Source organism: Amborella trichopoda, chromosome 13 (assembly GCF_054954075.1).
Source record: "Amborella trichopoda isolate Santa Cruz 75 chromosome 13, AtrichopodaSantaCruz75HAP2 v2.0, whole genome shotgun sequence".
Lineage (NCBI taxonomy): Eukaryota > Viridiplantae > Streptophyta > Magnoliopsida > Amborellales > Amborellaceae > Amborella > Amborella trichopoda.
In genome coordinates, this window is record NC_142348.1 from 16,748,366 (window position 1) to 17,036,723 (window position 288,358).

The window sequence follows — 288,358 nt, forward strand, 5'->3', positions numbered from 1 at the left end:
TACATTAGTAAGGAATGCCTTAATATATATAAGGTGCAATCCATGAACAAACAAAAGAGTCAATCCTAGGGGATTCAGTTAAATTATCCTCTAAGAAAGGCCCAAAAGAAGATCCATTCATTCAAGAATGGATGGAAGGAATTGAACTTCTAGATATCCTAAGAGGCCCACCTAAGCCACCATCGCCAGATTTCCTCGATGATACACTTATTTGGGACGAAGAGATGTGCCTAGAGAAATCAATCACACCATCCTCTAAGGTGGATCCAATAGTTAATATTGAAGAAGTGATTAACCCAAATTTGACCATTCTCGAAGATTCAACATCTCAGCATGAGTTAAAAGAGATTGAACCCCTGGAAGTTCTAAGGGGACCACGTGGGCCACTTTTACAGGATTTCCTAGATAACCCGCTTATCTGAGATGATGAACCCCAAGAAGAAGATAAGGGCAGGGGTATGTCTCCACTACTTGGGGCACCCCACATTCAAGAGGAAAAATAAGATCTAACTGGGGCAATCCATCCACCAGTTTGATAGGAATCTTCCCATCTATTGAAAATGTTGAAGAGGTTGTCCCATCCAATGTACGAATGGGAGCAGTTTCAGCCATTAATGAAAATACCATAGAAGCAATCCCATCTACAATATCAATAGAGACAATCTCATCTAATGAAGGAGATGCCACTGGGCTAATTCCATCAAACCACTTGATAGGGGTATTCCCATTTGATGATAACATTATAATAAGGGCAATCGGTAAGGCCCACACCTTATCCCATGACTCCCAACATGCCTCAAGGTGATATACTCCCCGAGAGAAACATGAGGTTCCAAATGAACAAGATTAGTGAAAAGGAGTAGGGTGATCCTTTGTTCTTCCCTTTCAAAGTGGGGCATCCATGCTTTGCTTAGGCATCCTACTCCGTAGCATTAATAGCTTAAGGAATCAATAAAGAAAAAGGGGAATGGTCCCAAGTATGCTTAGGGGGCTCAAAATAAATTAAAAAAGTGAGTAAATAAAAGGTCATCCAAATGATGCTTAGGGATGTGACAAATGAAGAAAAAAATTGCAAGAAAATGCACCTAGCCAACCCAGCAAGAGATCGAAGGACTAGGAAGCCGAGAGTGACTTTGAGTCTAAAGATCAAGGTTCAAATGAAGTAATTCAAGAAAGAAAATTTGAACTGATAAATTCTATCAAAGAAGTGTTGGATGCCAATTAGGGGCAAGAAAAATCCAAAGATAATCAAGACTTGAACTTCCTTGCCACCTGAAGGAAGGAAGGATGATCGAGTTCTCATCTATTTCTAGGACGAAGAGTCACAAAAAGGAAAAACATCATTGACTCTTCTTCTCCTCCTCCTTCTTCATCATTTTCTTCTTCGTTTCCTCTTTCTTCATCTTATTCAAAAAGCAAAAAAGAAAAGAAAAAAATAAAAAAATAAATCACCTAGCTGAAAATCTAAAAGGGAACCCAAGCATTGAAAAATGGCCACCGGGCTGACGACCCGAAAGAGACCCTGGTGGTGATAGAGTTAAAAGAAATAAACAGGAGAAAAAAGAAGTTCTACCAGGCTGGAAAATCCAAAAAAAACCCCGAGTGTTGGAAAAAAAGCCACTGGGTTAAACACCCGAAAGGGACCCTGGGGGCGATGACAAACAAAAAAAGAAATTTTCACTATCTTTTCATCTCATCTCCAAAATCTCTAGAAATTCTTCTGAACTTCTCTTCTCAAGTCAGACCGGTATAAAAAAAAAATTGAAGGCATCAGTCCAAGTAAATCTGAAGAGTCTCGACTATCAGAATTTCAAAAGAGTGGTAGTAGAGGAACGAGATTGGAAAGCTAAGGAGATTTTGAACACTTAAGGGCAGTATCCCAATTATCCAAGACATGGGTTTTCTCGAAAACTTCAAGAAATCTCTCCCTTGAGTTATGACACAAGAGCCAAGATTGCAAGATAAAAGGAGTACCCGATTATTCTTTCTAAGAAGAGGTTCAGTAAGCTCATTTTTGAAAAAATAAATAAAATAAATAAATAAATAAAAAGCTCCATGGTATCATGAGCCTAAACTGCTTATCAACTTGTTTTCCAAAAATTCTCTTCCTTTTCAAAATTCTTTCCCTATATGTGTGTCAAATTTCAAAATCTTAGTTTCTTTATTAAAACTGTACATGCCCAGGAACCTGGTTATGTATTCAAAAAATTCTCTTTCTATTTTTCAAAATTGCTAAAAATATTTTCTAAAACAAAGGAGTTGGAAAACGCGTTCATGATGCTACCGTGTTTCCGCCTTCTCTGAAAGGCTTGAAGAATGGATTAAAAATAAAAAAAACCTTAGGAGAACTAACCCATAAGTTCCCAAAACCTCAGCTAAACCTGTGGATCCTACGAGTTTTGAATCAAAGGTGAATAGAAGTTCAATTAGCTAGAAATTCATCATCACCATCATTTATCTCTTAATTAAGAATGTCATTCGATTAAAATCCAAACCTCAAAAAAAAATTCCAAAGCCGAAGATGACTACAATGGCATCCTAGGTAGCATTGGGGTGACCTTAGCAAGAAGAAGTCACCAGCTCAAAGATAGTACGATTCCTCTTGACTATCACTTCTAGTCCCTATAGTTGGAGACCTATCAACGCCACTGCCTCAAAGATAGCACAATGACAGTTCATTGTTTTACAGATAAAAAATATCATTGACGTATAGAGGGTACATCATTCAAAAAAATACCATTGACGTATAGAGGGTACCATCATTCAAAAGGATTACCCCTCAAAAATTCCCCCCGCCCCTAAAATTCTAACAAAAGGAATTCCTAAAGACCCTATTTCTGAGCCCTAAGGACCACATTAGCCCTAGTGAACCACAGCCAACCTAGGACTCGTTTTAATTGATCTAAACCTTTCTAAACCTATCCTAAGCTGTAGTATACCCCGAAAGATTTCCAAAGTCCAAGAACCACTCAAATCGGACCTACATATCAAAAGTTAGGGCCTGATGGCCTTCATGCTAAAAATGACCAAAATGTCCCTGAGCCGAGCTACATACCACATGGCATGTCGGGCCACACGAGATGGTTCGTGTCGTGCCACCCAACTTGTCGGGCCTCACGAGGTGCCATACCTCATGCGACCTAATAGGCCGGGTCTGTTAAATCCTTCTTGAAATGGGTTTCCAAGGTCAGTTTTGATCCATATTATTCTACAAAATTTCAAAAAAATCTGGAAAAATCCCTAAACCTAATCTTATTAGAATTAGGAGATTAGATCAAATTATTTCAACCCTAACCCTAGTGAAAACATAAAAATATCCCCTCAAAAATCTCAAAAAATGCATTGAAAATGCACTAAAAATCCTTAGAAAAACCCTTAAGAAATTCCAAAAAACATTTTAGATAAATGGGAAAGCACCCTTAGAAAAACTAAGAAAAATCCTAGATAATTAACATAAATCCTAGAGAGCCTATAAAAATAGGAAATTTGTCCAAAAATCCTCAGGAAAATGGAAAAACAAAATCCTAGAAATTAGGGAAAACCTTTATAAAAATGAGAAAAACCTAGAAAGCCTTAGGCTAGAGATCTTAAGCCTGGATCCTCTCAAAATTCCTCATCCTAGGAACAAGTTATCTTAGATCCAAATCAAAAACCTTAGAGACATGCTTCAAGAAGGCCAGAGAAGGCATTAAAAGGTTTTACCTGCAGTCCTAATACGGGCTTCAACTTTGGGTTTCTCAGGTATGTATTCTTCCTCTCTCTCTTATTTTTGTATACGTATTTCTTCCTTTATTTAGGAAAATTTTAGGAGTATTTTTAAGGATAGATACACAGATTTAGAAGTTGGCACTGCCAGTGAACTTAGAAAAGAACCGGATTTGTATGGATCTAAGATGTTTTTTAGCCCAAAATTTGAGTGATCCCACTTACTCTACTATTTCACAAATTTGACTCGTTCCACATGGTATTGGAGTTGATATCGCTCTAAGATAAGTACAAATTCGAGCATAAACAAAGAACTATGGTTTTGTGAATACAAGTGTCGGCTATTGTGTATACACCAAGAATAGTAGGGGTAGTCATTTGGTGTTATATGTATATAAAATTACCATTATAGGAAGTGATCTTAAGGTTATTAAAGATACCACAAAATCAGTATCTTCACGATTTGAGACGAAAGACTTAAGAGAACTAGAACATGTTCTTGGCATGAAAATTAGAAAAGATAAGAAGAGAACATTACTCTACTTAAGCCAAGAATTATATACTATAAAGAACTAAAAAGATTTAGAATGGACAAATTTAAACCAATGGGAACCCCATATAGAAAGGGTGTATATTGTCTAAGAACATGTGTTCTAAGTTTGCTAAGGTGAAAGAATATATGGAAAAGATCCTTTTTACAAGCAATAGGATCATTAAACTATTTGATGAGCTGCACATACCCCAACATAGTATATGCAATAAGGGTTGCTAGCCGTTATATGAGTAACCCAAGTATGGAACATTGGAATCTTGTAAAGAGAATATTTAGATACCTCAAAAAGACCACCAATTATGGCCTATACTATGAAGTTGGTAAATTAGAATTGCAAGGCTACAGTAATGCTAACAGGTATCATAAAGAGGATGAATTCAAATCTATATATGGATAGTCTTTCACTTATGAAGGAGCATGTATATCTTGGGGTGGCCATATACAAAATAGTATGTCACATTCAACTTTGAAGGCAGAGTATGTAGCCTTATATGAGGCGGCCAATGGTCAAGTTTGAGAGAACTCCAATAGTTATTTATTATGATAACCAAACTGACATAGCTATTTCTAAATACCCTATGTACCATAATATAGCAAAATATGAACCATAATATAGCAAAATACATTGATAGAATATATCATTTCATGAGAGAGTATGTGAAACAAAAGGATATAGAAGTAACATATCTCCACATAGATTTCATGATTGCTAACCTGTTTACTAAGGATGTCAACATGAACACACCTGAAAAGTGTGTAAGGGGTATGATAACAAGATCCACAAGTTTCTTATGGTGAGCCTTTAATGAGCCTTAGTGGCACAGCTATTGACTATGTGGCATATATCTGGCTTTGTGGCAATGGAACCTCTATGGCATATTCGCCTTTATATAGGGCCTGTGTGGCATATCTGGCTTTGTGGTGATCAGGCATGTGTGACATGTATAAGCGCCCTCTGAGATTGGTTAGGTTAGGTCTTTGGACATTTAATAGTTCATATATGTGGAAAAATCCCTCGGAGGGGTAAATGTCACGAGCCGCCACCAGCAAGAAGTCTTTTTACTCCATTATCCACATTGTGAGGCTATACTAAACAATTATACTTTGCATGGTTCATTAAGCATGACGGAGTCTTTTGACTCCATGTTCTGAATTGTGATGACTAGCTTGGATATATGAACAGTTGAACATGAAGTCTGACTAGCAGTCTTCTGACTCTATGATCCACATTGTGATGGCTAAACTAAACAATTGTATTCGGCATGACTCGTTGTGTATGACCTCCAGTTGACATGTTCCATAGACACTATTTTCTACTTTGCGATCGCTAGTTTGGACAGTTTGATGATCCTTATGGGATCATGGCATCATTCACTATTTTGATGGTTATTCACCTTTTCAGGTAACAAAGACTCATTGTTTCAGGTGATGGGTGTTTCACAGTGTAAGTGTCTGATGTATATCAAAGGACACTAGCAAGAGAGAGAAAGTCCAATAATCTAGAAGCATATAGGTGAAGTTCATGATATGTCTAATGATCATGCAATGCGTCATGACAACTAATGAGCATGGGATGTGTGTGATTGATGCCATTGAATGGATGGATCATATGTGTGGATAGATTTTTTCAATGAGGATGTATTCCTCAATCAACTTATATATAGCTACAAAACATTTTGTATGATGGTTTTACAAATGTTTTGAAAAGTAGGGGAATGTTCTATTCCTAAAATATTTGAAAAAGTAAGGGCCCAATTTTAATTTCTTTATTTTCTTTTTCTACCCCACTTAAAGGGTGTTTTAAAAAGGAACAAACAAATTTCGAAGGAAAAGGAAGAGCCACATGAAGAGAGAGACAAGTGGCCATTGAGAGGCAACACTTGGTCATTCTCTCTCTACAAGTGTCTATCAATTTCCTTTAAGTGGCTATGTTATGGGAAAGGGTCTAGAGAAGCTTAGGTATCTTGCACGAGCTCCTTCTCTCTCTCTAAATTCAAATGCAACCTAAAAAAAACTAATGCATCTGATGGTCTATGTTTGTGTCATTTGCAGTATGCGGATGATAATCTAATATTTTGTGGGTTTAATCATTCACAAGTTACGAATATTGATAGATTTTCTTTGATGTTGTGAGGTTTCTTTGGGATTAAAGGTGAATTTTGGGAAGACCTCTCTTATTGGGATTAGGTGTAATGATGCATTGGTCTACTCTTTGGCTGAGACTTTTGGGATGTAAGGTGGACTTATTTCCAATTACATATCTAGGTTTTCCTATTTCTGATTCTACAATTGCAAATGCTATGTGGGATAAGGTTGTTCAAAGAGTTCAATTTAAACTTGATCTCTAAAAACCTAAGTATCTTTCCTTGGGAGGCAAAATCATGTTAATTAAATGTTGTTTGACGAATTTACCCATCTATCAGATGTCCATTCTCCAAATGCCTTCTTTGGTAGCTCTTGGGCTTTCGAGATAGGCAGTGAGCTTCCTTTTTGAGGACTATTTGAGCCAAGAGCATTGAGGATATGATGGACAATTTCCTTTGCGAAAGTTTTGGAGAGGAAAAGAAATATCATTTGCTGAGGTGGGATAAAGTGTGTACTCCAAAGAGTGAATGTAGTTAAGGAGTTGGTAAAATTTCCTTGGTGAACAAAGCTCTACTATCAAAATGGTGGTGAAGAAGTATTCACTGTCAAGAACACCTTTGGCAAAGAGTTTTGGAAGCTAAATATGGTTTAGACAGGAATGCAATTTGGATTGGAGAGGAAGGGGAAGCTCTTATTCGTCTGCCTTGTGGAAAGAAATATGCTATTGCAAACCTTTTGTAGGTAGGAATGTTAGATGGGTGATTGGAAAAGGTGAAGATGTCTCCTTTGAGCATAAAAATGGTTGTTTCCTTTTGGCATAAAAAATGATTGTGGGATAGGCCACTTAAGATTTCCTTTCCTGAACTTTTGATAAGACTACTAATATCCAAGCTAAAGTTGCTGATGTAGTGGAGAGGTTGGGCAATCGGTGGGTTTGGGAATATTAACCTGCGGTATAATAGAATTTCAGTTTCTTTAGGTGATCAAGAGGTAAATTTACTTCAACGGCTGTAAACTATTTATATTTCAACCTCGAAAGGTGATAAAGTTGTTTGGGAGTTGAAAATTGACAGGTAGTTTACAGTGAAGTCTGCCTATAGGCTTCATAAGCTTCTTTTTCATGACCGATGGCATTGGTCTCAGCGTCAGTTTACACAGATTTGGAAGTGGCATATCCTTCATAAAGTCTAGGCTTTCATTTGGTTGTCCATGCAAGATAAGTGCTGACTTTGGAAAATCTTATAAAGAGGGGAAAAATGTTGTCAAATGTTTGTCTCATGTGTAAGAATGATGGTGAATCAGGTATCCACCTTTTCCTACGTTGCTCTTTTGTATCGTCTATTTGGAGTTGGAGTTTTCAGGAACTAGGAGTCTCCTGGCTATTACCATCTTCGATTAAAGATAGCCCTGCTCACCTTTCTTTGGCTTTTTTTGTCAAAAGTGGACAAGTTATTTGGAAGATCCTTAAGAGGGGTTATTCTTTGGGAGGTGTGGAAGGAGCAAAATTGGAAAACCTTTGAGGTAGGTCTCTATCAATGGAGAGGATTATGAGTAACATCATGCATACCCTATGCTGCCGGCTTTTGATAACTAAAGAAGGGTAAGGACTCTCTGAGATTGATGTGGCCCTAAACCTCTCGAATCTAGTAAATATGGAGTGGTTAAAGTTAGATCAAGGGTTAGATGGGAGCCTCCTTTGTTGGGATCTTTAGGTAACCAGGGATGGCCAGTGTAATAGTGACAGAGTTGAATTGAGAGATTTTATAGTGTTTTTATTGTCAAAAAAAATATTTTATTGTGTTTTGCTAGTCCCCATAGATTCGCAACAACTAATTATGCAGATGTTGTTTCAGTTGTGCAAGGTCTTATGCTCTTTAAAGATATAGTTTCAGGTCATTTGTGTGTGGCGGAGGGTGATTTATTGAATGTCATCAAATGGTTTAAGAGGAACAACATGTGCCATGGAAGCTGAAGTCTCATTGATTGGAAGTCATTGATTCGACTAGTTCTTTGATTATCTCTTTCAATCACATTTATAGAGAAGCTAACGTAGTTGCTGATCTATTGGCTAACAGTGACGCTTCTTTTCCAGATATTAGAATTTCTAATGTTGTAAATGACTGTTTGTCACCTCTCTAATAAAGGAATAAAAAGTTCTGAACCTTTGTCAAAAAAGAAAAAAAGATAGCAACCATTCAATTTTTGAACAGTTAAATCTAAATATTTAAGCCCCCAAAATCAATTATATTTTCAAAAAAATAAACATCTAATAATTCTTAACTAGATATCAAAACTTTCAGGTTGAAAAAATCCTCCGCCAAGTATCCTCTCACCCAAGGAGCAAGTCGAGAGGATGTTCCCCCAGGAGCATATTGGACATTCCATTATCACATGCGTTTGAAACATAGCCAAGAACCAAGCATGGAGACAAGAAGCATAGGAGAATCATCATCTAAGACATGTAAAATTCCAAATTGAGAAACCGCTAGGTCAATAGATGTCAAAGTTTCACTTCTCAAATTTCTCCTTTCAATAATAGTATGTCATTTGCTACCGAACAAAATTCAGAGACCAAAGCCTCTCAAAAAACAAATCCTTTTGTAATAAATAAAAATCAGGTAGGGGGCTTTCTCCCCTGCTACTTAACAAAAAAAAAAAAAAATCCTCTCAAAATTGGGAGGTTGAGGTAATGAATGATGGGGTCCTTTGGTAGCAACGTGGAAGAAATAGCCCTAATTGTTATATTGGTTTGCATGTGGTCCTCCATATGATGTCCACGTGTGACTTTGTGCATGACTGCTAGAGTGGAGCACATGAAGTAAGGCATCAATATCAGGCTTTAATATCCCAATATTCCCCAAGCCAAAATGAGTGTACGCGGCTCACAACCTCCATTTTGTATGGTGGGCATGCATCCTTCAATTATTGTCGGGTTGGTCACCAACAAAGACATTCTTCCATCTCGCCCTGGATAAGTCATGACTTAGTCGGTGATGAGCCCAATAGAGTTGCTCAAATGTACGAATTCGAAGCACATTTGAACTATTCATTGCCACTTGATAATATCATATTGGCTTTGGAGATTTTAGTTAAAATAAATAAATAATGTAAATAATATATATATATATATATATATATATATATATATATATATATTAAAAAATTTAAAAATAAAAAAGTCAAAAGTAAATAATAATAATAATAATAATAAATAATTTTGTGCTTCAACAGGAGAGGCTAAATCCGGCCGAAGCACATAATCTTGCTTCGGCCAAAGGGGCCGAGTCCGGCCGAAGTGGGCCGAAGCACATAACCCTGCTTCCGCTAAAGAGGTCGAGTCAGACCAAAGGGGGCCAAAACACAAAATCCTCTTAAGGATAACTTAAGGACCTTAAGTGAAAACATAAAAATTTTGAAGCAGTAAGAATAAAGAAATAAGCGACTTTCTTTCCAATCTATTGAGAAGTGGGAATACAATTGAGTTAAATGAGAACATTTGGAACTTAAGAAACTTTATTCTATTGCTTTTTACCCTCAAGATCAAGATTCGTATGGGAAGCCCTTGAAAGTGCTAAATTCTATACTGCATCAAAATGCGATCTTGGTTGTTTGTTTCAGTAGATCCCAATAATTTAGAATATCCATATCTATTTTCCTAGAGCAGAACTTGATTTATAGAGGTTTATAATAGGGACGGTGTTTGTAATGTTGGGTCTGGTGATAGCAAATCACTGTATCCAAATTTTCTTCTAAAGATTAAGGGTATTATGGAAATAGAAAATGAACCTTTGGGTACTACAGGAAATAGAAAATGGACTTCTTGCGAAGCAAGAAAGTGATATCTTTATAAGAGAGTGAAGGATGACATAATATCTATCTTTTTTAGTATCACTCCTTTGGGGGTTATGGGAATAGATCTCTAATATAGAGATGGGTCTCCAAGAGAGAGACATGGCCTCGAAAGAGATACAGTATTTCCATGAGTTTTGGGTTGGTTAACTTTCACTTTTAGAGAGATAAAATCTCTATGTTGCTCTCGAGGTTATCTTTCCAGTAGCGGTATTATGGTAGGAAAGAGAACATTGATCGACAGTGTTCGGTGGGTTTAGAAGGGAAGATCGATGATAATCTTTTACCGATGTTTAGATATAGGTATTATCTCTTGTAGCTCAAAACTGTAATATTCATTGTGATAGTAGATTTCTAGTTGCCTAGGCCATAGATATAGCCTTACGGGGTGAACCACATAAATCGTGTGTTATTGTGGTGTGCTTTTTATGTTTACTTTATTTCTTACACTCGATTTATAATTGTATTCATTTACTTCGCATTTGACCAATTGAGTACACGATCTTGGATGGGATCCCAGTATTTGGATTCCCAATTGCGCTAGCGAAGGGATTCATGAGAACCCTACAATTCGTATCAGAGCATAAGGTGTGTATGAGGGTCTAAGGCTTGCATTAAGAAAATGATGAATGGTGGAGTTTGATGGATACATGGTTTGAGGTGGAGAAATATGGAGGCAAAGTGTTTGTCAAAATTCCACAATGAAGGCAAGCGAGAAGAAATCAAGAAATCTATTTGATGAAAGTTGCTAAGGCAATTGTGGTGATTTTAGTATCAAAGTGGAGATTGTTGGGTTTGGTGATAGTCAAATCACTATACCCATATTTTCTTCTAAAGATTAAGGGTATTATGGAAAATAAAAAATAGACTTTCGAGTATTATGGGAAATAGAAAATGGACTTTATTGGGAAGCGAGAAAGTGATATCTTTATAAGAGAGTAAATGAGGAAATAATACCCATCCTTTTGAGGCTCACCCTTTGGGATTTATGGGAATGGATCTCCAACATGGAGATGAGTCTCCAAGAGAAAGACATGGTCTCTAAATGAGAGACAGTATTCCTATGAGTTTTGTGTTGGTTAACTTTCACTTCTAGATAGAGAAAATATCCATCTTGCTCTCAAGGTTATCTTTCTAATAGCAGTATTGCGGTGGGATGACGATGTTGGTCGATCGGGAGAGAGGGTTTAGAAGGGAAGATCGGTGATTATCTTTTACCGATATTTAGAGATAGGTATTATTTCTTGTAACCCAAACTGTAATATTCATTGTGATAGTGGATTTCTAGTTGCCAAGGCCGTGGATGTAGCCCTACGGGGTGAATCACGTAAATCGTGTATTATTGTGATGTGCTTTTTATGTTTGCTATATATCTTGCACTCGATTTATAGTTGCATTCATTTACTTCGCATTTGGCCAATTGAGTACACGATCTTGGGTGGGATCCCGGTATTTGGGATTCCCGGTTCCGCAAGCTAAAGGGTTCCCGAGATCCCTACATGCATGAGATAGGTACATCATGCTAACACTACACTTACTATTATTCATCAATACTTTGGCATTTGTCAACTTTTTCTATTCTAAGAATTATCTCTTAGGTTCCAATTTCTAGTTCGTGATGCTATTATAAATGTTTTTTAGATGTTGGCAAAGTGAACTATCACTTAGGTTCCAATTTCTAGTTCGTGATGTTATTATAAATGTTTCTTAGATGTTGGCTATTATACATGTTTTTTATTTGGTTCTCTCTTTCTTCACGGTTGTCTGGATGCTATGGGAGGAACGAAATCTTCGAATTTTTCAGGAGAAGATATCCAAGCGTGAACACTTACTTAAGAGAATCACAACTCATGTCAGAGATTTGACAGATGCTAAAGCCTACTCCTTTCACTTGTCCAAAAAAGCAATAGTACAAAAGTTTCAAATCACGTGGCGTCGGCAGAACTCAAAACCCACATTCCGGTTGCATGGTCTTTTCCTCGTTCTAACTATTTCAAATTAAATGTTGATAGGGCTTCTCTACAAAATCCTGGACCTGCAGGAGGCAATGATGTTATTAGAAGTTATGATGACTCATTTATTGCTGTATTTTCCAATCCCCTAGGAATATCATCAAACAATTTTGCAGAATACCATGCCTTGCAAGTAGGGATAGACATGGCCGTCCAACTCGATTGTTTCTTCGTACAAATCGAGAGTGATTCTTTATTATTAGCCAATGTAATTTACGATCGATGCAAAGCTCCTTAAGCGCTCAATAATATTGCTGCTAACTGCTAACAATAAACTTTCAGATCGAGATTGGTACCTAGAACATATTTGTTGTGAGCAAATATGGTGTCGGATGCACTCAAAGAAAGTAGTAGTTTTTTCAGAGGCCATTGTTTTACGAACAAGACCACCGGATTTGATTTTTCTTGCATTACTTCATGATGTGGCACAAATGCCCTACTCTAGAGTTGTAACTTTATGAGCTATATTTTCTTTTTTTATTATTAATGAAAAATTGGGTATAGGACCTTTTCCCCTACTGACTTATCCAAAAAAATATATTTCTTTTTGAAGATGTAATGGTACTTATTCGAGCATCAATTCAAAGAAAACAAAAAATTTGCATTAGCCTATAATTAGAAGGGTACACATAGCCTCTAGCAAAAGAGTTATTTAAGAGGATCTTTTGCTTATCTAATTAATAGATGAGTAATTTTGAAATAATTAGAACATTTTGAGCTCCTAAACACATAGATCTCACTACTCAATATTAAATATATAATATTAATGATGGGAATGGAAGGTGGGACGTTATGTTGATGCATCTACCCTGCTAACTACCCGTACCCCTCCCACCCCCATTCCCAAGAGTAACTTCTACCATTGACGTTTTGTTGATGCATCCGCCTTGCTAACCACCCGTACCCATCCCCATTCCCAAGAGTAACTTCTACCATTTAGGGTTTCAATATCATATTTTGCTCCTTTGTTGCAAGGTATGTCATATATAGGAAAACCATATAGCCGAGATGTTACCAAATAACGATATATCCATCAACACAGTGAGAAATTGATATATTTTAACTCCAATCTCTCATTGAAACAAAAATGGAAACCAATATGCAATAGCTTGATATTTATGAACACCAATTTGTTAGTCAGAATTTTTTGGGTACTGATGTTTTTCAAAATTAAAATCTTACTAATTAAATCAACCTGTAAGTGGATATGTTTTAGTATTAATACCTCACTATGTCATCTCCTGGCAATGGTTCAAAATTTCATTAATCTTTTTGAAAAATATGGCTTTCTCTCAAATTGGCAATGTTTGAATGAAGGTCACACGGGGGTAAAATTTCTCACTACCTAATCTGTACTCCAAGACTAAGCTTCAACTTAACTAAGGTCAATCCAGCCATTCATAAGCTATATAAGAGGAAAAAGCAAACAAGCGCAAGAGTCATATTCATAATTAATAGATAAAGGGCAATGGCCTTTCTTATTTTGCCATACACTTGTACAATATACAACAACATATCATTCTCAAGGGTAAGAACTAAGGGTTTATATACTTTCCTCACCTCCTCCTCAAACCCCCCCTCCCCCCTTTCTGGGGCATACTCATCCACTATTATAAATAGCCATTAGGAACTGCACCATATTCACTATACACCACCCTGCTGTGATAGTTGCACCAGCACTCCACACACCTTTAAGCATGACCCTTGGTAGGGGATTTTATAAGATAAACCACTCCATGCATCAAGAATACTAATGTTAGCAAATTTCAAACCCACATGGTCAGTCACAATGGCTATTGTGGTCCATTTGCCCAATACATGTACAGTCCCTCTATCATACAGTTCATGGCCATTACACAAGCTCAGGTTTACGACAGTTGCATAATTCAAACCTACTCATAACTACTATTGTATGAATTCCAACCTAGCTAGGTGCATGGCTAGACCACCTTTTGATATGGTTCATGCCCATATCCTATCAAGTCATGTAGCTCATGGTCCAGCCAAACAAGCCACTGCTTGAGTGAGCCTTACCCATCCATCTGCACCATCTTGCCAAGGTGTCCCACCTAGGGTCTTTGACCATTAGCCCCCACGTCCATGCACCATGCACCAATGTTATATTAGGCTCGCCTCTTGCTCTGTCAGGAGGGATTTCATCTCCCTTATGTAGGCATGTGATGTAGGTCAACATAAGACCCTAGAGTCTAACTTGGACTACTAGTTCCCATAAGCCTTGAATGGAAAATGAGAGTCTCGACGTGAGTTAATTCCATAATTGGGAGTGAGTATACTTAGGAACTTGTGGGTTAATTGGGTAGCTTTTAACAGATATTGAAAGTGTGAAAACAACGTGCATATAAGGGTTAGGACATGCCAGTTTGTACCTCATGTTTTGTTATTTTTCTTTTGAGAAATACAATAGTTTGCTTGTGGCTTGTGGCTTGTGGTGGAGCTTTGCTCCTACCGATTTCCTCTTTCTACTTTCTCTCATTGTTTTTTTCTCACTAAGTTGTATGTCTTTTTGTTTGCCCATCATTTGGTATCAGAGCATAAGTTTAGGCTTGGGCATGGTTTTGTTTCCATTAGCACATCCTTTTCCATGGTAGCAAGAAGGGGGAGAGTTGGCTAGATGAAGATTTAGAGGCATTTCCAAGGCAATTGAACAGTTAACCTTATGACTCGAGAGTCAAGAAGCTCGCAGTGAACATTAACTCAGCCATGAATGGTCAAGAGATGAGTTGGATGTGAATCCCTTTTCTAATCAATGTCGACAAAGAGATGACCGAGAAATTAAGCATGTGCTTGTGAAGAACTGCATCAAAATTGAATTACCAGAGTTTCATGGCTTGCTACACCCATAAGAGTTTCTTGATTGGCTAAGTGTCATCAAGAAATACTTTCATTACAAAGAAATACTAGAAGAATGTCGTGCGAAGCTTGTTGGAACGGCTTTGGGGAATGCTGGGACAAAGTCTAGTCGACGCGCCATCAAAAAGGAAAACCTAAGATTTCTCATGGAAAAAATGAAATCCAAGCTGAAGGAGAACTTTCTACCAGTCAATTACACCCAAATGTTTTTTTCACGATATAATAGTCTTCGCCTAAAGGAAAATAGTATGGTTGAATACATCAAAGAGTTTTACAAACTAATGGTATGAAATGATATTCAAGAAATTGGGGAACAACTTATTTCAAGGTATGGTAGATTGCAGTTGGTGATCCGTAATGTAGTGGAGACACACTTGCAGTTTGCTCTATATTTTAGTACTATTTTGAAAAAACAAATTGTATTTATTGCTATTTTACAAATAACCAAACCATCCTTATTTTTACATGGTCCCTTTTGGCCCATGTTGGGAAGAACTCTTCTACATGTTTCTTTTCTCCCATTAAAGTAAAAAGGACTATATGCTTTGAGGTAGGGTTTGGGGAGTTTGGTGTGGTGCGTCTGTCATTCTCTTCCAATTTTGGTATATTTATGATTACGGTAAAACATAAAATGAAGGATGATAGATCTAGCATTGATTTGTAGTTTTTGTAAGCTCTTAATTGTAACTATATGTTTATATTGATGATTATTATGTGACTGAATAATATGCATGTGAAGTGTTTGACAATAATTTCGAGTAGGGTTTAAAAAAAGATACTAATCCAAATCTTATTTTGCATTAATATGTATTAGTAGCCATCTTGAATTGAACCAATAATCCCTTATGTTTCTAATGAGTTTTATTATGAGATTTTTTATGACTGATGCAAGATATTAGCACATTGATTCATCTCTCTGTTTGTGTCTCTGTCATGGTTCTTGCACCTTTGCTTTTTATGTGGCATTTTAATCCCTATAACTCACCAATGAACTAAAGATTCCTCTCTATCTCTTTCTTCCATGGGATTTTTAAATTCCTAGGAATTTTCAATTGTTTACTCTATGTACAGTGGTATCTTAGAGATTTCCATGGGAACTGGAAATTTTGAGTGATCGACGAAGCCATCGGTGAACTCACAATTTTGGGTGTCCCAAGATTTTGCGGGATAACAACAACTATTGTCAACCGAGTAACCCAAACAAAGAGATTATATGCCCCTGCTGGAGCATTTCTTCTACTCACTCCCTCAAGTAGAATCCAAGAGAACCCAAAATTTTGGGGATGGCCAACTTCAAAAATAAAATGAATTAAACAAATGTAAATATCACACATGCAGCCATAACCCTAAATGCAACCAGGACAGAGAGTTTCCTTCTGTGCCGTCATAACCTAGGGCTTTTGTAAGCTTCTCAGGGCACATATGAGGAGGGCCATCCATGGTGACGATCCTCCCATGGAAAAGCCCATCAACCCTAAACCTATTGATCCCTCTTCTTCTACGACTCACTCTATGGTTTCTCTCTATAATGTGCATGAAACTGCTCATGAGTCTTCTTTGAGAGTAATCGAGGCTAGCGATGGTGCTTATGTTGAAGATTCTCCATCATTGTATGCTGCAAATACCTTTGCAGCTAATGGCGCTAGGTTGGGTTTTTTGCTAATGGGATTGACAATGTAAATGTGCGAGTGGATGCTAATCAAAGGCAGCAATTATTAGAACCAAATAAAACAGTGAACAATAGCAGCAATATGGGAATGGAGAATGTATGGTTGTGCAACCAATCTTCTTTGATTTTCTTTTTTGGGAACCATGGCATACGGAGTGGTGTGGTATATTTCAAGGAAATGGATATGGATATACCTAAACTGGTTCAAGGAAAACGTTGTGCAACGATTAATGAGGATCTCTACAAAACTTGTGCTTCTAGATAGCAATGTACATTATTGGGTTATTTTTTAGATAGGAGGCAAGAATAGATCTATATGAAAAATATGTTGCTTAAATTGTGGTGAGTGCATTCATAGCTAAATATTATTATCTTGATGGTGGTCTCTTGCTCTTTAAATTCAAAGATTCAATTCCAATAATGTACATTGCTATCGATATAAGTACATTATTGAATCCAATAATGTACATTCCTCCTTCCATAAAATGTTGGATTTTTGGCCAATGCTATTGCTAATTTGTTGTCGACCTTGATCGGTGTTAGCCTTCTTGTGGTACCTGCAAATTCTTTAGCGCATTTCACAACCAAATAGCATGACATACACATGATGATGCTGCTACATATTCGGCTTCACATGTGGATAATGCAACAATTGGTTGCTTCTTTGAACATCAAGTAAATGTTGTAGAGCCAACATAGAATGCAAAACCTCTAGTACTTTTTTTATCATACAGGTTACCTCCCCAGTCACTATCACAATAACCAACAATCTTGAGTTCATTTGAATGAGAATATAATAATCCATAATCCAGTGTGCCTTTTAGATTGCGAAGAATTCTTTTGGTTGCCTTCAAGTGATTATTATTAGAAGCTTCCATATATCAACTTATTAAGCCCACTCCATACAAAATATTGGGTCGAGTATATGTCATTTAGCGCAACCTTCCAACCAAGCTTTTAAAATAAATGGCATCCACTCTAGAATCTTCATATCTTTTATTCATCTTGCATTCTACTGGGGTAGTTTTCGAATTACAATTTTTCATTTTAAATTTTTTGAGAATTTCCTTTGCATATCTCATTTGGCAAATAAAAATCCCTTCACCACATTATTTAACTTCAATTCCAATAAAGTAATTCATAAATCCAATATCAGTCATCTCAAATTCAGTAATCATGGATTGCTTAAAATCATCAATCATGCAAAGGTTATTTCCGATAAAATTAAAGAATTAATATATAAGAAAACTATCCGTATATCACTATTGTCATTTACCTTCAAATATAGAGTATGATCAAAGGGGCACTTATAAAAACCATTTCTTTGAAAATATTTATCTATTCTTGCATTCAAGGCTCTAGGAGCTTGTTTCAAACCATAAAACGCCTTTTTCAATTTATAAACTTTGTCTTCGTGCCCCGTTACAACGTAACCTGATGGTTGTGCAATATAAACTTCCTTTTCAAGATGGTCATTCAAAAATGCAGATTTGACATCCATTTGGAAAAGTTTGGTTGCTCAATATAAACTTCCTCTTCAAGATGACCATTCAAAAATACAGATTTGACATCCATTTGAAAAGTTTCCCTTTTTTTTGGGCAGCCAGAGCAACAATTAATCTTAATAGTATCCAATCTAACAACAGGAGCAAATACCTCGATGTAGTCTATCCCGATTCTTTGCTTGTATCATTTGGCAACCAGTCTTGGTTTGTATCTTTCTACTTCACCATTCTCATTCTTCTTTGCTTTGTAAACCTATTTCACATCAATTACTTTGTACTGATTCGGAAGTATTGTAAGCTCCCATGTGTCATTTTTCTCAATAGCTTGAATCTCCTCATCCATTGCTTTTCTCCACTTTTTGTCACGAACTGCATAGTCGAAACCTAGAGGTTCACATTCAACAAAAAAACAAAACAAATTGTACTTATTGTTAGTATTTTCTGTTTGAGTATAAATTTCATTCAAACTCCGTGTCCTTGATGGTCTTTCAGTTGAACTTTCATCTATGGAAAGATTAGATGAACTTGACTCTTGTTGAGGAGATGAGGGTGGAGTATTTTTTTCTTATGATCTCTCTTGAATACTATCATTTCCACTCAATTCAATTCTCAAACTACCTTTCTCTTCGTTTTTGTTCCATTTCCATGAGGCTTCTTCATTAAATGTCACATCTCTACTAATTATCAACCTCTTATTTTCACGATCATAAAGCATGTAAGCCTTTGATTTTTCGTCATAGCCAATAAAAATACATTTTTGACTTTTGTCCTCTAATTTGGTTCTCATTTGATCTAGGATATGAGAGTACGCAAAGCATCCAAATATCTTTAAATGTGCCACATTAGGCTTATGTCCACTCCAAACCTCTTGGGGTGTCCTAAATCACACACTTTTGGTGGGCATCTATTCAAAATATAAATAACACAAGAGACCACCTCAGCCCAAAATTCTTTTGACATATTTTACATTACAACATATTTCGTGCCATATCCAAGATTGTTTGGTTTTTTATTTCAGCCACTCCATATTGTCAGGGTAAATATGGTGCAGTAAATTGATGAAGAATACCATGGTACTTGATGCCTTTGAAAAACATTCACCACCGCTATCTGATCTTAAAACTTTAATAAAGTAGCCACTTCGTTTTTCCACAAAAGCTTTGAAATTTTTAAAGATCCCAAAAAACTTCGGATTTTTCTTTCAAGAAATAAACCTAAGTCTTTTGACTAAAATCATCAATGAAGGTAAGGAAATACTTATGTTACCCATAAGAAATTGGGCTAAGTGGCCCACATACATGTGTATGGATGATTTTAAGGGGTTTTGATGTTGTATGTGAAACACCACATAGGAAGCTTTCACAATGATACTTCCCAACCATATATCCTTCACAAAGTTGTTCTGGATGATTAAATTAGTGGCAATTCTTTCACCATGCTTTGGTTTTGCAACAATTTCAATCCATAAAAACTGAGGTGTCCAAACCTCAAGTGCCACTTTAAAGATATATTTAAGCATTGCAAAAAGTCAATTTTGATATCCAAAGAAAACATTCTGTTTTTGTACATGCCAACTCTAGCAATCAAGTTTTCCTTTCTATCTTTTATGGTGAGGGCTAAATCCTTTAAACAAATATCTTAACCTTTTTCTAAGAGCTACCCCAAACTAAGATTATTATTTTTATATTTGATACATAATAGACATTGGAAATAAATTCATGCTTTCCACGCTATAGTCAAATTAAAATTTTACCTTTTCCATTGACCGGAACTTTTGAGAAATCACCAAATATTACGTTACCACTTACCAATTCATCCAACTCCACAAACATTTCTTTTCTTCTACATATGTGGTTTCTTGACAGGGTTGCTTGCCCCGCTGTCAAGAAACCATGAGTTGCTACTTTCACTTTCTTCTTCTTTACAAGCGTACAGGAAGGTTGGTTCTTGATCCTCTTTGGGTTTTTCTACATAATTCATTTGTTATCCATTCACTTGAGAGTTTCTGCATTCAAAACTGTAATGGCCAATTTTTTTGCAATTGAAGCATTGAATTGAAGATCTATCATACATTTGACGATTGAATGGTCGAGTAAAGTTTCCACCACCTTGACCTCTTCAGGATTGCAGCATTTGGTTGTTTCTTCTTTCGATACTAGAATTGGAACTATCGTAACCACTTCCACCTCTATTGAATGTCCCACGTCCTCTTTGACCTCTTCCTCTAAATCCTCATCTTTCATCTTTTTGGGAGAGATTTGTTTTGAGCACTTGCTCCAAAAGAGTGTTTGTTTTCTTCATCATTCTTTGTTCATGGGCTTGCAAGGAACCCACGAGTTGACCAGTAGTCATAGTCGATAAATCTTTGCTTTATCCTATTGCTACAACTATGTGCTCAAATTTATGGGTAAAAGATCTTAATATTTTTTCCATAATATGTACCTCGTCTGGCACCTCACCATTTCTCTTGAGTTGGTTTTCTATCTTGAGAAGTAATCAGAAACTAATTTTGTCTCTTTCATGTGCAGTATCTCAAACTTGGTTCTTAATGTTTGCAGATAGACTTTCTTCATTTTGTCTTCTCCTTTGAAGACAATTTGTAAGATCTCCCATGCTTGTTTCGCGGAGGTGCCAGAAGCAACCTTTTCAAAGGTGTTTTCATCAATGCCATGATAGATTAATAAGATGGCTCTCTTGTCTAGTCTCCTTGATTCTTTTAGAACAATCTTCTAATTGTTTGTCAATGCATCTTCATCTAAGGAGTTTTGATGCTCACTGTACCCCTTCTCAACGACCTCCCACGCATTATGTGATCCGAGCAGTGACTTTATTTGAATGCACCAATTTCCATAGTTTTCTTTTGTAAGACAAGAAAATTGAGGTTGGAACATCATACTTGAGGACGTCATACTTTACAAACCTCTCTCCGATACCAATTTGCTGGAAATTATGTGCAAGCTTTGGTACAAATTTAATTAAAATTGCATGACAAAACACAATAAAATGGAATCAAGAATAATATTGCAGAACATTACAGATAGGAAGCTCTTTTACAGACCGCTCACTTCTTGCTTTTCTTCGTTGATTCCTCACTTACATATTCCCACGACCTCTATTAGTGCATTACATTTGTACTTCTTTTTTTTACACACACACAAATGAGAGACATAAGCCCTTTCTATAAAACTTTTAGCCGCCATACTATGTTGTGTAGAAAGGTCTTCCACCATTATATTACATTGCATAGGATGGTCCACAAGCTTCTAACCGCCATTGACTAGTCTTCTAAAACATGTTTTCATGAGAAGCGGTAGGAAGATGTGGAATAGTGTGGAAGAAGGAAAGTCGGTGAGAGATTTTTATAGAGAGAAAAATGGTGGGTTGATGCTTTGATGATCTCAGTAATTGGAATTAAGACATGTTTTTTGGACATATTGGTGTAAGTATCAGGAAGTCAAGGCTGCGCTTGTCAGAATTTCATGACCTTCTTCACTTTGATCCACTAAATGTTCCCTTTTTCAAGAGGAGAAGGAGTGTACAACTCATTTACATCGACTTCTTTAGTATGAGGAAAGCTTGTGGTGGAAAAAATCTAGAGAATTTGGTTAAAGGATGGCGATTCGAACACAAATTTTTCATTTGTCTACATTGGTCAAACGCAAGAATGATTGGATTCCGTTTCTTAAGGAATCGTAGACAATGAGGAGGTGAATCAACATATTATTTCTATCTTTGAAGACGTACTGACCTCTTCTCTGTACCCATACATAGCCCGCAAATTGCTTCTGAATTCCTCCTAGATTAACAACTATCAGACCTCCAAAAGAATGAGTTGGTTACAAAAGTTATGCCAGGAGAAATCAAAACTTGCATCAAAATATGAAAAATGAGAGCGTCGGCAGTTCGGATGGCTTCAGAGTGGAATTTTAGAAATTTGCTTGGGACATTATTAAAAGGTGATCTTTTTATGGCCCTCATGGACCTTTTAAAAAGGGGCAAGTTGATAAAGAGATCAATTCAAACCTCCATAGGTTTAATTCTAAAAATTAAATTCCCTAATAAGATGAAGGATTTTAGACCTATTAGACTTTGTAATATGCTTTATAAAAATAATTAGTAAAATTATTGCAAGAAGTTTATGGATGGTTCTTAATGATTTTATTCACCCCTACCAGGCAGAGTTTTTTAAAGAAATAATTATTATAGACAATATACTTATGGTCAATGAACTATGCCTCTCTGCCATAGAGAAAGTGTCAACACAAAGGTGTGTCTTCAACTCAACCTCAACTATGTTTACGACCGGGTATCTTGGAATTTTATTTTGGATAGGTTACAAGCTTTAGGTTTCTCTTAGCTTTTCATTTCCTGGGTTCATCACGAAGTCTCTATTCTTTGCTTTTCTGTTATGCGCAATGATTCTCCAAGGGGTTTCTTTAAGGGGAAGAGATGATTGCATCAAGCGAATCCACTTTCGCCTTATTTACTTCTTTTGATTATCGATTATCTTAGTAGGATTTTGGATGCAACCACCCTGCATAAGGCTTCCCTTCAGGATGAAACTATGGAGCTAACAATTGTTTTATGTGGATGTGCCCTAATTTTCAAAGAGGCCTCCGATCATTCTGCCTGCACACAAAAAATCATTTTACCCAAATTTTAGAGTGCCACCAGCCAACAGTTCAATGATGCTAAAAGAAAGACGCTTTTCTTTGGGGTAAATAATGGCATGAGATCTAGAATGATAGACCTTGGTTTTAGGATAGGCGCCTTGTCATTGAAATATTTAGGCCGCCTTGTCATTGAAATATTTAGACCAACCTCTTTTTCAAGGATCTCTAAAGCATTTCCATTGTCATAACCTATTGGGAAAGCTATTGGCAAAATTGGCCCTTTGGCAGGCTTTGTCTCTCTCCTTTGCAGGCCGTTTACAGCTCCCTAAGTTTGTGCTCTGTGTTTTGTCTATTTACTACATTTTATTTTTTCTGCTCCCTAGAAGAACTTGTCCAATGATAGAGAAAATGCATCTTAATTTCTTGTGGGCATGTACAACTGAACAAAAGGGACTTTAAATTATTAACTGGAAGACTATTTTGCCACCTCCTAAAAGATAAGGGTCTGGGTCCATATCATGATTGAGTTCAATTTGACAACGATGGTGAAATTGGCTTGGAAAATAGTGACTGTCAGGTTCTTCAAACATAGATATGTTTGGAATTCGTCAATCTGTTTTTTGTAGACGCAGTGTATCTTCACACTCCTGGAAAGACATCATGAGAGGATTTCATTGCCTTAAAAATATTTGGTCAAAAAATAATAATAATGGGAGATGGGTCATGGGTAATCGTGCTCTAATGGATTTTTGGGCTGATTGTTTGGATTTTTGGGCTGATCGTTGGCTTTCTGAGGATTATATCTGGGATTTATTTAGCTTGAGTATTCAAAATGAATTGGGCGGTTATGCCAAGTTAAAAGTCGAAGATAATCAGCAGGGCTCTCCACAAACATGGAATCTCCCTGAACCCACTTCAAATCCCCTAAATTCATCATATGTTTTACCTAAGCATCTTGAAGATGATTTTTTTGGTTTGGATACATTTCCCCCATGATCATTTCTCTGTCAAAGGAGCATGAGAAATCATTAGAAGCAGAGGTGCTCCAAATACACTTTCAAAAGGCTTCTCACTCTCATCCAAGAGCAAAATAGTTTTCTTGGTCGACTCCTCATCAACGCCTTCCCACTATATCCCTCCTGCAGTCTAGAGGGATTTCCCTGGTCTCTCGATATCGTATTTGCCTCCAGGCTGGGGAGGATGATAACCATTTTATTACATAAGTGAACTTTTTCTACAGGTTTTATGGTGGTCATTAGCTTGGCTTTACAAAAGCAAGTTCATGGCTGCGGCACATTCTATCATGGTGATGTTTCCCAAGTGGATTAGATTTCAATTTAAACATGATGGTTTGTGACAAGTGTGGACTACCCTTTTTACTACCTCTATTTGGTTCCTCTGGACAAAGCAAAATAAGCGTCTAGTGGGAGGTATTCACACAGGATGAGAATCGTTGCCCAACAAAACAATCCTACACTTGAGAGATCAAGTTGTTGCCAAATCGTGGTCCTTTCACCCATATGATAAAATGATTGTGCCAAATCTAAACATCCCATGGCAAGAGCAAAAATCTGAGGCAAATTTGATGGTTTCATGGAATCCTCCTCCTGCAAGCTCTTTCAAGCTAAATGTATATGGTGCTTTAGAATGGAATGTTGGTGCTGCAGGCCATGGGCGGGGTGGAGAGTGTGGGGGGCATTCTTAGAGATGACATCTAACGACTATGTAGAGCTTGTCTTTGGAGACGGGGATTCATTTAGCTATTCAACTTAAATGTTTTCCATTACATATTGAGGGGCTCCTAGTTAAGACCATTCATAGGCATTACGAGCCCCATGGAGTCCTCATATCTCTGCGACTAATTGTCCCCACAAACTATCCTCTAATGGACAAACAATGGACTATTTCACATGGAGTCCATTATAGATGCGGATTGTTTGTTCAAGAGGGTTGTGACCTTATTAGGAGCTACCTATAGACAGCTCGCCCCCCCCCCCCCCCCCCCCCTCCCCAAGATTTTTTATCATGTCTTTTTTATGATGCAGCATGAGGTTCGCAAGTGATAGATGTAAATTAGATTGTGCATTGTATTTTACTCATCTTTCTATTTTAAGAAAATTGTTAAGGACCCAAATCCCCATTGACATGCTCAAAAAATAAATAAATAAATAAAAACCAGCACTTCGACTGTGCATGAAAAAAATAATGCCACAAGATTCCAATTGAGATTTAAGTTTTTAAACTCAAAATCTGAATTGTTTTTCTGGAAAATACCATCTGCTAGTTACTAGGTGGATTGCAAATTTTCATATCAAAAGAAATGGTATCCCTTCTCACCTGAAGGAGTCAGTTCACAATTTCTATACGAGCATACCCTAAACAAACCAAAATTTGTTATGCTTCCAAGCGCCATCTATGTGACAAGACATGGGAGGCCCATTCACAAAGCCCCTCTATGCATGTTTGTTTTGAAGGAGACCTTAGGCCCATGTAAACTCCACAAACAAGAGGTTCATCACATTCCACTCAATGGTTGCATAATTATAGAGATAAATACGGACCAGAATGTAGCACGACTCCAATAGCGAGTCCCATTCTCTCCATCACCGTCCAGCCTCAAGGATGTGGCACATCTGCTGTTCATTCTTCCCATCACCTTCCAGGCTTTGGGACCTTGTACATTTATAGGTTTAATGGACAATTCAAATTTACACAAAGTTGAATGGACTCTTTCCCATCTTACAACCCTCCTGATATCATTCTTTTCATGATCTACAATAAGGAAGGACCCTCAATGGGTTCCTTAGGCTTTTGTTTAGTAGAAAACACTTCCTTAAGCTTTAGCTTAGTAGAAGACATTGATTTGGGTGAGAAAGCCAGGGGCACATACCCTTGAAGTTTGTCTCAAAAAAACCAAACAAGCTGACCTAATCCCTTACTCTTTTCTTTTTTCTTTCCTTTTTTTTGTCTTTTGCCTAAAACACGAGCCCCATGGAATCATTCATTCACAATTTGATGCGCATTAAATAATAGCCCTATATGACATTTATCCACCTCTGCTTTCCTAATTTCCTAAAATAACTTGCATAGAGGCAAAGCAACGTATATCCCAGCCAAGCACACTCCCTTGTCAGAACTGCATAATAATGAAATCATTGCTATCATCACAAAGGTTGAATGTTAGTACCATTTTCCTCCTTTCAATATGACAATTATCACGTTTGAAGTTGGCCTTGAGTAGGATGCGTATATGGTTCTCAGAATAGCAAAATCATGCATTGCACATCAACATGCCACTTCCTACACTCGAAGAATCGGAATGATATGAATGAACATTCTTGTTCGCATTTACATGCATTGCACATCCTCCTTGTTGCCAATAGAATCAAGGGCATACTAGTGAAAATTTTTTCAAATGCAACAATGTTTGTACATGCTTGACTGAAGCCATATCTCTTTCTTTAGGCACAAGAAGTAGACCACATTTCTCCTCTCAACCTAAATAAGCAGGAAACATGAAACAAGATTCTCACAATAATGCGATCGTCCTATCATCTCCTGCTGGCAGAGTTCCAGACCACCTAGTTGCCGTCAAAGCTTTTCTGTCGGGGTAATTCCAATCTTGTAATTGTGCACGAATATCTAACCAAACTGTTCTCCAAACAAAAATCAAATGCTTTTTTTTTTCTGCTGTCCTATCAAACTAATGCTCTGCAATGATTTCTGAAAACTTTAAGAAGTATCCCAATGCCTATTATACTATGCTAGCCGAAGTAGAAACTCAGGATATATCTTGTGGGGTTGAAACCGCTGAGGACCACTGCAAGAACAAGAACAGTCATTCCATAAGCCAATGGAATTTTGAAGTGAAACCTAAAAGAGGGCTTATACTTACAGAGAGCTGAGAGAATGATGACAACTCCAATAGGATACAAGAAGAATGTGGTCTTCTCCAAGAAGGGCAGAACTGCAGAAACACACACAGGGCACCAAAGTAACCTAAATCCTGTAACAATTTCTCTTTTGAAGACTGCTTCATGAGATGTAATTGCTAAATAAGACTCCAATTTTTTACTTACCGTCATACCCTAAAAAGTTGAGGTAGTGGTAGTAAGACGCAGCCACCATGAAAAGCAAGTTTGAGAGAAGTGCAGGAAGGATCCCATGGGCCACTAACAAAGGTGATATGAAGTAGTGAATCACTGGATGCAGCCAAAGAGATGAAATGTAAGAGGGAAGATGCATGAAGAGAAACCACCATTCCACCAACAGAATCAAAGAACTGGTGTACTGAAGGAACATTACCATACAGGGCAACAAAGACAGGGAAGAAGGAGTTGCAGTGCACGTCAAATGCATAGAGCCTTTCGCAAAAAATTAGAGTGTTAATTAACGAAATTTATCTGATATTTAACAATAAAAAATTTGAAATGAAACGATTGTAAAGATGAGATCAAGGAAAAGAGAATCATTATTTACCCAAAAAAAAATAATCCTGAAGATTTTTGTGTCAAGATATCTCTAAGCATGAACTGAAGATAAAATTTCTGCATGCCAGATTGGGGCTCAAAAGCATATAAATATCAGTGCAGAGAAAGTTCTTCGGTTAAAAACCTGTCTAGAACAAAAGAATGTGGCACTATTCCAGGAAAAGCTCATCCAAAACACAGGGAAAAAAAAAAACTCTTTTACAAGGTTCTATGAGATTTAAAGCATATTTTTCACTTTCATAGCTTTGACTATATTACACCTTGTCTTAAGGCAGCAAGCTATAGGTTTGTATACACATTTGCAAAGTTCCCACCAAAATCCACAAAGATCTGTTCCCCGTATATGAGCAGAACAGTGCATATTTGTGACCAAAATGCTCACCATGTAACTGCAAATACAAACGCATGGTTGTATTTGAAATCTTTTAAGCGAAATGGAAGCCAACAATGACAAATCAGAGTGCAACTACCAACAACAGTGGCCTATCCCATCACATAGAAGGAAATGATAGAACTGTGAGAAGAAAATCAACTTGGGGAAGAGATGGATAACATGATAAAATATTTGACATTAGAATGGTAAGTTATTTGCCCTCCACACAAGTGCACTTACAGTAGAAAGCCAGAATTTGACGTAGGAACTTGTGAGACATTTCAGGGGCATACGATAAGGTCACAATACACGTAATAACAAATTAAAAGGAACTACTAAATAAGAAAGATATGGCCAACCAAATGACAAGCCTATAAAGAAGACAGCAACCATGAGAGGAGAAGCCCAATAACAGACGGATTACCTTGAAAATAAATCCACATCATCCAATTGGGTACGCAAGAGGATACAAGGTTTGGTGAATAACATCATTTTCCAGCATCTAAAAGACTAAAACCAACCATTGAAATATACTACCTATTTCCAAAATGGTTTTGATCATTTTATACTGCTATTATTTTATAATATCAAAAAAGCTTCATGTTTTCACATCATCAGATGAAATGTAACCAATGAATGAAAACAAAGTATTGACAGCCAGGCCATGAAATGACTGGTGATAAATAAAGGAATATCACAATGCTTGGGCAATCTAGTTTAGAATAAGCAGATTTTGGCAGCCTGGGAATTATTCACAACATGACCTAGTGTGGAAATACAAATGTACGATTATTTCTCTAATAGAAAATTATTCGTGCCCAAATGTATATTTTGTCGCCGATATTTGGTGACTCAGACCATGAGCTTTCTTCAATACTAGTATCAAGCCAGAATTTTGATCCCAACAGAGCACCACATCTTAAATCCCCACCTTCAAAAGGTAACAGCGCAGAAAGGCAATAAAAGTATGGCTGGTTGTGAAGCGATTACCACAATGCCCCATTGGGCATTTTTTAATTTAGTACGAGATTAATTAGAACATAAGAGTAGTCGGCCAGTCCCCCACATCGCTTCGTACTACGCATGCACATGTGGTGCTCATGTGAGACCCCGAGGTGTGTGCAGAACAGGCGTGTCGTGCAGTGTAGTGGGAATGACAAACCAACAAAATTTAAATTTAGAGAGGTAAGATGCAGGAAGGGCAAGAATTACCTCGAAAAGGGATTGCCGAACTAATAAGCGAGAAGAGAGGGGGTGGACTTAGGGTAACCCTTAGGTTTAGAAAGGGTGAAGGCCCGAGTGCCAATGGTTAAACCATCGAGCACAAGAAGGATAGGGGTGATGGATTTGCTAAAGACCTAGGCTATCTAAACCAAACCATTGGAGATGAGGATTATAAAATCCCGGATCCGTACATGCGACGAGCAAATAGGCTCCATTGACAAAGTGTGTGCGTGACTCAAAGAGTGAGCACGGCAAGAGTGCGAAGTGAAATAAAAAAAAGTGACATGACCCGGAGAAGTCACTAGTTGGTCAGCCGGCCCCCCCCATCACTCCGCACTATGCATGCATGTGTTGTGCTCGAATCTGACCACAAGGTGTGTGAGGATAAGCCATGTGGTGCGAATGGAAAACCAACAAAATTTAAATTTAGAGAGGTATGATGCACGAAGGTCAAGAATTACCTCGAAATGGGATTGAGTTCAGACGTGTCTAGGCTGTAGCCCTCTTAGATCCTGGATTTTGATGCTACGAAAAACCTTCCTACATTCGTCGACCGGTACAACACGAGGGCTCCCAGTCTCGAAAATTCTCCCAAAAGGGTGACAAGAGGGGAGCCGGACCTACGTTGTCGATAGCCGCAAGCTTAGAAACATGGTTTGATTTCACTCCCTCGCATGACTTGTCGTGCTAAAGTCTACGTGTCGCACATGATTGGCAATGGGTCTAAAGGGTTGTTGCAGTTTGGTTTTGATGGACCTAGGTATAGGCTAGATCTAGGTTGGTTGGTTGGGTGTATGTTTTAGTTGAGATTGATTGGGGTGGTGTGAGCTAGGGTGAGTTCAAGTTGGTTCGAGTAAGCAAGAAAGGAGGAAGGGCTACCCAAATCCAGCAGCACTTCCCCTATCAAAATAAAGGTGCTCTGTAATTAACTGAAGCACCCCGGAGGAGTCCGCTTTTCAGGGTCCGACGGGTCTAAGCCCACTTGACCGCTGCCTTGGAAGAGCCTCATTAATGGGCTGACCTAAGTGAGTTGGAAAGGGTCGAGTCAAGTGGTCTCAAGCGGGTTCAGGTAGGCTAGGTTTAAGTGGTCTTAGTTGGGCTTGGTTAGGGTTAGGGTTTGTGGTATGGTTAGGGTTTGGGTTTGGAGTATGGACTGAGAATGGTTAGGGTTTGGGGTATGGAGTGTGGTTAGGATTTGAGGAATGAGTATGGTTTGGGGTATGGTTAAGTTAAGATTAGGGTTTTGATAACCTGTTATAGTTGGGTTAGGCAAACTAAGGTGTGGTTAGACTAAGGTTAGATTTGGATAAGGGCATGGGCTCTCTTGCAAAAATTCTCCCCTTTCATGATGATAGAATTAATACAATGTACCATTTATCTCTAAAAGTTTTTCTTAGAGAGAGAAGATGTTGGTACGTGTGGGTGGCCATCACACGTGCCATATTTTTCTCTCTTAATCTAATTAATATTTGTCTTAATTAATATAATATAGTGTTTATCACTAAAAAAAATTCTTAGAGAGAGAAGATGCTTTTATCCAACGCATAGTAGATAACTACCCATCTCCCAGGAAAAGAGGGCCACCTTCTCAGAGATTCCAAGAAGAAAGCCAAACGTTGGAGAACGACCTCCTCTCATCCCTCTATAAGTAGGGTTTCATGGCTATGGAGAGGCACATAGAAAAAAACAAACACAAAGTTCTCAATAGTTTTGGAAAGCCCTCTCTGCGATTTACAGTCTAATGATATTGCCTTCAATACCTAGGTTTTGGAGGGTTAATGCCTTCCCCACAAAATTTCAACACCGGTATTAGAGCAAAGTTTGTTGTGCTACTATAATTTTTCCATTCTCAAATTCATGCAATTCATAGTCGCTTGAGCCGTGAGTCAATCCTTTATTATTCGTTGTTATCTCCAGCATATTGTTCCATTGTTGATTTTCTCTCATTGGCGTCATATATCAGTGAAATTCGTTGGGATGTTTTGATGTTATTTGTTGCTGTTTTTTTTTTTATTAGCGTATTCTCTCTCTTTAATTCATTCTGCAATATGCTAAAGTAAATATTTGCATTTATCTACTTGTGATGTAAATAAGTTTAACCTTTAACCTATTAACTCTTGAATATTAGCCTTTTCTCTTAAAGACACTTTAACGTTTAACCTATTAACTCTTGAATATTAGCCTTATCTCTTAAAAGCACTTTAACGTTTAGCCTATTAGCTCTTGAATATATGCCTTATATCTCTTAAAGGCACCTCTGCAATCAATTTCACTGTTGTTTTTGCTTTGCCTTTGCTCAAAAGCATCCAATATCAAGAAGTACCAACAACGTTTTCTTTTTTCTAAGATAATACATCCATATTTGATTTCTTTTTGAGAATCAATACTTGAAGTAAGAGAACACATCCTCAAAAATAGCGAGCTCTTTTCTCTCTCTAAGTTATCTACATTTAATTTTGGGATTTCTTTTCTCTCTCTAAACCTCCCTTAGAAACTGCTGAATTTTAGAGAGGGTGAGTCTCAAAACCGCTGAAATTTTAGAGAGAGAGAGAGAGAGAACGATTGCTGAAATTTTTAGAGAGAGAGGTAAGGAGACACAACTGCAGCTGAAAATCAGTAACTATTTTATATACATATTATTCTGATATATATATATAGACATATAGATATATATATATATATATTAAAAAAAATTGCTTTTATTTCTGCTACATATTTAGTCAGATGTATTTATTTGTTTTTTATTTAGCATGCTTGATTGATAATTTAGGGATATCTCTAAACCTATACTTTGGCATGTTTAAATTGGTAAATTTCATGACCTTGATTTTGTAAATTCATTTTTGTGATTACGTTATGCCATATTTTTGTTGAAAGTATCAAATATCATTGTAGACTCTCTCTCTCTCTCTAGAGCTAAAACACATCATATATTTATGAAAATTAATCTTATGCAGGAATTGACATAAAGTAGTTTGTTGCCTTATTTTTTTTAGTTCCTTGCATCGCAGCAGTGCGAACATAAATTGTTCGAGAAATTCTTCTTTGAGGTTGCAGCTCACTAAGAGTCAACAAACCTATTGATTTGACTAGCAGACAACCCTTTTCTTAAACACAATTAAATTTTTGAGCTTTTAGGCATTAACTAAAATTTAAAATGGTGTCTAGGCTAGTCATGTCAGAACTATCAAAACTTGAAAAACTCATTAGAACTATTTTTTTTTATGTGGAAAAGAAAAATTAGATATATTCTCTTCCAAGATAGGGTGGATTATGTTCTAGATGCATAACCACCAATTTTAGAGCCTAATGTCAATGGTCAAGCCAGAAGGTGACTTGACAAATGGTTACATGATGATAAAGTAGCTAGGACAATAATGTTTAGTTTTATGGATGATGATTTAATTAGAGTCTTTGAGGACCATACCATAGCTCAACGTATGATGGGTTGCCCTATCTGAAAAGTATGGGACCACTTCTGAGACCCATGTGAAATTGTTATCAGAAAACTATAATTCTTGCAGAATGAAGGAATCGAACTCAATGACCAAGCATGTCAACAAAATGACAGTGCTTGCAAAGGACCTTGCTGAGGTAGGGAATCCAATCCCTGAACACATGCAAGTGTCCATTGTCTTTAACAATCTCTCTCCATCTTGGGAGCAAGTTGTAATTGCATTGAACTATTCTGTACAAGGGATAACTATTTTGAATCTTCCCATGCACCTTAGTATTGGAGCAGAGAGAAGAATGAAGAAAAAGCCAAATGAGCTCCATTTTGCTCAAAGTTCTTCTCGATTTCCCAAGAAGCCTTACAATAATCAAAACAATAATAAGAATAGGTTTAAAGGAAAAGGGAACAATTTTTAAAAATTAAAAAAATAAGGCTGATAGGACATGTTTTTATTGCAAAGAAACTGGGCACATTAAGTTTAATTGTCCTAAGCTGAAAAAATAAAAATAGGAACCAAAATAACAACAATGCTCGAAATAATAATAGTAATCAAAAAAATAGAAAGCACTTGATATGTGTAGTCTTAGAATCAATAGTTGTCGACTATGACCTGAGGGATTGGTGGATCGACTCAGCCTCCACTCGACATGTCTCGAGGACTAAGGATGGATTCACGGAGTTTAAGGAGATCGTAGCTAGTAACCCGCGGATTTATATGAAGAATGACACCTACTTCGATGTACTTGGTATCGACACTTTTAAGCTATGTTTACCAGGAGGAACGAATCTCCTACTAGCTGATACTTTGTATGCACTCAATATGAGGCACAATTTGCTTTCTGTTCCTAGGCTAGATGACAAGGGTTACGAAATAAGGTTCAGGTCTGGTCGGGTCACCATTGGGAAACATTTTAAAGCTTTGGTGTATGGTACCAAAGTTGACAATTTGTTCCGATTGAACATTAATGAAAGTTCATCTTATTCTGGTTATATTGATGCCTCATTAGATGCTTATGTGTTTGTGTGGATGATTCATATTTATGGCACTTAAGATTAGGACATATTAATAAAGATAAAATAAATCAAATGGTTAAAAGAGGCTTGCTCCCCAACTTAGGCGAAATTGTGTTCAAAACATGCGAGCCACGTATTTCTGGTAAATTAACTAAGAAGGGAAAAAGGTCTAGTGAACTACTTAGTATTGTTCACTCTGATATATGTGGCCCATTAAATGTAAAAAACACAGAGTTATGCAATATTTCCTAATATTTATAAATGATTATTCATGTTATGGATATGTGTACTTCATTACTAGAAAATCATATGCATTAGAAATATTAAAGAATATAAAGCTGAGGTAGAAAATCAGCTAGGTAGACATTAAAATTCTTCGAATAGATAGGGGAGGTGAATATTGCTCCGCCTTATTTACCGAATTTTGTAAGGAGTATGGAATGATTCACCAAACCACAATGCTTATACACCACAACAAAATGGTGTAGCTGAAAGAAGACATAGAACTCTAATGGACATGGTTAGGTCTATGATGAGTCATGTAGATTTATCACTTCATTTTTGGGGTGAGGCTCTCAATACTGCAATGTAGATCATTAATCGTGTTCTAACCAAATTCATAGACTTGACCCCCTATGAATTATGTACTGGTAGGAAACATGACCTTACCATCTTGAAAGTTTACGATTCTTGGGCACATGTGGTTATACTACCAACAAATAAAGATAAATTACAAAGTAAATCTATAAAATACTCATTTATAGGTTATTCAGAAAATACTAAGGGATAATAGATTTTATAATCATGATACTCGATCATTAATAGAGAGCCGTGATGTTCATTTCCAAGAAAATATAGATGAAGAACGTACTTAAAGTAAGCCTATTGACTTACATCAAATTGATAAAGATAAGGGTCTCGAAGACCCCATTTCTCAATCTCCCTCGTGAGAATGATTCAATTGAACCTAACATACCAGATAGACCTGAAAGAACAAGAGTGGCACCTACGACTTCAGTAGAATTTTATGTGTTTATGAATGAAGATAATTATTCTGCAATGAGCGAGGATTCAATAGTTGAACCTCAAAGCTTTAGTGAAGCTACTAGCTCATATGAATCAGTTGAATGGACTCTAGCCACGAATGTTGAACTTGATTCTATTAAAAAGAATCAGGTTTGGGAGTTGGTTGACCTCCCTAAAAATATAAAAGCCATTGGCTGCAAATAGGTCCTAAAGAAAAAGTTTAATGCAAATGGATCCATAAATAAATATAAAGCTAGGTTGGTAGCTATTGAATTTACTCAAAGGGAGGGTATAGCTTATGCAGAGACTTATTCTCTAGTAGCAAAATTTTCATCTATTAGAATTATCTTAACATTAGTTGCATATTATGTTCTATAATTATTTCAAATTGATGTGAAAACAACTTTTTTAAATGGAGAATTAAAAGAAAATACATACATGAAACAATCAGAAGAATATGTAATTAAAAGACAAGAAGACAAAGTATACAAACTTAAGAAATCTTTATATGGCCTAAAATAGTCTTCTAAGCATTGGTACTTCACTTTTCATAATGCAATCACTGAAACTGGTTATGTAGCAAATAAGCTAGACCATTGTGTATATCTATGGAATAGTGGGAGCAATTTTTTCATATTACTACTATCTGTAGATGATGCTAGCTGGTAAAGATATTAGCAGGATTAACCATACCAAATCAGGGCTAAGTTCTCATTTTGAGATGAAAGATATGGGAGAAGCCTTATATGTATTGATTATTAAGATTATATGAGATACAAGTTCGAGACTTCTATGTTTCTCCCAAGAAAATTATTTAGAAAGTCTTTTAAAGAGATTTAAGATGGAAAATTGCAAGCCCATAGATTCACCCATTTGTAAAGGCTTGAAATTGTCAAAGAAAATGTGTCCATTAAATAATAATGACAAAGCGAAAATGGAAAGAATTCCATACGCTCAAGCTATAGGATGTATAAATTACGTCATGTTCTGTACAAGACCTGATTTGAGTCATGCATATGGTCTTGTGAGTAATCCTGGGATGGTTCATTGGCAAGCCGTTAAAAGGATACTCAGATATATTCAAAAAACTAAAACTACAAATTGTGCTTCCAAACTGATAATTTAAGGTTGCTGGGTACTCTGATGCAGACTTTGCAGGAGATCCAGATGTTAGAAAATCAACCTCAGGACTTGTATTCCTCTTTGGACGTGGATGTGTTTCTTGGTCTAGCAAGAAATAAAGTTGTGTAGTTCGGTATACTATAGAAGCCAAGTATATTGCTTGTAGCATTGCTACAACTTATGCCGTCTGGATTAAATGCTTCATAAATGATTTGAAACTGTTAATATTTTTTGTGATAATTAGGTTGTGATCTCATCAATTAGAAATGGAGCCTATAGTTCCAAGGGTAATAACATTGAAATTGATTATCATTACATTTATGATATTATTAAAAAAATGAAATAACTGTAAATTATTTGGCATCATCAGATATGATTGCATATCCCTTAATAAAGGGATTAAGTGCAGAAATATTATCAAAGCATTTAGCTTTGATGGGACTTAGGAATATCTAAGTCATTAACTCCCAAATGGGATATTTTTCTTTGATGTCTTCGTCATGAGAGGAAAAGCCGCATTAATGTGAAAAACTCCATGACATGACTTTGAATGATTTTTGTGTTATAAGATGCATAACCGCACTAGCGTGAAAATCTTCATGATAAGGATAAGCTCATAAATTTTAAACCCACTAAGTTGTATTAAACTTAATGATTTTTCAATGTATCTGGCCCTCATGGCCAAGTGGGAGATGTTGGTATGTGTGGGTGGCAATCGGGCCTCACATGTGTCATATTTTTCTCATTTAATCTAATAAATATTTATCTTAATTATTACAATGTAGTATTTATCTCTAAAAGTTTTTCTTAGAGAGAGAATATGCTTTTATCCAACGGGTAGTAGATAACTACCCATCTCCCAAGAAAAGAGGGCCACCTTCTCAGAGATTCCGAGAGGAAAGCTAAACGTTGGAGAATGGCCTCCTCCCATCCCTCTATAAGTAGGGCTTCATAGCTATGGAGAGGCACATAAAGAAAAAACATAGAATTCTCAATAGTTCTGGAAAGCCATGCTCTCTTCGATTTACCGTCTAACGACATTGCCTTCAACATATGTTGAACTTTTGAGGGGCAGGAGATAACCCTCCAAAATCCCATGTATTGAAGGTTGTAAATCGTTGGACTGTATGCCTCTCCATACATGGCATTTAAGAACTATTGAGAACTCTGTGTTTTTCTCTCTGTGCCTCTCCATAGCCATGAAACCCTACTTATAGAGGGATGGGAGGAGGTCATTCTCCAACATGCAGCTTTCCTCCTAGAATCTCTGAGAAGGTGGCCCTCTTTTCCTGGGAGATGGGTAGTTATCTACTACCCGTTTGATAAAAGCATCTTCTTTCTCTAAGAAAAACTTTTAGAATTAAACACTATATTGTATTAATTAAGATAAATATTAATTAGATTAAAAGAGAAAAATATGGCACATGTGAAGCCCCATGGCCACCCACACATACCAACATCTCCCACTTGTCCATGAGAGCCAGACACATTAAAAAATCATAACATCTATACCACTTAGTGGGTTTAATATTTATGAGCATATCCTTGTCATGAGGATTTTCACACTAGTGCGGTTATGCATCTCATAACACAAAAATCATTCAAAGTCATGTCATGGGGTTTTTCACGTTAATGCGGCTTTTCCTCTCATGACTAAGACATCAAAGAAAAATATCTCATTTGGGAGTTCATGACTTAGATATTCCTAAGTCCCATCAAAGCTAAATGCTTTGATAATATTTCTACACTTAATCCCTTTCTTAAAGGATATGCAATCATATCTGATGATGGTAAATAATTTACAGCTATTTCATTTTTTTCAATAATATCATAAACATAAGGATAATCAATTTCAATGTTATTACCCTTGGAACTATAGGCTCCATTTCTAATTGATGAATGGCAACCTGATTATCACAAAATATATTAACAGTTTCATCGGCTATATCCAGTTTCAAATCATTTATGAAGCGTTTAATCCAGACGGCATAAGTTGTAGCAACGCTACAAGCAATATACTCTGCTTCTATACTATACTGAACTACACAACCTTATTTCTTGCTAGACCAAGAAACACATCCACCTCCAAAGAGGAATACAAGTCCTGAGGTTGATTTTCTAACATTTGGATCTCCTGCAAAGTCTACATCAGAGTACCTAGCAACCTTAAAATTATCAGTTTGAAAGCACAATTTGTAGTTTTAGTTTTTTTAATATATCTTAGTATCCTTTTAACGGCTTGCCAATGCACCATCCCAGGATTACTCAGAAAACTATCCACAAGACCATATGCATGACTCAAATTAGGTCTTGTTCACAACATGGCATAATTTATACATCCTACAGTTTGAGCATATGGAATTCTTTCCACTTTGTCACTATTATTTAATGGACACATTTTTTTGATAATTTCAAGCCTTTACAAATGGGTGTATCTATGAGCTTGCAATTTTCCATCTTAAATCTCCTTAAAATACTTTCTAAATAATTTTCTTGACATAAACATAGAAGTTTTGAACTTCTATTTCTTGTTATCTTAATGCCCAATACATATGACGCTTCTCCCATATCTTTCATCTCCAAAGGGGAACTTACTCATGATTTGGTATGGTTAATCATGCCAATATCATTTCCAGCTAGCAAAATATCATGTACATATAGTGATATTATAACAAAATTGCTCTTACTATTATAGACAAATACACAATGGCTACATAACCAGTTTCAGTGAATGCATTATGAAAAGTGAAGTACCACTGCCTAGAAGACTATTTTAGACCACTTATAAAGATATCTTAAGTTTGTATATTTTGTCTTCTTGTCCTTTAATTAGACATCCTTCTGGTTTTTCAAGTATATATCTTCTTTTCATTCTCCATTCAATAAAGTTGTTTTAACATCCATTTGAAATAATTCTATATCATAATATCAACTAATGCTAGGATGATCCTAATATATAAAAATTTTGCTACTGGAGACTCTACGTAATGTATACTCTCCCTTTGGGTAAATCGTTTAACTACCAACCTAGTTTTATATTAATCATTAGATCCATTTGCATTAAGCTTTTTTTTTAGAACCCATTTGCAACCAATGGCTTTTATATTTTTAGAGAGGTCAACCAACCCAAACTTGATTTCTTTTAATAGAATCAAGTTCATCATCCATGGCTAGAGTCCATTCAACTCAATCATGTGAACTAGTAGGTTCACTGTAGCTTTGAGGTTCATCTTGTGAATCCTCGCTCATTGGAGAATAATTATCTTCATTCATAAACACATAAAATTCTTCTTACGTCATAGGTAGGGCTCTAGTTCTTTTAGGTTTATTTGGTATACTAGATTCAATTAAATCATTCTCATCAATTGTAAAGGGTGACTAAGAAATAGGGTCATCAAGACCTTTTACTTAAAGTATGTTCTTTTTTAGACAACTATATTTTGTAGGAAATGAGTAACACGGCTCTCTATTAATGATCTAGTATCATCGCTCTAGAATTTATAACCCTTAGAATTTTATGAATAACCTTTTATAGTTTTACTTTGTAATTTATCTCTATTTTTTGGTGATATAGGCACATGTGCCCAAGAACCCCAAACTTTCAAGATGGTAAAGTCAGGTTTCCTACCAGTCGATAATTTATAGGGGGCCAAGTCTATGTATTTAGTTGGAACACGATTAATGATGTACATTGCAGTATTGAGAGCCTCGTCCCAAAATGAGGTGATAAATCTGAATGACTCATCATAGACCTAACCATATCTATTAGACTTTTATTTCTTCTTTCAGCTACACCATTTTATTGTGGTGTATGTGGCATTGTGGTTTGGTGACTTATTCCATGTTCCTTACAAAATTTGGTAAATAAGGCGGAGCAATATTCACCTCCCCTATCTAGCAGATTTCTACATCAGCTTTATATTCTATAAATGTTTCTAATGCATCTGATTTTCTATTAATTAAGTACACATATCCATAACGTGAATAATCATCTATAAATGTTAAGAAATATTTCATACCTCTATATGTTTTTACATTTAATGGGCCACATATATCAGAGTGAACAATATTATGTAGTTCAATAGACCTTTTTCCTTTAGGAAAAGGTTTCTTAGTTAATTTACCATAAATAAATACATGGCTTGCATGAATTGGAGAGCAAATTCATTTGATCTTTATTTATATGTCCTAATCTTAAGTGCCATAAATATGAATCATCCACACACACAAGTATCAAATGAGGCATCAATATAACCAGAATAAGATGAACTTTCGTTAATGTTCAATCGCTACAAATTGTCAACTTTAGTAGCATACACCAATGCTCTAGAATGTTTCCCAATCGTAACCCAACCAAACCTGAACCTTATTTCATAACCTTTGTCATCTAGCCTAGGAACAGAAAGCAAATTGCTCTTCATATTGGGTACATACAAAGTATCAATCAGTAAGAGATTCACTCCTTCTGGTAAACACAACTTACAAGTACCAACACCAAGTATATCGCAGTAGGTGTCATTACCCATATAAACCCACTGGTTACAGGCAGCGATCTCCTTAATCTCTGTGACTCTGTCCTTGCTCCTTGAGCATTGTCGAATGGAGGCTGAGTCGACCCACCAATTCTTCAAGTAATGGTTGGCAATTATTGATTCTAAGATTACGGAGATCGAGTCCTTTCTTTTATTTTGATTACATTTATTATTTCGAGCATTGTTCTTATCCTGGCTCTTATTTTTATTTTTCAGCTTAGGTCAATTAAACTTAATGTGCCCAGTTTCTTTACAATAACAACATGTCCTATCAGCCGTATTCTGTTTATTTTAAAAAAATTCCCTTTTCCCTTAAACCTATTTTTGTTATTGTTCTGATTATTGTAAGGCTTCATGGGAAATTGAGAAGAACTTTGAGCAAAATGGAGCTCATTTGAGTTTTTCCTCATTCTTCTCTCAGCTTCATTATTAAGGTGAATGATAACATAGTCATCCCTTATGCAAAATGGTTCAATACAATTACAACAGGCTCCCAAGATGTAGGGAGACTGTTAAGGACAATGGACACTTGCATGTGATTAGAGACTGGACTCCTAGCTGTAGCAAGGTCTTTTGCAAGAACTTCATTTTGTTGACATGCTCGGTCGCTGAGCCCGATTCCTTCTTTCTACAAGAATTATGTTTTTCTAATAATAATTGCACAGGGGTCTCAGAAGTGGTCCAATATTTTTCAGATATGGCACCCATCATACTTTGAGCTATGGTGTGATCCTCAATTATTTTAATTAAATCATCCTCCATAAAAACTCAACATTGTGGTCCTAACTACTTTATCATCTTCTAGCCATTTGTCAAATTGCCTTCTGGCTTAATCATTGGCATTAGGCTCTAAGATTGGTGGTTCTGTAACTAGAACATAGTGCACCCTATCTTGGAAGAGAATATATCCAATTTTTTTTTTCCACATAGAAAAATTAGTTCCATTGAGTTTTTCAATTTTGAGAGTTTTGACATGACTAGCCTAGATGTCATTTTAAAGTTTAGTTAATGCCTAAAAGCTCAAAAATTTAATTGTGTTTAAGAAAAAGGTTGTCTGCTAGTCAAATCAATAGGTTTGCCGGCTCTCAGTGGGTTGCAGAATTTTCTCGAACAATTTATGTTCACACTGTTGTGATGCAAGGAATTAAAAAAATAAGGCAACAAACTACTTTATGTCAATTCTTGCACAAGACTAATTTTCATAAATATATAAATATGTTTTAGCTCTAGAGAGAGAATCTACAATGATATTTGATACTTTCAACAAATATATGGGATAACATAATCACAAAAATGAATTCAAAAAATCAAGGTCATGAAATTTACCAATCTAAACATGCCAAAGTATAGGTTTAGAGATATCCCTAAATTATCAACCAAGCATGCTAAATAAAAAACAAATAAATAAATAAATCAGACTAAATATGTAGTAGAAACTAAATATGTACTAGAAATAAAAGCTATTTTTTTTAATATATATATATATATATCAGAATAATATGTATCAAAAATAGATACTGATTTTCAGTCGCATTCTCTTTGCCTCTCTCTAAAAATTTCAGCAATAGTTCTTTCTCTCTCTCTGTCTAAAATTTTCGCACTTTGTGACTCCCACTCTAAAATTCAACAGTTGCTAAGGGAGGTTTAGAGAGAGAAAAGGGCTCGCTATGTTTTAGGACGTGTTCTCTTACTTCAAGTATTGATTTTCAACAAAGAGAACAAATATGGATGTCTTATCTTAGAAAAAAGAAAACGCTCCTGATGCTTTTTGATATTGGATGCTTTTGAGCAAAGGCAAACCAAAAACAGCAACGAAATTGATTGCAGAGGTACCTTTAAGAGATAAGGCTAATATTCAAGAGTTCATAGGCAAAACATTAAAGTGCCTTTAAGAGATGAGGCTAATATTCAAGAGTTAATAGGCTAAACATTAAAGTGCCTTTAAGAGATAAGGCTAATATTCAAGAATTAATACGCTAAAGGTTAACTTATTTACATCACAAGTAGAAAAGTGCAAATATTTATTTTAACATATTGCATAATGATTTAAAGAGAGAGAATACACTAATAGAAAAAACAGCAACATACAACATCAAAACATCCCAACGAATTTCACTGATATATGGCGGCAATGAGAGAAAATCAACAATGGAACAATATGCAGGAGATAACAACAAATAATAAAGGATTGACTCATGCCTCAGGCGACTGTGAATTGCACAAATTTGAGAATGGAAAAATTACAACAGCACAACCACCTTCGCTCTGATACCAATGTCGAATTTTGAGGGGACGGAGATAATTGTCCAAAATCCCAGGTATTGAAGGCAATGTCGTTAGACTATAAATCGCAGAGAGCAGGGCTTTCCAGAACTATTGAAAACTCTATGTTTTTTCTCTGTGTGCCTCTCCATAGCCATGAAACCCTACTTATAGAAGGATGGGAGGAGGTCATTTTCCAATGTTCGACTTTCCTCCTGGAATTTCTAAGAAGGTGGCCCTCTTTTCTTGGGAGATGAGTAGTTTTCTACCACCCGTTGAAAGAAAGCATCTTCTCTCTCTAAGAAAAACTTTTGGAGACAAACACTACATTGTATTCATTAAGATATTAATTAGATTAAGAGAGAAAGATATGGCACATGTGAGGCCCCATGGCCACTCACACGTACCAACAGGGTTTGGGGTATTAAGATTAGGGGTTTGATAACCTGTTAGGGTTGGGTTAGGCTAACTAAGGTGTGGTTAGACTAAGGTTAGATTTGGATAAGAGTATGGGCTCTCATGCAAAAAAATTCTCTCTCCTCTTTCAAGGAGACAAAAGAGTCCTTATATAAGTGATACGGGTTTATATAGATCTCCCACTTAGACATGGGTGGATGCTCAATACTTGGGAGAATTGGGTGAAAAGAAAAAGAGAAAATACAAATAAATTCAGGTAACAGAAAAATGGATGAAAAAGGATATTAACTATGTCCAAAAATGACCATTAGGTCCCTCAAGGAGGGCCTCTTCCCAACTACATGGTATGGGGCCTTGTTTTTGCACTCTCTGAAGCTAAAACAAGTAAACTATCACCGGGAAAATGTAGATCACACTACCACGATCATTTTGATATACGTTTTGCACGAAACCCTGAAGATTTGGTAGCGTCTTGCTTGTTTTGAGTTTTGGGGTTTTCATGCAAGCCTCCAACACTCTTTGATCAATTTCTTCAAGAACACCGAGTTTATTGGTGATTTTCCGGTTGCAAATCAAAAGGGGATCTCATCATGATTGTTTCGCACCAAAACGTACAGCAAAAGGCCTCCCGAGTGGCCAAGTTACGACTCTGGCAAGTTGCTAGAAACCCAAAATTCTGCTACATACAGATTTTGGGCTACTTGCAAGCCTCGGGACCACCAATCCGGTCCCCAATCGTGACTTTTCTTATCCCCATCGAGTCACGATCGAAAAGCACCAATTTTGAGCTTAAGATGATGACCGGATGTTGAGTTATGGCCAAAGAAGCGAGAGGATGTCGCACAAACTGATTTTTGCATAAGCATCAAAACTTGCGGATTTCTCTAAGATTTCTCTCGATCTGATTGACGATCATATGCAAGATATCCAAATTTCAGCTCGATCCGATTCGCGGATCGTGAGATTCAAGGGCGGAAAGTTTGCCCAATTTTGAGGGAGAGTTCTGGGATTTTGCTATTTTTGGTAATAGCTATGAACTCCAAAATCTTGATCAATATAAAACACCCCTGTTTTTGGAAAGTAGGGCCTAGGAAAGCCCGTTTGGCACGAAATTTAGGGTTTAGGGGTTTTCCGGCCTTCTAAGTTCATTGGTAGCGGTCCCGAGGCCATCTTTCCCTTCTCCACCCATACATGTATGACACCCCTTCATCTTGTCTTCCTTCTCCCTGCTGCAATGCCCGATTGAGCTGAAATTTGGGGGCGTCTTAGGGTAATAGGACCCATCTTTGTACTCTCTTTTTTTGCGCCAAAATGAGGTCATCAAAGTGCGCTTCAAGACATGGACCTTATTGCACGCTCCATGGTGGTCTGGGGCCGAAAAGGCTTGGGGGCACCATGGTTTTTTATTGGGAGGGCCCCTGCCAAAGAAAAGTGGGGGCGCTGCTATTTTGGGAGCCCGAATGGGTCTTGAAGGAAGCTCTCACGTGCTTCCACAACTTTGTTGGCATATTTAGTGCCCCAAAGCCACAATTGCAACCGTCTCCTCTATTATTCTCATGGGGTCGTGGTGCGTCAAAAATGCGTGTAAACAAAGATACTACCCCTAAATCCTTTGCTTTGCTTTAAAGGCTCAAGAGCGTCTTGATTTGTCACTTCTTTTAGCCTTGCTCATTCTCAAACAAGATCAATAGCTATTGCAATAAAGAAGGGACCTTGCAAGCTCTATTATATTTTCTATGAGGCCTTAAACCACAATTATTGGAATCTTCCATCCTAGATGGCGTTTCTACTTCGGAATCTCGCTTTGGAGCTTTGACCAATGAAATCTTCATAGGATCCAACTCTCTAAATTTAGAAATCTCGTTTCCCCCTTTTAGGAATCTCGAACTGAGTTATTTGGAGTCCAGGTTCCACAGCAACAAATGCCATGGTTCGTAGATGTACCAAACACTGATTTGATAAACATGGAATCCCACAAACACTTTTCAAGAATATCGGTTTGAGTTATTAGAAATCCATACAAGAACTCCCTAGTGGACCACACTAACATTCTTTAACAAGTCTCAAGTTCAAGGTGAACTTCATTATTCCATAATGGTAGTGGAATGACTACAAAAAAGTATAATAACTCCATTATACCCTACTAGTAGAAAGATTGCTCAAATATTAATGAATGCTTGGAAGTTTTTTAGACATTATTTTAAAGATTGTGTTCATTAAAATTTGATATTAATTATTACAAGTACTTTCTTTATTCAATGAGGATGTGCGTCTAAAACTACTGAACATCAGGATGTCTAGAAAATCTACTTAACATCATTCTTGAAGTACATAACCCAAAATAAATGTCTTATTTTTAAAAGTTTCATTAATAATAAATCGTATAATTTTAATTTTTTGAAACTCCAATACTTATGGAACTCTAGTTAAGAGCACTAGATGACCTTGATTCAGATACTTGTGCGGTACTGTGATTAAGGACACTCAATAAATAATCAATTCTAGTACGAATGGTACCCTTGTCTAATGCAGTTGAAGACCTTGATTCCAATACTATGAAAGGATATTGTAGAACCCCAAATCTTTTGCCTTATGGAACTTGTTCCTTCATAATTACTTAAGTAGATCCAAGTGGTTGGAGAGCGATTCTCAAAAGCTAGGAACCTCAATTCCCGAGATATGCTTTGTACAAATGACCAGTCCTCCGATAGGAAGCTTCTAGCCTCTTGCGATTCCAAGCTTTTGATTCCTAAAAAGCTCCTGGAATGAACTCGCTTCAAACAATTATGCCTTAGACCTAATTAAATGGATCAGAGTATATAATGAATAAAGCTATCTTACAAGGGCAACAACACAAACAACTATGGGTGACACCATAGTTGTTGGAAACGCCCGAGATTCCAAATCATTTTAGGAATCGGAATCACGGAACCGCAACTGGCTAGAAGATTCTTCTTTTTAAAATCGATGTCCTTACAAGGGGAATCGCGAGAAATCAGATTCCTACTTTATGGGAATCGAGATTCGACCCAAATGGAATCGAGATCCCTATATATATATGGAACAGAGATTCTGACCTTTTTGGCATCGAGTTTCTAACCTATTTGAAATTGACCCATATGGAATCAAAAATCCTTTATATATGGCATCAAGATTGCAATATCTTTGGAAACAAGATTTTGACGTATTTGGAATTGAGATTCATACCAGTTTGGAATCGAAATTCATATCAGTTTGGAATCGAATTTCGACCCACATGACAATCGAGAATGGTGACTCTACGGGGTCTCGAGCTTTTAACCCCTTTAGAATCAAGAATCCTACATCAACGATGTCTCACGCGTTAACTTAGAAGCTCATCAAGCAATCGTGATCAAAGGTCTCTAAGACCTAAATAAGGTTTCCCTAAATATAGAGTCCATGCATTCGCTATTGAGCCTCAGAGACAGTATCAAAAGTCATCATCATCATAGCCTTTTCCTACATAATTGGGAACGGCTACATGAATCGTGATCCGCAATTCTGCTCTATTTACGGTCAATTAATAGACACTTGTTGTCCACTTGGGAAATTATCTACAAAAGATACAAATATTACCTCATGTATTTTTAAATGTAACTTTGAAATAGGATTTTGTCGGTGCCATGGTGTTCTTTGTGTTGTAGTCCACTTTGAACTAGAACTTTACCAATTATATTTTAACAAAAAGTAAATCCCAGCAATATTAGGAACGTGATCCAAACCAATCTCAACAATGCGTTCTTCAGATCATTATTCGGAGCATATATAAACTATGGGAGACAATCGTCTCCAGTACAGTTTCCAAATAACTCAACTCAAAATCCACAAATACTTGAACCAATCCATAAGTCGCAGATATATGCAACTAGAACATCAATATTCGGTTGTGGTATTACAATTCCAAAAAATTCATATCAAGATTCAATGAGGGTGGAAGCAAGATTCGATGTTTGATTAGCTAGTGGTTTCTTGCATTTACGAACTGCAATACTTGATGTTCAGAAACAATAGAACTAAGTATCATTATACATGGAATCTAGATTCAACAAATATAAAATTAAGATTCAACAATTGTGTAAAAACAAGATTCTATTAAGTGTTGGAACTGAGATTCCTAAAATAAGGAATAGAGATTCCTGACTTCACATAAACTGATTCCATGAAGATTCCTTGTTGGACTCGTAGAATTGAGATTCCGAATCAAAATTGTGACCTTGAGTGAGAGATTCGGGTAACTATGGGTGACACAGACAAGCCATGCCCCACATAACAAATTAAAGAATTCCATATTGTACAAGGCAAGTCTGTACGAAAGAGATGTGTTGGAGTGTTTCTGCTTGTCTTAGGTCATTCAGAAAAGCATGTTCAATTTAAACACGTGTCCAGAATTTGAACAAGGGCATTGGTCCACGTTGACTATGTTAAAATTTTAACTTCATGGCATGTCATAGCAGTGTTGAGAGACAAGTCTCACATTTACGAAAAGCAGTTCAGACTTCAGACAAGGTCATTGCTCTTCAAGCCACACTGCAACTGTAAGGGTGTGGTTTATGCTTAAATGCTCATGCTTTGGTTTTTCAATGATGCAAGTCATTTTCAGGGTAACCAAGCCTGTTATCAAAGATGTCAGTTGATCGTCAAGACCCTTCTCCTCTATGTCCTAGGAAAAGTTATGCACTGCTGTGTAAATGATAGAATTTATGCAAAGTGGTCAATAAATGCTAGTAAGTATATAAAGGACAGAGGACTTACCATTCAACCCTTTGCTCCACTGCATGGCTGTTTGGGGTCTCTTCTCGCAGATAGGTGTTTGTCAAGAACCTACACGAATTTCACATTGTTAACCCCAAAAAAATTCACATTGTTAACCCCAAAAAAAAGGACCTAGCCTAATGCACCTGAAACTCGAAATTCACTTATTAGTAGTTTGCCTATTAGCTCGAAATTATCGAAATTGATTTTATTAAAAAAAAAAGACAAAAAAATTTGTTTATGAAGGTTGCAAACCTCTCTCAAAAATTAAAAATTTTAAAAGGTCTGGATGCTTCCACAGCAAGAAATTCACATTCCAAGGAGATTAACAAGAAAGGATGCAACCAAAACATTGAAAAATAAAAGTAAAAAAAATTATCAGCTGCATGGAATAACCTTGTTGTCATGGGACACAAACTGGGACAGAGACTTGAAGAGCATGGCCAAGGGATCCAAAAACCAGTGACCATACCTTTCGGATACAAAGCTGACAGAAGAGGTTTAAGAGTGATAAGGCCCCTACTGACAGGGAAGACACAATGCTATGATGAACCCTGTCCTCGTATTTTTTATCTAAGGGTGTCCAAAAGAATCAAGATCCCTCAAAACTGGAAGTTCGGAACAGGTCTTTGACTTCCAAAGGGTGAGGATGATCTACAAATAAAGTCTCAAAAAGGACCCAAGTTCTTCAAGTCTAGTGATTCATGGACCCTGTCCTCCTATTTTTTATATAAGGGTGTCCAAAAGAATCAAGATCCCTCAAAACTGGAAGTTCGGAACAGGTCTTTGACTTCCAAAGGGTGAGGATGATCTACAAATAAAGTCTCAAAAAGGACCCAAGTTCTTCAAGTCTAGTGATTAATGGACCCTGTCCTCCTATTTTTTATATAAGGGTGTCCAAAAGAATCAAGATCCCTCAAAACTGGAAGTACGGAACAGGTCTTTGACTTCCAAAGGGTGAGGATGATCAATAAATAAAGTCTCAAAAAGAGCCCAAGTTCTTCAAGTCTACCGTTACTACATTCTCACAATAGGCTTTACAAGGAAAGAAGCTGACCTCCTAAAGAAGGTGCATAAAACTCACTAAAGTCTCAAATGCCAAGATTCCTCGCTAGAAAGAGCAAAACTCCCAAGGGAAACATCCTCCTCTATGCAGGTCGATACGGTCCAATTCAAGGAACCACCTTCTCTACAGCCAGCAGACAATTCTTGAAGTCTCAAAGCCTAATCCATCTTTTGAAAAGATTTGACTTTACATCAACTCCTTCAAGAGGGGAATGTTCAATGGGAACTAAACATCAAGGCTCTAAAAGATCGTCAGATGGGTCCCAAATAAAATAAAATAAACCCCAATTCAATATCCAAGGAGGAAACTCTTTCCCTTTAAATAGCTATGCAACAAACTCCATATCAGACAACTCCCAAAATCCATCAATGATTGAAAATCCAGGAAACCCCAAAAAAAAAACTTGAAGAGGAAAATAAATAGGAGCATCTAAAATCAAAACTAAAATATCTAATCAAGATGCCATCTTTCTTGTAGCTGATAAATATATCTAAGCAAGTACACTAGAATAGATTAATAAGTAGAAACTGGTAAACATCATCCCCCCAAAAACAGCAGTCGCCATAACCATCTTTAAGGATACACCAAACTAGATTAGTATTTACATGTGCCAATAAGGAAAATAAGTTCATGAACCACAGCTATGTAAAAATTTGTAAATAATCCTATCCAAAAGGGATTATTTGACTTGGTTCCACGGAAAGTGGAATTACTGAATTTTGAAAATCCTATCCAAAAGTCCTTACCAGCAGCATGTAGCCAGAATTGCTCCAATAATTATAAAATGGAAAAGCACCACAGATATAACTGTAAAAATCGCATGTGTAATAGTCTTGTCATATCTGAAATAAAGAGAAAAAAGATTACTAAGTCAAATGGTTTCAAAATCGACGGCTTCAAGTTCAATATGTTTTTTCAACAGATACAAATGGACTACTATTGCAATATAGTTTAGTAGAGCAACGAATTTTATCTCAAATGGAAAAAATACAAAAAAGAACCAAAAAAGGAACATCTGAACTAAACACATTCAGAAGGCTATTTTTCCTCCAGTTATTCTATTTACTTTTATTATACTTTACAAGAATATTACAATGCTCCCACAAACCATATCAAATTATAAATTAATAAAAACAATCAGAGCATGTTCTTACGCAGCACAATAAGCAGAAGTCGCCACAATCAAGAGAAGACTGAGAATAACAATAAATGCAGGATCATCCCGTGCCCACTGATTCTTAGTTTCTGAGACAGAAAACATTTACAGGTCATCTCATCTTCAGCAAATTTCCAACAGAATGAAAACTATATAAAGTAGAAAAACTAAGTTCAAAGACAATCTAGATACCATCCACTTCTCAGAGAAAGAGTAAATGTTTGCAGCAAGGATTCATGGAAGCTCTCAGTTGTCATTAATAAGAGGATATGCTAAAAAAAATATCTTGCAAACGTGGAAGACATTGAATCATTTAATAGAAAGTTCTAAAAGTTCTACTATTATATTTGTTTTGCCCATGGTTTCACTAGAAAAAACAAAATGTCAGCCACAACAAACTTAACAGTTGCATAAAACACTATGGACCTAGCTTGTTGACTAGCAAATCCTTTCTCAACATTCCCATGTACATGTACAAAAAAAAATGACCTACATACCACCAAAAAGACAAAAACATACGCAAATGAAAAAACCGGTAGCTCTTCAAGAATCCCAGAGTCATTAAATAACATTTGGTAGTTTGCCCAAGAATACACAGTTCCGAAGCACTTCCTAAATAAGGAAAGGATTGTAACCAGTAATGCTTGGAGGTCAGTTTGCACCACTCCAAAGACCCAGCACAAATCAGAACACTTAGAATGTCCCTCATCACAATGGTGGCACCACAAGCCATCCGAATTCAGCTTTTGTTTGGAGTTGAAATCAAGCTCCAAAGTGATCCCACAAGAGACTATTTCTGCAACATCTTTTACACCTATACCATCTCCACCAAGCCATGGCCCCTTTTTAATCATTAAAGTTTCTAAATGACGTGCATACACACAAAATAACTCGGACTCAAGCACATATCTTCCTAGACCTCAGAGCCTCTCTGATAAGCTTTTTAATCAAAATAAATTTCTCCCAATCCTCATCAGCACTAAACCACCAGAGCCAAACTTACAACAAGCCAAACCCCAACAGTGGACCAAAGGAATATGCTCAGCTTGTGATCTCTAAGAACTTGGATACCTCTGAAGTTGGTTTACAGCACGTTTGGTAACTGGAACTTGCAGCCCCCGAAGCTGGAAGTTCCAGTTACTGTAGCAATTCCTAATTTGGTACCAAGGAGTTTTACAGTGAAACTGTTAGTTGGAAATCCAAGCTCCTTAAAAAGTGAGGAGCTGAACATTCTAACCCACCCCCTGAAGTACGAACTTCCAAAGTTCACATCTGTTTTTAACCCTACTCGTGCCATTCCATCGAGCTTAGGATAGAGGCTTCCAAAGATCATTTATCCATTATATTCTAGGTCGAATTATTTAAGCAAGTTCACTCCAAAAACTTACTCATGCGGTCCACTAAAAAGTTGCACACCTACCTACATTGGTCTGCTTACATACACACATGACCTCATTTTTGGCACCAATCAGTTGGACTGGACGATTCCCCTAGACTATCGTTTGATGATTATACTTAAGAATGTTGCGACAGATTGTTTCAAAAAAATAAATGCTGCAATAGATAAGCTTTCCTTTTCATTCTCAAAAAAAAGACAAGCTTTCTTTTGAAAGAAAAAAAAAAATTTGAAAGACATTGCCATATATAGTTCTCAATAGCACTCTTCCGTCAAAGACTGCTAGGGGTTCAAGGAAGATGAAAGAGATCCCACATTTCCAAGCTTATATATTATTTCATCACCCAAAGGTAAACTTATGAGTGGCTAAATTTGCGTGACCAACACTCAAGCGATAGAAGTCCTTCGAGAGTTAGATAGGAGCTAATGAACTAGCCCCGAAAGGAAGTTAAGCCCATTGATCACTGCCTCATTCCTCAATTAGGACAGCAACTCAACCATATTTTTTGTCTCCTTCCATCTTCTTCCTTCTCTCTCCCTATCCTTTCTTGTTGCCTTTCTTTCAAATTAGCCACAAGTCATGGTTCACAATGTGTGTAAAATTTTAAAGTGTAAATAATAAAGGAAATCAAGGTCTTTAGAAAGTTTGCAAAGCATAAAAAATTGGAGATCCATGATCCATTGTAGATGAACCTAAAAATGTAATGGCAAAACCCGCTCCCAAAATAAAAGATACTTGATTCCAAGATGGTGAAACCATGATGTTCGGCATAGGGATCTGGATTCCATTAACTTGGGATCTAGTTCCTCGATTTCTGGATCAAGATCCCCAAATTAGGGAAACAGCCAGAAACGAGACCCCATTTCTCAAAGTGTGGGATTGAGCTCCCGGAGAGGACGGAACTCCCTCCTAAGAAGTAGGGGTGGCCCGGCCCAGCCAGCTAGGCCCTCAAAAACAAGGGCATGGGCCACAAAGTGTGGCCCGAGGCTGGGCAACCATGACCTAAGGGTCGGGTGGGCCGCCCTAGGCCAAAACCAGCCCTTTCGGCCCGGTCTGGCCCGGCCCTTTTTTTCTATGTTTTTGTTCTACATTTTAATTTATTTGGCCCAGCGCAGCCCAAACCTGATAGGGCCAAGTTCGAGCCTGGGCCTAGGGCCACTTTGGCCCATTGCCAGCCCTATTTAGAATATCCCAATAACTATGAGTTGTATACGAAAGACACTTGAAGAGCACATATATATGGAATTTAGTGAGCCCACTCTAAAGATCATAATCTTTGAGTATAGCACTTTTTCTTTAATCTATTTGTGATATGGCCCATCCATTTTGTTAGACCTACCATGGATGAGCTATAACTCAAAAATCTCCTCCATTGAACAAATATCACCCTCTCATTAGTGAAATTTTCAATTAACAAGTAAACTTGTTAATTGTCAGATCTCTAGGTTTACAACTAAGTTTATCAAAATAAGGCATCCGACTTCCTAGAACTTCCAGAAAGTTATCAAACAAGGGTACCAAAACTTCCAGATATTAAATTTTCAAGCTTCCACAGAGCAAAACCTCCAGCTTCCCAGGAATCTCTAGCTTCCTGTTGTCAAATGTGCCCTTAAATGTTTGATGACATACACTAGTACTATTCAAAGAAATATGAAATGTATACGAAAATCAATCAAGCAAAGCTTAATCAAGATCAAACTGCCACCAAATGAGAAGAGCTTCCTTTCCATGATCCAATCCAGCTTTGAGCTTTTTATATAACCAGTTCCCAAAGATGGTGCCTCGTTACCCAATATACAATGGAAGCCCCAAATAGGCCAATGCAAACTCTAGAACTCCACATAACTCTTCTGCTATCTCCATGTCTATATCCTGTATTAAAATCCCCAATCAAACACCTTATCAAAGAAATAAGAACCAAGTAAAACACATCTCATGAAAACCTCAATAAAAATTGATAGCATCATCCAACAAATTGGGGGTGGATCACCCCACTCAACCTGCCTCAAGAGAGTTACCAGATCACTCTCCATTACCCTCCAGTAGAAGAACATAAAAGAATTCATCAAAACTGTAAAGAGTAGACCTCATCCATTATTGGTATTTCCAGCACAGCACTACTTAATGTTCTGGAACTGAATTTTGGTGATGGCTATCAAGGCAACCCTAGCCCCAAATGGTTTGGGGGTGCATTTAGAGATCATGAGGTAAAGTGCTGTGGTTATTTCACAGTCCAGCTTGGAGGATTTGTGATGTGAATACTACAGATGTTATGGATTTTCTGACGGGAGTGAGAACTCTTCAGTAATTCTCAAGGCCATTAACTATCAAGAGATACTCTCATAAGATTTGGTATTTTACCTATGATGCATTGCGAACTCGATGGAAGGAAGCCATCTTCATGACCTCCTGAAATTTTCTTTTGCCATAGTTATAGTGGGGCTAATCAGATGAAAAAATAGGCTTGCAAAGACAAGTGCATTGATACAATGATTGAATTCCCTTACCCTTGCCAACCCCAAACCCCCTCCCTCCCTCCATCCCTCCATTTGAGAACATACTCCATTGCTAAATCTTAGTCGATTATCAAAAAATGTAGAGTAAAAACCACAAATTGATTGATGATGAAATGGAGCCCCATGGGCTTGAGGAAAATACATAGGCACAATGACTAAACTAGACTGTTTTCTCAGCAAAAACATGTTTGACAAATTCTTGTACTCCAAACCAATGTTTTGTCTAAGCAAAAAACTGACCAAAACAACGGTAGAAATTGTCTTAGGGCCTATTTGGCAACTAGAAGCTGGTTGTTTTCTAGAACTTGGAAGTTCCTTCTCCTTATGCACCTGGAGGATATTGCTCCTTGTATTGGAAAATATTGTGTATGGTAAATGTCTGAAATTTAGGAAATTTAGGAGCACGGAAACCTGTGTTTGGTACCACCTGGAAATTAACAAACCTAGAGACCTCACAATTAACGAGTTTAACCCCATACATTGAAGAATTTGTATTGGATTGCATATCCTCTCTCTCTCTCTCTCTCTCTCTCTCTCTCTCTCTCTCTCTCTCTCTCTCTCTCTCTCTCTCTCTCTCTCTCCCCCCTTAAAATTGCCCACCCATATCACTATCACTTTCCAACTACTTTCTCCAAATATCTGAATGGCCATCCAACTATCAAAACTCACAAACCATTTCCTCTGAACTCTTAACCTTTCCACCTCCCATTTTTTATTGCAATCTCCAACTAATAAGTTGCACATATGTATGATGAATATTTAACTTATGCAAATATACACAATGGGATCCACATGTGTTTTATTCATCACTCTTCTGCCATGATGTTTTGCTTTCTATACACAGAGGGGTGAGTATCCTTTCTATAATTGGTCATCCCGGTTATGTTGAGATAGAAAACATGGGACTTCATCTCTCTCATCACTGATTCAAAAACACGCATTTTTTGTGGGTACATTAACAATTATTTCTCGTTGTAGATGGGTTATGTTTCTTTGTGGCACTAGCCACCTGAGTTCCATTGCCCACCACTGAAAATCCAATGAAAAGAGGCAGTGTCAGAAACGAGAGAGCGGGAAGGAGAGAAGGCGGGAAGGAGTGACCAGTAACAAGGAGGGAGAAACTATGAGAAACCCAGCAAAGGAGAGAGAGAAAATGCTGCGATTTAGATATTAGTCTGTATGTGAGATGGGCAAAACCAATAAAACCGAAATAAGGAAAAAACCCAACCAAAGAGACAGAGAAAGAAGCCAACAAAGTAGGAGAACAAATTCAAAACCCAATGGAGAAGAGAGAAGATGGGAGGATAGCAGTTGCAGCTCTTGGTCCAAAGCTTCAACGGTGAAATTGCTAAAAACCCAACGATAAACAAAGAGAAATCGGAACAAGGAGCGAGAAAGAAAACCCAAGGAGAGAAAGAAAATCTGACTAGGAAAAGAGAGAAATATCCTAACCCAACGAAAAGAGAAATTGAAAGAGAGAGAAAAATAAAAAATTGTAAAAGAGAGAGAAAGATAATCATTTCCTCTAATTTGATCTATATCACTATAAAACCATGATCAGATGGTACTTGGAGCTTGACTCAGAGGCCAATTCAGGCCAGGAAGTCACTGTGGATAGAGAAGAAGATGGAGAAGAAGAAAAATTCAGAGACGAAAAGAAAGGGTTGTGAAAAGTGAACAGAGGCTTCTCACACCTCAAAAAAAAAACTTAACCAAACTTAGAACAAGGGACGTGGGTTTGAAATCGGGATACCCTACATCGCAAGTTCTAGTTGTCAAACATGCTTAAACAAAATAAGAAACTAGTGGGTTCATTGGGGCACATGCAGCACATTTCCTCATTCTCTCTCTATTAAAACCTTCTCTTTCACCATTGCAGCCCCTCAATGCAAATGTCTTCTCCCCACCACCACAGTTTCTCAAGCCCTTCTCTCTCCACCATTGCTACTTCGGATTTTTTTGCTCCCAATTGAACTCCATATTAAGTATGTTGTAACCCTTTTCTTTCCCAATTTTTCTCCTTTATTGCAGCAAACACAATCATTTCTTTTGATTTTATTTGCCCTCATGAATCCTTCCTTTATTTTACTTGAGTGTTGTTTTTGGTTTCTTTTCTTTAGTAATTATAGAGTTTTGCTCTTTTTCCTTTTTATAGGGTCAACCAAGAATTTCAGTTGCACATAGATTATAAAGGTTTTTTTTTCCTGATTACAAATATTTTGTTTTCAGTTTACAAATAATCTTTTTCAGAGATTTTTATCTATTTACAGATTTGTCAATTTACAGTGATTTTTAGAGATATTTTTATTTACTTATCAATAGTTATTCAGAAAGATTCTATTGAATAACACCCAAATAACACACTAAAAAAATTTCAAAAAAACCAATAAAAACAACCGAAAACAATAAGTAATAAAATAGAATTTTTTGTTTATTACTTATTCTTGTTTTTTGGTTTTTTTTTGTTTTCTTTTCCGTTCAACTTGATTCGGTTATTTAGTTTAGGTATAATTTATTTAGAGAAATTATATGCTTACTGAGTTCTCACTTTAAAGCTTTTATTAAAAAAAATAAAAAGGACTTTTTCCAGTGCTTCTCTTTGAAAACAAATGCTACTCTCAGGATGTGTGGCTTATATCACATTCAGTCTAGCCAGACCCAGCCAAGTAACTTGGCTAGGCAGAGGCCAATATGTCATGAATTCCGAAGGCAACTCATCATACACCCAAAAAGGATGTAAAAAATATAAATAAAAAAAAATAAAATTCAAAAAATATTTCAAAATGTGGTTTTCATGATTTTGATAGTTTTTAAGATGATTTAAGAAGTTTTCTTATCACAATGATCCAATTTGTTAGTTTTCATTTTTTTATTATTCCAAAATATTCATGGTATGAATCAAACTTTAAAATAAGGAAAATGGTTTGATAGGACTATAGCCCTATCAGAATAAGTAAAGCCTCACATAACTCATCAAAAATTGCAATTCAAGCATTTGAAAACCTTTTCATCGATCATCTAGGCATGAACAATACGGTTGTGAAAACAAATTAAGATTTCAAGCTCTAAAAATGTGTCTATTGTAACAAATTATCTAGACCGTTCATTTAGCCCTAACAATAAGTATTCACAGATCCGCAAGATCAATACATTTTTTAAGTTTCAAACTTTATTGTCAGAGTTGGAAATTGATTTTAGCGCCATCAGGGAGATTCGTGTTGCCGAAACTGCTTTCCGAATAGGGATTTGAGGTAAAATTTATTTTGTTTTCATAAAGCCTAGGCCTTAATAGAAACTTCATCCTTTAACTAATCCATATTTTATATATGTTTTCATCTCTTAGTCCTCTTAATGATTTCTATAGTCCTTTTAATTTTTGCTCATTTTTAACAATTTTTTCCTTTTTTATTTTTAAACATTTTTCCAGGTCCTCATAACTCAGGCAAGTCCACTTTGATTCACTCCAGTAACTTGCCTCCAGCGAGTAGCAAGGGCGCATTTGATAACTGTGAATGGGTGGGAAAGTCCCCGACTTTCTCCTATACTATTGCTTTCCCTAGTTTGGGAACAGTAAAAAGGTGGAAAGTCGGATACAACTTTTTCCCCAAGACACTATTGCGCTGGGTAAAGCTGTGTGACAGGGGTACCCCAGGTCTGCAACTTTCACGGAAAGTTCATGGGCAGAATTTTAACTAGCAAAAACTAAGCGAGGCTTTAATAGAGTTCGCTCACCTATCTCTGAGAAACACTCACCTCTCTGAGAAGAAGCCTCACTGCCCCTGTGTCCGCTCACCTCTCTGAGAAGAAAAGCCTCAAAGTTCACTCACCACTTTGAGAAGAAAAACCTCACTGCCCCTCTGAGAAGAAAAGCCCCCATTACAGTGAGTTATTTTAATTTTTTTAGTTTTTTAGACCTCAACAACAGAGAATCCCACTTTTTATTTTTTATTTATTCATGTTTTAGATGTTTCTGGTTATGCACAGAAAAGAAAACCCCCCTGCTATCCTTTACTTATTTGATCGTTCTCTAAAATGGGGTTTTAATTCATTCTCCTGACCTGTTTTTCCCTTCTTTGTTGTTATTTCAAATGGTCTTTTCTATTTCGGAGTGCAAATCTCACTTTTTTCCATTGTTTTTTGGTGGCGATTTTATTTTTTACTTGTTTAGAGTGGGTAGTTTTTCTATGTGTGTTCTGTTGATCTAGGGTTATTTTTTTTAATAGATATCATTGATATATACTGTTTTTTATGTTTCTGTTGATCTAGGGTTGTATAGAATTAGCAGTTTTTTTATCTGTGTTTTGTCGATCTGTGATTTATATTGTTTTTTATCTGTATTCTGCTGATCTAGGGAATGGAATGATGGTTACTTTTAGCTGTTTGTTGTGATATCCAGGATAATACGATGCCATACGAATTCAGAAACACATTTAAATAATAGTGTTTTATACATTTTTGAGGAAAATATTGGTTTATACTTTATACTTTTGTTTTATGTTTTATTTATCTATGGATAGAAATTGACTGATCATAGACAGATTTTTTTTTGATGATTTGGATTTTGACACTTGTTTCTATTGTATTTATTCCCTATGTTGCTTGATATGGAGGAGTAAGAACGATGAGTTTTTATTCAATGTTAATGTTATTGTATTTGGTCTTATAAAGACCTCACAAGGTATCAGAAGCACATAGTGACTCCCTGTTTTTGGAAATTGAAAATATCCATTTTTCATCCAAGGTTTGTGAAACTAATATGCCATTTGGTAAGCTTGGTTTTCTTTAACAGTTGTTGAGATGAGGCTTGATGTTTATTTTCTCTGTAATTTGGTATGAAGTCAATGGAGTAGCAGGAATATGAACTTATGTTGCATTTAAGTCTATTGTTTAGACAATTGTATTTGGGGGAAACACATTCCTATCTTGATAGGCCATATGCATTCAAAATTATAGTCAATAGATAATGGTATTTTATTGAATGGATGTTGATATTTGAGTATTTTGTATGTTTAATTCTTGCTGGCCATATAGGAATGAGTTCCGATAATGTTGGGAGAAATTACAAATGGACAGCACTGCAAGTGAATCACTTCTAGAAATCATGGCCGACTGTGCAAGAAAGGGTATGAGGGCAAATGGGCAGTTTGTTAGAGAAGCGCGGGTAGTAATAATACGCCACATGTGTGAATAGTATTGTGGAGGGTTTGAACAACTAAGGATAAGAAATACGTTGAAGACTTTAAAGACCCAGTATACTGAAATCAAGAGACTTTTGGAATCTGGATTCGGTTGGAATCAAGGTAGGAGGATGGTAACTACGTCATAGCTGTGTGGGAGGAATACGTTGCGGTACAGACTAAATGTGGATGTCTATGTGATTGATTTTTGGTGGTTAATGTGGATGTGTACGTGATTATTTTTAGTGGTTAATGTGGATGTGTATGTGACTATTTTTTGTGGCTAATGTGGATGTTAATGTAATTGATTTTTTGTGGTTAATGTGGATGTTTATGTGATTGATTTTTTGCAGTTAATGTGGATATTTAAGTAACTGAACGGTTAAAACAGGCAGTTTCGTGCTTTCCCAGCATCAACATTACCAAACAGGAGAAAGTAGCAGCACCACAGTTTATCAAACAAGGTTCCCAGCTTTCAGGCAATCAATTTTCACTTTCTCCCAGATTCTAAAAAAGTCAACAGCAGGGAGAATCCCAAGGAAACTGCACAGAAAGTTATCAAACGCAACCCAAGTTCCTAGCCCCAGGTGATTCTAAAAACATTGATTGCATTTTTTCAATGAGGATGTGATGATTGTCAATAGTTCATATTGTATAAATTGAGTGATTGGTCAATGTTTAAATCATGGCATCAATGCACCACATCAGTTGCTTGCACTGGATGAGACTGTTTGGATGGTGGTGTAGTTGGTCCATGAATTATATGTGATTTTGGATTCAGATTAGATTTTGATATATGTAGTTGGGATAAGGCTCGGATCACGATGATGAGGAGGAGGAGAAGGATTGGACTTTAACATATATGACTATCAAATATATATATATATATATATATATTGGACATTTTCTGTCTAGAATATATACTCCAAAATCAAAATCATTTTTCCCTTAAAATTTTCATAATTACATATTAACATATGGTCTTCAGAGAAAGTATAACTCCAGATGCTTTGGAAAAGCCTTTTTTCGTTTTACTAATAATAAATAATAACTAAATTCTGAAATAACTGAAGAAAAATTATAATAAATTCCCCTTCATAACATGAACATGGATTAAATGAACCCAGGTTTTGCAAACAAATGACCCAAATAGGGGATTTGCAAAACCTTGGTTCCAACTAGAAGCTCTCCAAACAGCTCAATCCCAGTTACCAGATCTTGGCATAACCAAGGTTTGGCATAATCACCTAGGTTTGTATATGCAGGGAATCTAACGAGCCAATATATAAGTTATCCAAGTGTCAGAAGATAGTCCTTACAAAAGATATAATTTACAAATGTACCATCTACAATATAGAGCAAACAATGTACAACACAATTCAATATCAAACTGATATAGATAATCATCCACGGCAATAGACCAATAATTATTTTTCAATCAGAATTTGCACTTGTTTGTAGGTCAACCCGCCCAGTGAGTATATCTGGTTACTAAAGCTCTATTCTAAGGTGTGGCAACGACAAGTTGCTTATTTGTTGGATCTAACATAAAATACACGGTTCATTGTAATAAAAACATCACTAACAATGTCTCTATACAATGGCGGGATGCCAACTCAATACCAAGCTCTATTTACCATGCCCCCTCAATACCAATATACCAGTGTATCAAAAAGTGCTATGCAGGTCCTAGGCAGCCTGGGGGGTCCAGGCTGCTCAGAACCTAAGCGGCAGCCCAGTTGAAAAAAATATACCATTATACCAAATTACCAATATACAATATTCTAAATCCAAGTTGAAAAAAAAAAAAAAAAATAGACGTCGAGAAGAGAATTTTGATAATACATATTGTTAAAACAGTAAACTGTAAAACCATACAAGTGTGTAGGATATAAAAGTCAACAATCAACACAATAGAAATATACAAAAATTTAAAAAATATACAGTCTAACAAAAGTCAACACTCATGACTCAACACAATAGTCAAGACTCAACACTCAGCACCAAGAGGCAAGAGTCTTCAATCGTCATCATCATTCATCATCATCATCAAAAGGAATATCAATAGGGCAAGCCTCATCATATGCATCAGAGTCGAGGCCATCATCATCAGAGTCATCTCCCTCTTCAATATAACGCTCGTCCTCCTCTGTTTCTTCTGAATCTACCTCTTCCTCCTCTTCTTCTACCCTTCCCCTTACTAGTATGTGCAGTCTGTGCAGATGAGGCTCTAGGAGTCTTCGCTGCTCTACCCTTTTCTTTGTGCTTCTCTGAACTCAAATATTGTATAATTCCTCCAGGTAGCCTCAGGAACATTTTTACACAAGGCAACATCCCCCTTAATATCGGCAAGATGTTTTTTAAACTGGTAAATGCCCACATTAGTATCCTTTTTACAATAATTACATTTAATACGATTTTTATCATTTGGATTCGGGTTATAACCATACTTTCAACCCAGATCACCGATCCGACTAGAACCTGGAGAAGATTCTTCAATAGAACAAGGCTTATTTTCATCCTTTTCTGGTTCTTCTAAATTCAGAAGATGTCTAATCTCATCCCGAACTGCGTCAGGAACCTTTGTACAAGAAGCAACATTACCTCTAACACCAGCAAGGTGTTTTTTGAATCAGTTAATACCCCCATTGGCATCATTTTCACAAAAATTACACCTTATACATTTTTTATCATTTGGTTTTGGGTTATACCCATACTTCCAACCCAGATCACTTCTTCTAAAAGTAGCAGAAATAGATCTATGACAAGGATTTTGTTCATGTTTTTGTTTTACAGAACTTATATATTGCTTAATCTCCTCTCTGATAGCTTCAGGAACATTTTTACAAGGGGCAACATCCCCCTTAATACCGGCAAGATGTTTCTTAAACCGGTTTATGCATCATTTTGTATCTTTTTCACAAAAATTGCATTTAACGCAATTTTTGTCATTTGGATTCAGGTTGTATCCATATTTCCAACTCGGATCTCCACTCCGACTAAATCCTGAAAAAGACATCTCAAAATAAAACAAGCAATTTAAAAAATAAAGCTTTGCACTTACTTTGGTTGCTTGAACTCCAAACTTTTGAGGTTCTTTCTCTCTAAAAGGGGTTCTTGTGAGTTTAGGTTTCAAATGAACCTAAAACTCATCGTTCTAAACTTTTATATCTTGAAAAAAATGAAAACAAAAAAAAATTTACTTTCCCGCCTCTAGGAGGGGTGCAGGCCCTGGGCGGCCGCCCAGGGCTGGGCGCCTAGGCGGGTTCCGTACTGCCTAGGTGGCCCGCCCAGGGAACACCGCCCAGTTTGGTCGCCTAGGCGCTGGGTGGTCCGTTTTTTTTAACAATGCAATATACATTATTAGTTGTGTGAACACATGCATGTATGTATGCAATATGTAAATGGCATATTACATATGCCACTTACATACACATCCAAAAAAATCTATCTAATAATTAAATGGACTATAGGAGTCACAAATTCACCCTAACAGAGAAAAAATAGTAAATCTTCGGTAGCTAATAAATAAATTTATGTCTTGAATATAGCTCATCTACCATGTCGAACTCCCCCATCCCAAACAATTTCCCTCACTATCCAGCAAGTTTCCTTCGCAACATATTTTCCCTCACTATCCAGCAAGTTTCCTTCAAAACATACTTTCCCTCAGCCAAACACCCTTATAGCCCCATTGGGCAAACCCAGTTATACGAACAGGGCCATTTTATCCCTCCACCCATCTAGTAGTGAAGCAAGGTGCAGCTCAGTCCACTCTACCGTTCATTTGCACCACCCCTTTGTAACCTGATTATTAACAAAACACTGCCAAAATGTCCCTAACCTTGCAACAAAAACTACTTGTTTCTCCCCATTAACAAACAAGTTTTTTCCTTTTATAAAGTTGTTATGTAAAGTTGTTAAGCTGTCCATAGATCCTTAAGTAATACCTATTTGCAACCGCCATAAAACATCCTATCTAATCCCCAACTGAAAAGTCAACTCCTTTTAAAACCCTCCTTGCGGTACCTTTTCTCTCAACTTTTTCCAAGCAGCTTATCTTGATTTTATAGAATAGAGCAGCTTCTTACATCCTTGGAAGATCAAATGGTGATGATATATGCAATTATTTCTCAAATTTAGAGCAGAAAAAGTAAGATAATACCTAAGTGCTTCAGCGAGCTTCACATAACAAATAAAACTTGTCATGGACTTGACTAACCCACAATTTAATCTCTGGGTCAAATATTGCAAAAACTGAGTACTCTCAATCAGCACAACACAAAATAATTGAGAGGACATAGCCATCACATTGTCAACAAAGATGGAATCTCCAATGTTTTTTCATCCAGAGGACTAATCAGATTGTTGAGCCCTCTGTTTAGACACGCTGATTTGCTCTTTTGAAAGGTTAAGCCATTTCACAAACTAAGATGCCGGGATATCCAAACTACGTTCTAGAAAAGGATTATTTAGCGGAAAAGAAAACATAATGTAATCTGAAACTTACCACAATGGAAGGACCTTCCAATGTCCTCTAGGTCCTGTGACAAGCAGTTTGGCATCCATAATGTCTTGAATAGATGTCTTCTTAGAACAAATAAACATATGAATTGATTCTCAAACTGTCAAGGGAATGATGGTATCTAAACTATTAATACCAGCAACATCAGGGGAGAAGCAGATGGCAAACATCTTTTCTCTGTCTCGCCTAAACATTGATATGTTTTTTATTAGCAATATATGGATTAATGATCATCACTCTCCAGCTAAAGCACCGAAAATGCAGTGGAGTTTGAAATGTTGGCTCCCATATTATTCTACAAAAATTCATTTTTGCCCCACATTACAAATGTCTTTCTGAACATAACAACAATGTAGAGGCTTCTCCATCTAATGCCCAGAGTTTTGATTCATAAAATCTAACTTTTTATGGGTAAATCACAAAATATATAACTGTCTCAGATAGTTCACATGCCCATGAGAATGGAAAAGAGGAGAGAGGGGATAGTTTGAGAATCAAACAGTGAATGCTTGTGTATGCTAAACTAATCATTGGCGAAAAAAAGGAGAGGGTCACTTTTGCAAATTGCATCTCGCAATATGGATAACGTGTAAATTGTATAAGATGGATCGGGAAATTATTCAATAGGGACTAAAAGTTTGACAGAAATAAGGAATGTAATGAAACATATAACAAAAGGTTCTGAAGAAACAAGAAAAGATTAAGCAGTTAGTCCCCGTTAAAAAATAACTGGTATTAGAATCAAACAACTAATTAAATATAGGAAAAGTATATAATGAGACCATTTACTTTTGGTACAAGGTGGTCACAATTGATCTTGACCATTGGATATGGAATTGGGTGGCTGCATTTATTCCATGGACCAAGCTCAAAGTTCAAAAGAAATTTTTTTGAACTTTGTGCCATATCCAAGCAATCAGATTTCACATCAGAAGGTTATGAGTAATTGTGATCTCCTTGTACCAAAGATAAATGGTCTCATTGTATACAAATCCTTAAATATAAAAGTGAATTAATTTCAAGTGTTGATCAAATAAAATCATTTCGACTTACGTTTATGATATTTTGTGTGTTGATAGCTGTTTCCATTGATTTGATCCCACATGCAAGAACAAAGAGCAGTAGATTACAATCTGAAAATCAAACACAAGAAGCCAAAAGCAAATTTTTGTATCCTAGAACCACAACAATATCAAAAGATCACGTTGAGAATCATGCCAATTCACCTCATTAGTCATTTAAGGACCAAGAACCAGTCGAAATAAACAACAAGGTAAGAAATGCTGACATCTACCTTGAATAGGCAGCAAATGATTATGTGCATACGTCAAGAACTCAATATATTGGCCAAGAGGGAATAACAGGAATAAGGTAATGATACATACACAACTTTTGGTGAGGTGCATAGATGAAGCATTTGCCAGAATGTATACTCAATGTCCATTTGTTGCCACTAAGAAGACAAACAAAGCAATCAGAATTTTAAAAACCAAAAAAAATCCAAATATTAAAACGAAAAAGATAATACAAAGCATCAAAAAATGAAACTGCATAATACTATTTAGAGAAAATTTATATGCTATAAGCTCGTATAAGATATATTTTCAGCATAAAATTAATCCTATGCGTCATATGACAAGACCCATGCACTCGATGAAGCTTTAAACCTCGAACTGATAGCATGTAGCACAAATTCGATTAGACTGATACCATCAGGATATCCATCCAGATTAAGCTCAACAAACATTATCCATTCAGATCCCAAAGTTACCAACAATAAGTATGAGGATTCATGGTGCCAAGTTAGCAATCTAAGGAAGGAGGACAGGCTTGCAATGCAGAAGAATAGATTCTTTTTTTATTCTTTCCCAAATTCACCCAGGTGTACCCTCAACATTCTACTGATAAACATGATCGAATAATAAAGCTACAATGTATGGATCAAATCTAGCAGTATGAAAGATTTACCCAATGAAATGAGAAATTCAGTGAGGTGCTATTCCAAAACCTAGACATTACTTTTGCACATGCTACTAATTTGAATATTTTATTGTACATTTCATTATTTGACTTGCATTTGTGCACCTAAAAATTCATAAATCTGTGCATGTAGGCAGCTATAGTGGAAAAGCATGAAGACTATACACCTGTTTAGCATATAAGGCATGGATTTTTTCAAAGAGGGGAATTATTTAAGTTTTGAAATACTCGAGGGGGATTATCTGAGATGGATTGGAGCGGACCATTGAAGAATAAGGAAGAGAAAGTGGGGGGATGCCAGCTCGTAGCGGGTGGCAAGGATGAGAAGGGCATGCTGGTGACGACAATAATTATGACAACGGCAACTAAACACACAAGAAGAGGTTGATTATTAAATTATTGTTTTAAGATATCGCCAAATTCCAAGAAGGAACCGTGATTGTTAAGCATCTGTAATAGTTGTGCCAGACAATGGATTTGGATCCTAAGCTATAGTGGTATCACATGTGTCATGAATGCTCATCAAATTTGGTAATGTCATTTTCTTTTCTATAAGAATCGCATAATTTTGATGGTTATAACTTTTTTTAACTTGCAAATGAAAATGATGGAATCCTTAACATCATGGTTTGAACGTTTATCTATCGAAAGAGAAAAATTTGTGTTGTTTGATATAGGAAATTTGATTTGCAAGAGTCTTTAAGTCCAGCATATCATTGCTACGACTTTTTTTAAAAGTGGTTTACTTTAATTAATAAAAAGGAGAAATTACAGAACCACAAGGTGTCGTAACAATGGCAGCCCACAATCAAGGTGTGGTAAAAATTTGCAAGTCTTTAAGTCCAGCATATTTTCTCTTTAAAATATTTTATTTTATTCTTTATTCTTTATTCTTTCTTCTCTCTTCTCTCTTCTCTCTTCTCTTCTCTCTTCTCTCTTCTCTCTTCTCTTCTCTCTTCTCTCTTCTCTCTTCTCTTTTTTCAAATTTTTTTTTTCTTTTTTCTCTTTTCTTTTTTTTCTCTTTTTTTCTTTCTTTCTCTTTTTTTCATTTCTTTTTTTTTTGTTTGGTGGGGGGGGGGGAGGAGGGGAGGGGAGGGGAGGGGGGGGCTTCCCAAGAGAAGAGAGGGAGGAGGGGGAAGAGACACAAGGGAGCAAGAAGAGATATAAAGGAAACATTGAATGGAAGAGAGAGGAGGGAACGAAGGTTTCCGAAGAGAGGGCTAGGTAGCGTACCTCTTGGTGAGAGCTCAAGAGTAAGGAGGGCGCTGCAAGATCTGTTTACAATGAGGGCTTGAACTTGTGGTATGTCCCCTTAGTGAAGCATATGGAGGTCACAAGCAGCAAGACTCTGTGGAAAGAATTCCAGTGAGGGCAATGTACTTCGAGCTCCTCCCTTAGAATGTGGGTGAAAGTCAGTGCCGGTAGATATTTACAAATAAGGGTGATGAGACCGAAAATAGACACCAATTGCCAAGGAGGTTGTACTAGATTAGCAGCCCATGATAAGACATTCCTTGAGTTGCATTCCAATTGAACTGCCGAAAAGTGGTCGTGGTAAAAACGAATTTTCTTGAGGCCTTCCAATAGAGCGAGAGCCTCTGCCGTGTTTGATCAAGTATACCAAGTGGCCTCGAGAAGAGGAGGAAAGTTCCATTAGAGTTTGCAAGGGAACCCCATAACCCGAGGGACCCGAGTTGCCGAAGCAAGCTCCGTTTGTATTAAGTTTAACTCCCAAAGGTGAGGGATGCCACAGACTCCTAATCGAGGTGGATGGAGTGGTCAGGGAGAGAAGGCTATACCAACAGTGATGAAGTTGTGAAATGGGAATGTGGGCGAAAGCTGAGGCTGCTAGCCCAAAAGGATACAAGAGAGATTACAGAGTCCAAAAAAGAGGGTAAAAGTCTGGCCATTCCTCAAAAAATTCTAGCATTTCTTACTAACCAAACTGACCATAAAAGGGTTGTGATAGCAATGTGCCACAGTTTTCTACCGTTCTTAGGGAATGGTGGGGACAAGAAAACTAAGAATAAGTTGGTTGTAGATTGAGGGGGAGCCCATTGGATGCCGAAGAGATTTAAGAAGGATGACCACATGGAAAAGGAGAAGGGGCAGTGTATGAAGAGGTGAGGAATGACTCTTCTTCCTGATGACAAAGAATGCAACGGTTATATAGGGAGATACCTCATCTCTGAAGTTGGTCAAGGGTTAACACTTTGCCCTGAAGCAAAATCCAAAGGATATGAGGGATAGGGAAGGGCCACACTTTATTAAGGACGTGGAAGGGTTAAGGTTAGGAAGGAGTAATAAAAGGAAGCTACCGTGAAGCGGCCCGAGGGGTTGGGAGACCACACTAGAGAGTCTTGTATGGCAAGATGAGAGAATATGGGGGATAAGAGTTAAAAAAGGCAACTCAGAGAGGATATTTCGGTGTCATTGAGGTTCCTTCTAAGATTGGGGTCCAAGACAAGGATTGGTTGGAGCTATGCACATAGTAAGCTTTCTCGGTCGGCAGCTAAGAGGAAGAAGGTAGGGTAAAGAAGGTCAAGGGTTTGAGTGCCAACCCAGAGGTCTTTCCAAAATCTGATTTTTTGGCCATTTCCTTACTTAAACCTGGTTGATGCCTTGAAGGCACGTTTGGCAGAGATGGACTTCCAAGCCTCAGAGGCTCTAAAGAAGGGGGTCCGAGGCAACCAACCGTTCCTCAAGACCACATATGGCTCTGATTATGTCCATCCAGAGAAGGGGGTGGGGGGGGGGGGGTTGAATCTCCACCACCATTTCCCCCAAAAGGGGTGCATTCATGGTCTAAGTCTTTTAAACCCTAAGCCACCATACGTCTTAGAGGTATAACACTTATCCCAGGAGAGTAGATGGAATTTATAATCCTCTGTGGTTCCACTCCAAAGAAAACTCCTCATTAGTTTCTCAAGATGAAGAGCCACCGAGGAAGGGATTTGGAAAACGGAAATTTGGCAGATGGGAGTGTTGGCAAGGGTGGATTTGATGAGAGTAATTCTACCCCCCCCAAGGAGAGAAATCTGCCCTTCCAGTTGGCAAATTTCCAAGTGAATTTTCTAAGAGATTATCCCAAAGCTGCTTTCTGGGTTTACCAAAGCAGAGAGGGAGCCCCAAAAATGTTGAAGGGAGAGAATTTGTTCCAAAACCAAGGTGTTGGTCAAGTGAGGGCGTTTCAGCTTCAGGAAGCCTCACACCCATCAAACTTGTTTTCGACATATTAACTTTCATCCCAGAAGTGACTTCGAAACACCTAAGGAACAACCAAAGGTTATCCAATTGAGCAGGACCTGCATCACAGAAGATCAGTGTATCATCAGCATGGAGGACATGAGAAACAACAGGACCACTGGAGGAGGTCTGAAAACTGCAGAGGATGCCCCTATCGTAAAGTCTACAGAGAGATTTCTTCTCCCTAATAATGGTAAAAAGAAAGGGAGAAAGCGGGTGCCCATGCCTTAGACCTCCAGAGGCAAGGAAGAAGCCTCTAGGGGAACCATTGATGAGGATGGAAAAATGAGTGTTGGAGATGTAGGCCAAGATCAAGGATCTCCACCTAAACTCAAAGCCCATGCACAACTGTAATTCATCAAGTAGGTTCCAATCGACTCTATCATAAGCCTTTTCCCATTGAAGCTTAAAGACGAGTCCCGGAACCCCTGAGATGAAGCTAGAGTGAATAGCTTCATGGGCAGAAAAGGCCCCATCTAGAATTTGCCTATTAGCAACAAAAGCGGATTGAGAGGGGGAAATGATAGAATGGAGGACAGCTTGAAGATGGTTAACTAAGACTTTGGCAAGAATTTTGTAAGAAGAGTTGAGGAGGCTGATAGGGCGAAAGTCTCTCAACTTTTCTGTCCCTTCTATCTTGGGTATTAAAGCAATGAAAGTACAGTTGAGGGCGGTATTGACACGACTCCTCTGAAAAAATTCATTAAAAAATGTTAGAAGGTCTGGTGTTAAAGTATCCCAGAATTCTTGAAAAATGGCAATGGAAAAACTGGGTGATTTGTCCCTACCAAGGTCAATGACAGTCCTATGAATTTCTTCTATTGAAATTGGTCTTTCCAACCAAGCCGCATCATTAACGAATAGGGAGGAAAAAGCGAGATCACCCAAGGAAGGTCTAGGCCTAGTGGGACCAAGAAGAGTCTTTTAAAAAATCTGATAATGATCCTATTAACCTATACAGGGTGAGAGAAGGAATAATCTCCCACATAGATTTGGGTAATTGCATTGCCTTTTCTTCTAGCATTAGCAGTTTTCTATAAGAAAGCAGTATTTCTATCTCCCTCCATCAGCCATTTGATTCTAGACCTTTGATACCAAAAGGTCTCATCTTTTTTAGGTATTGCAGAAGGTTGTATTTAGTGGAGTATCGGTCTGCTAATTCTTGATTTGAAAGAGGTATGGATTCCTCCAGGGTGTCCAAGGAATGAATAAGAGTTTTGCATTACTGAATTTGATCCCTGGAGTTACCAGGGACATTACAATTTACTATTTGATGGAACCCTTCAAAAACTGTAATTTTTTGGATAGTCTAAAACCAGCCCATCCTTCAACCGAGAAGGAAGTCCAGCTCCTTCTAAAGAATTGAGGGAAAGAAGGTTCATCCAACCAAAATAGTTCAAATCTAAAGGCCTTGTTCACTTACGGAATGGGGTTGGTTTCCAAGAGAATGGTGTGATCAGAGGTTATTTTAGGGAGGACAAAGGGGCGAGTACCAGGAAAACTAGAATCCCAAGAGTTTGATAACAAAAACCTATCAATTTTGGTCAATGACATGAAAAGTAGCATAATGAGACCAAGTTAAAGGAAGCTCCTAAGAGAGGAATATCTAGAAGGGGCACACTATAAATGAAGTCAGAGAAGGCTCTCATCGATGCGGTGATGCGGCCGCTCAAACTCCTCTCATGAATCCATCTAACCACATTAAAGTCAACCCCTAGACTTCACACTAATTAGGGACACTTGGGGAAGCCAAGGGACTTCAGCAAAGGGTTTTTTCAACAAGAGCTCTGGCGAAAGCGACTAGCGAGCATAAGGCAATTGGGGCAATAGACCAGGGAAACATTGAAGGTAAAATTGTTTGAGATTCTACGAAAAAAGATGTTGATGGAAAGTCTTGTATAGAAGAAGAGACAGCCTGTAGAATAGTTGGATTCCACAGGACCCAAATACCCCCGAGGCCCCAAGGGTGTCTTTAGCTACCTAGCTGCAAGGCCTCCTTCCCCAAGTGTCCCTAATTAGTGTCAAGTCTGGGGCTGGGCGTTTAGTTTCAAAAAGAGCTAAAATCTCTGCATAATGAAGAGGAAACTAGGGAACGGACTGCACTACGCTTGGTATGACTACCAAGAACCCTAATGTTCCAACAGAGAATCTACATTTAGGAGACTTGGGGAGTAGGGAAATCTTCATCCAAGACCTACTCTTCTTTGGGCTTAAGGTTAAAGAAGTGAGGAGAGGGGTTTCTCTAGAGGATGATGAGGTAGCATCGTAATTAACAAAAGAATGCAAATTTGCTAATTCCCTAAAGCCTTTGGGATGTTTCAGAGAGGCACTAACCTGGGTTGCACTAGCTTCTTGTCTAAGCGAGTCGGCTATGTCTACATGTTACCATCAAAAAGCATTCCCATGGTCAGAATCATGCTTACCATATAGGGCTCACCTCTGTTTATCCTATTAAGGGAGGTATTAAAGGGGAAGCCTACCTTTTGAGGTTTTGAGGAATGGGAGGCACTAAGAGCCAGTTTCATTTCCTGTGGCAGCGAAACAAGGCTGTCCAGATCCGAGTGTTGAAAAACCCGAGCCAACAGGATTTGGAAGGGGAACTGCAAAAGATTTCAACGGTATGGAAGTAGTAGGAGAGGTCTCTGGGAATACAAAAAGTGGGAGCGGGATGGAATGTGAAGCTGAGGGGGAGGCAGGGAAACCAGAAAAATGCAAGTAGGAGGGGGAATGTACCGATTGAACCAAGGGAGGGGGGGGGGGGGGGGGGGGTGCAAGGAAGGGAGTGAAGGGGGCAAGAGTTGCCCTTACGTTTCCACCATCACCTCAAACAAGGTACTCAGCGTGATTCCAGAAGTGTACGGTTATTCCTAAATCTAATTTCTCACTACCTTAATTGAATCGAATTCCAATACTTCTACTCATCCAATAATTGTATAAAGGACGCTCCTTCACCTCTATAAACTAATACTACATCGTAGAATGCCCTCTCAGAATGCTTCAGAGATCGTTGCACTAGATGATTATGTAAGGGAACTTCCTATCCAACAGTTGGTATAGGCAAAAACGAAGGCATACACTCAATTCAATAAACATTTTCCAGAATAAATGAGCCAGTAAAGTGCATACGTTAACAGTAACAAGTAGTTTCAAAAAGCCAAAAAACATCTAGAAACAGAGAACACTGGATCGAGATGATTACAGTGACTTCCCAAAATTTGAACTGTCATGGGCATTTCCCAATAGAAAGATGATAATCGAATTACACACATTTAACATTGATCACAAAAAAAGATCAGAATGACGCTAAAAATAAACCTTGATAACTCTGCGGAGATAATGAGGGAAAATGGAATTGGCGCGCATTGTGGAGGGGGGTCGCCCCCTTGAGGCCGTGGGCAGCATGCTTCCTTGCTTTCCCCTTTATGTTGCTTAAAATTTGAAGAATCTTCAGAAATGGAGGAGGCTTCTTCTTTAACAGAAAAACTTAGAGACGATGGAGTATTTCCTGTGAATAGCTGAAGATCACCAATGAAGCACCAGTTTCATCAACTTTGTTTTGATTTTCTCTCTCTCTGCAAAAAGGAAACCGGAATTCACCAATACGTCTGGCACCAGGCATGAAATTGGAAGACCCTTTTATTGAAAGTCTAGAGAGAGAGACTGAATGGAATTTTCTTATTTTTGCGTATTCGTGTGTATGGGAATACACAGAAAGACCGGGGCACGCCAAACGCGAGGGATTTCGACTTGGTAGCGGCACAATGGTAGTAAGCATGGCCACAACCACGTTTCAAGAACGGGACCGATACTCGGATCGGCGACCTCAAAATAATGAATAGATTTGGACTCCGGATAAACAAAAATCAGAATTAAAAAATTAAAAAAAAAATCATAAAAATTGTTTAAAAATCTAATTTTTTTGGTATCAAAATAAATAATGGTGTTGTACTACAATTTTTAATTCTTTAATTAAAAATATATAAATACTGAGAGTGTGCCTTATGTCCGAGTGCATGAATTCAAAATATTTATTTAAGTATTGGAAAAAAAAAAAGAATTAAGGTATTATTTTTCAAAGCATTCTTTGAGCAATTAATTGTGAGGCTTTTTAGGAAAAAATCATATGAGATTTCTATGTTTAACATGTTACATGTGGTTAACAATTAACTGTTGGGCTTTTCATTTCGTGGTATTAATTGTCATTTTTGTGTGGACCTTCTATCTTTCTCATATTGATGCAAGGAAAAATAATAACAGAATAATAAAAATAAAAAAATAGATTAAGCGAATATAACCTATCTAGGTCTGCAAGGGAGTCAACAACAAAAATCTTTTCATGAGGCCCAAATTTTTTACTTAATTTCAATTTCTTCTTTTACAATGCGGAACTTCTTCCCTTTAAATACACTAAACCGAATATAAATAAATAAAACAACCCACAAAAAAAAATATCTTATATCTCTAAAAGTTACATACCACTTTTCCTTATCTCTCTCTAACTTCCATATAATCTCTTTTCTATCTCTCATATGTTATCTCCATCTCCATTTATCTCTGTAAATTTCAGTTATCTTATCCTTCTAAAAAAATAATAAAATATAATTTCTACTTATCTCAAAAGATAAATTATTTCCTAAACCAAAAAATAAGCATTCATAGGTGACAACTCATGTCATTAATAAAACTCATCTGCAAAAATCCTCTCACCTAATTTATTCCAATGCAATTCTTACTCTCTAGAAAAATAAACAAATAATAATAATAGCAAAAAAATTTTGAACTTTCCAAACCTCTTTCTGCATCATTCTTTCTGGATTGGGAGAAACTCGACCTTGAGCTTATCGAACTCAAATCTTTTAAAGGTGTTCTCAAAAGTTGGTGATGAAGTCCCACAATGTGTCTCGGTACTTTTTCTTCAATAAACTAATTCCTAAAATAATTTGTGCTCGTCTTTAAGTAGAACATTAGGATCTCAAACTCAATTGTGATTTCTTTATCAAGTTTTTCATAAAACTTGTGAAGATCAATTTGAATACCAAAATCATATGCATGCTCCTCAAATCCAATTTCTTGTATCACAATTTGATTGTTGCATTCATAATTGACACCTTAAGTAGGTTGTGAGACTTGATTTATCTTTACAACAAAATATGGAGTCTGACTTTCATGATTGTCAACACCATCTCAAACTTACAATGGCGTCCTCCAACTATTGTAACCGTTGATTCATTTCACGAAATTTGATTCAAACATCCACCATGACTTTGCTCAAATTTTCTATAATTTGTCCCAGCCAATCATCCATAGCAAGATTAACTTTCGATGATAGTGCAATGGTTGAATTTTACTTGCTATGATACCAACTAATACAAAGAGAAATAATAATGAACTAGTAAAAATAAAAAGATAAAAAGGTTGACAAAATATAACATCTCTCTAGATTATCAAGGGAGTCTACCCCAAAAAATCGTTTCACAATACCCAAATTCTTTAATCAATTCCAATCTCTTTTTTTATAGTGAGGGACTTCTTCCCTTTAAATACACATAGACGAAAATAAATAAATGAATGAAACAACCCACAAAAAATAAACTTTCTTTTATCTCTCTAAAAGTCACATATCACTTTCTCTTATCTCTTTCTAACTTTTATGTAATATATTGTTTATCTCTCTCACACATTATCTCTATCTCCATCTATCTCTCTAAATCTCATGTTATCTTCTCTTTCTAAAAAAAATAACAGATAATTATCTTGAAAGATAATTTCTACTTAATTTTAAAAGATAAACTATTTTCTAAAACCAAAAAATAGGCTTTCGTGGGTGACAACTCAAGCCACTTCTAAACTCACTCATAAAAATCCTCTTACCCAACTTCTCACTCATAAAAATCCTCTTACCCAACTTCTCCTAGCGCAATACTTATTCCTAAGAAAAATAAGCAAAAATTAATAATGGCACTAAAATTTGAATTTTTGAAATCTCTTTCTGTACCATTCTCCTCGAGTTGGGAGAAGCTCGACCTCGAGTTTATCGAACTCGAATATTTTAGAGGCCTTTTCAAAAGTCGGTGATGAAGTCCCACTATGTGCTCAACACTTTTTCTTCAATAAATTGATTCACAAAATACTTTTTGCTCATTTTTAAGTATAACACTGAGATTTTGAGCTCAATTGTGATTTTTTTTTCAAGTTCTTCATAAAATTTGAGAAGGTCGAACTGAATACCAAGATCATTTGGATGCTCATCAAATCGCACTTCTTGTGTTACAATTTGATCGTTGCATTCAGGATTGGCACCTTGAGTTGGTCATGGGATTTGTTATCTCTATCTCCATCTATCTATCTAAATCTCACGTTATCTTCTCTTTATAAAAGATAATTTGTACATAGCTTAAAAGATAAACTATTTCCTAAACCAAAAGATTGGCATTCTTGGGTGACGACTCAAGCCCCTACTAAAACGCATGCAAAAAAATCGTCCCAATTAACTTATCCCAGTGCAATTTCTATTCTTAAAAAAGATAAACAAAATATAATAATAGCACTAAAATTTCGAATTTTTTGAATTTCTTTATGCATCACATACACAAGCAAAAAACACAGAAGATATTTTTCAAACGTACATATACACATACAAATATACAAAGATATACACATACAATCTACAAATACATTGGACCTTTGCCTCTCTAACCATACAAATTTTTGAATTTGGACTGGTTTTTCAAATGGCTGATGTGGGTCACCGATCTGCTTACTTAAGAAAAACCCAATAATTTTTTAAATTTCATTGTTTCCGTGCATATGAGGTGTTGTGTCATCATAGTTCTCACCCAATATCCAAAAAAATTTCAAAATCTCCTCTATAGGTAAAACAAAAAAAACTAACATGTCCCTCTCCCTCCCTCCCTCCCTCCCTCCCTCCCTCCCTCAAAAAAAATATCTCTCTCTCTCAAAAAACATCTCTCTCTCTCTAACAAATGTCTATCTCTAAAAAAAGCACTATCTCAAAATAAATAATACACTCTCTCTATATAACAAACACCACTCTATCTCTCTAAATAAATAGCACTCTCACTCTAAAAATAAATAGATCTCTCTCTCTCTCCAATAAATTTCCTATATTTATGAGTTGTGTGTTTCGTTGCTCGTATGGGGCAAAAGGGAAACAAAGTCCCACATCGGGGCAGATAACAAAGTGAATTGGAATGTAAAAAGGGTTACGAGGGAGAGTTGTGTGAGGTGCGTGCGGGTGGAGCAAGGCGCAAGCATATTGGTGGCGCCGTTGGTGGCACCGCCGCATGTTAGTACTACAAACAAGTATTGGCTAGTATTGGTTAATTTAAAAAAATTTCATAATGCAAATTAAAAAATCTGGAGAAAAACAATCAATAAGTATTGGTAGGCTACCACCTCTCTTTCTAATTTAATAGAATTTAAGATCCCGATATATTATGGGTTCAGATCACCCATGATGATTTTTTATCCAGATCGCGTGATTTCGATCTAGATTAGTGTTTAAAAGGTCGAGCGATTTCGATCTAGACTAGTGATTTTTAAACCCTGGTAAGAACCAATGTTTTAAAAAATAGATTGGTGACATGGATCATCCCTCCAGACTTTTTTATTTGATTCGAATGATCAGTGATACAAAAATTTTTCTAAAAAAAAGGTATATGAAAAATTGTGTAGTTGGTTCATGCAAAAACGAGCCATTTCAATGATTAAAATTTTAAGAATTTAAAACAAATGTGAAGTTGTGATGCAAATAAAAAATCAATGATTTTTTTTTTTTTCAATTTTTATATATTCTTTATTTTAGATTTGGTATTATTTAGGATTATTTTTTCATTTTTGTTGTAGAGATTTGAGGGGTATGAACGATATTTATTTTAAAATTTTAGGTGTTGTCTTTTAGGTTGTGAGAAATAGGAAATATTATCTTAGATAATATGTTCTAATCAATGTCTACTTATTAAAGAAAAAAATACCAAGACGAATGGTGAGACTACATCACCAACTTTTGATAAGGCCTTTAAAAGATTTAAGTTTATAAGCTCGAGGTCGAGCTTCTCCCAATCTGGGGAGAATGATGCAAAAAAAAAAAATCAAGGTTTTTTGATTTTGTATTTTTATATGCTCTGGATTTTAGATTTGGTATTATTTAGGGCTATTTTTGTATTTTTGTTGTAGAGATTTGAGGGGTATAAAAGATATATATTTTAGAATTTTAAGGGTTATCTTTTAAATAGAGAGAAAATAGGAAGGACAATCTTAGATGATATGTTCTAATCTTTAGAAAATCAATCTTTTAGTTAGAAAGTCATAAACTTTTAATAAACATGTAGTTAGGAAGGTTATATTTTTTAGGAAATAAAGGACTTTTAGAATGAGAGATAAATATGTTTTTTTTATTTATTTTATCATTTCAACTGTATTTAAAAAGGAAAGCTCCATTTATGTAAACAACTGAGATATTGGAATTGAGTAAAATTGATATTGTGAAAAAATCTTTTTGGAGTAGATTCTCTTGGAGACCTTGAAAGAAGGTATATTTTATCAAACGTTTATTTTATTTTTATTTTTTGGTTTGCTATCATTTTTCCCTGCATCAAGCAAGTTCATATTGGTTCTCTGTCAGAAACAATTATATCAAATGTTTGCTACAAACCGAACGGAACTGATTTTTTATGGAGGAACTGACCAATTTCCAATATTTTATAGGATCCAGAACGGACTGATCAATTCTGGATCCAAATCTATAGGATCCAATCCAAATCGATAGGTTCTAATAAATTAATAGGTATAAAGGCATCATAAAAACAAATTAAAACGTGGTATTACAAAATAGAGAAAATTATATCTGCACTATTTTTTTTGTCGTTATTACATATGTTCCAAAATATGCAATATTTACTCAGAGATCCTACCGTCAATTTTTTTATTTTTACCAACTTTGCCTCCGGACAACATTGAACTGCATAATTAATTTTCCTTCTTTTCTTTTTGTATACTTATAGGACGGTATGAGGTGCAAAACATTGGACCACCCAATTTGTAGGGTGGTCCAATGTTTAAACCACCAAACTGTCCTACACGTCTTGAGGTGCACCGAACACAAGCTGTCAGATGTTTAAAACATCGGATCGCATGCTTGTTTAAGAAAACAAGAACAAAACGCAGTCCAATGTTCTAAACATTGGACTGGTTTTGAAAGTTTTTTTTTTTTTTCTTTGCGTTGCACTTAAATGGCTCACCACTTGACGAAATACTATTTTTCATGCAGTTCGATATTAGAAACATCATACTGCTGAGGTACATAATTTTCGAGCGATCTGATATTGCTTGTATCAAACCATTTTATGATAGGTGTATGGGCAGTTGGCGAGATGTTTTAGACATTGGATTGTTGTTTTAAATCACAACATTCAAACAAATTATTAGTCCCCGTTCCAGCTACGGCTTTCTCCATTCTTTCCCTCCCCCTTCTCTCTCTCTACTCACTCTACGATCTCTCTCGCTATCTCTCTTTCTACTCGTAATAGAATCCCCCCTATCTCTTTTTCTACTCGTAATAGAATCCCCCTTATCTCTCTTTCTACTCGTAAACCCCCTACCCCCCCCTCACGACCCAAACAAAAAGAAAAAAAATCTCTAGGAGCTTTCATTTTTCCTTTGTCCCTTCATTTCTCCTTTCTTCTAAGGTTTTGGTTTCTATTATTTCATTATACACGGATTAGGATCAGGGTTTTACGATACACACTGAAGTCTAGAGAACTAAAGCTCTGAGATACGCAAATGATTTTCAATTTTATGTGTCAATTTCTATCAGTTAGGCAAAAGTAGAGTTGGAAGGGTTTCCTATTTGTGTTTACTCAATCTTTTTATTCAATTTATAGTATTTATATTCATTTACTTGTAGAGTACATTAATATAAGTAACTACAATTTCCTATATTTCATTTTATTCTTAGTATTTGGAAGCATATTTTATATTTTATCAAACAAATTGAATAAATATCTTGATGTTTCTTTTATAATCTGACAATTGGGTTACTACAAATTTATAGATTTCATTATGCTTCTGTTATTTGGATTCATATTTTATGTTTTGTCAAAGTAATTAAATCAATTTCTCGATGTTTCTTGAATACTATGATAATTGGGTGCTCTATATAGCAATTTATTCTAATTTTTAATCATTATCAGTGGCTCCTTAATTCTAAAGTGAGATATCCATCATGCTTTGTTCGTCATCATCTATAATTTTTTATCTTTTTTTTTTTTTTCAATTTATTCTTTCCATTAAGAGAAAATTGATTCAATTGAATGCCTCAATTTACCGATTTAGTTTACCTATTTTAAATATATGTATAATTGTGTACTAGTGCACTTGATTCATTTTTTTTACCCCTTGGTGAATTAGGTGACATTTTTTTCTCATGTCACGACGTCATGTAAGTATTTATTTTATTTTGATTCATAATAATCATATTACATTCTCTAGCACATTTTCGGGCAACCAGTCAAACATGGTTTAATTTTCCTAGCAGCCCACTGGCTTTGTCATACTGCCAGTGAACCCTTCATATTGGTCATATAATTCCCTCAACCCAAAATACTTTTGGGAGTAACTCTATAGCAACACACTTTCCATGTGTACCCCTCTCCAACACATATTGCAACTAAATGCTCTTTATCGTTCTTTTGATACTTCATGACAAAATTTTTGGTGTATAGAATAATCTACCAAATGATCATGGAGTCACCTGATGTTCTAAAATTCCTATCCCACATGCAGGTGAACTTGAAAGTGGACAAAATTGCATGGACTTCCCAATAGATACAGGTCATCGATATCAGGTCAGATATTTATCTCACTCATGGAATCTGGATTACATGGATGCACCTCATTTTGGATGATGGGTCATACACTGGTTCAATGAGACAACTAGGAAGGGACGTTCAAGGGATTCAATAAGTATAAGATACAGAGAGTAAAGTACAATGATAGTCAAACAGATCATAATTAACTTGGATTAGATGATGGATTTTTGCTAGCTACATTTGATTGTTGTTCCATGTTCATTGGTTTGGATGATTGATTCGCAATACATACGTGAACATTGGAAGCCACTAATAGTATATGTGTCACATTTTCGCATTCGTGTAGTTATACTAAATCATCCTTTTTTTTTTATACACAATCATCATATTGCTTAGGTCACAATGCACGATAGACCCTATATGTGCCTTTAATTGCTCCAATGAGTGACTTGAAAGAAAGACCTATATGAGCTTTTACTGGAGAATACAAATTTTTTTTTTTTTTTTCACCCTTTTTTTTGGCAAAAGATCACTTACATATGGTCTTTATTATAATAAGATAAATTTCAAAATAAAATCAACATAACGATAAAACCAAGATATTAACAACTTGATGCTACTGAAACAACTATGCACTATGTTTGAGAATAAAAGATAAGATTGCAAGAAACAAAAGGAAAAGTGTCGGAGATTACCTCAACCGGGCTTATTACACCCCACATCGAGTGACCATTATTCGATGGCGCGGGATCAACGGTCTAACTTCAATCTCGAACCAGGACAGCAAATATCGGTCAAGCCATATCAATGTAACATGAACCCCTTTGATCACAAACTCAAACCCTAGGTGAATTCTCTTAGCAACCTAGTTTGAGAGAGATGGATTCTCTTTTTGCTAAACCCTAAAACCCTTAGCCATAAATCCATATTTGAGAGATAGGAGAGAAGAACTCCATAACCTAAACCCTTAGCTTCTTTCACAATGTGGGAGAGAGAAATCAAACATGAGATAGATAAACTTTCTTAAGAGAGAAATAAAAAGATAAGGTGTAGATATTTTTTGGTAGAGACAATCCTTTTTTATAGAGTTTGAATAAGATTAGGGTTTCTTAGGGTTTTCTTTGGCTTGCATCTTATTCTGAGCTTGAACATAGACCATCAATCAAGGGTGACTTGTGGGGTGAGAGATCTGAGTCATCCATTCTATAGATGGGTCATCAACATTATGGAAGGTGCATGAACCATTATCCCGTTTACCTAAACCATTTTCTCATCAATAGAAATTAAATGAATTAAATCTAATCAAAATATTGTGCATACCATAAAATAGCACAAGTCTACTAAATCTTTCTACAAAATCTTTCAAAGATATATCAAGTCAATATCTTCCAACCATATGGCCACATGCTATATCACCAAAAAATAGGAAAGATAATAAGGGTGGAGCGTGCCACCTAAGGGAGGCACTCATGGGACCCACCTTCTAAAAATATAGCGGGCCCATTTGCACAATGGACCCTCATGATATTTTTATATATTTAAAATTAATAAAAGGATTTTAGAATATTATTTGAATATTTAAACAATTGTAAAATCAATATCTTTAATTTTATAAATTCAAAAATTATAAATAAAATATCCAAGGGTTCATAAAAATTCAAATAATAATATTAAAATAATTTCCATCATAAAAAAAATACGATTAAATTAATTTGATGGGAAAAAGATCCATATGGTTTAGGAATCAACAATCATGGGGCACTCCACTTTCAATTGTGGATTACAGACCACACTTGCTTTATCAGACCGAACTAGTGTTTTTTATGACCCACAGTCCATGCAGGGGCTCATTAGCGGGTCACCAAAGTCCGGCTGATGAGCCAAGGGATCGCAATCCCAGTCTTTGGATTTCAAGTCCTCCCCTAGAGAAGAGTCAAAGTCATCTAGACCTGATGCGATCATAGCTCTTATGGTGCATAGGGGTATCTTTCGCACATGCATACGCTTCACTCTAAAAGGTGGATTTCTGGTTTTTCCGTACGATCTATCGATATGCATGTCATGTGATGGCACATGGATGAGGCTTTGGCCCCCGTCTCTTTAGGCTGCCATTACACACAAGGGTCACACAGTCCCTCAACTCACTCATCCGGGCATGTTCTCCGACCTCATCAAATGCTAACCCATTAGACCCTTCTCGATTTGTTTTTTATACCAAGGTAATATGGATTTTTTCCAACCGACTAGCCTAGATAGGCAAGCACAGTCCGGTATCTGCAAACATTGTTTGCTTACTATGGCCCACGAGAGACCACAGTCCCACTGAGTTCATGTTCTACTTTATCATTTCATTTTGCAAGCACTCATAAGGCCTTTGAAGGCTACATGAACCCAACATGACTTCTATGGTATATTGTAGCTTACACATTATGACTTTTATAGTAAATCCATCTGTCGTTTAGACTTAGCTTGAAGAACCACTGTAATGTCATAGTAGCCTCACTCCACATGTGGCCATTGTGATGACTCGAACGAGGACCTTGTAGAGTCACTGTGAAGTAGTCCCAGTCAACAACATATTAACATAAAAAATCAGAGAATAACCCTAAATTAATTGCATTTACAAGTATTGCACAAGAGTAAACATTGTCAACATCATAAAAATTTCTATTCCTGTGTTAAAAGAACATAAATATAGATGTCAACTTGGATTTTCTCCTCAAAAAGGGGTAAATCAATAAAAATGATTTGATTGAACAACTCAATGAAAACCATTGGGTATACAAGACACTGAGACCCAACTTTAGTGAAAATCCTCTAAAATTATGGACAAAAAGTCCTAGATATTATAGCTTAAAACTATCTGATTCAAACAGGATCATCAGAGTTAAACAAATAGTCTATCTCAAAAGAGACATAGACGAATTTGCAGTTCAAATTAAAGAATAGAAAAAGACCTAATTGAACCAACATCAAGTCCTCATTCTAGGCATGCTTTCATGGTAAGAAACCATAATGAAGAAAAAAGAAAAAAAGTCAGGATGGTAATCAACTATAAAAAGCATAATCAAAACATAGAATTTGATAGAAACTTTATACTAGGGAATGCTATCTTGATTCATCAAACCAAAGGAGCTCAATATTTTAGCAAGTTTGACTGTAAATCAGGTTTCTGGCAAATCATGTTAACAAAAAAATCTAGAAAACTTACAGATTTCAGTGCTCCATATAGCCATTATCAATGGAAAGTAATGCCCTTTGGCCTTTGCACGCACCACAAAATTTCCAAATATGGATATTTAAAAAAAATTTATGCAGTATATATTGATGATATTTTGATATTCTCAAATTTTTTTGAAGATCATCAAAACCATCTTCGAATAGTTTCTAAATTTTTTTAAGGGGGGTGCAGTAGGACTACAGGCACATGTTGTTGCTCTTGTATCGATTAGCCTATCGAGTTGGTGTGGTTTATACCCTAAAAAATTGAATTATCCCAAAACAAATAAATACTTTTTTTGTTTTGGTTATGAGAAAATATAATTATTTCATCTTCCCCGACTTTTATTCGAGAAACATTGAGGCTTTGTTGTAGGTTTTTTTTTGTCTTTTTGAATATTAGTTTATGAGTTTTCACCTTGAAATAAAGATTCTTCAATCAATTTGTATCCTATTGGTTTTATTATACCTTTTTGTTTTTTATCATCTTTTTCTAATTGATGTTTTAGTTTTTGATCAATCTGATTTGACTGATCGAAACTTAACCTTCTTCCAATAAACAAATTATCAAGGCTTAACCACCTATTAATAAGTCTTTGATCAATGAAATATATATTATTTTCTGATGCTTGGAAGGTTACTTGGTGTATTTCTTTTTTAGAAGATTTATTGGTAAAATTTTCTATCAGCCAATTGAAGGTATTTCTAGATCTCGCCAGTTTATTAACTTTTGCTGTATTTCAGTGTCCAAGTTGCGAGGTTCAAAAACTTCTACAAATCGATTATCTATCTCTTTCGTAGATGTTTTGGTTGTACTTGTGAGTTCATGGATTGCTTTCCATTCAATGGCTAGATCAAAGCTATCAAAATTAAAACTATGTAGAATTCAAGAATTTGAATCCTATTCAAAGAATACCATAAAATGGTATCAAATGTTGGATGAAGTCAAAACAAACTTCTGAAAATAAATTTTTTTTCATAAACTACCTTCACCATGGGATGAAATCTGTGAATCTACTTATGAGAAGTATGTCACTGATTTAGTCTCCAAAGATACCCTTGGCAATAGAATCAGATATGTTTTCAAAAACTATTGAAAACTATTGTCTAAAACTAAAAGTGGCTAAACAAGTTAAAAAGGGCTTTAACTTAAAAGAATGTAATCAAATCCTAAAAAAGAATTTAAAATTTGGATGCGATAAAAAGTATAAAATGAAAACTTTTTCTAAAAAGAAAAAATTCGAATGGAAAAATTGGAAATGCAACAAAAAAAGAAAATTCAATAAAAAGAAAAGGTATGTTGTCAAGAAAAATGACAACAAACCCAAAAGAAGTTGCAAATGCTACATTTGCAATGAATGACATATTGCACCCAATTGTCTACAAAAGGTAAAAAACATAAAAAAGATGATAAAAATCTTGGAAGAAAATAATTTCGAAATTTGTTATGGAGATGAAATTTCTGATAACGAATCAATAATTTTTAAAGTTGAGACATAATTTGAATCAGAAACAGTGATTTGGAAATGGTCTTAATGATGACAGAAGATACTCTCTCAGAAGTTTCAACCTCTGAACCTTCAGTCAAAGAACAACAAGTTCTTAGACTGAGAGATATAATATAAGAATATTTTACGGTTGATATATCTAAGATAGAAAATTTTAAGATTATCAAAAAAGAAGAAATATACAAAATGTCAAAGTTCCAATTTTGGAATGTCAGACATTTTGAACACTTTAGCGGAAACACTACAGCTAAAGTATCAAAAATGGATCAATAGAAATTGCAATTTTTGACAAAACATAAATAACAAAAAATATTTAAGCAGTACCCAAAACTTAGATATTTGCATATTGGAATTATAATGATCGAAATAACAACTCTATTTCATCAAGGGATTGATACCCCAATCCTAGTTGTGGCATTAGATAAAAGATTCAGTAATCCTATTAAAGCAATAATAGGAGGACTCCAATCGAATCTTGTTACTACAAAAGTTTGGTTGAAATTAAAACCAAATTATTATATCTCAATACGAGATAAAAATATCCAAGATACTGTAAAAATCATGATTCAGACAAAAATTTTTGGGTCTGCCAGTCTGCATAACAGTTTTGATATGCCTTAATATTTCTATTTCCACTCTTTGATGATGAATCCTTTCACCTTGAAATCTTTAAAGTGATAGAGGACTCAATGATGAACATAATGGTTTAAAGCTCATCTTAAATGGATCACAAACGAGGGAGATATGGCTCGTCAAAGTGATTTCATTTTTGATGCAGATTGCGACAACAAATCTGAGAACTATGAGCTCAATTTTTCTCACCACAGGGGATTATAGAACTTAGGAGTATGACAATTTTGTAGAGGATACTATGATACACATCTCCACAAAATTTGAGCTCAACATTCTCCATATTCAGGAGAAATTATCCAATGGTGGGCAAACTTTTACACAATATTTATGGTTACTATTGTGGAGCTTGGTGCTTTCACATGAGAGATTGATAGGATGTTATGATGAAATTCTTTCATTAACAATTAAAACATACCACTTTCCATATTCTTAAAAAAGCAACTATTAAGAAACATATCATGTGAGAAAATTTCTAGTAAATTTTAGACAGGTTCGGAGAGAATAGAAAATATTTTTCCCAAAAAAGCCATTTAGATCCTCAGAAAAATATCTCCATTTTCTAATAAAATTGTTTATTTTTGCAGTTTGGATATAAAATCCAGGATTGGTAATATAAATTATTTTCTCTACTTTTAAGTTCGAAATAGAAAAATCTCATTCCAAGCCCTTACCCTATAAAACTTTTTCTCTTACCAGTTTTCCATCCCTAGACCAGTCCCCTGGACATTCAAAATCCCCACTCTCTCTCACTCTCTTGGGGCCCCGGGTTGGTAAATGATTCGGCCCATCTAATGCTGTACCGGAGAAGTCAACAGGTTCACCCTTGGTGCATGTACACATTATTAGCTATTTTACGACATCATCCTTCGGCCTTCCAGCGGAAGGAGTCGGGAGTAGACCAAGAAAGAGAAGTTCTCTGCGTTGAAGTTGAGGGCACAAGCATGGATGATTGAATGGCATGGCCTGATGAGCACATTATGTGGACATGCATCATCGCCTGAAGCCGAAAGCAATAGCTACAGGCGTTGTATAGCAGCAATAGCAATCTCTTCTCAGCCTTCTCCGCTCCCATGGAAACTCTTCCTTCTGCAATTGTCACAAGTGGCCTCCGAATGCTCAGCTGCACAAAGAAACCCTTCTCCTCTCCTCTTTCCCAACCTTTCTTCATTCGTCAATCCCCTCGCCTTTTTGCTGCTTCTCCTCCCTTTGGCAGTCGTTCTATGAATTGCCATAGCCAAATAAGCGAGAACCATCATCAACATCATCGCGACCACGCTCATCATGGCCACCACCACCACCACCACCACCACCACCACCACCATCATGATTGTGGGGATTGCAGGGGAGGAGAGAGAAAGCAACTGAACAGTTCTCAAGAGGCAATTCTTGCAATGGCCAGAGCTTGTGGGTGGGCTGATCTTGCTGATTTTCTGAGAGAGCACCTTCAATTGTGTTGCTGCTCTATGGGCCTGCTCCTTATGGCCGTTCTTTGTCCCCACGCCCTACCAAAACCAGCCATTAAGCCTGTCCAGAACACCTTGGTCGCCTTCGCATTTCCTCTTGTTGGGGTAAGTGGTCGTATCTATGGATTTCATGCTTTTTTGAACTCCATTTGATTTCAGTTGCATGTTTAAGGGCCTATTGATAGTTAGATAGCCTGAATGAATAGTTATTTCGATTAAGTACTGAATGATTGGTTGAAAGTGTTTCTGATTTTCCATGCTTCATTAGTAATGGTGATACCTGAAAGTCTGTGTAAAATGCGGGGAAATTTATTACATTTGAGGGAGGGAGGGAGGGAGGAGATTTTGTGCAAGGGCAGTGTAGGCTTACGTGCTATTGGAGAATTAGTAATGTGCCCACAGCTCGCTCTTTGTCACTTGATATCTATTGATTTCAAGTGAAAAGCCCGTACGCCTCCGGCCCCAGCTAAAAGTAGACTTAAAGATCAGGAAGATGGATTTGAGCTGAAAGAATTGTACTCCAATGTGGGGCGAAGTGGGTCTAGAGTCTATAGAGTCGGTTTTAAGGTGTCCAAGGCGGAATCCTTTAAAGAGGTAGGTAGGTATGGTTTATGACAGTGGGGGAGTGCTTTGAACATGTTTGTCTAGGGTGTGGGACTAGGATTTAAAAGCGCTTTTCTCAGTTTAGAGTAAGGTTGGAAAAATTGTACACGCTCCAGAACTTGGCATGGGCCCTAGTGATTCAGCTCGAGATCAAGTGATATTAATTAATTACATGAATTTAAATTAGAAAATGAAAGTTACCCAAAATTTCAAGGTCTATTCTCCTCCAACCTTTGCATGTGGTGTGAATCAATGCCTCCAATTTTTGGCAAAGGGACCTCAAACACCCCAAATAGAAATCCTTTAACCAGAATTGAGATTCGAGTTCAGATCTAGTTGGTCTGAGTATAGATCTTGCAAATCTGAGATTTTAACAGTTTTTTGAGGGAAACAATCCGATGTTCCATATAAGACCCAAAAATAGGCTCAGGTAATGATCTTTATCCAATATTAAGCAATGCAAAGAGCTTTTTGAATTTGGTCAAACCTAGATTGAAAATACTGATCTCTCAAATCGGTAAGTCTGATTATTTTCTGAACTAAAAAATCTATTAAATCAATGGATCATGAAAAGCGCATACACGAAAATTTGGGCTCCATTGGTTGCTTTATTTGAAGAGGAATAAGGAAACGGGGCTTGGTTTTTTCATCCCGTTTTATTTCCGAAAAATTGTCAAACTCGGTGAGTTTTGATAGACCCACTGATTCCATTAGAAACTCACCGAGTTCTGACATACTTAGGCGAGTTTCTACAATGACTCGCCTGAGTTTTGCTACAACACTTTATCAATAAACCCCTTGCCTTATGAGAGGAGTTCGTGCTAAGCCCAAGTGAATCGTCCAAGTTTGAGACTCTACTGATTTTTCTTACACTGGTTTAGAGATGTGTTGAGGAACTGAGATTGAATTAAGTTAAGGTTGAACGTATAGTCTTTGCATGGATTCCTTGGGAATTTGGGCTAACTAGGGGTCTTTTACTTAAGGTACAACTCTAAATATTTAGGAGGGTTAAAATTGTTCCTTTTTGATGGAACTAAATACCTAAAGCGATATTTTGAACATATTTATTAGAACCTAGTATCGAATAAGTATCCAGTTCTTGCACCATCCTCAAGAATCAGTACCTTCGAGCTACTACTTGTCAGTTTCCATCCTTTTTTTTTAATTTACATCATGACAATACTCATGACTTGCCAAGTTGCATCGATGATCAGCCTCCACTATTGCCGAAATCCTATAAGGATTGAAGAGCTTTCCAACTCCAGATAAACAATGGGAAATTTTACACCTTTATCCATCTTAGATTTAGTGCAAACTTTCTTTCCTGCTACACTTGTAGTATCCAGTTGCTGCCCCATTTGTTCACCAATTTTGGACATGTTTTGACCAATACTTAGTTTGAATTATAAAGGATGTCCAATGCCTTTATACTTAGTTTGAATTATAAAGGATGTCCGATGCCTTTAGCATGTCAATCGATGCTAATTTGCTTGCCTTGCCTTTTCTTTGTATCCATCAGCTGTGGAGAGAAAAAGTGTATCTTGAGGGGACAAACTATCGTGGACTGACTATCCTACTATGTGGTTAGATCCCTGAAATGTATGCCAAGGTTACCTTCAAGGTTCTCTCTACTTTAAGTATCTCTTGAATACTTGATTAAGAAGTGCCTGCATCAGGCCTTAGGATAACAACTCCTCAGGCATACGGTGTCATCCACTTCTTCAGAAGGAAGCACCATGGCTTTCTGTGCCACATCCTTGAAAGAAAGAGGCTTTCTCCTCATAATCATCTGATAATTGCACCAACCTGTATCGTAGGAAATCCCAGTGGCTGATATATAAAGGTTATCATTCATTTTGTAAGGTTCCCTATTATTGAAATAATTTTTCATGTAGTACCCTCTTCCATTATTCACTAACAATATTCTAAGCTAACCAGTGTTTCAAAAAGCGCTAGGCAGGTCCTAGGCGGCCTGGGGGTTCAGGCTGCCCAGGGCCTAGGCGGGCGCCTAGAACTTGGGCAGCCCAGTATAACTGTATATTGTATAAAACATAAGACTTAGGGATTTAGGGCACATCAAAATTCAAGAGTATACTATGCATTAGCACACATTTTATAAGCATCACCATAAGTCGGTCCATATCCAATTAAAACTTAAAATTTACCAACCAAATTATCAAACCAAAGTTACCAAATACCAAACCAGTGGAACTACAAATTCACTATCCACAATACACAACCAAGAGGAGGAAAACAAAAATAAAAGAAATACTTGAGGACTCAACATGATCTTCAATCAGTGTTCAAAGTTTAATCATCATTCATCATTAGAAAAAGTAGGGTTAGCTGCATTTGCATCTTATGCATTGGAGTCGTTGCCATCATCATGGTCATCGACCTCCTCGACATAATGGTCGTCATCTTCTGTCTCATTTGAATCTGCCTCTTCTTTCACCACCCTTGTCCTCTATGTAGAAGATCTAGTGGCTCTAGGAGGGTCGACTGATGTCCTTGAAGCATCCATGACCATGTCCCATGTTCATCCTTGATGCCCCTCGATCTGATCATCATCAACCAACCACTCCATATCAGTGTCTATATTTTTTGATCTGAGGGGGGTATCTCTATCTCTCTTAGTAAACCTGTCCTTCAATAATCGATTATACTTGACATAGACTAGGTCATTGAGCCTCTTTGATTCAAGTCTGTTCATTTTCTTTGTATTTAACAATATTACAAAGCAATCAGAACTAATAACTACTAAAGTATTCCAATTGTGCTCAGAACCGGACGAGGAAGTGGTTAGGTTTAAGATCCGAATGGCTAACTTTTATAAATTTGGAGAACTACAGCCATGTTGGCTGCAAAGATATAGAATAAAATCATAAATAAATAATAGAATTATAGAAATGAAACTTGATAACTTGAATAGTTGAATAATAGCCGATGTAGCTGCATATCCCACTTCTCATCAATAATCTCCCAAACAGACTTATAACGGTTCTCATCATCTAAATTTTGGGCTATCTCTCTCTTGCATTTCTCCATACCCTCATATATGTAGCCCATAGAAGCTGTCACTATCGACCATGCGGAAGACTTAAGTGAGGCGAAAAAATACCTTAAGAGTGCTCTTCACCCCTCGTCAAAAAGCCTTAGAAAGGGTAATGTCTCTCACCTTCTTTCCAACCTGATCCTTGGACCACTTGCATGCTCTCTAGTCATCCGAGGTAAACATGTGCTTCAACTGCACTCTCCTCGAATATATGCTATCTAGGCATAAGTACCAGGTTGCAAATCTCGTGACCCCAGGACTCACAATCTCTTTCTTTTTTGTAATCTACGCATCATGATGAAGGTAAGATGGCTGCTATATACGATATTCGTAACTGACTTTGCCTTATTCATTGCACGTGATATCTCGGTTAAACCGCCAAGAGCATCAAGCATAAGGTCTATACAGTGTGCTGCACATGGTGTCCAAAATATTCTAGGGTAAGCTATGCGCAACAAATTAGCAGTAGCAACATTAGGAGCAGCATTGTCTGTGACAACCTGTATAACAAGACGGTCCCCAACCTCCTTGATTCCCTTCTATATAACTTGGAATATGTAATGGGCATCATGGCTATGATCAGAGGCATCAATAAACCTAAAAAAAACAGTCCCTAAAGGACAATTCACCAGCAAATTCATATGACTTCGTCTCTTCCTATCACTCCAAGCATAAGTCATAATAGAAAATCCATACTGAGCCCATGCATCATTCTTAACTTCAACAACATCCTTCTTGACACTCACCATTTTTTTCAAAAGAGGCTCTGAAAGCTCATATGCGGTTTGGGGTTTCATCCTAGGCCCAAATTGGCCAATGCCTCTACCAAGGCGTAACAGCTGCTTAGGCGAACGCTATTGAAAGGAATGCTTGCCTCATAAAACCATATAGCGATATATAAAACAGTTCTATCTCTCTCTTCCTTCTATTTTCAATAGTGGTTTGCTTCTTTTTTTTCTCTTCTCCAACCTTAGGGTTAGGCTGGGGCAAAAATCTATCCATAGGGCCTCTAACCCAAGGCTTCTTAGCCACCGAACTCCCAAAACCAATTACAACTCCCTTTCTCTTCCCCCTAATAATGGATTGTTCTACGCTTTATTTATTTATTTTTCTATGAATTGCTTAATAAACTAGAACTCTGTTTTCTTTTTATATGTCATCATAAAATACCATTTACATTCTGATGAGTCTTGCTTTTGGAAGTTCTTGATTGCATTGGTCGATTGCTGATTTTGTCCCACAAATGGGAGGAGATTGCGGGATTGGATGTTACTCTTAGAGAAACCTATTGGCGGAGTGGTGGTGGAGATGGGCTTACATGGTTGTGTTGGCTTTTGTGGCCTTTAAAGGCGTAGGGAGCTTATAAATATGATTTTTTATAGTGGGATATACACTTCAATGAGAGTGTGTGTTGACTGACCAAGGGTTGGGCAGTTTATGGCCTTGGTCATATCTAAGACCTTTAGCCTTGACCATGTGGCACAAATGAGAAGGGCTTGCAGTGGGTCATCCCATGTTGAGGTCGGAGAGATGCCCAGGGATCATGTTTGTAGCCAACAAAATTGTGTGTTCTCCTGTGTACGAATGTAGGCCTGTGAAAGCAAGGGCTAATGCCTCGACGAACTTCTGTATGACATTTACACATGACAGTCGCATTACTGGGAAGCAATCCTATAAAGAGACATGTGTACATGTGCATAGAGAACCCCCTTTGTATTGTAGTGAAAAGTGCTAGACTTGCTCTTAAAAGGGGGAACCGAAATCCACATTCCAGGATCATGTTCCTACTGTTTATTGTCTAACTTTGACAAGCCAATCATGCGCCCTCACTTTGAGATTATGGCTCATGGGTCTTTGATGGGTTGGATAAGAGAACAATAGCTGATCATGGCTTATAGGGTGGGTGGAGTGCCCTTAGTGTCGCTAATTTTCCCATTGGTACCAGTCCACTCCTAGTTATTTTATTTTGATATTAAAATATTTATGTGATTTTTAAATATTTTTTAGAATTTTAAAATACTTTTTTGCAGTAATTTTTATTTAGTGCATTTATGTAATTTTCTGATCTTGATTAGCACATGTGTGGACCACATTCTGGGGTATGCTACATTTTAAGTAAGAGGGGGAGCATGCCCCATTTTTTGATATTTTATATTGTTTAAATTCATGCCACCTTTATAGGTAAAGGTTGGCACGCCACCTTTATAGGGAAAGGAGCGGCACACCCACTTCATCAATATTTTTGATTCAATTTCAAAATAAGTTACAATAGGAAAAATCTAATTCAATATGTTTTCCTATCCTTTTGGGAGATCTTTGATAAAAATTGATTATATTGTAATTTTTAATTTTAAATCTCTCTCACCCCATTGATTTCCTAATTATCGTAAAGGTCTAGCTAGAAATTGGGTAAAGCAGTACTTAGAAGAAATCCTATTCAAATTAGTAGATAGATTTCTTTCTATATAAAGATCTAGTTTGAAGCCCTTCTCTCTTTACAAGATCTTTTCTCTCTCCCAAGATTAGATCCTCTCTCTCTCTCTCTCTCTCTCCCAAGATTAGATCCTCTCTCTCTCTCTCACACACACACGCACACCCCAAGTCTCTCCTCTTTTTCCTTCATGTCTTTCTCTCCTCTTTCCTTCATGCACAAGAAAGGGGATACCTCTCTCTCAAGCCACCCTCTCTCTCTCTCTCCTCTATTTATCTATTTATGCCACCCAAAGTGAAAGGAAAATATGAGGGCTAGGGTTTAGTGATTTTTGAAGGAAGATGTATGTGTAGCTTAGGGTAAAATTAATTATCAAGATCAACCCTAATTTCTTCCCATACGGTTTCTATAGTTTATTTTTGAGCTCTCTAAAACCCTAGAGAAATAAGTATTGCCTACATCGCTTCCCTATCTCAGAATTTTCAGCAACACCTAAAGAGTAAAAGTGCGCCATTGGTCAGGGAAGCGGGTGTTGGGTGTACCAAGTCGTGGTAGGGTAACTGCAGGCATTTCCAGTAAGTCTACCCAATAGTTTTAATTAATTTTCAGTATTATTTGCTATGTTTTGTGAATTTTCAGGAACTTATTTTGTGCTGGAAATTGTAGTGGAAGTTAATTCAAAGGTCTTGGATAGTTTCTATTTCTCTTGGCAGTGAAAATAAAGATCTTAGGTTGTATCTAGGGCATTATTTTAATTTTTCAGCAACATTGTAGCCTATGTAAGTGGATTTCAGGTATTTGGAATAAAAGTATGAGAATTTTTTTGAATTTAATACCTTGACTTTCACATAGCCACACCTTTCAGGGTGCCTAATGAATATGGAGAATTTATCATAAAAATTCAATGAAATTAGGAAATAAGCATGTGAGTATGGGAAAATTTAACACACCCGATGTACTGTCACCTTTGGCACCTGACTTTTTGCTTTGTGTCACATGTCGACACATTTCCATACTTAGATATGTGTTGTTACTTGCCAACACTCCCTCTAGACCTTGATCGTTGGTGTCGGGCGATTAACAATTCTGGTAGTAAGTATGGGCACTTCATTGGAAGTGTCAAATTTTACAATACCCCTTTTATTTTATAATAAAAATATTCCATGACCATTTTGTACCATTGTTAGCTATAAAAAGACCACCTTAATAATGTAAGGTACGATCTACCACGTGGGCTTCCTACGTCATGTGATATATGAATGAGAACCGTTATATATATTAAACAAAATATTGGTGACAGAGAAAGTTAAACCACTATAGTGCATGCAATTTAATGGAAGTAATACCTTTAATTCATGCAATTTAAGTGATGTAATTTAATAGATAATGACCAAGACAAATGTCTTTTATGCATGCAATTTAATGGATAATGTTTGAATATTTTCTGTCTCTGCCTTGTCTCTGGGTACATGTGCCAAGGACCAAAATTAACTTCAACTAATGCAACCTTAACGGGAAGATGAGAAGAGAGAGAGAGAGAGAGAGAGAGAGAGAGAGAGAGAGAGAGGAGAGGACCTAGATTTACGTACTTATGCACCATTATAGTAGTAACACCAAAGCATTAGCCTCTATTAGGTTAACTGAAATTAAATTTCAGGCTTTGTGTTTGATTCAACCTTTGGTTATAGGAGATTTCATTGAATTTTATTTTAGGGGATAATAAAACCTAATACAACCAACAAAAGGATGAGCTGCCGTCATTCCCCTTCCTCATGGAGCGAAATCTACGCTTTGTACCTTATAACCCACCCTCATCGTCGTCCCTTGGAGATCCCTCCGCCTTCGCCTCCTCCGTGCAAAGCCTCCTTTGCTCAGGTTCTTTCTTCCTCCCCTCCTGACCTTCCAGCTAAGGTCTCTCCACCCTCTACCAGCGTCCTGTCCCCCCTGCTGTCTCCCCCATTTTACCTTTTTGTATCACCATCCTCCTAGAGGAGACTGATAGACTTTCCAAAAGCTTTTGGCTTCCCTGTTGGGTAGCTTCCACTCGAAGAGAGACGATTGTTGAGTCATTGAGCGGTGGCCAGAAGTCTATGGGAGGTGCCGAATTTGGTTTGTAGACGTCTGTCTAATGGTGACTTCTTATTCTCCTTCTCTTCTCTGAAAGAAGCTAACTTCGCCCTCCGCAAGTGTCTTAACCCCTCCTTCAAGGGAGCCTCTTGCTCTCTGTGCTGTTGGTCTCCTTGCTTAGGCTCTTTCAGGAAGCAAAGGGTTTGGCTCACCCTTCACCACTTAAATCTGGTCCCCAGAAACCTTCAAGAGATTAGTAATGGCCTGCGGAAGTTTGGTTTCCATCCATTGGATCTCGCTAGAGACTCTTCCGCTGGGCTCTATTCGCCTCTTGATAGAAGTTCTGGACACCACTTCGATTCCGCATATAGTGTGGCTTGATATCAATGGTTTCTTCTACTCTGTTACTTTCTCTTGGTCTTCTGCTTTGCCACCCTCCCCCCACTTCTTCCATCAAACCCCCCTTGGTCCTCGAGCGGCTTCACCGTCTCAGCGGTGGGAGGTGGTGACCATGAAGAACCGCAATAGAGTGCGACCTCGACGTCGACCCCCTGAGCTTCCGCATAAGAAAGTCTGGCGTCCCCTCCTGTCCACCGCTGCCCAGGACATGGGGTTGTGCTCCTTTTCGGTACTGGATGGAATCCCGGCGGAAGAGGAGGACAGGAGAGACTCGCCTCCCCAAATGAGTCTTGCCCTTCACTCGTCCCCTACTTTGTTGAGTCGAGTTTTGGTTTAGAGCAAGGAGTTTGAGTTCGCCCGTAGACCAGGAAAAGAGGTCGTTGATGACACCTCTCCTCTATTGTCCTCGACCCGGGAAGATAGATCATCGGCCTCCTTCTCCCCTCTCTCGGTTCTGTTGGTTCTCGGGCCCTCCTCTTTACTCGACCCGTCGCCCTCTGATCCCTCGACTTTTCCCCTTGCCCCTGCCCTTCTCTCCTCTCCCCTTGTAGCCATGTGTCCCCACTTTTCACCTACCGCTGTGCTCCTTCCGCTCGCGTCAACGTCCACGCGTCTGCCTCAGCTGCCTTTTCTCCCCCACATGTCGCTTTCAGATCGGCTACATCGGGAGGAGTAGCTGAGTGCCTCCCAACTGTCCCAGCCCCAGCCTGACCCTTCTTTTCCTCCCCTCCAGGTGGCTCCCGTGGGTGAATCCTCCCTCCTACCTACCCCCAGTGATCTTGCGGTCCCCCTCCTTCCGGTTGGTTCTGTCCAACCCGGCCCATGCACTTCCCTCCTTTTTCTCTGCCTCTGCCCTGATCCCGGCCCGTTACTCGACCCTCCCGGGCTCCGTGATCCCAACTGTCTTGAGACGTCTTCTCACTGCCAGCTGCCTCCCGTCCAGGCTTTCTTCGAGAGGGTTCCTTCGCTGCCTTCTTCCCCTCACCCTGCCTGCTTCCCCTTTGTCTGTCTCCCCAGCCTCTTTGTCTGTCTCCCCAGCCTCTTCGTCTGTGCTCTCCTCCTTCACCTTCGTCTATGCTCTCTTGCTAGCCTCTTTGTCTCTCTCCCCAGCCTTTTTGTCTGTGCGCCAGCTGGCCACCCCAACCCACCCTCTTGGGTCCTCTCCTCCTTTGTTGGGCCTGCCGCCCCCCATCCCGTTCCCCTTCCCCTCTACCCCTGAACCTCGAGCCTTCACCTGCTCCCCTCCCCCCTATCCCCTCTCCGTTGGTGCTAAGCAGTGTCCATAGCCCTTCTCAGATCCTTTCTACCTCCCTTCGTGTAGGCTCTCTACCCCCTCCCTGTTTTCTTTCACTCTCATTCGACCCTTTTAATCTCGACCACTCTTTTCCCTTTGGTTTTAAGCCTTCTTACCTCCTTTAGATGAATCGAGACTTCTTCCCGGTGGGCATCGTCACAGGCCAATCACATGACCCGTCTCCTCCAGACTCTGCTATTGTTGCTGATTTCTTGGTCCGCACCTCTCTTTTACTCCTCACCTTGTCCTTATTCATAGGGCCCACACTTTTCACTTTGTCTGGCCCCTGAACTACCCCTTACTGCTCTCCTTCACCTCCGTCCAAACTCATCAGTTTCTTACCTTTGTCCCTACCATCTCCCTCCTCCCCTGTGTTCTACCCCCCTCTCCCTCTCCTTACCCTCTTATCCCAGGTGCTCTTGTTCAGGAGGCCATTCCTGACTTTGTCCCCCCTCAGCCCCTCCCTCTCCTTTTCCCCCCTTGGCCTTCCTCTCCCTCCTAAGTTGTCCTCTGGGAACTTAGAGTTTTCTCTTCCGACCCCTGTCAAATTCGGATCTTCCTTCCCCCCCGTCCCTACCTTCTGATATCTACCCTGCGGTTGATTCCCCTACCCCTCTCTAGGGGTTCCCGCTACGCTGACGCCCGCCTTCTTGGAAGCGCAGGCCATTTCAAAGGCAGAAGATGACGCTGAAGACAGGAGTACCTCAAAGGAAGACAGGATGAGAACTATGTACAAGATTATTGGTTTTGAATATGAGGCACTAGAAGGCCCCGCTCACAGATTCCTTTCGGCAGATGCGTAGAGCAGGATGCAGGTGAGAATCAGAGAGCAAAGAGAGCTTGGCAACCTCTTCTCCTCCCTCCCTTTCCTTGGGAAAGCTGTTGACTTCTCTCCCTCCAATTCCACCCCAGGTTGCCCGAGGAGGTCCCTCATATTGGCCTCCCCCCTTGCTCTCATCCCCTACAAATGAAACTTTTCATTTGGAACATTAGAGGGCTTGGGCAGTCCTCTAAGAAAGATGCGGTCAAAGCTTTTTCCCTCAAATATTCCCCTACCATCTTGGTGAAACCAAACTTCTTGACCCAGACCTCCAGCTCATTCGTAAGATTTGGGGCAGGAGACTCTGCCAGTGGGTCTCATTACCGGCGAACGGGGCATCAGGAGGGATCTGGGTGGTCTGGGACCCTTCTAGCCTCTCTCTCATCCTCCACTTCATAGGGGAATTCTCTATTACCCTTCTTCTCTCCAACATCATTGATGGTGTCCATTGGAAATTTTCTGCTGTTTATGGCCCTAATTCCAACACCATCAGACAAAGACTTTGGCAGGAATTAGACCATATTGCTTCCCTACCTCACCCCATTTGGTGTCTGGGGGGCGACTTCAATGTGGTTCGTTGGTCTCACGAGAGAAATTCCTCTTCCGCCTTCTCCTCGGAAATGAGGAACTGCTCAGATTTCATTAGTCGTAACGAGCTGATTGACATCCCCCTTAAAGGATGCCAATTTACTTGGTCCAACAACAACACCAATCCGACCCTCTCAAAACTTGATAGATTTCTCATTTTTGTCAATTGGGAGGAACAATTCCCTACTTCTCTGTCTTCGACCCTTCCCAAGCCCACCTCAGACCATTGCTCTATCCTATTGGACACAAATGCTATTACCTGGGGTCCCCGTCCTTTCAGATTTGAAATGCATTGGCTTCAAGAAAAGGACCTTCCTGCCCTTGTACAAACCTGGTGGAACTCTTTCGACTCTCAGGTTTCAGGGAGAGCGGGCTTCATCCTCCAAAAGAAAATTCAGCTTCTAAAATTTGCCCTCAAAGCTTGGAGTTCTAACCTTCCTGTTAATTTTTTGCACTTGAAGGCTTCCCTTTTGGAAACCATTAAGAACCTTGATAACATTGAAGAATCGAGATCTCTAATTGCCTCTGAACAAGAGCTTAGGTCCAAGTCCAAATTGGAGTATCTCGCCACTGTAAAAAAAGAAGAAATCTACTGGTCCCAGAGATCCAGGGTCTCTTGGTTGAAAGCTGGGGACGACAACACCGACTTTTTCCATCGGATTGCAAACTGTCGTAGAAGAGACAATGCCATCACGATGATGAAAGTCAACCATTCTTATTTGGCCCAGCCTAGTGATATTCAACCAGCCATCCTCGATTTCTTCAAGAACTTGTACTCTGCTCCCCCTGAACTTAGACCCAGATTCTCAATATAGCCCAAGTTACCTGGCTTGAGAGGCCTTTCTCAGAACAAGAAATCTTTAATGCAGTCGAAGAGTTAGGAAGTGACACGGCCCCTGGGCCGGATGGTTTCCCGGTTGCCCCCTTTATGGAGTTCTGGGATATTGTTCGTCTTGACTTTGTTGACGAATTCTTCGATAGGGGTATCCTAAACAAAGCTATGAATGCTACTTTCCTTGCCTTCGTCCCTAAAAAAGAAGAAGCGGAGGAAATAAAAGACTTTCGGCCTATTAGCCTCAATTCCTCCTATAAGATCCTGGTTAAATTCCTTGCTTCTAGGCTGCAACATGTCCTGCCTTCTATTGTTTCTCCTTCTCAATCTGCCTTCATCAAAGGCAGACAAATCTTAAACGGGGCCTTAGTGGCCCATGAATGCGCCACTCGAGACACCTTTCCAAGAGACCAGGACTCATCTTCAAAATTGACTGCGAAAAGGCTTACGACCATGTTGACTGGACAGTCTTGAATGAGTCTATGGCCAGGATGGGTTTGGGGAGAGATGGAGGAAGTGGATGAGCGGTTGCTATTCAAACCCTCATTTCTCTATCCTCATCAACGGAAACCAGTTGGCTATTTTCCCTCATCGAGGGGGCTAAGACAAGGAGACCCCCTCTCGCCCTTCCTTCTTGTAATTGCGGCAGAAGTCTCCAGCCGATCCATCTCTCGGGTCTACCAAGCTGGCCTCCTATCTGGTTTCAAAACCAGTAGGAACGGGCCCATAGTTTCCCACCTACAGTACGCGGATGACACCCTGGTATTCCTGGATGCCACCCGAACGGAAGTCAACACCCTCAAAAGATTCCTTCGTTGCTTCCAATCGGCGATTGGGTTTAAGATAAATATGGATAAATCCAATATGTTGGGGGTTGACTTGTCAACTGAAGATATTAGAACTCTCATTCTTGATTGGGAATGTAAAGTCCAGGTCCTCCCTACCACTTTTCTTGGGCTCCCCCCGGGCGTTGGTAAGCCTAGAAAGCAGCAATGGTCCTCGGTCCTTGACAAGGTTGATCGTCGCCTGGCAGGATGGAAGAACAGATTCCTGTCAATGGCGGGCAAAAACACCTTTGATTAAAGCAACCATAGCTAACTCCCGAATCTACTTAATGTCGCTTTTCCATATGCCGATGCAGGTGGCCAATCGACTCAACCAACTCGAGGAATTTTGTATGGCCTGGCCAGGAAGATAAAAAAAACTTTCATCTTGTAGCCTGGGATAAGGTCTGCCAACCTAAAGACAAGGGTGGCTTGGGGATTAAGGTCATTCGTAAACACAACGTCGCCCTTCTCGGAAAATGGTGGTGGCGTTTTGGTACTTAGCCAAATGCACTCTGGGCTCAGGTGGTTAAGCATAAGTACAATATCCCTAGACATTCCTGGCTGCCAGGAACACCGCAAAGGCATAATGGGTCATTAGCCAAATGCACTCTGGGCTCAGGTGGTTAAGCATAAGTACAATATCCCTATACATACCTGGTGCCAGGAACACCGCAAAGGCCTAATGGGTCAGGAGTCTGGAAGTCTCTTTTAACAGTGCTGGTCACTTTCAAGAGCCATACTAGGTTCCATCCAAGAGAAGGCTGTAGGGTAAAATTTTGGCAGGACCTTTGGTTAGGCCCCTCCCCTCTTTGTGACGTCTTCCCATTCCTTTTCTCTCTTGCATGAGACCAGGAGTCTTCAATTGCCCAGGAGCTCTGTTGCTTGGGATGGTGCAGAGTTTGGAATCCCTCTTTTAGAAGGAACCTAACTGCACAGGAAACTTATGATTTCCAGCGGCTCTCGCATACCCTCCATTCCCTCTTTCTCCTCTCCCATGGAAGAGATGAACTTGTTTGGACCCTGTCTCACTCGGGTAAGTTCTCAGTTGCTTCTTTCTATTAAAGCCTCACACTCTCACCTATCTCCCATGAGCCCTTCTCTAAAATTTGGTTTACTATTGCTCCTCCAAAAGTGCAGACCTTCCACTGGCTTGCTTTCTCTCATAGAGTCCTCACAGTGGATAACCTACAAAAAAGAGGGCTCCCCATCCCAAATAGATGTGCTCTGTGTGAATGTGAGGAGGAAAGTAACCAGCACATGTTCCTTTGTGAATTCTCTTATGACCTATGGGGTAGGGTATTGCAACTTTTTGGTATACATTGGGTTACCCCCCCTCGGTAAAAGCCTCCTAACCTGCAATTTTGATTCTTGCTGGTCTAAGGCAAGTCGAATCCTGTGGAAGGCGATTGTAGTGGCTACAATTTGGGTTGTGTGGCTGGAAAGAAATTCCAGATTATTCCGAGGCTCTAAACTTCAAACTTTGGCACTCTTGTCCAAGGTAACCACCCTGGTTACTTTCTGGGCTTCTAATCATAATTTCTTCGCCGGAATTCCACGGACTTTCTTCCTCACCCATTGGGGAGACATCCTTCATCACCAACCACAAGGGGTTAGTAGGTCAAGCATCTGGCTATCACCTAGCATCAAACTAAACTTTGATGGTTGCTCCTTGGGGAACCCAGGTCCAGCAGGGGCAGGAGGAGTTTATCGAGAACATGAAGGCAATATACTCCTCTCTATCTCTCAATTCCTGGGCTTAAAGGACTCTCTCCATGCCGAAGCACTAGCCCTCCTTATAGCTTTGAAAAATTCAACCCTTCCTGGGGTACTACTCTGATAGTGGAAGGCGACTCCAGAAAATGTTCTCTTGGGCTAGCAGAACGTGTGATCCACCTTGGTTTTTGTCCTCAGTTTTTGATGAGGTTCAACACATTTGCAAGGCTATGAACGTCTTGTGACAGCATACTTGGAGGACGTCCAACGATACAGTGGATCGGCTGGCGAAGAATGCCGCTAGAAGTGGGGGCTAGGCCGCCCAAACTTTGTCCACCTCCTTTTTTGATCTGGACCAGTGGACCTCAGCCTAAGTTTTGGGTTTCTCTTCTTTCTTTCTGCCATGTATTTCTCGTTGTGGTTGGCCAATATGTGGATGATCATTTTTATAAGCCCTTCCCCTGCCACCTTCTTTTTTAACTGTTTGTAAGGGGGTAATCTTATAAACCATTTTTTGTCAAGGGTTTGCTGACCGGATGTCTTCCGAGAGTCCCGTCTAGAGGGGTCTCTTGGAAGTTTACTACACTGTAATTTCTCTCGACAGCAATACAATCGTTAACATTTCAAAAAAAAAGAAAGTAGTAACACCATGGCTTAAAAAGTCAAACCATGGACCTAATGTGATGCCCTAATGTCATGAAAATCCATTTATATCGTAAGATCACAAGAGCATTTTATTAACCAAACACTATGATAAATAAATTTCCATTATATAAATTTTTTACATGAAGTTGTCTTATATCAAAATGTATAAACCTCCCTCATTTTCTTGCATTCATAATTGTCTCTAATATTTTGAATTTTCTCATGTATTCTACATAGAATGAATAATTCATAAATAAGAATTTTATAGACCGATCGGAAAGTACTGGCTTTTGGCCTCACTTACTAAACACCTTGATGTGTAGTAGATATTGACACCTGTGTTGGTACCCATGTACCACACCTAAGGCCTCATGGTTTGCATGGACAGCTTATAAAAAAAGGTTGGCAATCACTGATAGAGTGCCGGGGTTACATTGGTTGCATTAGATGCTTCTTATGTAAAGCTGGTTTGTATGGGTAGCCTTTGTGTGCGTGATTAAGAAAGCAACCACATTGTGGTTTAAAATTGGAGCCAAAGCTCGCTTAAACATCCAAAACCTTCTAACAAATTGGTTCTAGAAAAACTTCAGGGCAAATTCCTAGATAAGTGTAGGAAAGCCACTCGCCCCACTCTGATTTGTGTCATATTGCAAGAAAGAAACCTGCGGGCAAAGGAAGATCATCATCATACCATTCAAGGGACACTGAGGGAGATGACATGGAAAATTTGAAATTGCATTCCGAAAGTAGTATCACCTAGACAATGGACATAATGGTTGGGGTCGTGTATCGATACGTGTTGACACTCTCTGACATGTGTCGACACGGGTTTAAGACGATGATCATCTGTATCCGGTATTTTGTTAAATTTTTAGTTGGTACACTTTAGATTAAAGTGTCATGCATTTTAATCTTAAGAAGCTTGAGGTCCTTAGCTGTAGAGTGGCCTCTTCAACCTCAAAAAGTTACCATCTCCAGTCCCAAGGGAAACTTTTTTATAATGTGTTTCATAAAAATGTCTCCAATCTTGAGGAGTACTTTTTTCTAAAGCATTTTTGAGAAACATCATTGTCTTAGTCAATGTACCCCAACCAACCCCCCCCCCCCCCCCCCCTTTTTTATTTGAAGTTTAAAAGCACATACCACCATCAACATCAAGGCTTGAGCTGTTAACATATTGATAATTAATGGTAATCGCCACTGTAAAGCAAACTAACATAGATTCCTACTATTGGTAATGAATGGGAAGGGCCACCATCAAGTAAAGCCAACATAGATGCCTACTATTGGTGATGGATTAATTATATAATAGATGTAGTTATTTACTATGACTTAGTTATTTGACATAAAAAAAACACCTTAATTAAAAAAATGGCCTAATAGAAATTTTTAAAAGAGTTGTTTTGAAAATATTATACAGAAACAACTATCTTTCTTACCTTTCTTTTATATATATATATATATATATATATAGGAATGATTTCATGCAACGTTTGTATGGTAATGTAATCAAACAATCTTCAAAAACCATCTTAGGGTTCTTTGACCTTAATTTTTAAATATAAACTCTTTTCATTCCAATGAACAATCACAAAAAAAGAACAATTTGAAAACACACCCTAAAATGTGGTTTTAGCCCCATTAACATAAGCCATCCATTTTTGTCAGATGCTTAGATATAGGTCTTGAATGGAATATTTTTCCCTTTCCAAATTTTTTAGATGGCTTTATTTTCACTAGATGACCAATGTCAAAAAGAAAAATGATTTTGAGTTTGTAAAGGCCTAGATCTTAAAATTCATGAAATGAATGGTCTAGATTCATTGTTGGAAGGTTACCCATTTTGACCACATCTAGGGTGCAAATTGAATTTTATTTTTTTGGGTGATTGGTTATTAGGATGAAGAGAGGGTGTGTGCAATTTTTGGGGTCATAATAATGCCACAAACATGATTTTTTAGAAGTGTGGTTTCATTATATTACAATGACATGGTGACATGAAATCACTACCCATATATATATATATATATATATATATATATGGAGGTGTCAGGGCACTACTGGGTTTTTAGACTTAAGTACTGGACACTCAAGACACGTACTAGACATGACACCATGTCTGTGACATGTAACACTGTCTGCAAGAAAGGTAATCTTCAATAATTGCAAGAGAAAAAGTCATATATGAAAGATGGATAATACAAACTCCCAATGGACATTGTGTGAGATAGAGCAAATGTGGTGCGGTCATTGTATATATACACGTATATAGAGAAACTTGTTGCGAGGTTCATTGTAAATATTATATCATACACAGAATTACTCCTTATGTACAGTTGATTTCATACAAATTAATACAATGGGTGGGGTTCCACACAAACCCTCGCTAGTGGAGCGAAAAAAATTTCTTTTGCATTTGACGTTTCGAGGAAATTTTTGTATTCTAATTTCCCTCGTCTATTAAATGATATAATTATGTTTTCTTGATTGATATGGTTTTCGTGGTTATTATGATTATTTCATTCTTTGTAATCTCTATAATTTCTCTGTGTAATTTCTTTTAGGTTTCATCAGCCCTTGATGCAGTTGTGGATCTTGCTGGCGGGAGGGTGAACATCCATGTCCTCATGGCATTGGCAGCCTTTGCATCCGTATTCATGGGAAACTCTTTGGAAGGAGCTCTACTTCTTGCAATGTTCAATCTTGCACATATTGGTAATAATCATTGCTCAACTACAAAAAGTTTACCCTTTTTCGAGCATTTCCCCTAGAATAAGATAAACTTTTCCTGCTTGACCCCGTAATTTTCTGAAGCATTATGTATACAGCGGAAGAGTATTTTACAAGTCGGGCTATGAATGATGTTAAGGAATTGAAGGAGAGCCATCCTGATTTTGCTCTTGTATTGGAATCTGTTGACGTGCCTCCTCATTTCTCCTCATTGTCATACAAAAGAATCCCAGTGCATAATGTGGATATGGGGGCTTACATCCTTGTCAGAGCTGGTGAGGTCCGCACATGACTCCTTGTTTCTAATAGAATCTATTCTTTTTTCACATTCTTCTTCGTGTCCTCACGTTTGATGTTGAGATCGAGTAGCTTTATGTGGTTGTTGTTATGGAGCTTTATACCATTAGCGTGATTGGGAGGTGTCCAACCAAGTTTGTTTGTGTGGAAGATAGGTCTCTAGATATCCATATTATTCAAAATTGGAAGTCTTGTGAGTTTTGATATGTCATTCTGATTTCTGTATATGCTATGATCCCTGGCTTATGCTTTGAATGTGGTCATTAGTCCAACCGCTAGGTTATGACTTATGAGATGCTTTTTCAGATTGTATCACACCTATGCACATTTATTCTTTCTCTGTTTAGGACTATTTTCCTTAAGATCCATGTCTCAAATTATTATTATTATTATTTTTGTTGATATCCTCATAGTTTTACAGTTTCTTCTCTGTAATATGGTCAGACTGTTCCAGTAGATGGAGAAGTTTCTCGTGGAAGATCAACAATCACAGTTGAGCATTTGACTGGTGAAGCCAAACCTCTTGAGAAGAAAATGGGGGATAGTATTCCTGGTGGTGCAAGGAACTTGGATGGGATGCTGATAGTGAGGGTACTCTTTATATTTGCTTCGGAACCTCTGAACTTTGAAAATGCATTGGATTTATTCATTTTTATTTAAGCCTATAATCGTTTTTTCTTTTTTGAGAATGTTAACGGTTAATATTATAATCAAAGGTGTACAAAAGTATGGGTCGAGAGGACCTACAGACCGGGTCTCTCAACCAAAAAATGGTCATTAAGAAGTGGGCCTATACAAAAAGGTCGAGCTAAAACAACACCTGAGAAGCAAAAATTAGGAGCTGTCCAGAGAGAGGGGCTTATAGAATACGCCCATTTACAAAAGAGAAGGCTGTGCAAAAGAGGTCCAGAGCAAAAAAAGAGATGGACCTATGACCAAACTTAGGAATGCATCTAAGTCGCGGCTAAACGGGGGCTAAAGGTTGATTCCGAGTGGCTTCCATAGCAAGACGATCTGCGAAGTAGTTCAACGTCCTCCAGATATGCATTCAGATTTAACCCTGCAATTATGCTCAATCTCGTAAAAAATGTGGGCTAGGTATCGAGGAGGAGAGGCCTTTCTAGAGGCCCAGGACATAATGTTTTTGGCATCTCCCTCAATGTGCAACTGTGAACCTCAGGAAAGGTTGTATTTCTTGATGCCCATCAACAGGGCTGTAGCCTCTGCAAACTGTGAGTCTACGAGGCCAAGGTGTTCTAAGTAAGGCGTGGGAATATTGCCATTATGGTTGCGGAAAACCCCTCCAACTCCAACTGAGCCTGGGTTTCCCAAGGAGCATCCATCAAAATTTAGTTTAATGGATCCCACCGGGGGAGTCGTCCAGTTGGATGCTCTTGAGGTGTGATGAGGAGCGACGTGAATAAGATTCTCCTAGTCGCAAAGGAAAGTGGCAGCTGAAGTCTCGGTGAAAAGTCTGTGATTGGATGCCCAAAAGATTACCAGTGAAGCAACCTTATGAAATAAAGCTGGGAGTTCGCTTTTGGTTCCATAAAATTCTTGAATTTCTTTCGAGCCAAATTGTCCATAATGTTGCAGCTAAAGAGGCTTTCCAAAGGATTCTGCCCGACTTCGGCCAATGAGATCGAAAGAGCAGGATGTCAACGTCAGAATAGAAGGAGGGGTAACCCAAGATACTCCAAAGAGTTGGATAATATGACTCCAGAGTTGAAGGGCAAGCTGACAATGAATGAACAAGTGAGGGTTCGTTCCTTCCTCGCAAAGGCACATGATGCACCTATTGGGAGTTTAGATACCTCTTGTTTGGAGTAAGCTGACGGTAGGAGCACGTTCAGAGCAAGCGATCCGGTGAAAGGCTTGCACTTTTGGAGGTGCGATGGAGGACCACATTTTGGATAATACAGGGTTCGGGTTGAGGGGGAACATAGGCTGCAACAGTCTCTTATAGAAAGAGGCCACCGTAAAAGAGCCGGTGGGCGAGGGAGTCCAGACCATTGTGTCTGTCCCTGAAATAGCAAGAAAAGTGGAGTGGAGGGATGCCGAGAGAGACATGAAATCCATGGTTTCTTCTTCTGTGAGAGATCACCTAAAGGATGGATTTCAAACCCTACGTATCAAAGAGAACCATTTCCTCTGAGACCAGAGAGGCTTTTTTAACTGCCACGGAGTAGAGAGAAGGGAAGGGATCTCTTAGCCGGGTGTGGCCTAACCTGAGATCAGACCAAAAGCTCACTCTAGCCCCTCCTCTAGCATGAAAACATATAAGTGTTTGACTAGGTGGAGGGAGGAGAGCAAAGATTTCCAGGTACCTGAGCCTCTGGTTGTTGGATTGTCCTCAGGCAGCCAATGATCTGGTGGGATGCTGTATTTGCAATGGATAACTTGGGCCCAAAGCTGGCTGTTCTAGGTGGCCAGTCTTCACCACCATTTACCTAGGAGCACGAGGTTGTGTTTCCTTAGAACTCTGATCCCAATACCTCCCTGATGTTTCGAGAGACAGACTTTGTCCCGTGAGATGAGGTGGATCTTATTTGATGCAGCATCATCTGACCAGAGGAAGTTCCTCATCAGTTGGTCTAGGCGCTTAGCAACCGAGGCTGGCATGTGGAATAAGGACATCAGGTAAACTGGGGAGTTGGGTAGGGTTGCTTTGATAAGCGTAGTTCTCCTTGCGAAGGATAAGTATCTGCCTTTCCTTCTTGCCAACCTTCGGTCTACTCTATCGATTACATGAGCCCATTGAGCTTTCTTTGGTTGCCCCAGCCCCAGAGGCAAGCCAAGATACGACATGGGTAGGTCCTCCACTGAGCATTCCCAGCCTGGGATGAGGTTTCTGGTTTGGAGATTAGATAGGCCTAGACTTATCAATTTAGACTTAGCCATGTTTACTTTGAATCCCGTGGCTTACTCAAAGCAAATCAAGAACAACCTAAGGTTTTCGATTTCCTCCGATACTGCATCCAAGAAAACTAGTCTGCGTACTGCAGATGGGATACGCATGGGCCATTTCTACTACTTTTGAATCCAGAGAGTAGTCCGACCTGATACATGCAAGAGATAGATTGGCTAAAGACTTCCGCAACAACGACGAAGAGAAAAGCAGAGAGAGGGTCTCCTTGGCGAATGCCCTTTGAAGATGAGAAGTACCCTTTCGGTGACCCGTTGATGAGGACTGAGAAAAAAGGTTTGGAGTAGCAACCCCTCATCCACTTCTTCCAGCGCTCACCAAACCCCATCCTAGACAAGGTTTGGTTGAGATGGGCCAATCCACGTGGTTATACACCTTCTCCCAGTCTATCTTAAAGATTAAGCCCGGTTTTTTACTGTGGTGGCGAGAGTGTAAGCCCTCATGAACCACCAACACTTCGTCTAGTATTTGCTGATCCTTGATGAAGGCGGATTGTGAGGAGGATATGACAAGAGGAAGAACCTGTTTGAGCCTGGAGACCAAGACTTTGGACATAATTTTATATGAGGAATTGACCAGACTTATGGATCGGAAATCCTTCAATTCCTCTGCCCCTCCTATCTTAGGTACAAGCGCAATGAAGGTTGCGTTGATGGCTTTATGGAGTCTTCCATGTTGGAAAAATTCCTCGAAGAAGAGAAGAAAGTCATTCTTAAAGGTATCCCAGAAAACTTTAAAAGGGGCGATTGGGAACCTGTCTGGGCCGGGGGCCTTGTCTTTACCTAGGTCCTCCAATTCTTTAAAGATTTCAAACTCAGAGAAAGGGCATTCCTACCAATCAACCCAATGAGAGGGGAGAGATCTGAAAGGAAGGTTGCCCATACTAGGTCTAGGATTCGAACGGGCTGAGTAGAGATTTTGAAAGAAAGTTAGGATGGCTCGTTTGATGTCCGAGGCATTGTTCAGGATCATATTACCTTCCTTAATAGTGGAGATGGAGTTATCTCATGTACGATAGTTTGCTATCTTGTGGAAGAAGCCAGTGTTTTGGTCCCCTGATTTAAGCCAAGTAACTCTGGATCTTTGGTACCAGTACAACTCTTCTTTTTTCAAAGTAGAGAAGTAGTCCAACTTCGATTTTGACCTTAGGTTGGCCTCGGAGGTCGATAAAGGCCTCGATTCCTCAATCAGATCTAAGGCTTGGATGGCGTTCAACTGAATTTGCTTAGTATGAGAGAAATTTCCTGGAAGAGAGGAACTCCGAGTTTTAAGGCAGGCTTTAAGTAATTGGATCTTTTTGCAGCCTAAAGCTAGCTTTGCCCGAGACTTGGGTTGAGAAGGAGTTCCACTAGGCCGGAATGGAGCTTCTTCTTCGAGCCAGGGGAGTTCAAACCTAAAAGGTTTGAGGCCCCTAGGAACTGCTAGAGTGTCCAGGAGGATAGGGCAGTGGTCGAAAGCCTATATAATCTTACTGAGGATACTTTACAATAACATGGGTTACATGACATTAATTTGCTGGATGAACTTGAAATGATTAATTTTTGTAGTCAAGTACCTTTATACTAGTCTGCTAATTTCCTTGTACATTTATATTAATTAGATATCTAGGCCCTTGATTCCCTTTAGGATTCTCCCCACCTCTCTTTTGGGGTCCTCCTCCAGGATAGACCTCAAGTTTAGCCTTTTACACCTCAAAAAGGAAGAAATCTTTTCAGCACAATGCTTTAAAGTCAAGTGGCTCTCCACGGGTGACAAAAGCACAAAGTTCTTCCACAAAATCACTAGCTCTAGACATAGGCCCCATTTCGGTAACTCCATATCTATTGGCCACCTTTCTTTTTCTAATCTCGTTGACATTGCCACATCATTAATTTCCCATTTCCTAACTCTCTTCTCCCTCCAACTTGGCCCTCGCCCCTCTTTGACCAATCTTTCCGTCTCATCCATCTCCCCGGTTCAAGCCTCTTGGATTTAGAGACCTTTCCATGTTGATGAATTTCATATGGCCATCACTTCCCTTGGCAAATACCGGGCTTCTGAGCCAGACTGCTTCCCTATCTCGTAGGTTTTGGGACACTATATCCCTTGATTTCCTTGCTTTTACTTTTGAATACTTCCATTGTGGGATCATGAACAATGATATGAGCGCTACCTTTATTGCTTTCATCCCCAAAAAAGAGGGGGGTAGTGACATCTAGGACTTTTGTTCATCAACTTTCTGAATTCCTTGTACAAGATCCTTACCAAGGTCCTTGCTTGTCCCCTCATCTCCGTCCTCCCCTCTATCATCTCTCCCTCCCAGAGTCCCAGAGTGGCGTTATCCCTAATAAGCAAATCCTTGTTGGTGCCCTCATTGTTTATGAACTCATCCACTACCGTCAACTCTCCTACTCCCCCAACCTCATTCTCAAACTGGATCGAGAAAAGGCTTAGAGTTGCGTCAATTGTGGTAACCTCCTTTGGGTCCTCGATCGCATGGGTTTTGGAGTTAAATGGCGTGATTTGATTCCTTGTTGTTTCTTTTCCACCTCATCCTTTCTCCACATTAGCTCCCTAGTTCGTGGTCCTTTCATCATGCCATCATTGCTGAAGTCTTCAGTAAATCACTCTCTCGCCTCTACTTTGCTGGCCGCCTATTTGGTTTTAGATCTTTTTGCTCATAAACCCCTATCTTTGACCTTCAATATGCAAACGACACTCTAATCTTTTGTGATGCCTCTTCCATAATAGTTAATAACCTATGGCTCTTCCTTCGTTGCTTTGGGATTTTGACTGGTTTGAAAGTCAACTTTGATAATCCAAGCTCTCGAGTGTTGGTGTTCCTTCTGATACCCTTCTTGAGCTTGCCTCTAGATTAGGATGTGGGGTCGGCCCTTCCCCCCAAATACCTTGGTCTCCCTTTGTGGCTTGGCAAAGCTCGTAATGCTTTTTGGACCCCTGTCAAACGGTTTCAAAGAAAATTAGCTCTTCGGAAAGGCCATTTCCTCTCTATCAAAGGGCATATTACGCTCACCAATGTTACCCTTGAAAATTGGACAAGGTGAACTAGCACGGTATATGCGGATTTTAGTTTTTCTCTTTTCTATCGGCTAGAACACTTACAGAGGTCCAAACACAATAAAATGAACTTGAAATAAACAAAAATGAATGGAAAAATAGGTTCTCACTTGCTGCCACTAATAAAAATTCTTTTATTCAATAAGAAAAAAATTACATAAAACTCTTGGGAACAAGAAAACTCAAACTGCATAACATAAAATAAATCTTCCTAGAAAATTACCTCAACTGGACTTTACACACCCCACTCCGGGACTCCTCTTTGATGACGCATAGGATCAAGGTCTATCTCAGATCTTCAAAGTATAGAAAGCCTAGCCAATACCCTTCCAAATCAGAGAGCAAAGGTGAAACAAATCAAGGCTTGAAGCTTGTTATGGAGTGTGCTCCCTTTAGGCTTTCTGAGGGCTTGGGCGTGGCCCTCTTTCTTTCTCAAAATGTTTTTCTAACTTTTGGTATGCTAGAGAGAGATGAGAGATCAGAGAGATAGTGTGGCCTGCCACCTTGTGAGGGAGAGAGAGAGATATGTCATGTGTAGCGACTTCCTCTTAGGGTTAGGGTATTTAGAGAGAGATAAATATGAGTATTTATAGACTTCGTCTTAGGGTTAGGGTTTCTAGGGTTAGCCATCCTTATGGAGAATAGATCCAGACCATTGATCATAGGAGACCTGTGGGGTGAGAGATCTTAGCTTTACAATCCTTAGATCAACTATCATGATTAAAAGGAAGGTGCTAAAACCTTATCCTTCTGCTTCCTTAACCTAATCCCATTAAATAAAAATAATATAAAAAATGTATTAGACATTCCTTTCTTTTCCAGAAATCTCTTACACATGCTTTAATAGAAAATCATTTCTCTTTAATTTTCAAAACCTTCCTTATTTAAAATACTGAAAATTCAGTTTTAGACAATTTATAAATCCATTTTGAGAAAATAAAATATCTTGAGACTTCTTAAAATTCATTCTATTAATCTAAAAATAATTTAAGGTCAAATTAATTAATTCTAAATGAATTTTATGGGATTTTGATCCAACTATGTTAAGAAAATATTAATTTTGTTAAAGCACTTCATCTTCTACTATGGACTATAATTCACACCCATTTTCTCAAACTAACAGTAGTTCCCATGACCCGCTGACCATTATAGGGATTCATGATTGGGCGATCAAAGTCAGCCTATAGGTGAGGGGGATACAATCCTAGTCTATGGATTACAAGTTCCCCCTAGGGACAAGTCCAAGGTCACATAGACCTGTGTACACACAACGCTATGGTGCATATGGGGGTTATCTCTTGCATATGTACACGTATAAACCTTAGTGGTGATTTGCTTCCCGACATGGCTATCATATATAGATGCCATGTGATGGGCTAAGATGAAGCTTTCACCCTCATTCCTACAGGCCTACCAATCACATACAAGGGTCACACAATCTCTTGCTCACTACCGTAGGAAACTCCGACCTCATCAAGGATAACCCTATTAACCGTTATCGGATGTACCCCTAAGGACAAGTACTAACACTACACACGAATGCATGATTCCACTCTCACGCATATGTACACAGCTCTCTTGGGAGCTTCCCCGGGGGAAGGAGGCTTCCCTTATTGCACCTGTCATATGAACATGCTGTGGGGAGGCCAATGTCGAGGCTTTAGCCCTCATTCTCATAGGCTAGCCTCCACAAGCAAAGGTTCCACTCTAACGTCCAGCCGAACCATAGGGATATCTCTAACCTTGGCCAAGGGATGACCCCAAACCCTTATCGTGCTTGCTTAGGCTTTAAGCCTGATCCCCATGGGCCTATGTTTTCTCTTACTTCGAATTCTTACACTCCCAAGCCTCAGACGGCCTATGCTCGCTGAGTCACCCAAAATTGTGTCCCCTTTGGGTCGCATGCTCCCATTGGAGTCAAAATCCCCTATATGTGATTAAGCATACAAGGACGATCGAGGCCTTGAAAGGCCATATGCGTCTAAAACTATGAAGGTACTGGAGAACCTCTTCTTGAAACCAGCCAAAGCATGCATTACTTCTTGTCAACTCCAGTTGTTTGTTATTCCATTTAAACATCTGCAACACTAACGAAATCAAATTAAATAAATAAAATCATAATAGTACATGGTTTTGAAAACATTCTCCAAAAAAAAAAAAACAAAAAAGTATTAGGTTTTTGAATATTGAATGAAATATATAACCTGGAGATAGGCTTTTTGTTTTTCATTAAACTAACCATAAGATTCACATGGCCTGCTGTTCCAGAATGCTAATGCCCAACCATTATTGAAATGATGACTAAATGTGATTATAAGTCTTTCTAATATTTATTATCCTATGAACATGATAAGAGATATTTCAATGCCTCTTTGACCATCTACCGATAAATATTGCAGTTATTGAAGGCTCTTGGATTTCATTTGCAATAAACTGCAGCCTTTATCTTTTCTATATACTACTTAGGTTTTTCTAATAAATTTATTTCTCATAGTCATAATTGAACAAATGAGTTCGAATTCCTGATTAATCAAATTCTCATAGTTCAAGTTTTGTATCAGCTGCTGTCTTCTTGAAGATTGTTGAAGATGTTTATGCAATTGCTTTTAGTTTCTTTCGTTGTCTTTGTGATTTCTCATGGTTTGCTTCCCTTAATAAATGGCTTAGGCAACGAAGACTTGGGAAGAGTCAACGCTAGCTAGGATTGTTCAATTGACGGAAGAGGCACAACTTAATAAGCCAAAGTTGCAGAGGTGGCTTGATGAATTTGGTGAACGATACAGCCAGGTTGTTGTAGCTCTGTCTGTTGCGGTTGCCCTCATTGGACCATTTCTCTTTAGGTGGCCTTTTATTGGCACGTCAGGTAGAGATGCCTCTCTTCATGAGAGATTTATATGATATATTCGTCTACTACAAACCTTTTGCAAGCTGTTTCAAACTGCCCATAGTGCAAAATGTTAGTTGTTTTTGATGAATATCTAAAAGCCTTATAATAGATGTGACATAACCTTCTTAATTTTATTCCTTTCAATAGCTTCTTAGCTTGTGGTGACTAATAGTATAATGTCCAAGTTTTCTTTATTAATTCTCTAGTGCCCATTATATTGCAGCAAAGTAGGCCAGTGTAATTTCATTGGTAACTAGATGTTAGGATCCGTATTACTCTTTTCCCTTTTTCTTTTACCGGTTACCAAATATATTTGATAGTTGTTGGGCATCCTATACCTAAATTGAGAACCATAAAAGTGTAATGATGCAGCCTGCGAGGTGAAAGAATGCAATAGTTTGTTTTTAGCAAGACATCAAGCTGCTGTTTTCTAAATTAATTTTGGGAGAAATAATGCCAATATGAACTTGAAATGCCAGGGAATACTTTGAAAACCCTAGTCTAACTATGAGATTTGTGTTCCATATAGTCTCTCAGTCTGATACATTGCTAATGTAGGATCGTGTGGATCAATAGTTGCATTATTTTCAAAATGTGTGGATCAATACTTGCATACTTTTGTACAATGTGGAGCTCGATACTTGCAAATTTCATATCCAACTTTTTCGCACGATGATCGGGTGCATTTCATGAATATTGTTAAAATGGGTTACTATCAAAATTTTTGTGCATCTAATTCTTTAAAACTTTCATTATATAAGTCTATTGGTAATTTCAAAAACACATATAAATCTCAATGTACTACTTTCTTGTTCCCAAAAGTCTAATTTGTAGTTTCTTGAAATTACATCATTAAATGCAAGTTGTTGGGAGAAATCAATATACATGAATCTGAATGCCATAAACATACACACGAACATGAACACATGCAATGGAAAGACTTGTTGAGTAATTTTGGCGTGAATGCGTTGGGGTTTGAAATATATCTCCATTCTTTTTCCCATTTCAATTTACTAATCAATTTATTTTTTGGTTAAGGAAAGGGCCACGTAGCAAGATGGAGAGAATAGGTGGGGACATGACCACTTGGACGAACAACGATACCCATTGTTTCTTATCTTTCTTTTTTTCTTATTTTTTATTTTTTAAGATAGGTCACCTGTCACACCAATGGGGGGGCATACCTCCACGGGTCACCTTATGATGGCAGCAGCACATGACAGGGCCGTAGTATATATGAGGCTTTCGCCGTTCTCTTTATCATTTCTTTGCGTGCCCTACTCTTTCCATCTGTTTATCTTTTATTCTAGGGAAAATAATGAAACACTAGATATGTACAGCTAGCCTAAAATTTCTCTTTTTTCTGGATCAGAAACATGCTTGACATAAACCAAGGATACACACCTAGAACAGGAGCAGCATCTCAAACTTTTTAGGATTTTTTCCTCCAAACCTGCAAAAAGCTCTCTGGTTGTATTCGAAATCCATTCTCTCTCATCTCCAATGGTTACGTTCCGTTGTGGTAATGTTTGGCCGATATTAATACATTAATTTGAGGGAGGGAAACATGACATAACTGTGGATAGAATTGGCATAGCCTTCATTTATTTTGTCTGTGTATTTGTAGGTTTGTGTGCATTTACTTGTGCTGTGCATGTGTAGTGTGTGTAGTTAAAATGTACCACTGGAGAGAAGAAGCATAATGAGGGAGATGATGATCTAGAGAAAGAAAGAAAGGAGAGGAAGAGAGAAAGACAGAGGAGAGGAATCACATTGAGGCAAAGAGAAGATATGGAGTTGTGTTGGGTTCTAATCTAACCCACCCACTGCACTCTTCTAATATATATATATATATATATATATATATATATATATATATATATATATATATATGTTATTAAATTTTTCTTGTATAAGATGATGTCCTTTTAATGAGGAAAATGATATACAAGTCCTTAGGGGCTTAAATACAATAGAAAATAGTATAAACTTTAACATTCATAACATGTGTGTTTATATGCATATGTGTTTTGAGTTGTAAGATGTAACATATTGTATCTTTGTGTCATTCATTTTAGGTCTTGTGGGCATTTAGGTCTGTTAGATATATGAACTTTATGTTATGTAACCAAATTGTGTTATATGTATCCAATATGTTTAGGCACAATACAATAAGCATATTGACCATTGCTCATGTTGTACCTTCTTCTTGGCACACCTTCGACTTCTTTGTTTTAAGGCAACTGTAATCCTGGTTTCATGACTACCCCCTAAAATACAAGTCGATGTCGCCTAGAGTTTTCATGGTATTAAGGCTTTGGTTTTTCCTGCATTGTGTGTCCAAGTATCTTATTGCATAATTTTGCTGACCACGCTTCTGCGGAAATGTCCTGTTTGTTTGATTGCTGGTATATTCTCAAATACTCCAAGTTTTTTGGATGGATATTTGTATTAGATTTTTGTGATTCATTTACTCAGGAGATGTCCCAAAGATTTGATGCTGTTAACAGTGAAAGGATCTACATTTTTCTTTTTCCGGCCTTTTTTGTTTTATTATGGTTTGATTATCCACCATGATTTTCTTTTTGCGTTTTATGTCACACATTGATTTTGACATATTGACTTCTCTTATAGTTTGCAGAGGATCCGTATACCGGGCATTGGGCCTAATGGTTGCTGCATCTCCTTGTGCATTGGCTGTGGCTCCTTTGGCTTATGCAACTGCAATAAGTGCTTGTTCAAGTAAGGTAGTTGTCCTTCTATCTTGAGTGGAAATAAAGAAACGGAGTTCACATACTTCCTTAATTGTTGAATGATTGCTCATGTTTTGTTTCCCTTGACTGTTCAACGTCCTCAAGCATTTTAAGGGAAAAAATGTCTCTTTTGTTTGTTCCACACTGTGTGTGCACGTGTGTCTCGTTTGTGTGTTCCTACAACGAGGGTGCTTTGGTCATTGGGCCTTTTGGAATAATCATCCTGTAATGAGTAGTATTTTCTATAGTGAAACTATCTTTTATTTGAAGACAAAGTCAAACATGTGTATTGAGGAGTTATAGTACCAAACAAATATGCAAGTTGATAAAATTGAAGTAAAATATATATGGGAATATGAGTTTTAGTCTGATGATTCATGTTTAGGAGAGAGAAATGAAGGACCCTACTGATTGGAGCTTGCAATATCTCCATGAGTTTGCAAACTGCTTATACATTTGGTGAATCTGTGCCGTTTGTCTTCTTATTTGTTGATGCATACTGGTAATGCTGCTTTTAGACACCTTGAAATATCATCGCTGAGGTTCTGAACCTTAAATAGTCAAAATTAGCTGTGACGCAGGTGAATTGCTGGAGTGGTTTGTTTTCCTTCCTTTATTACTTGCTGCCTTAAAATTGTGCGAGTTGACTTCAAAACGTACCACGTGGCATGTTGCTGATAAGCACACTTCTTCCCTGGTCGTAGTAACTTCTTATAGTATTCAAGCATCTGTAACTTCTGTAGCGTATGATTACCAAGATTTAGAAGGGGATGCTTTTGACGTTAATGCATGGCTTCGGGTGCAAATGGTTTTTTCTGGTTATAGATACTGAGACATATTGTCATTATAACTTGCACAATGACATTCAACCACTTCTAATATTTATATTGTTTCTTTTGTTGTATGTCATGTTGAATGTTCAGTGGTATAATTTGTATTATGGTTGTTGATATGTGTATGTGTCTCCCTAAATGTGTATTAAGAGTCAATATTTATCAAAAATTAGAAATTCAGTCTAGTGTTTATTCATACTGATTAAATGCTAAAGCTACACATATGCACTCTTTTATGTTTTAAGGGTAATCAGCAGGAAAAATCCCCTAACTGTTTTCCTGATTAAATTATGCAATACAAACAATTACAATGAGATTTTGCTCATAGAAGTTCGATGTGTCAAAAGTGATACAAAAGTTTCCATACATTGTCATATTAGTGGGCTGAGAGGTATCAATCAATTGAAACACTTTTCTTCTTTACCAATTTTTTTGTGCTTATGCTCCTATTTCTATATTGTTAGAAAGATTTTAAAATAATCAGCTTCTATCCAGTGTTTCAAAAAGCGCTAGGCGGCCGGGGGGTTCTAGGCTGCCTAGTGCCCATGTGGGCACCCAAAACCTTGGTGGCCTAGTAGAAAAAAAAAAATGTCTCTATAGTGTAACAATATAAGTATAACTGTATAACACATAAGAATTAGGGATTTAGGGCACATCAAATGTATGGTACACAAGTCCACATAGCATACACTCCTCCATACTAACTTTGATTGCTCGATCTCAAACTTCCACCTCTAAGATATTTGTAAGGACTCAAAATATTCTAAAAGACCCTCTAATAGATTTATAAAACATTAAAAAGTAAATCTAATATCAATGGGTGATGCTTAGATCAATTTCTCGTAACTTTGAAAAACCCTCTGATCATATGAAAATCACTAAAAACTAGTTTTTTGGATTTTTCTCTCTCTAAAAAAGAGGCTTTAATGGGGTTTAGGTTTCAAATGAACCTCGAACCCATGATTTTGTCCCTTTAGTATTAAAAAAAGGAACCAAAAAATGCCCACGAGGGTCATTTCTGCCCCCTTGGCTAGGCGCAGGCCCTCGACAGCCGCCAAGCGCTGGCCGCTGAGAGCCCGCCTAGGCGGGTTCCCTGGTGCCTAGGCAGGCGCTCACGGACAACCCGCGTAATTTGGCTGCATGGGCCTGGGCGAGGTGCTCATGCCTTCTGGACTACCTAGGCGGGTCGCCTAGGAACTGGGCTATCCACTTTTTAAAACACTGCATAGAAGTGCCTTGGTTTCCTTCTGGCCGACAATCTATCATTGAGCTTATTCAAGTCTTTAATGAGGCAACCCTTAAGGCCACCTCGACGATGCATCTAGAGACTATTGCTAGAGTGTGTCCAGCTGAGGGTGAGTGTTCTACTGTAGCTGGCCAATGCGTAGCCGCATGTCAAGATGGAAGTTACATAGCACTCTTAAGTCCCAGCCTTGAATCTACTCAAAAGCAGCACTCATGCCAAAACCACCCTTCTGATTCTCTCTAGAATCCAAGGAGCCTGTTTTCATGGCCTATGTCTTCCATGGAGCCCAACAGTCCCACTCAAACTTGGGATCACATTTTTATTAATACCAAAAATGCATTTTCACATAAAATATATGGGGAATACACAGGGTATGGATCACCAACCAATTTCTAAGGCCTTTAATGGTGCAAGTCCGAACAGAAGTGCAAAATGCACATCCTTTTGGCAAATTGCACATTCTGTTGGTGACATGTGTTGGAAACCATCTTCCTATTACGGGAATTTGGACTGTTATTTGGTGAAACCATTCTTTTGGTAAATTGCACTTCCATGGCCTTAAAACTGGAACAAACTGGCCGGTTAGATCATTGGGTCGTTGAATTGGTGCCTAAACCTGTCTGGTCTGGGCCCCCTTGGTCCGGCCTGTCTAGTGAAACGGGGCTGGGCTGTGGGGGCGGTATGTCAGACTGGTGAACCAGTGGATTGACTAGTCCCTATGGTGAACCAGTGGATTGACGTCGATGGAACTAAAGTGCATAATTAAAGACAAAAATTGAGTGTCTAACTAATTTTCTTTTCTTTTTTAATGTTTAAAGGATACTTTCATTTTCTTTTGTGAAAATGACTTTTTTATGAACATTTTTCTCTATTAATTTTCTTTATTAGTATTTTTATTTTTATTATATGATCTATCTGGCCGTTGAACCGGTCTGTCCGGACCAATGCCGTCACTAGTTTGATCACCGATCCGGTCCTAATAACATTGGTCACTTGTATAATATTTTGAATGCATTAATCTGATCTTTATGGATTTGTTTTTGCTTTGTTTTTCCAGGGTATCTTGCTTAAGGGTGGACATGTATTAGATGCTCTTGCATCTTGCCACACTATTGCTTTTGATAAAACTGGAACTCTGACAACGGGAGAATTATCATGCAGAGCAATTGAACCGATTTATGGACATAAAATAGGTGGTGATAAACATGCAAGTATCTCTTGTTGCATTCCAAATTGTGAGAAGGAAGCTCTTGCTGTTGCAGCTGCAATGGAAAAGGGAACTACTCATCCAATCGGAAGGTATTGTAGTTGGGCCTGGAACCGTTTGCCTCATCCCTTTCATTAATGGCAATTGTAAGACTCCATTATTGTTTCATTCTTTATATTCATTCTTTTCGTGCAATCCTCTTCAAACATTTATTGTGTTGGGCTATATATTTTAACTATTCCCTTTGATATAATGAGCATCCACTAATATTGATTGTAATATTTCCACTTTAGTACTTTTGGGGTTGTTATTTAGTTGATACTGATTTATACATTCGGGTTATTTTCTTTAGCTGTATTTGGCTAGTTTTGAAAGCAATATGTGCTCCCATTTTTTCCCCTTTTTAGAAAAGAATTCGAATGATAGCATTGGAGGATACTAACTGTAATCCGTCTTGTAGATTGAGCTTAATTTTTAGAGGTTGTACCATCATCATGCTCTAATGGCACATTTTGGAAAAGCCTGGGAAAATGGAATCCTTATGAGACCCATGTGTTACATGCATTTGGGTGCTTGTGGACATTTCGTGGATTTGCCTGGACCTGGGGCTGTGTGCAATTATTTCTTGGGTTGGGATATTTACTGACTTAGTACTATCAATAGTCTAAATTAGAAACCAAAACTTGTCACTAATCAAGTTATGCAAAGAGGTCTTTGAAGGGCCACACGTGCATTTTGGTGCAAATCTTTCCCATTATTTCCCTTGAATGTCTTGGCCTGTTTATATCTTAAGATGTAAAACCCATGGGATGCCATAAAGCAATCCACAACCAAATGATTTTCTAATAATATTTTTTTCGTAAGAAACAGAACCTGTTGGAGTCTAACAAACCCTTTGGCAGACAATGTTTACATTAGGATAGCCTATTGGAACCAAACAAACATATGAGAACATTGCATTCATGACAACTTCTGCTTTGTTCCTTTAGAGGAACCCCAAACTCTTGTACTTCTGTCAAGCTTTTCGTTTGTTTATTATGAATGCATAAACTAAAAGGACTATGAACGACCAGATTAGGTAAGCAGAACTTGTCAGATTTTGAAATGCATTTTGGAACTATGAAACCACGAGGTTGCAAGTCTCAAAATATACAATATTTGATGCTGAAAGGCATTTGAAACTGGTAGGTCGAAACTGGGCATGGCCCAATTAAATTTTTAGCCTTTTTCTGAAAAATGTTTCAGTAATTGAAAAGTTTCTTATGCATTTCTTTGGCACAATTATTAACTACTACTCACAGTTCTAGGATTTGCGTTTTAGGTATTTAAGCTTTGGTACATGTAGGCCATGGTGCTGCTGCATGAGCCGTCCATTTTCAAATGGACAATTCACTTCCTGATATCTCAGGAAAATGTTGAAAGGAAATCTGACCCATCTAACATATGTCAGATTGCCTTATTTGCTGTCAAGATATATGAAATGTTCATTCCAGAAACTTTTGTTGCCCAACTGGACAGCTCATATGGCCACTGCTACATGTATTGGTTCAGCCATTGCTGTATAAAAATATTTTTCTTCAAGTTGTGGTGATTTAAAGCTTTCCCTCTGAAGAGAAAGAGATTACATCACAGAGCCACAAAGTGTTGCAACAATTTGGAGAGAGTATGGGGATCCTTCAGTAGGGTTCTGTTGAGATATCCAAGAAATTGAAACTGGTTTTGTGCGTGTTTGCAATGGAGGCTTCATCAAATGGAAGTGAAGTATTTCTCCACTAACTTTGATGATTTTGCATGGATCTTCTTTTGACCAAAAAAAGCCGTCAATGTGCATAGAGTCATATTTAGTAGGTCAATAAATTAAAAATCATTGGGAAATAAAGATATGGTGTTCGGGTGTGCTATATGAATTTCTAAGAGTACTCATATTTCTGCATGGCTCAGCAACAATTCACTATCAGTTAATGCTGATAACAAAGTGGAGAAGTAAAGAAAGAATAAGATAATATCCCTTCTATTTTCCAAAACCCTAAAAATCGGAATGCAACAACAATATGACCTACTTACTTTTGCTCAATGGGTAGTCTACAGTATGAGTGAGGGATAGGAACAATGACGTACCAATCAGTAAACAATAAAAAGCAAGTGTTTTCTCATTTCAAAGTTTGTAGATGCATTGCAATCATGTGCCAAAAGAAAGGAAGAGAACGTGTAAAACATGTTCATTACTTCTAAGTAGACAGATTATCTTGAAGATCCATCCTTACCTGCAATTTCATCAAATACTATCATCTAAGAGAATTCCTTGTGATTTTATAAACAACCAAATGTACAAACTGTTCATGAGGCAAGAAAGAGTAGTAGGACTTCACTGTGCATGACAATTGCAACCCAATGAGCTTTGGACATCAATCAGGATTCTCTTTTCTAAAGAATGTCTGAGCAATAAAATGAATACATTTAAAAAATAAGAATACGAAGATTGAATCTCTTAAGAATTTTAATATTTATGAGAATTCACATGAAATTTCAAAAGAGAGCAACCCAAAAGAGGCATTCATTAAGGGTCTTACATTGTCTAACTCTTCCAAATAAGCATATAAGATCCTGATCTCTTCCCATCCAACACTTTAGAAAATTATATAGGACCCCAGACCTATGGTCCTCCTATCTCATGGGCATATAATCCTACTTTCTATTGGAACTCTCATACTTTTGTGTAGATACAGTAGAATGTTTCTCTGGCGTGTGTGTTCTCCTTGTTTCTATTACTAGGACACCCGTGCTTTTGTGGCTGTATCTTATAACATGAAACAGGGAGTAACATGAAAGCATATGGTTTCCCTTGCTTCGGAGGATGCCCTCTTTTTGCTGTTGTTGTCTGTGACTTACATTAGGTGCACATCTTTTTTTTGTATTGATGTCACTATTTCCCGGCCCTCCCCATTTGTTGTATTATTCCCTTACTTGAGGATCATCATCATGGATAGGTTCTCTTTTATCTTCTATAGGATCATCATTCCCTGTTGTGAACCTGGCAGTTCACAATGCCTCTCGGTATTTGATAGGTGATGTTTTCAAACTTACAACTTGACGTGATCTTGTGTTTTCCAAAATGCATGTTGGAATGCATGAGTTTTTTGTGTACTCAATTGAGCCTTTCATAATCTGACAGGTTTATGCTTTCCCTAAATGAGAAAAAACGAAAGTAAGATAAATAAAGCTTGTCTAAAGCTGATATGTTTAGTTTCCTCTAATAGATAGAAAATGCAACTGTTGTGATTGCAATATTCTGAAATGCTTGTTGGGTTTTGACAGGTCATAAATATTACCGATTTAAGGGTCTACTGGACTCCAACAAGTTTTGTTTTCTTAAAAGATGCAGCCTGTCATTAAAATTTGGTTTCAAAATTTCTTTTAGTATTCTGTAATTTATATCTCCTTAAGAAATATAAACGTGCAACTTTAGAGGTCTTGTGGTTGTGAATTGCTTGCCGGAGTCTGAAGCAATTTTTTGTGTTCCTAAGGTGGCCTATCGTAGTGTTTATGCGTGCTTAAGAATGGACCCTGTCGTAGCCGAAAGGTCTATTGATGTGTGATAGGTTCCGTTTATGTAAGAGATGGAAACATGACCTGTTATATATATTCTGTGACAGAAGGGGTGTGGGGTTCCAATAGGTTTCTTTCTCAAGAGCACGACCAGTTGCGATTATTCAACCAGATAAGATGAAGTCAAGGGCAAAATGGGAAAGATGTGCACCAAAAGGCACGCTTGGCCTGTCAGGGGGCCTCTGTGTGAATCGATAAGGGACAAGTTTAAATCACCAATTCAGATTATTGACATCTCTATTTTTGTAAAATCCTACTTGGGTTTTTAGAAATATGTGTTTCATACCCTCCTCTTCATTTGGTGGGGGATTGCACAATTTTGGATTGTAGGGAAATGCCCTTGCTGAAGACTTTGATATTTGTATGGGTTGCTAAGAAATTTTAACTCCCATCCCCATCCATAATTTAGGGAAGCTACTATGCTAGTGGATAGGTCTGCTGAGGGGTAGTGTTGGTAATTAGATTTGTGTGGAGACGCAACTCTTGAAGGCATATTGCGATATTCTGGGTATTTTCCCGTACCCGTGTACCCGTCAAAGTAAAATTACTCTTCGTTCTGATATTGATTTGCTTCATGGTGGATCCCTGTTGATCCTTTCGGAGTGCTTTTTTTCCATTGCCTTAGGTATGAATATGGCTTCTTGTGTTTTCCATGTATTGAAATAATTATTTATATTTCATTTGCGTTTTAAGAAAATTTAGCTAGTCAATATTTGATATATGACATTCAATAATTTTTATTGTGGTGGACATGTTTTAGTCCGCTTATGAGTGAGGAACGTTTTCTTTATACTTGAAATATTTTATATATATAGGAAGTACTTCCTATATTTGGTGAACCCTTACTTTGACATTGAAATTAAGGCTCAATCTGCAGAAACTCCTCTGTATTTTGCAGTGTGAGGTGCATAATGTATCAGAGGAGGGCCGAATATAGAAGGTTGACGTTTCCTCTGCATTATTGAAATTGGTTAGATGTGACTGGCTTGGTTTTTCTTTTTTAGATGTAGTGAGTTCATGTAGGCATTTTTGTCATATTTTATTCTCATCTCTTATTGCAACATAATACCACAAAGTATTAATTATCTTAGTTTCTGGGATGATTATACTTGCTATTCTTGTTTTCACTCAGCATTTATACTCTCTTATTTCTTTTAGCCTCATTGGGAACAAAGATGATGGTTGTCATTTTGTGTGAGGTTTGCTGCCTAAAGGACTTATCATCCCCTTTTTTACACAACCCAAAACCACATGGTGTTCCATTGTCGCACTATAGAACCTAATTCCATGTTCCACTATCTCAGATTTGAGCAAGGGGCACCAAAGTTTGGAACCTACAGCCCTCTTTGTTCGCCGCCCCTTGGATGGGATGCCTTCACGTAGTAAGGCCCAAACATTTCATATCTCATGAATGTTTCACCAAAAAACCAAAGGGTGCATTTGACTTTCAGCCACATCTTGCAATTTTTAATGTTGTTTTGGCTGCCGCTAGATACTATGGCTCCCAAAAATTGTGTAGCACTTCCCGTTATGGTGCTATGAAACGGGGAAGTGCTACAGTATTAGGAAGTGGCGTTTCCCAGAACTGCCACTCCCAAAAGTCAAATGCGCTAAAAGTGTAAAAAATCATGTCAATGCCCAACTGATCAAGGAATGCTGAAGGTGCCTCACTTCATTTGCCTGTTCCCACCTAGATTTACATAGCACGAGCAGCCATCACTTATTATCCATGCATGCGCCTAGATGGCTTCAACTTTAATTTCACACTCTTTCCCCTAATTTCTCTCTGACAGCATGTTGTACAAAATGACTGGAATGCATTCCTTGGTTAAGTCAATTCTCTGAAGTTACCTAAGTACGCTCAGGTGCATACGCTGATGGATTTTGATGTCCAGGTTACATCTTGGGACCTGATATTTTATTTAATTATATTTGATACTATTGTATTCTGATATTATTGGCCATTATAATAATGAAAACCTTAATGAAAGCATTGAAAGATTTTGTGCCTCATATATGTATGTTATTTCCTCCAAACAAAGTCGATACGACACTAAGGTTTAGTAAAAAATGTCCTGAAGAAAAACTCATCCTCACAAACACCTATATGAACAATCTCCTTTGCTATATGCATTTGTCCTTTGCATCTCTTCTGTATGAGATAAAATGGTGACTAGGGTGTCTTGTTGACATCGTTCTCTATGGTGATTGCGTCTTCTCTTCCTGTCTCTCTCCCTTGAGATCTCACTTTACCAAAAGGTTATAAAAGTTTATCTGTAAATGAAATAACTGTGATAACTGGTGAGAAATTTGATCAAAGATGGGTCAGTGGAGGACTTAAAGTGACCACACCTCCACTTCAGCACCTAAAGAGAATGTTTAGACCTGATTTGAGCAGCCTATTTGAGATCACAGGAGGAAATCTTAAGTTGACACAACAGACCAGAATTAGATAAATATTCAGGTGGTGCTCCCATGCAATTCTCTTGGTGAAGAATTCCATTGACAAATATATTTCCAATACAATGATGCAAGTCCCAGCTACGGCTATAGATGAGGATACTCAAGTAAAAGAGCTTGGAAATTGGTGAAAGAGTTTCCTCATCCAGTTCGTACTCCTTGTGGTTTCATTTCACTCAAGACACTTCTTACCCGCTGCAATTGCCATCTGCTTGAGATCTTGATCTTGAAAACAAATATACTTCCAAAAACGTTTTCTTGGAGTCTATGATGCCCACTTACTTAAATTGCCAGATATACTGGTGTTGACAGTTGATACGATATGGAGTTCATGTGTTGCTTTTTTTTATGTTAACAGGTGATTCTTTATTTCTCTGTGTAACATTGAGTTCTTGTTTCTTGTTTGTATTTCATATTTGCAGAGCTGTAGTGGATCATAGTGCGGGGAAAGATCTGCCACATGTAGCCATTGAAAGCTTTGAGTCTCTACCAGGAAGAGGCCTTCTGGCGACATTGTCTGCTTTTGAGGTATCATATATTTCATGTGATTTTTATGAAGATGGAATGAATTCTACATATAGATGTTAGTGAACATCGCAAGCTAATTCATTCTCTAGGGGAATCCCATTAGAAATACCTAGGTGGTTTTCATCAACAACTAATTCATTGTGGTCCAATATATGTTGTGTTCCTTCTGCCTGCATACCTAATTCTTAACATGGGTAAACCCAATTACTTTTTGTCATTGTTTGCAATCATTCAATTATACGAGACCATTATGATATGGTTTTTTATTGTTACTCAGTGTCAAAGAATTTGGTTTTGGATGAGTTCAGAAATGTCGTTGAGGTCAGTAGTTAGATGCTAACCAAGAAAAAATAGGTGGAGTCCTGGTATGCAGAAAAGATGGATGCGGATTTTCTTTTTGGGGCAAAATGTGTGTTGAGAAGCCCTTCACATTCTTATCAAGTTTCTCATATAGGAGGCACTAAATATACATCTTGAAAGTGTGTGTATCATATAAGGGGCATAATACTATTGGAGTTCCCATCATGATTGCTGATTGGACATATTTCATTTCGTCATCATGGGATGATAGCTTGTCATAGGTGCATGTGTTTTGGGTTTGGATTAGATTTACATGTTCTGGAATGTGAAGGTGTTTCCCATATTGATGAGGGTATCTATGTTCCAAGCTAAAGTTTTTACCCCCTTTCATATGTAAATCATATAGCTCATGGTGCCTCACAATCTTTTATGAGTTGCAGCCTCTAAAGGTGAGGAATCAGGGTTCAATAGTATGATATTTAAGGCATTCCGCAAGTATTTGTGGCAGGATCATCCATGTAATTGAAAAAAACTTATCCCCCTTGATATTTACTCACATTACATGTTTCTTGTGGCCATCCATCCTCATGGACGAAAGGAAACCCTACGTTGGCTGCATGGATGTAGAATTTCTCCCAATTTTATTTTATTTACTGAGCGAATAAAAGAATGTGGGGGCACGTTGGGGTTATGTGTACGCCATGGGCACCAGAACTGTACTGTGGATTGACATATGAGTTTTGTGGCCCACAATTATGAATATCTGATGTGGGATTGGATTTTGTGGTTAGAGGATAGGTCATGGGCTCCTGAAACCACGAATGGAAGAAGAAAATTAACTGAATTTGCCTTAAATGTCCCTCTGAAAATAGGAGAAAAAGGTTGTTATGGTAAATTTTGTAAGAATAGGTGATGGTGGTTTTTGCCGACCCCAAATAGTTGGGAAAAGGCTCTAATGATGATGATGAGGTGATGGTGGTTTTCAAGCCGGATTGGGTATAGTAACTGTCGACGAAATGAGTCCCTATACCATTTATGAGAGTATGTTGATTTTTACCATTCAAAATGAAAAGCAAATAGTGCCCAGAATCTCACCATCTCTAAAATTGAGATTCAACAAGATTCAAGGAAATCCCCCTCTTTCAAAGACTATGGAAAATAAGTTCAGAATGGATGAAGATACAAGAAAATATGAATTAATTAAGCGAAACAAGGGATTATCCTTAAGAGGATGGATCATAGATAACCACTACAAAAGAAATCACTGAAGAATTCAGAAATTGCTGTGGGGGACATCCTCTTGAAAAATGGGACAAAGATTTTCCTATGGCCCATATTTCATCAATTCATAAAATACCCGTTCAAAATAAGCCCATTAGAATGAATAAAGTTGATGAGGCAAAACTAAAAAGTCAAGTAAATGAGCTGGTAGCAAAAGGGCTTATAAGAGCAACCCCGTCTGATTACTCTAATGCTGCATTTATTGTTAAAAATCACAGTGGGGAAAAGAAAGGAAAGCCAGGATGGTAATAAACTACATTCCTCCGAATAATGTCACTATTAACATTAAATGGCCCCTCGCCCACAAAGAAGAATTTGATAGAAGAGTGGCTGAAAATAAAATCTTTTCAAAATTTAATTGCAAATCAGGGTATCACCTGAAGAAGATATTCATGAAACAACCTTTTCTATCCCAAATGGTCTATTTGAGTGGTTGGTTATGGCATTCGGATTCAAGAATGCTCCCTCTCAATTCTAGATGAGGATGAATTCCATCTTCAAACCCTAAATTAACTTTATCGCTAATCATATAGATAACATTTTAGTGTTTTCTGATAATGTGAAAGAACATATACAACATTTGAAGATTTTTGCCCAGCTTGTAAAAGACCATGGTATAGGCCTTTCTTCATCAAATGACAAATTCCAAGTGGCTGTAAATTCAATTGATTTTGTGGGAGTATGTCTGTCGGAAGGAAAGATTATCTGAAGCCTCATGCCCTTCAAAAGTAAGAGAACTTCCCAGATCAGCTGCATGATAAGTTACAATGCAAGATATATTTGAGATATGTTAATTATGTTCATGTTTATATCCCATCTCTATCAGAAAAAACTAGGCACGTTAAAAAATTCATGAGCCATGAGCCTTTCAAATGGGAAGAAAGTGCTACTGAACAATAATTATTGGGGTACAATGACTGCGAAGATCAATTAAATATGGGTGAGATTTGTATAAGGTGCCCTTCTTATACTATAAAAGTAAGGTGCACCACTAAAATTTGCTTGGTGATGTATTTTCATTGTTGTATACCTTATGATGACTTGAAAATTTATTTTTATCCCTAGTTATGAAATTTAAAATTTTAAAATGGCACAGATCAAGCAGATCTATAAACACTTGAAAACCTTGACCATAGACAGTCCAGATAAATTGTTACAAGATGCACTACTTTTAGGACTTGAAATTATTGTTTTTCTCCATATCCACACATCTCGAGGTTGAGACGATCAATATAGGGTTCTCCGACAGTAGAACACTCACTTCTATAGGATTTTTGAGGTTTACCTTGTGTCAGTAGTATAAGGTTGCAACCATATATAATTTTTTTCCATTAAATATCTATTTCCAAAGAATAAATTTTAGGGAAAATTATAAAAACTCTCCTAAAATCTACTTTTTATGCAACTTACCCCCCAGCTAACTTTTGCTCTCAATTTTTTCCAACTTTTTTTTTTTATGCAAATACCCCCCCAAGGGAAAAAGTTCATTTTTCTAGACGAAAATGTCCTTCTCATAGCACGTTGCCGGAGCGCCCTTAAACAGTATCGGAGCCCTGTCATAGGGGCTCCGACACTGTGTAAGAGCGATCCGGCAGTGTAACACTGCGGTTCGGCAGTGCGTAAGTGCGCTCTGGCAGTGTAACACAACGCTTCGGCACTACGTAAGTGCACTCCGGCAGTGGAGCATTTTGAGTCACAGGGCTCTGGCACTGTTTTAGTGAGCTCCAGCAATGTGATATGTGCTCTGGCACTATGTAAGTGCACTCCGGCAATGTATATGTGCGCTCCGGCAGTGGAGCATTCTGAGTCACAGTGCTCCGGCACTGTTTAAGTGCGCTCCGGCGGTGTGCTACGGGAATGGCATTTTCGTCTAGAAAAATGAGCTTTTTCCCCTAGGGGGTATTTGCATAAAAAGTTTATTTTTTGGAAAAAGTTGAGAGCAAAAGTTAGCTGGGGGGTAAGTTGCATAAAAAGTATATTTTGGGTTTTTTTTTTTATAATTTTCTCTAAATTTTACTGATTTAGTAGTTATTAGAAGGTACATGGATGGAAATCTGGTAAATCAAGATCCTGTTGAGCAACAAGAAGCACTCGAAACATTCAACCAAAAAATCAAACATCCCCTGTCACAAAAAGATGCAAGGATTTTGTATCCTTCACATGAAAGAATATTTGAAAATAAGGAAATAAAGACGAATAAAATATTTTTACCTTTTCCTTTATATCTTTTATTTATTTTTAACGTAAACGTGACAGTAGAGTCTCGTTACTTTTTCTTTTTGTAAAGAAAGAATGTAAAGCAAAGATTGTTTTTCTTTTTCTTTATGCCCTAAAGATTTGATGTAAATGTAAATCATCTGATAAGATGTAAAGGTGATTTGGCATCTTTTTCACTTTATAAATATGTAACCGTGCCGTTTAAGTGAAGGAAACGAGAATTGAAGTGTAAACTTGTCTCAGTTTTGAGATTGTTTTCTTGGTAATCTAGGAGCCTATCTTTCTTAACACCTATCTTACTAGAAATAAAACCATTGTGAGAAACTGCTAGGTGGTCATAGGTGTAGATCTCATCACAACCTACACACTGTAAGTTCTAGTAAGCCTCATCGTGCTTTCTAATTGGATGTTCTCTCATCTCTTTCATTCTCAAGAGCGATCGTGGTGACTCTCTCTCTCTCTCATCTATTCCCATTCTACTTCACTTTCTTGATTAAAAAAAATAAAAAATAAAAAAGGAAGTTCTCTGTATTCTCTCTTTGATTCGGTCTGTTTCGTCTTTTTGTGTCTTTCTCTCTCTTCTTTCCTGCATTCCATTCTCTAGATCAGTGTTTTAAGTTTCTTTAATATTATTCAAAAATTCCAAAAATAGGGCTATCTTTGTGTGCCGGTTGCTTTTCTTCATATAAAAATTCCAAAAGGGCACTCTTTGGTGATTATTTGATATAAATGAGAATACACACAAGCTGGTATATTCCAGTTTTCATACCCCTTCATCAAATTGCTTTTGTAATCCACAAAGAAGCTGAAATAGATGATTGGGAGCATCTGATGCTTTAACATCCAATAGAAGAAATGATTCTTAATGAAAGATTGGCTAGATGATGATGAGGTTGACGAGAAGGTGGATTGGTCCCAACCTCTTATTTTTGATGAATATGCAAAAGAAGATGAAGCAATAAAGAGCCTCGAAAAGCTGGTTATCGGTTTTGAAAAATTCTTGACTTCCTGCTTCCAGGTGAATGATAAGACCTAGACATTCTTTAGCATTTGCTTTAGATTTTCCATTACCCAGGAGTTCTACTTCTTTGATAACCCTAAAAATCCAAATTCCTCTTTTCAACTTCTTAGACATTCTTATTTTCATTCTTTTGTTCTTGAGCTAGAAGGTTTCAAAGTGTGGTAATATAAAATTTCTTGAAGTTATGAAAGAAGATTTGCATAAAATTTCCTTTTCATATGTCCAATGTTTCACCATATTTTGAGAAAAATGGAGTTAAAAGTGGATTGTAGGGAAATCTATATTTTGGTTCATCCTCAAGGGCAAATTCGTTATTAAAGCTTTTTAAATTTGTTTAGAAATAAAGGCTATTAATTTTTTACTAGGGTCAGAATATGCTACTATAGCATCTAGATGTATTTTCCACTTGACAAATATCGTAATAACTTGTTCAAAATTAGATTATGGTGTTCATTTCCCAAAATATCAAAATTTTGTAAATGAAGTAGGATCAACTGTAAATACAAAGGGTTCTATTATGAGATTTTCTGGTATTTCTAAAGAGTCCAAAAAGTTTGAGAAAAGAGATTTGAACATCAATGGTTTTAAAAGAACCCTGTAAGTCTGATATCCATTATTCTGTCATGTTTATTATTCCTCCTCAACCCTCTCACCATTTAACCTCTCCGTTTCTCCCTCTCATACTGCTTACTATTCAGCTAGGACCACATGTAGAAAAATTATTTTCAAACAAAAAAGATAATTAAAAAAAAAACGACCTGCGGAAAATATCATTGATTCTCCAAATCAAAACTTGGCTCAAGCTAGAATGTTTAGATTTGTTAAAACGTACGGAGGCAATGGCACAAATTTAATCGTAGATGGAGAGTGGCCACCCAAAATGGCCCCCTCTTTCCGTCCGCTCTGAAGTGAGCGAATTGCATTACGAGATAATTGTAGGGGCTTATAGTTTAATTGGTTGAAACGTACCGAATTTACCGGCCGGAATCAGCAAGAAAGCCGCTGCTATTAAGGAGTGAATAAATAATATCGCTAGCGCGCTCTCTCTTTGCTGCTTACGGTGATATTGTAGGTTCGAGCCCTACTAAGCCTATTCCTTTCCCCTAATGTCAAAGTCCCCGCCCCAGGGAATAGAAGGTAGCTCGCTTACTCTCCTAGCCTAGTGGCTGCTTATGTTGTGGGCGGCCGCTCAACTCTTCGAGCGCTCCTCCTTGCTAAGCCTACTGATAGCTGATAGCTATCTTTGAATTATAACAGGCTGTTCGCCTACTTGCTTTGTTAATCAGTCAAGTAATGAACGCGGCGCCCTACCTTTTTTTGAATCTTCAAAAGGCCTTCCCCCAGGCCTATTATAAAGGCCTGGGACAAAGAAACCGGCCTGGGAAGAGCAGCGAACAGCCGGGCGACTCCTTCCTTTTGACCGACCAAAGGTCTTCTTGCCTTATTACAAGACTTCTGAATCTTTCAGTTATCAGCGGGCGTGGGGAACCGAAGGTTGACTTTGTCACTCAAGTAGCCCGCTGATAACTTCACTTGATAGTGTAGTGTTCGCCTCTGGAAACTCAGTAGCGCCCACTGTTGTAGTGAACGCTACTGAAGTACTACTTAAGTAGCGAACGGCATTCTGCCTTATTTAACAACTCTAGATCAGCTTGAAGAAAGCCCCAATTTAAAAGCTGATGTGTGATACTTAGTGCTGCATGATATAAATTCTCAGAAGGTCCAATGAGATAATGTCCGGCAATTAAATTGTTTACTACATTAGATTTCATATTTATACAATTGAAAAACAGTTGAAAGAAACTCAAAATAATCTTGAATTGCTAGCATAAATAAAGTAGCAAAAGGAAGTAGACAGCTCAAAAGGAAAATAAATTTGTTTTTGATGTTCATGAAAAACATTTGAAATTGCTTAAAGGAAGAGACACTTACAAGAAAAAGAAAGTTGAAGAATCCAATGCATTTTTCAATATGCGAAAAAGGTCTCAGTAAAGTAGTGAAATTTTAATAGAAATCTTTGAATTTTATAATTGTACCCACACGCTATAATGACGAGAACTTTAGGAGATTTCTCTAGCTTAAGAGATTGAAATTGAATTGATATTTTGACATATTCGGGGGGAACTTAGGTATAACTTCAATAAGCAAAAAGATGAGGGAAAGTAGATTCAGGTGGGTTGGCCATGTGTAGTGTAGATCTAATCTAACACCAGTTAGGAGGTGCGACTTGGTTCAAATAGAAGGCTCTAAAAGGACAAGGCGAAGGCCCAAAAGGACATGGATGGAACTAGTGAGAAAAAATATGGGGATTTATGAGGATATGGCTCTTGATAGAGCAGAATGGTAGAACAAGATTCCTGTAGCCAACCCTAAATAGTTGGGGGCACTAATGATGATGATGATGATGATTTCAATCTGATACTGAATATGAATGGATTAAGCACTATTAAAGCTGGAGAAGGCATTGTCTAGACCAATAAATGTCAAATAGTACATGAATTTGTTCAGAGCACTTTCTGTAATTGAGAACTTTGGAGTATAGCCCTGTGTGAGAAGGATTAGCTCTGAGGGCATGAGCTAAAGCTCGCCTTGACCACGCAAGTGGGAAGGCGTTCGTTCTCAGTCAATCTGCTAGAAAGAGATATGCATATGTGCTTGAGAGTGTATTCCACATTCACAAGAGTGCATGCCCTCGTGGTCCATATGTAATCCACTATAATTCAGGGACCTGGCCATTTGTTGGATTTACTTTGATAAGCCAAGCATAGGCTCTTGCTGTAGATTGTGGGCCATAGGTCTTGTTGGGTTAGCCTCTAGAAAGTGACTCAGGGCTCTAGAACTGACCAAGTGGACTGCTTAGGTCATCAAGATTAATTTCCTTCTAAAATACTTTTATTAGTTCCCTCTAAAGTTGAAAACAAAATTACTGAGAATGATTTTTGGTGAATTTTGGGTATTTCTATGGAGTTTTTCTGAATCCAAAATCATGGAATTCTAAATTGTTTTGATGGAAATTCCAATTAAGGACAATTTGGGACACTTACATGTAAGGAGGAGTGACTATGTGGAACTCAAGGTATTAAATTAAAAAATGTTCATTTACTTTTATTCATTATACCTAAGTTCTATTTACAAAAGCCACTAAATATTGTTGTAAATCGAAACATTACCCTAGATACAACCTAAGATCGTTATTTTCAGTACCAAAAGAAATTGAAACTTTCCAAGAGCTTAAAAGAAACTTCTATTATAATTTTTAGTACAACACAAGTTCCTAGAAATTCATAGAAAATAAAAAATAATACTGAAAAATAATTAAAACTACTCGGAAGATTTATTGAAGATGCATGGAGTTATCCTGACAGGTCTTGGTACACCCTACACTCGATGACACACTTTTACTCCTTTAGGTATTGCTGGAAATTATGAGATGGGAAGCTTTTCAGGCGATACCTTTCAATCTAGGGTTTGAGAGAGCTCAAAAACTTAACTAGGGTTTGTACATCCTATAGGAACAAATTAAGGCTGAATTTGTTGGTTAATCTCTCTCTGGATTGGGATTATCCCTTCTTTTGTTTTTCAAAATTTGGCAAACCTTTTAGGGTTTCACTATACACATATAAGAAGAGAGAGGGTGGCGTGATTCTCTAAGAGGAGAGAGGGTGGTCTGGGGAATATCTATAGAGATTGGTGTGAGAAAATATGAGAGAATCTTTTTGAGAGAAAATCTTTTTGCATGAGAGAGAATATTGGTTGTTTTGAGAGAGGGAGTTCAAATCTTGTTTAAATAGAAACAAGATCTATTTCCTATTTTGAATAGGATTTCCTTAGGTATGCTTATCTAATTTCCAGCTCGACCTTTTAGGATAATTTAGAAAATCAGTGCGGTGAGAGAGATTTAATCAAAGCCATCCATCCCACAAATCAGCCATCATGATTTTGGATGGAAAAAATAGGAACCTTATCCCCTTAGATTTTGACTCAAGACCAACCCCTATTTAAATTTGAAATATAATCAAACATAACATTATATAGATCTCCCATAGTTAAGGATGATCTATATTTTGAGACTCCCACAAGAATAGGAGACTAAATCTTATTTAAAATCAATAGATTTTCTATTTAAAATAAAATTTGAAACAAGAACATGGGGCATGCTTCCTTTTTTGTAAAAACATTGCGTGCCCCCTTTTAGCATAAAAAGTGGCGTGCCCTTCCGTTTGCGTGAAAGGTAGCGACACCCTAGGAGGTCATGGGGGCCCCACTTGAGTGGCATACATATGTGGGGGCTGGATCCTTGGTCCCCACATGTGCCTTATTAAGCTCAAAAAATTCAGAAATACCCTTTCATTGAAACTTACAGTAGAAATAATATTTAAAAAATTCTAAATAAATATTAAAAAATCATAAAAATGTTTCTAATACCAAAATAAAATATAATAGGAGTAGACTGGTACTAATGGGTCAAACATAACAACATTAAGGGCGCTCCACTCGCCCTAGAAACCATGATCCACTATTATTTTCTTATCCAACAAAACAAAGACCCATTACCCACAATTTCATTGCAGGTATTTACGATTGGCTTGTCAAAGTTGGACAATAAATAGTGGGACTGTGATCTTGGTATGTGGATTTCAGTTCCCCTTTTTAAGAGCAAATCTAGCACTTGTCACTACAGTGTAAAGTGTGACTCTCTCTATGCACATGTACACGTGTCCCTCTGTAAGGTTGCTTCTCAGTAATGCGGTTGTCATATGTGCATGCTGTGCAGAAGTTTGTTGAGGCTTTAACGCGTGCTCTCACAGGTCTACAACACATAAAAGACCACATAGTTCTCTTGGCCTACAAACATCATCCTTGAGAATCTCTCTGTAATGCATATTCCACTATAAATTGTCATATTTACAAGCTCTCTAGTCCTTTAAAGGCCATAAAACCCAACACTACATGGGGCTCACGTGGCCAATGGGCTCCATGCCCGAGGAGCACATGTGACATAGTTTGTGCCTTGTTGGAATTAACCCATTTGTTTTATGCAACTTGAATAGTTTCCTTTGCACGCATGTGCAACCATTTATGCACACATGTAATACCCACATGGTATAATGTGACTTTTAATGAACCATGGTCCAATGAGAAACTTTGCATGTCAACTTTTCTAAGGTGGGTTCTTTGATCGGTGGTGTGTATGACGTGCTATCTGGGCTTATGGCATGCTTCATGATCATGAGAGAGAATACAATTTTAACTAAGGGAGAGAAAGCACCATGAGTGGCACGCCTCACCTTTTTCATACCCTTATCTCACATATCTTCAAAATTAGTATGGGTATTTTGGTAATGTGTGGAGATTTGATTTTTTTGAATTTTCTACAATTATCTTATTGAGAGGGAAATTTGGAGATTATCTTGAGTTTTGGAGATAATGGTGGTTAATCACAACCTCTCATCATTGATAGCATGAGAGTGGATGTGTGGCTAGGATCATGCCTCTCTCTACATCATAGAACCCCATTCTCTAAGGCTTATATCTAGTAAAGGCACCAATCGAATTTGTTGTCCTAAGCATATATCCCCATATTGTTATATAACTCCAGTTCTCGCATTATGAGAAACTCTAGCTTCTCTGAGAAAAACGTGATCCCCATTTGAGACGCGCCCCACTCCCCCCCCTCCCTGCCCCCCCTGGGCTTGTTTTTATTCTTCTTCTTATGCTCTTAGTTCTCATGGTGTGCTTTGGCCTTGGAGTTCTCTAATCAACAAGGAGCCCTCTAGCCTTCAATGTGACCATCCCATTGCTTGCATACGGTACGGTATAACTTACTTTGATCCATTTAGTTCTCTAATCAACAAGGAGCCCTCTAGCCTTCAATGTGACAATCGCATTGCTTGCATACGGCCAGGAATAACTTCCTTTGATCCATTTTCTTGAAGTGTTTTGATACGCATAATAGCTAGAATACCTGGCCTCTGCTTTTAGCTTATTGTATCTTATTTTAGCATGATTTGGAGCTAGTTTTACCTACTTCATCTGGCTGCAATTTACTCCACTTACGGTTCAAAATCAGCAAGCTATTTGGCCTCCTTTCAATTCCTAAATGTTGATTTCTCATGCTGTCCTAATGCCTAAATCAACACTCTCATATCAGTGGATTCCATCCCACGATTTTACCGTGTTTTAACATCATGCACCACTCTTTCTTTTTACCATGTTTCTACTTACTTGCGCTGCATCCTTAATCACTTGAGCATGATATGATATTGGTTACCTTAGTCAACATTGCTTCTCAAGGCTATAATAAATTGAGCCTTACCTTAGTCAACATTGCTTCTCAAGGCTATAACTAATTGAGCCTTATTATTGTGCTATTGGAGTTGGGGAATCTTTTCTTTTTTTTTTTGAGAAAGTAGTTGGGGAATCTTATGGGTTATTCAAAAGATATTGGCCATAAACCTGGCAAACTTTGGATCCATACTTGAATTTCCACGATATTGAGATTTAATACACTAATTTGGTTGTGTTTGTGTTGCATGAAATTGGCTTCTCCATTAGGTTGTTGGGTACTATAATTTGCAATTTGAGTGCCCTATGTTTTTATGGGTTGATTTATGGCATGTAATGGTTTTGTTAATGTTGTTTAAGCTAATCTGTTATATTAGGTTTGAGTGGAATAAGGTCTATGGATTGTTTGAGGTGTTGTAATTGTGCTTTGGGGTGTATGCAACTGATTTATCCAAGTCAAAAGCTTGCTGTGATATGAAGTTTTAATGGTGTATTTGGATTTGAAATTGAAATTTTTTTTATTTTGTTTACCTTGAGTGCGGCACTTATACACCTTCAAAATATCAGTTTTGGTGGCATCAGATTGTGTACTGTTTTTTATCATGAGTTATATGATAGGGGTGGTGTGAGGGACAAGTAGAACCTACATAATTGTCCAAAATTTCTGGTAAGTTACTTAGGTGTTAATGTTTAAAGTTGCTACCTACTTCCTTCGCCCTAAGAATTTTTTCTTGCTTGTGCATGGATATAACTCCATTCGTTGCTGTTTAATCTAGTTATGCTTAGTAACATAAGCAAATAAAGTAACTTTTAGATACATGGAGTCATTGACTTGTTTGAGCTAGAATGAATGTATGGATCTTATTTAAATTAGGCAATTGGGTTGGGTCCATAGTTACCAGGAGCACCCATGTAGAGGTCTACTTTCGCGCCGGAATCTCGATCACGTGCTTCGAGTGTCTGGATCTCGACACTTCCTTGGATATTTGGATCTCGCACTCGGAGTTATGGGAACTCGATTCCTATTATTTGGGAACGAGTTCCTTAGCAACTAGGATCCAGATCCGCATGCCCACGATCGTTGCTCCAATCTCATTCGGAACCACGATTCCATCATACCAGGTTTTTAGTATCCTATACCATGGGAGCGAGCTACACCTGCAAAGTTTATTTTATTTGTACCTCAAATCATCTAACAATTGCTAGTTGCTTCCCAAATTTTAGCCTAATCAATCAACCTAGTGTGGTGTTTTAAGTCTTTTGACTGTGGGAGTAATCTGTGTTTTAAAATGCGGGATGCGGCCTTGATGCGGTGGGGGGTCGATGCGGCAATGCGGCCCGGATGCGGGTGCATCGCGATGATGTGGTCAATAAATGTAAAAAAATTCTAAAAAAATAAGTTAATACATAGAAAAATATATGAAGGTGATATATGTGATAGTAGGTATTTTAGTTTAATGATTAACTTCAAAACTATTAGCTGTCGGAGATTCTGTATCCAGTTATTCACTATCCCCTGGTAGAAACCAGAAACTTGAAACCAGCTTCATAAAGCATTCAACAATCAACAACCATAAGCACAAATTTGCACTATAAGCACAACCATCAACAACCAGAAGTACAACCATAAGCACAAAATAGTGATATTACAAAATACAAACCAAAAGTCAAGCTCAAGAAGAGTTAATACTTAATAACTTAATACAATCATCCATTTTGAGAGTCAATTTTGAAATTTGAACTTCATTTTTCAAATATCAATTAGACAAGTCATCTTGAGAGTCGTCATGCACATCATCAATATCATCCTCGACGGCCTCTATGTATTCTTCTTCATCGGTCTCCTCTGAGTCAGCTTCCTCCTCCTTGACCTATGAAACTAATGTGCGAGTGCGACTAGACCCAACAGCACCTCTACTTGTGCTCTAGTGTTAGGTCGATCTTCTTCATTAGCCCCAGTTGCTACCTTGACATCAAGCCATGTAAGATCCTCACCCTCAAACATACGCTCTTGTCTTGGATCCATGGTCCACTCACTTATGGAATCACCATCAGCTTCATATAATTGAATTGGGTTGAGTTTTGTGCGATTTTCATATCTCTCCCTAAGCTGCTCGTTATACCGCATATAAACCAAATCATTCAATTTTTTCTGTTCCAACCTATTTCTTTTTTTTGTATGGAGCTGTGGTAGAAATTGGAAATCAGATAATTAGATTTTAGATTAGAAAATTGAAATTCAAGAAATAAGGATCAAGGAATAAGGACTAAAGGACTTACATGCTCAAATGCACTCCAATTGCGCTCACAACCAGATGAGCTACATGTGAGATTCAACACTCGAATAGCGAGACGTGATAGATTTGGTGTCTCGCTTCCATATAATGCTCACCATGCAGCTGTATAATATTTTATAATTTAGAACATAGTTAAAAATTAAGGGTATAAAATAAACGATGGAACTATACATAAAGTAAGAGACAAGTAAGATTATTTTTGGGCTTTTAGCCTTTACCTGGATCTGTAGTGTCCCTATTTCAAGTGGCAATATCTCTCCCAAAGTTTCCCAAGGCTAACTTGAACTTAATCAATTCATGGCTTTGGATCTCATCCTGGATATCTTTGTCTGGCATCACCTTCTCCAGCACATCTAAGAACCCACCATTTATTACATGATCTGACTTAATGGATGAGTGCTTGTAGTGAAGAGATGGGTTTAAAAAATAACCGGCTGTATGGAGGTGCCTGTGAAGCTGGGTATCCCATCTCCTATCAATAATTTCAAGTATAGCCTTGCGCATAATTTCATCATCCTTTAAAACATCTTTTATTTCAGTTCTTGCCCTAGTCATTGCCTCATGTATGTAGCTCATGGCGAGCTTCGCATCACCATCAACCAGTCGAAGCACTCTCACTAAAGGGCAAGCCTCCTCTAATGCAAGAATTATTTGACTTCAAAAATATGTATTCAGAATAATTTTTTCAGCCTTTCTCCCACCCTTATGCTTTAACCATTTGCTTTGACTCCATTGCTCTGAAGCAAACATGGTCCTCAAGGGACTTTTTTGCTTGGTTAGGCTTCGAAGAGGGAGAAATGACGTGGTAAATCTAGTGATACCCGGTCTCACTAATTATCTCTTCTTTGTAAAAGACCTCATCATGCTTAGGACTATGATGTGATTGTAAATAAATCCAACAACAAACATAGCTCTTGCAATCACCCCACTAAATAAAGATGTTGTACCCATTTCCGTAAGCATAAGATTAATATAGTGAGCTGCCGGAGGAGTCTAAAACGTATGCTTCCTTTTCAAAGTCAAGAAATGCCCAACTGCAGCATAGTTGGCACCATTGTCAGTGATAATTTGTACCACATTTTGCTCCCCAACAAAATCGACAATCTCATCCATCAAGCTACATAAGTATATACCATCATGTGACTTGTTTGATGCATCAATAGACTTAACAAAAAAAGTACCTGTTGGGCAGTTAACCAAACAATTAATGAATGCCCTTGATTCCCCATCGCACCAACTATCACACATAATAGTGGCCCCATATTTTTCCCACCCTTCTATTTGAGAAATCAAAATTTTATTCACATCAAATACAACATCCTTCAACAAGGGCTCCCTAACCTCATGTAGTGAAGGAGGAATAAGTCCTGGGCCATATTGCCCTATTGCCTGGACCATACATGCAAAACTATCCAGAGTTATAGTATTAAAAGGAATGCCGGCCATGTAAATCCACTTTGCAATCCACTTACATACCGACTTGCTTTGTTCTTTCTTATATTTATTTTCAATTATGGTTTGTTTTGTTTTTTTCTTTCTCTCCTGAACCACAATTTCGGGGCTAGAGGTGAAAAAAGAATCCATTCGCCCCTTAGAGAGAGGTGTTCTTCTCTCAACACTACCACCAATATTTATAACCCTCTCTCTTGAGGTTGGACTATGAGTACCCCTTTGCCTCATAGCAACTTCTGACATATCATCATCATCATCAACATCATCAAATAATTGCATATCATCAAGTAATTCCTTTTTTTTTTTTCTCTTTATCTTTTTTTAATCTATCCAAATATTCTCTACTCTCCTTTTTTATATCATCTGTAGCTTGTGGGCATGCTTTTACATTCTTAGAAAGTCCGGCTAAATGCTCTTTTTGTCGAAAAATACCACTCATATAAGTATTTCCACAGAGCAAGCATATCACACAATTTCTATCTTTCGGATTTTTTAGTTTAGCGTATTTTCAAGCCGGATCCTTGTTACTAGAAGATTGGGAAGAAGACATTGTCCCAAAATAAGTATAACAATATTATTCTACAAGAAGGAATAAAAAGTCACTGACTCTATGAAGTGCTTGATTTCTTCATGGCCTCTGAAACCCCCCAATTTATTATCACAAATTCACCTTAACATCCCCAAATCAACAATCAAAGGCATCAAATGAACATCCAAGTATCAAATAACCGCCAAATCGAAGATTTGGATGAAAAACAAATTTCCGCCAAATTTTTTTTTTCCCTCCATTTGATGCAAAACAAGCCACAAAAGTGGCTGGAAATCTTCCTTTAGGGGGTATAATAACCCCCCAAACAGTTTCCCTTAACTTTGTTAGTTCAAAAAGACCATTTCGATAATTTTTTCCACAGAAAACAGATGCGGCGCGATGCGGGCAATACGGCCATGATACGGGATGCGGCCATGATGCCGCCTGATACGGCGCATATGCGGCCGCATCTGTCAAAAGCGCATATGCGCCAGTTTGCGATGTGGATGCAAGCGCATATCGCATGATGTGGCCGCATTTTAGAACACGGGGAGTAATGCACAATATGCTCGTGCATGAGCACAGTACCTGTGCTCAATCCTCGATTAAAACTTAGTCGAAATGCGAAATCTAGCCAATACTTTCAAACTTTTTGGCAGGGACCCGCTCTCGTCCAGATAGCAATGCGCTCCCTAGAAGTCATGGAACTTGCACCCATCCCCAAACCATGTATAAAGCTTCTTGCTCTGCCGCCCAAAGATCTTCGAGCTAGACTTGCACCACGCTCTAGTTCCCGTTCCCGTTGGTTGGGTGGACTCGCCTTTATTTGACAGGTTGACACGATGGGCACCAGGTCTAGACCCGGTTAGTGGACCTGACGACTTGAGTCTTTGTCTATTCGACCCATATTCGAACCGGATCTGTTCCGTGTCTGGGTTCGGTCGACCCCACCTGATCATTCCCCAATATATGCATATATCATATATATATGTATATGTATATATATATATATATATATATATATATATATATATATATATATATATATATATATATATATATATATATATATATATATATATATCGAGAGAGAGAGAGATAGATAGAGAGAGAGAGAGAGAGAGAGAGAGAGAGAGAGAGAGAGAGAGAGGAGAAGAATTATATGTTGTGAATTATATGAAATATTTTTTTATATATTTTTTTGTTTTATCATCACCTGACTTGATATATTGGGGTCAGGTCCAATGACCTGGACCCAGCCTGCGTCTAGGTCCAACTTAGTCTCAGTCAAGTCAGGTCGGGGCCGGGGTTAGGGTTGACCCCACCCAGACCCGACCCATTTACTGCCCTAATTTAAACCGTGACAAGGCTTGGAAATAGCTTGTGTTTCATAAATTTTTGAGGAAAAAATCTGTTCTAATTTTATGTTTCATATTTGTTTTGCCCCTTTCTAACATTATCTGGAAGCTGGTGCCCATTGTTGTACTTGCAGTTAAACATTGCCTTACCTCTTGTTTATTTTGTAGTCACGAGAAAGTGGTGGCAAACTGCTAAGTGCATCACTTGGTTCCGTTGAATACATTGCATCCCTGTGCAAAACTGTGGTTGAATCACAAAATATTAAGGAGGCTGTCAATGCATCTTCTTATGGTACTGACTTCGTGCATGCAGCTTTATCTGTGAATAAGAAGGTGGGCCACATCCACATGCTTTGAATTGATCAAAAAAGTTATTTATTAACTTCGAGATTGAATTAGTTCTACCCTTCATATTTCTATTTCATTTGATTCTTTCTATATGCTTGATTACTTTGGTTGCTCCAGAAAAAGCTTTCTCCTAGTTTATGGGTGTAGATTAGTGTTCTGAGTACAAGTTTTGTGACTTGTGCACACGAGCTATTCTAATTTATGTGCCCTTTTAATTTGGTTATTGAAGTACCTTTCTATGTTGAATCTGATGTATTCTGTCCCAAAGCGCATATTTTATAGTAATCACCGTAGTATTAATAATCAACACTATTAACGGAGAAATATCTTTAACTGGATGCTGGAAAACATCATCACTTCCAATGGATCAACTAAAAGACAACTGCATCTCTAAATTCTTGACTTCTGGGTCAACCCCTATAAGCTTCACATACCAAATATATGACAATGTGTTTTGTACTTTCACATATTGCTGGGATACAAAATGATCCTCGACCTCAGCCACCTGGTTCTATCAATTCGGAAATGATAATGCTAACATAGGATGGGTCTACGATATCGCAACATCTGTATTGTGGGATGAACCTGCTTTACTTCAAATTTATGAGCTTATGCATTATTCTAGTTTGTGGTGCTACTTTGGTGATTGACCGTCTAGAATCCTAGCCCATATTCCCTTTGATCCAGTATTCATTGGATTCCATTTCAAATCTGTGCCCCCTCGAGATTGTTGGAGCCTTGTCGGAGCATGTATCGCCAAATGCAGTTATACTATAACATGGAATTATTTGCAACAGTAGACCCCTTTCTAGCCATTTACAGAATTGTGTTTCTCCTCCATTGGGACCTCTTGAAATATGAATATGTGGTAAAGCAAAATAGGCTATCACAATATCTTCTATGGTAGCCTGTCACAAATGCAAATCAAATCTGCCAGGTATTCCATTAAGTTGTATTCTCCTTTCATAACATGTTGCAACGGCCTATTCTCAAAAAAAAAAAAAACATGTTGCAATGGCCCTTTACATGGTGTTTTAAAATTCGAAGGCTTATGGTTCTTCTAGTGCCCTCCTAGCATGGTTGCTAGTCATGAACCTCGTTTTGGTGTGAATCCTAACAGTGTTTAAACAGTTGGACTCGGGGTTCTACTCATCAGGGGTCCCAGCCTGAGTCTCCCCCGTCCATCTTGTACAATTCCAAGTCGGACTGGGCATAGATTTATGAAACAATTAAAGGTCAAAAAATCGGGAGGCTAGGGTGATTCCTAGCTTTTTTGCCTTGGAATTGCATGGCTCCTGGTCCAGTCCAACTTGGGTGAGTACCAAGTGGGACCTACAATGTTCTTAACACTGATTCTTAGTTACAAGTAGTGTTTGCTTGGGACCAGTCCGCGGCCCCATTCCATCACGCAATTTATAAAAATAAAATAAAATAAGGTGTTTTGGTCATGATTCCCTAGTCTACCATTCTCAATCTTTCTCCCACATTTCTTCAGCAAAAACATGGAACTAATGTCAATTTTAGTTTTCAAGCCTTCTTCTCAACACAGATAACCATTTCTTTGGTCAAAAACAAAATTAGAAGAAATCCAAAGATTAGGAGTTTTTTGATACCGAAATCGAAAATCTTTGATTATCTCTCATTGCTTCACCAAATTCTGTCAAATTCATCCCAAAATGTTCGTATCACATTGATATGCGAAAGTCCTCACAAATGTTATTGAATCAAACACCAAATATATCTGAGATCGATTTTTTTTAAATGCCATTTTCCTTGATTCTTCTTTGTTTTTTATCTATGCACTTAAGAAAACACGATTTTGATCGTTTCTGAACTACTTTATGCGATCTAATCATGTTTTTGGATCTCTCTTTCTTTTTGATGGGAAGCAGGGCTTTTTCACTTCTAGCTTATTTTTTCTTATTTAAATGTACATTTCTAAATTTAAAACTATTTTTTGGAAGCTATTTCATTTTGATCTCGATTTTTTATTTTCATCCTGCATATTTTTCGCTAGTCTCTCTCTCTCTCTCTCTCTCTCTCTCTCTCTCTCTTTATATCATGGATCACCTACCGACTCGCCAAGATGACTGATCCTACTACGAACCGGTGGGTGATTGGTTCGACCCGCCTGTCCGATTTTTTAAACATTGTTTACGATGCACCATTTAAGTTTTAGGAGTGTGAGTTGGTTGATATCTTCGAATTTGTGCCCCTTAAACCACCTTCTAATTTGGACGAGTAGATCATAACCTAGAAGACTTGGACCAGAAGAACTATGCCCCAGTACTTCATGGTCTGGGAAACCATGCTTGCCAATAGAGTACAAATACGATGGTGCTGGATAGAAAATTACATATGCAACTGTGTACTTTACTAGCCATAGCATCTGGAAGTTATATTAGATAGCTGAAGTCAAATGTCTACGAACCATAGATGGGCCTGGGTAGGAAGCTACCCCTGGGTTGATATCGTGACAAGAAAAAATACGATCTGCATCTAGCATAGGAAAAGGGTTGGCAAAGGAAAGCACTGCTAGTGGCTTTAGTTTGCTATGCAGAGAAGCCTCCATGGCATGCTGCCTGACCTCCTCTTCCTACTTCACTGAAAAAGCATCATACAGAAACCAAAAATTTTCCATTACCTTAGCCTAATTGAGACTTGGTTTGAGACTGTGTCATTCGCATTAGGCCAATCAGGGGCATGGCATTCCCAACATCACTCTGGTAATTTTTTGCCTAAAGATTTCTTGCTCCACTTCTGAGTCTGGGGGTTCAACGAGAGCCCCGTTGACAGTTCCCCATTTTACCCAACAAATATTCCAGCTAGGCCATTTATAGTGAATATTAGAGGCTTTCAGTCCTTGGGAGGACACCCAACAAATATTCCAGCTAGGCCATTTATAGTGAATATTAGAGGCTTTCAGTCCTTGGGAGGACTAAGGCCTATTCAAGGATCGACGGTGGTTGGGCTGCTGAACTCGACTAGACATTGTAGATTCCTTAAGGCGAGAACTAATCGAAGGTGAGGTTCATGGGAACTTAGTTGTTGAAGCGTGGAATCCGGAGTGGCTAGAAGATTCCTACGTTAGAAAGCGCGTCCGAATAATGGATATCCAGTAATCAAGATTCCTACCTTGTGGGGATCGGTTTTGGAATTTAGATTTGTACCTTTTTGGAATCGTGCACCCTACCAATGGGAACCACTTTAGAAATCATCGAAAAACGAGTTTCACAAGGTAAAAGGTTTGAGGTTCTAGAGTATCCTTAGCCAAGAATCCCTTAGTTTTGGAATCCATCTATTTAGTACACTTAGCTAGGGTCCCCCTGGTATTGGAATTCACATCCTCAATGGTCCTGAAGACCTGAACAAGAGTTCCCCCGGTAATGAAATCAATGCATTGAGTGGCCTTAATCATAGTTCCCAACAGGTATTGGAATCAAGGCCTTGTGCTGTTAAAGTATTCTAGCCTGAATAGAGAAAAGTAAAAATACTTGATTTGTTAATAATGAAACTTAAGGAAAACATGATATTTATTTTTGGTTCTTGGACTTTACAAATGATGCTAAGGGGAGTTTTTAGACGCTGCTAGTGCTTTTAGACACCAATCATATATTAATGGCTGATAACTTTTAAATAACATGCTTCCCTAGTCCACTAGGGAATTCATGTTTGAATTTACAGAACATACACATATTATCTTCTATATCTTGAAATAAAATTTATTTTCAACATGGACACACACACACACACACACACACACACACACACACACACACATATATATGTGTGTATGTGTATGTGTGTGTGTATGTGTATGTGTATGTGAAGATCTTGTTTGCCCACTAACTGATGGAATAGTATAAGCCCAATGTCCCAGATTGAATATAGACCGATCTGATGGTCATGATTGTATTTCATATTTGAATTTTAATCATTTTTTTTATCAATCCAAATCACTTGAAATGTGGATTATCCACTCTTCTCATTAAGGCGCACCTAATAAAAATATTAAAAACATTATTTGCAAAAATAAATTAACCAAAATACACTTGTAAGTAAATTATTGCTTTAATATTTTTATTTGGAGCGCCTATTTTTCAAGAGTAGATTATAAAATTTCAAGTGAAATGGATTTGTTAAAAAAAAAGAAATCAAATACAAAATACAATCATGGCCATTGGATTTGCCCATACTCAATTTGGGCTGTCGGGCATTTACTGTAGCTATTAGCTAGTGGGCTGACCTCAAACTGTCCCTATATACATATACAGATAGATAGATACTTGATGCAAATGAGATTTCGTCGAATCGGGATTCCAACTAGCAAAGACTGATATTCTTAAAATTGGAAACGAGATTTTATGTTCATCAGATCACGATTTTGTGCACCTATGAACTGTGGTATTCGATGCTGTGGAATCTGGATTCCAAAAAGTCTGTTCGAGATTCTATTAATATGGAAGTGAGATTCCTAACTTAAATGAATCAGGTACCTTGAATATTCGTTGTTTGAATTGCCAAATTGAGATTTTGAAGTAGCATCTCCACCTGGGGTAGAAGATTGCGGTAACTATGAATGGAAATAAATAGATTATGCTGTATGGGCCTCCCTATAAGAATATTAATGTGTACTGAGAGGCCTAGAACCCCAAAACCATGTGGAACAGGACCAAAGTTTCACCCTAGAGATAGAGACATTGATTTAAGTGAGGACTTGCTCATCTTCCACGACGAAAGATTGAGCTGTAATTGCAACCTGAGCATGGAAGGTCAGCAGGTAGGATCACATTGCACATATTTAGAAGCCTAGATCTCTATAGCCTTTCCATCTCCTTATCTTCCAATGTGATCAGATTCTGGAGATTATTGTCTCAGATTAGAGGGTGGAAATATTGGCACAAGAGGCTTTTACATGTTCACATAGGAAATCTGGAAAGAAGCTTGTTTTGAGATGGAGTTTTTCCTTTTTTTTTTTTTTTTGGGTTGGGTTTTTCTGTGAGTGGGGGTGGGAGCTATACACCTAGTTGAGATGAAATAACTTATAAGGGTGGCAACATCAAATATGATATCACAGGGCACTAACTAAAGCGGAAAACATCTGCAAGGGGTAAGCAAACCATTTCAGGAATTCCCTTCTTTGCTTGCCTTGCTTTAAACTCCTCCTCAGGACCAGCAAAGCACAACTTCGGAAGATATCATAGGTTATTCTTTGCTAATAACCAGGAGATCCCATCTCAACCCAGGTGAAATTGGGTAAGGATTTATGCAGATTGGCTTTGGGAAAATGCTTGGCAACATTTGGATTGTGTAGCTGACAAGAGGTGAGTGGCTTCCCCAAGGCTCTCCATGCAGAAAATGAATGCTTTCTCTGAAGAGCCTGTGCTTAACCCTGGTAAGACCACCTAGGTCCAGGTCCGACGGCCTGGTAATCTGGGTGAAATAGGTGCTCCACTTTAAAAGTTCTGCACAGCTTCTATCACAAATGACTTGGATCACTCTCGAATGATCATGCAAATCCGCATTGTTTTGCACACCTTTGTTTTTCTTAACCAAGTTCCTTTTTGCACTTCCTTTGCTGATGATGTGAATCATTTACTGCTAACCTGACCTTTCTGCTAGTGCGATGAAACGTGGTAAATTCAGTTTTTATCTCGCATAAATGGGCAGTATTTTTGAGTTTATGAACACGTAAATGGGGGTCTAAAGTGACATTCAAAGGAGCCACTCCACATTCTGGCCATCACCTAAAATGTTGCCTCAATGGCACCTATACTTTTTTGGGGCCACATCCAGATGTGACCTAAACAATACGACTTTTGTGGAGCTTCCCTGGTTGTTGGGCTTCAGAGTGAATGATTGCCATAGATGGTCTGTGTTGAAGGAGTTGCGCCAACAGTAGTGAAATAATCGATCTTAATCAGCCAGAGTCAGCGAAATTCTGCAGGTTTTGAATCAAACTTTATTGGAGGAGCAAGATAATTCTGATTGACTAGTCCAGTCCCACACCAAGATTAATCGAATGAAGGGTGATGGGCAGGAGGTGGACTGCTAAATTAATTCATTAAAAACTAAAAGAACTTCTAAATGATGGCACAGAAAAAAGAAAAGATTTTTTACTGAAGGCTCCACAGAAAATTGGAAACACATTTATTGATGCACCATGAGCAAATATGAGATTGTAAAGCTGTTCACATTTGATCAGCGAGTGAAGGCATAAGGGCTCATGTCAGTCTGATCTTAGAGCCATTGGTGGGAACATTTGGTCCTTTCCTAGAAGTGAAGTCTCAGACTGGTTCTCCAATATGAGAAATCCTGGGGCACTTGCATAGCTTCAAAACCCCAGCAGAGTAGAATATTCAAATCCCCATTAGAAATCTTCTTCATCCCACACATCTCATGTTGATACAAGGGCATGACACAATAGACATTTTTTTTGTCTTCGACTGTTTCTTAACTTAATAACCACATAAAGATTATAGCTTACAGACCTTGAACTTTGCCTGCAGGAGTTAAAATCAGAAACAAAAACAACCCAAATTCCCCATTCAGTGACATTTTTATAGATCTCTTTGGCTCTAACCCTCTTCTCAATAGTTGATGTGGGACTTATGGGCTGCTAGAAACTGATGGAGCACCCTCTGGAGAACTCTTAGGGCTGTCATAAATCGATCACTGACTTGTTGGAGATGTCTTTGGATTGCCAGAAACTGATGATGGACTTACTGTAGAATTTTTGGCACTTCCAGAGTTTGTTGGGGGGGATGCCGGAGAAGTTTGGTGCTTCTGGAAAACAGGGGGTGAGTTGCCAGCAGATTTGGAAAGGGTTTAGGGGAAGTGGATGGGCTGGATGTCGGTGAACAAGAAGAGCATGAAATGATCAGAATGAGAAAGAGAATAGAATTTCAAGAGATGTGGAGGCTCATATGGACGTTTAGAGAAGGGAACTGCCGGAATACGTATGGAATTGGGTGATAGTGAGATTTTGTGGTGAAATATGGGTGAAAGTTTGCCGGATTTTGCTAGAGACTCAGATTTAAGAGAGAGATGTAACATCTCTTCATAAGAAACCAGTGTGTGGAAATTTGAGAAAATAAAAAAAGCAGCAACAATGTAGGCCAAACACAAGCAGTAACTTGGAGAAACCTTGTTTTCATCTTCATGCCAAAGCCTATGCTTTTCTCTCTTTTATTTTTGAAATCACGTGGAATGACCGCCTCAAGGTCCCATACATCTCTCATATATTATAATTTAGTGTACAAAGACATTAAATGTCAACAAAATGGCAAAAAAGTCCTAACTTAAACACACGATTCGTAATGACAAATTTACCCATATGAACATTAACCCGTGGATGGTACCTATGAATGTTCGTCAGAAACCCATTTCCCACTTTGATAGTTAGCCAAAATAGGAGAGAGAACAAAAAGATCATTATCTCTCTCTACTTTCCCAATACATCTAGGATGAAGATGTGAGAGGGGTTTCTTTCCAATCTGCCCTTGTAAGAGGCTAGACACCAAACCAAAATATCCTCAATTGTTGAGAGAGAGAGAGAGAGAGAGAGAGAGAGGGAGTGAGAGACAGATGATCAATTACTAAAAAATGACGAGAAAATATTATGATGTCGATGAGATAAAAGTGAGAAGGGAAATTCAAAATTGCAGCTTGGACACTTATATACCAGTCCCAAAGAATGATGATGAAAAATTCATCTATGAGAGATGGGAGATATCCCCCCACATTGAGAGCAATGATTGTGTAGCATTTCAGGTGTTGTGGCAATATTTGTGCATAATAAGCTCTTGAGAGTTTTTCATGGTTCTTTCCTTGTATCTTCCGCTTTTACTTATTTCACATATTACAGGTTGAGGTACCATGGTGTATGTTGTTCGTGGATGACATAGTTTTGATTGATGAGACCTGAAGCCAACATGAAGTTAGAACTTTGGAGGGATTCTCTATAATCTAAAGGTTTTAAAATTATTCGGACTAGGATTATATGGAATGTAAGTTTACTAATAATAAGAGTAGAGACGAGGAAGGAGTTAAGATTGAGAGCTAAGAAAGACCAAAAAGGGCGCACTTTTGATATCTTGGGTCAATAATCCAAAAAAATGGAGAGATTGAGGAATATGTTGCATGTAGAATTAGAGTTGGGTAGGCGAAGTGGAGATATGCAATCGGAGTTTTACGTGACCGCCGCATACAAATTAAGCTGAAGGGGAAGTTCTATAAGACAACTATGCGACCAGCTTTGCTTTATGGGGCGGAATGTTAGGCGGTCAAGAAACAACATATCCATTGGATGAGTGTAGCTGAAATGAGGATGTTGAGACAGATGAGTGGCAAGACAAGAAAAGATAGAATTCGAAATGAATATTATGGAGAACTTAGGTGTGGCTTCAATAAGCAATAAGATGAGAGAAAGTAGACTTAGGTGGGCTGGCCATATGCTGCACAAACCTAGTACAACACCTGTTACGAGGTGTGCATTGATTCAAGTGGAAGACTAAGAAAGGGCAAGGGGTAGGCGCAAAAGGACATGGTTGGAAGCAATGAGAAAATATATGGGGACTTGTGGCTTTACTGAGGGTATGGTATTGGGTTTTTATGGCCATCTAAAGGCCTTATGAGAGCATGTATTGAAATTTCATAATAGTGAAATAATGAACTCTAGTGTCAGTATGGTCCAGAGGGACTGAAGTTGGCAATATTGATTGCAAGACTCAAACCAGGCTTGACGAGCTAGTCCGAATTGAGTTCTAAAACCCTATGATACTTGGGCATATAACACAACCGAGAAGGGTTTGCAGGGTTACCCTTTGATGAGGTCGGAGAGATGCCCAAGATAGTTAGCTAAGGGACTTTGTGACCCTTGTGTGTGATTGGTAGGCATGAAAGGAGAAGGGCCAAATCTTCATCATGACCATCACATGACATGTACATATTATAGCTGTATTGGAAAGTAGATGCCATTGAAGGTATTGCATGTATATGTGCGAGAGATAGCCTCATACACCATTTGCAATGAGTGTGCACAAGTATCTGTGTCCTAGGCTTATCCTTAGAGGGAGCCTGTAGTCCATAGACAAGGATCGTGTTCTCATCACCTATAGGCTGACTATAGTAGTTCAATCATGAACCCCTGTGATGGACTATGGGAACTATTGGCTCAGTTTGAGAACGTGAGTGTGGGACATAGTCACTAGTAGAGATGGAGTGCCTCAGTATTTTTGCATTTTTCTTAACGAAATTGGATCTGATTTCCATCAAATTAATTTAGAAATAATTAATTTTGTTTTAAATGATTTTAAAAAATTTTAAAAAATTTTAAAAATAAATTTTTAGAAGTGTGGATATTTTATTTCATCAAAATTAATTTTAAAATAAGCTAAAACTAAATTTTTAGGTATTTAAATATTCAAAAGAAAATAAAATATTTAAAATCATTTTCTTTTTGTTAAAAATAATAATGGGGCCCATAAAATGTTACGACCCACCTTTTTAGGCCCCTTGGATGTATGCTGTGGCTTGTGTGATAAGCCATGCAATTTGTTTTGAAAGAGAAATGGAAGTTTTGTAAAAGAGGCTAATGGATTTTCAAAAAGGAACGAGTAAGAGATTGATTGACAATAACATGAAATAAATAACATACTTTTTCTACACTAAATATTTGATGAAATTAGGTTAAAGAAGCTGAGGGAAAAAGTTCTAGCACCTTTCATTAGATCATGATGGTTGATATATAGATTGCATGGCTAAGATATCTCATCCCACAGGTCACCTTTGATCAAGGGTCAAGATGGAATCTTATAAGGATGGCTAAACCCTAAAAACCCCTAACCCTAGCCTCACTTTTATATAGTATCTCTAAAGGTGGGTCATCTAAGACACACCCAAAAAAGCCTTGAGCTCTCTGTCTCGATCTCTCCCTCATAAGTGGCATGCCACCCTCTCTCTCTCTCCCTCACACAAAGTCTCTAAGAAAAGAAGGGGCACACCCCCAGGGTTTATGAAACATAGAAGGGAGAACACTCCACATAGTGTGAGAAGAAGAGAGACCCCATCTTGTGTGCGTGCTCTCGAGTACTAAGTAAGGGTTTGACATTACTTCCCATTTGCAAAGATTCAAGAAAGACCTAGATCCTGTGTGCCATCGATGGAGGAGACCCGCTGTGGGGTGTGCAAAGTCCATTAATGTTTGGGCACATTGTTTTGTTTTATGCTTTTTTGTGTTGTCTTGTTCCCACTCTCAATTGATGTAATTTTTTATTATGTAATAAAGAGTTTTTGAAAGTGCCAGCAAGTAAGAATCCGTATTTTGTTTTCATTTCATTTATTTGAGTTTTAATTGTAATATTTGGACATATGTAAGTGTTCTAGCCGGTATGGCGAAAAGAAAAATTTTAAACTACATAAGCCATGCTAGTTCACATCATCTACTTTCATATGGCCCTTGTTAGAGCAGAATGGCGGACCAGGATTCGTATAGCTGACCCCAAATAGTTGGGAAAAAGCTCTGATGATGATGATGATGATGATGGTTGGCACGTGTAAATCTGCTATCAATGAATTGAGCATTATATACATATGGCTTCCTTAAATAATACTACTGCGTAATTCCTTTTTTTTTTTTTTTGACATAGGTTACACTCTTCCATTTTGAAGATAAGCCCCGACCAGGTGTTGTAGATGTTGTAGCCGCATTAAGCAACCAAGCTCGACTTCGCTTGGTGATGTTAACTGGTGATCATGCTTCCAGTGCATGGAGAGTTGCAAAAGCTGTGGGAATTAATGAAGTCTTCTGTGATTTGAAGCCAGAGGACAAGCTTAATCAAGTGAAAACAATCTCTAGGGAAAGGGGTAGGAAGGATTTCTATTTGTCTCTACTTTTAGATTCATCTTCTGGAAAGCTAGATTCTCACTTGAAAGCTGGTTATTTTCTTTGGAAGTCGTCACTAAATACCTGCATGTGGAATTAATATTTTGCTTCTGAAATTAACTTTAGGCTTGTAGTTCACATTTAGTGGCGCTAGTTTTTAGATGGAGGCGGGCATTTGCATGTCAATATTTCTGTATATGTTACTAGTGTCATTAACACTTCTCTTTCTGTTTTATCTTGAAAGAATGCATTTACTATTGCAGCATGATGTTGTTGTTTTTCTTTTTTTCCACCTCTATAGCTCTTGTTCTTAATACTCAGAGGTTGATTCTGCAGCTCACTCAAGGATTAGTGCCTGTATTGCAACAAAGGGGCTTGAACTGAAAATATCTTTTGGGGATATCCATTTTCCTGGAATTTTTTGGTTATTGTAGAACTGTGCATAGTTAGCTTAATAATTGAAGCAAAGGTATCAATTGCTGATGTCGAATTAGAATTTTTGTATGTTGGGACGTGTTTTGTTAAAAAGGCATTTGTAGAAATTTTTCTAAGAAGGTCCATATTTTTGCCCCTAAGCTTTCATCCAATCTTATGATGCTATCATCCATCTACATGATGTTAGGAGGTGCCCCATTTAGGTGTATATTTGTGATTTTTATACATGTATATCTGAAAGTTTACTAAGAAAAATCCAAACCCATTGACCATGTTTGAGTATGGATGTTAGGGATAACCTGCATCTATGCTTGACAAATGCCAGTGTACTTTGAGTGAAGGTGTGAATTATTTCTTTCATTTCTTCTGTCCTCAATGAAAGATGGTGGATGAAGGGGCATGATAGTTGCTTGTATATATTATAAGTGCCCATGCATGTTTCTTTGCAGTCTAATGGGTGGTGAATATGTGCTTGTTTTTCATTTTTATAAGAAAAAACATGCATCCTTGATCTAATATTTCTAATTTTTCTGCCACTAATCTTTCACTTTTATCCATGGGAGCCCCCTTTTCTATCATATGGCACATGAATAAAAAGTCAAATGTAATTCTATCATCTTAGGATGTAATTTTATTGTTAATAGGTCATGCATGAGTTTTTTATCCATATAGTGTCACTTGGATATATTGATCCATCATTGAGATAAGGTCAACTCATGCAACCGTAATAAATGTTATGCTAACCAAGCTTTTATTCTCTACATTTTCTTGTTGTTACTTCTCCTACCTCCCAGTTACATGCGCTTTTAAACCCATCGTGTTTTCATTTATTTTCGTAATTGTAATGCATTATGATTGAGATAAAGAAATTCGGATCTTTTGAAATGAGCATGATGATAATGTTAAAGTTTGTTTCTCATGTGGATATTCATCGAGTGCAACTCTTAGTATTTATTATTGGATTTATTGATGGGACAAGTTATCATTTTGGTTTTTCATTCATAGTTTTAACTTGCCATGATTTGAAATATCCGAGTTGAAAGTCCTTGAAACAGGTGGGGGCTTGATAATGGTGGGTGATGGTATTAATGATGCACCTGCTCTCGCTGCTGCTACTGTGGGAATTGTTCTTGCACAACGTGCTAGTGCTACTGCCATAGCTGTTGCGGACGTGCTCTTGTTGCAGGACAATATATCTGGTGTGCCATTTGTTATTGCAAAAGCCCGCCAGACAACTTCATTGGTACTGTCCTATTAGCTCTAAACAATAATCATAATCAAGTTTTTAAAAAATGGATTGGCGACCCAGATTATCCATCCAAAAAACTGGGTTAGATCGGTAGATTGGTGGTCCAGATTGGAGAATCAGCTAGATCAGGCCTTAAAAAATTTCAAAAAATAACTTAAAATCGTTAAAATATTATTTTTTGTATGTCTACAAAAAATGGTTCGATTGAATTAGGGTTTTTTTAGTTTTTATTTTTTATCAACAATACATAAATGATGAGGACTCATCTCATGTCTGAGTGCTTGTTGTCCATTAAATCAATTTCGCAGTCAGCAATTTATCTTTCCCATCTCAGTAATCCAAATGGATAAAGAAACATGTGCCAAGAAAAACCCAATTCAATACTGAAATTATTTCTCGTGCCATTTGAATCAATCCAAATAAATAAAGAGAACATTCTTGTAACATTTTGAATTTAGTAGCGATTGTTCCAGTTAATAAACCCCACCCACAAAAAAATTGAAAGTTAATAAACAAAAATAAGATTAATAAAAAGAATCCAACATGAAGGTATTCTCGACAAAAATCAAACAAGTAAAAACAATCTATCATTAATGTGTTCCCAACGAGTAAAAAATAAGTGCACAAAGCGAAAATATTTAAAGAAGCATTAGGAGATAAGAGCATTAAGGTATTCCTTTTCAGATTATGCATCGAACAATTAGGTTTTGGGCTTTTTACAAAAAATCATATACGATTATACTTATAAGATCTTCATGTGGTTCTAGAATTTTTTTTTTTTTTTCACTAAATCAATGCAAGTTTTGTATGAAAATATAAGGGTTAACAGCCCATAAATAAAAAGATAACAAAAAGTTCCTACGGGGTAAGGCCATTAATAACAGACTCAATATGGTTATTTAGCTGGTAGAGAGATAAGGAGAAAGAAAATTGTTTTGCATCGGGGCTTGAAGGAGCCAAACGCCTCTATAAAAGAAATATGGCTCATAATAAGCATCGACATTGCCAAGTGTTCTAGGCATGGCAGGCTTATGCATGCCATTTGGGGGGAGCTACAAGGTGGAGCTTGTGAGTTCTTGGTTCACGAGATTCAAAAAATATAAAATATGGGGTCGGCAGCTGCTTCCTTTTTGAAAATTTTTAAATTGCCCATATAAATTTGAAAAAACATGGGAACCAGTTCACATATCAGGTTCACTAAAAAATCATCCGGTTCCTAAAGTGAACCGGCTTGCTCATTGGGAACAATTCCGGATCAAGCGATTCCGATCCAAATTGGTGATTTTTAAAACCTTGATCAAAATTATCAGCATAATCGTATATTTACATTTTGATGTGATTTGTACTTTTAGGTCAAGCAAAGTGTGGCCCTTGCTCTATCGTGCATTATCTTGGCATCTCTACCATCTGTAATGGGCTTTCTGCCGTTGTGGTTAACGGTATGCCAAAACGCTAACTCTTAGTTTCTATACTAAATGCTCTTCATTTTGTGGTTTCTGTCCCTAGAAATATAAGATATTACTGAAGAAATTTATTAAACATCTGCTGGATTAGCTTATTGCTTGTTCCCACAACAATAATTGATTTATTTGTTTTTTTTTTGTTCTTATTTTAAGGGTTAGTCTAACATTTGTGTCCAATTTCATTATTTGTTTTGTGATTGAGATGTACTTTGATATGTAGCTCAAAATGCTTGGATTAATTTATTATATGCCTATTGCTTCATAAATGATAAACTTGGACTTCATGGGAAAACATCAGGAGCGGGATAAGCTTCTTGTTCCTTGTCCATATTGACACGTGAAATCCGACCAACTGTATGCTGTAATGTGCTAGTGACTTAAAACTTTGAAATGCAGAGGAACATATAGCAATACTTTCAAATTTGTGGGAATCGTTGCTTAGACATTCTTCAATGCCCTGACTTTTGCAGGTAGAGAATAGTTTAAGATAATTAAGGCCAGCATGTCCTGCCAATCCATAATAAATAAAGGAATATGAAGCTAACTGAGTCTTCTTTGTTGTTTGCTATTTGTCCTTTTAAACATTAGTGTTGGGGCATGGGTAGAAGGGGAGATCTTCTGAACCCATTCTTGTTTACTCAGGTAAGAACCATTCTTGCTATACTATACTGCTATGTTTACTACAATGTTGTCTACTCAGGTAAGAACCATATAATGTTGTCTTAGATATTTCAAATTTTAGGGATGACAGACGAAATCAGATATTTCAAATTTTAAAATGTATTGCAACTTTGTTTACAGTACTGCTAAAACAGTGATTGATTTTCTCTTTGGCAATATCTTCCTTAATCAATATATTTTCCGTTTTTTTTTTTTTTTGAGAGAATACCAAATATATTTTCCTTCTCAAGTCTCATACTATCAATTCTCCCTCACAATGACTTCTATCTACTCTATTGGCATTGTATACACAAATTCTTAGCTAAAGATAAATCCTATTAGCCATTTGCTTTGCATGATGCCCCATAATAGTGAATCTATTGTGGATATTGGGGCTTGCAGTTCTCTTGTGGGCTGCCGGAGATCATGTACTTTTATTAAACACAATTAACAAGCAGACCTTTTGGCCTGTACATACAAGCATGCACAGTGCCGGTTATTAATTGCATACAAGCATGGGCAAGACGTGCCAGAATGAGGCAAATTGGACCTTGCAGTGTGCAGTTTTTGTGGATCTGCAAATAGCATGAGAGCTTGAAATGTTGCATGACTACCAAATACAGTTTTTCTGGTTCAGTGGTAGTTGGCGAAGTTGAATAATACAATGGCTAACTTCTTGCGATATTTGCCCAAGACTAGCACAATGATGGTTATAATGCCGAAGCCTATTTTGGCTGATTGGTAGACTAAAACTCTCTCTCTTTCTTTCTCTCTCTCTCTCTCTCTCTCTCTCTCATACATATGTTCACTTGTGTAAACCAGGGATAGAAGGATCAGGATTGAATTAGACCTGGGATCGGGATCTGGACCGCCTGATTGTGACAAGCAGGAAACTTCCTATTGTAGAGATTGCCGGCCATACACTTTGAAATCCAAGGATCTCGATCCGAATATACGGAGGACCTCCCTCCAACTGATTTGGGATCATATGATAATTTGTAGAGGACTGACCTCAATTGTTTCAAAATCTAGAGCACTCTAGTATAGTAGCATAGTATATACTATTTTATCACACTGCTATACACCAATGTACTGCTATACTATAGTACTACGCTATATACTCTATATTTACTATACTATATTTCAAGTTACTTTACAACTATATAATATATGTACTGTACTGTATTGTTTATACTACTATACCACACTCCTAGACTATACTGCTATATTGTGCTAGTATACTATAACATGCTGCTATACTAATAATACTATTACTATACTATACTGCTATGTTTACTACAATGCTAGTGAATCTTAAACTCCTGGAACTCAGGATCTTGATCCCTATAGGAATGATCGAGATTCTGAATTTTATAAATTGGGGAAGAGTGAGAGTCCCTTCCCTAGAGCCCAGAAGGGATGTTCCACATAGGAATCCACCCCTTGGTCGGAAGATCCTGGTAACTATGGTTTTAAGTAATTGCACCGTTGTTGCTAACCAAATATTTAGAATTCTATTGTCTCTATTTTCACATTATTTGCAGTCAGGATCATGGTGGCTTGCTTATTTTGCAGGTTCTTTTGCATGAAGGTGGGACGCTCGTTGTATGCCTGAATTCAATTCGTGCTCTAAAGAAGCCAACTTGGTCATGGAGGCATGATTTCCAACTCATGCTCAATGATTTCAAAGAATCAGTTATTGGTTTCTTGAGAAAACCTCCCACAGAAAACAGTGTGCAAGCAGCTCCATGTTAAATTATGCTGCATTTTGTAAATCTTGCATATGGTATATTCATGAATAATGGTTGCAATAGGCTATTAAACATTGTATTTATTATTTGGCATAGAGCTGTACAAGTGACAAAAATGCATGATTTGTTTTCAATGAAATCATGGTATCATCAGAGATACCTCATTAATGTGCCATACAGTGCTATTCACGGAAACCCTCTTTGGGAAAACTTAGAAATGCAATTATATTTCACTTGTCTTGAATGCTACTCTTTTTGACACATACAGGTATACGCGCCTGATCATCATATGTCAGACTGCTCTAAAACAACTATTGACAAATGACATATAATCAATCCCTTGGGCCTCTAGATTTGGGACACAACCAGTGCCACAACTTTGATCGATTCCTTCTTCGACAGTTTTTTCGGATTTCCCCTTGAAACCTTGCCCTAACACCTATATTAGTCAAATTGACCATGGCTTCACTAAATCTCTTTTCCCATTCAGCAGTATTATCGCCAAGGTCGGCAATCATGAAATTGCTATGGATCACCTGATCTGACTCCAAAAGTGCTCGACCACTTCTTAGGTGGTTGTAATACATATTATCAAATTTGAAGGGAGTAAATTGGTCTGATGGCACTCTAGTTCTTGGATCAATGCTTCTCTTTGGGCATCTACTCTTCAGCTATACCACATTGTTGGATCAATTCTTGGGTCTGTTTCCATAGCGGCATTGTAATGGTATATTCGATTCCAGAATGATAGACAGTGAGCAGAGCCTATACTGGTTTCAAACACAAAGTCAAAACTGCAAGGAAGAGATGGTCCAGAATTGCAAAGAATTGGAAGAGGTGTTACCTGAGTGTGATCATTTCCTCGTCCGATTATCCATGCATGAGAAAATTCTGCTTCATTTGTTCTGCATGAAGCCCTGGTTGTGGAAGATTGATTATGGCGAGTAGTTCTATGAAATTCTTCCATCTCTATGCCCTGTTGGGACCTCCCAACTTGGCCCTCCTGTCTAAACCAAGACAAGATCTAGTCAATTTGAGATCTCTGCATATATTCATGATGTTACTATGTAAATGTGGTCCCAGGAGTATCATAGATAAGTAGCTCTATCAGTACCAACTGTCATATAGTGTGTCAGATGATGATTTCAATTGGATCTTAAGGTACACTGAATATAAAATGCTTAGTCATGCTATGAAGGTACGTTAATTGAAATTGTCCAAGTTATGGCTTTCCTATTTGTGTTTCTGCTGTTTCTTACAATAGAACCAGCCGTGACTTCTACAAAAGGATGAATTGCTTTACAATGTTATAAGAAAAATGTAACTGATAGCCCGTAATTGTTAGAAGACTGCATATCAATGAAAGAGGACTATCCCCACTCATAATTCGTTGTTTGATATGTGCAGTGTTTCAAAAAGCAGACCGCCCAGTGCTTGGGCGGCCGCCTAGACGATCCAGGGGGCCTGGGCGCATGGCCCAGGCCTAGGAGCCAAAATAAGGTGGAAAACCCAGGAACCCGCCTAGGGGGTTGCCTAAGGACTGCACCCCGCCCAGCCCGGAGGTGGAAAAGCAACTTGGTGGGGGTATTTTGTGTCAATGTTTTTGATACTAAGGGGCAAACAATGTGGGTTTTAGGTTCAGTTAAAGCCGAAAACTCATTAGAGCCCATTTTAGAGAGAGAGCCCCCCAAAAAACTAGTTTTTTGGTGATTTCTTGATGGTCGAAGGTTTTCTCAAAGTTATGCGAAATTGATAAAAACATCACCAATTGATATTAGATTTAAGTTTTGATTTTTTATAAATCAATTGGAGAGTTTTTTAGAAGAATTTGAGTCTTTAGAAGCATATTTGAGGTGGAAGTTTGGATATTGAGCAATCAAAGTGGTTTTTTTTATTGCTTGTATAAGTTATTTTAAGATGTCTTCTTCAGGATCTAATAAGAGTGGTGATCCCGGTTGGAAATATGGCTACAACCCAGATCCGAATGATAAAAATTGCATAAGATGCAAGTTTTGTAAGAATGATAGAAAAGGGGGTATAAATTGGTTTAAGAAACATCTTGCCGGTATCAGGGGGGATGTTACCCCATGTAAAAAGACTTTTGATGCTGTTAAAGAGGAAATAACCAATTATTTGAGTATGGTGAAAAAATGAAAAAAGACGAGAAATTTGCTTCTATAGTAGAGATTAGGTCTGGGGTTCGGGTAAGTTATGATGATGATGATGACAGTGATGACGATGGGGAGGGATGTCAAGAGGTAGAACAATCCATTATTAGGGGGAAAGGAAAGGGAGTTGTAATTGCTTTTGGTTCTGGGAGTAAGAAGCCTCGGGTTAGAGGCATTATTATGGATAGTTTTTGTCCTCTGCCTGACCCTGAGGTTGCAGGAGAGAAAACAAAGAAGTAAACTATTATTGAAAATAGAATGAAGAAGGAAGAGAGAGATAAAGCAGCTTTTTTTATTGCTATATGGTTTTCTGAGGCGAGCATTCCTTTCAATATCGCTTACCTAAGCAGCTTCCATGCCTTGGTAGAGGCAATTGGCCAATTTTAGCCTGGGATGAAACCCCCAACCTCATATGAGCTTTTACAGCACCTTTTGAGAAAAGCGATGAGCGTCACGAAGGATGCTATAGAAGTTAAGAAGGATGTGATGCTATAGAAGTTAAGAAGGATGCATGGGCTCAGTATAGAGTTTCTATTATGACTGATGCTTGGAGTGATAAGAAGAGAACAAGTCAGATGAATTTGCTTGTGAATTGTCTTTTAGGGACCCTTTTTTTGAGGTCTATTGATGCATCAGATTATATCCATGATGCCCATTGCATATTCCAAATTATAGAGAAGGGAATCAAGGAGGTTGAAGAGCATCTTGTTGTACAAGTTGTCACAGACAATGCTGCTCCTAATATTGCGGCTGCTAATTTGTTGCGCATAGCTTATCCTAGAATCTTTTGGACACCATGTGCAGCACATTATATAAACCTCATGCTTGAGGCTCTTGGCGGTTTAACAGAGATATCAGGTGCAATGAAGAAGGTAAAGTCAGTTATGAATTTCATTTATAGCCACCATCTCACCCTCAGCATGATGCATAGATTTACAACGAAGAAAGAGATTGTGAGGATTGGGGTCATGAGATTTGCGATCTGGTACTTGTGTGTAGATAACATACCTTCGAGGAGAGTGTAGTTGAGGTAGATGTTTACCTCGGATGACTGGAGAGCATGCAAGTGGTCCAATAATCAGGTTAGAAAGAAGGTGAGAGATATTATCCTTTCTAAGACTTTTTGGCAAGGTGTGAAGGGTGCTCTTAGGTATTTTTTTCCTCTTGTCAAAGTCCTTCTCATGGTTGATAGTGACAAGGCTTCTATGGTTTACATATATGAGGCTATAGAGAAATGCAAGAGAGAGATAACCCAAAATTTTGATGATGATGAGAACCGCTAGAAGCCTGTTTGGGAGATTATTGATGAGAAGTGGGATAGACAGCTACATCGGCCCTTGCATGAAGCTGGTTATTATTTAAACCCAGCTTTTTTTTATGTTGACAAGGATATACACACAAATGACTGGATTTAATAAGTGTGTAGATGTGCTAGTCCCTGATCCTGATATCCAGCATATTATATGTGCTGATGAGTTGAGTCTTTTGGGAGTCCAATGGCGATGCGGCAAAGGGCCAAAATTGATCCACGTAGTAATAATATTATTAAGTTCATCAGGTTCAAGTAATCAAGTTTCATTTTTATAATTCGATTATTTATTTATGATTTTATTTTATATCTCTGCAGCCAATTGGTGGAGCCAACATGGGTGTAGTTCAACAAATTTACAAAAGTTGGGCATTCGGATCTTAAACCTATCTACTTCCTCATTCAGTTGTGAGCGCAATTGGGGTACTTTTGAAGGGGTAAGGATAATATGTATATTTGTATTAGTAATTTAGTACTTTAGTAGTTATTAGTTTTGATTGTAGTAATTTAATACTTTAGTAGTTATTAGTTTTGATTGTTTTGTAGTATTACTATTATATATTTAATAATTTTAATTATTTAATATTTATGTTAATTAGTTTCATTTGATTTTGTTAGATTCATACAAAGAAAATGAACATGTTTTGAATCAAAGAGGCTCAATGACTTAGTCTATGTCAAGTATAATCGATTATTGAAGGACATGTTTGTTAAGAGAGATAAGAGAGACCCCTTCAGATAAAAAAATATGGACAATGGTATGGAGTGGTTGGTTGATGATGATGAGGTCAAGGGGTATGAAGGATTGACATGGGACATGGTCATGGATGCTTCAGGGACATCAGTTGACCCTCCTGGAGGATGAAGAGGCAGATTCAGAAGAGCCGAAGGAGGACGACCAATATGTCGAGGAGGGTGACAACTCTGATGCATATGATGCAAATGCAGCCGACCCTACTTTTTTTGGTGATGAATTGATGATTAAACTTTGAACATTGATTGAAGATTCAAATGAAGATTCTTTTGAATCTTAAAGTATTAGTCACTTTTGTTTTCTTCCTCTTGGTTGTATATTGGGGATAATGGATTTATAGTTCCACTGGTTTGGTATTTGGTCAATTTGGTTGGTAAATTTTAAGTTTAAATTGGATATGGACCGACTTATGGTTATGCTTATGGAGGGTGTGCTAATGTGTAGTATACTTATGAATTTTGATGTGCCCTAAATACTTGATTGTTATATTTTATACAGTATATGTACTATTAGAGAGTATAGAGTCCTTTTTTATTTCAATTAGGCCGCCCAAGTTTTGGGCGCCCTCCTAGGCGCTCATTTAGGCGTTGGGCGGCCTGGATCCCCTAGGCCGCCTAGGTCCCGCCTAGCGTTTTTTGAAACACTGGATATGTGGATAAAACATGGATCATTGATATTCAAGAAAATTATGTAAGCTATTCAAAGCACTTTAGAATCGTCAATAATTGCATAGCTTGTGATATGATAAGCTGTAATTTTGTTAACAGTAGTTTTTTTGCGCACAACTATTTTCTTTTGTAAAGGTTGTATTTTTTGCAGTAAACAGTTATTTGTTGGTATTCTTTGGTCATAATTGATCCAATTAGGCTACTTTGGCATTGAGACAATCCAGATCCATGCTTTAAAAGTCTGCAAATGTGTAATTTATTACATGCGCTGGAGATGCACATACAGGCAAATACCTAGGAGAAATGCAGGTGGGAAAAGTGGATCTAGCAAATGAGAGGTGGGGAGAGTGAATTTTGTGGTGGTGGCATGCATACAAGTGACAGCTTCTTTTGTAGAAAGGGCAAGAATGTCGGCACAAGAGACGGTGCCAGGGCAGATGCTCTCAAGAATCCTCTTCAGCATGTCCATCATTTCAAAGCCTCGGAGGTTCTGATTGGGAAGAGTCACCTTCTCCATAGGAGGATAGCCAGGTGGTTGGTCCAACGGTATTGAAGCATCAACCCTGCACTGCACGGAAGCTATTAGTTGAATTCAAGAGTGCTGTTCTCTTGGGTTAATAGAAATTTTGTCCCCCTAGGCGTTCAACAACCCTTTAGCTTACTCCAATGAAACGGTCGTGGTAATGGATTCTCAAGAGAGCGGCTGCAAGGGTGGGGTCTCTATTGATGGCCATCCTCATTGCTTCAGACATGGCCTCCTCTGCTCTGGGGCAACTCTCCCTGTAAAATCCAATTTCTTGTTGACCTCCTAAATGTAGGGCATTCATGTTGAGAGCTGTTACAGTCATCACCATGAGAAAGTGAAGGGGGTAGGTGAGCATCTTTAAGGATTAATGAGCAGTTTCAGGAGATTTGGAGAACCAGACATGCCTTAGACATGGTTGTGATGGGGATGATGTATGCGGGTAAAGTTAGGATGGGAGTAAGTCTGATTTGGAAGGTCGTGCTGCTCATCATCTCCAACTTAGGGATAAACTAATCTCTCTCTCTCACACTCCCCCCCCACCCCACACTCCCTTTCCCCCTTGGCCCTCTGTCCTCACACCCCCACATGGGCAACCACTCTGCTAATTGCAGTATTTGAAAATATTATCCTAGGGGCTGGCAACAGGCCTGGCCATTTCTGGTTTTAGCCCAGCCCTTCTCTCTAAGCGTCACTAGGCGAGCCCGACCCGGACCAGCTTGACTAGGTCTAAAGAGGCCCTGAGCCAGGCCGAGCCAGGTCTAATATACTCAAAGAAAAGAGAAAAAAAGGGAAAAAGCGACTAGGTTGTGCTTCGTTGGGCCGGCCCTGTTAGGCCCTTGGCCTAGGCCGAGGCCCTGCTCCCAGGTTGCATATTGTGGCTGAAGCCTTATTTTTTCATGACCAGGCCGCCGGCCCATTGCCAGCCCTATTATCCCTTGTAAATCATCCTAAATCAAGAAATCAAAGAATGACAATAAATAGGTGTCCCTTGAGGTGTTCTCTTGCTTTCTATTGCCTTTTCATCATGGATTTGAATCCATAAGCGTTTTCACTGTGCCTTGCAACTTCCATGTAATGTGCTGGAAGCCTCTTATAATTAAATGAAAAAAAAAGTTTTTTAGCTCTTATACCCCATATCTATACGTCTCTTGAATTAATGGTTCAGTGTAACGTTAACAAAACCGTTGGTTCCTGCAAAAACCAAAAAAAAAATAAAATAAAAAAAAACAAGAATTCATGGATAGGATTACCGATACTTGGATCTGTCCCCAAACTACACAAGGAGTATAGGGTGCTAATCCAAATCCTGTAGGCCAAACCCCATGTGATGGGTATACAATGTGAGCAAACCATCTCCATTCATTTTTTTTTTCCATTAGATTCCTTAAGAAATTCTCTATTTTATAGAGTCCCTACCTCATAGAATTAACTATAATAATTAATGGCCTATAAGAGTTCAGATCCAAATTGCCAGTCCTATCTTTATGCACCTTAAAGGGCATTGAGAGTTTGGATAAGTTGTCACTTAGCTGTTAAAACTCCCATTACGATTAATTAGGCCACTAAAGACCTACTAATATTTATATCTATGTGACTCTTTCCATGTCAATACCATGACATTATTAACTAAATATGTTTATGCCCATAATAATTGGATATCTTGAATAAAATGGTCTTTTCATGTCAATACTATGATACTATTAACTAAATATGTTTATGCCCATAATAATTGGAGATCTTGAATAAAACGGCTTGAAATGCCACTATTTCCAACAAGATCCACTACTAAGAGCTCTTCCTTTGAAAGGAAGGGGTAGTCCTTCAACTCTTCAGTCAATTTTCTTTGTTCCATTTAATTTTTAAAATTTAAAAGTAGTCTAAAACTTTTTTTTAATATGTTTTTTTATCAAGTCTCTCTTTTTGGAATTTTTATTCCTATTTCACCCTTCGGTTGGTCCAACTAAAAGAGCAGTTATGACATTGAATGTTCAAATCAAATTAAGGACTAGATGAAAGTCTTTCCGTTAACCCGTCCCATGCCTGCGTAAAGGGGTTGGGTTGTGTTAAGTAGACAACCAACATAAAATTCTGTCAAAACTCATCATGAATCCTGAAACTACAGTATCTGTTTGTGCCAGAGCGCTCCCTAGAAGCTGTACTGGAACCTGGGTATAGTGAGAAGTGAACAAGGGGGTAGTTAGGGTATTCCCAAGAAGCAACGAGCCGCAGTGCCGCCTGATTGCGATAAAAAGTAAGCAAGGATTCCCACGACATCTTAGGCGGGCGTGGGTAAAGAATCTAGTCCAAGAGAGTAATTCATCAAGCCACGTGGAATATAGGAATACTTACATGTAAGAATATGGAGTTAGTGGATACAATGAGACGAAAGAGAGTAAATATAATCTATCCACATGAAACTAAATGGAAAGGAGAAAAAACTAAAGAAATAGATGACTGTAAACTTCGGTAAACATGAAAGGATAACAACAAAAATGACGTAGGCATAATAGTAGACAAAGATCTAAAAGTTAAAGTAGTTAATAACAAAAAAGTAGGTGATAGGTTCCTATTAAGAGACAATTTTGGGAGAAAATAAATGGAATAGTCCAAGACATACCAAATGGAGAGATAACCCTTTTAGGAGGTGACTTAAATGACCAGTTAGGGAAGGACAACAGAGGATATGAAGGTGTACATGGGGGTATGGGTTTGGGGAAGGACTATTATAGATTTTGCTATGGCCTACGACCTAGCAATAGCAAATACTTACTTTAAAAAGTGAAATGAACATTTAATAACCAATAAAAGTGAAGTACATAAAAGCCAAATAGATTTCTTCTTAGTTAAGAAGGTAGATCGACCAGCATGTAAAGGCTGTAAGGTTATCCCAAGAGAGAGTTTGCTACCCAACATAGGCTCGTGGTTATGGACACCTGCATAAAGACATGAAAGAGAAGGGGTGGAAGTAATGGGTGTCCAAGAACTAGGTGGTGGGATTTAGAAAATGAAAAAATAGATTTATTTAAAAATAAATTAGTTGAAGAAAGAAAATGAAACTTTGAACATGATGTCAATGTAATATGGAATGAGATGACTGACGGCATCAAGAAAGTGGTAAAAGAAATTTCAAGAGAATATAGAAAAAAAAGAAATTCCGATAAGAAAACTTGTTGGTGGAGTGATGAAGTCCAGAAGGCCATTAGTGAAAAACAATCATATTTTAAAACTTGGCAGTGTAATAGAAACGATCAAAATTTAGAAGAATATAAAAATGCTAAAAAAACAGTAAGTAAAGTGAAACTTTAAGACATATGATAGTTTATACAATAAACTAGGAACAAGAGAAAGTGAAAAAGATGACTTCAAATAAGCAAAAATAAAAGAGAAAAAGTGTAGAGATTTAAACCATATTAAATACATTAAAAATGAAGATCAAAGGGTTTTGGTGAAGGATGACGAGGTCAACAAAAGGTAGAGAGTTTATTTTAAAAATTATTAAATGACAAACACAATGGGAACTTGGCGATTAAAAGAACTGTTGGTATAAATAAGGGCGGATGTCATAAATACATTCATAGGATTAGGATGCCAAGAAGCTTTGAAAAAGATGAATGTAGAAAAGGCTTTAGGACCAGATGATATCCTAATAAAGGTTTAAAAGTGTATGGGGGAGATTGGCATTGACTGGTTGACAAAGTTGTTCAACAAGGTGTTGAGAACAAAGAAAAAACCAGACGAATGGAGGAAAAGTATTGTCGTAACTATTTACAAAAACAAATGAGGCATAGTTATACGAACTATCAACGGATCAAGTTTATGAGTCATACTATAAAGGAGAGAGTAATTGAGCAACGATTAAGGCATAAAACGAGTGTATCCGAAAATCAATTTGGTTTTATGCTAGGATGGTCAACAACCAAGGCTATTTTCCTACTTAGGCAACTGATTGAGCAGTTTAGGGCGAAAGGAAAAGACTTCCACATGGTCTTTATTAACCTAGAGAATACTTATGATAGAGTATCTCAAGATTTGATTTGGAGGGTGTTGGATAAGAAATTAGTCTTTAGACACTACATCTACTTGGTGAGAAATATGTATGGTGGAGCGCTAACTAGCGTACAAACAACTAGTGGAGATGAGTGAGTTTTCAATGACAATAGGTCTATACCAAGGTCAATATTGAGCCGATACATCTTTATCTTAGTTATGGATGACTCAACTAGGCACTTGTAGGAGGAGGTACCATGGTGGATGTTCGTTGATGACATAGTTTTGATTGATGAGACCGAAATGTCATCAACACAAAGTTAGAACTTTAGACAGATGCTCCAAAATCCAAAAGTTTTAAAATTAATCGGACTAAGACAAAATATATGGAACGTAATTTTAGTAATAATAGGAGTAGAGATGATGAAGTAGTTAAGATTGACATCCAGGAAGTACAAAACAAAAATCGTATATTCGATTCCTTGGGATGATAATCCTGGAAAATAGAGAGATTGAAGAAGATGTCATACATAGAATTAGAGCTGAGTGGGAGAAGTGGAGATGTGCAACTAGAATTTTATGTGATCACCGCATACCAATGAAATTGAAGGGTAGGTTCTATAGGACAACTGTGAGACAAACTTTGCTTTATGGGGTGGAATGTTGGGCGGAATATACCTATAAAATGAGTCTAATAGAGATGAGATGGATGAGTGGAAAGACAAGTAGGGATAGAATCTGAAATGAATCCATTCGGGAAAGTTTATGTTTGACACCAATAAGCGAGAAGATGAGAGAGAGCAGACTTAGGTGGGTTGGCCATGTGTGGCATCGACCCAATACAACACCTGTTAGGAGGTGCGAGTTAGTTCAAGTGGAAGAGTTGAAAAAGGCAAGAGGTATGTCCAAAAGGACATGGTTGGAAGTTGTCCGAAAAGATATGGGGATTTATGGCTTCATTGAGGGTATGGCCTTAAACAGAGCAAAATGACATACCAATATTCGTGTAGCTAATCCTAATTAATTGGGAAAAGGCTATGATAATGATAAATGATGGGGAAGGGCTTTCATCTGATAAGAAGCCATGAGTTTCAATATTACATGATTTAAGCTTATCCATTTCATTCACAATAAAAAAGACGCTTTAATGTGCATACACGTTCACCCATTTCATTCACGTAAGAATGATGGGAAAATTACCGTACTATAATACTACTTTTGCAGTATTAATATTATGGTATAGTCGACGACCTTACTCATGTTTTTTTAATTTTTTGATTTTTTGCATTTTGTCTGATGCATGCAATACCAGATTCCTTTTCTAAAAAATGTAATACCAGATTGCTTTTCTTTTAATTATAATTTTTTTTTTTATTTTTTTTTTGTAGGGCTTTCCATTGACTTGGAGGTTAATAGGGGTCAGTCAAATACTCCAAATATCAGATAACCCTAGAGTCAGCAGTTTGCTATTTATAACATCAAACATTAGACTGTGTGGCCCGCAAAAATTTTAAGTAGGCCTAGCAGCCCGATGTCTGGAGCCTAGGAGCCTGATGTATTATGAATTAGGCTCTCTTTGGAACATCGTACCATGTGGCTCGCAAAAATTTTAAGTAGGCGTAGCAACCCGTTGTTTGGAGCTTAACAGTCTGGTGTTTTAGAAATTGGGGTGCTCACTGGACAAGTAGTTCGATTTTACAGAAATTGGACCTTTTGCGGTATGGTGTCACAAGTATCAGATTACTCAAAACTTTAAGAAGTTTAAAGTTTAGAGTGATCCGATATTAGCGATATCAAACAATGCGAACTTTAGGACAGTCTAATGTTCGGAACTTCTAATCGAGCCCTAATATACTTCCAACCCATCAGACAAGCCTATAAAGGAAAAGATGGGTTTTATACTATTGTGGTGTAACCTCGGTGAACCAGTTGTCATTTATGGAAACTGTGTTTTTTCATTTCGGGATGATTTTTAAATACTCATAACTCGCTCGTTTTGAGTCCAATTAAGCTCAAATTCGGATACTAGCGACGACCCTATTGTTTTAATATATGGCACGTGTCATGGCATGACCCAAAACGAGAGATGAGTTCGAAACATAAAAATTCAGATTTTATGAAGAAGAACATCTAATTCTTTGAGAGGCCATAGCTCAAGATCCCGACGTTGGATCATTGCAAGAATGGGTCCGTTGTGCTTCGAAGAGCTATAATGTGTATGATCGGAGGCCAGATGACACGAATTTTAAGGTCGAAAATGACATAATTTTTCGATCGTCGAAATCCCATATTCCGACGACTTCCCAAAATTGGAATGTGCTCAAACGGAGAATAAAATAGACCAAATTTATTGCAAAATGATAGTGATAGTATCCTCTTCAATTTGTCATAGATTGTGCTGGGTTGGTGGTCAAAGAATCACAAAGTTTATGGGCTTGGCCAGATTTTGGGTTCTCCCTTGAAAGTCCATTTCAAAACGATCAAAGGGTATCAAAGCGTGCGCAATAGTTCAAGCATCAATTCTACGATGATTGATTGCTTGAATTACCATCGTAGATGTCCGAAAAATCACCTGAGGCCTAGCATGGAAAGAGGCCCCTCATCAGGGGATGGTTTCGTCATTTGTTGAAAAGTTCCTAGGGGTAATTTGGTCATTTGGTAAAAAAGTGATTAATATTTTAATTCATAAAATGTGGATTGTTTAATAATTTTGGGTGTTCTTGAGCATTTCACCTTTGTTTAGTGGTTTCTCTATATAAAGAAACTCAAGTCATTTGTAATAGCTCTTTTAGTTATTTGTAAGGCTTGAACATTTGATCATTTGCAATCAAATTCTTGAGGATTTTTAGTGAAGTTCTTGAGTTCTTAGCTTTTAATTTTTCTTTGTTTGCAAGTCATGGTTCAAGAAGAGAGGAGAGAGAAACATTTTTTAGAGAGAGAAACTACCTTTAGAACCCCACAATTCTCCCAAAGTTCCAATTACCTTAGGATTTCCAATTCCTAACACCATACTCCCTAGGATTCTTAGCTTCCATGTACCCTTAGAATCCTTAGCTCCCAACCCTACACCATACTTCAACCTAATTCACCTAGACCCTAGGCCCTAGACCCTAACCTTAACCCAAGCCTAAGATCTCTCTCTCTCTCTCATGTGCATGCAAAAGGGTCGGTGGATGCACATCTAGGCTCAAGCTCATCCTAAGCACACTCTCTCTATCTCTCTTCTTTCTGTCTCTCTCGTCTCTTTCTCTGTCTTCTTTCCTTCCTTCTCTCTCTTCTCTCTCTCTCTCTATCTATCTCTTGCTTCGACTCAGGGCAAGTCTGAGACCTCACTCACCCCCTCGCTCTCTCTTTCTCTCTCTCTCTTGCTCCGACCTAAGGCGGCTCCGAGACCTCACTCACCCTCTCTCTTTCTCTCTCTTTCCCTCTTTCTCTCACGTCCAAGCTTCTGGACCCACACTTAGGGCAAGCCCAACACTCTCCTATCACCTCACTCCACTCTCTCACCCGTCCACTCTCCTATCTCCTCACTCCGCTCTCTCACACTTCTGCGCTCATCTCTCACCCCTTCACCCATCTGTCCTCATCTCTCACCTTCACTCGTCTTCTCTCATTTGCCCTCATCTCTCACCCACTCTGTCGTACCTCATCTCTCTCACCCGCACCCGTCCGCCCTCATATGCCCTCATCTCTCTCACCCTCACCCTCTTGGCCTCATATGCCCTCATCTCTCTCATCCTCACCCATCTGCCCTCTTACGCCCACATCTCTCTCACCCCTTCACTCGTCTGCCCTCATCTCTCTCACCTTCACTCATTCGCCCTTGTTTGCCCTCATCTCTCTCACGTTCACCCGTCCGCCCTCATCTCTCACTCACTCCATCCGCCCTTATCTCTCTCACCTTCACTCATCCACCTCATCTCTCTCACCTTCACTCGTCCACTCTCATCCACCCTCTTCTCTCACCAATTATGTCCGCCCTCATCTCTCTCATCTTCACTTGTCTGCTCTCATCCGCCCTCATCTCTGACCCACTCCATCCACCCTCACGCACCTCACATCCTTGTTCACCCCTATCTTCTCACACACCTCACACCTCTCTCACGTCCACATCTCCATCTGCTCTCTCACGCCCATGCCTCCATCCACTCTCTCATGCCCACACCTCCATACGCTCTTTGACGTCTTAATCTCCATGTGTAAGGGCATTGCGAGTAAAAATATAAAAATGGCAGACATGGTGTAAATGCCATGGGCAAAAGCATCACAAAAAAAATAAAATGTACGGGGTCCTTGTGAAAACCAGAAATGGCATACCTCAAGGACTTGGACGAAAAACTGAGAGAGCGTTCAAGTCACACATGGTGGAATTTAAATTCATTCCCATGCAAAGAAGGCCTCCAGGTTCATCTCTTACCCCCTTCTAGAGGAGGCAAGAGTTGGTCACAAGAGATAAAAGAAAGGTGCAAACCATGAAGTAAAGAGAAGCCAACCATAGAGCAAAAAGAAGCATACACGACAAAGTTGAAAGGAAAGAGAGCATTCATTCCATGACAATGTAGAAGTTACATGTTGTAGACCTGCTACTTTAGAATATATATAGAAACATTTACTACAAAAGTACAGAGTCATCAGTCAAGGCAAACAAAAGGCATAAGTGATGTCGGTGGGGCCTTGGTTTCCCTTTGGGTGGCGAGGCCAAAACCCTCTCTCGAATAACGGCGGAAGTCCAGTGTATGGTGCACACGTGGGCCCTCCTACTAGCGTATAGGAGGCCGACGGTGAGAGAGATTTTTGTGACTGGAGCACGATCGCTCTTACGCCGCTTTGAGGGTTCGGGGACACGCCCGGGCGGATGACCCTCTTAGAGCAATTACGAAGCCCTCCGGTTGCTTGTCAACGCGGTTTGGACGGAAGCCCTCTTCAAGCTCATAACCTCTCTCCTCTTGCTCTCTCTATGCTATTGGGGTGGGATCTGAATGTCCCTCCTCCTAGGTCGCCCTCTCAGAGGGGTTTGCTGGCAGCTAAGGAAGGCGTGGGGAAACCCGAGGGTTGAGGCTCGCGGGTTTGCTTACATCCATGGGCTTGCAAATGGATGCGGGCTGACGCACGAGTAACGACTTAGCTTAGGAGAGGTGGGAAGGGGGGGGGGGTGTCCTGCATGACCGGGGTGCCAACGAGACCGCGCACTCAGGGGTATCCCTTTTCTCTCAAAGTTTTTTTTTTCTCCCTCTCTCTCCTCTCCCTCAGAGACCTAGGGGGCCGTTTGGATATGTGAAAATCTATTATGTGATAATATATTACAAGGAAATATAACATTTACACTATTTGGGTACACTTTAATAGTAAGGAAATGGAAAGAGATTACCTGAGATTACTTGAGGTTTCCCCAAAAATCACAAAATCCATTACGCACAGTGAGGGGTGAAAAATATATTACGAGGTTGACGGGTAATCTTTCGGGTGCGTCTCTTTGCTTCATCCCCGCTTAAAAAAATATTTTCCTCTCTCAAGTATATGTTATATTGTATAATTATTAGGGTAAGTAGAAAGTGAAAATAGGGAATATGAAAAGGGGAATCTAAATTGATTGGAATAGGTGTAAGAGGACAATTTTTTACTACAATCATAATAAAAAATTTCTACATCCTTCTCTCCCCAATTTGGTTGTAGCCCTCATCTGACTCTCATATAAAAACAAATTTTTTTAATAATTGGTAAGTGAAAGTAAGGGGAAATCTAATTTCAACAGTTATAGAACTTGATGAGGGAAAATTTTCTATTGCAATCATAATAAAAAACTTTCTACATCCCTCTATCCCCAATTTGGGTTGTAGCCCGCCATCAGCTCTTGTATAAAAACAAAAATAATAAAAATAATAATTGGTAATCGATGAGAAATTACACAACACAATCATGATAAAAAATTTCACACAACATAATCCTCATAAGATAGTAGTAAAAGCTTAATTGCAATAAGATACCTCTTTAGTCTCCTCCAATGCTTCAAAAGTTTCTATTGCAATTATTAAACCTTCTAGTTTACTAATCAAACTTCTCATTTTTAAACTTGTACCATAAAGATTTTGATTTTGGTATCATAAGTTTATTGCTTATTTGAAATTATATATAGAGAGACATTTGAAATACTTCTATAAGAAATAAATAAAAATAAGACTTATCATAATAAAATCATGTTATTCCAATCATATTATTCCAATGACTTATCATGTTGAAACCAAAGTCTAATCATGTTAGCCAAACATAGCCATAATTTTCATATTTGGATGGTAATGTATTTCTCATATTTCTTCCATACATAACCAAACCATAGCAATGTATTTCCCAAGTTGCATCTAAATACTACCCAAACAGTGACAATCCATTTGCAGGTAATGCATTACGTAGTAATGTATTACACCCATAATATATTTCACAGATAATATATTTCCAAGTATCCAAACGGCCCCTGAGGGCTCACAAAGAAAGACAAGCTAACAAGCAAAATCTAGCCTTGATTCTTCCCAGCTTTTAGGGGTATTGGGGATTTGAAAGGGCGTGTTTGTGGGGGTTTTTCCTCCTTTTGGTTACATGTGAGTTCAGCTTGTTTATATAGAAGAGTCATCAAACAAAGGTGAATCCTCAAAAGTCAAGCTTAATTACAATTAAAGAAATTCAAAACAAATCCAAAAATTAGGTACAAATGACCAAAATGTCCTTGTGATTTTTTTCCCGAATGACTAGACCGTCCATGGTGGTGCAGGTTGCTCCACCATGGGGAAGACCTTGGAAGATGGCCCAACAACTTGCGGCAATTGGTCAGCTGTTTCAGCAATATATCTTCGTTCTTCTCTTGATTTTGAGCATTTTGATGCTCTTTAATCGTGTTGTGGTGGCCTTTTCCTCCGAGGTGAAAATCCGGCCAGTTTTGTGAACTTTGTTTGCCAATGCATCTACAAGTTGCATTGTTTTAGCCCCTAGCTCTGCTTGCAAGTCAGAGAGGAGGCTGTTGCAGTCGTTTGGCACCAAGTTTGGGCAGATTTGGAGCCGATTTGTGCATTTGCCTAATTTGGAAGGTTTTCAGAGAAAAGGATTCCAGCAACCGACTAGATTTGCTTCTTTGGTGACCTAGGGACTTGCATTCATCGAACCACGGATTGAATGCAGGAGTTGTACTAGAATGTAGCTCTACGCAAGGTGATTCTAGTGAACTCATCCCAACGTTGATCCAAGGCTTGGACATTGAGCTATGCTTCCCCGAATATGGAGCTTGCTGAGCCTTGTTTCTTCCTTGGTTTCTCCTGTCACTTTCCTCTTTAGAGCAATGGGGCTTCTCAGTTTCTTCCTCATTGATCCAAGGCTTGGACATAGAGCTGGCGTGATCTAGAATATGTTAAGGTTTGAGCTCCATCTACCTTCAGAGGAAGGCACTGTGGGTTGGCAAAGTTATTGCTAGAAAACATTGTCGCAGTCCCCATTTCCAGGACTGGTTTGGTGAAGCCGCACTGCTCTATGGTAAAACCCATGAGTTGCAAGGCCGCGTGAGCGTAGACCCCTCTAGGGAGGTCCGATTGAGCCCAAATTTGGTCCTCAGGGGTTTTTCGATGTTCTAAGTACAATGGCGGTGGTCTGGTGCCCTGCTGCAACTGTTAGCATGGGGCTACAGTGAAGAGTCCCTTCTTGGTGAGAGGGCACCGCACCCAGGTCACTAGGCTGAAGGCTTTATTTTCGGCACAATCTTGGTCTGCGAGTGTTTCGTGAACATGTGAGACCAGACTGTCGTCGGCTCTCTCCTTATTCGCATGGGCTTATGAAAGTACGTCAAAAATGATGCACAACATTAAGTAATTAGCAAAATGGAGACCTCAAGTTGTAGGTTTGGGGCCTCTAAATATAAGAGTAGAAAGAAACAAACATGATTGCATGGCTGTAACATTACGCCTTACATAAGTTAGAAATATATATATATATATATATATATATATATATATAAATTTTTTTTTTTTTTTCTATCTACAATATGGATGATGACAAGATTGTTTTCTTTGAAGAAGAAAGGATCAGAGAATTATTCCTCCAAAAGACTAGGTCTGAGAATTATTCCTCCAAAAGACTAGGTCTGAGGAAGTCTCGTTGCACCTTCTTTATCTTGTATTTCAAAATTGCCGCTTTAAGATGACCGATCTTTTTGACTAAAGGAAGATATTCTCCTTAATCAAGTTGAGGTGATAGTGGGTTCCCCATTTCCTTGTGGGCCAAGAAAAGTAAGCCTTATGTCTCTTGGATATGATATTTTAGAGTGGCCATATCACTCTCATTTTCAAGAAGTGCAATTTGTCTGGAGGACGAAGGCCTTTTTGAGGGAGAAAGCTGAAAATCCGAATGATTGAACTGTCCCAGGAGCAATTTGGTCCTAAGTCTATCCAAAATTTCTGCAAGTTCCAGCAAAGGCAAAGACTAAAAAATGAGTCTTAGCAAAGGTGTGATAGAGAGATCTATTTCGAGAGTGGTCGCGGTGCTTGGGTTCGTGTCCCCCTCTCGGACAACTGTGTGGCCTCACAAATGTCGCGGTCGCGCTTCTCTCGTGGTGCCACTTATGTGCGGATAGGCATGTCCAACTTTGTGAGAGGATTTTAAAGAACGGTGAAGAGATGGATTAAAGTACCTAACTCACCGTGGTTGGGGTCGTGGGAAAAGCCCGGGCAAAAACGCACTCTTAGATCATTTCATGAAAGTCCTCCAGTTGTCTGCCAGCGTGGTTTGGTCACGAATCCCTTTCAGACATCAATAGTTTATCTCAACTCTTTCTTATAAACTGCTATGGGAATTCAAGTCAAAACACTCCTCCTTCAATAGGTTTGGTAAGTGAGTAGTTCTGAAAAAGAAAAGAGAAAGTCCTCGCAATACTTGAGCACTTTGTAATGAGGTGGTTGAGAGAGCAAGAGAATCAGAATTGTAGAGAAAACTAACTCAAGATGACTACAAATTGAGTAAAAGGTGTCAGAGAAACAATGTCTCTTACAACCTCAATTTACTGTACAAGAAGGTAGTTAGAGTAGTAACCCCAGAATTAAGCTCCTAAAACACTATCTTTTGACCCCCTGGATCAAGTGTTTCAAGTGATGAGTAAGATGATTAACAAAAGAAAAGGGAAATGTGCATGGCTAAGCGCAAGTGGCTGAGTCTGATATGAGTGAGGAATGAAAAGTGCACATCAAGGAGTGGGAGAACGGGTGCACGTCAAAGCGTGGGAGGACAGGTGCGCGTGAAGGCTCAAGTGGAAGGGTGTGCGTCAAAGCACGAGAGGAAAGGTGCGCGTGAGAGGGAGGATGGGTGCGCATGAAGGCACGAGAAGACGGGTGCGCATCAAAGTGTGGGAGGACAAGGTGCACGTCAATGCGCGAGAGGACAGGGTGCGCATCAAAGCGCGGGAGGACATCAAAGAGGGGGAGGATGGGTGTGCATGAAGGTGCGAGAGGACGAGCGCGGGAGGATAGGTACACATGAAAGCCCGAGAGGACGGGCGCGTGTCAAAGCGTGGGAGGACAAGGTGTGTGTCAAGGCGCTAAAGGACGTGCGAGCGTCAAAGCACGGGAGAACAGGCACGAGTCAAAGCGCAGGAGGATGGGTGCGCATCAAAGCGGGGGAGGACAAGGTGCGCATCAAAGCACGGGAGGACAAGTGTTCGTCAAGCATAGGAGGATAAGGTGCGCATCAAAGCTACGCGGAGAGGGAGTAAGTCCTGCCTTAGGCACGGGTCAGTGATCCCAAGCGACAAAGAATGAGAGAGGAGGGAATGTGAGAGGGGGAGGAAAGGAGAGAGATTGGACTTATAGTACGTGTGTGCCTAGGTGCTCCTCCATGAGTCCTCTTTGAAGCACGTGAGAGAGAAGGTTTAGGTTTGGGTGGAGTGTGGTGTATGGGTCGGGTCTAGGTAGAGTAGGGAATGGGCTAGGGGTATGGTGGTCTAGGGGTATTTCTCTCTCTAGGAAAATGTTTCTCTCTCTAGGAAAATGTTTCTCTCTCTTCTCTCATTGGTCTCAAACTGACAAGCAAGGAAAGCACATCAAGTAAGCAAAGCACTCCATATTCTCTAAAAATTAGAATTCAAAGACCAAATTTCTAATTTCCAACTTTCAATCAACCTCCTTCTATAAGTGACATGGGTTTCCTTATATAGAGCAACCAATAAATAGAGGTAGAATGCTCAAAAGTACCCCAAATTGTCAAAAAATACAGAATCAATGAATTAAAATAATCATCCCGAAATTCGATCAAATGACCAAACTGCCCCTATGCACTTTTCAGCAAATGACAAAACCTTCCCTCCATGAGGAGCCTCTTGCCATGGCTAGTCTTTGTAAGGTTTTCTAGACACCTATGATGGTAATTCGAGCGATCAGACGTCGTAGAATCGATGCTTGCATTCTTGTGAACGTTTGAAACACTTTAATTGCCTTGAAAAAGATTTTTTAGGAAGAACCTGAAATCCAGCCAAGCTCATAAAATTTGCAAATTTTTAACCATTAATGTAGCTTGATTTTTTATGTTCCAAGTCTTAATTTTTGTCATAAATTGTAGAGGACACTATCACAATCATTTTGTAGTAATTCTCGTACGTTTTGGTCTAGAATTGAGCTTTTTCCAATTTCGGGAGGTTACCAGAAAATGGGTTTCCAACACCTAGAAAATCGTGCCTTTCTTCAACCTCAAAATTTGCATTATCCGGCATCCAATTTTGTATAAAACTTGTACCAAACTATAACTCTTCGACACACGGTTGCAACAGACCCATTTTTGCGATAATCCGTCATCAAAATCTTGAGCTATGGCCTTCCAAAGAATTGGATGTTTTCTTATGAATTCACATATTTCTGAACATATCTTCTCTCTAGAAATTCTCTCACTTCAGGTCACACCAAGATACGTGCCTTATAACAAAATGATCGGGCCGTCAAGATATAGCTCGTGTCTAAATTTGAGTTTGGTCGGACTAAAAACGAGCAAGATATGTTCATTTGAAAATTCACCTAAAATGAGAATATAGTTTCCATAAATGGAAACTGGTTCGTTGAGGTCGCACCGCCATATTGTAAAACTTACCCTTTTATGTTAATTTAGCCCCATAATGTTCCTGAGGGTCCGATTGAGCCGAAATTTAGCACATTGCTGTTTTTCGACATTCCGAATTCAATGATGATGGTCTGGTACTGTTTTGAGACTCCAAAAATAGGGTTGTAGTTATAGGGTCCACTTTCAGCATGATAGGAGCTAGACTTGAAAGCCAAGTTTCATTATGATCATATCAACGCTTATCAGAATGTGACGAAACTTTGCGAATTTCCTTCGGGTATCCCAAAATACCCTTTTCATGCATTTTGAAGCCGTTCCAATACTTCTTTAGTGGCTGCCCAGTTTCAGGCTTATTCTTGCAGTATTCCCCATGGTCAGGCGGTGTCTTGGGTACCGCCAGGACCAGGTTGCTACTGGCTCTCTCTTTATTCATCTTGAGGATAGAAGTACGTCAAAAATGACTTATAACAACTTGCCTCATCGAATGCTGCTCTTCTAGAGAAGCGAGAAGTGTAGCATTTGGAACAAAATTTTGTCAAAGTGCATCTTTCAAATCCTTACTAAGACACTTTTATAGTTGCCTCACAACAATCTTTTTCTTATCGATCATCAGAATCAACACGATCCTTGAGGGGGAGACCATGCTAAGCTTCTTCCCTGAGGGGATGACCGAAGTGAACTCTAGCAACTTGGGGGGCTTGTTTAAGGGCTTCTTTCCGAATGTCACTAGAGTCTGGGGGGTGTGCTGACCGTAGGCCTTGTAGAAGGGCTTACCATGCCATCCTCAACAACACTTCCTAATCCAGTGGGGTGGGTGCCCTTGGGGGCTTTCTCCCAATCCAGTGGGGTGGAGTACCTTAGCCTGTACGTGAGTGCCTTTTCAAAGGCTTGCTCTCACATCAGAAGACCTCTTTATTGCACTAGTTGAGTGTCTCGGAAGGACTTTATCCCAATATGGTGAGAACCTTTTTTTTTTGTGAGAAGGGCTGGTTTGATTTTTACCCAGTACCTTCCAATTTTTTGTGCCTAAGGAAGTGCCTTTTTTAAGGGATTTCTCCCACATTAGAAGACTTTCTTCTACTCTAAGTGAGTGCCTTTTCAAGGGCATTCTCCCACATTAGGAAACTTTATTAGCACAACAGCTGAATATCCTCGAAGAACTTTATCCCACTACAGCTTGAACTTATTATTTTTCTAAGTGAGTGCATTTGCAGGGGCTTTCTCCCACATTAAAAGGTTTATTTGGTTCTAAGTGAGTGCCTTTTCAAGGGCTTCCTCCCACATTAGAAGGTTTCTTCGGTTCTAAGTGAGCACCTTTTCAGGGGCTTTCTCCCACATTAGAAGGTTTCTTTAATTCTAAGTGAGTGCACTTTCAGGGGCTTCCTCCCACATTAGAAGGTTTCTTTGGTTCTAAGTGAGTGTCTTTTCAGGGGTTTTCTCCCACATTCGAAAGTTTATTGACACAACAACTGAGTGTCCCCAAATGACTTTATCCCCCTGTGGCCGGATCTTCTTTGTGAGAAAGGGCTGGTCTGATTTTCACCTAGTACCTTCCAATTTTTTTTCAAACTTTTGTTGAGATTAGTTGAGGTCATCTTTGATGAAGAACTGCATTAACCTGTTTATTAGTTCAAGTGCCCTTTCATGTTTTCACCTAAACTGGATAAAAGTGGCAACATAAAAATGGTTTCCACTAACTTCTTCTTTCTATTGAGGCTCTTTTACTCGTGACTTAGAGGTCACATCCACCTTTTATTTCCATTTTTACTCATGGCGCTCATCCAGGTTTTCACCATGCACAATTTCTTGTTTTCATAACTCTTTTACTTATGGCTTCATGGCCATGCCCATTTGTCATTTTACTCATGGTGCCCTTTCGGATTTTCACCATGCCCAATTTTATTTTTGGCAACTTTTACTCATAGCTTCATGGCTATGTCCACATGAAGCTCTCACTTTTACTCATGACGATCCTCATCGGATGCTCATCATGCTCAACTTTTTTTTTTTAAGGAAATTCCTTTCCTTGACAAGGCATGTGACAAAGGGGTTATGTTTGGATAAGGCTCACTGGGTAACAAATACCATAGGTGAAACTTTATATTGGGGGAAGTAGACACCATTGGGGGTGTACTAGGTTTCGCAAGGTGATGAATGATTCAAACTTGCTGGGTATGGGGGTTTTAGGTGGCTCAGTTGTTTGGCTGACGCATGAAAACTCTATGGGGATAAAAATTGTGGATTTGTTCCACTGAGGTCGTGACTTTGCTGACGAAGGTGACTTACCAAGATCAAAATGGGACATCAGATCTTTAATTGATTGTTTTATTGGTAATAGTGACATGCTGGGGGTAATCTACTTGGGAGGGTGGTTTACTTGTTTATTGAAAATGTTCTCTTCTCATTTCTCATTTTGGCCTACTGGGGCTTTGGTCCATCAAGCATAACGACCCACTGGAGATAAATGGATTGTAGTCCATTGGGGTTGTTAAGTTGTTGAGGGTGAGTCCATTTAGGGACTGTTGGACCATCACAAGTAGTGATTCCCTGGGGACGCTGGTTATTCAAGAATAGGAACCCACTGGGGAAGATGGACAATTCGAGTGATGGTCCCTTTGGAAGCTTATGCGCCATCAAGGATGGTATGGCAGCAGGGTATGTTTGGGTGTAGCTCCATGGGAATAATGGAGTTTCAAAATAAAGCCCAAATGAACAACGGTTATTTTTGGTCCCAATGACAGGCTTGAGTTTAATTTTGCATTTTGAGTATAAGGGTATGTCCCAACATATTCCCAATGGTGCTCAGGTATATCAAGGGTATAGCTTCACCAGGGATTGAAAATCATTAAGGATCAAAATTACCCATAGATTTCAAAAAATTTATTAAATTGAATCCAGGGCCATACTGGATTAATGAATTCATGGGTCATGATGAGTTGGTTTTAAAAACTGGGGCTATTGGGCTCAGAGGTTTGGGTTTCATCTAGCCTAAGGTTACCCTCAGAGGGGTTAGTGTGTGTAGGTGGAATGAAGGGCATAACCCTTTTGCTTACCTTGTGTAAAAATGTGCACAGGTATGTGCTAAGCTCATGGTTAACCCATGAGCTTGTGTGAGAAATGAGAAGAGAACAATTGTCCCCGTGCCCAGACGTCGGCTGGGAGCTTTTGAGCATAGTGGTGTAGCAAAGTTGATAGACCCGCAGTGAGATGAGAGCCTAAAATTCAACTTCATGAGTGAGAGAGAAAGAAAGAGTGCAAAGTTGGACAGGCCCGCAATTTGATACGAACAGCGTTTTAAAAAACGGCGAGTCGAACCGGACTCGCCCGGTTCGACTCGGAATTCGTGAAAAGGGACCTGATCGGTTGAAAAATCGGAAATCGTCCGGTTCTAGAGAGAACAGGACGATTCCGCACAGTGACTCGCCGATTCACTGTACGGAATCGGCGAGTCCGTAAGGGTTTTTTTTTTTTTTTTTTTTTTTTTTGTAATCCATGATAGATTTTTTTGTAATACTTGATCGATTTTTTTGTAATCCATGATCGAATTGTTTTTGTTTTTTTGTAATCCATGATCGAATTTTTTGGTTTTTTGTAACCCATAATAGAATTTTTTGTAATCCATGATCGAAATGTTTGTTTTCTTTTCTTGTAATCCATGATCGCTTTTTTTGTTTTTTGTTTTTTTTTTTGTAACCCATGATAGAATTTTTTGTAATCCATGATCGAATGTTTTGTAATACATGATCGAAATGTTTGTTTTTTTTTTGTAATCCATGATCGAAATGTTTGTTTGTTTTTTTTGTAATCCATGATTGAATTTTTTGTTTTTTGCTTTTTTTGTAACCCATGATAGAGTTTTTTGTAATCCATGATTGAATTTTTTGTAATCCATGATCGAACTGTTTTTTTCTTTTTTTTGTAATCCACGATTGAATTTTTTGTTTTTTTTTGTTTGTTTTTTTTTGTAATCCATGATCGAATTTTATGTAATCCATGATCGAATTTTATGTAATCCATGATCGAATTTTATGTAATCCATGATCGAATTTTAAGTAATCCATGATTGAATTTTTTGAAAATTTGCGATTTTTTTTTTTAATCTATGATCGAATTTTTTTTTGTAATCCATGATAGAATTTTTTGAAAATTTGTGATTTTTTTTTTAATCCATGATCGATTTTTTTGAAATTTTTTTTTTTTTTTTTAATCCATATTATTCAAAGAGAAAATGAGAGAGATGATGATTTTGAGGCCACCCTATCCCAGCCATATTATTCACATATCGAGTCCCAACAGCAACAGTGTAGGGATGAGCACGAAATACTGTAAATTAAATGCTGAATGGCGGTTCATGCAGGGAAAGAACATATCAATATTTACATATTCATTCAAAAACATGAAAATTCTTAATGGAGTACCCTCATTTTTTATTGAATTCCTAAAAAAAAATATTTATAATGAATTTTAATAATTTTTTCGAATTTTTTTTAAGTTTTATTATGTCCGATTCACCCGATTCTCGATCCAGATCGCCGATTCGCCGATCCGGATCGGTTTTTTAGAAACCCGATCCGGGTCACCGATCCGTTTTTTAAACCATTGGACACGAATCTAGAGCATTTCAAGAGTAGAAGAAGTAGACATGACAAACCCACGGCTAGGCATGGGTTTGATGTGAAAGAGAGAGAAGGGGACAACAATGAGCCAGTGGTTTGATGAAACGGTGCCAGAGAGACGAGATGTTCTGGGACAAACCTGTGGTTTGGCTGAAGCGATGCCAGAAAGGAGAGATATTTCCGGATGGACTCGCGGTTTGGCAAAGCAACGCCAAGGAGACGAAACATCCTGGGACAAATCCGGGGTTGGAATGAAGCAACGCCAGGGAGGCGAAGTGTTATGGGACAAACCTGTGGTTTGGATGAAGCGACGCCAACGAAGCGAAACATTCCGGGACAAACCCGTATTTGGATGAAGCGACGCCAGGGAGGCGAGATATTTCGGGATGGACCCGTGGTTTGGCAAAGAGACGCTAAGGAGACGAAGCGTTTTAAGACAAACAAATAGTTTGGATCAGTGTTTAAAAAAACGCCGAGTCGTCCGGTTCGACTCGGGAATCGCCATGGACGGATCGAATCGGCGAAAAAAACGGGAGAACCGGACTATTCCGCACAGTGACTGGCCGATTCACTGTATGGAATCGACGAGTCCCGTACAGTGAATCGGCGAGTTCCATACGGAATTTTTTTTTTTTTTTGTTTTTTTTTTTTGTTTTTGTTTTTGTTTTTGTTTTTGTTTTTTTTTTTTTTGTAATACATGATAGATTTTTTTCTAATACTTGATCGACTTTTTTGTAATCCATGACCGAATTGTTTTTTTTTGTAATCCATGATCGAATTTTTTTTTTTTTTTTTTTTTTTGTTTTTTGTAGCCCATGCTAGAATTTTTTGCAATCCATGATCGAATTTTTTGTAATCCATGATCGAAATGTTTGTTTTTTTTCTTGTAATCCATGATCGAATTTTTTGTTTTTTGTTGTTTGTTTTTGTAACCCATGATAGAATTTTTTGTAATCCATGATCGAATGTTTTGTAATCCATGATCGAAATGTTTGTTTTTTTTTTGTAATCCATGATCGAAATGTTTTTTTTTTTTTTGTAATCTATGATCGAATTTTTTGTTTTTTGTTTTTTTTGTAACCCATGATAGAGTTTTTTGTAATCCATGATTGAATTTTTTATAATCCATGATCGAATTGTTTTTTTCTTTTTTTGTAATCAACGATCGAATTTTTTGTTTTTTTTTGTTTGTTTTTTTTGTAATCCATGATCGAATTGTTTTTTTCTTTTTTTGTAATCCACGATCGAATTTTTTGTTTTTTTTTGTTTGTATTTTTTGTAATCCATGATCGAATTTTATGTAATCCATGATCGAATTTTATGTAATCCATGATCGAATTTTTTGTAATCTATGATTGAATTTTTTGAAAATTTGTGATTTTTTTTTTTTAATCCATGATCGAATTTTTTTTTGTAATCCATGATAGAATTTTTTGAAAATCTGTGTTTTTTTTTTTTTAGTCCATGATCGAATTTTTTTTTGTAATCCATGATAGAATTTTTTGAAAATTTGTGATTTTTTTTAATCTATGATCGATTTTTTTGAAAATTTGTTATTATTATTTTTTAATCCATATTATTCAAAGAGAAAATGAGAGAGATGATGATTCTGAGGCCACCTATCCCAGCCATATTATTCACATATCGAGTCCCAACAGCAACAGTGTAGGGATGAGCACGACAGTGCAGGTGAGCATGAAGGATGGACAATCTTCAAAGATTTTAGATTGGGAACACAACAAAACACTAATACTCAGGGATTTGAGAAGAGTCAGACGCCTGCTAATATTGATGATTCGTTTTTCGATCGAATCAATGAATTGTTAAACGAATTCAATCAATGGCACCAGCGTGACCAAGAAGAACAATAACGTCGTCTATCATTTTAATTTTTAGATCATATGTTACTAATTTTATGCTTTATTGTAGTCCATGTATGTTGATATACTTATTCCATGATAATTCTATGTTTATCTTTTTGTGTGATGTAAATTAAATGCTGAATGACGGTTCATACAGGGAAAGAACATATCAATATTCGCATATTTATTCAAAAACATGAAAATTCTTAATGGAATACCCTCATTTCTTATTGAATTCCTAAAAAACAATATTTATAATGAATTTTAATATTTTTTTCGGATTTTTTTTAAGCTTTATTATGATCGATTCACTCAATTCTCGATCCAAATCGCCGATTCACCGATCCGGATCGATTTTTTGGGAGCTTGCTGGTCACCGATCCATTTTTTAAACCATTGGTTTGGATGAAGCGACTCCATGGTGGTGAAGTGTTATGGGACAAACTCGCGGTTTGGATGAAGCGACGCTAGGGTGATGAAACGCTTTCGGAATGGACCCGCAGTTTGGAGTTTTATAAAAGAGGGAGTTAGAGAAAGAAAAGGGCTTTTACCTTCAAGGTTTCACTATGAGACAAAAACCGAGTGGTTTTTATTTTTTCCCTGTAGAGAGAGAAAGAGAGCTCACCTTTGGAAGCATTCTTTTGTGAAGTTATGGCCTCAGCTAGCACCAGTACCTGAGCCCCAAAAGGTGCTTTCTGACCTCTTCTTCTCCTTAACGCTTATGCTCGGTAAAAATCCCTTTCTTTTTTTAATGTTTCCCCTTTTTTGTATTTTACCCTGCGCACCACATGCTCGACTTGTGCTTGGTGCATCGGATGTGCTTTGGCTTTCTTTTGTGCATGGCCTTGCTGCAAACATGTGTTTCACCCCTTTTCCTTGCATTTTGATGCGATCTTGTATCATGCATTTCACACACATCTGCTGTGTTCTGGTCATGACCTCTTTGGCTAGTGCTCGACCCAGTCACATCTGCTGTGTTCTGGTCATGACCTCTTTGCACATTGTTCTTGTTTGGGAGCACTGTTTGGCGTTCCGCTGTTCTAGCCCCCCCTTTTTTTTTTGCTTTAGGCACTGCCCGGTGTTTTGCTGCTTAAGGATCTACCTTGTAGTTTGCTGTCTGTGCTCTGTTTGCTTAGCGCACTGCCTTGCGTTTTGTTGTGTGCGCTCTGTTTCTTAGAGCACTGCTATGCATTTTGTTGTCTGCGATCTATTTGCTTAGAGCGCCGCCTCTTGCCCTGCAACGTTCGGGGCATTTGTTTTACAACCGTGCTGGTTGCGCTGCTCACCATGACTGAGCATGCATTTTTTTTACTTAAGGCACTGTTACCCACAATGTTTCCTTGGTGACTAACCGTCACATTCTTCATAGGCTAGCATTTTGAGCCTTTTGAATGAGCATTATGACTGTCGGCAGTCATTACAAGCATCCCCTTGCTTTCAAGTGTCATCGAGTATGAACACTTTATTGTTCTTTTGGTAATCTCTTACCCTGTTTTGATGCATACTTGCACTGTTCCACCACGTGAGCAATGACAGACTTGTTGCACCAAAGTTCTGTTTGTTAAGAACATTTGATTGCAAATTCAGTGATCTTCGATATATGACTGGATGTCATGAATATCTCTTGATCATTTTGAATTTTTCTGCATCATATTTTGTTTTGCAGCATATCCAAACATCACCTATATGGATGAAGGAGATGATGAAGATCTTCTGATCAATGGCGAACCGAAGCCTCCAAATCCGTGGGAAGTTTGTCATTTAGAAGTGAAGATAAAGTTTAGCTGTGCATAAGATTTTGAAGGTCATCAGGCCTGAACCCAATCTCATCCATCAAACCATAATAATAGGTTAAAGGTCTTGATGGAGTAATTTTGTATGGTGATTCTTATTGGCCTGTAATCTTCATCATGGTGGTTGCCTACTTGCATCATTTGGGCAACTCCAATGTTCAATACTTGGGTGAACTGCTAATATGTCAAGTAGGTGATCATCTGCTTGGATTTTCATTCGTTACTGCTCTTTTAACTGCCACCTGATTCTTTGCCCTGAACCAGTGGTAAGAAGAAGAAAGGAGTATCTTTCATTCTTTTCAAGCTCACTTTGAAAAGAAAGATACTGCCTCTCTTGAGGAGACCTCAGCTTTGGAATTTAGCTGCCACATCCAAAAGTCAAAGATTCATCAAGAAGAGATCCTTCTTTTTGTAGATACCGATAATTGTAACCATAGTTTTGTAATCCTTCTTGTTTATGAAATGAAATCTTCACTTTCTTTGCTTTGTGGCTTGTGTTTCTTCTTTATGGTTTGCACTCTCCTTTTATCTTTTGTGAATATTTGTCTCCTTTCAAGATGGGATAAGAGATGATCCAAGGGGTTTGCTTTGCTTAGAGGCATGCTTGAGCTTTGGCATGTATGACTTGGGTGCCTTTTTGGGTTTTCACCCAAGCACCTGGGGTGTATGCCAGTTCTGATTTTCACAAGAACCTCATATTCATTTTTTTTGTGGCTCTTCAATTTTTTTGTGGCTCTTTTGCCCATGGTTTCTACACCATGTTTACCATTTTTTATTTTTATTTTCTTTTCTTTGACGCTATTTCTTGTGACGCCCTCGGGAGTTTTCATCATGTCCGGATTTTTGAGGAGGCAATTTGAAGGTCATGCCGCTGTGACCATAAAGTTAGTGTGTTTTAAGGTCATCCACTAAGACCAAGTGAAGGCAGCTTTAGGGTCATGCCTTCGAAACCGTAGAGTTGTGTTATAAGGTCATCCACAAAGATTGAGTGAATGCAGTTTAGGGTTATTCCTTCAAAACCACGTGTGATGCTGTTTAACGTCATGCCACTAGGACGTATGCTTATAGTTTAGGGTCGTATAGCTTGGACTATTGTGCGAAGGTGTTTAACATCATGTGGCCAAGATGTGTACTATAGTTTAAGGTCATATAAATTGGACCATCGTGTAAAGCAGTTTAATGTCATGCGGCTAGGACGTGTGCTATAGTTTAAGGCCGTATAACTTGGACTATCGTCCGAAGCAGTTTAACGTCATGTGGGAAGAATGTGTGCTATAGTTTAAGGTCATATAACTTAGACCATCGTGCGAAGCAGTTTAATGTCATGCGGCCAGAATGTGTGTCATAGTTTAAGGTCATATAACTTGGACCATTGCCATGCAGTTTAAGGTCATGTGGCGTGGACCGTTTCTATGAATAATACTTTTTCAAGTATCTCCCATTGATTGGGAGCATAGTTTCTTCACCATCACTGTCAATTAGTATATAGGCCCCATTAGGAAATCATTTTTTGCCACAAAAGGACCTTCAAACTTTCCCTTAGTTCGACCATGAGTGATGATTGAGCTTCTTACTGCTAAGACCAATTATCTTTTTACGAATGAATTTCAAGGCTTTGTTGCGCCTACAATATCTTTTCGTTGAGCATATCAAGCTCTTGACAACAAAGAGTGGCCCACTCCTCATTTGTTATCCTGTAATGAAGAGCTACTTTGAGTGAAGGCAACTGTATTTCTATTGGCAACACAACTTCACCCGCATTTACTAGAGAATAAGGGGTCGATTGAGTTGGTCCTCAAGTCGTAATTCGGTAAGCTCATAGAACATCAGAGAGTCTTTCATGTCAATCCCTCTTGGTGCTAGAAATAGACTTTCGCAAAGCATCACGAAGAGTTTTGTTGAAAGCTTTAGCCAGACCATTAGCTCTTAGATGATACTTTGTTGAATATTTCCACTGAAACCTAAACTGGTTGACCAGACGGTCAATATGATTGCTACAAAATTGAGGGACATTATCTGAGGTGATCCAGTCAGGCACACCGAATCTCTGACGCACAAAGTTGGCCACTGCAAGTCCCGTGACTTTCTTAAGGGGGACAACTTCTGCCCATTGGAGAAATAGTTTGTAGAAGCAAGTATAAAGACATGCCTTGAGGAGGATGGTGGGTCTATAGGTCTCACAATATCCATAACCCACTGAGCAAAAGGCCACAACGCTACTATTAGGTGAAGAGGTTCGGGAGCTTGACGAATGAAACTCGAATGAATCTAACATAATGAACAGCTCCTTGCGATGTAAGAGAATCACTATTCATAGTAGGCTAGTAATAGCCTATCCTGAAAATTCTATCATATAGCTTAGGACCAGATTAATGCATTCTGCAAACTCTAGCATGAACTTCTTTGAGCACAAGGTTTGCATCTTCGTGATTGATGCATCTAAGCAGTATACCATTGTAAGACATTCGGAACAAGATGCCCTCACGACACACATATCAAATGGGTGATCTCCTTATCTTGTTGCGTTCAGTAGGATTGTCAGGGAGCCTATTATGCTGCAAGTAATCCTTTATAGGAATATGCCAGTATGTCATTGGCTCCACTTCGGCACATAAAGGTTCTTGAGATTCTTCCTCATTCTCTTTTTCTTTCAAACGAAGGAGATTTTTGAGAACTACTTGATGCTTGTAAAGCCCCCTTGGCTACAATTAATGCCCTGAATGAGTGAAGGAGATGATTCCTGAACAACTACATCTCCTTATTATCAAATTTCTTGATGAAATTAATGCATCTCCATTCTATTACCCATATTGGTGTAGGCTCTTGTATAGGAATCTGGTTAGTTGCTCCCAATTTGGCAAGTGCCTCAGCTTGTGTATTAAGCCTTTGCAGTACGTGCTCTAGAGCAATTTCTTTTAATTCCATCATTAGGGACGTGGTAGTATTGAAGTAAGGTTTGAGCTTTTCTTTCCTTACGTCATACATCCCTTTAAGCTGCTTGATGACCAACTTTGAGTCTCCATAAATGGTCAAGCATTTCAAATTCATATAAAAGCAATCTCCAAGCCTATGATGAGCGCTTGATATTCTGCTTCATTGTGAGACTCTATCTCTAGGAGGGAGAATGATTATTAGACAAGGCCATCATGAGGGTTAGAGAATACCAATTCGGCGCCGCCTCTTTCTGATTGAAATTCCCCATTAAAATGCATCTTCCAATCATATGAAGCTTTGGTATGAAACACTTCTTCATTGGGTAAATCATTAGACAAAGGAGAATCAGCTGGGAGGGGGTGTACTGCCAGGAAATCTGCTAGAGCTTGTCCCTTAACAACTTTTTGTGGCATATATGTGATGTCAAACTCCATGAGGAGTAGTGACCATTTCACGAGTCATCCCGACATACACTAGCGCGACAAGAGAAATTTTACAGCTTCTACTCGAGAGATGAGTTGAACTTTATGTGCAAGAAAGTAGTGCCGAAGATTTTGTATTGCGAAGATCAAAGCCAAACACATCTTCTCTATTGGAGAGTAGTTCACCTCTGCTCCTTGCATCCTTCGACTCAAATAGTATAGGGCCATCTCCTTCCCTTCATCATTTTTCTGGGCCAGCAATCTGGGCCAGCAAAGCACCAAGTGACTCATCTAATGCAGTCACATATAAGAGGGCCCTCTCTAGGATAGGTGCAGAGAGAACTAGGGGCTTCAATAGATAATTCTTGATGTCTTTGAAAGCTATCTGACTTGCTTCATCCCACTTGAAAGGCATGTCTTTTTTCAATAGATGGGAGAAGGGTTGACACCGTCCTGAGAGATTAGAAATGAACCTCTGTATTTAAGTAAGTTTGCCTTGAAGAAATCCGAGCTCTCGCAAATTTCTTGGAGATGGCATTTCTTGAATCGCTTTAATTTTGACAGGTTCGATCTCTAGACCTCGATATCTGACAACGAATTCCATGAATTTCCTGGATCGAACAAGAAAGGCACACTTTAAGGAGTTCATCTTGAGTTGTTGAAGATAAAGTCTTGTAGAGACTTTTTCAAGATTCTTTATGTGATTGTATCTTTTGCTGGACTTTACTACGAGATCATCTACGTAGCATTCTACTTCTTCATGTAACATATCTTCACAGACAGTGGTCATGGCTCTTTGACAGACCCTAATTTGTCCATTCTTCTTCTTAACTGGCATGACATTGGCCAACCACTATGGGTATTTGACTTCTCTTTTGAAATTAGCTGTGTTGAGCCGGTTAACCTGCTTCAATCTGGATTTCCTAATCAGTCTGGAATCTCCTTGACTTCTGCTTGACAAGTTTGAAGGATGGGTCAATTCTCAACTTGTGAACGGTGACTTGAGGATCGAGACCAGGCATCTCTTGATAATGCCAGGCAAAGACATCTCGGTTGGCTCATAAGAATTAAGCATATTCCCTCTTCTCTACAGGGCAAATAATAACTGAGATAAAAGTAGGTCTTGGATCAGCTTCATCACCCAAGTTCACTTCTTCCAAATCATCAGCCGTAGCTTGGCCAGCGTCTTCCAACACTTCTGGATCTTCTTTTATCTCCTCCTCATCGGGAAATCTGGGATCACGAGTCTATTCATTCACTTCGAATGCTTCAACTTTTGGTTTCATGGGTGAGGATTCCTCTTTCGCCTTTATCACCTTCAAATCTTTGGGTCTTTGAGAAGTTTGGGGAACTTCTGCTTCATTTAGATGTTCTTGGGGAATGACGTCTTCAGTAGTAGGTGATGTCGATGGGGTCCTGGTTTCCCTTGGGTCAAGAGGCAAAAACCCTCTCTCGAATAATTATAGAGGTTCGGCATGTGTGTTGCACATGGGCCCTCCTATTTACGAATAGGTGCTGACGATGAGAGAGACTGGTTTGGTGAAGCCACACCGTGCAAGTGTGAAACCCGTCAGTTGCAAAGCCGCATAGGTGTAGACCCCTTCGGGGAGGTCCGATTGAGCTCAAATTTGGTCCTTGAGGGTTTTTCGACATTCTGAGTGCATTGGAGGTGGTTTGATACAGTTCTGCAGTTGCTACCATAGGGCTATAGTTGAAGGGTCCTTCTTTGGTGCAATGGCACCGCACCTAGGTCACGTGGCACCCAGGCTTTATTTTTCGGCCCAACATTAGTTTGCAGGTGTCTGGTGAACCTGTAGGTTCAAGCTGTCACCGACTCTCCCCTTATTCATATGGGCTTCGGAAGTACATAAAAAATGACGCACAACAACTTAACCTCGACGGATGTTGCACTTCGAGAGAAGCGAGAAGTGCAACATTCAGAAAACTTTAACATTGTAGCTCCTCTAGCAAATCCTTGCTAAGACGTGTTTATTGTCTCTCAAATATATTTTTTTCTTGATCACCGACACTAGCACAGTCCTTGAGGGGTAGACTTTGCTGAGCTTTTCTCTTGACCGGAGGGTGACCAAAGTGGCTTCTAGTGGTCCAGTGCTTTGTTGGGGGGTGTTCTCCAGGTTCCGTCAGAGTCCATTTTCTAGGAGATTGCACTGATGGTCTACCTTTGGTGGGCTTACGACTTTTGTTTCAATGAGAACTTCTAATGTCCTAGCCGGTGGGGGTCCTTTTTGTGGACTTTATCCCATCCTGACTGGGGATGTCTTCGTGTTCCAATTGCCTGTGGCCTTTTTTGTGGGCTTTATCCTTATCTAAACAGAAACGCCAGGCTGTGCTGAGAAAGTAGGGTACCTCTTCGATCCACATCCTAGTGGTCTAGTTGGAGATCTCCCGAATTACCCGGATGTGATAGGGAGGAGGCTTCTAAGGCAGTTCATTTCAGAAGACTTCACCCTGGATGCTGGTGTTTGTTTTGAGAAGGAGAGAAGGGCATGCAGGGTACCTCTTTGGTCTACATCCTACTGGTCCAGTTGTGGATCTCTTGAATTACCTGGATGTGATAGGGGTGGGGCCTTTGAGGCGGTCTCATTTCAAGAGACTTCACCTTGGATGTTAGAATTTAGCATGGATGAGAGGAAGTTGGCATTTTTTTTGGCGGCACTAAGGTCCGGGATTGGATGCGGCACTGAGGCCTAAGAGTTTTTGAGTGGCACTGGGGCCGGAGATGTTTTTTAAATGGCTCTGGGGCTATAGTTTTTTTTAATGGAACTGGGGTTGGAATTTTTTTTTTTTTTAACGGCACTAGGGCCGGAGATTTTTTGAATGGCACCGGGGTTGGAGATTTTTTTTTTTTTGAATGGCGCTGGGTCTGGAGATTATTTTTGAATGGCACTGGGGCCGGACATTGGATGCGGCACTGGGGCCGAAGATTTTTTGAATAGCACTGGGGCTAGAGATTTTTTTTTGAATGACACTGGGGTTGGAGATTTTTTTTATGGCATTGGGCCTGGAGATTGGAATCGATTCAAGCGCCATTGCTGGTTTTCACTCGAATCAAGTGGAAATGGCTTCAGCAGAGTGGTTTTCACCAAATCCTTTTTTTTTTTTCGAGCTTTTTTACCTAGGACTTCGAGGTCACGTCCACCCTTTTTCTTTTCGCTTTTACTCATGGCGCCCTTGCGGGTTTTCGTCATGGCTTGATTTTTTCTCAGGGCTCTTTTACTCATGGCTTCATGGCCATGCCTTCCTATCATTTTTACTCACGGTGCCTGTGCGGGCTTTCACCATTCCCCATTTTTCTTTGGCCGATTTTACCCATAGCCTTGTTGGCTATGTTCGCCTGAAGCTCTTTTTTTTTTACTCACGATGGTTGCCATCATGCCCGGCTTCTTAAGCGGGGAGGGAGGTCACTAGCATAGTGAGCCTTGACTTGGTGTGGCTCTACCTCAGGTTGATATAGTAGAAGGTGGTCGAGACGGGGTGTGACCGTGTAGGACAGGGTGTTGCCTCGAAGAGGGGGGCTTTGTCACGACCCGGGCAGGGTGTACCCACGCAGGGTCAATGATGGCAGAGTCCACGGGAAAGGTGTTGTTGACGACACCCGTGAGGAGGTGGAGTTTTGAAGGCACCCGTAGGGAGTAAAGTGTTGATGGCACCCGTAGGGGGGCTGAAGTTTTGAAGGCAACCGTAGGGGACGGGAGGAGTAGTGTTGAAGGCACCCGCGAGGGGTGGAGTGTTGATGACACCCATCGAGGGTGAAGTGTTGAAGGCACCCGCGAGGAGTGGAGTGTTGATGGCACCCTTGGGGGTGGAGTGTTGAAGGCACCCACAGGGGGTGGAGTGTTAGTGGCACCCGCGGGGGGTGTGCTCGGGGAGGTGGCGCTTGGATGATGAAGCATTTGTAGGCCGACATGAGGTCAGAGAGAGAGTGCCACCTGGAAGGCGAAGCCTGGTGTAAGATTTGCTTGAGTGATCTGTCGATGACGCCAGGCTGGCAGTTTGAGCGGCGCTAGATTTGACCGTGATGCTTTGTGAGTAACACCTGGAAGGTGAAGAGTGAGAGGGTTTGGAAATGGCGGCCAACCGGGGCGCCGTTGCAGTGACACATGGCCATGTGGTTGAGCGGCATGGTGCTCGGGAAGCAGCGAGCTTTGATGAGCCTATGGCCCCTATAAAAAGGGGCTAGGCAAGAAAGCGTGAGGGTAGCTTTTCCCTGTGTTATGAAAAAGTTCCTTGCTTGATACTCCTTGGGGTGGAGGTAGCACAGTGACTTTGTTTTCTTGGGAGAACTTAGCCAGGGAGCCATGTCCACTACAGGGGATGGCTGCCTGGTTCTGGCTTCTGGGGAGTGTCCGAGCATTAGGCATCCGGGAGAAGGCGTTCGACTGTGCGGAAGCGACGATTGATCCGTGTCAGTGGTTGGGCTTGTTACTCCAGAGCCCCTTTGTTTGTGTGGGACCCATGGCGTGAGGCCCACAACCGTGTGTAAGACGTTGTTGAGCTGTTGCTGTGGCTGGAGGGAGGGCTTTGCTCAAGCTTTTGGTATGTATTGCCTCCTCCATCCAATGCTTGACTTTTCACCTTCTTTGTCGAACGAAAGGTTACGACCCCTCGTCTCGGAAGGCAGGAGACTCATTCCGGAATAGATGTACTTTCTTGTGGCTATTAATTGTTGTAACCACAATTTTGTAATCTTTTTCATTCACGAAATAAACCTCAATTTTTGCTTAGACATTCATTGTTGTTCTGCATTTTTGGTTTGCTTCATCTTCTTTTTCTTTGGCTCAGCTCTTATCCCTATTGATGGTGAGGATAAGAATGGCCGAAGTGACGCTTGCTATGCCCGTAGGGCAGCTGCCGCTTGCCGTGACTCTGTGGTTGGAACACCCACGTGGGTCTTTGTCCAAATCCTTGGGGTATGCATCGTTTCTCATTTTCACAAGGACCCTGCATTTTTATTTTTTGAGGAGCTTGGAAGGTCCTATGTATGTGGGCTAGACAAAGAATGGAGTTCTCTTGCCCGTAGATCGCAATAGTGTGGAAGTGTGCCCCGGGTGCTTTGAGTAGGCCTGTGCTTTATATGGGCTGAGTGGGGCAGGGTTGCGTGCTTGAGCGGCGTTTGAAAGGCGGTAGGTGTGCCGTTTTTGATGAGCCACGTCATGCATGCAGAGCAGCAAATGCTGGATGAGGGAGGTGGCATTGACGGCGTACGAAGGTTTGATTACATGCCCTTAGTGCCTCCTCAGGACTGAGAGTAATTTTTTGCACGTGTAGCACATCACTTCGTGTGCTGTTCATACGTCCGCACCATGAGGTGCATGGAATTTCGCGAATGCGGCGTTTTGTTGTCCCATCTTCAACACTTCGCTTCACGTGCTGTCGGTTCCCTCGTGATTGGAGGACGGGTCGCCTGTTGATCGGCCCTTCTGGCCACTGGGCTTTATAAAAGGAGGGGTGACTATTCTTCATTTTTACCCAGGGTTTTACCTCAAGTAAAAACTTAGCGTTCTTCGTGCCCTCTACTCAAGCCTCCTTTGCGGCATTCACCCCTAGAGTAGCATTTCTTGTCGTCACTTTTAGTTCCCCAGAAAATTATGGCCGACTCCAGCTCGACTCCCCCTCCAGGTAACACTGCTAGTGTGTTGTCTGCTTTCAGGTTGTTTCTTCCCTTTTTCTTTGACCCTCCTGCGCTTCTTTTGCAGTAGTCAAGCGCATGAAGGTGTAGGCTTTTCCTTTAGCACCATCGTCGTTTGACATTGAGAGTTAGTACGAGGTCAGTGAGCCTTCGTCTGCACCTCTCGAGTCTTTGGTTGCTAGGGCTGAGGGGGGAGTTTCTGACGTGCTCCAATTTGCTTCCCTGAATTCCCTGACTTCAGCTTCGTCGGGTCGAGCTCTAGGGTGCCAACCGTAAGGCGTATGCTTCGGACAAGGCTTCAATGGCTTAAGGAATGCCCACTTTCTGATCTTTAGGAAGGGATCGAGAGCATCGAGGCCTGTGCAATTAGCTTACAGGCCGTGGACCAAGGTGCGAAGGCCTTTAGCTGTTTGAAAGAGCTTCTACTGAATCTCGTGGATTGGGGAGTTGAGGCCCTTTCACGCGAGACCTCAGTGTGGGCGGCCCAGGAGGCATGCCTGGCCTCTTTGAGGGCAAGCCTCGTCACTTAGCAAGCGCCCTCGTGAAAGATCACGAGGAAAAGAAGTAGCAGATTGCCTCCCACTACCCAGCTTGTGAGGGAGGAGGCAGAGGTGTTCCGAGAGATTTGGACCTCCAAGGATGAGATCGATTGACACCAGACCCGCTTAGCTGATGCAGCATCGCCAACGCTATTGAGAGGTGATGGCCATGCACTCCCGTCGTCTAGAGGAGTTGAACTTGGAGGCAAGGGCGGTTGCTGTCGTATCTAAGTCAGTTTCTGGGGACATCGTTCGCAATGAGGAGGAGGTGGGTGTCACACTAGGGGAGGTGCAGGATCTACAGGCAAAGATATGGGAGGCGCTCGACCACTTTTGATGTTGTCTTCTCCCTCCCCTTATTTTTGTGTATGGGCCTTGATGGCCCACCCTGATTTTGTAACCTCTTGTATATATGAATAAGACAATCATTTTTCTTATTCTTTCGCATTTGATGCGTTGAGGTGTTTGTTTTTGTTTTTTTTGAGAGGGTAGTTTTAGAATCATACCCCCATGACTATAGTAAGGCTTGCTTAGAGTCTCACCCTTGGGACTGATGGTAGTGCACGCCTTCAGGGTTTCGTGCCCATGTAAGGTGAGTCCTGAGCAGTTCCTATGATGGTACAACGACCTCCCTCGGTAAAGAGGACTTGCCTTGGGATGAAGTTGTGCAAGGTGGGACAAGGGGGCAATAACCCTGCCTCGGTTAGGTGTCGAGGAGATTCGGAGTTTCGAATTGGTGCACTTAGGTTTTCCCTGTTGTGTCCTCCTGCTCTGAGTGGACGAGGCTCTTGTGCTTGGGGTGCAGGTGTCGTGTCTGCGTGGTGAGCTACATTTCTCTTAGCATTTCTTGCCCTTCTGCGACTGTGGTACACTTCCCATGGGCTAAAAGCGCAGTTGGTGGGAGTCTCATAGCCATCGATGACAGGGCTCCGAACTCGTTTTGTCCTCAGGTGAGGGTGGTGACACTCGTGGGGAGTCTTGCCTTGAAGCGGAGGCTATCTATAGATTAGGGCTATCTATCAGTCCTGGATGTACCCTTGAAGAATGTCTCGGAGCCCCCAACAGTGGGACAGGTCGTGACTACTCCGATGGTTGTAGTGGCACCATGGACCTTGGCTTTTGCCGACAGCCCGTCCTTATTTCTTGGGCAGAGTCGATGAGCTCAGGCAAAGTGAAATACCCGGGAAGAAGAGGCTTCGCAAGCGACAATGGTGGTTGAAGACCACCAGCACGCGGGAAGAAGTGGTCGTTAGTCGTTGGTAGCATCTTTTCTTCTCTGATCTCGCGCTAAGGACCGACTTGTGCGCACATGGAGCGAGAAGTGGAGAGGATGGTGCTTGAAGAGAACTTTTTCGAGTATCATGCAGTAGGTGGCACGGAAGCAGTGGGCGGAGTGATGAACGTTCGTCCTTCTTTGCAGCCGGCAATATTCTCGGACCTGCATGTTTGTGTGTGGTCTAGAGTGGTGTTTGGGGTGGCCGCAGGGCTAACCCCCTTTGGAGTGAGGGGCGGAGTACCTGTGGTACCCGCCCATTTATTTGATGAGACCCTCCGACCGTCTGCATGCATGCCATTAGTTTATAGGACTTTCGATAGTCTCGAAAGTCATGTGCCTATCGAGGATCAGCCTTTGAGTTGCCTCGAGCCATAGAGTTAGCATGCATGGCACAGGTGGCATGGGAGCCACTAGCGTCGCGTTCTTGTCGGAAGAGACCCGAAGTGGTTTGGGTGATCAGGGAAGGTTGCCACCTGCCCCGGTTCATTATTATGACCGTTGAACCATCAAAATTGTTATAGGTATAGGCACTCATAGTCAAGTAGCCGATCAGGCTGGCATGAAAGTCACCAGCAAGTGGTGTGTGCACAGGGGTGCAAGTGTTGGTGACGGCCTTGTGTGACAAGGGCGGGGTCACCTTTCAACTAACCGCTAGCATGGTGACCTTGTTAGGACCGATCTAGTGGGGAGGAATAGCGGCACGAGGGCCACCTAGAGGTATGTGACTGACGGGATGCCCGCTAGTGACAGGGTGCTTTAGTGAGGGGGCGGTTGTAGCGTCGCCCATGCAGTTGGTGTTAAGGGGTTTTCCCTTAGTGCCAGAGGATGAGGGGCGAGGGGCTTGAGGGCCCGTGCCCCAAACGTTTCCAGGTGAGACCAGGATGGCAGGGCCAGCAAGGCCGCACAAGGGACATGAGGTGGAGACATGGCCTAATGGTCCGCTCACCCCGAGTGAGGCCACGGGGTGATGTAGAAATCCCCAACCCGGATGAAGGAGGGACAAAGGGATCCCATAACAACAGTAGAGAAAGGAGAAAGAGAGGTTGGTACCTGAAGTCAGCTTGAGTCAACGATAGGGTGATGTGTCCCCAGTGGAGTCGTCAATTGATGTCGGTGGGGTCCTGGTTTCCCTTGGGTCAGGAGGCAGAAACCCTCTCTCAAACAACTGTGCAGGTCCAACGCTTGTGTTGCGTCCTATTTGCAGTTAGGTGCCGACAGTGAGAGAGATTTTACGACTGGAGTGCAGACGCCTTTTACGCCGCTTGGGGGGTTCAAGGACATGCCTGGGCGGGTAGCCCTCTAGAGTAATTACGAAGCCCTCCGGCTGCTTGTCAGCACGGTTTGGACGGGGGCCCTCTTCAAGCTAGCAACCTCTCTCTTCTCTCTCTAAGCTATTGGAATGGGATCTGAATGTTCCTCCTCCTTCCTCGAGGGGACTGACCGGCCGCTAAAGGGGGAGTGAGGAAACCCGATCTTTAAGGCTTGTGGGTTTACTCACGTTCGTGGGCTTGCAGGCAGACGTGGGCTATCGCGGGGATGAGGTCACGTGCGAAGGTGAAAGTGAGAGAGAGAGAGAGGAGGGATGACTCGGCTCAATAGAGAGGGAACCCACGCGGTTAGGCGCCCGCAGGACCATGCACTCAGGGGTATCTTCTCTCTCTCAAAGGTTTCTCTCTCCCTCTCTCCTCTCCCATGGGGATTGGGGACTCACAAGGAAAAACAAGCTAATGAGACATGCGCAATCTAACCTTGATTCTTCCCAGCCTTTGGGGGTATTAAGGCTAAAAAGGGGTCTTCAAAGGGTTGTCAAATGTTTTAAAAAAAGGTTCTTCTATAAGTGGGTTAAGTTTGCTTATATAGAGGATTCACTAAACAGGGGTGAACGCTCAAAAGCCAAGCTTAATTACAATTTAAAAAATTAGAAAGAAATATTGAAATTATGTGCAAATGATCAAAATGTCCTTGAGATCTTTTGCACGAATGATGAAACCGTCCTTGCATGCAGGTTGCTCCACCATGGCGAGACCTTGGAAGCTTGTTTTGCAACTTGTGGCAATGGTTCAGTTGTTTCAAAATTATATCTTTAACGTTCTCTCGATTGTGAGCATTTGGATGCCATTGCATCGTGTTGTGGTGGCCTTTTCTGTCAGAGCGAAATTCTGGCCAGATTCATGAACTTCGTTTGCTAATGCTTCTTCTAGCTGTGCTGTTCTGGTTCCTGGCTCTGCTTGCAAGTCAGAAAGGAGGTTGTCACAGTTGTTTTGCACCAAGTTTGGGCTGATTTGGTCTTGGTTTGTGCATTTGCCTAATTTTGGGAGGTTACCGAAAAAAGGGATTTTGGCAATCGATAGGGTTTACTTTTCTGTTGACCTGGGGACTTGCATTCATCGGACCTTGGATTGAATGCAAGATTTGTACCAGTGTGTAGCTCTTCGCGAGGTGGTTGCATTGAACTTGCCTTCGCAATGATCCAAGGTTTGGATGTCAAGCTATGCTTCATGGAATCTGAGGCTCTTCTCCTTGAACTCTAGTTATCCCTCTAGTTCTGCGAGTACCTTCTTCCTCGGAGCAATGTGGTTCCCGATCACGCCGCAGTGTGTGCCGTAGGTCAAAATAGAGTCTTGCTGACAGAGAGGTGGACAAGTGAGGTAAGCATTACCTTCCTCCCTTTCGGGGATTGGGATATGCAAAACCTCAAGGATTTGCAAGACTTTGAGGGAATCTTGCTGATTGGGAGTTTGGGGTATGGAGCAAGCGCTGTCCTTTTCAATATGCAGGACCTTAGGTATTTGCAACACCTTATGCTGATTTGGGGAATTGCTAGTTTGAGAGGTAAGGTAAGCATCATTCTCCTCCCTTAGAGAGACTGGAATGTGCAATCTTCCCACTTCTTTTAGGGAAGTGTGATGATTCCCATTAACTGAGGTTAAGGGAATCACTTTTTCTTATCTCTTTTCTTCTTGAAACATGAGATTAAGTGATCCCATTATATCTTCCACATCTTCGTAAGAGGTTTGGGCAGTCTGTCTCAACTTTGGGTTCGTGAAGGTCTTCACAGGCATCATGAGCTCTTGAGAGCGTACCGGGTCTATAAAATAGTACTTAACATCAGCATAGTGTGACTCAAAAATAGGAAATGGCCTCTTATCAGCATAGACCATGTGTTGCCTTCCATCGTGGCTATACTTGAAGAACTGATGGAGGTCAATGGAACTACTCCATGGCCATGTAACCAGAACGGCCTAAAAGAATATTGTAAGAAGTGTCTTTATCAATGACATGGAATAGAGTGGAAGCATTCAAATCCCCAATTTTGAGCTTAAGGCAGATTACACAGGCCTGTTTCTCCTCCGACTGGATAAATCCTTGAATTGTTAAGTTTGTGGCTCAAGTTGTTCAATGACTATCCCGAGTCGTGTGAGAATCCTTTTCAGCAAGAGGTTCACTGCTAACCCGCATTCAGCATTCGATTGATTTGACAAGTGTGTAATGCGCCAGTTACAAAGAGGGGTCGGTGATGAAACCTCTCACCCTGCTGAAGGTCATCATTAGAGAATGTGATAGCCATGCAACTATTGAATATTGCAAGGTCCACCTCCACTCGCTTGATCTCAGTTTCATAGACTTTAGGTTGGGAGAGAGCGTATATAAGGGCCGTATGAAAGTCTTGTGAAAGCATGAGAGCATCATAGCTACTCAAGACAGCTGGAAGTTTCCTCAAATGTCCAACTACATCATACTTGACTTCATCAAGTTTAGGAAGGACGACTCCTTGATTCACCAATGGTTTTGATGGGGTGATTTTTAGAGACGTAGAATTTGCTATAGCCGCCAAAGAAGGGTCAGCTGTAGTTGGGGGAGGAGGAAGAGTAGGCTGGTTGAGTTGCGCAGCCTGAGTAGGTGTGGGTAAAGTAGGGGTTTAAAGAAGGAAGGTGAAGGGTTCGAATAAGGGACCAAAGGTGGTCCTGGATATTTTAAGAGAGGAGGTGGTGATTGAATAGGAGTATGTGAGTTTAGATAGGGAACCAGTGGTGGCTCGGGGTACTTTAGACGCTTGGGTTGAGCCAGTCTTGGGATTGGCTTGAGCTCCATCCTGAACTCAGCCTCATTTGATCGACTGGGGCTATTGTGCTTCCTTCATGGAACACAAGCATATGACATGCTTCATAATTTGAAGTACTTTCCCCCTTCGATTTCTTCCATAGCTCTTGGATCGGGCTCTGCGGGCCATTGAGGCTTCTTCTCAGGCTTTGGTTTTAAAAGCTGATTGAATTCCTCTTCTGGAGTGGGTCAAAGCTTGTATTTTCAGGCAGTAAAGGCCATAACATTTCTAACACTTATGAATCCATCCTTTTGAGTGACCATCTTTCTTATGTGCTTGTTATGTCTTTTACTCGTATTATAGAGTTTGACCTCTTCATTAAGAACCTCAAAATCAAGACACTCCAGGGTAAGTTCAGAGAGAGATTTTGAGAAAGAAGAGGGGTTTGAAGAATTGGGGATAGTAGAAGGGACATAGCTTTTAGGGTCATCACTTAAATTGGACTGAACCATGTAACTTTTAGGGTCATCACCTGAATTGGACCGAAAGAGGTTTTTAATGTCTTCACTTTCATTGGAAGTAATCAAGGATCATTTAATGTCATAACCCTTGTTGGACGATTGCAGGGGATCTTTAAGGTCATTACCCTTCATGGACCGTTGAGGGGTGATTTTAAAGTCTTCACCTTTGTTAGACTGTTTCGGGTTGCTTTTAATGTCCTCACCCATATTGGATGGATTTTGAATTGTTCTCACAATTATGTATTGATCACCCTCAGCAAGAAGAACTTGTGTGGGGACAATGTTATACAAAGTAGGAAGAGGAGGAATATGAGGAAGGAATGCTACTTCAACTGTTAGTTGGGGAAGTTTCGCCTTTCGAAGCCGAGTTTTCAAAGGGCGTTTGTTCTTCTTCTTGTTCTTGACAGATGCAACCTTTCAAGTTTGTGGCACGGGAGCCATATTTTCTTGCCGAAACCTCTCTCCTAAGGCTTTTTATCTTGCCACGACCTTAATGCTCTTGCCATGCGCCGCATACTTTGATGGGAGCTTGAGGGCCACAGACTTCAGGGGTTACCTGGCGAAGGATTTGACTGCTCCATTATCTTGTGCACCAAAGCCTCAAATTCCAGACGAATTTTTGTTGTGGGGGTGGTGTGTTATTTATGAACACTTCATTGTTCTTCATGAGTTTATCCAAGATAACTCGGAACCCATAGTAGTGAAACAAATCATGCCCCTGCATTTGATGGTATTGACACCACAAGTCCTGACCTTCCTTTTTAGAATGTTTCAACTTCTTGGGCAAGCACGGCGTAATCATCTGTTGTTGTATTAGAATGTGAAAGATGTCAGGGAACATATTAGGAGATATCTTATCCATCATAATACTACAATATTGCTCCTCTTGTAACGTAACCATGTGTGATGCTTCCATGGTCTCTTTTGTCGGTTGCACCTCTTGTAACGCAACCATGTGTGATGCTTCCACGATCTCTTTAGTCTCCTTAGTTTTGCTCAATTGATCTCTCTCTTCATCTTTCACAGTGTGAGAAGTAGAAGGTGCCTTAGTAGCATTTTGTGAGGTTATTGGTTTAGCTAGCCTGCGAGTTTGAACTGGGATGTTCACAATGATGCACCCTTCAGCAATGGACTCTTGTATAAATGTTTTGAAACTCGCACGCCTAGAGATATCATGGCCCCACACCAGGTGGAATGGGCCCCAAATATTTTCAGTACCTCGAACCAAATTTTAGGGCAAACTCGCAGAAAGCGGAGCAATCAACCCTTATAGCACCAACATTGCAAAAAGATTCAGGAGAAGATCAGATGGTACTTCTTAAGGTTGCAAGGTATGTATTTGCTCTTCCTTGATAGTGACTACATGCGAAGCCTCTACAGTCTTGAAAGAATTTCTGAGACTTTCTAAATTAATTTGTCCTTTTTGAATCAGGGCTTCAATGTGGTCTTTGAGCTGAAGGTCTTGTATAGGATGGCTCTACATCTGGTGACAAGCACAATAATTCTTGTGATTGGCAACTCGACTTGATATGGTCTCTTTGATTCAGGAATAATAATCATACTCTGTTCCAACAGCATTCTCAAGAGAGTCGGCACCCAAGCTTTATTGAAATTGTATTGTTTATTCAAATTTTTTGTGAATTGGTTCCGACCGGTATAAGCTCTGGGGTGGAGGCACCCTGTAGTAGCCTTGAGGATGAAATTACTGACATTGTAGTTCCCCTTGGTGAAATTGCGCCCTTGACCTCCCCCTGACGTTTGAGCCTGAGTTCCACCATGATGTTTGAGCAAGCTCTCAATCTTTATCACTTTCGAAATCATGTTTGAGAAGGTGAGAGGGTTTGAGGCCTTGACATGAAGGAAACTCCTTTCTTCATGTTTCTTATGCACGTTTTCACGGCATCAATTTCAGACATGGGGTTACTTTTATACACCACGAGATCCCTCCATCTATGGATGTATTCATTCGTTTACTGATTCGTTCATTCCATGAGTAATTGTGAGAAGTTTCTGGCTTAAACCTCTCATTCTACCTCGTAAAAACGTTTACAGAACAAATGTTCCATTTCCTCCTAAGAATGAACTAAGTTTGGAGGCAAACGTGCATACCACTTGAAAGCGAACCCAACCAAAGGAAAAGGGATTTGATCAATAAAAGGTGGATAAGGCTTCTTACAGTGAATGTTTTCATGTGGCTTCGAAGTCTGCAAGCCTTGGATACTTCTATTGATCATGTTTTGAATGCCTTCTTGACTAACCGATGGGGGAATATCTTGAGAGGCTATGTTGGGTTCACAATCAAGGAAGATAGGGGGATTTAGAGGTCCTGGAGTTTGGGTCATACGAGGAGGTGGAGGTCTACTTTGTTCTTCTTTGAATTGGAGGTTGAGAGGAGAATTGGCCTCTTGCTACAAGAATTGGCCCTGATAGGTCGAGCATTTTCGAGCACCTTGAGCTATCCAAGATATTACTCAGGATATCATTAAAGCGAGCCACTGGATCTTCAGGTTCTTCACCCTCTTGCCTTACTACCATCACATCAACTTGTTCATCATAACCATCACATCAACTTGTTCATCATAAGTGAGTGATTAAAAAATGGGAGTGACCCTGGATCCCTTCATACCTCGATTTGACAACCACGTAGCAAAGGATTCGCTTGCCCTGATTGAACTTGGGACAATCTTAGAGATCAGATGAGTATTGGCTCTTGACGGCCTTTGGGCTGCATTGATGGCAAGCGTGGCACTTGAAGTCCTTGGGGCCATTGTCAAATTCAAATGGGCTCCTGACGGCCTTGGGACCATATCTCCCCTGGTTTCTTGTGACAGCCTTGGGGCCACGGATTAGATGAATTAGGTTCATCTTCTTGCACCTCTACGACACAACAGTGAACAATGTCTGTCTCAGGCTCGTCCGTAGTTTGCAACAAATAGAACGAGTTCTGCTTTAGTAGGTCTTCTAAAGTTGAAGACTCTACTTTGTTTTTCTGAAGTGGCACTTTCATCCCTTTAATCTATTTGATTTGCAAATTCCAATAAATTCTCTCCCAGAATTGGAACTGGCTTTGACATCCTGATCGATTGGTTTGTCCCATAGAGGTGAGAGCAAAGTCAATCAATTCGGACAAAGTGTGATGCCTGGGAGGAGGGAGCTTGAAGCTGATTTTGGATGATTGGGTTTGCTTGAAGAAGGGAGAAATTGCTTTGTCAGTTTTTGGGGCATCATTTTGCCCCGAGTCCAACCTCGAGGGCTAGCTCACGCGTATGAAGAAGGAGTAGACAAGATGGTTCTCGAAGGGAATTTCTTCGAATACCACAAAGTCATGGGTTTACGGTTAGACGAGGGCATATGCAATTGCCCTTTTCCATTGTTCCCAGCAGTAATATTGGATCTGCATGTGTGTGCAAAGTTCGTAGAGGTGTTTGGGTTGTCTTGGGAACCAACCCCCAAAGTGGCGAGAGGTTTGACACTTGGAATGCCAACCTCTACAAGTGGATGGGTTTGGAACAATTAACATGCGTGTGTGTATTTGTGTGTAACCTTTGATTATTTTGAAGGCCATGTGCTTGTTTGGGTGTAGCCTTCGGACTGCCCCGAGCTGAGAGATTAACATGCGGTGCATAGGTGGTTCGAGGACCAGATTTAGCAGGTCGGGGTCTTGGAAGACCCGAATTAAGTTAGGTGAGTGGGGTGAGCTTTTGCTTGCCCCGATTTATCAGAGCAATGGTTGAACCATTTTCCATGACACATGTAAGCATGTGGGGAAGGACTTTGGAGTCATCCAAATACGATGGTCTGACAAGGGAATCACCAGCATGACATGTGTGGCACAACATACTAGTTTGAGTAGTGCCCATGTAGAGAAAGGGTGGGGTAACTTTGCAGCTACCCTCAGAGATGGTGATCTTAGATGAACTAACCACGGGAAGAGAAGAAGTGGTGTTAGAACCACTCTTAAGCCTATGATTGGTAGAGTGTCTATCAGTAGTAAGGTGAACATGAGGAAAGGTGGACTTAGGACCACTTATGCAATTGACATCATTGGGTTTGCCTTTGATGTCGGTAGAGAGGGGACGAGGGTTTTGAGTACCCTTTCCCGAGTTCCCCTTAGCCTGAACTAAGGTGATTGGGCTAGAATGACCACTCAAGAAATACATGGGAGCAGTGGACTGCAAAGTCTTGTTTCCCATGGGTAAACCTACAAATGTAGGGATAATAAAATCCCCAATTCAAATGAAAGAGGAGTAAATGAACTCCATAGTAAGTTTTGAGAAATAAAGAGATGAAATAATTGTTTGAAAGCAATTCGTGCCAACTATAAGGTGACTTTTCCCTAATGGAGTCGCCAGTTGGTCGAGGTGCATGGGTTCGCGTCCCCCTCTCGAACAACCATGTGGCCTCACCAGTGTCATGCTTGTGCATCTCTCATGGTGTCACTTGTGTGGATAGGTAGATCCAACTTTGTGAGAGGAGTTTAAAGAATGGTGAAGAGATAGATTGAAGTACGTACGTCACTGTGGTTGGGGTCGTGGGAAATGCCCTAGAAAAAACACCCTATTAGATCATCTCACGAAAGCCCTCCGATTGTCTGTTAGCGCAATTTGATCACAGATCCCTTTCAAAGATTAGTAATTCATCTCAACTCTTTCTTATAAATTGCTATGGGAATTCAGGTAAAAACGCTCCTCTTTCAATAGGTTTGGGGAGTGAGTAGTTCTGCTATGATTTAGGAAGAAGAAAAGAGAAAGTCCCCTCACTACTTGAGCACTTTGTAATGAGGTGGTTGAGACAGTGAGAGAATCTGAATTCTAGATAAAACTAACTCAAGATAACTACAATTAGAGTAAAAGGGTGCTAGAGAAACAATGTCTCTTACAACCTCAATTTATTGCACGAGAAGGTAGTTAGAGCAGTAACCCCGTATTAAGCTCCTAAAACACTATCATTTGACCCCATGGATCAAGTGTTTCAAGCGATGAGAAAGACGATTAACAAAAGAAAAGGGAAATGTGCATGGCTAAGCATGGGTGGCAGAGTCTTATATGAGTGAGGAATGAAACATGCACATCAAGGCGCGGGACGACGGGTGAGCATCAAAGCGTGGGAGGATGGGTTTGCGTGAAGGCACAAGTGAAAGGGTGCACGTCAAAGCGTGGGAGGAAATGTGCATGTGAAGGCATGAGAGGACGGGCGTGAGTGAAGGCACGGGAGCACGGGTGCGCGTCAAAGTGTGGGAGGACAAGGTGCACGTCAAAGCATGGGAGGATAGGGTGCGCATATAGGCACAGGAGGGCGGGTGCATGTCAAAGCATGGGAGGACAGGTACACGTGAAGGTGTGGGAGGACGGGCACGTGTCAAAGAGAGGGAGAACAGGTTGCCCGTCAAAGAGGGAGAGGACAGATGCGCATGAAGGCATGGGCAGACGGGCATGCGTCAAAGCACGAGAAGACAAGGTGCACGCCAAGGCACGGGAGGATAGGCACGCATCAAAGGCTGGGAGAACAGGGTGCACGTCAAAGCCCGAGAGGATGCGTGCACATCAAAGCGCAGGAGAACAAGGTGCATGTCAAAGTGTGGGAGGACGGGTGCACGTCAAAGTGCGGGAGGACAAGGTCCGCGTCAAAGCCTGGGGGGGATGGGTGCGTGTTAAAGTGTGGGAGGACACAGAGAGGGAGTAAGACCTGCCCTAGGCTTGGGTCAGTGATCCCAGGTGATAAAGAATGAGAGAGGAGAGAAGGTGAGAGGAGGAGAAGATGAGAGAGAGTAGACTTATAGTACATGTGTGCCTAGGTGCACCTCCATGGCTCCTCTTTGAAGCACGAGAGAGAGAAGGTTTAGGTTCGTATGGAGTGTGGTGTATGGGTCGGGTCTACGTGGAGTAGGGAATGGGCTACAGTGTATGATGGGTTTCCAACTTTCAATCAACCTTCTTTTACATGTGACATGGGTTTCCTTATATAGAGCAACCACTAAACAGGGGTGAAATGTTCAAAAGTATGAATGAATTAAAATAATCATCCCGAAATTGGACCAAATGACCAAATTGCCTCTTAAGCACTTTTCAACAATTGTCAAAACCATTCCTCCATGAGTCTTTGGGAGCTTTTCCAGACACCTATGATGCTAATTCAAGCAATCAAATGTCGTAGAATCAATGCTTGCATTCTTGTGAACGTTTTGAAACCCTTTAACTGCCTTGAAACATATTTTTTAGGAAGAACCCAAAATTCGACCAAGTTCATAAAATTTGCAAATCTTCAACCATCAATGTAGCTTGATTTGTGATGTTCCATTCTTCATTTTTGTCGCAAATTTTAGAGGACATTGTCACAATCGTTTTGCAGTAATTTTTGTCTGTTTGGTCTAGAATTGAGCTCTTTCCAATTTTGGGAGGTTGACGAAAATGGGTTTCTGGCAACCAAAAAATATTACCTTTCTTCAACCTAAAGATTTGCATCATACGGCTTCAAATTTTGTATAAAACTTATACCAAACTGTAGCTCTTTGACACAAGGTCGCAACGTACCCATTTTTGTAATGATCCATCATCCGATTATTAAGTTGTGGCCTTCTAAAGAATTGGATGTTTTCTTATGAATTCGCACAATTCTGAGCATATATTTATTGGAAGATATTTTTCATCATCATGGGGCCCCCGCTCAATAAAAGCCTAGCAAACAGTAGAAATTTTGACAGTCTCAGAATAGCCCCAGACTAGTCAAGATCTTCATAAGAACTCTCAAAAGCCTCCTGCCAAGTTTCGTTGTAATCTGACATGTCTAAGGCAGTGCAAATTGATAGATAGTTCCGGTAGAATCAACATTTAGCACCTTAAAACAGACCCTATAACTAGAGCTATATCTTTAGTGTCTCAATTTATTGTGAGACCACCGCCATTAGATTCGACACGGTTGAAAACCCTCAAAGGTCAAAACTCAGCCTCAACAGAGATCTCATGAAGAAGTTATAGGCAAAAGAGCGAAACAAGGGGAGCCGCATGCTATTCCCATGCGGCCACGTTGCAACTAAGCTCCATTAAAGGGACAGTCACGAACAGTGACTTGTGATGCTTATATCTCCCTCGTTCGAGATCAGATCATGTTCAAACTTGTTGGGGCGTGTTTGTCTCATTGAGACGAGCGTTTCGATATGTGGCACGTCCCGCGACGACGCTCGAGCTTGTAGAAAAGCTAGAGCGAAGTTGCTGATCTATGAAGAAAGTGTAGAAAAATCAATAGCATCGTGTCTCACTCGAGCGACCAAATCACGCCACCCGCGAGCCCGATCAATGCAAAACAGATTCCATCGTGTGCGTAAGGTCTCGAGCTATCTTTGACCTGAACTCATTATAGGATGAACAGTCGGATTTTGCACATGAAGCCAATGAAGTGACTGTAAATTTTGTCGCCGGAATTCTAGATTCCGGCCAAAATTTAAAAGTTGCAAAATCTTCGTCTGGGCACGGAATCGAGCTGCGTTTGTTTCCCCGTGATCATTACAGCATGCTCAGTGTGATCTAGCAAAGAAATCACAGGAAAAAAAATCAAGGAACGAGCACTCTATCAATCTGAAGTTTTAAGATTCATTCAAATTTCAAGTTACATGATCGTGCCCTAAAAACACGATCCATGGCTTGAAGTTGGTATCAAATCGATCGTCATGCCGAGCTTTACAAGAAAACAATCATCTCTCGATCAACCAGGCATCAGAACGACCCCAGATCATCCATGAAAAATCATGCACGTTCTAGGGAAACACAAGGACTGTTCTAGAGTTTCACAACTTGTTAGGAAGGGGCAAATTTATCATTTTGCACCCTATTTTTGTAGACGCCCCATTTCAAATCTAGCAAATTCTATGGATTCTTGAACCCTTAGGACTACAATTGACCTAGTAAACCCAAATCCATAGTTCACATAGCCTACCTTGTGATCCGGAACCAGTTGGCTTGCCCAAAATGCTGTAGAAACCCTGTTTCGACCCAGATTTCTATAAATACCCTATTTTAAAAAAATATTCATTAAAAATAGTAAAAATTATGTTTTGACCCAAATTTTCTTTTAGAGCTTCACAAGAGGCTGAGGAACACACTTTAAAAAACAAAAAACAAAAAAAAAAATTGAATTTCTACAAGTTTTGGTTTTGGCGACACGGGGCGTGCCACCCAACCTTGGGAAACACGGAGCTTGCTGCCCAACCTTGGACGACCCGGGGCGTGCCGCCCAAGCGACACGACCCATGCTGCCGGGGCGACATGACCCGTGCTGCTCAGGCGACACCCCCCGTGCCATCCAGACGACAAGACCCGTGGCACCCAGATCTAGGACCCTCAAAAACATAATTTTGACTGAGCTTGCTGGTTGGTTACAGGAAGATATTCTCCTCAACAAATTCCTCTCCCCCCTTTTAGCATCTTTTCAAGACCATTTAGAGTGAGACGGAGAGAGAAATTGAAAGGTCAGACTTGAGAAAAAGGAAACGCTAGAGAGAGAAAACCCTAGCAGAGAAAAAGAATAGAAGAGATAGACATGGAAAGCCTGTGGGAGTGACAAGAGAGAAAACCCGAGAAATTGCATCAGGAAGCCTTAGGCCCCTGAGAGAAACCCCAGATCTACTCTTAGAACACTGACTAGAGCTACCCCTAGGACACAGAATCCCAAATCAAACCCTTCACACCGAAGGGATTTTCTGGCTAATACCTAGATTAGAGAGACAAAAAGGGACCGGTTTTGATATGGGTGGGCCCCAAAAGGCTCGGGAGTCCCAGGCCATCCGGCCCAGTTTGGTATCATTCTCAACCCTCTCTCTTTCTTCATTTCTTTACTGATTTATTTTATTTTTATTTGTTTTTGATTAATTCACTCTAAAAATTGTGTTTTGATATCTTGGATCATGCTGGCTCCGCCACAGATCTGAGAGCAGATCTGCTCGTTTCCTGACAGATCTGGCCTCAGATCTGAATTCGATTTGTCCCACCTTCTATACTATTTAATTTTCATAATTTTAAGGTTTCATATCCGAGAGACCTTCATTTCAAGATCTCTCTGATTTTTCACGGTAAACAGTTTGGCACCCACCATGGGGTAAATCGAGCGTGATTCGAGCATCAAAATTTCGAAAATATCAGAATATTTTGAAATTTTGTACAAATGTTCTAGGTACCATTTTGTGACTGTTACCAAAGTTTCAAGTCAAAATAAAATATTTAAAAATACAAAAAAAATAATTTTCTATTAGATCTGCAGTCCCCTACTGTCGCTTTTTTTAATTTATTTTCATCAAAAAAAAAATTTTATTTTATGTTTCTCCAAGTTTACAGTAAGTTTATTTTATCAAGATATACAGGAAAAAATATATAAAAAAAACAATAATAACTTTTTGGGCGATATAGGGCATACCGCCCAGGCGACTAGGACGTGCCGCCCAGGCGACACGGATCGTGCCGCCCAGGCGACACGGATCGTGCCGCCTAGTCTAGTGTGACACGCTCTCTGGTTCCCCCCATCGGCCACGCTCTCTGGTTCCCCCCATCGCCCAATTCAGAATTTTTTGAAATTTTGTAAGCTGGTTCTTGGGTCTCTTTTGTGGCTTTTCACAAAATTTCAGAGCAAAATTTTTTTTTTTAAAATACCAAAAAAAATATTTTGCTTGATACATGTCTGTTCTATCTGTTGTTACTCTGTTTCATTTTCTTTTGATTTCATTTCATCAAAAATTATAATTTTTCTACTTCTGTAAGTTTCAGTAGCCTTATTTCATCAAGATCAACAATATAAAAATAAAAAAATAATTTTTTTTTTTGGCAACACGACCTGTGCTGCTCAACCTACGGGTGCGGCACGGCCTATGCTACCCGGGCGACAAGGTCCGTGCTGCCCTATCACAGAGGTCCCAGAAAACTTCTGGGACCCCACAGGCCTGTTCCAGAGCCGTTTTTATGCTTGTTCACCAATTTTTGGCTTAAAATAAATTTTTTTCTAAAATATAAAAAAACTATTTTGCTTTAGATAAATCATTCCTGCTCCTTACTTCTTTTTTTTTATTTTAGTTTGTTAATTTTGACTGAAATCATGTTTTTCCTGCTTTCGTCATGCTTAGTTTAACTGTATTTCATCAAACTTAAAAAAGATAAATTTTTTTTTTAAAAAAAAGAATAATACATCGAGGGCTGCTCGCACCCTTCCTGAACCTCCGGTTCGAGTCACCCTCGACCCGGGCCACACTCGACTTAGCACGAACTGTGCCTGGTTTCACTGTTTGGACCATTGATTCTTAAGGGTTCCTCACCCCTCCATCTATACTATGCCTCGAGCGAGTTTCGCCTTGAAGCGCACATCACTAGGCATGATCAGCACTGAGTGCTCACTTGTTCTCTTTCTTATTTTGTTCTTGTGTGCTTGATTTTATTTTCATTTGTATGCTTCTTTACGCACTCTAGCACACACCGACCAGGAATCCCGAAAAACCAGAAAACAAATTTTTCAAAAACCCCCAAAGTCCGCGTTAACGACGTGATGAGAACCCAGCTTTGAGAGTCGAGGCTGTTGGGATTCGCGTAACTTTAACCATGAGTGCCCATCCGTAATCCTTTGCCTCAAAGCAACTCCGAGTATAGTAGGACCTGGTAAAATCCTATAACAGGAAGCCAGGACCTATGCGAGGACCTATATCAGCCTAGCTGCATTTCAGTAGTTAGGAACCCACTCTCAAGCCAAGCCTACTTATAGTATTATACTAGGTCAAACGTTTTTGTGTGCTTGATTGCTTATTGATCTTGAGTCTCAGCCTGAATCTGCTTTTAGTCTGAACTGAAGCCTCTAGGTCTAGGTTCAGACTTGTACCTAGCCTAGTCCAGGTTCAAACCAGGTTTTAGGCCCTCCTTGGTCTGAGCCAAAGGTGCGTTCCTAGTTCATCTTTGATCCAGTTCAGGTCCATACCTGGCCTGATCATTAAAACTCTCTAGGTCCAAGTTCAGGCCTATACCCAGCCTAGCCCAGATCCGAATGAGGTTCACACCTAGGTTCGAACCTAGGCCCCTTCTTGGTTCTAACTAAGGGCTCGTGCCTAAACCAACTTTGATCCAATCCGGGTCCTTGGTCATATTATCGTAACCCTCTAGGTCCAAGATCAGGCTTGCACCCAGCTCAGTCCATGTATGAACCAAGCTCACACCCAGGTCCGAACCTAAACCCACTCTTGGTCCGAGCCGAGACTCGCACCCATCTAGTCTAGATCTTAGTCTAGGTTCTAGCATAGGTCTAAGCTTAGAGTTGCCTCTAGAGCTAAACTAGGCTTACCTTAGTTTAGGATCTGAACCAAAACCTATTGAGTCTAGCAAGTTTAGATTTAGGGCTAGTCTTAGCCTTGGTCTTAGTTAAGGTTTTGCCCCTAGAGTCAAGCTGAGTCTGCCCTAGGTCATCGAGTTTAGATCTTACTTAAGCCTAGACTCCATAACCCGGCCAAAGAATGTCATCATGTCGGTTACCCAAGGCGATTATGATGAAAGCTCCACAGCTGACTCTAAATCGAACCTTCCCAAACCTAGGGACTAGTATGCCACAATCCCTTGGGATTACGGTTAGAACTCGAGCCAATCCATTACTCATTGTCCAGGTCTTCAGTTAGAAGCCGAGTCCTAGGGATCCACTCTTAACCCTGAGCTCTATATGGTCCGAAAAGTTGGCTTCGCCAGAAAAACATTGAACAGCCAGGGGGTCCGGCTGGGCATTATCCTACAAGGAACCTTACGTAGCCACAGTAGGAGCCATTTGACCTTAGGAAACCAAAGCAGGAGCCGTGCGAGGGAAGAAGTTCATGCAGCATCTAACATCAATTCCCACAGCTCGACCTAAGATAACGCCGCGATGCAGCGATCTCAGACCTCAGTCTAGGAGATCCAATCCAAACTCGAGCCACCATAGTACCGCTCATGATGTTTTTAACACGGTACGGAGTAGAGGCATCAATTTAGATCAACCCTTAGGGAAGATGGGCATTCAAGCTACCCTTAAAGTCTGGTTGACTTAGGTTACACTGTTCATGCCCCAGCTCACGGGTCAAACCCAAACCAACCTAATAGCATAGGTCAACCCATAACACAATCGAGTCAGCTGATTCTTCAATCTGTCCCTCCTGTGTATCCGTTCCAACCAACTGTGCAGTTTCCGCAACCGGTGGCGATAGCTATGGGTCAGTACGCCCCTCAAGGACAAATGTGTGAAACCGCCCTGGTAATCGCGGCTCATCCATCACAGGCAACCCACCGACCCGTGGGCCTACTCTCATGCCGAATACCCAACAAGAAAGCACCTTAAAAGTGATACAAGATATGCTTGTAAGGATGGGTATGCATGAAATCCTACCCCCAAAGGCCTATGTTCATGAGACCCTTCGAGGCATGGAAGACCTTCCCCCTGGGTTTGTCATCCTAGAGTTTAAAAACAAACTCAATGGGAAGAGTGACCGAAATATTCACGTCAACACGTATCTCCTCTCCGTCTGAGCCTTGCGAGATAGGCCTAACCAGTTGAAGGCCCTGTTTTCACAAACTTTGACTAGTGAGGCTTTAAATTGACATCAAAGAATAATGACCACTCAACCATCTCTCATTACAGTGGGTCGACACCAAGATCTCTTTCCTTGGGCAAGCTCAGTGCAACCAAACAAAACCCATAAGAATCCTTCAAGGCTTTTATCGATTGATTCCGTGAGACGGCGATGCGGTTCATCGAATGTCCACTAACGGATCCAGCTAAAATCTCCATGGCCTTAGAAAATGCAGCTCCTGAATACAAGACCTTATTTAGCTAGGGACTTATCCCCCACTCTTTCGATTCCATGATCGAGCGAGTGGCACGACATGAAAGGGTTAGAATGACACCCCTCAGTGTTAGGCCTGATAACAAACCCATCATGACTCCCCAGAATAAAAATATGAGCAACGACAAAAGGAAATTTTTCTGTCAGGTTAATGAAATTGTTGTTAACGAACCGTCTCAGGGTTCAGCCACCCAGCACAATAATAGGAATCAAAATCGAAGAAGGTCAGCCTAGAGATAACGCTCAAAATAACAATTGAAGACGAGAAGACAACTTCACTCCTCTCAAAGACCCCTTAGAAAAAGTGTTGAAGTTACTCTTGAAGAAAAACATGGTGCAGGTGATTCAAGGGTTGATTAATAGGAGCGACGTCACTGTCGGACCTCGAAATCAACCTGTTGAAGAACCTAATCAAAAGATGGGTATCTTCACAAGCCCTCTCCCAAAAAATACAGCCACAACGATCGAAGAAAAAGGAGCTCCGAGTAACTCAAAGGAGGATGTTATCATTCACATGATTAAAAATGGAGATGAAGAAGATGATCCCAGTCAATTCATATTTTCTTGTGATCATCATCTCCAAGAAGTTGAAGAAAATATTTTGAGTCTTCTTAGAGGAAACTCTTCGTCCCCGAACTCGGATGATCCTCCTAAGTGGTTTCGGATAAAGCCTTCAAGCCCTCCATGCTTCATATCAAGAGGCATTCAAAGCCTCGATCCTCTCTATGTCCATCCTCCAAAAAGGTTGAAAGTGATCCTTGAATCCCCAACAGGGGATAGTCCCTCTTCCACATCTCAGCATACACAAGGATTAGGAATTGAAGACTGTTTGCTGACCTGGATCTGGAGGAGGTATGCACAGTTGGCTTTAACACAGCCACGGGTGCTCATCCACCAACACCAACCTAGGGACGGAATTGGTCGATCATTCCTTTATCTCGAGAATCGCTGGAAGCATACCAGCGGCACCTTCAAGTCTCGGTGTGAAAAAATTGATAGGCGCGGGGTGGCCATCTAACCACCTTACGCGTCCAGTCCCCAACATTTCTCTCGCGAGTCCCATAAGGGACACCTTTTCCAATAGTTCAAAAACTGGTGAAAATTCAAAACATGATAAAGTTGATAATAATGAAAAATAATTTTCCAAAAAGGCAAACGCTCAAGATAGCCCAATAATGGTTCGTAATACCCAAGATGATGAATTGGACGATCAAGAAGAAGATCAAGAGAGTCAAGAGTTTGAAGAAATCTCTCAACCTGAGGAACTTACTTCCCATGTTGAGCAATTCAAGAAGAGGTTCGATCGTGACCCAACAGCTATCAGCGAAGAGACGATTGACGTAAACCTAGGAGCTGAGAAGGACCCAAGTTTATTGGAACCTCCCAATCTTTTGAGGAGCGAAAAAATGTGATTTCTTTTCTCAAGGAATATCGTGATGTCTTTGCTTGGTCATACGATGATATGTTAGGGCTAGATCTCACATTGGTGCAACATCACCTAATATTCAACGAAGGGGCGAAGCCTATAAGGCAGAAACTCCGACATCAAAAGACCCACCTTGAGCTCAAAATCAAAGAAGAAATCGACAAACTGCTCAAGGCGAGGTTCATTATTCCCGTTGACTATTCAGAACGGTTGGCCAACATAGTGGTCGTACTCAAGAAAGACAGAAGGATCCGAGTGTGTGTCGATTACTGAGACCTCAATAAGGCATGTCCCAAAGATAATTTTCCATTACCAAACATAGATGCCTTGGTCGACAACACTGTGGGTCACAAGATGCTGTCATTCATGAATGGCTTCTCGGGTTACAACCAAATCCTCATGGCAGAAGAAGACCAAACCAAGACGTCATTCATAATGCAATGGGGAACCTACTGTTACAAAGTCATGCCCTTCGATCTAAAAAACGCAGGAGCAACTTATCAACGGGCAATGACTAGCATCTTCCACGATCTAATACATACCATTATGGAAGACTATGTCGACGACATTTTGGTCAAGTCAAAGACCAGGTCTGATCATCTCACCAACCTGAGAACCATTTTTGAGAGACTCCGGAAACATCAACTCAAACTCAATCCACAAAACTGTGTCTTTGAAGTTGAATCAGGCAAATTACTAGGATATATAGTGAGCCAAAGAGGCATCGAGGTGGACCCATCCAAAATATGAGCCATCACTAAAATGCCTCCTCCTCGGAACATCAAAGAAATCTGTGGGCTTTAAGGCCGCATACAAGCCATAAGGCATTTATTTTACAACTGGCGGATAAGTGCGCACCATTCAATAGACTCCTTAAGAAGGACACCCCATTCATATGGGACAATGAATGTCAAGAAGCATTTGATCAAATCAAGGAGCACCTCACGAAACCTCCCATCCTTAGTCCTCCTAGTCTAGATAAACCCCTGTTCCTATACATGTCAGTGAAAGACAAGACCATGGGGGCAATGTTAGGACAATATAACGACCATGGAAAAGAACAAACGATATACTATATCAGCAAAACCATGGTCGATTATCAGACAAGATACATGGATGTGGAGAAACACTGCTTAACACTTGTGTGGGCCATGCAGAAACTAAGACATCATGTCTTATCTCATTATGTCAAGCTCATATAAAAAATTGACCACTCAAGTACCTATTGGAGAGGCCAGTCCTCAACGAACGTTTGGCGAAGTGGAGAATGCTATTGAGCGAGTTCGAGATCGAGTATATCACTAAAAAATCGGTCAAAGGACAAGCCATTACTGATCACTTAGCAAAACACGCACTGCCAAACAATTTTCCCGTTAACACGGATCTCCCTGATGATAATCTCTTCACATTGAGGACTCGATTTGAGAGCTATACTTCAATGGTACAAAGAATGAATACAGGACAGGTATAGGAGCCATACTATGCTCACCCGAGAATATTTTAATGCCAACATCCATCAGATTGAATTTCCCATGTTCTAATAACATTGTTGAATATGAAGCCTTGATAGTCGGGCTTGAGAATGCCATGGGAATGAAAATCCAGCTGTAATAATCCTAAAATTTCAAAAAAAAAATAAAAATAAATAAATAAATAAATAAAAATAAAAAGAATTTTTAAGAAATTAATAAAAATCATAATATTAGCGATGTTAACAGAAATAAATGAAAAATAAATAAATAAAATGATAATTATATATCAGTAATGATAATAATGATAATAATAATTTTATACCGTTAAGATATTGCTATTTTTTTATATATTAACAATATATAAAACGATACTATTGTTAATATACTTGAGGGTTTAATTTTATTTGGGTGGACCATAGGTCCACCACCTCAAAGACTTTATATTAAACTCCTTAAAACAACACCTTGCATTGAGGTGCCTTTTTTTGATTCGGCATTCTCTCTCTCTCTTAAAACTAAAACCCATCAACGGGTTTCTCGCTCTCTCTTAAAGCTGAAACACCATCATCAGCAGGCTTTTCTTTTTCCCTCTCAAACAAAAACCCCATCAACGGGTTTCTCTCTCTTTCCCTCTCTCTCTCTCTCTCTCTCTCTCTCTCTCTCTCTCTCTCTTTCTAGCATGGTTAGAGTTTATGTTTAGGTAATGATACTTATGTGCTTTCTTTCACTGGAAAAGATTCTTCATTCTTATCGAGTATCTGAAGAAAGTACCGTTGTTTTTGTGTGGGATGGAACTGATGCTCCCCCAATTTCGGAGTTAATGTAGGTGACTTCATTATCTTGAAAAATAATTCGTTCTTTTTAAAAATGAAATGAAATAATTATTTCTGCTTATTATCATGAATTTTAGGCACGATAAATTTTATGCGCAAGTGACCTCATTATTTTGAAAAATAAAATTTTTATTAAAATAATGATATTAGAAATTTTAAATGTTATAAATTCTTAAAAATAAATTTATTTATTTATTTTTCTTGTCTATTGTCCGAAAATTTTAGAAATAAAATTATTAGAAATAAATGTGATAGTTCTGCTTTTACTAAAATTGTGAGATTTCTTTCTACTAATTTTGAGTATTTAGACATTGTAAAATTCATGTGCTAATGACTGCCTTATTATCTGAAAACTGATATTTTTGCAATTGATTATAGCAGTGTATGTGAAATATTTATTTGTGAATTGACATCCTATAAATTGTGATAATTATGTATTCTTGAATTTCTGTAAGAGTTTTTCTATACATTGGCAATTATGCTAGAATGTCTTTACGAACTGCTACCTTTCTAAATTTGAGCCCAAAATATTTGATTGGTTATTTTTGAAATGTTATTGAAAGTGACTGTTATTAATGGTTTCAGTAAAATTCATATTAGTAGTTTTAGTGATATGTTGAGTACATGATTGCTGCTTTCGAATGTTTAAAGTGATTTATAAATACTTTAAGTATGCAAGTGGACTCATCCGGTTCGCCGGTGATGTATAAGTGGACCTATCTGGGATGTCGGTAAGGATTAAGTGGACTCATCCGGTATGTCGGTGAGGTATAAGTGGACTTGCAGGGATTAAGTGGACCTATCTGGGATGCCGATAGGGATTAAGTGGACCCATCAGGACGCTGATGGGGTATATAGGTGACCTGCTTGGGACGCCAGGGTATTTTGTGAAATCCTTTGAATTATGCATTGCCGTTAAAGTGTTATATGCATTTCAATTATTCGGATTATACTAAATTATGCATTTTTGAAAGTGAAACTGTTAATGTATTTCTGTTAATTGATCTCCTTTTTGAAAATATTGATATCTTTCAACCATGATTATTTTTAGGATTATGATGATCACTTACTGAGTAGCCAAACTCATCAAACTATGGTAAACATTTTTTCAGGATAACTGCGTTTTTATTTTGAGTGCTCGTCAAGATCAACTTTGGTAGATATTGTAGTTGTGCCTAAGCATTCTTTTCTTACTTTGTAAGATTTCACCACTGTAAATTTGTCCTATCAAGAGATGTATATTGTTTTGACTGTCACATCTCAGGAATATCTGTATTGTAAATTCTTGGGGTGTGACAAATATGGTATATGAGCAATAGGTTTAAGATTCTTAAGAAATTTAAAAAGAATGTACTTAAAATAATATTTATTGTGTGTACAGACCGAGACGAAGTCAAGATCTAGAATAGCTGAAGCTAATATGGAAGGAATTTACGAAGACTTTGAAAATATGGTTGCTCCAATGCAACATCAGGTGGAAAACAGCAATCCACCTAGGCAGTCAGTTACAGGAAATGGTGGGAGTAATATCGAACAATTTAAGAAATTGAACCCACCTTCTTTTAAGGGTACTGTAAACCCACTGGAAGCCGAGGGATGGATTATGCAATTGGAGAAAATATTCGAGGTAATGGAATGTCCTGATGATAGGAAAGTGGCCTTAGCAGTTTTTATGTTAGAAGGTGAAGCACAACACTGGTGACGAATGACGAAAGGAGTATTGGTCAAAGAAAATAAACCATTGACTTGGGAAGTATTTCTAAAAGCATTTAATGAAAAGTATTTCCCAGATTTTATTCGAGACCATAAAGAAATGGAATTTTTGGAATTAATCCAAGGAAATCGGACAGTAGCACAGCACGAGGCCAAGTTTACTGAATTGGCCAGGTTTGCACCACATATGATTAACAATGAGACAAGAAAGGTGAAAAAATTTGAAAGGGGTCTTAGGCCAGTTATCAGAAGTAGGATATCAGTCTTGAAATTGAGAACTTATGTTGAAATAGTGGATTGAGCCCAAATTGTGGAAAAAGATTTCGAAGATTACCAAAAGACGAAAAATCAGAAAAGCCATGTTAGATCCACACAATCTAATCGACAACAGTTTGAAAGGGCAAACAAGAAGCCAAGGCCCTTGCCACTTCAAATCCCAATAGAACCATGTAAAAAATGTGGAAAAAACCATGGATCCAGCCATTGTTATTGGAATACCGGAGCCTGTTTTAAATGTGAAAAATTGAAGCACCAGATTAGACAATGTCCTAGCTTACATATGCAACAGCTTCCAAAGCATGGAGAGAAAGCTCAAAAGCCTCAGATGAAGGGAAGAGTATTTGCGATCACCGAGCAAGACGCTCAGGCCTCAAAATCAATGATCCAATGTACTCTTATTATCTTCCAAAAAGTAGCTCATGTTTTGATTGATCCTGGATCTACTCATTCATTTGTGTCACCACATTTTGCATGCCACTTAAAGGTAGAACCAGAAAAATTAGAATACATTGTAGAGGTAGCCACACCAATGGGAAAGTCAATTGATACCAATATAGTGTACAAATCATGTGTAATAAAGATAGAAGAAAAGGAACTGTTGGTTGATTTAATACTCCTAGAAATTCAAGATTTTGATGTAATCTTAGACATAGATTGGCCTTCTGCATACCATGCAAGTATTGATTGTTACAAGAAAATGGTTACCTTTAGTCTTCCGAATCAACCAGTATTTTACTTCAATGGTATCAAAAAAGACTCCCCATCATATTTAATCTATTGTATTCGAGTTAATCTCCTCTTTCGAAAAGGGTGTCAAGGCTTTCTTGCCTATATCAAAGAAGATAGGAAGGAAGAGATAAATGTGGATACCATTCCAGTTATCGGAGAATTTCCTGACGTTTTCCCTGAAGAATTGTCAGGATTGCCGCCTGACAGGGAAATTGAATTCTCTATTGAATTATTGCCAGGTGTAGCCCCAATTTTTAAGGCACCTTATAGAATGGCACCTGCAGAACTTAAGGAACATAAACAACAATTGGAAGAATTATTAGATAAAGGTTTTATCAAGCCTAGTGTGTCACCTTGGGGTGCTTCAATATTGTTTGTTAAAAAAAAAGATGGGACAATGAGATTGTGTATCGATTATAGATAGTTGAACCAAGTGAAAATGAAAAATAAATATCCATTACCTAGAATTGATGATCTATTTGATCAATTACAAGGATCACAAGTGGTTTAAAAAATTGATCTTAGATCTGGATACCATTAGATTAAGATTAAAAGTGAAGATGTTCCCAAGACAGCTTTCAGAACAAGGTATGGCCATTATGAATTTTTAGTCATGCCTTTTGGATTAACTAATGCACTGGCTGCATTTATGGATTTGATAAATCGGATCTTTAAGCCCTTTTTGGATAAATTTATTGTGGTATTCACCCATGATATTTTAATTTATTCCAAGAATCAGACGGAACATGAGTAGCATGTAAGAATGGTATTGCAAATATTAAGAGAAAAGAAATTGTATGCCAAACTTAGTAAATGTGAATTTTGGCTTGAAATAGTGACATTTTTAGGACATGTCATATCGAAGGAAGGTCTATTAGTAGATCCTTCAAAAGTTGAAGCCGTTGTTAATTGGAAACAACCAAGTAATATGACTGAAGTTCGAAGCTTTTTGGGGTTGGCAGGATATTACAAAAAATTTGTAGAAGGATTTTGTCGAATCGCAACCCCATTGACACAGAAAAATGTCAAATTTGAGTGGACAAGTGAATGTGAGGAGAGTTTTCAAGAACTAAAAATTCGATTAACTTCACAACCTATTTTAATTATTCCTATGGGAGTGGGGGATTTGTGATTTATAGTGATGCTTCACATAAAGGCCTAGGCTGTGTATTAATACAATATGGGAAAGTAGTGGCATATGCATCCAGGCAGTTGAAAGAATATGAGAAAAAATATCCAATTCATGACTTGGAGCTGGCTGCAATGGTATTCGCTTTGAAGATATGGAAGCATTATCTATATAGTGAGCAATTCGAAATATACACGGATCATAAGAGCTTGAAATACCTCTTCTCTCAGAAGGATTTAAATATGCGACAGATAAGATGGATGAATTTCTTAAAAGATTATGATTGTACAATCCATTATCATTCAGGAAAAGTTAACTTTGTGGCTGACACTCTAAGTAGAAAATCTACAGGAGTCTTCGCTCATCTAATGATCCAAGAAATGAGATTGTTAGAGGAAATAGTGGATTGGCATCTGACTCCGTCCATTAATAGTGCGGTAAGTATGATTGCCAACATTAAGGCAGAACCCCAATTAATCCAACAGATTCGATCGGCACAAAGGAAAGACCCTCAGCTGATAACAATTATAGAAGAAGTGAAGCAAGGAAAAAGAGATGAAATCTCTATATGTAGTGAGGATTTGCTAAGATTCAAAGGTCGGGTTTGTGTCCCAAATGATGAGAGTGTGAAGAAAGCTATTTTGGAAGAAGCACATCACTCTTGTTATACAATACATCCCGAAAGTATTAAAATGTATCAGGACCTGCAGAAAACCTTTTGGTGGAATAATATGAAAAACGAGGTAGCACTATTTGTGTCTAAGTGCCTAACATGCCAGCAAGTAAAAGCTGAGCATCAAAAGCCCACTGGGTTGTTACAGCCTTTACCCGTGCCAGAGTGGAAGTGGGAGCACATCTCTATGGATTTTGTCTCTGGCTTGCCTAGAACAAATTCAAGACATGATAGCATTTGGGTCATTGTAGACTGGCTGACCAAAGCTGCCCATTTTCTACCAATTCGCACAACATACACTTTGGATCGACTGGCCCAGTTGTACATTAAGGAAATAGTGCGGTTGCATGGAGTTCCGGTCAGTATTGTATCGGACAAGGATACTCGGTTTACTTCTAAATTTTGGGCTAAGCTACAGTCGGCCATGGGGATGAGACTCACCTTTAGCACTGCCTTTCACCCCCAAATTGATGGACAATCGACGAGGATCATCCAAACCTTGGAAGATATACTAAGAGCTTGCGTCATTGACTTTACAGGAAGCTGGGATGGCCATTTACCCTTGATTGAGTTTGCTTATAATAAAAACTTCCAAGCCAGTATTCAGATGGCACCATATGAGGCCTTGTATGGAAGGACATGCAGGTCACCCATCTGTTGGGACGAGGTTGGTGAAAGAAAGCTTTTGGGGCCATAAATTGTCCAGGTAACCACAGATAAGAGAGCATTAATTTGAGAAAGGCTCAGGACAGCTCAGAGTCGGTAAAAGAGTTATGCCGATAGCCGAAGGAGAGATCTTGAATTTGAGGAAGGTGATCGAGTTTTTCTAAAAATCTCACCAATAAAAGGCATTATGAGATTCGGCAAGAAAGGAAAGCTGAGCCCACGTTACATCGAACCATTTGAAATCCTGGAAAGAATCGGAGGTGTCGCTTATAGACTTGCCTTACCACCTGAATTGGCAAACGTCCATAATGTCTTCCATGTATCTTCACTACAAAAATATCAGCCCGACCCATCCCATATCTTGAAATATGAACCTTTACCGATCAGAAAGGACCTATCCTTCATTGAGCAACCAATTTTGATACTGGATAGAAGGGTACAAGTGTTGTGCAACAAGGAGATTCCTTTTGTCCGTATATTATAGCAGTACCATTCAAGAGAGGAGTCGACTTGGGAACGAGAAGACGATATCAGAGAAAAATATCCCTATCTTTTTCAGTAATCAGGTACACAAATTTAGAAGACTAAATTTTATTTTAATGGGAGAAGAATGTAATCCTAAAATTTTTTAAAAAAATAAAATAAAAATAGATAAAAATAAAAATATTTATTAAGAAATTAATAAAAATCATAATATTAACGGTGTTAACAGAAATAAATGAAAAATAAATAAATAAAATGATAATTATATATCAGTAATGATAATAATGATAATAATAATTTTATACCGTTAAGATATTGCTATTTCTTATATATATTAACAATAAATAAAATGATATTATTGTTAATATACTTGAGGGTTTAATTTTATTTGGGTGGACCTTAGGTCCACCACCTCAAAGACTTTATGTTAAACTCCTTAAAACAACACCTTGCATTGAAGTGCCTTTTTTTGATTCGACATTCTCTCTCTCTTAAAACTAAAACCCATCAACGGGTTTCTCTCTCTCTCTTAAAGCTGAAACACCATCATCAGCAGGCTTTTCTTTTTCCCTCTCAAACAAAAACCCCATCAACGGGTTTCTCTCTCTCTCTCTCTCTCTCTCTCTCTCTCTCTCTCTCTAGTATGGTTAGAGTTTATGTTAAGGTAATGATACTTATGTGCTTTGTTTCACTGGAAAAAATTCTTCATTCACATCGAGTCTCTGAAGAAAGTATCGATGTTTTTGTGTGGGATGGAACTGATGCTCCCCCAATTTCGGAGTTAATGTAAGTGATTTCATTATCTTGAAAAATAATCTGTTCTTTTTAAAAATGAAATGAAATAATTATTTCTGCTTATTATCATGAATTTTAGGCACGATAAATTTTATGCGCAAGCGACCTCATTATTTTGAAAAATAATATTTTTAATAAAATTATGATATTAGAAATTTTAAATGCTGTAAATTCCTAGAAATAAATTTATTTATTTATTTTTCTTGTCTATTGTCAGAAAATTTTAGAAATAAAATTATTAGAAATAAATGTGATAGTTCTGCTTTTACTAAAATTGTGAGATTTTTTTCTACTGTTTTTGAATATTTAAACATTGTAAAATTCATGTGCAAAGGACTGCCTTATTATCTGAAAACTGATATTTTTGTAATTGATTATAGCATTGTCTGTGAAATATTTATTTGTGAATTGACATCCTATAAATTGTGATAATTCCGTATTCTTGAATTTTTATAAGTGTTTTTCTATCCATTGGAAATTATGCTAGAATGTCTTTACGAACTGCTACCTTTCTAAATTTGAGCCCAAAATATTTGATTGGTTATTTTTGAAATGTTATTGAAAGTGACTGTTATTAATGGTTTCAGTGAAATTCATATTAGTGATTTTAGTGATATGTTGAGTACATGATATTGCTGCTTTCGAATGTTTAAAGAGATTTAGAAATACTTTAAGTATGCAAATGGACTCATCCCGTTCGCCGGTGAGGTATAAGTGGACGTATCTGGGATGCCGGCAAGGATTAAGTAGACTCATCCGGTACGTCGATGAGGTATAAGTGGACCTACAGGGATTAAGTGAACCTATCTGGGATGCCGATATGGATTAAGTGGACCCATCAGGACGCTGATGAGGTATATAAGTGACTTACTTGGGACGCCAGTAGGGTATTTTATGAAATCCTTTGAATTATGCACTACCGTTAAAGTGTTATATACATTTCAATTATTCAGTTTATACTTAATTATGCATTTTTGAAAGTGAAACTGTTAATGCATTTCTGTTAATAGATCTCCTTTTTTAAAATATTTATATCTTTCAACTATGATTATTTTTAGGATTATGATGATCACTTACTGAGTAGTCAAACTCATCAAACTATGATAAACATTTTTTCAGGATAACTGCGGTTTCATTTTGAGTGCTCGCGAGGATCAACTTTGGAAGATATTGTAGTTGTGCCTAAGCTTTCTTTTCTTACTTTGTAAGAATTCACCACTGGAAATTTGTCCTATCAAGAGATGTATATATGTTTTGACTGTCACATCTCAGGAATATCTGTATTGTAAATTCTTAGGGTGTGACACTTGCAAATACCAGTGATTGGTGACTCCTTACTCGTCATAAACCAAGTTCAAGGGATTTGGAGGGTGAAAGAAGAAATGCTCAAACCCTATCAAGATAAGGTGGAAATGATGATTCCATATTTTAAGAAAATCACCTTTCAAAACGTAACTAGGGGAAATAATCTGTTCGCTGACACCCTTGCAACCCTTGCTTCAATAGTCGATATTTCTTCAGAAATCACCATGCTGTCATTGTACATCAGGAACAAAGATGACCTTTCCCCATCGAGGATTGAAAAAGAAATAGAGCACGAGAATGAGAATGATGGGGAAGTATCTTTCGTGGTTTCAGATGCGCTAGTTAAGGCAAAACCATGGTACCACGATATTTTGTCCCTGCTGAAAGATGGGTTATACCTCAAAGGAGCCACCAAACAGGAGAAAGAAGCCCTTCGAAGGTTTTCTATGGGATTCTTTGTAAGAGGTGAACTCTAGTTCAAGAAATCCTTTGATGGCATCATTCTATGGTGCCTCGATCAGTCAGAAATTGACCAAGTACTAACAAAGTTGCAAAATAAAGAAGGTCATTTTGGGGCAGCCGCCTTAGATAAGAAAATCAGGTGCCAAGGCTACTACTGGACCACCATGGCTGAAGACTGTTGGAAGTTCGTTAAGAGGTGTCCCAAATGTCAACTCTATGGAGACCTCATCCATGCACCGTCCGTATCACTCAACTCAACACCGCTCGTAAGGCCGTTCGCCATGTGGGGTCTCGATATCATTGGATTGATATCACCAAAAGCCTCAAACGACCACCATTTTATATTAGCGGCTATAGAATACTTCACCAAATGGGTAGAGGTCGCAACATTTGTTAAAATTGAAGGCCAACATGGTGCCTGTCTCATAAAGAACAATATTCTATTTTGATTTGGAGTTCTTGATTCAATCATCACTGACAATGGATCCAATCTCAAAAATGAAAAGGTCACTGAGGTGTGCAAAAAGTTTGAGATAACACATAAATTCTCTACACCTTACTACCCTCAAGGAAATGGTCAAGCAGACACAAATAAAGGACTTCTCAGAATCATAGACAAAATAATAGAAGGCGAGAAAGATTGGCATGACAAGCTAAACGATGCCCTATGGGCCTACTGAACAACTGACGTCTAGCCCCGAGACAGGTAACGTCTAGCCCCGTATGACGTAAAATGTCGGATGTGTTCAGGGCACAACCACCCTATTCAATATGTTCAGGGCACAACCACCCTGTTCAATGTGTTCAGGGCACAACTACCCTGTTCAAAAGTCTAGCCCCGTATGAAGTTAAAGGTCGGGTAGTTCAATGTCAAACTCATGCGACATAAAATTTTTGAGGTAGGTAACGTAAAATGTCGGATGTGTTCAGGGCACAACCTTCCTGTTCAATGTTTTTCAGGGCACAACCACCCTATTCAATGTGTTCAAGGCACAACCACCTTGTTCAAATGTCTATCCCTGTATGACGTAAAAGGGTCGGGTGTATGGTCCATTGCTACACGACATTAAACTGCTTAGAGGGCTCAATGGTTGCAGGAGTTAAAACTGCTAACCAACCTTGCTTTTCAAAATATCTTTCTCTTTTCAAAATTTTCACTATATGTCTTGTGATTTCAAAAACTTTAATTCCTTTGTTAAAATCGTAGCCTGTCCCTGCTCCGGGTTATATTTCAAATCTCCCCCTACTTTCAAAATTTCTAAAAAGTATTTTAAAACAAAGGAGCTTGGACACCCATATATGATGATTACCGCGTTTGCCATGATTGCCACGTTGTTGCCTCATCTTTCACTTCAGATTTGACCAAACAAGTCTCTTCCTATAGAAAGCCTTTCCCTATAGACAACCTTAAGAAACCCTAAGGAGATTAAAGAAAATATCAGGGTTAAAAATTGAAATTGTGAACAACCCTGAAGTTAAGTGGCATGGCCATAAAATCCAACTCGAGTTTCAAGCTTGTGTAACTCATCAACATCTCATGCTAAAAACCCTAGGAGGAAAATGCCCTAGGTGAGTGAGCTCGACGAGCGTAATGACTTGGAGGGATAGTTGGTGTGCCCCCTGACCATGTGACTTTAGGATGAAATTTAAAATGTCTGCTTTATCTTTGACATTCGCCTATCCCCTGAAGGACAAGGAACACCGAAGTGTCTATTTCTTTGCCACTCACCTGTCCCCCGAAGGACAGGGAGTGTCAAAGAGGGGTAACTGTAGACACCCCATTTTAAATCTGGCAAATTCAGTGGTTTCTTGAACCCTTAGGACCACATTTAACTTAGTAAAACCAAATCTATAGTTCATATAGCCTACCTTGTGATCTGGAACCAGTTGGTCTGCCCAGAATACTGTAAAAACCCTGTTTTGATCTAGATTTATGTAAATACCTTGTTTTACCAAAACAATCATTAAAAATAGTAAAAAAATATGTTTTGACTCAAATTTTCTCTGAGAGCTTCACAAGAGGTTGCGAAACATACCTGAAAAGAAAAAAAGAAAAAATCAAAATTTGAGAAGTTTTGGTTTGAACGATACAGGGAATGCCGCCCAAGCGACACGACCCCTGCCGCCTGGGCGACATGCCCTTTGTCGTCTAAGAGACATGACCTGTGCCGCCCAGATCTAGGACCCTCAAAAACGTGTTTTTGACTGATCTTGCTAGTTGGTTATGGGAAGATATTCTCCCCAACAAATTTCCCCCCCCATTTAGCATCTTTTCAGGACCATTTATAGGGAGACGGAGAGAGAAACTGGGGGGATGGACTTGAGAAAGAGGAAACGCTAGAGAGAGAAAACCCTAGTAGAGAAAAAGACACAGAAGAGATAGACATGGAAAACCTGAGGGAGTGACAGGGGAGAAAACCGGGAAATTGCATCAAGAAGCCTTAACCCCTTGAGAGAAACCCCATATCTACTCTTAGGACACAGACCAGAGCTACCCTTAGGACACAAAATCCCAAATCAAAGCCTTCACACTAAAAGGATTTGCTGGTTAATACCCGGATCAGAGAGATAAAAGAGGACTGATTCTGATATGGGTGAGCCTCAAAAGGCTCAAGAGTCTCGAGTCATCCAGTCCGGTTTGGTATCATTCTCAACCCTGTCTCTTTCTTCATTTCTTTACTGCTTTATTTTATATTTATTTATTTTTGATTAATTCACTCTAAAAATCATATTTTGATATCTTGGATCATGCTGGCTCCATCACAGATCTGAGAGCAGATCTGACCTTAGTTATGAATTCGATTTGTCCCACCTACTCTACTATTTCATTTTCATCATTTTAAGGTGTTAGATCAGAGAGACCTTCATTTTAAGATCTCTTTGATATTTCACGATAAACAATTTTCTAAATTCTTTTAATTCATTTCAATCTTAATTTCTAGTAATTAGAGATGCTTTTGATCATCCACCTATTCTTGGGCACAATTCTATACATATCGTACCACCATTGTATGCAAAAAGGCTTGAACTCTTCACAAAAGGTAGATTTTTTACTTAATAGAGTTTCTCTTTCTTCTCGTTGTTGGGTCATGTAGACAGAGAGAGCGAGTAAGGAGAGAGAAACTATTAGATCGGGACCGGTACCCGTAAGCTCAAGATAAATCTTCTCTCTCTTCTTTTTCTTTTCTTCATCTCTCTCTTCCTCTTCTTCTTCTTCCTCTTCTCCATCTGAGCTCCCCTCAGCGGCCATGAACTGCAGTGGCAGTGTCGTGCATGCCTCCCTTGTGCTCTCACACAGGTCGCACATGGACATGGACGCGTCATGCACAAACCTGCTTCTCCTTCGGTTCGTCCATCTCTATCCCCTAGCGAGGTTTGCAGACAGCGCTGCTTATCGTCATCCACAAACGTATCCTCGATGCCTCAATGAAGAGCGTAGACGGCGAAACTCACTGCCACCAGCAGGAGTCTCCCCCTATTGCGTGCCTATCGCAAGCGGCGATAACAATCACCGGCCCGCGAGAGGTCTCGAGAATACCTATCGCCAACCATGAGCTTCCTTCTAGTGCTCGGTGCCCACAGCTGTCCGCGAGCCTCCTTCGTGCATTCGGTTCTCATTGCCATCCCTCCTGCGTCCCTTCGTCGTCTCATGCGTCCCTTCGTCGTCTCAGTTGTGGGTGGTGATGCCTAGCGTCGATGGGACCCTATCCCTTTGTTGTCTCATGCGTTCTCTCCATTCTCTCCTCTTCTCACCTGATCGAGGGTTGACCTAGCCTAGCACTGCCGTATCAGCCTCAGTTTCGAGTAGTATTTCTTTCGTGCTGGTTTTGAGTATCATGCCCATCTTGCTACCACTCCAAGTCAGTCACTGTTCGGCTATCAAGCTAGTCTCGTCCCTTCATCAAGTTTTCTTCTCTCTTCAACCTTTGTTCGAACCTTCCACTTTATCATTCTAACCCCTCACATTCCTAGCTACACGAATGTGTATCGCCCTAAGACAAGGGTGGGCCTTTCGGCCCACTTGTTTTACAAATTAACCATAATAGTGTTGTGCAGAAAAACAAGAAGATTGCAGGTCAAGGGAGGTCATTCCGAACCAGCTAAAGCAGTTGGGGGGCTTTCTGTCGTGATCTATGAGAGCGCCCATGCAAATCAGCCCGAGTAAGTTACAAACCCAGGTGAGGTTGGTCCCCACCTCATATCCAAAATCCTCTCTCATTAGTTGGATATCTGCCCTTATTCTTAAACAAGGTTATCATGAGGGCGATCTCAAGTCCCGAGTTTTTCGAATCCGAGACATTGTCACCCGATCACCTAGCTCAGGGGAGGCGAGATTGAGGAACCTAACTAGCTTGGCGACTCCACTGAGGAATTATTAACCTTTCATCGGTTCGCTTTTGTTTGATCAGTATCTTCTTTCACGTTTTGCACTACTTTCTATGGCACCTAGGTTATTCAACCCTTCCATCCGAGTCGGGGACTTTCTTATCCCTGCACTCGTGACTGTCCCAGGGAAGCGGGCTGCTTAAGCTTCCTTCCCTACACTCCTTTTGAGTCAGGACTCACAGTCTGGCTCCCAGGTTCTCTCGTGGATCGATGAGAGAGGGACTTAAACGTCTCTGCCTTCTTGCTTTCTTGCCCTGGTGAACTCTTTATCAAGGCCCCATGCATTGGTAGTGCATCTGCTACTGCACACAACACCCACCCTACTATTGAAAAATCTCTTGTCAGTCATATTACTGAGGTACGTCGGAATGCTGCCCTATCTACTCTCGCGAAAGGTACGAAGGTTGCCATCGCTTCTGACGGTCGCCACAAGGCTACCCCCCGAACTCCTTTACTACCCCAAACCTCTACACTTGAAGGCTTGGCACACAAAGGCGGATATCCTGAGGTCTCCACCCCACGCACACACCTGAAGGCTCGCGGTCCATCCGCTCGAGCCACTCCTCGGGGTAGCGCCGGTTATGTGCCAGGTCGAGCACCAGAGGGTCGACCACTTCATCCTCCCTCTCACCACACACAGCTTCACCTTGTGAGAGATAGGTTCCTACCCCGTCCCTCACAGACACAAGCTCATGGGTCTCGACCTTCCAAGGTCAAATGCATTGATCGAGCCCGGGCTGACTCCCAAGTCACCCAGACGGCTAACCCTAAAGGTGCACATGCATAAACTTTGCAGGTTCCTCCTCGCTCTTGACTCAGACGGAGTCATGAACCAGCTCCTTATTATGCCGCTCTCCCTTCACTGAGCAAGCATCTCGAGACCTAGTACTCAAAGGTCTTTCTTAAGAGTACCATCTTGAGCCAGCCTCAGGTTAGCCACGTATTTGGGCCTCACAAAGGGACTCGGAGCTACGATCTGATGTCTGAGAGAAGCCTCCAGCCTCCAAAATAAAAGCCCAGCTTGCCTTATGTCCTTGGGCCCCACTTCCTACTCCAATTAATAGACATAGCCCTCGCATTTTCAAGAAAGGCGGGGTAGTCTAAACCTCAGGCCCAGTTCAGGGGTGAAGTCCACAACAGCCTCAAGATTAAGCAGAAGAGAGGCCTGCAGATCTTGACCAGAGAGGCCTCCAAGACAGCTGAGGTCACTACTCTCAGAGACCTCCTTCCTCGTAATCCCTTTTTCCCTCTCAAAACTCCAGAACTTGAGCGAGTCCAAGAGTATTGTTGGGTCATTACTGCCAAGCAGCCATGGTCCCAAGACCGTCAAGAATTGGTCCTCACAAGATCGGCATATAAGGCTCGAGTCCAGTCAGGGCATGCTGAGCCTCTGAAGACTGATTTGCCATATGTGACTCGCCAACCTCGATAGTCCATTGCTCTAGAAGAAACGGTCAGTGTCATGGCGATCAACGAGCCTGACGACTCCCTAGAGGAAAGGATGAACAGGTTTGAGGTAGTGGTGCAATCCATCCTCGAGATGATGGAACGCCTAGAAGCCTCCAAGTCCCCTTCTTCTCACCATGAGATCGATTCCTCGCCCGGTGACAATACAGTTCACAAGCAAACTCTTCCACCGGTTTCCCAAGACTGCTCCGCCTCTCAAGGGGTTTCCCAGACCGATATAGATGCCATGGTCGCACATAACCTCAAGAACAAGGTCCCAAGCATGCAAGAGGCACCGCTCTACTAGAACTCGTACCCTTCGTACATTGACCAGGTGTCATTTCCCTCAAACTATAAAAAAGGGAAACTCCCTTGTTTAACGATACTACGGCTCCTCACCAGCATACCGCCCATTTTCAAGTGGCCTTTTGAGAGATGACGACTGACGGGTGACTTCCCTCCGTCAGTTCGTCGAGACTCTCGAAGGGCCAGCCTTCCAATGTTATGTTCGGCTGCCTCCAAACTCGATGCACATATGGCATGAAATAGAGCAGTTATTTTACTAATGCTTCTATGAAGTCCAAAGGAACGTAGAGACTATCATGCTCCTTACTCTAACTCAAGACCCTGGTGAGCCAGTTGATAAGTTCATCGCTCGATGGAGAGAGATGACAACCTTTCATGCCACCCCCATGACCGAAAAAGAAGTTGTCCATATCTGTATACAGAACATGCTTCCTGAGATCGCCTTACATGTTGAGGCCTCCAATCTGCCCTCCATGTTAGAGCTCATCTCTAAAGAAGTTCGTATAAGGGGTCTGTCCAAGCACCATGGTGGATCTTGTCAGCAACCCTATGGTTCGAATTCTCGCTCCAACTGTCAGGGTAACCAACAAAAGGTCGTGATCTGTGCGGCCGTCACCGTGGCTGACACTAAGAATGTCATTCCTCAAACCCTGGACCTTTCCAAGGCACAAACGCCTCAGATCAGGGGTAAACAACAGTCCTACAATAAGGTCCCATCTCCTAAAAATGCTAGTCGAAGTGACTTCTAGATCCAGAACCAGAATAAGGTTTACCCCTTCGACAAGGAGTGGACTCCTGCACTGCTTCAAATGTTGCTAGAATAGAATATGATCCAGTTGTCGGAAGTCAACACCCTAGAGCCAGCTGGGAAAGAGACGAATGAGAGGTACTGCGCCTATCACAGGAAAGTAAGCCACCCCACTCCTGACTGCTATAAGCTCAATGACACTATCGAAGCCCTTATTAACAAGGGTCAGATAAAGCTCGAAGAGTTAAAGAAAGCGTTTGGGGCAACTGAGGCCTCTCACATAGTCACGATCAATGAGGATGAGGTGGCACCTGCTATCCTCCATGCACTATTCTCCATAATGCTCGAGGAGGGACACATCACGTTGAAGCCAACAAGGCAGCCTAAGTTCCTGCCTCCAGGAACTGAGAACCTCTGGTGCTCGTATCACCTGATATGAGCCCATGATGTGAGCGAATACACTGGCTTCCATGAACTATTGGCAAAGAAGATGCATCAATACCAGTAAGTTCATGGTAACCCAAAAGGGCACCCTCAAGTCCCTCTTCCATCAGTGTAAGAAAAACCCTGACGCAAGCCCCGAGAAGCACTGAGCCAGACCCTCTGGGGGTCCTCTTCGAGGCAATGTCTCAACACAATCTCATCACTCCCAAGCCCGTCAGGCAGCCTAAATGCCTTGCTCAGGGTATGGAAAACCTTTGGTGCCCATATTACTAAGTATGGGGCAACGAGAGGAAAGAATGTTCTGGGTTCGAAGCTATAGTAACTTGGAAGGTACAAGAAGGACACATCATCTACGCCGTCCTCCTCGAGCACTTCCAAGCCATTGCTCCCATCAAAGAGGAGACCCCGCTGCAGGTCCCTTATGAGCATACATTGGAGCCCTCGATTTCTCAGCCAGGGAAGTCTACCATGGGCGAAGTAGGTTCAAATCCCTAAAGCGTGGGCAGTCCACCAGGCTAGGACTACTCACCAACCCAATCAGGCAGACCAAACACTTCCTCAGGGGTTCAGAAGGAGACGACGAGAACCTAGGTCAGTCCACCGAAGGAATCCCATCCCTCAGCCACCAGTCGAGGAAGAATTCCTTAGGCCCCTTCCTCCACTGTCGACCTTGCAAGACTTCATTCCAAGCATGGCTCGCCTTATCCTTTCGTACAATCAGGCGGACGTCCCCGAGTCACCAATAGCTCGGGATCCCTCCAATATGGGTGACAACGCTAAAAGCACCCAACAACAGTTAGAGTCAGGGCAAGACCTAAAATACCCCCCGCACACGTCCAGTTTCGGCGACGTAAAAAGCTACCCAGGACATTCTAACTCTTCTTCTCCTCCCTCCTCTTCTATTTCTTCCACAGGGACAGCTCGACAGTGCCCAGACTTCGACGTTTTAAGTAGAGTGCTTGGAGGCACCAGTCTCAGCAGGTCGCAACAAAAGCACCTTAGAGAGATGCTGGCCCAAGCAGCTGGATTCTCGACAGCTGCTGACGCCTTAGCAACCCAAGTCAAGACCGAGCCATCTTCAAGCTCCTATTCCCACGAGGCCCATCACATGATCCAGGTTCATGAAGTGTCGACCAGCTTGGGGAAAGTATCGAGCGACCTTAGTCACAAGATCATGAGCTCCCTGTTCGAAGCTGATCCCTTCATTCCTTGCTTTGGCCAAAGACCAGAAATCGTCTCTCGTGCTGGGCCTCTCCTAGAAGCAAAAATATTAGGATCGTGTGTCTCCGCACTCGAGATTGATGAGAAGCATCCTGAATCCCCAGACGAAGTGTTACAAGATGCTCCGAAAGAGTGGGAAGAAGGTGGTCAGGCCACAGCTGACGCTTTTGAAGAGATAAACTTAGGGGATGAAGCAGATTCAAGGCCAACTTTCATCTCGGCAAAGATGACTTCAGAAGAGAAAGAAAATTACATCTTCCTCCTCCTCCTCCGAGCAAACCGCGACGTCTTCGCCTGGCAATATCATGAGATGCTCGGCCTAGACCCTCAAATTGCTATCCATCACCTCGGTATTGATCAAATCATCAAACCTATGAAGCAAAATCAAGGAGGTTTAGACCCGACCTCGCGATGTAGGTCAAATTTGAGGTGAATAAGCTCAAACAAGCTGAATTCATACAAGAACTCAAATACTCAAGATGGCTAGTGAATATCGTCCCATTCAAGAAGAAGAATGGCCAAATCAAGGTCTGTATTGACTTCCGCGACTTGAATATCACCTGCCCCAAGGATGACTTCCCCCTGTCGTTCACCGAGATGCTTGTTGATTCCACGACTCCTTGCCAAATCTTCTCCTTCATGGATGGATATTCTGGTTACAATCAAATCAGAATGGCACCAGAAGATGAGGAGGCCACTATGTTTCTAAACCCAAAAGGTGTCTTTTGCTACACTGTGATGCCTTTTAGGTTAAAGAATGTCGATGCCACATACCAGCGAGCCATGACACCCATATTCAAGGATATGATCCACAAGGAGGTCGAGTGTTATGTGGATGACTTGGTGGTGAAGTCTGAAACAAAGGACACTCACATACAGGACCTCAAAAAGGTATTTGAACAGTTGCAGCGTCACCAACTCAAGATGAATCCCTTGAAATGTGCCTTTGGTGTATGCTCGGGAAAATTCTTAAGGGTCATCATGAGGTACTGTGGGCTGGCGATTGAGCCAGTCAAAATCAAGGCCATCCAAGACATGCCATCGCCTACGACCCTTCATGAATTGCAGTATCTTTAAGGACAGCTCACCTATATTCGGAGGTTCATCTCAAACCTCTTAGGATGCTGCAGGCCCTTTTCACATCTTCAAAAGGACACTCCCTTTATATGGGATTAGGCGTGCCAGGCTGCACTCAATGATATCAAGCAGTACCTGTTGAATCCTTCAGTACTTTCTATGTCAGTGTTGGAAAGGCCTATCATCCTATACGTGACGGCTCTTGATGAGTCACTCGGAACGCTCCTAGCGTAGAACAATGATGGGAGGAAAGAGACAGCACTCTATTATTTCAGCCGCAGGATGCAAGGAGCCAAAAAGAATTACCCTCCCATCGAAAAGATGTGCCTAGCCCTAATTTTCACAGTACAGAAGCTCCACCATTATTTGCTAGGTCACGAGGTCAAGTTAATCTTCAAGGCTGACCCGGTCAAGTTCCTTATGACTCAGCCATGCCTGTCAGGACGTTTGGCCAAGTGGGCATTATTGTTGATGGAGTTCGACATCATGTATATGCCACAGAAGGCAATCAAAGGTCAAGCCTTAGCAGACATTCTCGCAGCTCACCCAGTCCCTTTGAAATCTCCCCTATCAAGTGATCTACTAGATGAAGAAGATTTCTGTATGGCACTAACTCAACCGTGGGAGATGTACTCCGACGGAGCATTCCAGTCTGATAGAGGAGGCGCTGGAGTCGTATTCCCGACCCTCGATGGAGGAATGATTCCTCTATCCTTCTCACTGATAGAGGCATCCTCCCATAACGAAGCCGAATATCAGGCCCTCATGATCGGGTTGGAGATCGCCCAAGAGCTAGACCTAGAGCAGCTAAGCATCTTCGGTGATTCTGAACTCGTCATCAGGCAGCTTAAAGGGATTTATGACGTAACGAAGGATACTCTCAAGCCTTTTCATGGCACGGCCAAAACTTATATGACCCAGTTTGATGATTTATCCCTGAGTCATATCCCTAAAAGGCTAAACTGGCAAGCCTATGTGCTCTCAAAGCTCGCGGCCACCATTCAACTGTCTTCATCAGGGCCCACGCCAGTTTGGGTAACAGAATTGAGGCATGTCGACTTCAGAACTAAAGTTGATGCAGATGATGAGAGGGATGTCTTCCCTGAATGCCTGCCTTACCAATTCGGAGCACTCCTTACAGTTAAGGATTTTATTAAGGCAGAGCAGGAAATATCTCGAAGCAAAGAATCCAAAGCTGAGCAGCAAGAACTTGAATTCTTCTAGCCGATGTGCGCAGAGGTAGAAGAAGTGAAAGACTTGAGGGAGCCTATCCTGAATTTCGTAAAGCATGGAAGGCTGCTTGAGGATCAAGCAGAACGCAACGACATATGATGGATGTCCACCAAGTACACCCTTCTCGATGGGGATGTTCTCTTTCGCTGATCATTTGACGGAATCCTCCTCAGATGTGTCAACACACAAGAAGCAAGAAAAGTACTCAAAGAATTGCATTCGGGTATCTGCGGGCTGCATTAGCCTGGCCCCAAGATCTACGAACACATACGCAGACTCGGCTATTACTGGCCTTCAACGGTCGCTGATGCCCAAAACTATGTTAAAAGATGCTACGTTTTTCAGATACACTCAAACCTCATTCATCAACCCCCGGAGCCTCTCCATCCTACAGTAACATCATGGCCTTTTTCCCAGTGGGGTATGGATATTGAACCCATCGACCCTCCTTCTGCCTTGGGTTATTCTGCATTCTAGTAGCCACAAATTACTTTTCCAAGTGGGCCAAGGTGTCCCCTCTCAAACAGATTCTAGGGACCACTTTGGCCAACTTCATGCGTCACCACATTATATACCGTTTTGGGGTTTCGGATTGAATAATCTTTGATAATGGCCCTCAATTCAGAAACCATTACGTTGATCACCTAGTCAACCAGTTCCGCTTTGAGTGGAAATACTCGACAATGTACTACCCTCGAGTCAACGGGTTAGCTGGGGCATTCAACAAAACCCTGTGTGGGGTGCTCTGGAAGTCAGTTTCAAAGTCAATGAAGAATTGGCACGAAAATCTACCTGAAGCTCTCTGGGGCTATCGGACCACCACACGAAATACTACAAACTCTACCCCTTATTCCTTAGTCTACGGAGGTGAAGCGATTTTACCTTTCGAAGTTCAAATACCTTTACTCCGTGTTGCTATATATCAGGGACTAATCAGAGATGAAAGGGTCATGCTCCGATATCAGGAGTTGGATGCCCTTGATGAAAAGAGACTAGAGGCCCAACAAAACCTCGAGCTCAACTAGGGGAGAATGAAGAAAGCCTTTGACAAATATGTCAAGGTTCGCTCCTTTGTCCGTGGAGACCTACTCTTAGCAGTTAAGAGACCAATTGTCATGCATGGGTGCCGCAAAAGAAAATTCGAACCTAAGTGGGAAGGCATGTTCATAGTAAAAAAGGTCACACCAAACGGGGCCTTTATACTGGCAAACTCGGACGGAGGAGAGGCAATGCCTCCTATCAATGGACAATACCTAAAGAAGTACTATCCCTGATGTATCCCTAAAATGCGGTACGTGCAATAAAAAGAAGAAAATGGAAAAGAAGAATATTAAGCTAGCTCAAAAGAAGTTCATTTCTTTCATTGCATTAAAGAGAGTTACAAGCCACAATCAAAATCCCATTACTAGGGAAATTACAAAGCTCTTGCATTTGAGGATAAGAGGACGATTACAAGCCTGCAGAACAAACCTCTTGCATCTAAGGACAAGAGGACAGTTACGAGCCAAAAAGAAATGCTCTCCTCATTAAGAAGAAGCAAAACCACCAAAGAAGATGGTTACAAGCCAAAAAGAAGAAGCCAACCATTCCTGAGTCAGCTTCAATTCATCTGACAAGGTATGGCTAGCTTTCAAGGAGCCGGCCCATGATAGATTCCCTTCCTCCAATATACCACGGCAAGGCCTCCTCATTTGCCATCACTCTTGACCCCCACAAGGTATCCCCATCCATGGTCCTCACCGTGTGCAACTCGATGTCACGTGAGATCATCGCCGCACGCAACTCAACACCGTGTGCATCCATCGCCGTGCGCAACATAATGTTGCCTTCTATCATCACCATGGGCAAGCCAACACCGCACGAGACCATTGCCGTAAGCGGCATGCTCCCTATCATGGCTATCACCACGTGTGGCCTAGGGATGCATGAAGGCAACTCTGTATGTGACTTAATATCATCCATGCCCTTGAAGTGCCTTGGTTCCCACTGTTCCCGATTTTCGTGGGGCATTGACTCCCATGCCTTTTGGTTTCCCCAAGCTGACGGTCCACCTTCTCATGACCTTTCACCTTCCCAGCAACCCTTCGGGTTTCGACGGAAAAACCTCTCAATCCGCTGAGAATGCCCGTCTGCTGTCTTTCCTCTTGCCAACAGTCAGGAAAATAGAAAAACCATTGAAATCTGCATAATGTCTCCCTGTGGCGCTGTGGGTCTCCCTTCTCCATGTTTACGCACTTCAGCAGCTTGCCACGAACTCACCGAAATTCCATTGAGTTTCTGGTGAGACCACTACTGCTCCTTCTTCTCTTCCAGAAACCAGACGACTGTCAGATCCCCTGAGCAAGGATTCTGTGTAAAGAGGGAAAAAAGCCCTTAATCAAGGCCCCCCACCACTAGCCATACAAAAAAAATATGACAGATTGGGAAGGAAGTCTCCAAGCAAAGCCCCCGACTTTCGACACATCTGGATTCTGATAATATTGGGAAGGAAGCCCTTAAGCAAGGCCCCCAATTGTTGGAACAAAAAATGCCACTAGATTGGGATCAAACCCCAAAGGCACCCACCAGTTGGCTCATTAGGAAGTATAATTGAGTTGGGATAGTAAGCCCTTACACAAGGCACCCGGTTAGCATGCTCCTCCAGAAAATGGATTCTAGCAGTATTAAGTTATCAAGCCCTTAAAAGGCCCCCAATCGCTAGAATCCACTTCGGTCATCCCTCAGGGAAGAAGCTTTGCATGGTCTCCCCCTCAAGGATTGTGTTGATGCTGATGATAAAGAAGAAAAAGATTGTTAAGAGATCATAAAAACACCTTAATAAGGATTCGAAAGACGAGCTTTGGCAAGGTTTTGTTCTGAATGTTATACTTCTTGCTTCTGTTAAAGAGTAGCATACAACAGACAAGTTGTTATACGTCATTTTTACATACTTATATCTTCGAGGAAAATAAGGTGAAAGCCGATAGTAACCTGGTCTCGTCAGTGCCCAAGACTCCATCAGACCATGGGAACACTATAACAAGAAGCCTAAAATTGGGCGACCTTTGAAGAAGTGTTATAATGACATCAAATTGCAAGAGAGAGTAGTTTTTGATACCCTAAGGATACCTACAAAGTTTCGTCACGTTCTGATGAGTTTTGATATGACCAAGGTGAAACTTGGTTTTCAAATCCAATTCCTATCATGCTGAAAATGAATCTTATAACTATAGCCATCTTTTCTGGATCTCAAAATAGTATCAGACCACCGCCATTGGATCTGAAACGTCAAAAAACCTTAGGTACCAAATTTTGGTTCAAACGGACCCTCCGGGACCATTCTGGGCCTAACTTACCATAAAAGGGTGGGTTTGACATTATTGTGGGGGTCTTGGTGAACCAGTTTCTATTTATGGAAACTGTGTTTTCTCATTTTGGAATGATTTTTAAATGCTCATAACTTGCTCATTTTGAGTCCAATTAAGCTCAAATTCGGACACGAGCGAGATCTCAAGGACCCGGTCATTTTGACATATGACAAGCGTCATGGTGTGGCCCGAAACGAGAGAATTTCTATAGAGAAGATGGGGATCGAAACATGAAAATTTAGATTTTATAAAAAAGAACATCCAATTCTTTGAAAGGTCATAGCTCAAGATCCCGATGTCGGATCGTTGCAAGCAAGGGTCCGTTGGGACCATGCTTTGAAGAGCTACAATTTGATAGAATTCTTGTGTATGATCGGAGGCCGGAAGACACAAATTTTACTATCCAAAATGGCATACTTTTGCAGTAGTTGGAATCCCATTTTCTGACGACTTCCCAAAATTTGAATGTACTTAAACGAAAACCAAAATGAATCAAATTTATTGCAAACTGATTGTGTTAGTGTCCTCTTCAATTTGTGATCAAAATAAAAGCTTGGAAGGTCATAGATCGTACCAGATTGGTGGTCAAAGAATTACAAAGTTTAGGGGCTTGGCAGGATTTAGGGTTCTCTCTTAAAAGTTCGTTTCAAGACGATCAAATGGTATCAAAACATGCGCAATAGTTCAAGCATTGATTCTATGACAATTGATCACCCAAATTACCACTGTAGATGTGAAAAAAAGCTCTCAAGGCCTAGCAATGGCATGAAGTTCCTCATAGAGGGATGGTTTTGTCATTTGGTGAAAAGTGCTTAGGGGTATTTTGGTCATTTTGTCCAAAAATCAGATTAATATTTTAATTCATAAAATGTGTATTTTTGATAATTTTGGGTCTTTTTAAATATTTCACCCTTTTTTAGTGGTTGCTTTACATAAGGAAACTCAAGTAATTTGTAATTGCTCTCTTAGTCATTTGTAAGGCTTGAACGTTTGGTCATTTGCAATCAAATTCTTGAGCATTTTTTAGTGAAGTTCTTGAAGTCTTAGCTTTTTCTTTTTCTTTGTTTGCAAGTTCAAGGTTCAAGAAGAGAGGAGAGAGAAACATTTTTTAGAGAGAGAAACTACCCCTAAAACCCCACACTTCCTAGAAACCCAAAGTTCCAACTACCTTAGGATTTCCAATTCCCAACACCATACTCCCTAGGATTCTTAACTTCCATATACCCCTAGAATCCCTAGCTCCCAACCCTACACCATACCCCAACCTAATCCACTTAGACCCTAGACCCCAACATTGACCTAAGCCCAAGACCTCTCTCTCTCATGTGCTTGCAAAGGGGCCAATGGATGCACACCTAGGCTCATGATCATCCTAGATCCACTCTCTCCTCTCTCTATCTCTCTTCTTTCTTGCTCTCTCTTCTCTCTCTCTTCTTTCTTTCCTTCTCTCTCTCTTGCTTGGACTTAGGGTAGGTCTGAGCCCTCACTCACCCTCTCTCTTTCTCTCTCTTCCCTCTCTCACGTCCAAACTTCTAGACCCGCACCTAGGGTGGTCCCAGCACTCTCCTATCTCCTCACTCTACTCTCTTACTTGTCCACTCTCCTATCTCCTCACTTCGCTCACTCACTCATCCTCCCTATCTCTCTCACCCCTTCACCCGCCCGCCCTCATCTCTCTCACCTTCACTCATCTGTCCTCATCTCTCACCCACTATGTATGCCCTCATCTCTCTCACCCTCACCCATTCACCCTCATACACCCTCATCTCTCTCACCCTCACTTGTCCGCCCTCATACTCCCTCATCTCTCCCACCCCTTTACCTATTGCCCTCATCTTTCTCACCTTCACTCGTCCACCCTCATCTGCCCTCATCTCTCACCCACTCCGTCCACCCTCATATGCTCTCATCTCTCTCACCCTCACCCGTCTGCCCTCATATGCCCTCATCTCTCTCACCCCTTCACCTATCTGCCCTCATCTCTCTCACCTTCACTCGTCCGCCCTCATCCATCCTCATCTCTCACTCACTTTGTCTGCCCTCATCTCTCTCACCCTCACCCGTCTGCCCTCCTCTCTCACCCACTCCATCTGCCCTTCATCTCTCTCACCTTCACCCGTTCGACCTCATCTCTGTCACCTTCACCCGTTCAACCTCATCTCTCACCCACTCCGTCTGCCCTCATCTCTCTCACTTTCACCCGTCCACCCTCATCCGCTCTCATATCTCACCCACTCCATCCGCCCTCACGCACCTCACATCCCTGTCTACCCCCATCATCTCACGCACCTCACACCTCTCTGACATGCACATCTCTCCATCCTCTTTCTCATGCCAACGCATCCATCCACCTCTCTCACCCTCACACCTCCATCTGCTCTCTCACACCCACATCTCCATTCTCTCTCTCATTTCCACACCTCCATGTCTTAACCTCCATCCACCCCGATCTCTTGCACCTCCCTTGTCTGCCCTTATCTCTTTATCTGCCCCCATCTCCTTACCACCCTTGTCCACCCCTGTCTCTTCACCTTCTCTATCTATCCATATCTCCTCACTACCCTATCTGCCCCTCTCTTACTTATATGCCCTATTGTTGATCCCATCAACTCTCTCTTTCATTCTCTTCTCTCTAAATCATACTTTTAATACCTCATTTACTTTACTTTATCTTCGTACTTTGTAATTCTTCTATCTCTCTCTTTTACTTGTCGCTTCTTGAGAACTCGACGCGGGGTCATCCTGAGATAGTGCCCTAGGGCTCTAACTCTTAGTTTGCTACTTTAACTACCATCTCGTACAATAAAGTCGAGTCATAAGGGATGTTGATTCTCTTACACTCAGTCAATCGGGTTGGGGTCATATTGAACCGGTTTTCTTTAGAGTTCTGACCCTTTCGGTACTCTAACCACCAAATCAGATAGTGTTTGGGTTGTGAGAAGCTTCCTTCTCTTACACTTTCTTCTCCCATTTAACCACTTTTAGGGAGACTCTTTGGTTTAGTGACATAGTTATAGACTCAGTCTTGTAACTCTATTTTCCAAACCCTCCTGTTATTAGGCTTCGAGCCTAGTACTTTCGTTGTCTCTAGTAATACCTATTAGGAGAGGTTACGCCAAGAGGCTACCTGATTGTCTTTGGGTCATCTCTTCAATTCTTCTAGCTTCTTCTTCTTCTCTCTTCTAAACCCCATTCACACAATCTCATTCTTTTCTTTCTTATCTTTTTAATCACTCTAGCCCCAAAACTAAAGCCATAGGTAAATTAGAGAGGAGTACATTCTATTTAGATTCCATTACCAGTTCTTCAAGAAAGAGTCCCGGTGAGATATCGAGTTTCAAGAGGGGCTACTAGACAATCGGAGGGCTTTCGTTCATTGATCTAAGCGGGCATTAGCCCGGCCTTCTCCCACGAACTCAAACCGCGGTGAGGTAGGTGCTCGAGTCTACCCCTTCATCGCTTTAAAATATTCTCACAAGTGGGACATACCCATTCGCACATGACACATGAGCCACACATGCGTTTGCGAGGTACCACGCGGTTGTTTGAGAGGGGGTCTACAGGACCGAGTGCCCGAGGGAGCACGGGCGAGGCGGATCCATGCCCAACTATATATATATATATATATATATATATATATATATATATATATATATATATATATATATATATATCGGGTTAGCTCGCTCGCGCACCCCTTTGAGATGAACCGAATGGCAATCATGAAAAGTTCAAATTCCAACAGTTGGTTTAACGAGTTGCACCTTTTACGAAAAAAGCTCTGGCCATTTGAAAAACGAGGTTACCAGTGGGTACGCTATCATCACAGCGTCTTAAAAAGGGAGCCTCTTGCTCTCTTTCTCCAAGATTTTTTCTCTCCTACTTCTTAAAATAAAGAATGCACTCTCTCTCTTCCTCATGATCTCTCTCTCTCTTCTACTTCCCCCAATTTCCAGACGCCCTCTCTCTCACTCTGGTCACGCCCTTCTCCTTCTCTCTGCTCGGGCCAATTGTTGTTCTTGTTGTCGCCCTCTTGCTGCTCGCCGAAAGAAGCCACCCTCGGCTCTCTTCACTGTGCCTCTCTACACCCTCGGCTCTCTTCACTGTGCCTCTTTGCAGCCCACCCCATCTGTAAAGATTCTCTCTCTTACTGTATTTGTTTGAGATTTATAGTGTTGCAAAAACCCCAATATCTCTATTCATCTCATCAAATGCTGGACATTAAAAGCATCATTGGAAACTTCAGTATAGTATTGAAGTTTTAGCTTCTATGATGAGAAATCTTTTTCTCTCTGTATTTCTTGTCGATTATTGATTCTACAATTTTTGTCCTGAAAATGCATAAATTAAGCTTCATTTGATTTTCTGTTTTCTCTGAGGTTGGGATTCTTTTTTTCCTTTCATACCCTATCTATTGTTTTTTTATTGTTATTTTCAATATGACCTTTCACAAAATAGGATAGAATGAAAGAGATGGCTGAGGTTTTCATGTGTGCTGATGTTTCCCAAAATTTTATGCTTTTTCATTGTATAATACGAAGTCCCTTTTTTATGCCTGTTTTTTTTATTTTTATGCTGATTTTTCTCATAGCATGTTTTTGCTCTTATTTGTGTTTTGAAATTCCAAACTTATTTTTCTTAGAAATATTTTTCTCAGAACATGTTGTTGCTCTTAATAACTTCACATAGGCCTCCCAAGCTGACCTGATTGTCATCCTCCTCCCATCAAATCCAAAATCAGACTGGGCAATGAATTTTTTTATCTGTCTATAGATTACTGTTAATTGTTTAATTCCCCATTTTACCCTATCCCTACTGAACCTAGGACCATGTTGGGCAGACACAAGGGAGCCTCTATCCATGCATTCCTTGAGAACAACCCATCAATCCTCATACCTTTATCCACTTACTCTATCATGAGCTCCATTAGGGTATCATCCTAGTGGGGATTCCATTGGAGTGTCATCCCGTTGGGAAGTTCATACATCACTATTTAACCAATAAACTCAAATGACATCTAAGTGCTGAATGGTATCATGAAATATCATCATATACGTTTCAATTAGCATTGGATGGCCTAATGCCCTAGGCAATATTTGTCCACAGTTAAGTGCAGAGTCCTATGTTTTGGTTACAGTAGATGTGTATGTATGAGTTTTTTGTTAAGACTTATAAAGGGATTTTGCGTATATATATATATATATATATATATATATATATATATATATATATATATATATATATATATATATATATATATATATATATATATCGGGTTAGCCAGCTCGCGCACCCCTTTGAGATGAACCGAATGGAAAATGATGAAAAGTTCAAAATCCAACAGTTGGTTTAGCGAGTTGCACGTTTTACGAAAAAATCTCTGGCCATTTGAAAAACGAGGTTACCAGTGGGTACGCTATCATCACAACGTCTTAAAAAGGGAGCCTCTCGCTCTCTTTCTCCTAGATTTTCTCTCTCCTACTTAAAATAGAGAATGCACTCTCTCTCTTCCTCATGATCTCTCTCTCTCTCTTCTACTTCCCCCAATTTCCAGACGCCCTCTCTCTCACTCTGCTCACGCCCTTTTCTTTCTCTCTGCTCGGGCCGCTTGTTGTTCTTGTTGTCGCCCTCTTGCTGCGCGCCGAAAGAAGCCACCCTCGGCTCTCTTCATTGTGCCTCTCTGCAGCCCAACTCTCTTCACTGTGCCTCTCTACTGCCCAGTTCTCTTCACTGTGCCTCTTTGTAGCCCACCCCATCTGTTAAGATTCTCTCTCTTACTGTATTTGTTTGAGATTTATAGTGTTGCAAAAACCCCAATATCTCTATGCATCAGATCTCAGAAGCTCATCAAATGCTTGACATTAAAAGCATCATTGGAAACTTCAGTATAGTATTGAAGTTTTAGCTTCTATGATGAGAAATCTTTTTCTCTCTGTATTTCTTGTCGATTATTGATTCTACAATTTTTGTCCTGAAAATGCAAAGATTAAGCTTCATTTGATTTTCTGTTTTCTCTGAGGTTGGGATTCTTTTTTCCTTTCATACCCTATCTATTGTTTTTTTATTGTTATTTTCAATATGATCTTTCACAAAATAGGATAGAATGAAATAGATGGCTGAGGTTTTCATGTGTGCTGATGTTTCCCAAAATTTTATGCTTTTTTATTGTATAATACGAAGTCCTTTTTTTATGCCTGCTTTTTTTTATTTTTATGCTGATTTTTCTCATAGCATGTTTTTTCTCTTATTTGTGTTTTGAAATTCCAAACTTATTTTTCTTAGAAATATTTTTCTCAGAACATGTTGTTGCTCTTAATACCTTCACATAGGCCTCCCAAGCTGACCTGATTGTCATCCTCCTCCCATCAAATCCAAAATCAGACTGGGCAATGAATTTTTTTATCTGTCTATAGATTACTGTTAATTGTTTAATTCCCCATTTTACCCTATCCCTACTGAACCCAGGACCATGTTGGGCAGACACAAGGGAGCCTTTATCCATACATTCCTTGAGAACAACCCATCAATCCTCATACCTTTATCCACTTGCTCTATCATGAGCTCCATTAGGGTATCATCCTAGTGGGGAGTCTATTGGAGTGTCATCCCGTTGGGAAGTTCATACATCACTATTTAACCAATAAACTCAAATGATATGTAAGTGCTGAATGGTATCATGAAATATCATCTAATACGTTTCAATTAGCATTGGATGGCCTAATGCCCTTGGCAATATTTGTCCACAGTTAAGTGCAAAGTCCTTCTGTTTTGGCTGCAGTAGATGTGTACGTATGAGTTTTTTGCTCAGACTTATATGGGGCTTTTGCTTGCATACGAATATATTTGAGTATATTTGGTCTTGATTTCATAAAAAGCAGTTCATGATCCAAAGTATAAAACTGAGTATAATTCTCAACGTAATATTTGTTTGTTAAAGAATAAATTTTTTGCTCAGAATAAGATTTTTCTCAGAATATTTGTTTGTTAAAGAATAGGTTTTTTGCTCAGAACATGTCTTTGTTCAAGAATAGGTGTTTGCTCAGAATATTTCTTTGTTAATTGATATTTATGCTGATTTTTCTCAAAATAGGTTTTCTCTCAGAATAGGATTTTGCTCGGAATGTTTGTTTGTTAAACAATAGATTTTTCTCTCAGAAAATGTCTTTGTTCAAGAACAGGTTTTTGCTCCGAATATTTCTTTGTTTATTGATACCTATTCTGATTTTTCTCAGAGTAGTTTTTTGCTCTTATTTGTTGGTTAATTGATATTTATGCTAATATTTGGAGGCTCAATAAGTTAGGTAAGTTTAATTATTGGTAAAAGATTGGATTTTACTAAAAAATGAAAATGAAGAGTGGTAAATGCTTTCACGAATGCTGCAATTTAACTAAATTGGTATTTCTTATATTTTAGAAGAAAAACTGGATTTTTTCTATATCTTGTGTTGGTTCAGCTAGGATGTAGGTCTTATGGTGTTTGATTTTCTACGTTTTTTTTTTGTCTCTTCAGATAAGTGGTTATCTATTTGTTCTACTTATTTGGTTATAATTGAATGGACTTTTGTCATAGCTTTTGAGTTGGTTCTATAAGACGTTTTTGACGGATAGTTCTTATTGGTTGATAGTTTTATTGCCATGCCCTTTTCCTAGTAGCCACATAATGCTGAATATATAAATTCTGCATGTGGCATATTATTTTCCTCTAAATCATCAGTTTAGCTCCCATTCCTGTGCTTTGGTCACTTTGAATCCATTTGAAAGTTTGGTATTTTATATCCAAGCTATGATTTGGATCCTTATTGATAAAAAATAGGCTAGTTTAATAAATTTTTTCTCTGTATTTTGTGGTAGAGACGCTTGCATTTTGACAATGGTTAAGCTATTTTGAGCTCAAGTTATCTTTTAACTACTAGGTAATTTTAGAAGAAAAGCTGGTTTTTTGCTATATCACTTGTGTTGGTTCAGCTAGGATGTGGGTCTTATTGTGTTTAATTCTCTACATTTTTTATTTTTTATTTCCCCAGATAAGTGGTTATCTATTTGTTCCACGTATTTGGTTATAATTGAATGGACTTTTGTCATAGCTTTTGAGTTGGTTCTATGAGAGGCTTTTGGCACATAGTTCTTATTGGTTGATAGTTTTATTGCCATGCCCTTTTCCTAGTGGCCACATAATGCTGAATATATAAAAGTTTGCATGTTGCATAAATTTTTCCTCTAAAACATCAGTTTAGACCCATTTCTGTGCTTTGGTCACTTTGGATCCATTTGAATGTTTGGTATTTATTATTCAAGCTATGATTGGGATCTTTATTGATAACAAATAGGCTTGTTTAATAGATTTTTGCTCTGTATTTTTTGGTAGAGACGCCTACATTTTGACAATGGTTAAGCCCTTTTGAGCTCAAGTTATCTTTTAACTGCTAGGTAATTTTAGAAGAAAAGCTGGTTTTTTGCTATATTACTTGTGTTGGTTCAGTTAGGATGTGGGTCTTATTGTATTTGATTCTCTACATTTTTTTATTTTTTTTTCCCCAGATAAGTGGTTATCTATTTGTTCCACTTATTTGGTTATAATTGAATGGACTTTTTTCGTTTCATTTGAGTTGGTTCTATGAGAGGTTTTTGGCATATGGTTCTTAATGGTTGATAGTTTTATTGCCATGCCCTTTTCCTAGTTGCCACATAATGCTGAATATATAAAATTTTTCATGTTTCATAATGTTTTCCTCTAAATTATCAGTTTAGACCCATTCCTGTGCTTTGGTCACTTTGGATCCATTTGAAAGTTTGGTATTTTATATCCAAGCTATGATTTTGATCCTTATTGATAAAAAATAGGCTTGTTTAATAGATTTTTGCTCTATATTTTGTGGTAGAGATGCCTGCATTTTGACAATGCTTAAGCCCTTTTCAGCTCAAGTTATCTTTTAACTACTAGGTAATTTTAAAACCAACCAAACAGTTGGTTTGGGAATACTCTATGCTCTTAGGCCCATATGTTCAGAAGGATAATTTCGAGTTTTATGGCATTCAAAAATTTGTAATGAACTTCAAATTGTAATGAACTTCAAATTGGGAATGTTCTATGTTCAAGCATAAATTATTATTGCTTATAGAAGTAGCCATTTGTCTCTTTTCTGAATATAGACTCGTTCATTCTGACCTTGTATAGAACATTTTGTTTAAGCATATGGCTACTGCTCGAGATATTTTTATTGCATGGAGCTTAGATGTTCTTTTAACATTGATTAAAAACTGCTTGCACATGCATATTTCCTGTAAAAATACTAATAAGGTTGCCTATAAAATAAAATAAAAAAAAAAGAAACACTTTGGAGAAGATTCTTAGCAATGATATAGATTTTATTTGCATATATATTGATTTGCATGTAGTGGATATGTTTATTAGAATACTGAGCCATGCGAGTTGGAAATCTTACCAAAGCTCATATTATGAGCATACAGATATGATCTGAAATAAACTCTTGGGATTGTCCTGTTCAATCTCACATAAGTGTTAGATTTGCAAAAACCACCTTTCTAATTAAAAATCATGCATTCATTAGGCAAAAACTACATGTCTCTTCTGGTATGAAATTATGAATTGGTTGCAGGATTTGTCTTCAACTGTAATTCATCCCCCACTAATGAATATGCCTATACGGGATAGAATTGTTAGTTACTTATTTGCCATTCTTCTATTGTGAACCTCAACGTATAAATTATTTTCTACAATGAGCTGTTCATTGAAGGAGATTTTTCTTTTGTTTGCCTTTCTACATTTATAGCATCTTGTCTATATGAACTGGTAAGATTAGGATTGCTTTGAAGTGGGTACCAATTTCAAATGCCAGCATTTATTAAAAAATTTATGCACACAATAACTATTATGATATGGATGAATTTTATGATTTCTATAAGGTGCACTACCCATTGTTAACCATCTCAAATAAGGTAAGTGGATTGAATAGTTATGATGAAGTTTGTAATATATTCTTTGTGACTTCTTTATAGAATAGATCTCGACAATCAATTCCCTCCAAGGATTTGTAAACGCAAACTAGGATGTGGTCGTATGCACGTGTTTATATCAAAGACACACGATAACTATAATAGGCATTTCTATAAATGCTCTAACTGGAAGGTATATAATATTCATTCATTAATATAATGTAGAAGTATTTTGGTGTTTATTTGTAAGCATATTTGTAAAACACATTTATCTTATTGTGTTAACTACTAGAAAGAGACTGGATGCGGCTATCTAGAGCGGTGTGATGAAATTTTAGGTGAAGATAGGAAGCCTATGGCTAAAATGTTCGTCTCTTAGAGGTCAGATGCTAGGGTTGTTGATGGAGTAAATGCAGCTTTATCAGAAAAAGATAAACACAAAACAGTTGTAATGGTCACTGAGAAAGCAAACATTCAAACAATTACTCTCATATGTGTAATTTTATTTATGATATTGATGTTTGCCCTCTTTATTTTTGTAAAAAGAATGGGTATATACATTATGATATCTATATACTTATAGTTGTATACACTTATATTTATCTATCTTTTATGGAACAACAATGTTCAGTTCAATATATTTTGTACATTAATGTAATTTGGAACTATTTATCTTAGGCATCTAATATTCTTAAGTAGTTTGAATCTCTCTCTCTCATGCATAAGATATTCTTAAGTAGTTTGAGTGGTGAATAATTTTTTTTCCATCAGATATTGTAAGTGGTTTGAGTAGTGAATAATTTATTTTGCATCAGATATTGTAAGTGGTTTGAGTGGTGAATAATTTATTTTGTTATAGTACATCGTGAATGATTTGGTATTGAATTTTTGGTGGTTTTGTAGTTTTGTGGCTTGAATATTTTCATAAATTGAATCGGTTATAATTTGAGTGCAGGAGACCAGGGATAATTGAATCCGATAATTGAAAACCACATATTTGCACTGCTTACTGCTCGAATTCACCTTGTTTCTCTCTTTAGATCTTCTCTCGACATTATTTCTTTCTATGGCCAATCTCCAACTCGTTCCTATCTAAGGCTACTATCGTGTTTCCCTCTCTAAAAGTACTGTCTGCAAAGGCCACCATTGTCATAATAGTAGTGAAACATGAAAAGGTTGTAAATCGCTTAGGTCAAATTCTTCTTACCAATTTTGTTTGGATTTTCAATGGGTCATTGTTTACTTGAAGAATCAGATTCAGTGGCATCTCACTCTCTCAATAAGGTTGTGAGGGATACCAGAAAAAGGATTTTTAGAAGGCCCAATCAGCTATGTAAGAGTGGAAAAATAACTTCAGTTTTTCTCAACTTTCATATGAAAAAACTTCGCAAGTTTGACATTCAAACTAGCTCCTACCAACTATTTCTTATACTTTTTTCTGTCTGATAATTAACCATCTCTTACACTAATACGATTTACACTACACTATATTGCTCAACACGAAAATTTTCCTTGTCTTCATTTATATTGTTTCCTAACGCTCTATACATTAATAGTTTTTTTGTTACCAATTAAAAGAACTCTGTTTCTTGAACAAGCATGACATCCAATTAATAGAAACAAACATGACATCCAATTAATAGCTTTAGATCCAGAGTCTAGACCCTCATCTCTCTCTCTCTCTCTCTCTCTCTCTCTCTGAACAAATAGAAATCTCTCTCTCTCTCTCTTCCTACTCTCTCTCTCCCTACATATTGTACACTTAAAACGTTTTGAATGACTATTATAATTTGAGCTATAAAAGCAGAAGACAGCAATTGTAAGGAGGATGCTATAAGATTCCAACAACATAAAAACAATTTGAGAAATCACCATTAAGATCACGAGCCTATTTTTCACTCCATATAGAAGTTCAAACTTGTAATGGAACCATTCAACATAAATAATTTAAATCATATACACCAATATAAGAATCATTAAAAGTAAAGTGATGTAAAAGAACCTTCTTCATAGCCAATAAGGATACTACATAACAGTTCATGATCTAAACTAAATTTGATGGAACCAATATGAAATTTCTCCATGATGAGACAAAATATATTGAATACAAATTTGCTTCTTGTCCTAATACTGGATCTACAATCGAGTACAAATTTGCTTCTCAGCATGGTCTCTGACTCCACTTTCTCTCTCGCTCGATACAAGTTTAGGGGGTCCATCAAGCCACGGTGTGCATTTAGCAGGAACAACAATCACCAATGGAGGGTCTATGATCCACCTATATGAATAAAATGCCCTATGTCACAAAACAAGAAATAACAGACAATATTTCATAGCATTCCTAGTCCTGAGTTCACTAATAGTGATTTTGAGTTAATAGTGAATAATTATACATAAGTGCATAGAATGTGCATCCATGCACTTGTTGACTACATGATGGTGGGCTACGATTGAACAATCATACAATTTCATTGTAAGCACAATTACAAAATAAAACTTCAGAATCTAGCAAATGACATCAGTGAACAATCATACATTTTTCATTGTAAGCACAATCACAAAATACAACTTCATAATCTAGCAGATGAAAGCGGTGAACAATCATTCATTTTTCATTGTCTAATATCCACCTATATGAATAAAATGCCCTTTGTCATAAAGAAGAAAATAATAGACACTATTTCATAGCATTCCTAGTCCTGAGTTCACTAATAGTGTTCCTGAGCTGAAAACAGAGCAAAATGAACATATTATCATGTAAGGAAAATCGTACAACACTGTCATAATTTCCATATTAGCATGGAAATGCAATAATAAGTGGCATGCAAGCAGCTATATGTGAGATAGGCTTAGGCCTAGTGATTTGCATGTAGATTATTAAAAAAGTGCTTTACGATGTGTTTTGTCCATACCATCAATACACATCTGCTGTCACTTGACCTCCTTGCTTAAGATGGGCTCTACAACACCATCATGCTTACTACGTGTTTTGTCCTTAGCCTTGTAAGAGGAAGATAAATTCATATGTTAGTATTTCAATTGAAGCTAATACAATTGTAAATCAAATAGATCAACAATAATGAGGATACTACAATTGTAAATCAAAATAATATAAAGGTATGTAGTTGTACCTATCACAAACGAACGACGGGCAGTTCCTTTTGTCATGTCCCCTATCATTGCAGAATGCGCATTTCCTTTTTTTTGTCTTCGGCTTCCATACCTCAGAACGAGCTTTCAATCTTTTAGTGGTCGGTCGTGCCTTTGTCCGTGCTCGTGGAGGCTCAAGGACATTGCGGCAATGGTTACCTCCACTTGGTGTGTTATTACAACTAACAGAATTCTCATCTTCATTGACATGGCTCATGGCATTATCCTGTGGACCTCTCTTGCACACAAACTTTTCATCAAACTGACAAATTCCATTTTGTATTATGGACATTATAAAATTGTGTCCCTCTACACTTTGTGAAGCATGCTCGGCAAGGGAGTGACTTGCCATCATAGGCTCGTTAAATCTAATGGAGCGTGGTAGTTCAGAAGTTACTTGAATTTGTTCCCCAATGTCATCAACAAAACTCTCTTTTTTACATCCTTGGTCCAACGCCTCATTATATATTGTGGAGGGATTTCAAACACACCTTTCACCATAAAAATCTTCAGTACATGCCTGCAAAGATGGGCCATCCTCTCAAAAAAGTGACAACTGCAAGAAACAGACTTGTCATGGCAATTGAATCTCACCAAGTAGGGTCTATATCCCATCCCTAGGACTGCCACCTTAAAGGTAGCAACCTGTCCATTGCCTTCAATTGTCTGCCTAGTAAAATTAAAGCAATTAGCCACCTCTTCTTCAAATATCTTTAAAATCTTTTGAGTATAGAGCTTTTATGCTTATGACTCAATGAAAGTGGTTGTTCATAAGACTAGAGTAGTTTGAATATCTTTCAAGTCTTTTTCCCTCTCTTTTTGCACCTTCTTATCTTGAACTTTTGCAACAACTTCTAATAATATATGCAAGCGTGTTGTGGGTGTCAAGTACGTTTTGAAGTGTGAATTCATCCCTTCACTTCGTTGAGTAGAGATCATACCCGTTGTAAACGTGTTAACCAAGTATGCATCAACCCATTGCATTCGACAACTATAAAGCCTACTTAACCATTCATTGTCTTCCAACTAATAATTCTCAATCATTGATTTCCATCCTGATTCAAATTCTTCAATTGTTGGACTAGCCACACACCTCCTAAAGGTATCTGAATAAGAAGGATGCATACTCAAGACATGACACATTTTTTCTTTTATCTTCGCAAATATGTGCCAGTTACAATAATGATGCTTACCTTGGAAAAAAACTTATCTTACTGCATATGAAATTGTAGGATCTTGATCAGTGAGAATAACGCATGGCTGTCGTCCACCCATGGCTTCCAACCAATTTTCATACCCATATAAATGATTCTATTTCCTCGTCAAATATGAGTGCAAATCCAAAGAAAGTTGTATTGAAATGGTGATTTACACCAAATATAGGTGAAAAGGGCATACCAAACGTATTTGTCTTATATATGGTATCAAAGGTAACCACATCAGAAAAGCACTGGTAGGAAACTCTAGATGTAGAATCTACCCATAAGATAATGTGAATGTGATCCTCATCATCTAATCTCAATCTATAGAAAATGATGGGTTTGATTGGTTCTTTCTATAGAGCCATTGCAAAATTAAATTGTCATCTTCTTCTCTAAGTTTTCTTTTAGTGCTTGCTATTTCATTTTGGATATCCTTTTGTGTACAACGGACATTGTCGATCCCTCAGCCTGCTCTATGAATATATCATGAATATGTTTAGGCTTAACCATTGCTGAGCTCATTGAATGTATCAATGACTTTGTAGCACTTGACAATGATCGGTGTGTGCGAATTAGACGAGGATTTTTTGGAGTACCTAGATCGTGATTATGATCTAGCTCGACGCTAGTCACTTTCCACTCATCGTCTTCTTAGCTACTTATGCACATCCTAACCTTACACCCACACCTTAACTCAGGGTAAATCCTTCTATTTTTATTAGGTTTTTTTGGTTTAAACCTTTCTTTCGAGCAAACATAAACCCTATCGATCCATTTACCTTTCTTGTTATGAGTATTCCCCCTGCGAATACCAAAACCTTTAGTCAATTTATAAGACTTAAAGTAGTCATATACATCATCCTCTGATCCAAACTTCATTCCTACACATGGTTCTTCTATTTCTTGGCCTATGTTTGTTGAGCCACAACCACCATCCAAGATTTCATCATTGTTGCCTACATTTGGGCATGTGCTAGATGGCACACTGACTGAACTCGTGGGATCCATCTCAGATTTTTAACTTACCGAATGTCCAACTGCAAACAACAAAAGTACATGTATTCAAACCTTCAGCTTAAGAATACCATGAAAGTAGAGACAAAAGCGAAAGTATGAGGCAAGACGAGGACAAGTGACAAATTAGAGTGGTAAAATTATGCAACATGAAAAATTTTATATATTCACCATTATGTGGGTACTAGGAAAAGGGCATGTCAATAAAACTATCAACCAATAAGAACTATGTGCCAAAAACCTATCATGGTAGAGCAAGTGGATAAAGGTATGAGGATTGATGGGTTATTCAAACCTTCAGCTTAAGATATACCATGAAAGTAGAGACAAAAGCGAAAGTATAAGGCAAGATGAGGACAATTGACAAATTAGAGGACAAAATTATGCAACATGCAAAATTTTATATATTCAGCATTATGTGGCTACTAGGAAAAGGGCATGACAATAAAACTATCAACCAATAAGAACTATGTGCCAAAAACCTCTCAAAGAACCAACTCAAAAGCTATGACAAAAGTCCATTCAATTATAACCAAATAAGTGGAACAAATAGATCACCACTTATCTGGGGGGAAAAAAAAAGAAGTAGAAAATCAAACACCATAAGACCCACATCCTAGCTGAACCAACACAAGTGATATAGCAAAAACCAAGCTTTTCTTCTAAAATTACCTAGTAGTTAAAAGATAACTTGAGCTCAAAAGGGCTGAACCATTGTCAAAATGCAGGCCTCTCTACCACAAAATACAGAGCAAAAATCTATTAAACAAGCCTATTTTTTATTAATAAGGATCCAAATCATAGCTTGGATATAAAATACCAAACTTTCAACTGGATCCAAAGTGACCAAAGCACAGGAATGGGTCTAAACTGATGATTTAGAGGAAAGCATTATGCAACATGCCAAAAATTTTATATTCAGCATTATGTAGCTACTAGGAAAAGGGCATGGCAATAAAACTATCAACAACTAAGAACTATGTGCCGAAAATCTCTCATAGAACCAACTCAAAAGCTATGATAAAAGTCCATTCAATTATAATCAAATAAGTGGAACAAATAGACAACCACTTATTTGAAAAAAAAAAACGTAGAACATCAAACACTATAAGGCCCACATCCTAGCTGAACCAACACAAGTGATATAGCAAAACGACAGTTTTTCTTCTAAAATTACGTAGTAGTTAAAAGATAACTTGAGCTCAAAAGGGCTTAGCCATTGTCAAAATGCAGGTGTCTCTACCACAAAATACAGAACAAAAATCTATTAAACAAGCCTATTTTCTATCAATAAGGATCCATATCATAGTTTGGATATAAAATACCAAACTTTCAAATGGATCCAAAGTGACCAAAGATGGGAGCTAAACTGGTGATTTAGAGGAAAAAATTATGCAACATGCAAAATTTTATATATTCAGCATTATGTGGCTACTAGGAAAAGGGCATGGCAAAAAAACCATCAACCAATAAGGACTATGTGCAAAAAACCTCTCATAGAACCAACTCAAAAGCTATAATAAAAGTCTATTCAATTATAACCAAATAAGTGGAACAAATAGATAACCACCTATCTGAGGAAAAAAAAAATTGTAGAAAATCAAACACCATAAGACCCCCATTCTAGCTAAACCAACATAAGTGATATAGCAAAAATCCAGTTTTTCTTCTAACAAATAAGAGGTATCAAATTAGTCAAATGCACCATTCGTGAAAGCATTTACCACTCTTCATTTTCATTTTTTAGTAAAATCCAATCTTTTACCAATAAATTAAACTTACCTAACTTATTGAGCCTCCAAATATTAGCATAAATATCAATTAACCAACAAATAAGAGCAAAAAACTACTCTGAGAAAAATCAGAATAGGTATCAATAAACAAAGAAATATTCGGAGCAAAAACCTGTTCTTGAACAAAGACATTTTCTTAGCGAAAAATCTATTGTTTAACAAACAAACATTCCGAGCAAAATCCTATTCTGAGAGAAAACTTATTTTGAGAAAAATCAGCATAAATATCAATTAACAAAGAAATATTCTGAGCAAACACCTATTCTTGAACAAAGACATGTTCTGAGCAAAAAACCTATTCTTTAACAAACAAATATTCTGAGAAAAATCTTATTCTGAGCAAAAAATTTATTCTTTAACAAACAAATATTACGTTGAGAATTATACTCAGTTTTATACTTTAGATCATGAACTGCTTTTTATGAAATCAAGACCAAATATACTCAAATATATTCGTATGCAAGCAAAAGCCCCATATAAGTCTGAGCAAAAATCTCATACGTACACATCTACTGCAGCCAAAACAGAGGACTTTGCACTTAACTGTGGACAAATATTGCCAAGGGCATTAGGCCATCCAATGCTAATTGAAACGTATTAGATGATATTTTATGATACCATTCAGCACTTACATGTCATTTGAATGGGAGTTTGTCGGTTAAATTGTGATGTATAAACTTCCCAACAAGATGACACTCCAATGGACTCCCCAACAGGATGATACCCTAATGGAGCTCATGGTAGAGCAAGTGGATAAAGGTAGAGGATTGATGGGCTATTCTCAAGGAATGTATGGATAAAGGCTCTATTGTGTCTACCCAACGTGGTCATGGGTTCAGTAAGGATAGGGTAAAATAAGGAATTAAACAATTAACAATAATCTATAGACAGATAAAAAAATTCATTGCCTAGTCTGATTTTGGATTTGATGGGAGGAGGATAACAATCAGGTCAGCTTGAGAGGCGTATGTGAAGGTAATAAGAGCAAAAAAATATTATGAGAAAAATATTTTTGAAAAAAATAAGGTTGGAATTTCAAAACACAAATAAGAGCAAAAACATGTTATGAGAAAAATCAGCATAAAAATAAGAAAAATCAGTCATAAAAAAGGGACTTCGTATTATACAATAAAAAAGCGTAAAATTTTGGGAAACATCAGCACACATGAAAACCTCAGCCATCTCTTTCATTCTATCCAATTTTGAGAAAGATCATATTGAAAATAACAATAAAAAAACAATAGATAGGGTATGAAAGGAAAAAAAGAATCCCAACCTCAGAGAAAACAGAAAATCAAATGAAGCTTAATCTATGCATTTTCAGGGCAAAAATTGTAGAATCAATAATAGACAAGAAATACAGAGAAAAAAAGATTTCTCATCATATAATCTAAAACTTCATTACTATACTGAAGTTTCCAATGATGCTTTTAATGTCAAGCATTTGATGAGCTCCTGAGATCTGATGCAGAGAGATATTGGGTTTTTTGCAACACTATTATTCTCAGACAAATACAGTGAGAGAGAGAACCTTTACCGATGGGGTGGGTTGCAGAGAGGCACAGTGAAGAGAGCTGGGCTGCAAAGAGAAAGAGAAGGGCGCTAGTAGCGTGAGAGAGAGGGCGTCTAGAAATTGGGGGAAGTAGAAGAGAGAGAGAGAGAAAAACCCAAGAGATAGAGAGAGAGAGAACGTGAGGGGGAGAGAGAGTGCATTCTCTTTTTTAAGAAGTAGGAGAGAAAAAAAATCTAGGAGAGAGAGCGTGAGGGGCCCTTTTTAAGACCCTGTGATGACAGCGTACCCGCTGGCGACCTCATTTTTCAAATGCCCAGTGATTTTTTCGTAAAATGTGCAACTCGCTAAATCAACCATTGGATTTTGAACTTTTCATCACAGTCACTCTACTCATCTCGAAGGGGTGCGCGATCGGGCCAACCACATACTTTCCCATATATATATATATATATATATATATATATATATATATATATATATATATATAAATGGGCTCACAAGTAAAAATGATCCCAACAGCCCAAATTGAATTTGGGCCGATTAGAAGATCACAAATGCCTGATAGTGTTTGAATTTTAATGTTTTTTCTACAAATCTAAATCACTTGAAATTTGAGACGTGTGTTCATAAAAAATAGATGAATCTTTGAAAAATATCAAAAAAATATTTGACTTGAAAAAATTGATCAAAATACCCCTGTAAAGTTTCGAGAGTATTTTGGTCAATCGTTTTTTTGGATTATTGTTTTTATATTTTTATTAGGTGCAGCTTGATGAAAAGAATACCCTCCTAAAATTTCAAGTGCTTTGGATTTGTAGAAAAAAAAATTAAAATTTAAATACTACCGGACATCCGTGATCGTCAAATCGGCCCAAATTCAATCTGGGCCATTGGGTTCATTTTTTCTTGTAAGCCCACTGGCTCATATGATTATTATATATATATATATATATATATATATATATATATATATATATATATATATATATATATATATATATATATATATATATATATATATATATATATATATATATATGGATAATCTAAACTTCACAACCCCTCAAATTAATAAGGTTAAAGATAGAGGGAGTTGTGAAGGGTGGATTTATCAATTTTATAGTCTATTTTTTTTTTTTAAAAAATACTTTTTATCATATCTTTATTATTAAGTAAAGGAAATTTTGTAAATATTACTACAAGGCAATTGGTACTTTTGTCATCTTCATAAAGTGTAAAGTTGAAATTTTTGCTAAAAGATAAGGGCACTCTACAAATAAAATTCCAAGACGCTAATTTCCAAAATGTCATTTTACTTTTATAAAAATATTAAATTTACCCTTGTTAAATAGTTAAGTTACCTATTAAAATAATTTTTTAAACAAAAAGTAATCATCTTTTTGATAAATACACCCATCACTACCCTTCTAACTTTAACTTTTGTATTTTGAAGGGTTGTTAACTCTAAACAAACCCATATATATATATATATATATATAGGGAAAAGATGAGATTAGCCCACTAGCTCATATGAATATATGAACCCAACGTCCCAGATTGAATCTGGGCCGATTTGACGATCACGGATGTCTAGCAGTATTTGATTTTTAGTTTTTTTTCTACAAGTCCAAATCATTTGAAATTTTACGAGTGTGTTTATAAATAATAGATGAATTTAAAAAAATATCAAAAAAATATTTTACATGAAATAAATTGACCAAAATACCGCCAATTTAGGTTGGTAGTTTGGTAATTGTTTTCACGAAATTTTTTTTTTATATTTTTATTAAGTGAGCCTTGATGAGAAGAATACACATCTAAAATTTCAAGTGATTTGGATTTGTAGAAAATAAAATAAAATTCAAGCAGTACTAGACTTTCGTGATCGTCAGATCAGCCCAGATTCAATATGGGCCGTTGGGCTCATATGTTGATTGAGCTAGTGGGCCCACTAGCTCAATGAACATATGAGCCCAACGGCCCAAATTGAATGTAGCTCAATGAACATATGAGCCCAACGGCCTAAATTGAATATATAGGCCGATCACAAGATCATGATTCATTTCATATTTAAATTTTAATTTTTTTTCTATAAAGTCCAATAACTTCAAATTTTAGGTGTGTTTTCTTTAAACATAAGAGAATCTAATAAAAATATCAGAAAACTAATTTGTAAGAAATAAATTGACCAAAATATCCCTGAAAAGTTTCATAGGTATTTTGGTCAATTTATTGTTTGTGAATTATTTTTTAAATATTTTTATTAGATGCGCCTTGATGAGAAGAATGGCCGCCTAAAATTTTAAGTTATTTGAATTTGTAGAATAAAAATTAAAATTAAAATACAAAATAAGATCGTGAATGTCAGATCATATATATATAAAGAGAGAAAGAGAGAGGGAGAATGAAAAAGAGAGAGAGAGAGAAAGCATCTTGTCAGCCCATGGGCTGATAGCTACAGTGTCAGTCAATGGCCCAGATTGAATCTGGGCTGATCTAACGACCACAACTTCATTTGATGTTTGAATTTCAATTTTTTTTGTAAAAATCTAAATCACTTAAAATTTGGAGCTTCTATTTTTCAAAAATATAAGAATCTAATAAAAATATAAACAAATAATTTGTAAAATATAAATTGATCAAAATACTTCCAAAACATTTTGGAGGTATTTTGGTCAATTTATATTTTATGAATTATTTGTTTTATAATTTTATTAGGTGCACATTGATGATAAGAATGAATATCTAAATTTTCAAGTGATTTTGATTTCTAGAAAAAAAATATTCAAATAAGAAATGAGATTGTAATCGTCAGATCAACCTAGATTGAATCTAGGCCATTGGCTAACACCGTAGCAGCCCGTAGGCCGACCCTAGCATCTTCATATATATATATATATATATATATATATATATATATATATATCAATGATTTCATGCAACCGTTGTATAGTAATTTGATGCAATAACCTTAAAAAACCATCTTGTGGTCATTTGTTTGATCTAAAATTTGAAATATATACTCTTTTCATTCTAATGAACAATTACAAAAAAAAAAAAAAAAAAATTGAAAATAGAACTTAAAAAATATTTCTTTAGCCCAATTAACATAGGCTGTTTGTTTTGGTGAGATGCTTAGATCTAGGCCTTAGAAGAATTTTTTCATTTCCAAGTTTTTTGGATTCCTTTATTGTCATTAGATGAACAATGTTAAAAAAGAAAACGATGATTTGGAGTTTATAAAGGCTATGATCTTGAAATTTATAAAATGAATGGTATAGATTCGTTTTTTGGAGGACTCATTTTGATTATATCTAGGGTTCAAAATGAACTTTTTTTTTAGGGTGATTGATTATTGAGATGAAGAGAGTGTGTGTGCAAAATTTGGGGCCATACAAATACTACAAAAATGGTTTTCTAGAAGTATCGTTGCATTATACTATCATACAACCATAGCATTGGATCAGTGCTCATATATATATATGAGCAAATTGGATCATTATACTATGATATCTATATATATATATGTGTGTGTGTGTGTGTGTGTGTGTGTGGGAAATGTGTGTGTGTGTGGGAAATGATTTCATACAACCGTTGTATAGCAATATGATGTAATAACCTTAAAAAGCCATCTTATGGCCATTTGTTTGATCCAAAATTTGAAATATACACTCTTTTCATTTCAATGAACAATCACAAAAAAAGAAAAAATTGAAAACACAACCTAGAAAGTATTTTTTTAGCCCAATTAACATATACTGTTCATTTTGGTGAGATGCTTAGATCTAAACCTTAGAAGGAGTTTTTCTTTACCAATTTTTTTGGATGACTTTATTATCATTAGATGAACAATGTTAAAACAGAAAAAAAACGATTTTGAGTTCATAAAGTCTAAGATCTTGAAATTCACAAAATGAATGGTCTAGATTCGTTTTTGGAGGAGACTCATTTTCACCATATCTAGAGTTTAAATTGAACTTTTTTCTTTTCGGGTTTGATTATTGAGATGAAGAGAGTGTGCGCGCAAAATTGGGGTCATACAAATACCACAAACATGGTTTTCTAGAAATGATGTTGCATTATACTATAATACAACCGTTGTATTGGATCATCGCTTCATATATATATATATATATATATATATATATATATATATATATATATATATATAGAGTGTAGTGATCTCATGCAACGATTGTATCATAGTATAATGCAACAATCTTCAAACCATGTTAAGGCCAAATTTGTTTGACCATATCTATGAGTCAAATCGAACTTTTTTTTATTGGGACTCATTATTGAGATGAAGAGAGTGTGTGTGTAAAATTTTGGATCATATAAATACCACAAATATGGTTTTTAAGAAGTGTGGTTGTGTTATACAATGATACAACCGTTTCATAAAATCATTGCCCATATATATATATATATATATGAAAAAGTTAATGCAAGGTTGCAACCCTAAAATGTAGAATTACATATGCACCTAAAATATCAATCGGAAAAGGTTGTTTAAATGTTGAAAAAACCTCTAATTGATCATCTCGATATCGAGATGTATGAATATGAAAAAAAAATAAAATGATTCTGAGTCTCAGAAGCAGTGCATCTTGCAATACATTATGTAGACTGTCCATTTTCAAGATTTTCATATTTTATTGATCTAATTGATTTTTAACCTTTTTTGGAGCTTAAAAATTTATAATTAGAAATAAAAATAGAATTTGAAATAATCCTAATAATGTTTTTCACCAAAATTACATGTTATGATAAAATTTTGAGGTGCTCCTTGATTGGATTGTTTTAGGTTGCAACCTTATAGAAACCACACCACAAAGCACTGCATCAAATATAGGAAAAATTGGATCATAGTGTAATACTGCAAAAGTATCATGGTAGTAAATTCCCAAAGATAATTTAAATGATGTGCCCTATTTTACTTGAAAAAAATGAATAAGTCAAAAGTCTGCGTTTATAAAGAGGGAGTATACTGTGCCCGGGCGAGAGCATATTGTAAATTTAAGAAAATTTATAAAACCAAGATTGAAATCCAATTTTTGTTTTTTTGAAAATGATCTGATGGTGAACTTAAAGTAGATTCAAGGACTTTAAATAAGAAATTTTTTTATATAAGGTGGGAACCTCATAATTTAGAATCAAGGTGCACCTTAAAAAATCACTGGAGAAGTTTGATTTGAAGTTAGACAACAGTTATCTCAACCACGGCCTAGAGTTTAACATGAATGACCAAAAAGTCCAGGTTGTTCGTAACTCATCGCGGTAGAAGGGGCCGGTGTTGTCGGTCATCAGACCTCGTGCAGTGCATTGAAAATGTCTTGTGCAGTGCACTGAAAAAGTACTACCCGCAGGTGAATGGTCATAAGACCTTGTGCAGCGCATTGAAAAAGTCTCGTCTCAAAATCTAAAAGGGACTTAAGTATGGGTGCAGTTGTCATACGGGTGCATATGGGTGCAGTTGGCATACAGGTGCATCCGTAGGTGTAGTGGTAAGGTCTACCTTCAAATTCGAGCTTACTTGGAAGGGAAAAGTTTGTATAGAGAGGCTCTAAACAATCAAATTCGAGTTCACTTCAAAAATTTCACTAGAAGAGGTTGTTTGATGTTCAAATATCCTCCAATTGATGAGCTCACTTCAAAAATTTCATTAGAAGAGGTTGTTTGATGCCCAAATATCTTCCAATTGATCATCTCGATATCAAGATGCATGGCCATGAGAAAAAAATAGATTTAAAGTTTTCAAAATAATATATTTTATAACGCATTTTTGGACCGTCAATTTTCAAGATTTTCAAGTTTTTATATATCTATCGATCTACACTATTTTTTGAACTTTCAACTCTATAAATAAAAATAAAAATATAAAGCTATCACAATGATTTTAAAGAGAAATATCTCAAAACATTAGAGAGATAAATTATCTCAAATTTTAAGATTGAGTGAGAGTATATTAAAATTTTAGAGATTTGAAACTATATCAAATTTTAGATAGAGAAATTACCGAAATTTTTTAGAGAAAGGGACTATCTCAAATTTGAAGTTTTAGAAAGAGAAAACAGCTTAAAATTGTAGAGAGAGAAACAATATTAATTTTTAGATAGAGAAAGTACCTGAAATTTATTAGATAGAGAAACTATCTTAAAATTTTTAGAAAAAAACTATCTCAAATTTGAAATTTTAGATAAAGTACTTTAAAATTTTTAAAAGAGAACTATAGCATATTTTAGAGAAAGAAACTACCTGAGAGAAGCTATCTCAAAATTTTTATAAAGAGAAAAATTTTTATAAAGAGAAACTGTCTCAAATTTTAAGTTTTGGAGAGAGAAAATATCTCAACATTTTAGAGAGAGAAACTATGTCAAATTTTAGCAAAAAAAGCATATAAAAATTTTAGAAAGAGACTATCTCAAAATTTTTAGAGAGATACTATTTGAAATTTTAAGTTTTTGAAAGAGATTGTATTAAAAAATTAGAGATAGTTTAGAGAGAGAAACTACCTCAACATGTAGAGAGAGGAAGAGATAAATGATTTGCCTTTTCAAAAAAACGATATTCTAGACAAACGAAGCAAAAAATTTGTATTTTTTTTATTTCTAATAGATGTGATCCAAACAACATTCACCACCAAAAAACGTCAATTCCAATAAATCTTAATTTCTAAGATTAAAAATTCTAGAATCGAAACGGGCTCTTAAATAATTATCCTGGTCGAAATTGACAAATCTTGGCGGGTACACGAATATTCGTAACATGGACCTTGTCAAAAAAAACAATTTTCGTGACATTGAATAAAGCGCAAAATTAGAGGATTATTCATATGTGACATCACGAGCATGAAAAAGTAGACTTAATCGTGTGGAAAAATATGAGCTTCTCAATGGAAGGAGCCGCCGTCAGTCAACAAGTCAAAGTGACACATCCATGTGCGACCTGCGCACTATTGCTTGAAATCTCATTAATGTTCGGGAAAATTACATAAGGACAAGGTTCCTCTAACATTATCGTTTGATATGTATTTGTCAAACTTATCCGGAGACCACCCACATAGCCGTTTTGCGGGCATTCTTTTTAGTTTGATCTTTTCAACATCAGACAGCCCTCGGACAGGGGAAATTCACGAGTTTTTGTTATTTTCTATTTAGTTAGAACACTCTGTTTTCAATTTGTTTTATATTTTCTTTTAAAAAATATCATTTAAATGTTTGAATTAATTAAAAAAGGTGATGCCTAAATATTAAAAAATAAATAGATAATTATTTGTATTTTTACAAATAATTATTATTTTTTTTTAATTTTGTGCCATCTTTTTAAAATTCAAAAATTTAATTGGAAATGTTAGACAATAGAGGAAAGCTCAAATAAATAAATAAATAAATAATATATATATATATATATATATATATATATATATATATATATATATATATATATATATATATATATATATATATATATATATATATATATATATATATATATATATATATATATTGACGGGAAAACCAGGTCCATATGTAATTTTGCCTCAATGTTTATAGCCTGGCGTGGGCCAATGGCTCGCCCGTATCTAAGCTGAGTAGCTTGGCTGAGTTTGTCGATTCAACCAAGTAACGCACACCTCATAAATTTTTGAAAAATGAGTATTTCTTTAAAAAAAAAAGATAAAATTGGAAATAGGTTGGGGAAGAGACAACATTTGGAAGAGAGAAATAAAAAAGGAGTGGATTTCCATCCTTTTAGAGAGTGGAAAACATGGGCAAATTTATGCTCTGTTTGAGAAAGAAAAATGAATAAAGGAAATAGATGTGCCTCCATCTTAGAGAGAGAAAATACAGTGGATATCCACTCCTTTGAGGGAGATAGAGAGAGACAGTTGTAAGGGAGGCTTTTATGAGAGATGAAAAGGGTTGGGAGGTGATTGCAAATCACCACCCATTGGTATTTCTTACTATGGTGAGGGGTATTTTTGTCACTAAAAGAAAGCTTTTTTTAGTGGGGGCTTATAAATGGTTTTTTTAGAGAGAGAAACATAGAGAAAAAGAAGGTGAGTGAGGGAGAAAGGGGAAATTGTAGAGAGAGAAGCTTGGGGTTAAAAATTGGGAGTTTTTGAAACAAACACTTTAGTATATCACCATTTGGGGCTCATCTTGGGTCATTTTTTTTGCATTTCTTTGCGCCATCGGTGAATCGAACAAAGAAATCGATTGTAGGTGATTTATAGTAGGAAATTCTTTGTTTGAGCATTTTTTTAGATTGTATGAGGTAACTCTGCATAACCCTAATCTTGTAAGCTTTCTTCTAGTGAATACACATTTGTCGTCTTGCCCGTGGACGTAGCTCATCTTGGGTGAACCACGTATATGTGTACGTCCCTCTTTATTTTCATTTGTATTGTGCTTTGAAGATTTCTCATATTGCTTGTTTTATTGTATTTATACTTTTTTCAATTATATTGCACTTATTATTGCATCTTAGGCATGTTATTTAAGTGTTGGAATCATTGTGGTGTAATGTTCACCACATCTAGTGGGATTCGGGGATATCTGGATTTGCTCAAAAGGAGTGATTGGGTTATCCCGATTTTACAACAAGTGGTGTCTGAGTTCAAGGAATTAGTGTAATATTTTTTGGGAAAATGATCTCTCACAAGTTTGAGGTGAAGAAGTTTAATGGGAAAAATAATTTAGAAATTTAGAAACTAAAAATGCAAGATTTATTGGTACATCAAGGGCAACACAAATCATTACTTGGAAAAGATAAGAAACTGGTAAATATGATTGACGATGATTAGGACGAACTTGATATGAAGCACGGATCACTATTCACTTGTGTTTAGCGAATGAGATTTTGTTTATTATTATTGGTGAGAAGACAAAAGATTTGTGGGAAAAATTGGAAAGTTTGTATCAAACAAAATCTCTCGCAAATAGAATTTTTTTTTAAAAAAATAGTATTCCTTGATAATGACAGAAGATGCAAATGTGTCGAATACTTGAATGAGTTTAATCATATCATTTATCAACTTGAGAGTATTGGTGTGAGAATAGATGATGAAAATAAAACGGTTACCTTGCTTTGTTCATTGCCAAAATCCTATGATAGCCTGGTTACTACATTTAGTTATCGTAAAGAGGATTATCTTGATTTGGGCTCGGTGTGTAGTGCCCTATTTGTTGATGAACTTCGAAAAAAAACATCTTTGAGAAATTCGGTAGAATCAAAGACGGAAGCTCTTGTGGCAAGAGGTCGATCGAATGAATGGGTGATTCATCGAGGAATCATTTAAGAAGTAATTCAAGATTTCGATCAAAATCTAGAGGACCCAATAACAAGAATGTGTGTTGGTATTGTGGGAAGCCCGATCATATAAGGAAGAATTGTTTTAAAAGGAATGGAGTGAATTCTTCCAAAGCTCCTAATACGGGAGGTGAAAAGCCAAGTAAATCCAAGAATGAAGCAAATCAAGTTGAAGAGTCTATATCTGGGTTCATTGAAGATGAAGTATTGATGGTGGCATATAATTCAATATTCTATCAAAATTAGATACTTGATAGTGGAGTCACCCATCAAGTATGAGTTTGACTCATATGAGTCATGTGGAGGAGGATCGGTATCCATGGGTAATAATTCCACTAGCAAGTTGTTGGAATGGGTTCGGTTCACCTAAGGATGTTTGATGAGACTATTCGAGCAATTAAGGATGTTAAGGATATGCTGGAACTAAAAAAGAGATTGATTTTCCTCTCTTCCGTAAATTTGTAAGGTTATAAGTTCACCGGTTAAGGTGGAGTAATCAAAGTATCAAAAGGGGCTCTAATTGTTATGAAAGGAGTCATACTTGGGAGCTTGTACAAGTTATTGGAAAGCACAATAATAAATGATGAAGTGAATTATGTGGTCGAAGGTGAGGAGGTTCCATTTTTCCTACGGCATAGAAGATTAGGGCATATGAGTGATAAGGGTATAGAGGTCTTGATGAAAAGGAATTTTATTCCTACACTTAAAATTGATGGATCTGAATTTTGTGAGCATTGTGTCTATGAAAACAATATAGACAACCGTTCAAGGCTGGGAAGCATACAAGCAAGTGTAAACTTGATTATATTCACTCGGATGTATGGGATCCTTCACCAACTACATCTTATGGCGGTGCATTATATTTTGTTTCATTTGTTGATGACTTATCAAGAAAAGTATGGATAAAAACTCTCAAAGTCGAAAAATGTTATGTTTTGTGCATTCAAGAATTTTAAAATTGAAGTTGAAAAATCTGCGGGGCATCACATTAAAGTTCTTCGGACTGATAATGATAGAGAGTTTGTATCAAAGGAGTTTGAAAATTTTTGCAAGGCCGAGGGAATTACTAGGCATTACACAAATGCCTACAATCCTTAACAAAAATGATGTTGCCGAGAAGATGAATCACACTTTGATGGAGCGTACGAGGTGCATGTTAAGCAATGTCGGCCTAGAACAAGAATTATGGGCAGAAGCCGTATCAATGACTTGTTATCTTATCAACCGATCACCTTCGATAGTATTAGGAAACAAAACTCCTAATGAGGTATGGTATGGAACTCTGAGTGACTACTCCGATTTGAAAATTTTTTATTGCGATGCATATGCACTTATTCCAGGTTGCCAAAGGAACAAATTGAATCCAAGGGCAAAGAAGTGCATCTTTGTGGGTTATAGCAAGGGTATGAAGGGATACCGATTATGAGATCCAAGTACCCGAAAAATAATCACTACCCGTGATGTACATTTTGATGAATCCAAGGTATTGGCAAATGGATGATGATAAATAACAATGGTAAAAAAGTGTAACAAGAGAACCAAGAATTTCAAGGCAACCCCAAAATACTTCGACCAAGTACATTTATGCCTTATGATAATATACCCATTGATCATGGTGAAGAACTATGAAGTCAAGATGAAGAACCACATGACCATCATGATGAAGTTGTGCCTTTGGCACATAGGCACTCTACTAGAGAAACTCGTGCACTTGGGTGACACACAGGTTATGTGGATCCTAATACTTTACATGCTTTGATAGCCGAAAATGAAGAGCCAACATCATTTCGTGAAGCCATTAATAACAATGGTACTGAGCATTGGAAAAGAGCTATGGAAGAAGAGATATTGGCCCTTCAAAGAAACAAGATTTGGGATTTGATGGAGCTACCAAAAGATATAAAGGCCGTTGGTTATAAATGGGTGTTCGAGATAAAGAAGAGGCTTGATGGCAAGCTTGAAAGATATAGGGCAAGATTGGTGGAAAAAGGGGTCTCGCAAAAGGAAGGGATTGACTTTGATGAAAGTTTTACACTGGTAGTCAAGTTAGTCTCAATTCGCTTAGTGCTTGGTTTAGTTGCTATGTATGATTTAAAGCTTGAGCAAATGGATGTGAAAACAACTTTTTTGTATAGAGAACTTGAAGAGGAAGTGTACATGCAACAACCGGAAGGCTTCATAGAGAAGGGTAAAGAAGGACTTGTGTTGATAAAGTCCTTGTATAAGCTTAAGCAAGCATCAAGACAATGGTATAAAATATTTGATATGTTCATGATGAGCCTTGGGTATAAGAAGTAAGTATGATCATTACATCTATTTAAACTTTTGATGATGATACACACTCGATTTTAGTCTTATATGTGGATGATATGCTTTTGGTGTGCAAAGATAAGACAAAAATTAATGAGCTCTAGACTTCTTTGAGAAAAAGATTTGAGATGAAAGATCTCGGGCTGGCAAGGCAAATGCTTGGGATTGAAATTGAAAGGCATAGACAAAATGAAATTTTGTCATTATCTAAAAAAGGCTACGTAGAAAGGGTGCTTGAACAATTTGGCATGAAAGATGCAAAGTGCATGAAGATACCCTTAGCGCCTCACTTCAAATTGTCCTTAAGGCAAGGTCCGAAGACGGAAGAAGAAAGAAGAAGCATGGCTAAGGTTTTTTATGCAAATGCGATTGGAAGTTTAATGTTTGCCATGATATGTACAACCTTAGATATCGTGTATGCGGTTGGTGTTCTAAGTCGGTTTATGGCAAACCTCGGAAAGGTTTATTGGGAAGCAACAAAATGTATGCTTCGTACTTAAGAGGTACAACTAGTTATGCAATCACATTTGGTACGGGCTCAACCCAAATGCATGGTCTTGTGGATGCAAATTTTACTGGTGATCTTGATAGAGGTAGGTCAACTATCGCATTTGTTTTTTGGTTTGCAAATGGACCGGTTAGTTGGATGTCAAGGTTTCAAGACACGGTAACATTGTCAACTACCGAAGCCGAGAGTACATGGCGGTAACATAGGCATCAAAAGAAGTTGTGTGGCTTCAAGGATTGATATGTGAGATGGAAATTATGTGTGTTGTACATCATTTTTGACGTACTTTCATGAGCCCATGTGAATAAGGAGAGAGCTGGTGATAGTCTAGTCTCGCGGGTTCACGAAACACTTGCAGGCCAAGATTATGCCAAAAAGAAAGCCTCCAGCTTGGTGACCTTGGTGCATTTCTCCCGCACCAAAGAGAGACCCTTCGCTATAGCCCTATGCTAGCGGCTGCAACAGGGGAGGCTCAATTGAACCTCCCTAGAGGGGTCTACGCCCTTGCGGCCTCGCAACTTATGGGTTTTACCATAGCGTGGTGCGGCTTCACCTAACCAGTCTCAAAAATGGGGACTGCTACAATATTTTTCGGCAATAACTTCGCCAACCCACGGTGCCTTCATCCGAAATCAGGTAGAGCTCAAACGTTGATATATTCCAGATCACGCCAGCCCCATTAGTTTGACTTATGGGGCATGCTGTGGCATGACCGAGAGCACCCATTGCTCTGAAGAGGAAAGTGACGAGAGAATCTAAGGAGAAAATAGGGTTCAGCGAGCTCCAGATTCAGTGAAGCATAGCGGGCTCCGGATTCAGTGAAGCATATCTCAACATCCAAGCCATGGATTAACGCGAGGAGGAGTTCAACATAATCCCTCACAAAGGGCTACATTCTGGAACAACTCTTGCATTCAATTCGTAGTTCGATGAATGCAAGTCCTCAAGTCACCAAAGAAACAAATTCAGGAGGTTGCTGGAATCCCTTTCTCTATCAACCTTCAAAATTAAGCAAATGCACAATTCGACACCAAATCAACCCACACTTGGTGCAAAACGACTGCAGCAACCTCCTCTCTGACTTGCAAGCAGAGCCGGGAGCTTAAAAGACGCAGCTCAAGATGCATTGGCAGACGAAGTTTGCAAAAATGGCTGGACTTTCACCCTGGGGAAAAAGGCCACCACAACACGATTTGGAGGGCATCAAAACGCTCACAATCGAGAAAGGAACGATGATATGTTGCTGAAACAACTGAACGATTGCCACAAGTTGTAGTACCAGCTTCCAAGGTCTTCCCATGGCGGAGCAACTTGCATGCAGGGATGGTCTCATCATTCAGGAAAATCACAAGAGCGTTTTGGTCATTCATGCTTAATTTTTGGATTTATTTTGAATTTTTTAATTGTAATTAAGCTTAGCTTTTGAACGTTCACCCTTTTGGTGAATCCTCTATATAAGCAAGCTTAACTCACTTATAAGAAAACCTTATTTTTGGAGAGACTCGATAACATTATCCCTAAAGGCTGGGAAGAATCAAGGCTAGATTCTATTTGTTAGTTTGTCTTTCTTCGTGAGCCCTTGAGAGAAAGGAGAGGGAGAGAGAGGAATTTTTGAGAGAAAGGGGATACCCCTGAGTGCGCGGTCCCGCAGGTCCGCCCACCTCTCCTAAGCCGAGTTGTCTCTTCTCTCTCTTTCTCTCTTTCTCTCTCTCTCTCTCTCTCTCTTGCTCTCGCCTCTGCACGCATGACCCCCATTTGCGTGATAGCCCGCGGACATGAGCGGACCCGCGGGTATCGTCCCTTAGGTTTTTCTACATCCCCTACAACGGCCAGTAGGTCCCCTCCATAATGGGGGGCCGCGGAGGAGGGACATTCGGATCCCACCCCAAAAGCATAAAGAGAGTGAGAGGAAAGAGGTTGTACGGTCGAAGAGGGCTCCCGTCCAAACCGCGCCGACGAACAGCCGAAGGGCTACGTAATTTCTCTAAGAGGGCCATCCGCCCGGGCGTATCCCCAAACCCTCAAAGCGGCATAAGGGCTTCCGTGCTCCAGTCGCAAAAATCTCTCTCACCGTCAGCCTCCTATCTGCTAGCATGAGGGCCTGCACGCATGTCACATGTTGGACCTCCACGGTTGTTCGAGAGAGGGTTTCCACCTCCCCGCCCGGAGGGAAACCAGGACCCCCGACATCAACTGGTGACTCCACTGGGGACACGTCACCCTTTCGTTGGCTCGAGTCGTCTCTAGGTACCAATCTCTCTTTTTCCTCTTTTCACTTTTGCTATGGGATCCGCTTATCGCTCTTTCCTCTGGGTTAGGGAGTTCTACATCCCCACACCCGCGGCTACTCATGGGGCGGTGTAGAGACCCCATTTCTTAAAACTAGAAAATTCCATGATTTTCCTAGCCTTAGAAAACCCATAGGACCACACTATTTCAATAGATACCTAAACCATAGACCACCATAGCCCATGGTCCCATCCTATGATCCACACTTAGCAAATCCCATAATTTTAGTAGGTATCCATTGCACACCTAGCAAATCCCCAGCTTTTAGTAGTTATCCATTCTACACCTAGCAAATCCCCAGCTTTTAGTAATTATGTATTCTACATCTAGCAAATCCCATAGCTTCCATTTTATATCCCCATTAGGCATATAAGAAAAATAAACTATCGTACCACTTGAGAGAGAGAAAATCTTTAGGGTGGGCTGTGTAGGTGAGAAGAGAGAGAAGTGGGACGGAGGAGGTTGGGAAATCTAGAGAGAGAAATAGCCCCAAAAAGAAGAGAGAGAGAGAGCTCAGAGAAAATGAGATCGTGAGACCTAGGAAACCCTAATCTTTGACCATCTTTAAGTAAGAAAACCTATTCAACCAGGCTAAGGCCTGGTCAACATTTGGAGATGGTCAACATTTGGAGAAAGAGAGACAAAGAGGACATTGGTTCTTATAGGAGTGAGCCCTCGAAGGCTCGGGAGTCCCGAGTCATCTGGCTCGGTTTGGTATCGTTTCTTACTCTTTTATTATTTTTTTCTGCTTTATTTCATTTTAATTAGATTAGATTAGTTTTTATTGCTTTTATTTCGTGTTTCGTATTCGGATCAATTTTGGCGCTGCCACTGATCTGAGAACAGATCTGCTCGTTTCTGGGTGGATCTGGCCACAGATTAAAATTCGATTTTTCCCACATTCTCTATCATATTTTTTGTTTATTAATAAAATCAGTTTGTAGTGTTCAGATCTGAGGGGTCTTCATTTGAAGATCTCTCTTTGATTTTGCACTGTAAACAGTTTGGTGCCCACCGTGGGGCATTTCGAGCTAGATCCGTGCACTAAAAAATAAAAAAATAAAATGTAAAAAAACAGTCCCTAATATCCTTTTGAGGGTCTTTTTTAAAAAAAAACAAATCCAAAAGAAAAGAAAAATAATAATAATAGAACAAAATCTCTTTCATAAGAAAATCATGCTTTTGCTACATTTTTCCCTTAGTGTTTATTTTCATTTATTTATTATTATTTCTTTTCATTATTTTTGTTCGTAAGTAAAAAGAAAGAAAAAAAGAAAAAAGAAAAAAGGTTCACTCTGTTGCCTTTTGTGACAAGAGCACATATATGTTTATGATACTCTCATGTTTTTGAAAGGTGAAGACGGTTTTTAGGTGCATGACTATCTCAAGTTTTTGGGGCATGACTATCTCTATTCTTTGTGAGGAGCACCCTAAGGATAGGGAAGGAGGTTTTTAGGTGCATGATTATCTTTGTTCAAAAAGGCAACTCAAATTCCTCTGTGTCTTTCCGCGAGACACTATCCGTACTTTCTTCTATCATGTTCTTTATAGATAGTCTCAATTTTTTTTTTGGGTTTTATGAATTTCTTTGTTGTAGGTTTCCTAATTCTTAGAAAAGAAAAGGAAAAAAAAAATCTTTTGAAGAACTTTGGCTTCTTCTCTCCTCAATCCAGCTCCTTTTATTTTAACCGTTGTTCAATGATATAGACAGATCTTCATATTGGGTTGTTCAATGATATAGACAGATCTTCATATTGTAGCTTTGTATTTCCTTTTTTTATGCACTTGAATCATCTGTATTTGCATTATTCACAATGCCCTTTTTCCAAAAAAAAAAAAGTCAATGTAGTTACTACTTTTATGGTAAGCTGTTGCTCGTCTTCAGTTTAATAGCAACCAAACATTTTCTATTTCATCCGCTCATAATCTTTTTCTTTTCCTGATAATTTCTCTCACTAGATCATATTTGTTGTATTGATAATTTCTCTCACTGGATCATATTTGTTGTATTGCATTCTGCCACTAGCTTTTTTTTAAAAAAAGTACTTTGTTTTTCTGACCAGCATCCCGATTTTTAATTGGTCCTGATAAACAATACTAGTCTCTCACTCCACCAATTCCTAGAAAAAAAAAAAAAAGGCACCTCTTTGTTTCAAAAAAAAAAAAAGCCACCTCTTTGTTTCCAAAAAAAAAAAAATCTTTTTAAGGCCTCTTTGTTTCAAGAAAAAGAAGGTTTTGTTGGGTTGATCTCTTGCTCATGGTCATCACGCCTTTCTATTTCTATCTATCCTATCAAAAATTTGTTAACTTGTTATTATCTTCCTAAAAGAATAAGGAAGAGATATGGAAGCTCATATATATATAAAAGAAAATTGGGACAAGAGAGAGAGAAAATAGGGAGAAGAAATAGAAAAAGGAGATTGAGGGAAAATAGGAAGAAAAGGTCGTGTGAGAGAGAAAGTCTTAGGGATGAGAGAGAGAAAAAACAAAAATCTTTTTTTTTTTAAAAACAAGAAGACACTTGTTTTTTTTTAAAAAAAAAATTTAAAAAATCATTTAAGGCCATCTTGCTTTCAAAAAAAAAAAAATAAAAATAAAGCGATTCTCATTTTTGAAAAAAAAAAAAAATCTTTTGCAATAATAAAAAAAAATCTTAAAGTCTCTTTGTTTTAAAAAAAAAGAAGATCATTTTTGTGACAATTTGTTTTGTGTTTTTAGGTCATTCTATCTTAAAGGAAAAAAGAAAAAGAAAAAAGAGTGGGTGTCTGAGGCCATCTTTCTTATCCACTAAAAAAAAAAAATTAATCTCCAACTGTTTTTATTTTAAAATAAAAAATCGCTCCATTTAAAAAAAGAAGAAAATAAAAAAAATTTTAGGGCACCTTTGTCTAAAAAAAATAAATTTAAAGGCAATCTTGCTTTCAAGAAAAACATTTAAGGCATTTCTCATTTCTGAAAATTAGGCATTTTTGTCTAAAACAAATTTTCTTTTAAAGACAATCTTCTTTCAAAAAAAAAAAAAAAGTTTGAGGCATTTTCTCATTTCTGGAAAGAAAAATTTGCCTTGTAAGAAAGAAAAAAAAAAAAATTTTAAAACTTATTTGGTTTAAAAAACAAAAAATCACTTTTGCTACAAAATTTTCTTTTTGTAAGTCATTCCTTTTTCACAAAAAAAAAAAAAAAAAAAAAAAAGAGGCTTCTCTTAAAAAAAAAAAATATCAACTTTTGGCCTCTCCTTTCTAAAAAAAAAAAAAAAAACTGTCAAAATGAAAAAATTTATCGTTCATTTCTTTGCTTCTAATTCGACATTTACCCTTTCTTTCTGTTCTTATTAAACAATAAGGGGCTAAAAATAAAATAAATTTAGGGTCAACTGAATTCTCTCTCTAATTGTACTCTGATCGAGTCACCCTCGGCTCGAGGCACGCTCAACTAGGTACATGTTGTGTTTGGTTCCACTTTCATTTACTATACACCTTCTTAGGAGTTGCTTACCCCCACATTCGAACTGTGCTTTTGGTCAGTCAAAAACCGACCTGAAGCACACCTCACTTGGCACGATTTGTGCCAAGTGCTCACATTTTTCTTGTATTGTGTGTCTGCTTTCTTGGTACTTTATTTTTCCTTGTGTGCTTCTTTACACACTCTTGCAAACACCGGACCGGTAATGCCCGAGAAACCAACAAATATTTTCGAAAACCCTCAAAATCCATAATAATTGCATGAGGGGAATCAAGTATTGAGAACCAAGGCAGATGGGATTCGTGTAACTTTAAGTGTGAGCGCCCCTCCATAATCCTTTGCCTCAAAGCAACTCTACACACAGTAGGACCTGGTGAAAATCCTGCAACAAGAAGCCAAGACCTACGTGGGGACCTACTCAACGTAGCTGCATTTCAATAGTTAGGAACCCACTTAGACTGAGCCTACCAATAATTTAGGGCAAAAGTTTTTGAGTGTTGTATTGCTTATCTCAGTTGTTTAATCTTAGCTCTCAGTCTGGATCCGCTTCTGGTCCAACTGAAACCTTCTGGGTCTAAGTCCAGGCTTTCATCTAACCTAGCCCAGGTCTGAACCAGGTTCACACCCAGGTTCGAACCTAGCTCCCCTTTTGGTCTGAGCCAGGGGCTCGTGTCTAAACCAACTTTGATCCAATCCAGGTCCACACCCGGTCTGAGTTTCATAACCCTCTTGGTCCAAGCCCAGTCTTGTACCCAGCCTAGCCCAGGTCCGAACCAGATTCACACCCAGGTCCGAACCTAGGCCCCCTTTTGGTCCGAACCAGGGCTCGTGCCTAGCCGAAACTTGATCCAGTCCGGGTCCACACCCCGTATGAGTTACATAACCCTCTTGGTCCAAGCTCAGGCTTGCACTCAGCTCAGTCCAGGTCCGAACCAGGCTGACACCCAAGTCTGAACCTAGACCCACTCTTGGTCCGAGCCGAGACTTGTACCCATCTAGTCTAGATCTCAATCTAGGTTCCAGCATAGGTCTAAGCTTAGAGTTACCTCTAGAGCTAGACTAGGCTTACCCTAGTTCAGGGTCTAAACCAAAACCCATTGAGTCTAGCAAGTTTCATCCAATCTAGTCCTAGCCTAGGTCTTAGTTAGGGTTTCACCCCTAGGGTCAGAATAGGTCTTTCCTAAGCTGTGGAGTCTAAATCTCACCCTAAGTCTAGATTCTAAAACCAAGTCAAAAGCAGTCACCATGTCGGTCACCCAGGGCGATTATGATGACTGCTCCACAACTGACTCCAAACCTAACCTTCCCAAACCTAGGGACCAATGTCGCAATCCATTGAGATTACGGCCAGAACCCAGGTCCGTCCACATGTCCGAGTCTTCAATTAGAGGTAGAGTCTCAAGGATCGACTCTCAACCCTGAAATCTGCATAACCCGAAAAGCTAGTTCTACCCGAAAAACTTTGAATAGTCAAGGGGTCCGACCTGAGGTCATACTACAAGGGCTCTTGAGCAATCAAAGTAGAAGTCGAGTGAGGGAAGAAGTTCATGTTGTATCAAATGCTCATTCCCATAACTCGAACCAGAATAACCCTGAGGCATGGCGACCTCGAAACCAAGGCCCACTTAGGTCTAGGGGATCTGAACCAGCCTCAAGCCAACAGAGTACAACTCATGACAACCTGAACGCTGTATAAAATAGAGGTATCGAATTGAACCGATCCTTAGATCATGCATATATCCAAGTTGTCCTTCAAAGTTTAGTTGACCGAGGTTATACTGTTCATGCTCCAACACACAGGTCGATTCCAAACCAATTTAATGGTATAGGGAAATCCCTAGGACAAATCAGTCAATCGGTCCCTGTAATTCATCTGGTCCAATAGACCATGCAATTTTTGCAGCCGGTGGCGACACTTGTGGGACAATACGTCCCTCAAACACATGTATACAAAGCTCCCCCGATGGCTGCGGCTCATCAACCTCAGGTCCATATGATCCAATACATACCCCAAGCCTTGACTCATCAATCTACACTTGGGAACTCACAAACCGATGGGCCGATGGGCCTACCGTCATGCCGAATGCCCAGTACGAAGGCACCATGAAATAATGCAAGATATGCTTGTAAGAATGGGCATTCAACAAGTTTTACCCCGGATGGCCTATGCTCATGAGACCCTCAGAGGCATGGAGGACCTTCCCTTCGGATTGGTTATCCCCGAATTCCGAAACAAGTTTAGCGGGAAAGGCGATCCAGATACCCATGTTAACGCATACCTTCTCTCCGTTCGACCTTTGTGAGATAGGCCAAATCAACTGAAAGGCCATATTTTAGCAAATGTTGTCCGGCGAGGCTCTGAACTGGCATCGAAGAGTGATGAGTACTCAACCACAAGTCATTCTAGATGAAATGTTCAACCTATTCGTTTCCCACTACTGTGGATCGACATTAAGGCCTTTATCCTTAGGCGTTCTCAGCATAACAAAGCAAAACCTAGGAGAATCCTTTGAGAACTTCATCAATCGATTCTGTGAGGTGGCAATGCGGGTCATCAAATGTCCACTCATGGACCCGACCAAAATATCCGTGGCTCTAGAATACAGGACGTTCTTCAACCAAGGTCTTATCCCCTACTCTTTCAACTCCATGATTGAGCGTGTGGCATGTCATGACAGGGCCAGAGGAACACCCCTCAACATTAGGCCCGAGAATAAATCGATAATCGCTCACCAAAATAAAAATAAAAACAAAAACAATAACGACAATAAGGGGAATACTTCTGGTCAAGTTAATGAGATCATCATTAACGGTCTGGCTTGAGGTTCAGCTGCTCAATGCAACAATCTGAACCAAAACCAAAGGGGGCCTAGAGTCAACACTCAAAATAACAACCAAAGGTGAGAGGATAATTTCACTCCTCTCAAAGACCCATTGGAAAAAGCACTGGAATTACTCTTGTCTAGAAACATGGTTTATCTCCCACTAGCATCCGAGCCACTATTCCAAGTCATGGACAAGAGCAAGTGGTGCAAATAGCGTCAGAATCACGCACATGACACTCAAAATTGCTATCATTTGAAATGGGTCATTCAAGGGTTGATCGATAGGGGGGACATCACTGTCCCACCGAAAAATCAGCCCGTTGAAGAGCCTAATCAAAAGATGGGTATCTTTGTAAATCATCTCCCCGAAAACCACGGTCACAACGGCTACAATAACAGGAGCCCAAGACAACCCAAAAGGAAACGTTGTCATTCAAATGATCGAGAGTGGAGATGAAGAAGATGACCTGGCACAGTTCATATTTGCTTGTGGTCACTACCTCCAAAAGCTCGAAGAAGATCTATTGGATCTTTCAAAAGGAAAACCTTCACCAGACTTCCTCGCCCACCCACCTATATGGGATGAGGAGCCAAGCATATAAGATTTAATTGAGTCACCTTCTGAGATGAACCCAATCGTAGATGATGGAGAAGCAAAGAGCCCAAATGTGACTATTCCGAAAGATCTGACACCTTTAATAGAGCCGAGAAAGCTCTAACATTTAGAAATTCTAAGGGGGTCACCTTGACAAGACTTCCTAGATGATCCACCCATCTGGGACGAGGAATTAAAAGCTGAGGACCAAATTGAGTCACCTCCTCAAGAGGAGAGATTTCCAAAGCTTAACTAAGGCAAAAGCATAACTCTAATAATCGGGGCACCCCCACATCAAGAAAGTTCATCTCATGACAAACAATTTCCCAACGGAGCAGAAAACCCTGCAAGGGCAACCCCATCAAACTGCTCCATAAGGGCAATCTCCTCTCATGAAGAGGACACAATAGGGGCAATTAATGAGATTCAACTCTCATTTATTCACTCCCAACATGTCATAAGGTCATCCAATAGTAACTCAATCACTCTTCTTGCGCAAGAGTCTCACTCAAACTTGAGCACTGAGAAGGAGCTTACTACGGAGTTAACTTCAAGAAAGCAACACAAAATTTGCAATGAAAAAGATAATAAAAAAGGAGTTGGGTGATCACTCACCCCTTGCAAATAACTAAATGAGGCATTCATTCCTCACACTTCAAAAGGCATTAACGCCTAATGTGCAACATAAAGTACTCCATTAATGGAAAAACCTTGATGAACTTATTTGTCCATGCAAAATATTGAGGGATTAGGAAACTAAGAGTGATTTTTCTTTGATCCCAAAATCAAGGTCCAAGTAGAGCAGTTCAAAAGAAAAGCTCGACGCAAATTCAGCAACTATTGTGAAAGAGATATTGGATGCCAAACTGGAGCGAGGGAAATTAAAAGATAACTGATATTAGAACCTTCCTGCAACTTGGAGGAGGGAAAGATGATCGAATTCCTACATGATCTTAGGGTGAATTGCTGCCAAAAAAAAAGAAGAAGGCACCTTGACTCTTGTTCTTCCTCTTCCCCCTCTTCCTTTGTCATTGTTTTCTTCTTTTTTTTTTAAAAAAAAAATAAATTTCGCTAGGCTGAAAATTCGAAAGGGACCCCAAGCGTTAGAAAAAAGGCTACCAGGCTGAACACCCGAAAGGGACCCCGGAGCGATAAAAATAAAAAAAATAAAAAAAATGCTAGGCTAAAAATTTGAAAGAAACCCTAAGCGTTGGGAAAAAGGCTACTCGGCTGAACACCCGAAAGGGACCCCGGGGTGATTAAAAAAAAAAGTTCTCTCCTTCCTTCTATTCTCTAAAGTCATTTATCTCTAAATATCTTCTCTTCCTTCTTCCTGAGTCAAAATGGTATCAAGAGAAAAATCAATGAGCATTAGCTTGATGGAACATTATTAAGGTCATCGATCATCTGGACTTCGAAAGGTGAATGGTGGCGGAACGAAATCGAAAATCCAAGAAGATTTTGAACACCTAGGGAAAGTATCCTGTATTTTCAAGACTATGTTTTGCTCGAAAAATCTAGAGAACTCACCTTTGAATTCAAATATAAGAGTTGAGATTGGAAGATAAAAAAAAAATGCTTGATGATTTCTCATTCTGAAGATTCAAGTAAGGACCCGACACACTCATATAGGGTCCACCAAAGGGGTCACAAGTGGTTAAATTGTAAGACCCATGCTTAAAAAAAAAAAGAGAGAAACATTTCAAAACTTTTCTTTTGGCAACACCACCCGTGTCGCCAAAAAATAAAAAAATAAAAAAATAAAAAAGAAAATACTCTTCTGTGGCATGAGCCTAAACTTCCAACCCAATTTCAAAAAGAAAAAATAAATTTCAAAAAGGAAATGCTCCTCGGTGGCACGAGCCTAAACTGCCAACCAAAATCCAATTCAGAAAATGTCAAACTCGTGTTGCATAAAGAGCCGAGACAGGAAAACATTAAACTCGTGCGACATAAAAGAATCGAGACATGAAAAACATCAAACTCGTTCGACGTAAAAGAGTAGAGACAGGAAAATGTCTAGCCCGATATGACGTAAAAAGTCGGGTGTGTTCAGAAAATGTCTAGCCCCATATGATATAAAAGGTCGGGTGTATTCGTTTAGCCCTGTATAACATAAAAGGTCGGGTAAATTAAGAAAACGTCTAGCCCCGTATGATGTAAAAGGTCGAGTGTATTTATAAAATGTCTAGCCCCGCATGACATAAAAGGTCGGGTGTATTCATCTAGCCTTGTATGACATAAAAGGTCGGTTGTGTTGTCCAGCGCTATATGACGTTAAATTGCTTATACGACTCTATGAGTGCAGGAGTTAAAACTGCTAACTAAAATTTGATTTTCAAAATATCTTTCTCTTTTCAAAATTTTCATTATATATCTTGTGTTTTCAAAAACTTTAATTTCTTTTTAAAACCGTGACCGGTCCAAGTTTTGGGTTCTATTTCAAATCTCTCCTTATTTTCAAAATTTCTAAAATGTCTTTTAAAACAAAGGAGCTTGGACACCCGTATATGATGATCACCGCATTGCAGCCTCATCTCTCTCTTCAAAATTGACTTGGCCTAACCTTTTCCTAAATAGGTGAAACCTATAGAAGACTTTAGGAAACTTTAAGGAAATAAAAGAAAATGTCTGGTTTAAGAAATTTGAAATTGTGAAAACCCATGAAGTTAAGTGACGTGGCCAGAAAATCCAATTCGAGTTTCAAGTTTGTGTGACTCACCGACATCTCACGCCGAAAACCTAAGAGGAAAATGCCCTAAGTGGGTGAGCTTGGGAGCGCAATGACTTGGAGGGCTTAGTTGGTGCGCCCTCTGACCACATAATGTCAGGATGAAATTTAAAATGTTTACAATATTTTATCATTCACCTGCCCAGCAAAGGACAGGGAATGCCACAATTTTTGTCGCTCACCTACCCCTCGAAGGACAAGGAATACCAAAGTATCTACTTCTTTGCCACTCACCTATCCCTCGAAGGATAGGTAGTACCAAAGAGGGGCAACTGTAGACACCCAAATTTTTAAAACTGGCAAATTCCATGGTTTTCCAAACCTTAGAAAACACATAGGACCACACTATTTCAATAGACCCCTAAACCATAGACCACCATAGTTGTCACGACCCCGCCCCTGACCCCCTTACCGTATGCGACGGAGGGTGACCGAGTGCGGGTTTGTCATCCCAAAGTAGAGTTTGTCAATTAGGTCGGGGTGAATTCAACGCCATTGTTTTGGTAATTAAAGCGAACCATGAAAAGATTTCATCGATAATTCTAAATACATGGAAAATTATTAATTTAAAGCTCAATACATTAACCAAAGGGTTTACATAACAATCTTCCAAAATATTACATTTGAGTCTAGGGCATCAAGGCCTAAGATTTAGGGGTTCATGCAATAAACAAAATTCAGGGCTAGACTTCCCAACCACATACAAGATCTAGATTCTGCCTCCAAGAAGTCTGGCTTCAACTTCCTTTTGAAATCCCCACTGTTCCAACTCTTGGCCTGTCGTTATCAGTCTACAAGGAGGGGAAGGAGAAATGGGATGAGTTATACATCCCAGTAAGTAGGTCTAAACACTATGCATCAATAATGAGCCAACTCGTGAATCATAAACAATTCATTTAACTATACAAAATTTCAATGCAGCAGTCATAAGAATCAGCTATCAGATCAGTGAATCCATTACAAGCATTCTACCCATATAGCAGTTATCATTCAATCGATTCAATCTTCGACACCCACAATTACTATTCAATCATTATCTACTCACTCCCTAGCTAACCTACTCCCATAGTAGAGGCCCTATCCATCAGGCTAAGCCAATCCCATAGGTTAGGACCTCTACCATCTCCCAGGAGGGCGAGCAATGACAAGTGGGGAAATCCACTTCGTAATGTCCTCATACTCACACACACGACCAGCCCGCATTGGGGGTTCGATAGGCACTTACCTTGTAAGGCATCAATCGTTAGTCTCATTTCAGAAAATCTCGTGCGACCCTTCCATTTCACTTTCCCCTAACTGCATCATATCATTCAGCAAGTTAGGGGACATAGCCAGCATCACTTTCCTCAGTATTACAACCCTCACTACCAATGGGTGCCCCGTCGTGTAGCGAACAGTACCAGTGAAACAATGGCTAGTATCACAGTATTATTATAGAACAGTGCCCACTACCAATGGGTGTCCCATTGCATAGTGATCATTATTTTGGCCCTATTATCATGCTCAAGCACATAGTTTCATTCATGCTAAATCAGTGTATTATAACAGATAAATCATGAAAAAACATAATCTTACTCAGAATCATCCAGCATTCACAAAACATTATAACATCTATTATGAAGCATCCATTGCATGAACTATCATATGGCATTTACTCTTAAACGTCATCAGTAGCAATTCGAAACTTATCATGTACCATTTATCATAGAATAATCACATTAGATTTGCACTTGTTCGTTTATCACATAGCACGTAGATGCGTAGCACCATCCACATAACACTATGGCAATCGCATGAAAAACATCGCATGATACTCACATTTATCACTTATCGAAGATATTACATAGCTACTTGGATAGATTAATGAGTAATTCTGAGAAAGGTTGCAGAAGAAGAGCATAACACTAATTCTGTGAAGTGCGACAGTGACATACCACTCTTCTTGGGGGCATGACTCCCAATCCAGGGAAAATTTCAAAATTATTAAAACATGCAACTCTAAGTCTATACATAGATCTTTAAAATGGTGGTAGTTTGAAGGAATTTGGACGACGTTTGATAACTCAAAAAAGCGACACAATGTGAGTAACAGTTGCTGCAACAGTGAACAAGAACATGTCCCCACATTTTAGGGCATAACTCTCAATTCACGGAAAATTTGAAAATCCTCAAAACATGCAACTTCAACCTTACTCAGAGATCTTTCAAACGACAGAGGTTTGGAAACATTTAGATGTCATTTGGTAGGACAAAAGGTCCACCCAACATGGGTGTCTGTTGCTGGGATTCCTGCAACTGTGGCAGTGATGCACCCCCATATTTTGGGGCGTATCTCTTAGTCCATGTACAATTTTGAAACGATGTAAATAGCATGATTAAAATAGAAAAGCATATCTTTCATTCAAAACCAGTTTAGGATCGTTTGGACATCGTTTGGCTATTGAAAAAGGCAATACAAGAATAATCCCAGTTTTAGAAATTCATACCCTGAAGTTTAGCATACATTCAAGAGCATTCAATACTTCATAAGCCAAAGCAAATCTTGATGCAAAACCGAGTTCATATTAAATTAATCCCACAAGTGAACTACTTCACACACTTCCACTACAAAAAAAATCATATACAGGGCTCAATCGATCATGGCATCTGAGATTTCAAGCTCATCATAATGCATTCATACTCATATATTTCATCCTAGAATTTTCCTTGATTTTCAATACTTAGCATAATTTCCTACAGTTTTATTGATGCATAAAAGCTAGACTCACTTACATGATACCCACGGTGCTCCTAAACTCCACACACATAGGCCACTTGAACCTCCTAGCAAGGCTCCCCAACAACAGCAGTAAAGGGGGATTCACACCTAAGCTCTTGAGAGAGAAAGTTGGGAGAAGAAGGAAGGGGATGAGAAAAATGTCGGAGGGTGAAGAAGAGTGGGGCTTAAGTACCCACGGTAGGT

The 288,358-nt window shown here is 38.9% G+C and overlaps 4 protein-coding genes and 2 long non-coding RNA genes across 40 annotated transcripts in view; 4 read left to right on the forward strand and 2 right to left on the reverse strand.

Annotated features, from left to right (window-relative positions):
- Nucleotides 1-26,140: 26,140 nt before the first annotated feature.
- On the reverse strand, nucleotides 26,141-72,226 carry LOC18433899 (UNC-50 family protein). 5 transcript variants are annotated; one of them, XM_006843977.4, is made up of 10 exons: nucleotides 71,928-72,226; nucleotides 64,772-64,839; nucleotides 64,440-64,465; nucleotides 49,770-49,860; nucleotides 49,362-49,457; nucleotides 47,550-47,618; nucleotides 27,168-27,226; nucleotides 26,942-27,064; nucleotides 26,758-26,829; nucleotides 26,141-26,682 (listed from the first exon to the last, which is right to left on the reverse strand). In XM_006843977.4, exons 1-10 carry the CDS (start codon nucleotides 72,012-72,014, stop codon nucleotides 26,627-26,629), a joined length of 747 nt encoding a protein of 248 aa, XP_006844040.1. In that variant the 5' UTR covers nucleotides 72,015-72,226; the 3' UTR covers nucleotides 26,141-26,626. The 5 variants fall into 5 exon arrangements, with proteins under 5 accessions (XP_006844040.1, XP_020522725.1, XP_020522726.1 ...); XM_020667066.2 differs by lacking the exon at nucleotides 49,362-49,457; XM_020667067.2 differs by lacking the exons at nucleotides 26,141-26,682; nucleotides 26,758-26,829; nucleotides 26,942-27,064; nucleotides 27,168-27,226 and adding an exon at nucleotides 27,444-27,741.
- A 13,452-nt stretch (nucleotides 72,227-85,678) lies between these two features.
- HMA1 (heavy metal atpase 1) lies at nucleotides 85,679-159,774 on the forward strand. 30 transcript variants are annotated; one of them, XR_016047133.1, is made up of 16 exons: nucleotides 85,679-86,369; nucleotides 104,103-104,253; nucleotides 104,367-104,548; nucleotides 105,010-105,156; nucleotides 113,216-113,411; nucleotides 116,070-116,182; nucleotides 119,325-119,566; nucleotides 123,979-124,020; nucleotides 125,963-126,068; nucleotides 142,977-143,141; nucleotides 153,806-154,022; nucleotides 155,532-155,719; nucleotides 157,078-157,164; nucleotides 157,585-157,658; nucleotides 157,777-157,830; nucleotides 158,671-159,774. XR_016047133.1 is itself a non-coding variant. In XM_020667123.2 (14 exons), the coding sequence occupies exons 1-14, from the start codon at nucleotides 85,872-85,874 to the stop codon at nucleotides 159,601-159,603; spliced, it is 2,514 nt and encodes an 837-aa protein (XP_020522782.1). In that variant the 5' UTR covers nucleotides 85,679-85,871; the 3' UTR covers nucleotides 159,604-159,774. The 30 variants fall into 30 exon arrangements, 14 of the variants coding, with proteins under 14 accessions (XP_020522782.1, XP_088711397.1, XP_020522784.1 ...); XR_002280926.2 differs by having other exon boundaries at nucleotides 159,424-159,774; XR_016047146.1 differs by having other exon boundaries at nucleotides 116,070-116,177; nucleotides 159,424-159,774.
- A 4,983-nt stretch (nucleotides 159,775-164,757) lies between these two features.
- Nucleotides 164,758-165,346, reverse strand: LOC18433895 (peroxidase 2). The gene is made up of 2 exons (XM_006843973.2): nucleotides 165,161-165,346; nucleotides 164,758-165,066 (listed from the first exon to the last, which is right to left on the reverse strand). Exons 1-2 carry the CDS (start codon nucleotides 165,344-165,346, stop codon nucleotides 164,758-164,760), a joined length of 495 nt encoding a protein of 164 aa, XP_006844036.2.
- A 19,813-nt stretch (nucleotides 165,347-185,159) lies between these two features.
- On the forward strand, nucleotides 185,160-188,841 carry LOC148779054 (uncharacterized). Its single transcript, XR_016047148.1, has 4 exons — nucleotides 185,160-186,389; nucleotides 186,855-187,250; nucleotides 188,229-188,544; nucleotides 188,620-188,841. It is a non-coding gene; the product is annotated as an uncharacterized LOC148779054 (long non-coding RNA).
- Nucleotides 188,842-238,641: 49,800 nt separating this feature from the next.
- Nucleotides 238,642-239,379, forward strand: LOC148779055 (uncharacterized). The gene has a single exon (XM_088856584.1). It carries the CDS (start codon nucleotides 238,642-238,644, stop codon nucleotides 239,377-239,379), a length of 738 nt encoding a protein of 245 aa, XP_088712710.1.
- Nucleotides 239,380-276,075: 36,696 nt separating this feature from the next.
- LOC148779056 (uncharacterized) overlaps nucleotides 276,076-288,358 on the forward strand; it is a 13,050-nt gene continuing 767 nt past the window's right edge. Inside the window, exons 1-2 of one of the 2 annotated variants that reach the window (XR_016048148.1) lie at nucleotides 276,076-276,497; nucleotides 277,138-277,519. This is a non-coding gene — a long non-coding RNA (uncharacterized LOC148779056). Of the gene's footprint in view, nucleotides 276,498-277,137; nucleotides 277,520-288,358 lie in introns of those variants that run through there. The other variant, XR_016048149.1, reaches the window with a different exon arrangement.

Bases quoted from the DNA above. Each gene is read 5' to 3' on its own strand.
- LOC18433899 (XM_006843977.4), bottom strand. From the start codon at position 72,014: ATGCTGCCCACGGCCTCAAGGGGGCGACCCCCCTCCACAATGCGCGCC. The intron at 49,458-49,769 runs GTAAGAACATGC...TCTTTATTTCAG, and splicing joins ACTTCTGCTTATTGTGCTGC to ATATGACAAGACTATTACAC. The intron at 47,619-49,361 runs GTAAGGACTTTT...AAATTCGTGTAG, and splicing joins ATTCTGGCTACATGCTGCTG to GTTCTTGACAAACACCTATC.
- HMA1 (XM_020667123.2), top strand. From the start codon at position 85,872: ATGGAAACTCTTCCTTCTGCAATTGTCACAAGTGGCCTCCGAATGCTC. The intron at 104,254-104,366 runs GTAATAATCATT...TTATGTATACAG, and splicing joins GTTCAATCTTGCACATATTG to CGGAAGAGTATTTTACAAGT. The intron at 143,142-153,805 runs GTGGGCCACATC...TTTTTGACATAG, and splicing joins CTTTATCTGTGAATAAGAAG to GTTACACTCTTCCATTTTGA.
- LOC18433895 (XM_006843973.2), bottom strand. From the start codon at position 165,346: ATGACTGTAACAGCTCTCAACATGAATGCCCTACATTTAGGAGGTCAA. The intron at 165,067-165,160 runs GTAAGCTAAAGG...GCTTCCGTGCAG, and splicing joins ACCACGACCGTTTCATTGGA to TGCAGGGTTGATGCTTCAAT.
- LOC148779055 (XM_088856584.1), top strand. From the start codon at position 238,642: ATGTATATGCCACAGAAGGCAATCAAAGGTCAAGCCTTAGCAGACATT.